This window comes from Fundulus heteroclitus, unplaced genomic scaffold (assembly GCF_011125445.2).
Source record: "Fundulus heteroclitus isolate FHET01 unplaced genomic scaffold, MU-UCD_Fhet_4.1 scaffold_155, whole genome shotgun sequence".
Lineage (NCBI taxonomy): Eukaryota > Metazoa > Chordata > Actinopteri > Cyprinodontiformes > Fundulidae > Fundulus > Fundulus heteroclitus.
The window spans coordinates 184,572-445,414 of record NW_023396567.1 but is presented as its reverse complement, the minus strand read 5'-3'; the positions used below and the strand labels follow the sequence as shown (position 1 = coordinate 445,414).

The 260,843-nt window shown below is 38.7% G+C and overlaps 4 protein-coding genes and 1 long non-coding RNA gene across 7 annotated transcripts; 2 read left to right on the top strand and 3 right to left on the bottom strand.

The window, feature by feature from the left end:
* Window positions 1-544: 544 nt before the first annotated feature.
* Window positions 545-2,875, top strand: LOC118558784 (cadherin-19-like). Its single transcript, XM_036129315.1, has 2 exons — window positions 545-822; window positions 1,426-2,875. Exon 2 carries the CDS (start codon window positions 1,440-1,442, stop codon window positions 1,938-1,940), a length of 501 nt encoding a protein of 166 aa, XP_035985208.1. The 5' UTR covers window positions 545-822; window positions 1,426-1,439; the 3' UTR covers window positions 1,941-2,875.
* A 24,222-nt stretch (window positions 2,876-27,097) lies between these two features.
* LOC118558787 lies at window positions 27,098-28,253 on the bottom strand. The gene is made up of 2 exons (XR_004928461.1): window positions 28,203-28,253; window positions 27,098-28,119 (listed from the first exon to the last, which is right to left on the bottom strand). It is a non-coding gene; the product is annotated as an uncharacterized LOC118558787 (long non-coding RNA).
* LOC118558785 lies at window positions 28,037-30,820 on the top strand. 2 transcript variants are annotated; one of them, XM_036129321.1, is made up of 6 exons: window positions 28,037-28,391; window positions 29,408-29,594; window positions 29,815-30,060; window positions 30,139-30,310; window positions 30,405-30,553; window positions 30,634-30,820. In XM_036129321.1, the coding sequence occupies exons 1-6, from the start codon at window positions 28,065-28,067 to the stop codon at window positions 30,816-30,818; spliced, it is 1,266 nt and encodes a 421-aa protein (XP_035985214.1). In that variant the 5' UTR covers window positions 28,037-28,064; the 3' UTR covers window positions 30,819-30,820. The 2 variants fall into 2 exon arrangements, with proteins under 2 accessions (XP_035985214.1, XP_035985213.1); XM_036129320.1 differs by having other exon boundaries at window positions 29,815-30,310.
* LOC118558786 (P2X purinoceptor 7-like) lies at window positions 29,889-32,145 on the bottom strand. Of its 2 annotated transcripts, XR_004928460.1 has the most exons (4): window positions 31,793-32,145; window positions 31,308-31,529; window positions 30,773-30,955; window positions 29,889-30,013 (listed from the first exon to the last, which is right to left on the bottom strand). XR_004928460.1 is itself a non-coding variant. In XM_036129322.1 (3 exons), exons 1-3 carry the CDS (start codon window positions 32,047-32,049, stop codon window positions 30,799-30,801), a joined length of 636 nt encoding a protein of 211 aa, XP_035985215.1. In that variant the 5' UTR covers window positions 32,050-32,143. The 2 variants fall into 2 exon arrangements, 1 of the variants encoding a protein (XP_035985215.1); XM_036129322.1 differs by lacking the exon at window positions 29,889-30,013 and having other exon boundaries at window positions 30,799-30,955; window positions 31,793-32,143.
* Window positions 32,146-66,581: 34,436 nt separating this feature from the next.
* On the bottom strand, window positions 66,582-216,071 carry LOC105915574 (cadherin-7). The gene is made up of 11 exons (XM_036129314.1): window positions 216,048-216,071; window positions 195,263-195,557; window positions 171,406-171,525; window positions 139,573-139,740; window positions 132,145-132,332; window positions 121,908-122,161; window positions 120,710-120,846; window positions 117,208-117,329; window positions 91,602-91,719; window positions 87,335-87,583; window positions 66,582-73,571 (listed from the first exon to the last, which is right to left on the bottom strand). The coding sequence occupies exons 2-11, from the start codon at window positions 195,273-195,275 to the stop codon at window positions 73,057-73,059; spliced, it is 1,884 nt and encodes a 627-aa protein (XP_035985207.1). The 5' UTR covers window positions 195,276-195,557; window positions 216,048-216,071; the 3' UTR covers window positions 66,582-73,056.
* Between the last annotated feature and the right edge of the window lie 44,772 nt (window positions 216,072-260,843).

Genomic DNA, 260,843 nt, shown 5'->3' with positions numbered 1-260,843 from the left:
GTATATATGTGGACACACTGTTTATACCGTATGCACCTTTCCTTCCCTCCTGGGGCACCTTCTTTGATTATTGAGCCGATGTGTGACAAGTGAATTCTCCACTGTGAGATCAATAAAGCCCTATCTTATCTTATCTTATCTTATCTTATCTTATCTTATCTTATCTTATCTTATCTTATCATTTAAATCATGCTTCACCTAAATTTAAAGTTTAGGGTGTGCATACTTGAATATTTTTTTATTTTGTTATAATGCAGAGAGCATATGTCCCACTAAAGTTGTAAGAAGTTATAATTTGACTAACCATTTGATCACATTTGTTTATATAAAAAGAAACTGCCATCTTAACCGGCTGAGTAGATTCCATAAATCCTCTTAACTTTTAAAACAATTTTGCAGCACAAAAAAAAAAAAACCACACACATTATCAATTTTGTCAGGAGCTCTGCCAGATTCCAGGAGTTCATGTTCTGTTTAGTCGCTATTAACAGAACATCTGCTTTGCTTTAAGGCTAAGACATTTTACTAAGCAGAAACACTTCTTGCAAAGACATAACAGCTTGTTCTTTGTCAGAGGGTGTATGAAACAAGCTGCTGGGCCAGCAGTGAGGTAATGTGTCACATGCTGACATAGATAAGTAGTAGAGAAGTCAGAGCAACAAATTATCAGGACATTTCATTGGTAAACTATCGATAAAGACGTTTAACATGAAACTTTTAGGAAAAAACAAGTCGAGCCATGTTTTTCTGTATTGTTGTTTTCACAACGTCCCTGTTTCCCAGCAGATGTGAGAAAAAGCACTTCCACCTGACAACCATTCGGCAAGTATATGAAACAGCGGGGTTTTTCATTAACAAATTTCCACTTTCATTGTTGAAGCTGCCTGTTGTTAACTCACCAGCGTGCCTTTAACACACGATTACAATATTGGGGCTTGCAGAGCAATGATGTCAGGTAATGAGAGTATTGGTTGCAATACATCAGTAACAATGCCATCCTGGGACACTGATGGGTGTGCATAGTGAAGAGCTTTATTATGACCTTAGCTGCTTTGTGTCCTCCCTCTGCCCATCACATGAAAGATTAATGACAAAACCCGCAATGCTAACACTTCCCAGAGAACAAGAGCCTGTTAAAACAGCAGGAAAAAAAAGATAAACTCTATTTTAGTATTCTGTGCCTCGTGGAGCATATAAAAGAGTTTACTCTTTATATTTGAGCTAAAATAAAAAAAAAGGAAAATATTGCCAATGTTTTGTTTTTTTTTTCCATATTTGCAGGAAACATGTTGCAGGAAAACAAATCTGGCTGCTATTATTTTCATGCATGCTCCATCAGGCACCGTATGCTGTGTTTCTTTCTCCTCGCTAAGCTCGTGCCCTGGTGTTTAACTGTAATGATCTCGTACTGTGTTATGTCTGCAGCGCTGTCGGTTCTAATGCTGATGGTGAGGAGGCACCGGCGTAAGCACCAGGAGGGGACGGAGGTGGAGGCGAAGGAGTTGGAGCTGCCTTTCTCCCAGAAGATGCTTCATTACGGGGAAAGTGAGGAGTGGGGAGCCGGCCTGGACTTTTGCCAGCCCGTCGTCCCACTGCGCCCTCATCCGAGGAGGAGGGAGAGGAGGCTGCGCAGAGAGGAAGTCAGGGCCAGCATACGGATGTCACTCCGAGAGTCACACCTCATTGGGCCAGAGGACGAGGTCTTCAGGCAGTTTATCCTGGACAGGCTGGCAGAAGCTGATCAGGATCCTTATGTCCCACCGTTTGATTGCCTTCGGACTTATGCTTATGAAGGGTCAGGGTCCCCCTCAGGGTCTTTAAGCTCACTGGACTCCTCCTCTTTGGAATTTGAACCTGAAAAGCCTGTGTTTAACTCCAAGCCTTATGTAGTGAGGCTCACCCCTTGGTATGGCGGAGCAGAGGAGGACACAATCTTCTAAATAACTATTTTAATGTTTCATATTTTTATATTATTAATAATACTTGTTAAGGGCTGAAGAGAGCGTTTACAAAACTTTGTGTAGAATCCATACTAAAACTGTACGTACACCCAAAAAAGGGCATACTCCCATCCCCAAAAAAAGGAATTCTGATTTATAAAACCATGCACACGCACACCAGCACGCAATTTCCCTTTATAGATCACAGCTGTACCTGAATGTTTGCATACCTGGTTCCTCCTCAGGTTCTGCCCTCTGCAGGCCCAGATTCAACCACAAATGATTGACGCAAAGCACCTCATGAATGAATCTGTATTTAAATGAGTCAGCTGATTTCTTTTTCATGGTGTAACGGCCACCATGGAGAAAGGGCAGAGAATCAGTCAAAAAAATTTCACTGAGAGGAGTTTATTAAATGTGAAAATCAGAGGTAAAAGCAAAAGATGTTGTCCACATTAGAAGAACTTGTTAAAAAGTGAAATCGATTGCAGTTTTAGGTCGGAGATGAGCCTCGCGGAGCTTATGGGATGATCCACAGCTGAGCGCCGCATGGCTGTGAGCAGTATTAAAGCACACCTTCTCTGCGCTCTGGGGTTTGGAGAGCAGTTTAGGACCCAACACGTGGGGGGTGTATACACTGTCCCCTGTAAGTTATAGCAGAGTGCAATGCTTGGAATCTCAAGCAAAATATTAGCCAGTCGTCATCACTGGCCAGGAAACCTTCCATCCCTGAGACTCCACTCCCTCCTAATTCTCCCATTTTCAAGGTCTTCCAGCAGCGCCACTGAATCCGCTGTGCAGTATTGCACAGAAGTGTATTTGACTGTTTACAGCAACTAAAGTAAATGCCTCGCACCTTGTCAGAATTTATCTGTTAATGAGCGGTACACGTCACCCTGAGAGGAATGTGATGGTGGAAAACCTTGATAAAATGTTGCGTGAACTTTTGTTTAAGATTCAAGTTGGCTTAAGGGCATTTTTTTAGTTATTTGAAAGGTTGTTTTGTGTCACCAGCTCAAGAGTGAATAACAGTGGGGGTTTTGAATGCGTATAATAAAGCTGATCTATGAAATCTGTTATGGAGTGAAATTGAACATCTGAGAGGAATCATCGTTCAGTTGGCTGTCTCTGTGAGGACAGCATATTTTCCTGCCAAGTTTTTTTTTTTTTTTACAGATCCCAACTTTTATGGGTAAAGTGATGTACACACGTTTCATGCCTTTTTTTGTGGATATGCAAGCTTTATAAACGAGACCCCAGGACAGTTCATGTTCTGTAAGCTTTAATCAAACACATGATGGTGATTTCTTACAAGGTATTCACACCTCATGGACATGTTTTACACTATGTCACGTAACAACCACAAACATTAACATATTTTATTAGGGTGTTATGTGGTGGATCAATAAAAGGGACAAAAGATTTAAAAGAGGAAGAAAAATTATACTTTCAAATATTTTACCCAAAAAACAACAACAAATGTGCTTACTACTCAATAAAATCCAGTGCGAACAACAATTTTCAAGTCTTGCCACACTTTCTTCATCATATTTTGGTCTGTAGTTTGACACATACATATGATTTAATTTGAACCATTCCACTGTAGCTTTGGTTGTATGTTAAGGGTGATTTGTAGGCTCTATCAGATTTATATTTAGTATGGTCTTATACTTAGGTCCATGCACCTGTCCACCACTTCTGACCAGATTTATTGTCCTTGCTGAATGAAAGGACCCCCACACCAAGATCGGATCACTTTATTTGCACCCAAAGACTATAATAGTTGTGTATTCACATATACAAAACACAAAAATAATTTGTTGTAAGGTGCTTCACTGTTGGAGCCGCAACAGCAAAGCTGTCTACAAGAAAGGAGAGAGGAACCTTTCATCCTTGTGAGGTTTCATCCTGCAGTGTAGGGCTGGGTGATATGGACCAAAAATTATATCTCATTATTTTTGCTAATATATGATATTTATCTCAATATGTTTTCCTTTCATAAAGTAATTATAAAAAATGATCAAAGCTTTATCCCAAATGTCTCACATCCTCGTTTTATTTAACAAACAGTTATAGATGAATATGAGACACAGCTGTAAAATAACATAATGGAACACATAAAATATAATTATAATGCAACATAGATCGTCTCGATATAAACTTTATAGTCTTATCCAATATATCTTTAAAAGAAATCTCAATATTTTTAAAATCTCGATAAATTGTCCAATCCTGCTTCAGTGTTTGTAGCAAGACGCTGATTATATATCAGTTGGGGTAAAACCAGTGCTAGTGACTTACAATGCCAAACAAGCTTATAAACAAGTTTATAAAGAAGGTTGACACTGTTCTGGGGACTTCTCTGGGAATGCTGGAGGCGATTGTGCAAAGCAGGAGTCTTCAAAAATTGAAGAAGATTATGGATAACCATGAGCTTGCCCTTTATGAGATTATCATTCAACAACAGAGTATGTTTAGTTAGCAGGAGTAGATCAGCGGATGCCCCTCTCCAGGATGGTGTAACAGCTAATGAGAATGCCAGGCTAGATGTAGCTTCTTTGAATAGATCAAACAGAGAACATAAACTTAAAAGTTTAAGTAATAAATAATAAGAAATTGGAGAATATTAAAAAATGAGTTTTAAGTATAGTCTTTAAATTACACAGAGTCTCTGCCTAAAGGACTGAAACTGGGAGTTGGTTCCACAGGAGAGGAGCCTGATAGCTGAAGGATCTGCCTCCCATTCTACTTTTAGAGACTCTAGGAACCACCAGCAGACCTGCAGTCTGGGAGCGAAGTGCTCTGTTAGGAACATACGGGGTAATCAGAGCTCTGATATATGATGGAGCTTGATTATTACGGGCTTTATACGTTAGAAGAAGAATTTTAAATTCTATCCTTGATTTATCAGGGGGCCAATGAATGGAAGCTAAAATACAGAAACATGATCTCCCTTTTTAATTTTTATCAGAAGTCTTTATGCAGCATTTCGGATCAGCTGAAGGCTTTGAACGGCATTTTGTGGACTTCCTGAAAAAGTCAAGTAAATTCAAGTCAAGTTTATTTGTATAGCATGTTTCAGCAACAAGGAAGTTACCTAAAAGGTGTTTAAAGTCTATTCTCTGAGCCACAGGGAGCCAGTGTAAGGACTTTAGAACTGGAGTGATGTGCTCTATCTTCCTGGATTTAGTAAGCATTTTGGACCAGCTGCAGCTGTCTGATTGACTTCTTTGGGTAGAGCTTTCAAGACACTGTTGCAGTAATCAATGCGACTATAAACGCATGAATGAGTTTCTCTAGATCTTATTGGGACATCAGTCAATTAACCCTTGTAAATAATTACAATAGTCCAAGCTTGAAGTAACAAATGTATGAACAAGTTTTGCTGCGTCACTCCTGGACAATATATTTCTAATTTTGGCAATATTCTGTAGGTGAAAAGGAAACCCTAGAAACCTGTCTAATATGGAATTTAAATGATTTAAATGTCCTGGTCAAAAATAACACCAAGGTTTTTGTTACTTTATTATGTTGCTACTCTGGCTCACCAGTAGCAACAAAAAGAGGGGAGACAACACAACATCAAGCATTACCTATATTTATTTAAATAATTTACGTGTACCTATAAATCAGTATGAATACACAAGTGGAAGTGTAGAGCAACTAAATAAACCAATCAAATAATAGTCCATGCTGTGGTGACTGCAGCAGGGTCTCACACTTCTCCCAAAGCATTGAGGAGCATAGTCTAGAGCAGGAGCATCCACATATCCCCACGCTACTCCTCTTTATGTGTGCGTTGATTAGACTGGCTGGGCCAATGCTCAATCTCAAAGGGAACACCTGACACAGAGAAGTTAGAGGCAGGGGAGGCCACAAGGAAACAAGTCCTCCCCCCAAACCCCTGTAAACTCACTACATGGGCCGAGACCATAATAATTGCCATAGGAAAATGTATTGCCATCCAGGTTAAGTGATTGACAAAGATGTCAACTTTTGTCTTGTCTGAATATAAAAGCAGAAAATTTAAAGTCATCCAGCTTTTTGCCTTCAAGACGTGCCTGTAATCAACCTAATTGGATTCATCAGGATGTATGGGTACAGTGGGGAAAAAAAGTATTTGAACACCCTGTGACTTTGCAAGTTCTCCCGTTTAGAAATCATGGAGGGGTCTGAAATGTTCATATTAGGTGCATGTCCACTGTGAGAGACAGACATTTTTTTTAATGATTTATTTTTCTGTTACTGCTGCAAATAAGTATTTAAACAGGTGCCAGCAAAAGTTCTGGTCCTCAAAGACCTGTTAGCCTGCGTCTAAAAAGTCCACTTCCACTCCATTTATTATTCTAAGTTAGAAGCACCTGTTTGAGGTCGTTAGCTGCATAATGACACCTGTCCACCCCACACAATCAGTAAGACTCTAACTACTAACATAGCTAAGACCAAAGAGCTGTCCAAAGACACCAGAGACAAAATTGTAGACGAAACTTGGATGTCAATCTCGGACTGGGGCTCCATGCAAGATCTCACCTCGTGGCGTATCAATGATCCTAAGAAAGGTGAGGAATCAGCCAAGAACTACATGGGAGGAGCTGGTCAATGACCTGAAGAGAGCTGGCACCACTGTTTCCAAGGTTACTGTGGGTAATACACTAAGACATCATAGTTTAAACTCATGCATGACATGGAAGGCTCCCTTACTTAAATCAGCACACATCCAGGCCTGTCTTAAGTTTTCCCATGACCATTTGGATCAATGGTCATGGGAGGAAGTTTTGGTCTTAATTCCACTTGCCATGTTTAGAGGAAGAGGAATTATGAATACCATCCCAAAAACATCATCCCTACTGTGAAGCACAGGGGTGGAAGCATCATGCTTTGGGGGTGTTTTTCTGCACATGGGACAGGACGACTGCACTGTATTAAGGAGAGGTTGACCGGCGACATGTATTGCGAGATTATGGGGAACATAATCCAGTTAAAGCATTGAAGACGGGTCGTGGCTGGGTCTTCCAACATGACAATGACCCAAAGCACACAGCCAGGATAACCAAGGAGTGGCTCCGTAAGAAGCATATCAAGGTTCTGAGGTGGCCTAGCCAGCATCCACACCTAAACCCTACAGAAAATCTTTGGAGGGATCTCAAACTCCGTGTTACTCAGCAACAACGCAGAAACCTGGCTGATCTGGAAAAGATCTGTGTGGAGGAATGGGCCAAAAATCCCTGCTGATGTTTACGCAAACCTGGTGAAAAACTACAAGAAACGTTTGACCTCTGTAATTGCAAACAAAGGCTACTGTACCAAACATTAACATTGATTTTCACATTTTATTTGCAGCAGTAACACACAAATAAATAATTTTAAAAAATCATACATTGTGAATTCTGGATTTGTTTTTTGTTTTCTTTTTAGATTATGTCTCTCACATAATGTGGAAAATGTATTTTAAATACTTTCTTAATTTTTATCTGTTTGATGTATTTTGTCATGCAGGACAGTGTTTTTAAGTTTATGCATAATGCACTTTGAGGTTAAAACTTTGAGGTTATTCATAATATATTTTGTAAAAGTGAAATTCGTGTAACACAAAAATCAACTACAAGTCCACTTTTATTAGTTCTATTTAATCTTGCAATGAGTTTACTTGTGTGGCCCCCTTGAGATCAGATTAAGCTGAATGCAGCCCCTGAACCAAAATGAGTTTGGCACCCCAGTTCTACATCATATTGCTTTGTTCTTTGCTTGGTTTCTGGCAAACCACAGACAGAAAGTCTTATGGCTTTCGTTTACCAATCACTTTCTACCTACAGCTCTTTTATCAAGGCCATATGGACATGTGTGACTACCACTTGACTGGTCAATCAGTTCTCACATATCAGTTTGTGAATCCCTGCAACTCCTCCAGATTAAGCACGGGCCTCTTGGATGTGTTTCCAAATAATACTTGGCCTGTTAGTTTAGCTTGATGGCCATGCCTTGGTAGGTTTACAGTTGTGTCACTCTATTTTTCAAGTTTCAGATGCTGGATTGAACAGTGCTTTGTAACTTGGAATAATCTTTCAGAACATAAACCTGGTTGAAATTTCCCCATAACTTTCTCTCCAACCTCTCTGCTGTTTTCTCCTTAACAAACCTCTGAGGCCTTCACAGGAGAGCTGGATTCGTAATGGGATCAAATTCCTCATAGCTGGACACTAATTAAGAGACTTCTCAAAGCAACTGATTGTACTGGATTTTATTTAGGGACATCATAGTAACATGGGTTGAGTCCAAATGTTTGCCACACCTTTCAGGTTTTCATTTCTTTCCATGTAACAGTAACAACAATTATGCTACCTTGTGTTGGTCTGTCACATAAAATTGGATTAAGATACATTGCTTGTGGTTGTAATGTGATACAAATTCAATGGGTGTCAATATTTTTACCAAATTTTTTTTCTTGTGTTTTGACATGTGAGGCTAACGTCAGGTCCCTGTCGTAAGGCTTTTAAGGCTGCAGGCTTGTTGCAATGTTTTTTCTTCATCTTGACAGTTCGCACAATGACAAAGTGTACTTTTCAAAATGTCAAACTATTGCTGTGAAGATATCAAGCCTTAAATAAAAAACAGCTACTGCTGGCAAGCTTCACATATCCAATCCATTTTGGCAGGTCTGATTTTCTTCTTTTCTTTTGCAGAAGTGGCATTAGCCACTTCTACAAATTTTTAAAATTTGTCAAAACTAATATATATATATATATATATATATATATAATATATATATATATATATATATATATATATATATATATATATATATATATATTATTATCATGTAACTATATTATTATATCATTAAAAATTATTTGATGAAATTATGTCTGTTTCAAGTAAAAGGAAATTAGAAAAATGGCCAAGCGTCCTTTAATGTCCTAAATTTACCTATCTGATCTTGTCCATCTTTTCCACTCCTTACCGAGAAGACCCCTTAAAATTCTAAATATTGTTTTACAAATTAATGGCTTAGTCCACAATGGTCTTCTGTTATTCCCTTTTCCAATTAAATTTGCCATTTTTTACCCTTTTGTTGGGTCTATTTTCATCTTTGTCCCTCACTGCTGTTATTTCACACACATAGAAAACTATTTGCCTCTCATAATGTGTATCGGTTCAGTCCTCTTTGAGGGGAGATAAATAATTAGATAAATGCTCATTTCAAATGCCCACGGGATTACACAGTGGATCACAAAACTGAGCTTACCCCAGAAAAATGGCATGTTGTATGATTTAAAAAAAACAACCAATGAGAAATCCTATACAAACTTTATTCAAATATAATGTGATATTTATCCCATGTACTCAAGCTGAGAAACAAGCTGTTGAAGGTCCGTCCGTCCGTCCGTCTTCTTCCGCTTATCCGGGGTCGGGTCGCGGGGGGTAGCAGCTTCAGTAGGGAGGCCCAGACGTCCCTTTCCCCAGCCACTTGGGCCAGCTCCTCAGGAGGAATCCCAAGGCGTTCCCAGGCCAGCCGGGAGACATAGTCCCTCCAGCGTGTCCTGGGTCTTCCCCTGGGCCTCCTCCTGGTGGGACGTGCCCGGAACACCTCACCAGGGAGGCGTCCAGGAGGCATCCTGACCAGATGCCCGAGCCACCTCAACTGGCTCCTCTCGACGTGGAGGAGCAGTGGCTCTACTCTGAGTCCTCCCCGGATGACTGAGCTCCTCACCCTATCTCTAAGGGAGAGCCCAGACACACTACGGAGAAAACTCATTTCAGCCGCTTGTATCCGGGATCTCGTTCTTTCGGTCACGACCCAAAGCTCGTGACCATAGATGAGGGTAGGAACGTAGATCGACCGGTAAATCAAGAGCTTCGCCTTTTGGCTAAGCTCTCTCTTCACCACAACGGATCGGTACAGCGCCCGCTTCACAGCAGACGCTGCACCAATCCGCCTGTCGATCTCCCGCTCCATCTTCCCCTCATTCGTGAACAAGACCCCGAGATACTTGAACTCCTCCACTAGGGGCAGCACATCCTCCCCAACCCGGAGGAGGCACTCTACCCTTTTCCGGTTCAAGACCATGATCTCGGATTTGGAGGCACTGATTTTCATCCCGGCCGCTTCGCACTCGGCTGCGAACCGCTCCAGTGAGAGCTGTAGATCACGCCCTGATGAAGCCAATAGAACCACGTCATCCGCGAATAGCAGAGACGCAATCCTAAGGCCACCAAAGCGGATCCCCTCAACACCTTGGCTGCGCCTAGAAATTCTGTCCATAAAAGTTATGAAACACCATCGGTGACAAAAGGGCAACCTTGGTGGAGTCCAACTCTCACCGGAAACGAGTCCGACTTACAGCCGGCAATGCGGACCAAACTCTGACACCGGTCGTACAGAGACCTGACAGCCCTTATTAAAGGGTCCGGTACTCCATACTCCCGGAGTACCCCCCACAGGATCCCTCGGGGGACACGGTCGAATGCCTTCTCCAGATCCACAAAGCACATGTAGACTGGTTGGGCAAACTCCCATGCCCCCTCCAGAATCCTGCTGAGGGTGTAGAGCTGGTCCAGTGTTCCACGGCCAGGACGAAAACCACACTGCTCTTCCTGAATCCGAGATTCGACTATCCGACGGACCCTCCTTTCCAGAACCCCTGAATAGACCTTACCAGGGAGGCTTAAGAGTGTGATCCCTCTGTAGTTGGAACACACCCTCCGGTCCCCCTTTTTGAATAGGGGAACCAACACCCCAGTCTGCCAATCCAGAGGAACTGCCCCCGATGTCCACGCAATGTTGCAGAGCCGCATTAACCAACACAGCCCCACAACATCCAGAGCCTTAAGGTACTCAAGGCGAATCTCATCCACCCTGGGGCCTTGCCAATGAGGAAAGCTGTTGAAGGAAGACATAAAATTGTGGTTACAATAACTTTGTTAGGAAACTGTGCACACCCATAAACATATACTTTATTAAAGTAGCTTTTGTATTATTTTTTAGCATTTAAGCTTTTAGAGATAGCTATTAGCACTAGTCAACTATAATAAATCTGATAAACCTGAAATCAAGGGGCATTTAAGGAGCTGCAGCTGTTTCTGTCAAGCACTGATTGTTTTCTACATGTGACATAAAAACTCCCATTTTCAGCAAATGCCTGGACTAAGAAGAAATGCTTTTTATTTAAAAAAGGCTGAAATTTCCCAAAAGCTTTGAACAAATGTATCATGGCGTGATGGCCATACGATTATGCATCTAAGATGCCAGTGCTACATCTCCATATGAAACACCTTGTTTTTAAATAAAAGCAAAACTAAATAAAATAAAATAAGAAATATGAGAATAGTGGAGTTTTGCTGGCAGATATGATGCATTATTTTATTTATTTTATCTACAGTGACTTCAGATATAATGACTCCTCTTGAATATCAGGAGTTGTGGAGCTTAGTTTGTGTTTGTGAAATAAAAGGGCAGAACTGCAGTTTGGATTATCATTTCCAGGATCATTCACTTATACAGTGATCACAGCCATGATAATCGTGTAGCTAAGTAGTTTTCTGTCTTGAGAATAGATCATTGCACACATAGATGTTGTATCCAGACTCCTTCTCCAGTAAATTATTTAAGACATTCCTGATATTGATACGTATTAGACATGTAAATCTAGATTGAATCATACCAAGGTTTTGCTATTAGACCAAATGTAGCTTTATTTTATTTTTGATATCTAGGGGACCGTGACTCATGGGGTAGAGTAATCATCTTGATATTGGAAAGTTGTGGGTTCCATTTCAACTTTCTATTGTCAAATGTTGATGTGCTCCTGGGCCAAGCCACCTAACCCGAGTTAAGCTGTTTTAATATAAGATGAAAATAAGTATTTTCATTCAGAGAAAAAAGGTAAGCTTAGATATAATTTTGTACAGGCAGTTGTAAACAATACATATCAAAACAGCACGTAAATATTGAACTTTACTGTGTATGCGCTGATCACAGGCCTCCTGGATATGGACATATGGCTCCAAAAGGAAATTATTAGCAGCTCAGCCTGAATTCTTCTTTCCAACCAGAACTACCAAGCATGATGGGTGATGAAATCACAGAAATAGTTGCCATTGCTGGATACTTGCATTGATGATGGGCTCAGTTCCTGACTCCATCATTACATCATTTGTGACAATATCTATAAATATACCGTTTTTAGACATCTAAAACTAAAAAAGTAATTTCTAATATACTTTGATCATATTCGCTTTAGACCGTATTCACCTCACTTGTGGCGTGGCTGTTTATCTACAGAGGCTTTGTGCTTCCTGTATCCATACAGCTGCTGATTGCGATTGTATCCGAGCAACAGAGGCCTTTCAGAAGAACCTGGTAAGCCAGCATGCGCGTGTCGACTTTGTCATGTTTTAAACCATGACATTTTTTTTTAAGTTATAAGTGAAGCAGAATAATTACTTAGATTCAGTTAGCTCCCTCTTTTCGAGCAAATTTTTGTTTTCCAATAACTCTTGGGATGAGTTTTAAGACAACCTATCCTATATTTAAAACTTGGAGTTTTTTTCTTGTTTCACTGAACAGAGAGTACATATTGGCTTTACTGTACAAGAGTTTCTGCTGGCAAATGCACTCCCAGCTGGAACTGAAAAATAGGCTGTTGAAAACAGTCTGAAGTGCTTTTTATAAGATGAATAGAAACTTGATGTCACTAACACATTTTCTGTTAATCTCCTTATGACATTGCACTTTGATTATTGTTAAAGGGTATTGCTGTAAGCAGCTTACAACAACACATTTTCATTTCATACCTCTAAATTAATTAAGATATCCTAGAAAGGGTGAGTTATTTCAAAGAGTGACATCATATATTGTGCAGATTAACAAAGAGCAATTTATTCAAAGCATTTATTTCTGTTGATTTAGATTGTTATAGCTTACAGCTGATGGAAATGCAACATTCAGTTTCTCAGAAAGATCACAATACCATACAAGGTCAATACAAATATATTTGTATTAGAGAAATGAAAGCATACTGGAAAGTATTTCCAAGCACCATAAAATATATGCATCCAAAACTTGGTTGGGTCTTCTTTAGCAATAATTGTTGCATTATTATTGCCTCTTATCTTCCTCTTGACTATAGCCCATATTTTCTGTATGGAGTGGTCACTTTCCTAACCACTTTCCTGATCAAGCAATGACAGTGATCAGTGGTCATTAAAACGGGTATTGTGGACAGGTCCTGTCCAAGTCCTAATGGAAAATTCAACTAGCATCTCTATAAAGCTTGTCAGCTGAGAAAAGCATGGACCGGTATAAAGTTTTCTGGTGGATGACTGTACTGACTTTAGACTTAATAAAACACAGTGGACACAGTCCAGCAAATGAAATCCTCACAGACTTTGGAAACTTTTCACTGTACCTCATACAACTTGGCTTTTGTCCTCCTTCTCCTTTTCTCTTCCTCCAGACTCTGGGATCTTGACCCCTGAGCAACCATCATGTCTTGTTTCTCCTTAGTACGGATAAGATGCTTCTGACAATATCTCTACTTTAGGATTAGTATAATCCAAGTAATGTGACATTTGTACTGATGTCCTGGATATGTGTGTGGTGGCTGTCAATGGACTGATTTCAGCTGTGTCCCACAACCTTGTGAATATCTCTTAAACTTTCACAATAAATAGAGTTTACCTCACAATCATCTCTAAAAAATGTTTATCCCTGTTGCTTGAACACCTTCTTTAACTCCGCTTATTCCTTCCACTGAACTTCCCACATACTTGGACACAGCACAGTCAGTTTCTTTAGCAATGCCCTTTTCTGGTTCTCGATGATAGTCTGCTGGAGAACTGCCAAGTTCAGCTTTCCCAACGATTGTGTAGACCTTTAATAATCACTTATTTTAGTAGTCTAGTTTTTCTAAACATAACTGAATCTGGGGATTTCAAAATGTTAGGACATATTAGGTTTCAATGTTGTGCAATAACAATGACTGCAGTTAATAACATATTTTTATATTTATATTATTTCAATATTGATTATTTTTTCAATTGTCTTTTCCATTTAGTATATACTGTATATTGACAAATTAAGTCTTGTCTCTGTAGTTTACGTCGTAAAAGAACTGGATATTTTCACAATTTTAACTATGAGTTATGTGTCAAAGACGTTGCATTTATACAGTACATAGAGGAAGTATCAAATCTATAAGATGCATTATTCTGTGTGATATGTAACATCTGAGAGCCCATAACACCTCACATTTTAAACAGCCAGCAATCAAAAGGGCAGAAAGGCAACTTGCGTCTTAACGTCCTGCAAATTACGGTTGAGAGAGAAGTGAAAGTATACCACGAGTTGACTTGAGATGTATAAAGGAAGTGGAATTGCTGAGAACCAAGTATGGTAAGAAGGCTATACAGAACAACACAGGGTCTTTTTCTCTATTTTCTTCATGGTCATTAGACAAACACGCAGTTGTGTAGGCGGTTGCTCGTGGGATGACTCGAGGTAATTGCGCGGTGATCAGGGCCAGCCCTCTTCACCTGCCCATACACTAATTGGGCTGTTTGCTAGCTGTGAAGGTCAGGGACAGAACCAGAGAGAATATAGTTCTCACTGAAGGAATATATATATAAAAAAACACAATCATGCACAAGCCTGTTTTGAAGAAAGTACATGTAATAAGACAGAGAAAAAAAGGCGATGGAAACAACTAATTGCAAGGATTTATTCAGTGCCTCCCGCTGTGGTTTCTTGTACGAGTAGGTGCAGCACTCAGCAGGACAATTTGCAGACATCCCTGAGACTCAAAGTGGGCTTCAAATAGCTTCCACTGTTGGAAACAATCTAACCGGCCAGTGCTTTTTAGACCAAATCATCGCCTCACAATGGTGTCTAAAGACATAGGTTTTCACAAAAAAGGCCTTTTAAAAGTCTTTTCAAACCAATCTTCGCCATCTGAAATGTATTGGACTTGCCTGTAAAAGCTCTGTTATAATTCCTTTCTCAATGGTACCTTGATGTCAAAAGGGGTTCGGCTACTGGTGTCATTTAACCTTCTGAATTTCCGCCATTATCCACGGTGAATATTACGGGTAATTTAACCTAACAGCCCTTTTCTTTGTGTAATTATACCCATTACAGCAATGTGAAGGATTTCACTCTGTCAACTGTCTCTGTCTTTGCACAGGTTTGAGATTCAGCTCCCTTTTTCCAAACCCAGAGCCGAACTCATCACACAGCACCACAGTGCACACTGGAGGGCCTTTAAGAGGGACTCTCATTAGGCAGACAGTGAGATGATTGAAAAGATGCCTAAAAGGATTTCGAGAGCCATTTCTTCTTTCATTAGTAACGTGTATGCCTTAAGCTTTTGAAGTGGGAGCAAATGATTTACATTCAGTTTTGTAATGTGAACATAATTATAAAATATAAAGATTACAATCTGAGGGGGATTTTACGTTTTACAACACTGGTTGTGTTACCATTACTGTAAGGACCTAAATAGATGTTGAAATTGTAGTTCATCTATACCTTTTCTCCAAAATAGAATGTACCGTATATGACATAAAAATGCTTAAAGCTATAATTGGCAGTCCTGTCCAGAACAGTTTTTGTTATTCTGGGTAAAATGGTCCTTCCTTCGTGACAGTAGTCAATATATTATGTATTATGACAAAGGAGATAAAAAAAAAAATAAAAAAATCGATGTCTGTGGGAAATGCAAGCCTGTAAAAACTCCAATCCCTAACGTTCGCACCAAAGAGAAGGGATTTGTCAGTTTTGGTCCTGCTCACACTTCCCTCTGTCCCTCGAGTCCCAGGGGTATCATCTTATTGATTGGTTGTTTCACATGCCAATCATTCTCATTTTGATTATTACCTAGCAGTAATGTGTGTGCTCGTTCCTTGTTAGTTTCCGCTTGCTGGCTGCGCACGCGCTCTTTTAGTGTTTATGTATCCAATTAGCTTAGCGGTAAGCTTAGATATGCTCCAAAATAAGCTCAATAGAGCAAATAATGATTGTGTACTAAAACAGTTTGCATCTGTGCATTCCATTCATCAGGATTATGAGTCATTTTTAATTCTGCTCGGACTTGTCAGGAGTGGCAGAGGCCCGCTTAAAGGTGGGCCTGGCCTGGTAAACTGCAGTGCTACGGCCAATGCTGCTGCGTTATTACTCAGCTAGACCGTCTGTGATTTCCCACAGACTGTATCATGTTTGTTGAGGCTGAAAAGTCACTATGAAGCATTACTAAGTTAGGGGGGATATCTGAGCATAACAAATGTTCAAATGTGAAATCTTGGATGGATGTTTTCGGTATTTTTGAGTTAATTATGACTGTTTCGCCACAGCGTGTGCTGTGTGGTGTGTGTGTGTGTGTGTGTTGCGTGCGCGGCGCGGAGCAGGCAAAGGAGGAGGAGAGGAACCTGCTCAGTGCATGTAGGCCTTTAACCTAAATAAAATAATTTTGCTGTGATCAACGTCTGCGATACTAAAAACTACTCAAAAACATCCTCAATTGTTCCAGCCATTGCTGTGGAAAATTAGACTCATTTAAAGCTCTAAATATGAGTTCTCGTTCCTACTTCCACTTTTGTTACCCAACCACACAAGCTGTGGTCTCCCACGGCTGCACAGGCAGGAAGGAAGCTGTGCTTTAGTATACAGTGAATACAGTGGAGCCCGGCGGTGAGAAATGGGGTTGGGGGGGAGGGTAAAGGGGCTAAGATGTAATGCCATAAGGTGCGCTTTGTCCTCCTGTTTCTCCGGGGTCCCGGATGAGTAGTAGGATACAATACGACTTATCCACCTTTGTCTGTATGACAGCTGTTCTTCTTGCCACCACCCTTTGGACCGGAGTGGTACAGCAGTTTTTCATCACAACATTCCTATATGTCATTGGTTGTTTTACATAAATGGCCCCTAGCTAATGGAAACACGAAAACCCCAAAGCCCCAGGCGTTCATTTACCATTGTAATACAAAACCTGGGGCTTTCAATAGAAGAGGGGCCAGTGAAATCAATTTAGGCAAAATCTTAGAATTTCCCGACTCTTCCAAGATTTTTCTTAGAGTTTTACCTCGGTAAAGATGAAAGTTATTCACAAAGCATCTTAGGCCGTAAGATAGCTCCTAAAGTGAAAAAATATTAGCAGTATTGAGGACTTTCGGTGAGCCTAAGAGTGTCTTAAGCAGGAAGATGCTGGAAACAGAGAAAGTTGATTGGCTGATCCACCACCTAAACAGTGGAGGAAATGAGCACATAAACTTCTTGAACAATTATACAATTATTAATATGTAGATAAAATACATTTTATCATCCCCATAGAGGGAATTTAATTAGTTTCATTTGCCAGATGGGTTAAAGGTGCGTCTGTAGTAACATAATTTTATTGAGAATAAATAATTGAAAAAATGTTGGATAATCATGAATAAAAAATGGTGAAGTTAACAAAGAATATATAGAAAAGAGGTGCAAAAGTATTTTCTGTATTGGATGAGAAATGTCAGTAGCCTAAATGGTCATCTAAGTTTGCTTGTGTATGGCCATCTCCTCGCTTTTGATTACTGCATGCTGTGCTTCTCACTGTCCTGGCTGGTGCCAACAAGCACCAAGACGCTCAGAGAAAAAGTTATTTTGATCTCTGGTAATACGCTTTAAAGTCCGCTTATTTGCACCGTGATCCAGGAACCAATTTAAGATCCAACATTCCTCTATTCTTCTCCCGAAACTGTGCAGACAGATGTGTTGCTGTTTTGTTTTGTTTTTTTTTGGGGGGGGTTATGTTTTTTTCTCCATTTCCTGTTGGCCGTTTTGCCAAATCCACTCGCTTTATACAAGCAGGCAAGCCCGGTAAAATGCTAACAGGCAAGTGTGCATTAATATCAAACAGATATAGTAGTACAATTACTGGCAAGTAAACATAATAATAACCAAATCAAAATAATAATGATGATGTAAGTAAGGTGCGTTCAAAGATTTTGATGCTGTGTGACAATCAATATTTTTTTTTTTATGTTTCCTCATCCTGTTGGACATTTCCTAACCCAGTCTAATTTGCTATTTTTTTTCTCCTTTGATCACCAAGAGTGGATTTGTGTTTTGTGTTTCACAGCTCCTAAAAGACAGCATCACACCGAGTAAGGGGCTCAACAACATCTCCTAAATAAGGTAAAAATATACATTGTCTCCTTTCTCAGAGTCGCTCTCAGCAGCCGTCTGATACCCTGTTTAGATAAGATCGGAGCTCTCTGAGAGGTTTTTGAGAATCTTTGTGAATGCGGGAGCAGCACTATTAAGAACAAACTTTCTAGTTTAATTGGTACCTGTAATTAAATTAGATGTCCCAAAATTAACTTATATCATCATATCAAACACCATGGGATTCATCCAGTGGAAGCCACCAGTGTTTGTATATAGTTTCATCTCATACAGAGTTGCAATGCTATTTTAATTTAACAAAACCTAATTCTAGCCAACAGATGTAATTTTTCAACAGGGCCTCTTGTCTGATGATTTAAGAGAAAGCCGCTTATAGCACTTAACAGGACAGAGTGCAGAAAACAAATGGGTGGATGAACCTAGATGACTTAGTGCATGTATAATATGTATTTGGGTATGCGTTCCTTTTATTAAATTAACATAGTGATGTCAAGCAGGACCAGAACAAGGTAAGATGACTGGCATGAATAAACATAACTGTCATCAGCAGTGAACCACATTCAGCTCCACTGTAGTATGAGACAAATGACACCAGCAGGAATCTTCCATGTTTCTTCCATTTAATCAGTCTGTTTACTCTCAGCATGTGTGCTGGAGTCTGATCTCACAGTAAACAATCCTTAAATGTCCTTTTATTATTCAAGAGTGTATATTTTTGATATAGGAACAGGACGTATTATTTTTTCTCAGAAATTGTGCTGCCCTCATTCAAAGATATGCTCCTTCTTTACCATTTAATCATGTTTGGTCAAATAACCTCCCTTCCTGTCTAAAATGTTCGCCTTGCACTCAAACTTCCTCTGCACATTAGTGAAATTAGGTAGCCTCTCTTTGCTTAAGGAGTTTTTTTTTCTTGCTGCTTGGATTAACAGTTAAAAACCTGTAAATTGACATTGCTTGACAGTAAGCACGGATGGTTTTAAGCAAAAATCATACAAATGTGTTCTTAAAATAGTAAAAAATACAATAGAAATTGAAAAACAAAGGAGATTGACAGCATACCATTTCTGCCTTTATATATGCAATGTATTTGAAAGGTACCTTACCCCATATTTTTGCGTTTCCTGGACACCTTTTCTCATGCTCTCTGCTCCTAAACATGCAAACAAGCTGCACTAGATGTACAAGTCCAATGTGGACTACAACAGACAAGTTGCACCAAAAAAAAAAAAAGACTCACTGTAGTCATGGTTTGTAGTAATACAGTTTAGATTACAATATTAAGAACTCAGCTGTTGTAAACCTTCGGGTTGAAGTGGATGGAGATCTTAAATTTCAAAGTCAGATTAGGGAAGTTGTGCAGTAATTCTTTATCAATTAAAGCAGTTCGATTAAGCCAATTATCTGTGGGAAGCATTTTAAAACAGTACTCAGTCAAAAAGTAAATAGTAAAATTGATCACTATGATCGACTTTATGTGCTTTACAGTTTGTTAGTGGACCCTACATTATGCAACTACGTACGGCTTTTGTCTGGCACACAGAAATATGAGCACATTTTAGTTTTAGATGCATTTTAGGATTCATTTTAAAGTTATTTTGTTAGGTTTTCCATGACCTTGTGCCTTCTTACCTCCCTCAACAGCTGATTATACACCCTCCTGCTAGTGATAGAACTGGCAGTTCATTTAAGTGTACTGTATCACTAGAATCAGTTCATTAAAATGATTTGTTCAAAACATTTGTTCAATGAAGCATTCAGTTTATGTAATACAATTTTTGGTTCCTTACTGTTAAAAAAGGCGATAAGCATGGCTTAGGTCAAATTTAGTGTGGTATTTATGGAGTTTTAACTGCATTTTCTGTTTCTCTACATCTAAAACCGGCAATACGGGTGGCTTTAGTGACACAAAGTGTGTTATTTATGGAACTTTAACCACCTATTTTGTTCCTTTACAGTTAAAACAGGTTATAGATATCATATGGACTTTTCAGGCTCTCCTTACCTTATTTTGAAGTTCTATAAACTGGATGGCAATTAGCTCAGATGTAAACAATGAAAAAATGACTCTAAATACAACTTTTGAATAAAAAAATCTTTCACTTCTGAAAAAGATATAATTCCAGATTATGTCAGAAAAGAATGTATTACATAAATCAATTATGATCTATCTTAAATCATGTCCGTCCATTCTATCTCTGTCCATTGATGTAGAATGGGTGACGTAACAACATTGTGTATATTTCTACACTGCATTGTGGGATTTGTGGGCATCTAGAATCTAGTTACTATTTCTTCACATGACCGTCATCCAAAACACTGTCTTTATTTTCAGGTTTTTTGTTTTTAAAAAGTTAAAAACATGGTGCAAATGTGCCGTGTCATTAACTCTCACACTTGTTCATGCGATAAATTCAGAAAAGAAAGATTTTCAGTTTGGATTTGAAGCATGAAATTGAAGCCAAGGAGCTTGGATCTCTGAACTAACAAAGAGACATTGTATGGACCCTGGTCTTGCTTGTCCCGGTACAGTCCATCGCTTATCTCTTCAGTACAGTGAATGTTTCAAGCACTTTGCATCTCTATCTCTCACTGCAAAGCATCCAAATCAGCAATGTAAACAAAGGCTGTTGCTCCAGAAAATGGAAAATGCCTCCCATTTGGGTCTTGGGGCTCTGGGGGGTGCCCGGAGTGGAGTGTTTGGTGGGTCTGGTACCAGGGTCTGTGGCCCCCGCTGAGGTGGGGTTTGGGGGGTCTGCGGGCTGGATACCCCTTTGGAATGTCGGTGCCTGGACCTGGGAATATAGGATGTGTTTGGTGTGAGCACGTGTCTGTACTGCGTCCTCCCCCTTTTTTGTAGGAGTGTTTGCATGTTTGCAGGGGCACTAGGTTGGGAACGTGTGAATGTGACTGTGTACATGGTTTTCTGTTTGTCTATTTGTCAGGTTAGGTTTGAACTGCCCCCTCTCCTGGGACATCTCAGGTCTCCACTTAGTGTGGAGCCCATCCCCCCTGTCCTTCAGTCCTCTGTTGACTGGCACCTTGGCCCGCTGGTGCACTGGTGGTCCTCTCTGTCTGGGGCTGGGTGGTCAGGCGGGTGCTGGCTTGCTCCTGTCAGTTGCTTCATGGGGCCTGCGCCGCCGAGTCTCTGGGCCCATGGCTGGATCTGCTCTGCTGTAGATGGCTGCTGACGGAACCCACGGGCTCATCCCTGCAGCTCCTGGGGGCTTTGGCGTTGTGGCTGCTGGGGGGTTTCTTGGGGCTCATCTCAGCTTTTCCCTGGGATGGGGGAGGCAGCTTTCCCTGCGTTGGCCCCTCTTGTGTATGTAATGTTTACCCATAAGAAAAATGCTCCATAGCAGTTGTGAGGAGCTAATCACCTACAGGTGCTTGGATTAAGGTACGTAAAGATTCACTTCTATAAAACCCCTATTATCTTTAGCTGTCACTTATATATTTCATAAATGATACTGTATATTCTTCAGTGGTATCAAGACATTGGTTGTTTGTACCTGTAATACCTTATTGTTTGGTTCTGCTATTCTTTTTATATCTCTATCTATAACATCCTCTTAGTATGCTTATTTGCCTGTAAATAAGCATACTAAGAGGATGTTGTATTGCTCTCTCCCTTCCCTCTCATCTTTCACCCTTTCTCCCTTTTAGCATTTTGTCTCCTCTGTTTCTCTCCTTTCTTTCCACTTTTACCTTCCAGTTTCAGTGTCAAATGAATATGAAATAGTCCCAGCATAAGATCTAATAAAGCTTCTTGCATACATAAATCAAGCAGATCACATTGGCAAAAGCAGTAAGGCTCCACTGGTGAAAGAAACCTTTTTGGCATTCAGACAACAACTCTTATTGCCACATTGCCAGACAGGACACAAAAAAGAAGTAGGAAAGAAGAGAGGCAGGTATCTTTCAAAATATAACAATGTATAGAGATACATGCATAGACAGAAAAACTAAAAAGAGAGACAGAGTAAAAAATAAGAAAAAATTAATACAGAAGGAAGCTGGCTGCTCATTTTAGTTGTACTCTAGGATATTAATGGAAAGCTAATTGGCAAGAAAATCATTCCAAAGAAGCAGTCACTCAGTCTACAGAGCGTGTGCACCCCACAAGACAAAATTCCTAGGAGAAACATTGGATTCGATCCAGCTCATTCACACAAACGATTTGTTTGTTTGAAAGAAACATTCACGACCAACACAACAGCACCTCTGGCTCCCTCGAGTCAGCTGATCAGTTGTTCCTCAGTGCACCTACACAAAACACAAGCTTAAAGGGGACTGTGCTACCTGTGGAATGACTTATCATTGCACATCAGACAGGCTATGTTGTTTTTACACCACCTGTTAAAACGCTTCTGTTTGCCTTGGCTTTTGAGACCATGTGAGATGTCAATTTTAATTTGTGCTTTTCTTATTTTATGTTTCATTGCATGACTGGTTAAATGGGTTTTCAAAATATCATTCTATGTTTTGTGTTTGTGTAATGCCATTTTAAATTTTAATTATTTTATGTTTTCTGTAAAGAACTTTGCTCCTGTGTGGCAATATAAAGTGCTCTGTAAATAACACTAGATTAAATCTGATATTGTTGGATGTTTTTTGGACTTTCGAAGGTTTTTAACTTTTGGTATGAAAGACATGAAGCATCGTACCCTTCTGACTTTCACTTTTGAATATATTCTTAAACTTTGTATGTAAGTGGAATGTTATTTTGTGAAATCTCAAACTTTACATATTAAACTCAGTTAATGTTGCATGGTTTCTTGGGATTTTGAAAAAGCTTCATTCTGCTTCTTGCCGTGCAATATCAGAAGTTAAAACATTTTAATTATGGAAGAAGAAAGCCATGGTCCTGCTGCATGTGTGTGCAATTATCTTTTAGGAAACACAAAAACATTCTTTATTAAACCTTTATTAACTTTGCATGTTTTCTTGAAGCTTGGCAAAATTGTATATGTCTTTGAGCTTGTCGACTGAGAATTGATTTTAAAACATGAAGGAAAATAAGTAAGTTTAATTATTTGTATAGCACATTTACAACAACCTCAGCTGAACAAATTGCTTCACAACAATCACATCTCAGGTGGATAAAGGATAACACAATAAATAAAACAAAGTTTGATCAAAAATAATAACGACGATGATAAAATTCCAATACCTAACAATATGAATAAAAATGGAGACATACTTAATTTCAGATAACAGCAATTTCCCAAAAACTCAAATCAATTAAGTACTAATTTTCTGTACTGGTACTGGGGTTGAAGACCAGGCAAAATAAATGTGTTTTCAGCCTGGACTTAAACTGACCTACTGACTGAGAGAGCTTAACAGACATATGGAGAATGTTCCACAGTGTGGGTGCTACCAGAGAAAAGGCTCTGTCACCTTTGGTCTTTAACCTGGCTTTACAGACAGCCAACAAAAACTGTCCGGCTGACCTTAGGGCTCTGAGTGGAGTGTAGGGCTGCAGGAGTTCAGCTAAGTAAGATTGGCCCAAAGAGTTTAGACACTTAAACACTCAATAAAACCTTAAATTTGACCCGAAAGACAACAGGGAGGCAGTGAAGGGAGTAATAGATTCATGTCTCCTTGTTTTTGTCAGAAGACGGGCTGCAGCATTTTGTACACTCTCCAATCGCTGCAAAGAGCTGTGGTCCAACCCTATATACAATGAGTTACAATAATCTAAATGCGATGTAATAAATGCGTGGATAGCCCTTTCAAAATCAGACAGAGGAAGATAAGATTTTAACTTATCAAGGGTACTCAGCTTGAAAAAAAAATGGTTTTGATAACAGTGCTAATATGCTTTTCATATTTAAACAGAGGATCAACTATCACACCCAGATTTTTCACAGACAACAGATGGAGGACAGGGGACCAATCAGACCGTCATGTCCAAGCAGGGGATAGCATTGACTGAACACCAGAATCTCAGTTTTTTCCTTGTTTAGGTTCAAATAATTTGCTCTCAGTCATGCCATTACATCCCTAAGACAGTCCTGTAACATATGTACCAGTAAACGGGCAGTCATTTGTAGTTACAGGTAAATAGATTTGAATATCTTCTGCAAAACAGTGAAAAGAGACTTCGTGCTATTTAAACATAAAACCCAGAGACAGTAAATCTAAGGCAAAAAAAAAAAAAACAGGTGCCAATATCAACCCCTTGGGGACCCCATACTTTAGAGGAGACACAGAGCAGGAATACTGTCCTAGATTCACAGAAAAACTCTTATTGGAGAGACAGGGTCCTAACCAATTTAGTGCTGTACCTTGAATACCAACAAGTGACTCCAGTCAGGTCAGGAGGATGCTGTGACCCACAGTATGAAAGGCAGTGGACAAATCTAACAGTAAAAGGACTGCAGATTGTCCTGCATCAACACTTAGATTTTGAAACTTGAACACATCTTCAGTGAAGGACCCATAGTCATAGGGTGTTTCGGGTCTTTGATCTTCAGACACCCTCGCCTGGGCGACCCAACCGGGGTTGATCAGGCCCCAGTTTGTGTCCAAGCAGCGTGCTACTCCATGCGTCTCCCACTTGATCCACAGCCACCTTGAGGCTTTTTCAGCGACCTCACTGATGTTTTTAGTAGTTTTTCTCTCAGGCAACCCTCTGATGCCAAGGAGCCTGAATACCCATGCACAGTTTGACTTAGGAAGCCCCTGCAGCCCACTTCTATTGGCTAACAGTGGGCTCTCCATCCATGGCCTCTGCATGCCTCAATCATCTCAGGATATGTAGTCTTCTTCCTTTCGTGAGCCTCCTCTATGCTGTCCTCCCAAGGGACTGCAAGCTCAAATAGCACAACATCCTAACAATGTGCTCTGGGAACTTTAACTGCCTCTCGAGGTCCACATGCAACTGTCAATCACGGACCATGGGTAGCAGTTCAGTTTTTGCCTTACGTTCTCCTCGAGGTTTCTCCCCTGGCCTGACAAAGGAGATATTGTGACTCAATGGGGACTGATGTTTTGACTCCTGGATTCCGGTGCAAATGGTGTCTGCTACTGCCTTCAACACATGGTTATGGCGCCGCATGTACCTCCGATCTCCTAGTGTGTTAGGGCAGCAGCTCAGGATGTGCTCCGAAGGTCATTTATAACTTTTAAAGGGGAAGTTTCAGTGCTGTGCCACCTTTTAAAACCAGGCTGAAATATTTCACCAATTTCATTTAGGTCAAGATAAGTCCGCATTTGGACATAAGCAACTTCCTCTAAAACCTTTGACATAAATGGTACTTTAGAAATAGGTCTGAAATTAGACAGCACATTTGACTCAAGATTGCTCTTTTTAATGAGCGGATGGGCCATAGCAGGTTTCAGAGCCGTAGGAAAACATCAGTGAAGCATTTACCATTTTAGCAATACAAGGACCAAATACAGTCAAAGGCATCAATAAACAGACAACTAGGAATCCTGTCCAGAGGGCATTAAGAAGGCTTTAACCTTTTAACAATTGTGATCAATTCACTAAGGGACAAAAGTTTAAAACATTCAGGGACAGCATGGCAAACTGATGGTGCCCCTGGATCCACACTAGATAATGGAGGCAATTTAAAATCAGATATTTTGTTTCTGAAAAATGTCAGGAAGTCTTCACACAGATTGGATGAAGGCATAACAGCATTTCTGATACAGTGACATATAAGAGATTTCAGCGTGTTAAAAGGCATATGTGGCTTGTAACAGTTTGAGGAAACAGGGTTTGACAAGAAACATTTTGCAGCTATAACAGCTGTCCGATGATCAGCAAGTCCGTCTCTAAGTATTTAAATATGATCCTTCCTCCATCGGTACTTGGTGTGGCTGCATTCATGTCTGAGTTTAAAGGTCAAATACAAAGGAGTGCGCCTAGAGCAGTTTTATTGTGTATGATGATAGACTATCGATTTTTTATCTATGTGGCTGGTCGAAATCGCGTTAAAAATGCTACATGTAATAAAAATCGAGAGAGTTTCACAGTATACTGCGCGCCTCCAGGATCCGAGAATCCGGCGAGAGCAGTCACGTGACGAAAACAGCTGTGATGTCACGGTAGTCAAACGTCCTCAAGCGGCTATCAAAAACCACTACTTCACGCATTGTTAAGTAGTCTAAAAGGATCGTTAAAAAGTCATTACAATGGTGTATTGTACTGCTGCCAATTGTAGAAATGGCTTTGGATCGGGAAAAGCAATGTTTAATTATCCGAAGGACCCGGTTTTGCTTCAAATTTGGATCCGAAAAGTAAATAGATTAGACAGACATCAACCGGACAATCTGTGGCGTCCAAGCCGATACAGCAAGCTGTGTGCTGATCACTTCACGGCAGATTCTTTTGTCGTCAATCCTGATCTCGCAGCATCAATCGGATTCAATATATCAAAATTACAGCTTAAACCAGATGCCATTCCTACCCTGAAAATGGGGCACCCCGAGCCCACGGACACGGTGAAAAAACGTCGAACGTCGGCCTATGAAAAACGTCAACGAGCTGAGGTAAACATTAAAATATATAAATTTTAAAATTAATAATATATATAAAAAAAATCTAAATTAAATATATTAACATTAATATAGCTAGCAAGTATGTATTTGTTGAAGCTTTACCTTTCCATCAAGTCTCTACACCTGCTTTTCTATGCTAGAGAGAAAGAGGGGGTTGCTAGCAGGTTGCTAGTTCATCCCAGTGACAAATGCACACAAACACAATTAAGAGTAACCCGTTTATTTGGACTATGGGAAGAATCAGGAGTAGCTGATTTATTTTTATTATTTTGTCCTCCAGTTCTCTTGAACGTAACATTGCTGGTCAAGGACTGTAGGGCCGCCTTCTGGGGCTCGAGGTTCTACAGAAACAGAGAGATTAGATGTCAATTCATGTAGGCACTGCCAAATAAAGACAAACTTTTAAAACCAAATCCTTTGTGTGTGTATATATATATATATATATATATATATATATATATATATATATATATATATATATATATATATATTATCCACTGTAATCTCTTCCATTACATATATTTCAGACAGTTAGCTGTGCTCTACAAGCTTATGAGGCAAGTGTATGTCAAATGGAGTCGTCGGATGATGCAGAGGCTTGCTATGAAACCGACATCTCAACGAATGCCAAGCCTAATGTGTCTTTTGAACTACCTCTGACCACCCATGCATGTGTACAGACAATGTCAACTGGAATGGTATGTAGGACTGGGTCCAATATAAATTTAAAAATTCCTTCCATAAAACTTAATTTTCTCTACAAAAGACTTGGGAATTAGAATTTTATAAATCCCGACCCAAAGATCTTTTGAAAACTTATTTTCAGAATTGTAAACATTTCATTTTTTATTAATTTTCAGAATAAAATGTCACAGACTGAAACAGATGTGAAATGCACTAGATCATGTCAAACTCCAAAATCCTGGCATGTCACTCCAGTTGCCAAATGTCATCGAGGGACCCAAAGCCTGCTTTCAAGAGCAAAGGATTTTTCCTGCCAGGTTAAGCTCGGCAACTCGGTTGAAAAGAACTGTTCTTCAATGGAAGTGGATTTTTCAGACGACAGTAGTGCTGCTGCTGCTGATGATGATGATGATGGTGATTTAGACTACATTCCTGAGGAAGATGAAGACTCTGACCGAGATTTTGAAATGGAAATGAGCGATGAGTAAGTAAAAACATCAAATAACACAATGGATTAATTTAAAATTGTGATAATTAAATTTAGTATTTATCTTTTTTTGTTTAGAGAATATACTCACACCCCTATGAGAGAGAGGAAGTTCATAGTCTTCGAATCGTGTCTTCAGTCCCTCCTAGCCTTGTGTTTTTTATGTGGGAATGCCTGCAAAATAATATCTACAAAGGTATCGGGCACCATGGTGACCTTGACATCCCAGTGTAGTGTTGACCCCTCTCATGTGAAGACCTGGAAAAGTCAGCCATCACATGGCACCATGCCACTTGGCAACTTACAGCTAGCCGCTTCCATAATGTTTAGTGGATGTAGTACTGTGAAGGCAGTCAATTGTTTTAAATTTATGAGGATTTCAACATTCTGCGTCAGTACTTATTATAACATACAGAAGGCATACCTTATTCCAGCTGTGAATAGTCTCTGGTCAAAAAAGCAAGAGCAGCTCATCTGTGATGTCAAAAAAAAGAGCAAAGTCAGATTAGGTGGAGATGCCAGATGCTGCTCACCAGGGCACACTGCCAAGTACGGTAGCTACTCCCTTATGGACATGGACACCTCCAAAGTGTTGGACATGCAGCTTGTACAGGTAAGGTTGTGCTGTTAAAATACCCAGATTCTTATTTGATACCATGGTTTTTGTGAGTAAACCAACATCTGAGTCCACAAAAGTTAAAGGTATACTATGCAACCGGGGTTGATTTTCCAGCGAGGCTCCCCCCAGAGGGCGAAAGTAAAAGTGCACTGTCATAAAGATGCTCAGCTGTTCTGGTTCCTCCATCAAGCCAGGCGCGGTTGTTTTGAGCTTATCAGACAGGCGAACGCAACGAAAAGTGGCAGTACAAACAATGACTAACACAGTTAAGGTATGAACATCAAGCTTCCCATAGCGCTATCTTGGCGAGACGCTACCGCCACCGCCAGTTTTATTATTATTATTATTATTATTATTATTATTATTATTATATATTTTTTTATGTTGGCGAGACGCTACCGCCACCGCCTCGCCAAGCCGCAGCCTCGGCCGCCGCGGTAGCGACTCGCCAACATAAAAAAATATATAATAATAATAATAAAACTTGATATGCTTGCATGTTTATTTGACGTTAACACGCGGTTCTTTGTTGTTGCTTTCGCGCGTGCATATAGTGAATGTCCGTCCGTCTTCTTCCGCTTATCCGGGGTCGGGTCGCGGGGGTAGCAGCTTCAGTAGGGAGGCCCAGACGTCCCTCTCCCCGGCCACTTGGGCCAGCTCCTCAAGGGGAATCCCAAGGCGTTCCCATATAGTGAATGGCAGGGCAAAAACACATGGAGTTCTCACCGTAAAGCGAGACTTCTGTGTGTGCGGGCCGAGGGCTCTTGCGGTATTTCCCCCACAGACCACCAGGGCGGCCGAGAAAACCTTTGTTCAACTTGAAATGACTCATTTAATCATCCAAAACGGTATGGAACACATTAATTAACTGAAAAATGTTGCATAGTATGCCTTTAACAAACAATATATATTGGATTTAGTGAACGTCATGTTAGCGTGGTTTTTAATTGAGTACTCTTTCAATTACAGGATTATAGATTAACTAATATTATACTTAACCATTTTTTCAGTGTACAGAAGTGAAAAACTCATATGCAATGGAGTTGGAAGGCCTAAAGAGGTCACTTCAATTCCTAGAAGATGCTGGAGTCACTGTTACTGACTTGACAACAGACCGTCATTCCAGTGTTAAAAAGTTTATGCGCGAGATTTATCCATCAATTAATCACTGGTTTGATGCCTGGCATATAGCAAAAGGTAGGCAGAATGGCTTGAATTATATCAATCATGGCAAAAAAAGTAGGTAAATGTTTACAATGATAATATATCCATATTTCTAACTATATATATATATATATATATATATATATATATATATATATATATATATATATATATATATATATATAGTTATGTAAGGTTAGAAATATGGATATTATATATGGATAATTATATAATACACATTTACATCTTACAGGTATTACAAAAAAGCTTGACGCATCATCAAAGAAAAAGTTATGTCACACCATCTCACCGTGGATCCACAGCATCTCCAACCATGTATATTGGTGTGGGGCAAGCAGTGATGGAAATGCTGAGCTGGTTGTGGCCAAGTGGAAGTCGGTGATGAACCACATTGTAGACATCCATGAACACCCATTTGAGAACTTTCCAACCTGTGCACATGATGAGTTGGTAGAGGACAGAGAGTGGATTGCAGAAGGTGAAAAATTATTTTCAGCTTTCTCAAAAGTCAATCTCCTAAGGGCTTTTCATAATACTTCCTTCACAATCACTGCAGGTTCAAGGGCCCATGTTGAGGTGAAATCAATTGTCACTAACCGTACTCTGCTTGCCGACATTGGGAAATTGTCACCTCATGTGCAGACGTCAAGTGTTGAAAGCTACCACAAGGTGGTGTGCTTCTTTGCACCAAAGTTCTTGCACTTCTTCTACCACAGTATGAATGCCAGGTAGGTTGCTTAAATCCTGAATGAATAATAACTTAACTGACATATTGTCATCCTAATTCCAAGTATTATTTCATCATGAAAATTTCTGTTACAGATTGATGCTTGCCATTCTCCATTTCAATGAGAATTCCAACAGACAGCAGGCTAAGAACAAAGCTGGAAAAGAAATGTGGCAGCTCTCATTTCCAAAGGCAAAAAAAGGAGAACCAGTAGCCAAACAAGTTAAAGTCCCTTGTACTTATGGTGTGTACTTGGTATAATGTTCAGTTTCACACTTGGCTTTTCAACTTTCATGCATGAAATGCTTATTGTTTCTATTTCAGCATACATTGATGAGTTGTTGGATGAAGTAATGGCTCGTCGGGAGGCCATACCTTCTTATGAAGTTGCAAGGCAAGATTTAGAAGCCCAAATTGCTCCTGAATACGTGAAAGACCAATATGACAAGGTCGATAAACTCACAGTTGTGGCAACTAGGAAGTCGAGGTTCACACAGTTGGATATTTAAAACCAGTGTAGTCTGCTGACTCCCAGGTCTCTCTTATTTTATTTACTGCACAGGATGGAAGAACTTTCCTATTTCCTTTTCCAATGCGTCCCCAAATCCATCTGATCATTCTTCTATATGCAATGTACCTGTAAATCCTAAAATAGAAAGAAAATATGATGCAAAAAGTGTTTAGACCTGTAATAAAATTTCAAAATTATTGTAATGCTGTTTTAAACTAGGCCCTACTTAAGTGATATGTTCTGAATGTAATTGATGTTATATTTGTTTGCTAAGTACATGTCAATGATTGTTTTTGTGTTTTACTAAAGCAATGTAGTTATATTTCAATGTTTTTTGCTGTTTCTAAATAAAATATATAGGCCTAAGGTGCAGAAACAACTGCATTTAATTTACAGTAAAATAACTACATCACAGGTGCATTCAGTGTAGGACTAGAATTTAGCACTAATACATGTATTTTCAATAAACAATTTTTCAACTACTTACTCGTTTACTGGTTCATCATTTCCAAGAGGACCATGTCCCTCCAAAAATTCAACAAAAGATGCCTTGAGGACATACTGGTTGAGGCAGTTTCCCTGAAAGCCTTCATGTAAGGTTATACATTGCAACCCAGCTGACTCGACTTCCTGATCAACAAGGTGCGTTTCTGTGCAGCACTTGCATTCATCCACTGTGGGCATAATCACACAGTTGCCACATTTGCACCTGTAAAATATAAACAATCCCGATTCATAATCACCCACCTAAAAATATGAATTAGTAATGGTCAAATGGCTAATGTGTAGTTTTTGTCTACTATGCCTACAGTACGAGGTTGCTTAAAAATTCAAATCAAAAACACGAAAGAAGTAGCTTAGCATTAGCATCAATTTGAATTTAATTAGACATAAAAGTAATTAAATCGACATCACTCTCAGAGGGGTCACTACTCGAAAGTAAAAAAAAAATCGTAGAATCAAAAAACATACCAGTCAGTATTTGTCAGTCGATGGGAACGGTCGCCAATATCCTCTTCACTGGCAGATTCTGAGTCGGACGACGACGTTGTCGGCCTACTAGCGTGGTCATCATCGCTACTCCTACTTTCTCCACTTTCCTCGGTGTTGTCCCGTAATTCACGCCTAACTAACGGCTCAAACGCATATGGCTGGACACAGCACTCCTCGTTTTTAACATTAAGTTGGCTCGCTTCGTATTCGTCCTCGTTTAAACATACAAACTCCATCGCAAAGGTGAAAAAATACTGACACGCTATGTAAAATGACCGCTTCCCGACTACCTCCTAACTAGTGTGACGTCACGGAATTCTACAGCGGCTCCTCGTGGGTCACGTGACTGAATGAGGAATTTTGCGCTGTCTGCTATTTCAGTGAATTATTTTGTGCTATAAACAAAAAAAAAAGTTAGAATTTTTTTTTTTTCACTTGTGATGTTTTTAATTTTGTACATACTATAAAATGAGAAACTATAAGTATGTGGTTTTCTATTTGAACTTTAATCAGGGTTGTGGCATTGACTTAGACCCCTTCAGCCGAAATAGGGCTACCGAGTTCAAAACCTCCATAAAAGTTTCATTAAAATTAAGAATAACTTTATCTGGTGTAAGTTTTTGCAAATCAGAGTTGTGGATCTTGCTAAAAATGCTAGAGAATAAGGAGGCTGTCTGGAAATTTATAATGCGAACTTGGCGAGTGGGGGCACAGGGCCTGATCACTCTCTGGGACAGCGTAATAGAGAACAGTATAGCAAAATGGTCAGAAAAATGTGTTTTACAGATCTCTGTCATATTTACATTAAGGCTAAAGGACAGCACCTAGTCCAGGGTGTGTCCTTTTTCATCTGTTGCGCCTGACAACTGAGTCAGGTTAAATGAGTCAGTCAATAGAGCTGCCACAAAGTCTGTAAAATCCTGAATAAAATCTTTTTTTAAAGCTGGGCAGCAAATAGACCAGATTAGACTGTCAAAGTTTATCAAAAAAGTCTGTAGCTCAAAACTGGAGAAAGAATCCATCGGTCACCTGTCGGCAGGTGTATCTGGATTTATAAACTGTTGCTAATCCCCCGTCTCTGCTTGTCATCCAAGGCGAGTTGAGATAGAAACATTCGGGAGGTAAAAGTTCTGAGAAAGGGGTAGATTCACCGACTTGGAGACAGGTCTCTGTAAGCAGCATAAAATCCAGTTTGCGAGACGTGAAGAAGTAATTTAAAAGAAACATTTTATTGGCTACCGATCTAGAATTTAGTAGGCCCAGGTGTAAAGTGGTATCCTCACAGACAGGTGAGGAGCTGTGGCACCACGGCCGTAGGTATCCAAAGTCCACAGCGCGGCGTCCTTATGCAGTGGGCCCGAAGACGCAGATGTTTCAGACTGGCATCTAGGCGCAGATGTGTCACAGATTGGATCCACTGCGATCCTTAGCGGGCAATCCCAAAAGTTAACCTCTAGTAGGCCTTGGCATTCACCAGAGTGCCTCTGGGTTTTTTTCTATTAGAGGATGAGGGAGTCTCAATGTTTGATCCTCAAAGTTTTTTGTCTAAGGTTGACTCAAAACATCGATTAAGGCCGACAAGTTCCTGTCGGTCATACACTAACAGTGTGCACATATCCTGGCACAATATATAAAACAATACAGCGATAAGCAACACATTTGACAAGGTGGGCAGACGACTGCTAACACAAACTGGCATCATCTTGCCACACCTTAACAACTAAAGTAGATGTTGGATCTGTGTGTGCAACAATCATTTGTAGCACGTCTAGCTTTATTTATAAAAATGTTAAGCACATTCTGAAACAGAGTTAAAACGTCATTAAATTTTGAGAAAACATGTCAAATTACTTTGAATACTGTCAGAAGTTGGCTGATATTAACTAAAAACAGAATGAGGCAAACTGCTCCTCCATCTCTGAGGATAAAATGCTCTTATGGGACATGCACCACTTTCTTAATTAGGACTAAGGTGTCAATTAGGGTTTAGGGTAGGGTTAGGGTTTGACTGGCGCTAGTTAGGTTTAGGGTTATAGTCAGGATAAGGCCATGGAAAGGGTTGAAAATGAACAGAAATCAAGGCAAGGTACTCACTTTGTATTTAAAACACGGATGTGTGTGTGTGTGCGCTTGTGTGTGTACTTGCAGCTGAGTGAGACATTTTTTGTGCATTTTAATAGTAAAGTGAGGACTTGTTTTCGGTCTTCATGTTTTTCTGGGCTAGGTGTAGGGTTGGGACTAAGGTGTGAATAAGGTTCAGGGTTAGGGATGTACTGGTAAACGTTAGTTTGAGTTTAGGTTTAGGGTCAGGGTAAGACCATAGAAAGGGTTGAAAATTAATGGAAGTCAATGGGTATCAAGACACAGTCCCCACTTTACACTTTAAACAAGGATGTGTGTGTTTGTGTGTTTTTGTAACATCTATTATTAAACAATATTTAATATTAAATGTTATTCTTGATTTTAGGGAAATTTAAACTCAGTTTCAGAGTGGAGCTGCTGTGAAAAATATCAGATAGCAGATTTTAACAGTAAAAGGCACAGACATGCTATTTCTGTGCATGCACACTGCTCTTTGGAATGGCTTCATTTATTTAAAATCTGTAAATTCTGCATGTTTTCGTGGAGGTTGGAGGTATTTAATTCTATATCAGAAAGCATGCTGCTGGAAAAAAAACTGAAATTAGCATATTTTAACCACTAAACAAATTTGGCATGTTGCTCCTGCTTGTGTCCTGTGTTCATTTTGGACACAACAGTTTTATTTGTTAAACATCTGTTAATGCTGCATGTTTTCTTGATGTCGGAAGGGATTTTTACACTGAGTATTTGCTGCCTGACCAAAAAAATAAGACTTACAATCTGAAATTAACAATAGGTAAAAGTCTCCTATTGCATAAATACTGCATTGATAATTGTGTTTGAACTGACAACTAGGTATTTTTACTATGTAACTGAAGCATTGACTAGCTCATCAATTCTTATACAACCATGTTGGAAGACACCCTGTGGTTGTGGAAAATATGTTAATTTGTTTTAGAAGAGTCCATTTATTGACATGCGTTAAAGCTAAAGTTAATGAAAATGGGTTAGTAACTATCCAACACATTATTAAAACCTGGAAGGATAGTAGAAAACCAGAATCTATGAGGAATAAATGTAGACAGAAATCAATCATGATTGGCAGTCAAAATAAATTTTTCTAAATACATAATGTATTGTCAAGGTTGATGACCGTTTCACCCAGTATAACAAAAAGTGTTTCTTAACAGGATTAACAACTATAGCTTTAAGCGTGTTTGCAGTTGCAATGACCCGGATAACTGAGACTATGCACATGCATCCTGTGTGGGTAGTTTTATGATCTGGGGTTTTGATGAGGTCCAGGTTCAGCAATATTGTGTGCCCAGAGAAAAAGATCAGATAACTACCTGCATCTACTGAATGACAAGGTTATTCTATCAGTGAATCTCTTCTTCCCTAATGAAATGGACATAGTCCAAGATTCCAATGCCAGGATTCATCAGGCTCAAATTGTAAGAGTGGTTCAAGGACCATAAGACATTACTTTTATGCATGTATTAGTCACCACAGAGTCCTAATCTTAGAGAACTTAACTTCATTGAGCATCCCTGGTGTGTACTGTAGAAGATTTTTTTTATGAACTCTTTAACAAATTATTTTCAAATTTGAATGGAAATACATGTATTCAAACCTAAAGAAGGCAGACCACATACATTTCAGTCTTTTATCATGTTTGATGGCCAGTGTGGTTCATCTATATCTATCTATCTATCTATCTATCTATCTATCTATCTATCTATCTATCTATCTATCTATCTATCTATATGTGTGTTGATGAAACGGTAGGAAGTGTTTACTTTCACAGTAATACCACAATATCTGAGTGGTCTGGAGGGTTGATACAGCAACAACAGGTCTTTAGAATACTTCTGTTAGTTTATAAATCACTGAACGACTTGGCACAAAAATACATTAAAGTCTGTTCTCTGAGATACAGGGAGCCAATGTAAGGACTTTAGAACTGGGTTGAGGTACTCTATCTTTCTGCTTTTCGTGAGAACGCAAGCAGCAGCGTTCTGGATCAGCTGTAGTTGTCTGATTGATTTTTTGGGCAGACCTGTGAATACACCGTTGCAGTAATCAATGCTACTAAAGATAAATCCATGGATGAGTTTCTCTAGATCTTGTTGGGACATCAGTCCTTTAATCCTGGAAATATTCTTCAGGTGATAGAACGCTGACTTTATAAGTGTCTTTATGGGTCCTTGAAGGTTCAGGTCTGAGTCAATCACTACACCCAGATTTCAGGCCTGATCACTAGTTTGTTGTTGTAATAACTGAAGCTACTTGCTGCCTCTAGTTTCAGTTATGTCCAAAAATAATAACTTCAGTTTTTGATTCTGTTCAATCAATTTAAGTCTTTGCATAGTACTGCTAATGTCCCTGGTGCCAATTTTGCTTTTGTTCATCTTGGAAGTAGAATTGTAGCAAAAGTGAAACTTAAAAATCCAACAGTCCTTACATCTGAAGTAATCCAGTTATGAGGCTAGACAATGTAAGAGTAATTATAAAAACTGAATATATTAAATTGTGTTAACCGGTAAAACTAACAAATGAGGACGAGAGAGAGCCGGATAAGCTGTTCTTCCTTCCAAGACTATTGAAAAAACATTAAGGCATTAAAGAGGATTCTGAGAAATACTGAGTACATCCCAAAAACTTCAAATAAATACAAAATGCATAAAAACATCAAATTTGCATCAAATTTAGAGACTTTACTTCTCTTTTGCAATTTTTTTTAATGTTTATCTTAGAAAGGAAGTCATTTTCCAGCTCTGTGTATAGTTAAAAAAATTGTTGCAGTCTAATGTTTGGACAAAATGAAAAAAAAACATAGCTATTGGATAAAAAGGAGAATCTTTGATTACCGATAACTATTATTTTTATTTAATAAATCTTAAGTGTCAACAACCATTTTAAAGGGGGGTGGGGGGGTGGTCAGTTTAAAAAATGTCAAATATTTTGTGGAAGCAATTTTTGCATATATCTCGTCCACCGCCTCCACCTTTTAAAAGTGTGTTGCTGAATTTACACAGAAATAACTTCCAATTCCCACTTACAATTCATACCACATCTACTTGATCTGATTTCATATTGTTCTTTCCTTAGGTCTGTGGTATGAAAGTACCATTATGGAATACCAAAGGCCCCGGGTCCAAAGTGAAAAGTCCCATTAATAAAGAAGAGATTACTTTCACTTGCTGTCAAGGCCCTGCACAGCAAAAGGATTGATGCTCTTACATTAAATCAGCCCCTTGAAAGGTCCTTCTAAAACTGTATGAGTGCCAAACCGTACAGGTGATTTTTTACCCTCCCTCTATTATGTTTCACTCTTAGGGCATGTTCTGTGGTATTATCAGGGTATTGATATTGGAATTTTTGCCTTGTTTGTTGGTTTGGTCATTTAAAAAAAAAACATGCATTTGTCATATTTTTCTTCTAAGTACTTTCTTTCCTTCTTGTTCTCCTTCCCTTTTCCTCCTTACAGCCACAGGGTTTGTTGTTCACTTTTTGTTGTCTGTGCCATCATTCAAAAATGCAGGGCTTTCTTCTGACAGCCACTGAAGCAAGGAAATGAGAAATGACTTACACAGTTTAGCTCCTCTTCATTTTCACTCCACCTTATTATTATGAAACACACGCTCACACACAGACTCTTTGCTCACACGCCCTCATGCACATTCTCACACGCACCCTGCACATTCCTTCGCAGATGATTAGTGAAGACTTCAGCAAAAAAAGACACCTAAATCTGTGAAGTAGTGAGAGGTTTTTCGTCAATGTCCAACATCTGTGACAGACTGTACATTTAGAAGACGCTGACACTTCAGAGCGATGGTCTCTAAAGATCTCTAATTAACAGCCATTTGTAATTGATTAAACCCCCAATGTGAATCATCAATGAAAACTGGGTATTTTTCTGGGGCGTCTTGTCAACTGTAGTTCCCTAATGCGTGTCTGAGGCTAGATGTAAACATGATTTTTGAATTACTTAACTACTCATCAGCTTATAAATAAACATATAGGTATAAAATTAATGGGATATGTAGTCAAGTTATAAGAAAAGTATAGGATCAGGATTTTTTTCTAAAGGAAAGTTAATAAACGCAGAAAAAAGACAAATCCCCTAAAATATCTTTGCAAAGTTCTTGTGCTAATAGATTAGGTTTGGCTATGAAAAGTTAGTATGTCCATAAATATTTGGAAATTTCAATCCGAATTAACAAGTCAGGCAGCACCTGATTATTTGAAAATAATAACCGAAACTTTGCAGTCTCTCTCTCAGTTATTGTTATATGAATATCTGCCTGGTGATGTGTGGTATTATAGAACAATAGATGGAGGGAAATTATGCACTGACATTCTCAAACAAGTAGGCCTATTGCACACGAATATCTTTTTTCCAGAATACTAGAATTTATTAATACATTATTATCATAATTATTATCATCATAGCCCAGCATTCGGGTATAAACACATCTTAGTCAGACACACGCCCCCATGGTGAGTCATTAGTCGGAATTGTAAGCATGCCAGCATTCATCATAGTCATGAAAGAGAATTGTTTTATTCATTGTACCCTTCAATCATATGATTTGTTTTAGATAACTTAAATCTGTTAAGGTAAACTTTGAGAAAGTTTGTTACTGCTTTGAACACTAGCACATGTTAGCTATTATGCTGCTAATATCACTTTACCACTCAAACCTGCTTTATTATATGTCCCGTTCATTGTTGCAATACACACTGTGGCTACATTTGCTTGCACTTTTGATATTGTCTCACACCAAACTTTTCTGTATATATAAAAGGTATTTTTTTGTTTGCTGCTACATTCCTGACAAATGTCACCACCCCTCAGAGCTCATCTGAGGATTCCTGGGTTCCAGCCTGCAGCGCTCCAGCATGCAGACCTCCTTTGCCAGCCTGCTGAGGTTCCGACAGTAAGAATCAGCTTTGGGTTCCAGCCTTTCAGCTTCTGAGATTGTGCTGGGGTTTTTTGCTGGGGTTTCTGTCAGAGGCCTTCAGTGATCCAGCCTTGCCCGAGAATGTCTGTGGTCCTGCCTCACAGGAGAATGTCAGCAGCACGGCCGCCGCCATCCTCCAAAGCTACGCCGTGGGTTCCAGTGGACTGGCCACCACCAGTCTGAGCTCCGCCATAGGTTTCAAGAATCTAATCTCCACACACTAGGGTCCTGTCCTCAGAGGTCAGCCCCTGGTTCCAGCCTGCAGCATTGAGGTCCGGTTTCTAGCCTGCAGCTTTGAGCTCATGGCTCGACTGTCAGTATCAGTTTTGATGGTGATAGAAAAGGATCTATTGATGGAACTGAAAAAAAAAAAAACAGTAAACAGAGTAAGTGAGCTCTCCTAGGGGAATGAAAGGAGGATGGGTTTTGTTCAAAAATAATATTTTTGGTGACTAAAATGCTGCCATTTTGCTAAATAATATTGCAGTTCTCTGATGCTTTTTTATCTGTGAAGCTATAGAAGGAGACTTATGTGCCCCTGAGTTTTTCTTTAGTAAAAACATTCATTACGGCTACACGAGTTGTCTCTTGGTAATGGGAAGGCTCTATATAGTGTATTTCTGCATAATAAGATGTCTTTATTGCCATAAAATGCTCATTGAGTAGATAATTGATTCAGATGGTGCACTACTGAAGGCCTAGGTGTGAAATGCATAGACGCTACTGTGACCCAGTATCAATTATTCTAAAAGGTAATTTCTGTAGTTGATTCTAGTCGATGTGTCTTTTGAAAGATCAGTTAGAGACTTCTGGGCTTGCACAGTTGACAAACACTTTTTAGACAAATCCCAATCTCTGGTACAGCCATTATAATATACAACCCATTTTGGAGTCTAAATGTGTCATTTTTGTCATATATTATAATTTTTTTTTCTCAACAACCATCTGGTGACTCCCAAAATTTTTTTTGCGGCTCTCCTGGGGGTCCTTTGAATGCCAAGAGTTAATTTACCATGTTGTCTGCATACACACATGACTTATGCTATCAAAACATAAAAAAGATATAAATCAGTGAATTGAATGACTAAGAGATATGAATCCACGTCTTAGACATATTTGAAAACAACATTTGTTGCACCCCTGCTGTTAGTACTCTGCGTACCACCCTTTTCAAAGAGGACAGCATTTTGTTGCCTCCAATAAGATTTCACACATTTGGAGAAAACAAAGAGTGGAATCTTTGACTGTTCTTTGTTTGCAATCATTTGATCTTATCCATAGTCCTGGCTCCTTTCTAATACTGTCCTTATGTTTAATTGAACATGTTATTGATTATTATCCTTCTGTAAGAACTAATAACAACCCATTTTTAGTTTGCTGACAGAGTCCAGTAGATTTTCTTTTAATATGCCCTGGTATTTCAAAGAGCTGACCATACCATACACTCTAAACTTTATTTTAGGCCGAATCCAGCAACAGAGTATTTGTTGCTAAAAACATCAATCTTAGTCTCATTTTACCAAACCACATGCTATCAACAAAAATTAAAGTATGGTATTCATAGTCTACATGTTGAACAGTAAAAAAGAGAATTTTAAAGGCATTTTCCCTGTCAGTGGGCATGTTGGTAGCTTTTACCGGATGTTCTGAAGATTTGGTTATCTCAAAATGTTTTTCTTTACTGCCATACTACCTGCTAATGTGAAATAATTTTATTTCTACAAATCAGTAGAAGTGGCATTTGTTTGTAGCATGCATTATCTTCACAGGGGGTGAAAAATGAAACTGTTTCCAAAGATTGTCATTTTTGCATCTCTTGAATGACTATAAAACAAAAAACAGGGTTTGACACTATGAATATGTGTCATGTTCCTGGTCTTTGAGTGTGCGTTGTGAACAGATGTCATATATAAACATTCAAACACAAATAATTGAAGAAACATAAAAGATATTATAAAGCAATTCGAACAAATGAAAGGGTCTCTCATGCTGGGTCAAAAGCTAATTACAAAAGATGAGTTTTCAGAGCAGATTCAAAAATAAACAGTGAAAAGGTCTGTCAATGTGCACTGGCATTGAATTCCAAAGCCTTGGAGCTGCCACAGAAAAAGTTTTCTAAGCTTCTGCCATGTCTTTGGCACATCCAGAAAAAGCTGTTCCGCTGACCTGAGTGAACAGGTGGTCAAATGTAATTGTAGAAGCTCAGAGAGGTAGTATACAGCAAGACCATTTAAAGACTTAGACAAAAAAAAAATATCAAAGGACCTTAAAAGTAACAGACAGAAAGTGCAGGCTAAAACATGGTATGTGTTATCTCTTTTGTGAAATAGATAAAAACATCTGCAGCTGCATTTTGCATCAGCTGGAGACAAGGCAGAGATGTCCGAGACACCATAGTTTAGGGAGTTACAGTGATCAAGGTATGCTTTGATAAATGCACGAATAACAGTTTCAGAGCCCTGTTTTAGAAGAACATGTTTCACTTAAGCCAGTTGTCTCAGTTAAGAAAAAAAATGGTATTTCACCACTAAACAGAACTGCCTGTCATGATTAAAATGACTGTCCATTTTCAACCGAAGTGGCAGGAGGTTTTATGTACTGAGTCAGAGAGCCAAGCTCGACAGAGAACAATCCACTGGAGACCTTGGGACTAAAAAGCAAAATCTCTGCCTTTCTGTCATTAAAATGCAGGAAGTTACGAGTCATCCAGGAGGATGACTGCATTCTGCATTAAAGCATTCTAACAATGACTGCACGGAGTGAGAAACCTCTCGTTTAACGAGAAAATAAACCTCCCTGTCATCGGCATAAAAAGGGGAAGCACATTTTGTGCTCCCTAAAAATGGAACCAAAAGGCATCAGAAAAAGTAGAGGGTCTTGAACTGAGCCCAGTGGGACCCTATAGGAAAGGGGTGTCATGGAAGATTTAAAATTTCCCAGGCTAACACTGAATATCCTTTCTGCTAAGTGGGACATGAACCAGTCAAGGGAAGTGCCTGAAATGCCTACAAAATCGTAAAAAAAAATCATCACAATGAGATAATACCTTCTGTGATCCAGAGTATCAAGTGTAGTTAAGTCCCATGAAACTATTCCAAGAATCTGTAGCTAAAATAATATAACTAAAACCCCTGAGCAGATGCTGTGATGTGAAGTGACTCCAGACTGAACGACTTCATGAATAGTATGTGCTATTGAAAAGCCCATCCACTATTTTTAGACAATTTTCTCCACCGTTTTTGAAAGAAAATGAGAAATTGGATATTAGTCTACTATTGGCTTCTTACTGAAAGGCTGCACTGTTGCATGTTTTAAATCATTTGGAACAACACTCAAGGAGAGACAAGTGTAAATAACAGCAAGAATGGTAGGCCCTCGAGTAGAAACTACCTCTTTAAATAACCTAGGTGGGAATGCATCTATAGGAGAACCTCAGAACTTAACGTGATCAAGAATCTCATTTGAGATTCACCTTTTCGAACTGGTGAAAAGGAGCAGAGGAAACCAAGACTGGTGCCCTCTCTTCTGACTTGCTGGTTTCCACTCTGCTCTGCTCATTAGTAGAAGCAGCAACGCCTGTCTCTGTCCTAATTACCTTAAGAATCGAGAATCTTTTATTGTCGCTGCGTGTTACCGTGCTGAAAACTTTTCCAGGACAAACACCGGCTTAGGGTACACACAATAAACAACAATCAATGAACAGTGGCTACAGGACCGCATGCAAAAAAAAACAAAACAAACACAGAACAGTCTTTAGGGTCTGCTAAGACTTGCACCAAGTTCCAAAAGTCAGTCCTATGTAAATATGAAACTGTGCAAGGAAACATTCCTCATTGTTAATGTGTTATATTCTTAAACCTTAACATACAGAACCATGCAATGAAACATTCCTGATGGTTAAGAATGTGCAAAAAATATGCATTCACAGTGGTGATATTGTACAGACTCAGTCTTCTCAGCAGGAGGCGATAGCCCTTACAACTTTTGCAAATAAGCTGTTTGTCAGTCTGTTCGTTTTGGATTTGATGTTCCTGAAACGTTTGCCTGATGGAAGAGGGGCAAACAGTGCAATTCCCAGGTTGGTGGGATATGTGGCAATGCAGCTGGCTATTTCCGGACTCTTGCCGGAGTCCAGATCTTGCAGACAGCAACCCACACTTCCCTGTGCTGTCCTCACCTCCCGTGTTAAGTCTTAATTCCTCCCACTTATGACCCTGCCTTTATATACCGATCTTCCACAGTAATTCCCTGCCTGATTGTTAAAAGCCTTGTTGTAGTCAGGAAGATCCAAAGAAGAGAAAACTTGGTCAGGAAACAGGCTATGCAGGCAAAGAACACCAGGTTTCTGTCTCACCTTGCCCTTCATTGGACATTTCTTGGCTTTCTGATTTCTGGATGCAACCTGGACTGTTTTTTGACCAGGGACTGAATGGGCTGGTGGCAGAGATCAGGTCCTGAAGCAAAAAAAAAACACCACAAAAACTGGTCAGGCTGAGAGAGCTGAGACTGGAGACTAGAACCGTGTGTCGAGCTATCCCTAGCTGTGAGCATTCTGCTGTCTGCATCGCCTGTCTCCTGCTTTTTTCTGAACTGTTGCCTGCCTGCACCAAGCTTTGCTTCCTGTTGTATCTTTTTAATACACCTTGTAAGCGTAACACCGTGTCTGACTCGAATATTGGATTCTTTGTGTGGCTCAGCATCAGAAACCGGTGGTGCAAAGGCAGAGAGAGATATCTGAGTCTGAAGATATGCAACCATATTCACAAAAAAAGTTCAGAAACTCTTGAAATTTCTTGAATAAGGATTCAATGCTGACAGTTTGTGGAACATCATCAATAGTTTTGAACAATGTGCAAGATTTGTGGCAGTTTAAGAGGGTAATATTGGACAAGTGTTTTCTCTTAGTGTCTTTCGCAGTCCATTACATTTTGACATTCCAGGTTGAACACCATAGCTCCAGAAGAGTATGAGGTTCATACACCAACCAGTTGCTGTTGTAAATGACTGTTAACAGCAGCATCACAAACACAAATTCAAGTACTCCATGACAGACTGCAGGCTGCACACTTCAGTACCATCATTCTACAGGAAATAGATTATTACAAGTTAATCAGTGGTGAAAATAAAAGTTAATAGCAGCCTGGAATACTTTATCCTCGTGCATTTTTGCAGCATTATTCATGTTATGGCTTGGTGTGCATTGGACTCATCTGGACCATCCTTTTACTGGTGATTTTAACCTTGCCTGCATGTTTTTCACTGCTGCTCTCTGAGATGTTTCAGTAATTACCACCAGTCAGCCATCAGCCTTTTTCTTGCATTTCCTATGTCTGCATGTCTCCATTGTGTATGCACATATTGTGAAGCGCTTGCTCCTTGAGTTAGAAAAAAAGCCATCGATGCAGTCCTCAGAAGTAGCACATCATTAATAACGGAGGGACCTTTGAAGATCCTGCATAAATGTCTAATTAGGTTTGGTAACCTTTAGGAAACTCAAGTGGGTGAATACTAAACAGGCCCCGAGATCTTGTACTGCATGGCAAACTAGGTGTTCAACATGTGGGAGAGAGCGCTGACATTGAGGGGGTTTGTTCCACTGACGGAAAGGGCATGCAATTTAAGCCACATTACAACCGCATCTGAACTTATTGGGCAATTTCGGACCAATTTATTTTTGTTAACCATCTTGTGCGCGCACGTCATCTTGGAGGTGAAACAAAAATATGCCATGTTTCTTTCTCTTTTTTTTTCTTTCTTTTTCTACTTGCCCTTCAAGCTGTTTGGATCGGTGCTCAATGACGTGACAAGCCTGCGTGGCATTTAACAGACCCTTAAGTTGAAGTATTTGAGCCACCAGCCATGTTCATATACCGAACCAGTGTTGGAATGATGTGACCTAGAAAATATTACTTTGGGATTAAAAAAAAAAAAGCACCGTGGCTGGTTTTTACAACAGTGTCCTTGTCACAGACTAATAACACATGTATTAAGCGATGACAGCCCCATGGAAATACTGCCATGTTTCATTTTAATGCACCCAGACTTTGGCTGATGCAGTGCTGTGGGCAGCTGAGCTTTGTTCTGTAACTGCAGGTTGAAATGCTACAGTTTTGTTGGGACTTTTTTTTGGCTTTTACTGTCTTCTTCTGCTTGAAAAAAAAGCACAATATCTTGCTGCCGAATGATCGCATTCTCTTGAAGCAGATTTCAGCTCAATATAAAGACAAAACAGTCATAATTACGTGGCAAAGACGTTTAGCCACAAGGGATAAGCATTGACAGTTCTGTTTCAATGTTAAATGTGACAATGACAGCAGAGGAGAAAAAAATTGATATCAGCTGAACACGACGGAAACACAGCCTCTTCAGTGCCAGGGGGAGTGATAAAAATAGAGGTTGTAAAAATCCACTCTCTCAATTTGAGACTAAACCAGTTATGCCCTTTCCTTACTCACTTAAAAATACTGTATGAATGAATTTACAGTTAGTTTGGCATCTACATGTATTAGATGTATGGGGTGACTTGGTTTATTGTGGGGAGTAGATTGGGTAATTCTAATCAATAAAAAAAAAAAAACTGTAGACAAGCCAATCTTTTTGAGACCATCTACAATTTGTAAAAAGCAGTTGTAAAATTCAATAACTTGAACATTATTTGTGGTTGCACTAAAATAATTTCAACAATTATTATTATTGTTATTATTATATTAGTTATTTGCTTTAAATTGGAAGAAGCTATTGATCCTAGTCAGTCATTCAGACATTCATTGTTTTTTTTTTTGTTTGGAGATAGGCTGAAAGACAGAAAAAAACAGACATCACTCTGGCCAGCTATTCTCCAACTCATTCTGGGGGATCCTGTCATAGAAGGTTTACACAGTCCCTCCAAGTGCTGGATCCCCCACAACTGGGGATCCAGGAATTAATTGGATATGCATCGAATCAATCCAGATTATATGATCAAACCACCCCAGTTGATTCGTGAGGAGCGGTAGCAGCTCTGCCTCAAGCTTCCATTGGAGGACAGAGTTCCTCACCTTATCTCTAAGGATGAGTTCACCCACCCTGACGGGCAACCTATTGTCACTGTATAAGTGGAACGTAGCTTTTTGGCTCAGCTCTATCAACCTTAGAGAAAGGAGCATTACTTCAGATGGAATTGATTTTAAACATAAACATTTAAAAAAGGAAATCGTTTTTTTCTGAAATATTTACATAGACATTGCTTTTACAAAGAGAAAGACATGGTTGCAATAATGCTTGGTATTGTTATGGGCACTCTATTCGTCAGAGTGACAGCTAACATCTCTGGTCTGCAGAGATGTTAACTAGCCTTTCCCTGAACCTAAACCTGTGTAAATCCTGGATGGAGGGAAGGTCAACCCAGATGATCTTTGCAGATGTCATAGATGTGCACATTAAATACTGAATAATGGTGTTATGGCAGATGACCAGCTGCTCTTGTTGAAGGTTATACTTCTGGAGTTGCAGCAGGAAGTACAGTATCTGCTGGGCCTTCAAAATGTCTGTATAAGGACCTTCTCGGGTTCCAAGAAAGGCTGGTTCCACGTAACCAAAGTGATCCTCAGCAAACACGGTGTTATTGAGGATGGTGAGAGGAGGCAGTGCGGAGGGAGTTCTTTGGAAGTCCACCAGCAATTTCATCGTCTTGAGCCGATTTAGTTCCATGTTGTTGTGTTCGCACGGGTGGACCAGCCGATCTGTGTGCAGACCCATCATCATCCTGGATCAGACCAATGACAGTTGTGTCATGTGAAAACAGATGGGTCCGTCATCTGCGTTAAGAAAGAAATGGATCAGGGAGAGGGCACACCTCAGTGGGTGCTGGTTCTGGTGACGGTCGTTTAATCCTGTAAAGGTGTCGTGGGGAACAGGATGATGGTGGAGCGTTGGAAGCAGAAGGTCATATTTCACATGACTTGTCCTTCCTGTGCTCAGATAACTTCAACAACTTTCTTTACATATTGTCCTCACAAAATTAACACCAAACTGTGTGGGAATAAGTTAAGCAGAATTATGAAGTCACATCAAATATGCTTCATCTAACCGCTGTGCATGAAAACAATGAAGAACCACGGTTCTGTGGTTTTGCCACAGAACCGTCCTTCGAGGTGGACCGCAGAAACGCAGGTCTATGGTGATGAAAGCATGTACTGTTTTAACCTATAGGAAAATTAAACTGCAATAGCCACCGTTCAACCCTAAGAGGGCAGCATTGAGACGGTTAGACAGATATCGCAGAACTAAACAAGTTCACATAAAATGGAAAAAAAAAAAAAAAAGGAAAACACAGATTAAATTTAAAGTAACATCCTTAGGCCAGTTTATACAGTTAATCTGCAAATACAATGATTTTGGGGAGAGTTATACTTTAAGAAAATATAGCTTTATGCTTATTATCTGCGGCCAATTGCCAGAACATTATAGCAGATGTCTAAACCAAGGCCACTGAAGCATTGTGTGTTATTGTTGAGACATCCTTAAAAAGAACAGTTCGACAAAGGTCAAAACAATTTTTTTTAAATCCTGTCCTGACATAATCCTAGACATCAAAGTGTGGTGAAACTCAGAAAAAATGTAACCGCTAGCCCTATAAATATTATGTTTGGAAGGTTGTTGCCAGATTTCCAAATCTGCTCCAGCCATAATCTTTAAACACACTATGCATTTATTAGAACTGCTTCGGACAGAAATTGGGTCTGATATACATATTTTTTCCTCTAACCTTGATGATCTCAGCCTGTCCACACGCTCTAAAAATAAACAGAGACTGTTCTGGTCGTCATACCTCAGGCTCCGTGCAATATCTGCCTTCCCAAGACTCACACAACAAGCATATGCACTAAAACTCATTTACAATATGCACCCGCAGACACACATGGAGGCAAACGCGCAAGCACACCGGGTTGTCAGAGCACAGTGCAAAATCAGAGGAGCTGTTAATGGAGGGGGACAGCTTGGCTGCTGTTTCATCAAAGTGCAGAGGAAATGCAGATCTGTGTCCTGCAGGAAGCAGGGAATTGGATCAGCTTCCTTCTGTCTCCTGGATTTGAAACACACATACGCACACACCAGCAAGGATTAGTCAGCCTTAACCAATGTACAGGGTCTTTTTTAATGTCTGTCCATTTGAAAATATTTATCGTTTGCTTTTGCAGATATGCCCATCAGGATCCCAAACTTGTCCCCATGGGACAGATAGCTTTATTTAGCTGGTAGCCATGTGTGAACCTTGATGTTTTTCTCTTGCTTGGCTCCAATTTGAAGCCATATACAGACTAAACATGTCTTCCTGGAAGAGAAAGTACCATTAAAAGGTATATAGTTGCATAATATTCTTATAAAAAAAAGACCAAAAAGCATTTGATCATAACAAAACAAGGTTATATTCACCAAGCTTCCATCTAGATAGTGTTTTAATCGTCATTTTTGAGCCAAACAAATTAACAAATATAAACAGACATGGTGTCATCCAGTATCAGTATCACAGAACTATCATAATGTCTGTTTTTACTTTATTTATAAATCAATTGTAAATAATAATAATAATAATAATAATAATAATAATAATAATAATAATAATGCCGGACCGAGCTTGACCCTCTGCAATGTCTCACAGTAAAGCAGCAGCTCAGTGCAATCGAAGACCAACCATTGTTAATTAAATAAAACAATCTAACAGCAACTTTAAGAGCCTCATATCAGAACATTTACTCACATCAATCAACTCTGCGGTCACATCTGAACCTCGGCAGATTTAGCGTCCACTTCAGTGATACGCCAGCAGGACGTGACAAGCTTTCATTAAAACTTTGTATGCCACCAAGGTGAGCTACTGCCATATAAATGTAAAACCATATAAACAACAAACAGAATATGTTTTAGAATCACTGCAACGCCTTGATCACCAAGCCTTATGGTTTTTTTGTATTTTTTTTTTTTTAGAACTGGTCAAATGTAATAGCTAGATATTTATTTTAAGCTGCACTCACATTGTTTCCTATTTTGCTATGTATATTTGTATTTTGAAAAATATGTGCTACTATGCTCTACATGTCAGGAAATAAACCAGATTTTGCGAACATCAAGTCCTGTCACACCTTTTTTTTTTCTTTCAAGATTCAAATGACTTGTGACAGCTTGTCAATAGGAAATGCTCTGGGTCCACTCCCATCAAAGTTGCAGAATTTATTGATTTTTCAGCACTCCCATTCTATTTTGTATGTTTTTGGGGTTATTTTTTGTGTAAGCCTCCTATTTTTAATGCTTTAATGTTATGGGGTGCTGGACAAATAAGTGCATCTGCATCTATGTAACCTTTTGGCTTTCAAGTGACTTCATACTGGCGTCTAATTGGTTACTTAATGATTCTCCTTGGGTCGAAGCTCTGCACCCGTGGCCAATTGCCTCTTTTTGTGCCATTCTTTATCCAATCAGATTCATTTGTGATAAATAATTTTCACACTCCTGGCAGCCTAGATGTTCAGGCGCTAGTGTCACTCACACATGATGCAAACAGAAGAGTCAGACTACTACAAAACAACAACAAGACATGAGAAAATAGTGCAGCAAAAGAAAATTTGGTCATTTATTCTTTTTTTTAAAAAAAACATTGATTTCATGAGGATTTTATTGGGGGTCGGGAAAGCAGATAAAGCAACTCGGACTGGGCTGACCAGGCTTAAGAATCGAGCAGCAGACAAGCATCCATGGATGAATTTATGTTTAAGTAGAGTTTATTCACATATGGTAATCCCTCACCTCTGGTGCACCCAATCAAAAAAATATGTAATTACCACTGCAAATTAAATTTTTAAAATGAAATGCCACTTCTCTAAGAGTGCTACCAATTGGTTATTTAGGTATTATTCTGAATTAATCAGAAAGTTGCATTTCCATTAGCACAGAGTATTTGGATATTGTTGAATGAGATTAAATAAAGTTATTATTGGCTCATTGTTGCATTATTCGGGTAGAAGTTGTGGATGTGCCGTAGCAGTGGTGTTATGCATGAGGTGAGAGCTGTTGTGCTCACACTGTAGAACTTTTTGACATGTCCAAAAGTTTTGAGGCAGACCGGCTTGCCTGGCTATCAGAGTTGTATGCTACTGCGGTGAAATGCATGGGGAGAAGATGCATCCAATCATTGAAACAGACTAAAACCTAGCTTCCTTCGTTTATCTCCCAGGAAACATGCTGAGTTTGGGAATGTTGGCAGGCTTTGCTGCACTAATTTTGCTAATCACTAATTTAATATGATTAAGGTATTTCAAAATTGGTACACCACATTCATTTTATCTTTCAGTGTTAGTGAAACCCTAATCTACATCAAAGGCTGTATTACGTATCTGCTGTATCAAATAATCTGAGATGACTTAATTGTGCATTGGCTGGACAAAGCAAACCAAGCTGTGTAGTGCATTTCTATTAATGATTGGCCAAATGATTCCCTACATTGAAAAAAAATTTGAAAGAAAGTTTTAAACTGCTACATTTATAACATCTTGTAGCAGATAACTGTTGTGCAGTACTAACACTAGTTTATATTTAGACAGGAACAGTACAGGTCTACAACCAGCAGGTATAGACAATACATGGATGGACATTTTGTTATCAATAGCTATGATAATGTTGCATATAAACCACATAATGACTTAGATTTAAAAGCAGAGTGCTGTAATTAGAAATATAATTTAAAGTTTTTATTTTTAAATTGGTTGGGGCTGCACAGTGGTGCAGTGGGTAGCACTGGTGCCTTGCAGCAAGAAGGTTCTGGGTTCAAATCCAACCCTGGGTCTTTCTGCATGGAGTTTGCATGTTCTCCATGTGCTTGCGTAGGTTCTCTCCGGTACTCCGGCTTCCTCCCACAGTCCAAAAACATGACTGTTAGGTTAATTGGCTTCTCTAAATTGTCCTTAGGTGTGAGCGTGTGTGTGAATGGTTGTTTGTCCTGTCTGTCTCTGTGTTGCCCTGCGGCAGACTGGCGACCTGTCCAGGGTGTACCCTTCCTCTCGCCCGGTGAACGCTAGAGATAGGCACCAGCAACCCCAGCCACCCCATGAGGGATTAAGCGGGTCAGAAAATGGATGGATGGATGGATGTTAAGATTGGTAAATAAAAATCTAACAGTCTTTGAAAAAGAAATCTTTTTTTGTCATTGCAATTGTGTATTCCAACAAAAGTTGTCTTCTGCATTTAACCCATACCATAGGTATCTTGCTGAAGGACCAATAGTGGCAGTCTGCGGGTTTTGAACCGGGTACTAGCAGCCTTCTCAGAACACAAGCACATTGCTCTAACCACTAGGGTACCCCTCCCTGCATTTAAATTCTGACAAGACAGAAATTGTAATCGTTTGACCATAGTCCTCAAAAAAATAAACTTCTTAATCAATCACTTAATCTGGATGGCATTAACTTGGCCTCTGGTAATAAAGTAAAACAATCTCGGTGTTATTTTTGACCAAGACATGTCATTTAAATCCCATATTAAACAGGTTTTTCCAGAGTTTCCCTTTTGCACCTTCGGAATATTGCCAAAATTAGAAACATTCTGTCCAGGAGTGATGCTGAAAAACTAGTCCATGCCTTTGTTACTTCAAGGCTGGACTATTGTATTTCTTTACTATCAGGAAGACCAGAAAATGCAGTTCAAAGTCTGATTCAAAATGCTGCAGCAAGAGTTCTGATGAAAATCAACAAGAGGGATCATATTTCTCCAATTTTAGCTTCCCTTCATTGGCTTCCTGTTAAATCAAGAATATAATTTAAAATTCTTCTTCTAACATATAAAGCCCTTAATAATCAAGCTCCATCATATCATTATCATAGAGATGACATGTTTCATGAATTGGCACTATATAAATAAAATTGAATTTAATTGAATTTAACTGCACTATATTCAGATTTAATTAGCTGTATTTTAATTATATCTATAAAACAAACACAGGTGATATTCAGGCACAGTCAATGGTATTGCTGCCCTTTACTGTATTTCATAAGTCTTATTATCAGGCTTAAAAACATATTAAAAAACAAGAATATTAACGTATATTACTTGTTAATGTTGCTTTGATTTTGATACTCTTGCTAAACACTTAAACTCTTAATTGCAGTAAACTCACATAACTTAAAAGTGCAGTGTTGCTCTTTAAATTGATTGTTAAATCACCACATCTTTTTTGGAAATTAAAGCAGGATTATTAGTTTGACTGCTGTTTTTATATTTTTAGTACCCGTTTAATGATCATTGTTTTTTTTTATCTTTTTTGCAATCAAATTGTTAAAATAAAGATTAAATTTTATTTTAGCTATGTGTGTACTGCTATTTTTATAACCTTGTTATCACCCATTTTGTTATGCAAAAGACAGACTTGGATAAAGAACAGAGAATTGCAATATTTTAAATATTGAAAATATATACATTTTGGTATCTGGTGTTGCCAAAGAAAATCACAATGAAAGTAAAGCTTTAATAATATATGAGTGTACAATATACTATAAGCACAGAAACATTTCTATGCAAATAGGATTAAAAGTATTCTGACGCATGCCTTCAAAGTAGGCTAATTACAGAAAGAAACATTTGCAATAAATATGTGAACTCAAGAAGCCCTTTGTAGCTACAACATTTACAATAATTACCCTTCAAACACATATCACATACACAAGTTAGATAAGAGGAAAATAGCTGGAAAGCTGTTTATGTTGATGCACATTTGTATTTCTATTGAGATTCAGTTTAATTCTAATTACCCTGCAGAGGAGGAGCTTCGACCTGTCTAGGTGTTGTTTTGTCTTGGACAACAAAAACCAGCAAGACTCAATACCATTCTAGGTGTCAAAACAAGGTATTACAAAGACTAAAAGCTTCAGCTAAGGCAGTTCAATCGCGGCGTCGGAACTATCTGCCAGATGTTTTGTCATTAGATTCTGAAGCAGAGCTGTTCATCCTGACTATTCTGCAAGGGCAGGTTTTAACCGTAGCATTTAGCCAATCACTTTGCCGCTGATGTGGCAGTAGGAGAATCCATCTCTGCCCTCGGGAACCATATATGGGATTTTATCACATTGCACAATCTGTCGCCACCATCTCTTTACTTCAAGGTGAAGGTCAGAAAAAGAAAGAAAAAAAAAGTCGCTTATGTATTCCTTTAAAATTATACCCCATCGAATCCAGTCATAAATGCACAAAAAGTTTTTGAAATTAAGAGTTACCTGAGACCCACTCTCACTCCCACGCATGTCTTTATTCCGCTTTCTTTCCCCCCTGAGAGCACCAAAGTGAAGGTGTCAACTTGTTTTGCCTTGGTGATGGAGCCGCGGGCCTTTAGAGACCTCTAATTTTCCGACTGAATGGTCCCAGAAAGAGCTAATGATATGTTAATGCTGAACGGTACACATTAGGGAGGCCAAATGACGGCAATCCCAGTTACCTTCAGGGGACGTGCCTTGCGTGGCTTTGTCACACAAACAAAACTCAGTAAACACAAACAGCGCGTGGAACAACGGGCTGAGGGGACTGACAAAATGTCACAGATTTGAGGGAAGAATTCGAAGAACTGAAAACCGTGCAGTGGGAACTCGAACGATGATTACGCCTCCGTACTTTGTTTAGTGCAAGAGAAAGATTGAAAAAAATTAATTGCACTTTGCCGGGAGAGATTCCTGTCTTTTGTTTCCTCTGGAAACTGAGTGCAGTTGTTACCTTTCCCAACGACGTTTGATCGTTCCCCTTTGTGTGTCCTTTTCTCAAGTTTTCAAAGGAGTTTGGGAAGACAGCAGGGCTACCTTCAGCTGAAGCTGTGCGGGGTGAAATAGGTGGGAGGAGGTTGGTCTTGAATGGTGAAGGAGAAGAAATACGCCAAAGAAGATTTCAACATTCCAAAGCTTTCCGAGGTGTACTAATCCTTACGAGTGGAGTGGGTTCACAGAATGTACCGTGCCTTGCAAAACCATTCGTACCCATTAAACCTTTTTATTTATGTATATCATGTTAGGATTTTATGTGACAGACTGACATAATTCTATTGAAAATTACAAATGGAAATCTAAAAAGGGTGCACATGTACTCTGCAACCTCCAAGACAAGACCGCCTGTTCCTCTCCGCCACAGACTCTCAAATGGAATTAGACCTGAGCTTTGACTGGGCCATTCTAACACATCGTTACACTTTGACCTAAAATATTCCATCAAAGCTAAGGCTCTATGTTCAGGGTTGTTGTTCTGCTGGAAGGTAAACTTTCAAGAAGGTATTTTGCTGCCTCTAATAGGTTTTGTCCAAGCACTGCCATCCACCCATCGACTCTGACCAGCTTCCCCTTTCTTACCTACTGAACAAGCCCCACAGAATGATGCTACCACCACCATGAGATAACACAAGAATGGTAACCACCTATATGACTTGAGACAAAATGAATAAAAGACTCCTTGCCACGCTTTCAAAAAAAGCCAGATAAAGCACTGACTAGCAGCTGTCCTGTTGGTGGATTCTCCCAACTTAGCTGTGGAGCTCTGCAGCTCCTCAAGATGAGCTACTTTGATTAATGCTGTACTTGCCCAGCTTGTTAGTTTAGGCAAGTCTAGGTAGGTCACTTATACCATACTCTATTATTGGATGATGGATTGAATAGTCCCCAATGAGATGTTCAAAGCTTGGGATAAGGTTTTACAACCTAATCCATTTCAAACCTTTACACATGCTGTATGTCTCATATGCTCCTTGCTCTTCATGGAAATCCACAAGGGAGTTGTCTCGGGCCTCTGCTATATAGTATTTATGTAAATGACATGTCATTTGTTTTAAGTAATGCATCCACAATTGTTTATGCTGATGATACAACAATTTATTTGTCTTCTTATAGTTTGGATCAAGTAAAAATGTCGTATTACAACAGGAGTTAAGGTCCATTTCTGAGTGGGTAACGGACAACAAGTTAAAGCGGAATGCCTCAAAAACGACGTGTATGGTGTTGGGTTCTAGATATTTTGTGAGGCAGACTCAAAGTAACCCAATTAAGAGAACATATTAAAGAAGGCAAGCTACTGGGAGGCTACTGGGAGTCATAAAAGATGGAACTCTACACAAATTAACAAAATTGTGACTACAGTGAGCAGAAATCTTGCTATAATTTTGTGAAATGCACATTTTATGACTCAGAAATAAGAAAAGTAGTAGTGCAGTCTAAAAATTCTTTGGCAACTTGAATATCGTCTTGCTGTTTGGTCAAGTGCTTAAAAAAACATCTAGGTCAATTGCAGGGTGTTTAGAATAAAGCTGCAAGACTAACACTACAATGTCATTTCAGAACCAATATTAATCTTATGTGTAAAAGACTATCATGGATAAAAGTCTGTTGTTTCACACAATCTGGACCTCACATAAACCTTTCAGCCTTTCCTCACAGCTGTTGCTCACTTACAATAGACATACTTTACTTTTATATTACCACTGCCTCGAACTAACACTCTCTAAAACAGCTGTGTACAGAGTACACTGGAATAAGTTGCCTGCTGCAATTACATTAATTGCTGATGATGTAAAATAAAAATAAAAATAATGAATTATAAGTGAATGTGTAACATTTGTATACTCTTTTTAATTAATTTTGTTTGTTTTGAATCTATCTGTGAATGTATTGAAATTTACTCTCTGTGTATCTCAAAGTATTTTGTGATAACTGTAATATTTTGTAATATTGTATAACTGGTGAAGTGGTTGATTTGAATTTTATGTTCTACTCAACTTTGTTAGTGTCTTAAGGATTTTTTTCGTTAATGATGTAAAACAGCCAGAACTAGATCAAAACATGTCCATCTGTAAGAATGGCCTAGTTAAAATCAAGACCAGATGATTTAAATTCTCTGAGAAGGCTTGAAATTGAGCAGTTTTGCAGAGAAATATGGGAAAACATTTTCGTTCTAAATGTCTAAATTTGTTAGATACTCCAAAGGACTTGCAGCTCTAAATGGAGCAAAAGTGGGTTCCACATTTGAAGAAAAAGATGTTCCACAAATTACACAGATTTGTATTTATAATAAATGTTGACTTTTGATGACAATTTATTCCACAAGAATTTATTTAAGGGTTTTAGATTAAAATTATATAAATGGATGCCACATTTTATTTTAACTCAATGAATATTTCCAAATAATTGTCTGTCACATGAAATCCCCAAATAAAACACGTTGAAGTTTTTGATTGCAATGTCACTAAATACGAAAAAGTTTGAGTGGTGTTAATGTATTTGAGAGGCACTGTATGTGTTCCTGTACGGCCACTCGAACCCACAGATTGCTTTCCTCTCCTCTGCGTGTGCGCACCATATGGCCATTGTGACGGAGGGTAAAAAGAAATGACAAGCCATTTGAAGATGCTCTAGTCCCGGACTCATGAATAATGCATAGGGTGCAGCGAGCGGGTTCTTAGCGTAAGCTTCAAAGTTTATCGGCCTCCCTCCGTCTTCCCCGGGAGTGAGACTACAGGGCTGTGAGGAGATTAGACGGACAGCGAGCAGGGACCTGGTCAAACTCAATTAAATACAACCAGGATAATTCCATCATCTCATTGTTCCGTTTGGTTTTATTGGGAAAATAAACCTCGCATGCCTGCACCTCGACAACAGCGAGGGAAGTTGGCCTGTGAATTATTGAGCAGAGGGCTGAGTGTTTGCTTAGTTTATCTGTGTTAAACAATGCAATTTGGAGGAGAGAAGAAGACATGACGGGTGATTATTTTTCTCGATTATGTTAGACAAACAATCTTAGATTCAGCATGGAGGAGCATGCCAAAACGGAAACACCTAGAATAGATTTAGTTTGATAAATGTAAACGCCGATGTGGCAGCAATTCTCAGTTGGGCTGTAATATTCTTATTGATAGATGATTTGTTAATCTGAATGTTTAATAGAGCTAAAAATAATCAAGTAACCCCACCCAAACAGAGCTCCTTTAAATATGTATGTTATCTTCCACACTTACCGTCCTGATTCTTTTGAGATCTAATTAGCCTTGAGGCCCCTGCTGATGGGAGCTGTAGGCCTAGAGGAGCACATATCCACTGAGGCACTTGTAGCATGTAACTATTTTCCATGTCTACATGATAAACAAACATTTATTCTCCCTCACATTTCCTTTTCTCACGTCAAGCCAGGCTTGGCTAATGATGATAAACCTGCCTAAAAGTACAAAGCGCCGCTAATTAGGCCTGTGCCGATTATGGCTCATTAATGCTGTTGTTGCCCTGACATGTTTTTGCCAATCATCGCTGGAGAGGACTTCTGTGCATCATTTTGTAATTACAATAATTCATCAGTGTGCAGATTGGCCACACCTCACATGTGTACATGGTACCAAATGTGAATAGAATTATTCTAGTTTGCTTTCACTAAGACTCAATGGTTTTTTTAGACTAAGATCCCTAAATCTACTGGGTACATCAGAGTACAAAAACCACCCCTTTCCTGGATGACTTATATATATATATATATATATATATATATATATATATATATATATATATATATATATATATATATAATGCTGAATTTCAGGGCAAACGTGGGTCCCTTTTGGTTGTTTTGTTTGCCGCCATTTCCCTTTAAAATAGTTATTTTAAAAAACTCAATACCTTGCAGTTTGATTCTCTTTTTCAGTCCCTGATCCTGAAATCTAATCAAAATGTCATGTCTTACTGCTTTTCACAGAGTGAGGTTTTTTTAATGTACTGCAAATCCAACCACTTAAGGCTTATTTTTACCTACACTGTATAAAAAGACAACTCACCTGTCTAACATCAAATTAAAATAAACCTTTTGTGTTCTTGGCCAGTTACACTTATTTAATAATATTTAGATTTGCTAAAAATGGTGATATACCCATTGACAGCTGGAGATAGGCACCAGCACCTCTCGCGACCCCACAAGGGATAGACGTGTTAGAAAATGGATGGATGGATGGATGGATGGATGGATGGATGGATGGATGGATGGTGGTTTTTAAATTAAAATCTAATTGCCTTTACCTGAAAAAAGTAAATGGGTTTGCAATGGGTCTTTCACCTCTTCAAGTCAAATTCACTTCAAACCTCCACATACTCAACGTGGAACACGTAAACCACTAATCGCTGCTGATTCAACAATTATACCAAGGATCATATTGCAGGCAGGCTGGCATTGCATTGCATGTATGCCAAATTTGCGTTCATTTAGCTAATGTGCAAACTAAATACCTTAGTTGTTACTCTGTTGCACATGTAACATTCAAATGTATTGATGATACAATACAAAAGTGGCTCACCACACAAAATCAAACCTGCAAGTTTCCACGCCCAAATTATGATTGACATTTCCAGCCTTAAATTTGTTGATTCCAACTAATGGAACACAGCCAAGCAGGATCATAATGACATTACATTTTCTGTTTAAATTTAAGATAAAAATATGTTGTGAGAAATCTTTTTCAAGGTTTTTAATTTTGAGGAATACCCACAAGAATCCCTGAGGTGGAGAACAGCATTGGCAGTAGGACTCCTGAAGTCCTTCTGTACTTTAATTGCAGGTTTAAAATCTTCTTTTTCTACATTACTGTAGCATCGAGTCTTGTCTGTTCTACAAAAAGACATCAAAGAAACCCGGTGGAATGGATCACCCGTGGTGTAAAAATCACAGAAAGAAACTGCTGGAATTATAAAGACAAACAATCCCATTGTTGTCACTGACATCCTTTTTGTGTTTGACCTTTGAAAAACAAACCCATTGATTGTTCACATTTCATCTTTCTTCGCTCACCTTTCTGCACAACCCGGCTAGTTCTTGCTCACTTACATTGACGTGTTCTTCATAGAGCAACTTTGAATCACTATCAAGCAATGTTCCTGCATTTCTCTTCTTTTACATTTTATTACCATAATCTTGCCAGTGTGACCCACTTCCCCCCACCCCGACTGCCACCCTTCTCCCCAGGCGCTCTTGGAGCAAGTCGTTGCATTCCCACTCACACCAACCTCTCAAGAGAATTATTTATATTGCCCAGGTCTGGGACCGGTCTAATTTTAGTGGAACTTTAGATGTACACAAACCTGAGGTCTGACATTTCTCTTGCTGAAGGCGTGCAAGCAAGCTGTGAGTGCTGCTGAGAGAGACAGAGAATAAAACATGGTGTTGCAATGGCCTTTGATCTTCTTTTCCCCCCTTTGCTCGTTTTCAAAGGACCACTGAGTAGTCATCCAGCTGATGGCAAAGCATTAGCCACAAACAGGTACCCCTCGATGGAGCAGATTATAGCTTTAGCTCTACTACACCGAAGAGCAAACAAATGTGGGCCACCATTTTTTTTTTTTAGTTCTGTTTAGTAGTGCTTAATCACAGAAATGAATATTCACCCATATACATAAATATGCAAGGACCCAGTTCCCCTTTGGCTTACATATAAGCCCATATATCACAGTCCATGTGCTACGGGGGGGGGGGGGGGGGGGGGGGGGGGGGGCATATGTAAAAAAAAAAAATCTTAGAGAAAGCATGACTTTCTACTCTTATTTTTTGTTATATATGATCTTAAGTACTTTCTTACAGCTTATGGGTACATGTTTCCTTATTTAATAAACAATCTTCCTTCAGTTTTTCAGGACGGTAGTTCATGATAATTGTGTTCATGTCCATATATGATGTGTAGGAATATGTAAATTAATCGTAAAATAAGCCGAAGTTGCAGGAAGGTAATGCTGTTAAATATAGAGGATCACACTTGAGCTTAAACTGATAGTACACTGAACAAGGAGAGAGAGTCATAGCCAGGTCTCCAGCTTAAAAGTGAAGCTATATATCCGGTTCAATTTATCTATGTAACAAGTTCAAATTCGGTTTGTTATTCCAATTTTTAAAAGGTGTTTTATCTACGGAATGGCGACATGTGCATGGTGTACCCCGCCTCTCTGCCAAGGACCGATGGAGATAGGTTGCTTGCAAGCGGAATTCTCGCAAACACACGAGAATTCATCTTGTCACGCCAAAAATGGCCAATCACGTTGCAGTATTGTGGTTTAGGACGGAAGAAGCAAGAGCTGCAGAGCCCACAGCCGAACAAAAATAAACATGGCGGCACAGGAGGACGCGCGTAGCTGCTGCCATCGCATCTGCTTTGTCAGAATCCACAATTTCTTCTTTGAAGGAAGAACAGCAAGAAGTGCCTTGACCAGCGTCACTTGTTGTGGTTTCTCATGGCGCCTGCTGTTTACAACATTTTCATTTGATACAGTGATTGGCTTAAACCAACCTTTGGTAGGCATGCTTTGAGGGGTTCATTTTGGATTCCGTGGGTGCAGGCCCAGATTGATAATGATATGAATAAAACGCATTTTCTGTGTACAGAACCTTTGCATAAAGTATAAGTGCTTACTCCACCTTTTTCTTATTGGTCAATACAAGGTCACGGATCCTTTCAACACATTACTATGAAAAAAGAGGTTCCAGATAACACACTATCTTTCATGTAAGTTAATGCTCTTCTAGTTCAGAGAGGTGTGGCTCCAAAAGTTTGGTCAGCATCTTAAAATACTAAATTGCTATAAAAAAGGAATAATAAAGCTTCTTTGGATTTTTGCTTTTGTAATTTTTTTGCTTTTCATGCTCTCACGCCTTACAAAATCAGTCTTTTAAAAGTAGAAATGAAAATCATAATTTAAATGCACTTAGCATTGTGAAACACTGGTGTTGCAGAACATAGAAACTGTATGAGAAATGATCTCAAAAGTCTGTGCACGGGCAACCACAGCGACTGATTTCTTTATTGTGTCAGGAGGTCAAACTCTATTAGTGATGTTCCAGCAGACAATCTGAGGGAAAGCGTGTTCCTCATCTCGCTGAGACTCTCTGAAAATGGGCACCTCTTTGTCAGGGCAATTTGTTGATGATCCACGGTTATGATAAGAGTGGAGCGAAGTGCTTGCAGGCGGCTGGGCCTCCGCAGCCAAGGCGCCAGGGCCAACATAAGCAATCAGCTGAGGTCCCGATCGAACGCCTGATAACTGAATGTCCTGATTGCTTATAAGTACACCAGGCAGCGGGCAGTTAAAGACACTTTCCTGCTGATTTTGATCGACAGTGGCAGGTCAATAAAAATCAACAACTGTTAACAGCTGTTATCAGCATCGGACTTTATATTAAAAGTTTGGGATCAAAATGTCTATTCGCCTTGATAGAGTAAATCATCATCCAGCTGTATACCACTCCAGGTACATTAAAATCATTACCGGGATTTCCTTCCTCCCATCCAGTCACAGAACTAAGAAAATAATAATGCCCAGTACTCTGTAGCCACAATAATTACAATAGAATATAACCTTATTGTCATTGTTTGATAACAGCAAACATTGCAGTTTTCAGCTATTTGTTTTATATGTGTGTCTGGCTTTGTATTGAACACTATCTTTGTTTTTTTTTATTATATTGTTGTTGGAGTTTGTGGAACATTATTGTCTCGACCCACACCTGCTGAAAAATCACAGAATGATGTGTAGTGCAAATGTAATACTATGTAGTGTATATATTTAAAAACTTTAAGGAACAATAACTTTCTTTTTTTTTTTTTTTTTTTTACAGTGTCCTGTCTAGCAATGTGGCAATACGAATTGTTGTCTTCATGCCAAAAAGAGCCCAACAGATTTTAGTTTCACAAGTGGAGCGGTACGGCTTCTGCCATAGTGCTCCGCTTGATTTATGCATGTAAATAGTTTTATTATAATTCATGCAGGGAGTATTTCAAATGATATGGATCATACTTCAATGAGAAAGTAGAAGAGGAAAGAAAAAACAAGAAAAAAAAGGAGAAAAGAGACAAAAGGGAGAGAATGATAAAACGTCTTTAGTCTGCTTCATCACCTGCAAAGAGAGATGTAAAAAGAACAACAAGGAACAATAACTTTCAATAAATGCACATATTATGCGTAATCTCTGTCTGGTAAAACTATACAGTGTTGATTTAGCCATACTGTTTGGGTCAGTATCCTGCAAAAAACCCAAAGCACACTGATTTCCAGTTTTATGGGAGAAGCTTCCAATTTTTTCCTTTTACTTTTAAAAAGGTCCGCATTCTCAAAGAATCCACAATTATAAGCGCTCTAGGTTCCCTAGGCTAATAAAAGAGAAAAGAGCCCAAAGCATCACAGATATTTCACCATACATAACGGTAAATTAGGTGATTCTCCACTCTAGCAGTATGCTTTGGAGGAGTTCTGTTTTACCTCCATGCTTCTTTGTTTGTCAAAGATTAAGTTATTTTTACCTTCGGTTTTTGCTCAGTGTGTATATGGTAAGGTGTTAAAGAGCAGCTATTTTCTGCAGCCATTCCCTCAACACTCTAATATAATAAAGTAAGAAATAAATAAAATAATAACAAAAAAAATAAAGTATAAACTTCAAAGATTGCTGGAGTCACATTTGTTTTCCATGGATGGTTGGGGTCTCAGTCATTGTCAAACACATAATTTTGCTCACAGATTTGGTTATTTAGGTTTTTTCCCCCTAACTGAATAATAGTCACTCATATTAAGGTTTGGAGTGTTATAACTTTCCAGTAATGTACTGTTTTTAGCAAATGTCAATTGTTTTAACTCAAGGCTTTTTACGCATCTTCACCATGGCTGCCAATAAATCTAGAAGGTGCTGTATAACCAGTCACTTACCGAAATATTTTGGTACATGCCATTTTACAATAGTTTTGAAGGACAAAAATTGCACGCGATCATGGATTTTATTGCTTGTTTGATAACAATTCTGGGCTTAGCTAAAAATATGGTTAGTTAAAATAAAAAATAAAAATAAAAACTTATTTGCTAGAATAAAGTTTTCATTAAAATTACCAGAACTTTATAAGATTTGTTTAGATAACAGTTTTATTTATCCTGGCATTTGGTCGAATCAGCTTTCAAATAAACAAACACATTAATACAAAAACAAGCTTTTTGTCTTCTATTATATATAACAATGAATCTGTTATCACAAGATCTTTTGTCGAAGTATGAGATAATTAACCTATAATGTCTATAAAAGAGTTGATTTAATTAGTATCATGCTGACAATACTTATGAAAGAATGTCTCATAAATGATCATTGTTTCAAACACACTTAAAAGGAAGTTGCGATTACAGTTATTTAATAGAGAACAATGAATAAAGAGCAAGATTTGATTGAATAATAACACTCACACAGTAACCTTGGTTACTCTGAAGTCACAGTGACACAATAATGTCTTTTCCAGGTTCAAAGCTCTGCAAACTGTGTCAATACCTGTAAGAAGACGACATATTTACCAAGGAAAAACGCCTAACAAATCCATTGCAATCTCTTGCATCACCATGAATTATACCTTCAGTTGTATTCATGAAGCTCTGACTACTTGAAACAGCGCGCGACACAAGCTGTTTTCTCTTTGATTCAAATCTGGATTGAGCAAGCAGAAGAAAAAAAAAAAACAGGACAAAATGGAATTACAAACATTGGGATTATTCATTTTGTGCACCTGTACCGCAGTTCAGAACTGTTCAGAGGTTGGGCTTTAATGGGAAAAGAAGATTCTTTCAAAATGTGTCAGACACTGGTTATTGATAATTTGTTGCTTCATTTGAAGTATTTTTTTTACAGCACAAATGTTCCAAGCATCTTTAGAAACAGCTAATCCTCTGTGCCTTTAGGCTGTCTCTGTTGTTTGTCTCTTCATGTGATCCCACACTGGGTTTGTGATGTTGAGATCAAGGCCATGCCATATGTTGCAGGACCTCTTGTTCTTACTGAGCCTAAATAAAGCCATGAATTTACTGTAAACATCTAAAGATCTTTTACAAAAAAAAAAAAAACATAAACTATGACTAATGCATTGCTAAACAACTGTGAGCGAAATTTGGAAAATAATTATTTAAAATAAATAAAATAAATAATTATTTATTATTTTTTTTCTCCTATTATTTGTCCATTTGGGTTTATAATGTAGACTGTATACATTCTCATGTTTTAGTAACTTGTTGTAGGTACCAAAGCACCAGAAAGTTAGAAACCAAATCAGACTTAGAAAAACAGACAAAAATATTAAAATGTTCTGCCAGGGTGTTTCATTTAAGTCACTTTTGTTGGTCCTAAGGTTGAATCTAGGAGGAAAAGATACGGGATTAAAAATAATCAACACTCAGCAGAACATTCCCTGTTGCTAAAGTATTGGAGTAGCCCTCTAGTTGGTTGAATTCCAGTCACTTCAGTTTCCACAGGTGTGCAGAATTCAGCACCCAAGCATTACTGCTTTGTTAAACATGTGTGAAGGAATGGGTCGCTCCTAAGATCTTCAGAGAATTTGAGTACGGCACAGCGAATGAAAGCAACGTCTGCAATATGTCTAGTAGTGACATTTTCCTGCTGCTAAATATTCCGCGGTCAACTGTTCTAACAATGGGGACGTGATTCAGTACAACACTTGACATGGGAGTGGCAGGCTGTATAAAATCACAAAGCAGGGTCACCAGATCCTTAGATACAGAGTTTGTTGCCAACTTTCTTCAGAGTCAATGACTCCAGAGCTTCACTATTACATCACTTGTGTATCAGATGCACAAGTCTACAGCATGTCCACTTTGAAGACTGAATTGAAAGCATGTATTGTATACGGCAGTGGAGAAATGTTTTCTGAGACCTTACATTATGCCTCTCTGTCCAGCAGTCTTAGAAATGAGTCTGAGGCAGGAGAATGGCAACTATATGACTGCCTTGTGTCAAGTGTAAATGGCGAAGACGGTATTTTTACGGAGTTCCAGTGAGATTAACCGTTAATACTTCAACATACCAGGACCATTGTGAGAACTGTTAGGGGTCGACCATTTCATGCTCCAACATGATTGCTCTCCAATGTACAAAGTAAGGTCCAGTGAGCTTTGTGTGAAAGAACTTGACTGAACAGAGTCCTGATTTCAAGCCAGTAGAAAACCATCGGAATGAATACGAGGAGAGACTGCAACCCAAGCCTTGTTGTCCAACATCATTGTTTGACTTTCTGGAAGAAAGGTCAGAAATTCCCATAAACTCTCCTAAACTAAGTGTAAACCATTGAAATGTGAATGTAAGCTTTAGTAGCAGCAAAGGGAGGTCCTCTTTTCATTATATACCCTTTAGTTTAACAATGGGAGGTCATTCAACTTCAAACAAAAACCCTGCGCCATTTTGTTGTATTTAGATTTGTCCATCAGCTTCTCCATCCCACAATGTTAATTATCTCTCCTAGATTATCTGTATAACATTAAAACTCAAATAAGGCATTATAGAAATGCGAGGTCAAACTCATTTAGCAACTTTTAGGAATGCCAATTCTTTCCATACTGACGAGTTAGTAGCAAAGAATGAGTGACAGACTAGTTTTTCCGGGCTGCATGGAGCACTTCCCCCACACACACCCGTTGTTGCACATTGTGTCATATCCTCAAAATTATGTGCATGTTGGTGTGGGAGAGCTTAAAGAGGAGTGGGTTATCTGAGGCAGATGCCAGATTGTTTAGCTCATTGGTAATCAGCCTTTCTACTTCTTGTGTCTTTACGCTCCTCGAGTCTCTGACTCTTACTATTGCAGTATCTCTTCCATAGAAGGTTCCACTTCCTTGTGGATGTTCTGCTTCTGGACTCCAGTGGTCTGCTTGCTCATTTTCAAGATGTGTTTGGAGAACTCTCCTGAGGACTCCCTCTGTGAATCTTCTCACTGCTCCTCTGTCTGTTTTCCTGTAACTACTTATCTGGATTTTCCATCGTTCACTAAATTGGCTTTCAACCATTCAACGTTCACTGCTCAAATCTAGAACCAGGACAAACACAATCACCAACAAATCCATTTACTAATCTCCTGCCAATCTCAGCTATGGTGCAGATACTCACCTCCTCCTCAAATGCCTCCGTCTCCTCTGCCATTAAAAAACCTTTTGTCTGCTTTATTAGAAAATCAGCCTTAATCAACTTGGATCCCAGGAATTGACCTCCTACCTCTCCTCCTAGTGCATCCCTGGACCACAGCCACAAACCCGGAAGAATCATTTCACTGTACACATTTACCGGTAAACCTATCGAGTTGCCTCTTGCTGTCCGTGACTTTTGCCTCCACTATAGTCACTATACACTACCTAAGAAACATGACACATAGCTGATCAGCTGGCCGAAAAAAAAAGCCTCCCTTCTGTGACTGAGAAGATAAATTTGGCTGTTAAATACTTTTGCCTCTTTCTGGTGTAGAAATTAAAGTCAGCCTTTAATTAAATGCAGTGTATTCTTTATGTTTCATTTTATGTGTTTATTGACTATATATTTCTAAATGAGTCAGTTGCCTCATTTTCGATCGCTTGAGAGGCAGCATTTAACAACAAACAAGCTTTGGGACTTTATTTGACTGCATCATATTGGCACGGATAATTTGTAAAACACTCCTCAAATGAGCGCTAGTGAACCTCACAGTCATCACACAAGCCTCTGTCGAGCCGTACTGCTTTATCAGCTACAAAAGCCACACAGAGAGAGCTGCTTCCACTTGTGAGCCCTTTTTTCTGGCTTTATGAGGTCCCTAGTCGTGGCAACAGGTTCAGAGTGATTGGTTATTACTGTTACTGTATATGCTGTTAGTAGTTCCTAGCCAGAGATGACCTTTATAGTCAGATAGTCTGAAATAAATCCCTTAAGCCTTTTAAGGAACCGAGTGTCGACTTTATTTTCAGCAAAAAGATAAAAACATCATTTGCACAGTTCTGCCTCTTTGAAATAAATAATAATACATAGCGGTTGCACATGTGCACACCCAGTTGTAACATGTCTTGTTTAAGCTGGGGAAAAAAAAAAACAATAATAAAATTGCCACAATATGATTATCATACAGTGTGTCCTTTCACCATCAATATTAAAACCATACATTTTTTAAAAAAAAATTGAATTTTCAAATGACAATATATGCTTGACTTTGCAAACTACAGAAGCAAAAGTAATTTACTTACAAACCGGACCTCTGTGAGGTCTGCCACTTTAAAAACAAATACTTTTTTTTTCTCCCTAGAGTCTAGGTGGCATGAATCTCTAGCACGACACGAACAAATCCATCACCAATGCTCTTCGATCAGATCCACCTGCCTATTAGAAAAGCCAAACCAACTAAACCCCAACTGTTCATAGCTGAGAAATTATACTGTTGGTAATAGAAAGGTAGAAGTAGAAACGGACTGAGACACACACTACGCTGCGACATCTGCAAAATGTACTTTCAGGAGAAGAGAATGTTTGTGTTTCTCTGCTACCCTGCTGATATATAAAACTGATGGATGTCATTCTTTTTATGATTCACACAACTTCCTTAACACATCGACTACTGTACTTGGTTATACTGTTATATGTAAGAATCTGTGTGTCATATAGTGTTAAAGATACTAGCCAGAGGTGTATTTCTTTTCAGAAATAACTGTACATATATAAAAATGCAGCTTATTAATGAAGTATGGATTACTTCAAATTAGGAAAAATACAAGGCAATGGCATAAAAAGAGCGAGATTTAAGGTGTGACCTTTTAAACTTTAGCTGTTTGAGCCGGATTTGGACTCTGATGATGCCCAAGCCATGATAGGTGCTGCTGTGGATGGTAAAGCTGAAGCGAACGTTGATGAGGACGTTGATTGAATTATGAACATAAACTTGTTCAAATGTATGCACAGTGTCTTGTATGCATCATGTCACTTGAACGTTTTAACATCTTGAATGAACTTTATCGGGATTTTATGTGATAGAATAACACACATTAGAGCATGTATGTTAAAAAGTAGACTTGGTTTTCAAAAATGAATTTAAATAACAACCTGAATGGTGTGGTGTAAATTTGCATTCAGCCTCCCTGGGTTAGTAGATTGTAGAACCACCTTTAGGTACAATTACAGCCCAGAAGTTATTTGGGAAATGTCTCTACTTGATCTTTACTACATCTTGAGACTCAGAGTTTTGCACATTTCTCTTCGCAAAATAACTCAAGTCCAGTGAGATGAAATAGAGAGTATATGTAAATAGTAAATTTCAAGTCTCTGGGCTGGTTCTAGATCTGGACTTTGACTGGACCATTCTAATCCATTATTCCATTATCCATTATTATCCATTATCACTCTGGTTAAAGGTTAAATCTGTTAAAGGAGCAATGAGTAATGATGGCACCTAGTGTTTAAAATCCGAACAACACAGCCTCTGCCGTTTCCTCGTTGCTCTGTTGCTGCTATGAAGCCCCACTGAATTTTTACATACACAGGATAAGTAAAATAAGGTTGCATTATGTTCTATTTCTGGTCCACTTCTCTTACTGGCTTCCATGTTTGCAGGCTGCTGCTCTTTTGCAAACATAAAATACAAAATGCTGCGCTCTGTTTTGGGAATCCTGGGAACTCCCATATGATTGGCTCAGGAACCAGGACGTAGACATAGACTACACACTTCACCGTACCTCTAATTTTGAAAGGAGAGCTAGCACCCCTGAGACCACTGGCAGTGGCAAAATAAAACACAATCCCTCCGTGTTTCGTAATCGGATAGCAGACCACTTTGAGAAGTCTTAGGGTTATTTGTAAAGACAAAGCCACATTCACCCCTCAAGATTATCCAGTCTCCCATCGAAACAGGGAGAGGGAGAGGGAGGGGGAGCTCCAGGAGATGTGAGAGAGGAAGTCGGAGCAGAGTACAGATTAAATCATCTGATTATGAAAGGCTGAAGAAACGTAAACAGAGAAGAAGAGCTGACAGGTTTGTGAACTGTGGTTACTGTATTTTATAATATTATCCATGGCCATGATGAACTTTGACTGGAGGATGAGAAAAGTAGAAGCATGTAAGATTAGCTCTCGTTTTTAGGTGTTGTTCAGAGTGTCGTAGAGTGCTGCTCTAGGTCACATGACCCATTCAGAGCTGGAGCCGCACCTCTCAAGTTACATTGGCGTGATTTTGAGAAGGGAAGCCCGCATGGAGCATTGATATGTGCCAAGTGCTGTGTATTGACCTGAAAATCGTTGGATATATCTCAAATTAAGGTAATACTTGTTTCAAAACTTAAACAGAGCTGCTTTAAGGGTTGCTCTCCTGGTGGAAGGTAAACCTTCCGCCCGGTCTCAAGTCTGTTACAGATTTTAACAGATGTTCTTCAAGGATTGTCCTGTGCTTAGAGCTCATCCAACTTCCCATCAGCTCTAATCGACTTTATTGTCTATTAAGCAAAAAGCAGTATTCAAAAACACTATCTGTAATTGTGACTTGAAAATATATAGATATTCAGAGGGTGTGAGTACTTTTGTCAAGGCTCTACATGTTTCTGAATTGTTCCATCTGACTGGTCACTGTCCATTTTTGGGACTTGAAATACCTTTTCATACTTGTTGGGCTTCAACATCAAATGACAGCGCAGTAACAGTGCTTTTTTTGGGATACATATTAATCCAATATATTATACAGAACATACAAAGTCCCTTCCCTTATACACCTTCACTCTTTATGGCTGCACAGCAATTAGAAACATGGTGATGGCATTGACTGGCAGGAACAAGCATGATAGAGCTAACAGGTAGGCTTTGGTTCATCATAAGTCAGTATACCTGACAATCATTGTGGGTGGTAGTGACAGGTAATGCAGCAGCTATACAGCTACCAGCAGGATACATTGTTTCAATTCCATTTTATAGTAACATACTGACCAGATTGTTCTTTTAACAATTTTGCATGAATGAATCACTGCACCTCCTCGTGGATGAAAATGTGTCCGTCTTTACAAATGAATTCCATGTTTTTTATACTTGCAATATTATTCAGAAATCCATGCAGTACTTTTGTGTACTGCAGATATAGGGTCCTGCTGCCGTACAGAATACAAGTAAGCCCGACTGAGGAATGAATTTGATTAGAAGGCATGCAAAGAAAAATGTGACCAGAGGAGACCAGGAGTACAATCTTGTCCCGATCTGTGAACACCCAATCCCTGAGTGCTACCAGGTCACTCTTCAGTGGTCATGTCGTTACTGAGTGAAAAAAACAGTGAGGTGTTTGAATATAATGTATTTATCCATGTTGTCCTTTCTCTCATTTCATTTTAAACTGTGGGGAAGCTTATTTATTTATTTCCAAATGGTGCCATTTTATTAAGAAAGATACCTTTTTTTATTTAAGAAGCTGAGTGTGTGGGTTTCACCCACTAACAACTTTATCCCTCAGTGAAAACCAAGGCTTAGCATTATTGCAGGAAATCTCAAAGCAGAGAGATGTAAAGATGATATTTTACAACGAGAATCTAACGTCGCCAATCTTAGGGGCCAGCTCTTTTGAAGTGGGAGTGGGGATCTTGATTAGAGAGCCGGGCGTTTGCATCTTCGAGAGGGCCCAAAGGTTGGCGGTTAGAAACTCAGTCTTTCACTCTGGGTTCCTGAGCAAGACCCTTGACTAGAGATTGCTCCCTGTACACCACTCACTAAGAAACGGGTTAAACACAGAGACAAATTTATCCTCTGTGGGACTGTAAAACGAAACATATTTATTTATTTATCCTCTAAGATCACCCTTACAAAAAGGGATTTATCAGAAACAACGTCCATAACTCAGGAGGGGAGAAGATGAAATAGCCTGGCCGCCATCTTGACCCATAACCCCATGGAGCACTTGTGGTATCAGCTTGGATGTGATGTTCATGCCAAAGCGACAAACAGCAGAAATATGACTTGGATTAAAAAATAGGACACCATCCTACAACCGCTGATGATCAGCGAGACGAGGTGGTGTTAGGCTGTTGTGGTTTTGTAGAGATCTCTGATGAACATCTAACCCCCGTGTTTTTTAAAGAAGGAAAAAATTTAAATTGTTTTCAAATCCTGTTTTTCCAAACTTCAATAAATAAACCCAACATACCACACAACACAGGAGTCAAAAGAATAAGCTGTTTGGGATTGGCAGACGGGATTTGGCAAGTTTTGGATACTGCCCACACACTCATCTCTGCTGGCAAATCCACAAACACATCTTCCTTACAAAGGTGGCATCATTTTAGGAGAAACATACAAGCTTTTGAACGGTATAAATGTATGTCAAAAAAGCAGTGTTACTACAAAGAAATAAACAACCAAACCAAAAGACCCTTACTTTTGGCACTAACTATATTTTTTCAGAGGTGTGACATGTTGGCTATTCAGGCTACTTCAAAGGAAATTAAGACTTCAGTGGGTAGGGGTCATTCTGCTCCTTTCACAATACCTTTGTAGTTCCATCATTTTGTACCCCATTTATCAGGTAGAAAAGGACCCATCTATCACTAAACATCAATTTATACCCAACCTTGGTGTAGTTTTTTTAAACTTGCAGATATCTTTTTGTCAAGGTGTTAAAATGGTCAACCAATGTGTTAAAATGACTAGGTGATGTGTTTGCTAGGGATTGGTACCTTCACATCTGAATCGGTACTAAACGGTACCTACTTTTTTTTTGTGTTTATGTAGTAATAAACACTGGTTTAATAATAAAATCTAAACATTTTCCAATTTAACACAATTATTTCTCAATATATGAACTTGTTTGGATCGAGAAATTAGCCTTATTAAATGATACATGAATTCTAAAACATCTAAAACAATTCCTCTGCACTCTTTCCTGACTAAAGGCAGGTTTAAAGACAAGGCAGCAGCTGTGTGTCAGTCTGGGAGCTTGGAGAAGCTTGTAGAAGTGTCTGGTTCTCCAAAGACAATAACTGCACAACCACTGATACTTTCACGGGTACCGATAACAGAAGAAAGTAGCTAGATTTTTCGCTAGTTGCTTTTTTGAAAAAAGGTCTTGGATGGGTCTGAAAAGTCACTAAATATAGTGAGAAATTTGTTAAATTGGCAGCAGTGACCAGGTGCTTCCTCAGATTAGAAGTATTACCGCCGCTGGTCTTGTTCTTTGCCTCACAAATATTTCAGCAAGCGTAATCTGCAGCGCATTTTGAAAAGTGGAGCCATACCTTTCAGCGCTTTCTATCAGCCATGCTTGCCTTGTTGACTGAACCAGCGCCTCCTGACATCATTGCGCTCTTGTGCGTGCAATGCTGTGTTCTTGTTCGGCATGAAACTCCCTCAGTTTCACAGTGTTTAGGTTCCGAAACATAGTACCGTTTGAGTTTGTGTGAATTGGTACCCGGTAGTACAGACGGGATTCGGTTGGTGCCTATAAAAGTACAGAATTCGGTACCCATCCCTAGTGTTTGCTCCCAATATAAATAATTTATGACAACTCATAGTAGGAAGTCTGTAAAAAAAAAACAACTTTAGCTAAGATCTATGATTGGTGCATCCCTATGCATACAGTATGTGCGCTTTTAGTGATGTGGTTTACAGCAGTAATTTACAACAAAATACCAAAGCAAAGAGGATAACTGAAAAACTTTGAATTATAGCTCACACACAATATCTAAAGTGAATTTGACTGAAATTTACAGAAAAAGTCTGGCTAGTAACTTTAAAAGGCATGACTGAGTCTGTGAGTAAAGTGACCGTGGGTGTAAAGGTTTATAAAATACAGCCCATTTTCAACCGTCTTCTGCAAATAAAAAAAGGAAAAGAACTGAACTGAACTAACAAACATAAATTGTTCTTATATTTCATCTGAGCAGTCCAGGGACTACTGATTAGCTGCCAGGGGGACAGCCTTTCATGAGAAACTTTTTGTTTTTTTAGCACAGAGATAGCAAAGGAATGCATCAAAGCAGGAGTGTTGTGCCTGTGCCCATCAGTGGAATGAAAGGACAGGTTTCTCCCTGTAAAAAAAAAAAAAAAAGAAGAAAAAAAAGAAAAGAGCTTCCACATGTAATGCATTCTGCAGTCAGCGGTTGGACTCAGGCCCAAAATATGAAACCTTTAATGTCTTTTGCACACAAGGCTTCCTCCTCAGTCAAGCCACTTTTGAAGTCAGTGTCAAAACTCACCATGGCACGCTTTTTAAAGCCCATACAGGGAGGTAAACAAACCAAAAAAAAAAACCTTTGAAGTCAAAGTGTTTTTCCTTCAATCACGTGTGTTGTCTTTGAATCTTTTCCTCGGCGGCACCAAGGCAGACAAAACCACTTGCTCTTACAATATATTACTCACAGGTTTTAAAGTTCCAGAACTGTTAAGGGAGACATTTGGGGGCTATGAGAACACACTGCTGCTGTCACTGTTGCCATACAGATCGGCCAGCTTTTTAAAGCGGGGCCCCCAGTTGCTGAGGTAGTCGTAGTTCTGGTCCGAGTCTGTACTTAGCGACTCCAGTGAGCTCAGCGACTCGGCTACAGAACCACTGCCCTCGAAGGCATACGTCTGCAGGGAGTCGTACGGGGGAGCCGTGGGGTCCACATCGGCGTCCTTCAGCCGCTCCCAGATGAACTCTCGAAACACCATGTTGCCAGACAGCGACCTGTAGGACGGTGGCGAAGCCGAGGTGTAGTGGTAGAAGGTGGGCGTGTCCGGCGTGACGTCTCGCCTCACTGAGGGGTCTCTGATGATGTTGAGGTTGCGCAGGGTGACCATGTCGAACGCCTCAGTGTCCTCCTCTCCCCCGCCCTCGTCGTCGTAGCGGACAATGTTCTCCCTGATGTCCCTCTCCTCCTCTAGAATCAAGGGCTGCTTTCTTCTCCGGCGCATTGTCACAATCAGCAGGACCATCACTGAAAAGGCGAGGTAAAGAGACATTTCTGTGTTAGTACTAGTAGATGGTGTGGATTATCTGTGTGCTGCTTAACTCAAATTATTATTATTATTATTATTTTTAAAAAGACTGAAAAGGTATTCAAATCAAATCCCTAAAGTTTTTACTCCATGACACTGCCCCGATCATCCTAACAAAACTTTAAACTTTAAAAAATGTTAGTTTGATTGTTCTTTCTCTTGGTTACCCAGAATCCCTTTACATTTTATGACAATAACAGACTCCCCCACCACCAGTTTAAGGTTGACTACAATATAAGAACAAAAGCAGTGTTTTATTTATCTGCTAAGATGTTATCCTTATTTTAATCATTAGATTTGGTATACTTCAAAGGTTCCCTTGATCCAAAAATACCAAATTTGTTCCAATGTGCCATATAGTGGCCTCCAAATGTATTAGCAATATGGTAACAATGTGTTAAAAAGTTGCTATAAAATGTAACCTTTTATTCCAATGGAAAAGTTCAATGGTCTTTTTCAATTACATTTTTAACTTAAATATATTTGTTCAGTAGGGAAACATAAATAATGTAATGCATGTCTATTTCTCTCAGCCTCTCTTGAAAATGGAAAAATGGCACATGCCCATCAAGCAAGGTTGCTTAAGGGAAGTAGCTATACAGGAGAACAACTACTTGTCAAAAACTACAGAGAAGTCACAAATTAAAAGTTCTGTATAACAACCATTATATTTGCATGCCAACTGGTTTCTCCGGGAGGCATGTTAGGAAAAATCCTTTTTTTGCTCTTACTTATACCTAAACATTTACAGTTTGGTAACCTTTTTTGTGCCTTCAACTGAAAAGGTGTAGTTTTGGCTAGATAAATCGAACATTATGTTTTTCATAAGCAATTAATAGAGGTGGTGTCTGAAACCGAGAATGAGTAAAGTAATAATCGTATGTCCTGTTAATCTTGTTAGAGTACATGAATTTGAAATACCTGGATATTTGAAAATAAAAATGTTCTATCCCAGTAAACTAAAAATGAGTTCACTGACTCCTTCAACAGGACAATGATTAAAAAATGTCCTATAGACCCGAAAACCAACCTTTATCCATATTCATGAGAACTAGTATAACAGAAGGCTAAGTGCTGTGCAACTGACAAAAAGGTTTTTGGACAAATGATGAATCATTTTCATATTTATCAGACAGCATATGTGCTGTCAAATGTAAAATCTAAACCTGCAAGTACTAAACTGAAAATTAAATTATCAATATGATTGGACCAGATGAAAAAAGATTAACAGTCCAAAAAGATGCTAGGAGTCATAGACAGTCCAAATATTAAGCTGAGAACAAAAAGCTAACCCTTTGATGTAATTTACTTTTGTGTTTTCCACCGCCCACACCCCGCTTCCAGACTTGTTCACAGCTCCACCATACCGAATGCACGGGCCTGCGAGACCCTATAGCCTCCTCCAACCTCAGCTCCCTCTTCCCATACATTATTGCTGAAAATAACTCCACGCCCAAGCAAACTGGCAAACGTCTAATGATCCTCTATCCATCAATGTCAAGGCGGTGCCAGTGAAATATCGTTCCACGGGTCCATATTTCTTTTCCTGCCCGGCATCGAGTTACTGCTGGCGGCAGAGAAAGAGGCCCAGGAACCAAATTCAAAGACCACTTCACACCCTCTAATAAAGGAGCAAACATAGGGGATGGGAGGGATGGAGGTGTCGCAGCGAAGGACTGGGGAGATGAATGGGCTGCCCTCTGTTAGCTGTTTGGCGACGACGAGCATCGGGGTACCCCTGCAGTTTGGAAAAGTCAATTAATCGATCCTGTTCAATCAAATAGGAATAATTATGAAAAAATATATATTTTTTTGTACTTACAGACTTTATTCTCCAAATTTTCTATCTTTCCTCTATTATGTCCTTTCTCCCGTCCTTCCTGCCTTGTGACCTACCATCCTTTGTTGTTGTGTCCTTCCTCCTATGTGTCCTTCCTTCAAATTTTCCTTTGTGATTTGGAAAACTAACTTCCCCCTGTTCTGGTTGCTTTTCTCTCCCTTCCTCCCTCCTGTCCTTCCCCCGCTCCTCTTTATTCCTGCCTTGTGCCTTAGCTTGCTCCATCCATTCTATGGATTACATTTTTTAAGCCTGTCTGTTCTACAAATGTATCCAAAAAAAATAGCAGAGCTATAGTGAACTACAGTATTTTATATTTTAAAATAAACATAAAGGACAGGGAACTCAAGACAGTAAAGTAAGGAAAAGTCAGGAATTTGTACATAAGAAATGTGTAGGAACCCTATGCAAATAAAAAAAGGGGACCACTGTTGTCCAAAAGCACTACTTAGATCCTGGACATCTGTTTGTGCAAACATTTCCAAAGGAGATTGTCTCCTTTCTTTTTTAGGGACCCAAGTCATTCTAAATGCTTTTCAATTCAGCAAGCCTCTACTAAAACGAATTACAAAGTGGCACATCCAGATAGCATATTCCAAGTGCTTTCCAGCAAAGCTTTTTAGGGTTTAATGTCTAGAAGGCAGCCACAATGCTTCACAAACTGGAAACAGGCCAACACCCAGTCACAGCTTTCTAGGTGGAGCGTGTTGATGGCTGAGGGTGCATATAGTTTGTGCTCTTGTGAGACATGGTTTGCATCCCGGACTGCTTAGCAAACGCGGCCACTATGCGACTGGTAGCCACTCCTCGCTTTGGAGAACATGTACCGAAGATGTAAACTAAGTGAACAACAGAAAAAAAAAAAAGGAGATCAATTCAGCGCTACACAGGCTTTTGCTGTAATTGAATTGTTTAAATGATCTACCCCACCGGATCAATAGTGAACAAGGTGAATTTTCTCTCCTGCCCTTTTCGTGCCAGCAGGCATCGCTTTCTCATTAGAGTATTTCTATATGTGTGATTCAGGTGAACATGTGACAGATTATTTACTCACTCCATCACCCACACGGTCTAAGTTTCTGCGTTGCAGTGCAAGTTTAATAAAGACGTATTAATCAACGACTTTGACACAGTCTGATATGTAAGAAGACCTCAGACAAGCTTCAGACACGCAGCTTGGTGTTTGCTATGCATTAATCAACTGCTGTCTCACGCCTTTCCTGCTGCAAAGATGCCACATGTCATCTTTCCAGATTTTTTTTTTTTTATGCATTTAATACCTTCGCAATTATCTGTACATAGTACCTCTGGATGCAACCTGACAACTAAACACAAGAAAAAGGAACATTTGTAACAAGCAGTGGCTAATGTTGGTTAGGGTATGTGTTACAAACTCAAAGCATTGCAAATTATGTATGTTTTTTGGGGAAAAAACCCCAGAAGTAAAGTAAACCCATGTCCAAACATGTGCAAATAATACACATGGTCCACATATTAATTTCAGGTAGTATGAGGGAAGTTGGAAGTGACAGCGGGCAAGCATTAGCATGGGGAGTGGGGATTAACCACTGTGAGAGCTGAAGGCTATCTCAACTCAACTGAGCAGACACTAACCTTTTGAATATAGCACCATTAAGGAATTATTATATTCAACGAAGAACATTTATTTAAAATTAACACATACGTTTTGAAAGGTTGAAGTAATCATGATAAAAAAGAAAGTTATACGAGTTTAGATTTATAGTTCTAACCAAAGTTCTTCGAAACCTTTATTACCACCCACCCCCCCAACAACAGATCCCATTGGCAGATGGAAAACTTGATTTCCAAAAGGATTAATTACACAGCTGGTGAAAAGAATACTGGTGAAAAATATTCTTAGATAAAACAAATATGTAGTACTATTTAAATAAACGAGAGAATTTTTTTTCATTAAACAAATAAATTACTCATTTCCACAACTACACCATGAAAATAGCGATGGATTACTTCTACTTTATATTATAAAAAATAAAACGTCTACACGGTTAACATCACCTTACCCTTGTAATTATGTATGTTTTGCTAGGGATAGAATCAAATCAAAACATTAATTTCTATAGTTCAGATGCCATGACATTAGTTTTTATGAAAAACATTCACAAGATTTAAAAAGTTAACCCCAAAAAATGGAAGGTGAAGCCCCTTTTAATTGCTGAAACTTTTATTTTTTGGGAAATGCTTCTGTTATTTAGTATGTTGGCATTTGTTTTCTACGTGCACCATTTTACTGAAATATGTTGTTTCATTCTGTATGGTGACAATTCTTTATAAGTTTTACTTTTCTGAGGGCTTTCTTTTTTGCCCTGTAATCTTACAGAGTCTGTTTCTCTATGGAAATTATTTCTTTTATCCTTATAATTACTTTACCATGTTTCCCAATATCCATTTACTACATGTAACCGTTTAAATTTTCTGCCAGGTTCTTTGTTAAGCCTTGTTCACATCAGTCAGACGGTGTTTTATTCACTGCCTTGTTTGTACTTAGTTTGGTTTACTTTAATTGGCACCTTTGGTTTACCTCTTCAATCTACTGCTTTGCCAATTGATTTTGACAAAAAAAAAGACATTGGTTCTATTATATACTTGCATCTGACCTGCTTTGAGATGTTTCCCTGTCTTCCTTCATTATGGAATAGAACGATTGTCATAATTTTTTTGCCCGTGGTATGACCAGTCCAAAGATACTTAGATGTAAATATACAAATGAAGCCTCTGACTCACCCGGTTCTAGCATACTGATAAGCTACAAGAGAAAAAAAAACAAAAAAAAAAACGCCTAAACATTTAGACTACAGAAACTAGAGGGAAAGTCTGATTGATCTAATCAAATGTGAAGGTTTCGATCCTCCAACCGCCTTACACCCACACACCGGGCTTTGTTTACTGTGAATTTAACCTGGGTAAAACAATCTTTCCGAAAGAGTGAATGCATGTGCAACAAGAGCGGCAGACTGAAAAGAGAGGATGGATAAAAAAAAAACAAAAAAACACGTGTCTGGTCACATAAAGAGGTGTCCTGGCAGATATCATTCTCCTTCAGGGATGTGACCGTCTGCTGCAGCCAATGTACAATATGATGAATCACAACAGACAGCGACCATCAGAACACAGCTATACAGGATTCCTTCTGTTCTTCAGCAATGCTTCTAGAAGCTTTCTGCATTACTGTGTGAATGCAAGATAACATTCACACTCTTGTGATCCTTTTGCAGTCCCTTGGTCACAAAAGGCGCAGTTCCACCAACCCTACTCGTTTTGGGCCGCTCAACTCGGCCCTTCCCTACTCAGTTTGTCTTCGCCCGTTCTGTGATTCGTCTGTCCTAGAAATGCCATTTGCGACTCTGAAACTTTAAAGAAATCTGCGAAAAACGGTAAATGATAAAAAATACATGTAACTGTATGTGCAAGATTGTCTTGGATATTTTTAAGGAGTAATCCACCAGGATAAATACCTGGATCACACGTCTAATAGTAAAATGAGGCACAGCCTCTCTACTGTCTGCTGGGGAGTTTCCAGGGGATCCCTGTAGCAGCCACTGATGCCAGACCAGACAGCTCCTTTAACACGTTAATAGTTTAAAAGATTTTTAATCGCAGTGAAAATATTTTTATAGGTTTGATTTCGCGCGGGGTTCCTAGCTGCCCATGGGGGCACGTTCCAGACCTTCGCCCAGTTCGAGCTTCCCTTCTTCGGCCACCACTGCCAAATAAAACCACTGCCTCGTACGGGGGTTTTCAGTCACGGAGTTAAAATTTAAAGCTTTGTATTACATCTTTTGCCTTAGCCATGGCGGAAGCAAGGAGAACGCATTACTGAAATGCTTTACAGAAAACTTAACAGCTTTCAGCGTGTATAACGGGAGAAAAAGCCTCAATAAATCCACGGATCTGATACAGCGTGTGTGGTACAAAAAGCTGAAGTGTCTTTTTCTTGATGTCCCTTCAGGCGTGGTTCATGGTTTGTAAATAATACACCAAAATTGGGTTACACCAAAATTATATTTTGGTGTAACCCACTCCGTTCATAGTGGTCCTTCATATGAGTGTTGTCCCCTCTTCAGAATAAACAATTAGCAAAATAACAGTTGCGGTCCAAGTGATATTGTCTACTGTTTTAACTGACAAGGATAGGTAAGACAGACAGACAGACAGATAGATATAGACCTCAATTATAAAATGTTGTCAGCTTTAAATTGAGTTTTTTCGCAGCTGCTTACCTTGAGAGCCTGCGGGAGAGTCCCGATTCCCATCAGAGATCTATTTTAAATAAACTCTTGTAACACTCTCTGTGTACGACTAAATACCCGGGCCCTTTTCTTAGTGGCATTACATTATAAAAAAAGCCAAGCAGTTTTTTCCAAGATGTACAAAGTGGATCATCATAGATTCACATCCAAGTAATTTTCTCAAGTAAGATGAAGCCTATAGTTGTGGTCTTCAGAACATGTGGCTCTTTACACCTTCAACTTTGGCTCTTAAAAACTTAGACCAAAAGTGGGAAAATTTGGTCAATGTTTCTAAATGTAAAGGTAATTTAAAATGGCTAGCTTTAGGATGCATTTAGTTATGGAATATATGCATAACATTTCCATCAAGAAAGAAACTATAATTTACTATAGGTACCCATTTATGAGGTATCTTCTTGTCAATAGGTTGCAAAGACTTGCTTTTTCATCATTTTGATGCCGTTTGTGCTAAAAATCAAATGTCCAGTTGAAGAAAATGTATTAAACCTAAACATAAAAATACTGTTGGTTAAACTGTTGATCTTCAATTTAAAAAATGTAAACAAATTTCCTATAGTGTACTATAAAAACAAGCTCTTGTTTCAAAGAGAGGTGTAAATTTTGTGGCTCTAAACAAAATTTGTTTAGCTGGACCGAGAGCAAAAATGGCTCTGCGGGTTGTAAAAGTTGCTGACCCCTGGTCTAGAATTATGTGAAAATATCATGCCGTCGTTCAACTGCTGTTTTCCGACGTGATGTCCTGAAAACAATGGGCTACAACTGGAGGCAACGTTTTGAGGAAAACTTGGTCTGGTCCGGAGAGACGGCATGCATCCAGTATTGGATTATGTCGATGAATCTGCTCAAGTTTATTAGTGTTTTTAGTTTTCCAAAATGCTGACAACCTAGGGTCCAGAAGAGGAAGCAAACGCCTTTCTGCAGCATCTGTACCGTAAGCCACCCATTACACCATGGAGTGTCCGGCCCATGGCTAAAAGGAAGAAAATAAATCTAAAAAGTAGCAAATTGTGAAAAGCTAATTAAAATAACACCCACTGAAAAGGAAAAAAAAAAAAACAATCAAATGTGGTTTGCTGAAAATCATAGCTGTCCCTTCATATATTATTTGAGTTAAATTACATGGTACGGAATTATATTTACAAGTGGATATTGAGCTTAGAAGGTTGTACTTTAGTATAGCAACTCTAGAGGAAATATATAGAATTTGAAACATTTTAACCAAGAAACTGATCAGTTTGTCTCTCTCACCCTTTAAGACTGCATATTAAACAGTTGTTAATGATTTATAAAGTGTTTACAGATCAAATTATAATATGTATACAAACCATTTAGAAGCCTCTATAAAGGGAGCCTTATTGTAAACTGGCATTTATCCCCCAACCTAAAAACATACTTGCAATAAAGTCTTAATTTTCTTAATGTTCAGTGCAAGCTCATGCCACTGAAAAGCAGTGATTTGTTTAAAGTCATTACCATTGGTCCTCATCTGTGGGTTTATCATCCTGTGTACTACAGGCTTCAGCGTCTATTTATTTACTCCCCCATAAACTTTTGTGTTTATATTTTCCTCTATGGATCTTTTTAGGACGCGCTGAGCCATTCCCTCCCGTTTCTCCCCAGTGAGGTCTTTTCAGCTTTGTCCATGTGTAACAAGAGTTAAATCTGCTGGTAATGGGCTTGTTCAAGCAAAGAAAAGGCCGACTTCCAACAAAACAGCTTAAACATAAAATATCTCTGACTACTTTAGGGATGTCTAAACACAGACAAACACACTAGCTTTCCACAGGGGAAAGCTAGAGCAGCGACGGCCGTATAAACAGATATGAAGATTTATGAAATGAGCCTGATAAGAAAGTCAGATGTCCAGATAGAAATAACTGCCTGGAGATTTGGAGTACTACGTAATATCCTAATTGGCTCCCAGGAGGGCCGAGGCATACCTGACCTGCACTGGGAGGAAAATGGCCCTGGATCTTAACGAGATAATGATCATCTCAGTAGTTTGGACGTAACTTCCAAAGTGGCTGGTTCATAAGAAATGGGTTTGAAATGACATTTTTCAAAAGTGCAGTTATGTTGAGGCATTTTCAGCGCTATTAATGCAAGAAGCACAAGCCTGGTAATTAAATCTAAAAATATCAAGCCATGATTGATGACCACTCAGCTCATGAGCATGTGGAGTTAATGTAAATGCAAACACAGCTCTGAGTGGTTTTTAGCCTGGCAGGTGAGAACAGCCTATTTTCTATCGTCTGTCCTGGCTGAAGTTCTCAAAACAACTCGTTCATACTAGGAAAAGCAGCCTTCTAAATGCAACATATGTTCTAGTTATTATCAATCAGGAAGCCAGATAACTAGAACCACTGTTACTAGTGGTCTCCTAATTGGAAAGTGAGAGACTGAAGAAGGGGGGAAAAAAAAAAAAAAGTTAAAAAACGTAATAGTGACAGCACCTGAGAGTGACAGCGGTGAGACACAGTCTAGCTCGATTGTTATCCACAACAACACAATCACACGCAATCACAGCCTCAATTGCAACCTACAGATTGAAAAGGCTCCTGATGGAAGACTATCAACGGAGATAAGAATGAAGGATCCGACAGAGCGGTCACGCATGGGCTGGTTAATACAAGACAAGGACAAAGTCCTACGAGAGAGAGAGAGAGAGAGAGAGAGAGAGAGAGAGAGAGAGAGAATATGCACAAAGAGATAGAAACGAGGAGAGAAGATGCTGATCCAATTGAGCATAATAGACAGATGGGGACAGAGTATTTTGCACAATTAAATTGACACGCAAAAGCATGGCAACTTAGAAATATATCAGCGTAAAGCCTTGAGCTTTAAAACTTGGCCAAGGAGTGTAGGGTAAAGTATGCCACGGTTTTAAAAAGGCTCTGCTACATCATCGTGAAAAAGGCTTCCACAAATATAGTGTCATATTCAAAATCAGCATCGTTTAACGTCCTATAACTAGGGCAAAATTTAAATTAATGGGCAGTAGAGTTCAAAATCACGTTTAGCATATGTGGAAGCAGATCATCCATGCGATACTGCGCAAAAGTACCATTAAAGGTACATAGCTAGGTTATTAGACTTATTTTTAATTTATACGTCAGTAGCTCACTCTGGTTGTATACAAAGTTTTTAAGAGAGATTATCACATCCTGCTCGTAGTAAAATAGTTGTTATTTTACTGTTTTATGCTTTGCTTTTGCTCAGTTTGTTAGTAAATAAAGCCTTTCCTGTTTATTTTTAATAGGAAGTACAACACTGCACTTGCGCAACAGGGGATAAAACAAGGAAGCGGCTGACGGTCATTAGTATCTCCCAGCAAAACAATGCAGACTGGTCTACAGATGTATTTAGCTTCCTGAGTCCATACTTTGTAGAACCACATTTTGCTCCAATAACAGATGCAATTATTTTGGAGTCTGTTGCTATGAACTTTACACATCTAGAGACGGGAAACTTGTTCCATTCGTCTTTGCAAAGTAGTTCAATTTCACGGAAGGTAAAGCAAAATTCAAGTTTTGCCAAAGATTTTCCTTTGGATTTAGGTCTGGAGTTTGATTGGGCCATTCTAACACATGGCTATACTTTAATTGACATCATGCCATTATAGTGACTGATTTGCAGCATCTGACAGGATTTCTTCCAGGACTGTCCTGTGCTTTTCTCCATTCATCTTCCCATTAACTCAGACCCACTTTCCAGACATATTAAGAAAAATTATTCTGTATAATAATTGTTTACCTTGGAACTGTACCTGAAAGCAACAGGTGTTTATTCAACATTTTTGTTTAAATAGTGGCTTCATCATAGTAAAAAAAAGGTGTCCCTGTTATTTTCAGTAAAGCAACACCACACACGCTTGATCGACAGCAGATGTTCTGAGGCACCTTGCCCAAAAAAAAAAAGAAAAAAGAAAAGACTTTTCAAACCTGTTCTATTGAGGAACATAAAAACACTTTAAAAAAAATAATCTAGCCCTGGCTGGAGTCAAGTATTATTTCTGTCTCGGCTCACTTCGCATAAAGCCAGTGTGTTAAAGGCACTGATTGATGCGAGTTAATTAACGAGATGTACCACGGTGCTGCTGTTGTGTGTTCCTCTAAACCCCTCTAGTGCGCACATCTGGCGCTTCGGCCAGCTTTGGTTTTAACTCTATTACAATGATTAAAATTTAATTAATAGTTACATTTCTAACTTCATAAAAAGTGTTTTCTTTTACTCTGCTTATGTACATTTATGCTTCTGACACAATAAAAAGCTAAACTCTAATAAATATCACGTTTGAATTGCAGTTAAAATACAATTCACTGCAGGCTAGCTACTAAGGCGGATAATGATAATCATCTGGCTAAAAACAACATTTTAGTCTATTATTGTTTTTTTTCTAAAAGGCAAAGCAGAAATAAAAGGCACATATTGCACAGTAAGCAAAAATGAATGGTAAAACTTTTTCACAGATTTTCTAGATTATCTTGCAAATATTGTATTTGACTTGAAATTTGTTTTGAATTTATTCTCAATACTTCTTTAAATTAAGACCACATTTTTAGATTAAAGTGTTAAAGTGTCTTTTAGTCTCTTTATGTGCATCTGTGCCCATAGATGTTCAGATTTATACTAAAGACAATTAGATCTGTCAATTCCAAATTTTTTTTTGCTTTTATTTAAAATTTTAAAACAGTAAAACTTTTATGCACAAGGTTATCACGGTCAGTATATCAAAGCAGCCCCCCACTTCCCAAATTCTCAGTTTCTCCCAAAATTGGGCTTTGAAGTCAATGTGACCACTTGCTACAAAAAAAAAATAAAAAATCCCTCCTAAAAAGAAAAGAGCCTCCAAAAACAATAACCGTACAGAACTGATCTTTGATCCTGGGTTTTCTTGGTGTTGTAAACAGCAGTGTCAATTCAGAGCTGCATGACCAAGGTCACGTGTTTTTACAGGATAAGGGAATGTAAGGGAAGATTTTTCCTTCCTGGTTTTGACCACCAGTGCAAGAACATCAGATATCACGGCTCTTCGACTGCATGAAGACAGGTCAGGACTAGCCGCACACAGTAAGGTGCACTTTGCTCCCACGTACGGGACTGTATCCCTGCTTTACCTCCACATACATCTGAACTACTCCCTGAACTGCTTGGGTTTGTATTTTTAAATAATTCCCACAGCAGCTGAACAGACAAACAGAGCTGAGTTTGTAAAGGTGGAAGTTCAGGCAGACTATGAGGGAGCACGGCAGCGCTAATGTAGAGTGTATAAACTGTCAATGCACTGCCCACATCCTAGATTAGCTAAGGGACTGAATTTTAATGGAGGCGAAGGGGTGAGAGAAGAGGAATAGTTTGTGTTTTCTTTTTGCTAAAAGGAAATCAGTTTTGCAGTTTTTTTTTTTTTCAAATATTCTAATATATAATTTTTTTCTCAAAACTTCTCATCTTTCTCTGTTAGTGGGAAGACTTCAAAAGATATTATTGAAAAAAAACAAACGATCAAAATATTATGCATCAAGCGCTGCTTTCACTCGGAGAACTGGATTTAACAGTTGTGTTGGTAAACAGATTTGAAGAGAAAAAAAAAAGAAAAGTAAATATAAAAAAATGTAGTTTCAGTCTTCCTTGCTGACTTAATCAGATGTGATAGCGAGACCTAGAAGCAAATGCAACATCTGGAATTGAACATTGTGTGCAGACTGGAGGTAGGAACAATGGCAAGAGTAAGAGTATGGCTTTGTGCAAATTGTACAGCAAGGATTTTTCTATTCCCCACAACACTTCCAGCCACCAATATCACCACAGTGCACAACATGTTGATTCACAGACACTAGAGCTAACATTGGCTACAACTGATCACAATACACCAGATAAAGAGGTTCACTGATGTTCAATTATTTTTTAATTGCCTTACACCACAATACAAACCAGACGAAGGTAATTTCGCCTTGTACCTTTGATGTTTTGGTTGTATTGTGAATAACTTTTTCCAGCTAAAAACGTTGGTCGTTCTTTTCCAGGTACATTTGCACCAATTAGTATCTGCCGTTGGAATATTTTTAAAACGGCCTTGACGACCATAAAACTTATTGCACATTGGTGTCCAAAGAAGAATTTCAGACGTTGTGATCTTTGTCTAAATCCTCTCTGACAATAGTTCAACTTCTCTTTGTGTTTCTTTTGATGCCAAAGGTTTCCATGAACATTACACTCTTCGACATCAACAGGAGCACATTGTCCAAGATTTTGTGGTGGAGAGTGTTTAGAGGATTCATCAGTTACAGCCAGACATCCAGTTTCTGAAACCGCAAAGCAGCTAGAGAGCATGCAGCTATTATCACCATGTTAGGCTCTCTTCCCCCGTCGTCTTGTTGTTGTCAGACAAGTCGTACTGAAGTGATTTCTTGCCTCTATAGGTCTGGCAATAATCGCACCAAATCAAACTGAACTCGGCTTTCATAAAGTGGGGTTGATCGTAATTAAAGATCTTCTTTAGACTTGGAGTTCCAGCGGGATCGTCTTATCTATTGGTCGGTTCCTCTTGCTGCACATGCTCACTTCTAGTGTTTATGTATCCAGTGAGCTTCATTTTCAGCCATTCATTGTAGCTCCACTGCTCTCGCTGCATACTTTGAAAATGGCTGAGATTCGCAAGAAGTAAACTGTCTTACAAGTTTATGAGAAGAAGAGGAAGGCCTCAGAAGAAAGACATAGACAAGATCAGAGCGGATTTGGGGAGATGCTTTCACACGATGCCCCTGAGGAGCGGAAGCACAGGTAAGGGTGGTCTTGTGCATCTGCAGGTGTTTAAAAAGTGACTTGGGCGTTTCTTACCTACATTTCCAGAAAAAAAAGTCCACTATATCTTTAATTATTCCAAAACTAGGAATACTATAATAACATTACTTCTTTGCACATAGGGCTAGCTTTTTACTTTACTAAACTTATAAGTTGAAAACCTTTTCTTGGCATTTGCTTGATTTTTCTGATTCAAAGGCCCATCAGGGGACATGTAAATTAACAAAGACTATAAATGTTAAAGTGTTCAGTCTTTGTTGATACGTAACACTTTTCCCTGTGCAAATAAACAATAAAAGAAAGACAGAAACAAAAAGAAGATGTGGTAGAAAAAAAGAGAAAAAAAACTGTTAGAGAGGCAACTACTTTTTTTCGCAGCACTGTAGCATAATATGGGTTGCACCGCAAAAACACGTTAATAAAACACTCAAAAATAATTTCTTACGGATCTAGAAATGACAAACCTTTTAGCTCTTTGTCACCACCAGTAAATAAACTTATTGCACATCACTGCACCTCATTTTATGTTGTCGTTTTTTTCTAAATAAATGCTTTAACATTCCAGGAACCATTTTTATTGCACTTTGGTGCTTGAACTCAATGGCTACATTACAGAAAAAAAAGGAACTACAAGCATAAAACCCGTATCCGCAACCTTTTTCCAATATTAAAGCAGCCCACCCTGACCTTTACACTGACTAGTACAGCGAAGGGAAAAAACAAACAGCCGCAACACAGCTTTATATTTCTCGCGCCGAGGTCATCCAGCTCTTACCCAGCAGTGTGATGATGCAGCCCAGAATAGCCAGGAGGGCGCCGGTGCTAAGGCCAGTCGCCGTGTAGGCCACCGCGCCACAAGATAGGGCCACACCGTCAGAGTCGCAGTCGCACACGCGCACCGAGAGCGTGTTTGTGCTGCTGAGGGCGGGCCTTCCATTGTCTGTAATCAACACTGGCAGTCGATACACGGGCTGCTCGCGTCTCCTAAAGCCACCTCGCTTTGTCAGTATGGATGCTGTGTTGTCTGTAAGAAGAGAGAAAAAGGCAAGTGTCATGATGCGTCCATGCAACTTAGATATATAAAGAGTAGGAGGCGTAATATATGCTTTGGTCATGCATTTTGAAATGACTTTAGCAGAAAGGCTAACAGATGGTATCATTAACACAGTTTATTACATGACACACGGTGGTGCCTCTCCCTGGTCTTGACCACCTGTTGGGCTACTAACAGCTTTGGTTTGATGGTAAAAAAATTTATGTCAAATCTCAGTATGAAAGAGAGCATCAGGAAAACAAAGGCCCATTATAGTCGCTAAAAGGAAAGAAAAGCGTTTCACGAAGACTGTATCAGTTGAATGAAATTCACTCTCAAACTGAGCCGTCGTGATTGAAATGTAGATTTTACTTTGAAAGGCGGTTCCTTTGTCGGTGGGATACTCAGATTGCTTTCAGAAGTCTGAGGAAAAAAAAGGTGAAATGTATTACAAGTAGGGGTTCTACTGTAAAGACAACCTGATCATGGAGAATTAAAAAAGAACAGCTGGTTGACTTGAGATGTAAAAAAAACAATCACTTAGAATATGAGGCAGCTATGTCCTAGCTGAGGCTAGTTTAAAAATTATTAGTCAAAAATTTAGATGAGATGCAGGGCATTAACTCACATATCCTTACAAAGATGTTAATGTTGCTCTCAACCATTGGTCATCTCCTTCCTGCTGCTTATGTGATGGTTTTGGAAAGACAACATACTCGTCCTAGTTTTCAGGCATATAAACATTTGTAATGTCTGAATTCAGGAATTAAATTAGAGCTTAGAGATGAAGATACAGTCTGTCCCAACACAGTTAGTCGAGGTTGGTAAAATAGCTCTATGGAAATAGTATAAATTCTGAAACATTTGATTTAAAGAATTGTGGTTTTAAAGCTCTGACGTCATTAAAATAGCATTTTTACAGTAAGAATGACAAGATATGGCCAAATGTACTTGCCCATTTTCCCTACTGCAAATATGAACATTAATACCATTCCTCTTACTAAAAGGGCTTTAAAATTGCAGCAAGGAATGCATCAACTATTGTAGGAAAGCTTTTCGCAAGCATCTTTATGGTACCCATGAATATGCGGTTCTTTGCCTACTTGGGCAAGTGAATAACTCAAGATGCTTATTTCCTAAAAGATTCAAATTCAAATGTATAAAACCAACATTTCATGTCAAAAAGGCCAATTTATACATTATGTGAATCTACATAGTAAGTATAAAAAAATTCACACAAAGTCAGCAAAGTGTCTTTTGTATAAATGATTTGTTCCTCAAAAATGGTTTGCCACAGTACTTTTTTTTTTTAAACAGGCTCCCCAAAACTGTCACCAGTCCAACTTTCTACTAATCTGCTTGCAGTTCCCTTGAACATACACTTCAGTGTTTAACATGTGTTAGCACTCATGTGGATTACTCTGGCACAGCATGGTGGCTGCTGCACCTTGAGAAAAGTATGAAGACAGCCTCAGCTTATCTCCCACTCAGGTGAGTGAACCACTCAACACAGGCATTGACTCAGAGAGTCCACCAGCTCTGAACATGTTTCCTTTTCTTTGCAAAGCAGCAGGGTTTTTGAAAGCACATAATCATAGAGTCAAGTGGAACGCTCTTAAGTCCATACATCTATATAGAAATTAAAACAAAGTTTACCACACACTTTTATGTGTGGGTGGGTAGCAGAGTATGACAGTATACAAGCGGTTTCATCTTTTGTGTAAAGGCTAAAGGTATATTGTGATGTACAGAAAGGATGCTGTTGCAAACTACATGGTGTCAAATAGAGGTATGTCACATATGTTTTTTTTTTATTTAGCTGTAAGTCTTGATAAACAGAAATGAAGCGTAGGCGGTGTATGTTATACAGAGTTGCAGTGAGACACGGGCAGAGTCAATTGCATTGACAGGTTAAATTCAAAGGGAACAAGCAACAAACTCGTACCCATCTTGACATACCTTCATGTGCATAAAAATCAGGGAGTTATATGGCAGCCTGGGATATTCCTAATGTAGTCAGACTTGTGGATAGCTGATACATTTTAACAATGCAGAAGAAATTTTAGTAATAAAATAAAACAAAAACAAGAAAAAAAATGTACAATGTAATCTACAAAATGCTATTTATTTATTTTGCGTGGGGGTTAGATCAACACATTCTCACATTTATTCCCAGATAAAATGATCCTATCCCACAAGAGTATCAGATCACGTCTGCATGATTAGAACACTGTTACTCTAAAACACACTTATTTCCTTGCTTTTAATACCATGTGATCTTGTTGTGTATGGCATTTTAAGCTGGATTTTAGCTTTTGATGTTGTGTGTGTATGTTTTGTATGTTTTTAACCTTTTCGTGTTTTAATGTACAGCACTTTCGTCAGCCATGTGGTTTTTAAACTGTGCTTTAGAAATAAAGCTGATTGATTGATTGATTGATTGATTGATTGATTGATTGATTCTTCCCTTTTGAAGGAGCCTACCATGTCCGAACCACAGACATTTAGTTTGGTGTGCTCATGACTGTTGAAGTGACAGTGAACACTATGATGAGATTGAAAGAGCTATTCACTAGATAACAGCTTTCATGTCTGGTAAGGGATTTAAAGAACTCCCAGAGAATGGTATACAGGTAGCTGCCCAAACCAAGTTTACACAGAGAGCAGCTCGCAAGACATTCAAAAAAGTTTCCTTGAAACCCTGAAACCTCCTTACGGGGGCTGTAGGCTTGTGCTACTGTTGATGCCAGAGTGCACGCCTGTACAATTGTAAAGCACAACTTTCATGGGATGTGTGCAGGATAGAAACCGCCACTATCAAGACAAACACGAAGGCAGGCTGAACTTTGCCAGAGAAGATTTAGACAAAGATCATGAGATCACGTTTTTTTGGACAGATTAGTCTAATTTGGCATTATTTGGACCTTGGAACAGAATGAAATGTTTGGTGTAAACCAAATACAGCATTCCAGGAAAAGAACATCATAGCGACTGTGATAATCAGGGTTGTAAGTGCCTTGGTCTGGGATGCTTTGCTGTAGAAGGATTTGTTCAGCTTACCATTGCATAATGCATCATGAATTCTCCAAATTTTCCAAGGGTGGTTTAAGAAAATCCCACACTATATGTGAAAAAAAAAATCTTATTTAAGTGGAGCTGGACTTTGCAGCATGACAATGACCCAAACTGTAGCAGTAAATTTGCCAAGGACTGAATGAATTAAGAAAAAGAAAGTCCTGAAAAATCCTGGCATAAGTCAAAGGTCAGATCTTGATCTCATTGAGATGCTGTAGGCTAACTTGAAATGGGCGGCAAGGAACCTTGACTAACAGTAAACAGTGTCGGTTTATGTTAATGTTTGTTTTATCTTTCAGAGATAAAGGAAAAAATCTGATCAAAAATCAAACATTTATTTAATGTTTTTGTTTCATTGTTTCCTGTTTGTATCTTGTATGAGGTATTCCATACTTTAACTTTTAAAGGACAGGTTTTTGTTATTGTATATTTTATATCTGGCATAGGACTTTGTCAGACTACATTCTAAATGTTAATTTTGAGCTGATTGTTTTATTTAATTAATAAGGAGTTGCAATTAATTGTGATACTTTTCATATACAATCTATAAAAAAAACTAATTCATGTAGTTAGTTGAAAGAAGTATAACTAATATTCTTCATTTGACAAAAAAGGGATAGATAAAACAATAGAAGTGAAACAAATATCAAAAGAATAAGCAATTCACAAACTGAAAATAAACAAAAGCAACAACTGCTGAACTAAACAACACATGCCAAAATAGAGCCCTTAATCATGGCCTCCACTTCCTAATTAAGTCAAGGCACCAAACTTTCTCTCGGACTTTCCATTAACTCCAACAACTTGTTGGGGCTTTTAGCAGCAAACACTCAGAAAGTTCTGAGGATCGTGTCTGACACCCTTCTATCAAAATTTTCAATGATTAGTATAACACTATGTTTGAAGAGCATCAATGAGTGACAAACAAAAGCACCTTTGTTATCTCGCAGGGTGAAGTTCATGTTGCCAGCGACGGTTGCATCCAGGGCGAAATAAAAGCGATGCCCGCTTTGAGGCTCGTCCTTATCCACCGCACTGATGGTCTGAATCACCTGAAGAGGAGAAAAACAACACCACAGACATTTAGGATCAGTTAGCCGGCTGATCTTTATCTGATCTCACAGTCCGATTAGCTGTGAACTGAAGCTGTAAACAGTTTAATGTGTGCATGAAGTTAGAAGATGCGCCCAAGCTCTTCCTCACCGAATCACCAAGATGAGTGCACTGTCATTAGGCCTTTATATAGTGTCATGTAAAAGTATTTGCCCAAAGGATTTCCTCCGTTTTGACTTTTTTGAGCACATTTGAATGTTTCAGCTTAAAAAAAAAATCATTCAGCCAGATATAACCTGAATAAATATAAAAAGCAGTTTCTAAATGAGGATTTTATGTATAAAAGTAAAGAAAGCTATCTAAACTAACATATATAGGACAATAATGATAATCGCTGTTATAAATATAATTTTTAAACAACAAAGTAACTTCCATCAATCAGTTTGGTTTAATTTACCACACTGCAGCTTAAATATTGCCAGACCTTTAAAATAAAATCCCTTAATTTGCACCTTTCTGACAAAATGAAGTAGGATTGAAGATCTTAAAAAGAATCACTTCATGTTCTGATTTAAAGAAAGAACAAATGAAAACAAGAACGATTGACATCTTTCATTCTGTAAAGATTTACAAAGCTATTTTAAGGGTTTTGGACTCAAGTCAAAAACAGAGAGGGCAAATCACCAGAAAACATGGCACAGTGGTTAACCTTCCCAGAAGGAGCCAGCCTACCCAAATCACTCCAAGAACACATGGACAACTCATCAAGGAGGTCAAATCAAAAATACCTTATCAAAATACCTCATCAAAATACTTCAAAACATCTGGAACACCGCAGACTCTTTTTCATCAGTTAAGCTTGGTGTTCCTGTTCTAACGTATGTATTTATTTATTTGAAAGAGACAGATCATGTTAATAGACATACATGATGATAGCAACATGAATTTAAAACACACCGGATTCTAGCCAAAGGCTAATTTCCATCCGTTGCCCTAGGGGTAAGAGGAAAAGAAAATAATATTACACAATACATGTCTAAAAACCCTTCATATTAGTTGATGCTACAGACACTGCTTCCTCTTGACCAATCGTAATCACGGAGCCACGCGTGCCGTCACAAAGCGCCGCCCTCTCAAACCCTTAAAAAACATTCTTTCTATCTAAAACACATCTTTCTAGTAGACATATTCACAATGCACAATATAATTATGACAATAACCTATTATACAAAGTACACCGACACAGCTTAACATGCTTACATTCATACATATCCATAAACACATTCTACTTGGAGGAGACCAATCATCCATGGAACCATTCGAATACAGTACATTATAGTTAATTTTACCGGTGAGTGCATTTCTGATTTGACCAGAGCCAGCTTTTTAATTGGCCTTTAAAAATGTTGTATGTGGGACATTTTCTTAGGGATTATGGCAGACTGTTCCATAGCTTCCCACGCTGAACTGACAATACAGTCTGCCCAAATGTGGTACTTTAATAATTTAATTTAATAATAAGACCCTTTAGCTCCCCCACCCCCCACAAAAAAAACCAAAAAAAAAACATCTTGATCTCAGCTACATACCTTGATAATCCTCAAAACTTTTGGAAAAAATATATTTTGGCTTTGACAAAAGTAAAACATTTTGGAAGATGTGAGCCATGTTACAGCATTTCGGGGAAAAAACAACATCTTTTAAACATGATGGTGTCATGGTTTGGGGCTGCATTGCTGTATAACGACCTGACCAACATATTGAACTGTCAATTCTGTTCTCTACAAGAAGATCCTGAAGGGGAATATTAACTCTGTTGTGATCTTAGAAGAAACATACCAGCACATTCTTTTCAAATTGTAAGAACGATGTGCTGTGGTATTACCCTTAAATAAGCTGCTAAGAAACAAAATCCTACAATGTGGCATACCTAAAACAATTCTGCAAAGAGTTGGACTAAATTCCTCCGTAGTGATGTAAACGACTTGTTGCCAATTGTAACAACTCTACAATGGTAGCTTTTGACATCAAGGGTGAAAAGACCAGTTATTAGGCTTTTTGAACAGTTACTTTTCCACATAGGGCCAAATTGGTTTAGATATATTATTTTTCCTTAATATATCACAATGTCATTTGAAAGCTGCATTTTGCATTTCTTCATTGTTTGATATAACAAAATTGATGTAAAACATCTACAAGTGACAAAAAAGTAAAAATGGAAGGGACGTGTAAGGTGGTAAATATTTTTTCTCCAAAGCACTGTATGTCTGGTGCTTTTCATTATGACATGTTTAAACATATCAAAGTAAAAATCCCTTCTGAGGGGCCAAGCCACAGAGTGAGTGGATTAGAGAAAACCAACTTGATTCCTATTGATGGAAAAGGTTTGTTTTATAACTATTGGCAGTGGCTCTGTTTCATTTGTTTCCTGTAGTACAGTAAGTGCTTATTTGGCAAGAGTTTAGCAACCTTTTAGGGGTAAAATGTTTTCTTTTAGGAAGTGATTTGTCCAAAGCAAATCATTGTAAAAAGATTATTTTTTTCTGTCCCAGCTGTTTGTCTAAAGCACATTTCACCTGTTTACGATTAACATAAAATTATTTCAATGTAATAACACTTCAGGTCATTTAAAAACATGACCTTACAGCATCCCTATCCTATGTAGATGTGATAGGAAAAAATAGCTGCGGATAGTAAAAGGTTGTCATCAATACGTAAGGCATGACAATTTCATTTGTGTTGGATATTATCAGGAAGTCCACAAAACTTCAGGCAGTTCAAAACTTTCAGCTGATCCAAAACACTGCAGCAAGAGTTCTGATGAAGACTTAAAAGTGGGATCATATTTCCCCTTTTTAGCTTCCCTTCATTGGCTTTCTGTTAAATCAAGAACATAATTTAAAATTATAATTTTAATATATAATGCCCTTAATAATCAACCTCCATCATATATCAGAGCTCTGATTACCCCATATGTTCCTAACAGAGCACTTCGCTCTCAGACTGCAGGTCTGTTGGTGGTTCCTAGAGTCTATAAAAGTAGAATGGGAGGCATGTCTCTCCTGTGAAAGCAGCTCCCAGTTTTAGTCCATGAGGCAGACACCCTGTCTACTTTTAAGATGAGGCTTAAAACTTTACTTTTAAACAAAGTTCATAGTTAGACTGATGTAGGTTATCCTGAGGCATCTCTGAAGTTAAGCTGCTATAGGCTTAGGCTGGTGGTGGATATCAAGCATGTCCTCCAGCAGCCTCCAAGCATATTTCAACGACATAAAAAAAAGCTTTAAAATCATCGGTACAAAATGCAAGACATCCCTCTGTAGATGCTGCTATTTATAAGACTGTATGAAACAAAAACTACAAAAAGGTGAAATTGCTAAATGTGCCATGTGAGAATAAAACATTTAGAACAATGTTGATTAATCTTAATTTTGGCTTCAGCATTTAAATGGAAGGGTCAGCATATGGTCACAACTTGAAATCATGCAACAAGTTGAATTTCGGTATTTGTCTTGTGGCCCAGTATGAGTTGACCAATCACGCTGGAGTATTATGGTTTAAGTCGGGACACACAGCTGTGATGAAACCAAGAGGTGCTGAATCAACTTGAACAGGGCAGCGCAGGAGGACGTTCGTGTAGCTGCTGCTATCACATCTGTTTTGGTTACAATCTATGATTAAATTTATGAAAGAAAAACAACAAGAAGTGTGTTGTCCATTTTTAGATGCCAAAGATGTTTGTGCCTGCTTACAACATTTTCATTTGATACAGTGAATGGATAAAACCAAACTTTGGTAGGTGGACACTAGGTGTAGCTTCACCCAATCAGCTCAGAAGGCTCTACTGAATGTCACTCTTTCCCCAAACTTATTAGTTGACGCCCAGATTGATAATGAGGTGAACTAAAGCGAGAGTGCTACATTCTGGCTTGTCAAGTTAGAAATGATGGAACCACACTGGGTAACAATTTAACATCATGGAGCATATTTTAAATGCTATAGCCTTGGTGAGTACCTGAACATTTTCATCCCTTTTGGAGCACTATGCACTTTCTGATGGCTACTTCCAGCAGAGTAATGTAGCACGTCACAAAGCTAAGGTGATCTGAAACTGTTTCTTAAACTTTACAATTATTTGTACTCAAATAGCCTCCATATTCACCTGACAGATGACGAATCAGCAGTAAACCTGGTGACACCGCAAAGGAATTATGGCAGTTCTGACCGCAAACATGGCTGCAATCCTGTAGTAGCACTGTATGTACCTCAAAGCAGTGAGTGAGCGAACTTCTCAGAAAGAGAAATAGGAATTTTCCGGAGTCGACATCAGCAGGTCAGAATTCTGCAAAAATCGGAACTTGGAATTGGGTTGAAAAACAACCACCGAGTCCTTACTCATTTTGATTTCTTATCTTCCGCAAGAGGTGACTCACTTTATAAATGTCTTTCATAAATAAATTATGAAATAATTATCAAAACAATCTTTTGGCAGAATTAATTAAGGCAATGATAAAACAAAGCTATTTACTGTTTACTGTGAGAGAAAGAAAATCCTGCTCTCCCAGGGAAAGTTGACAGCACTCACAATCCTCTTACTCTAATATCCCAAATAGCATCGGATCTATTGGCCTTGAGCGCCATATGAAAAATAAATACAATGCCAGGTCAGTCCGCCTCGTGTCGTGACACTAATGCTGTCCAAAATAAATGTGTACGCTGTGCAGCCAGGCATGTTTACTTCATTATTTGGAATGAAAATGACTCACGATAAGAACTGCTCTCGCTCGAGGCGTTGTACAAGACAAGAATTCATATCTGTGAGTGAAACAAGTGGAAGCTGTTTGTTTCGGTCCTTTCTGTTCCGCCTCTGAACCTCGGACAGAGACGAGCCTTACCCCCTTCATCATGCAACAGCGTTGACAAGTATAAAGATCGGAGGAAGCATTACTAAATAATCCAGTTTATCCACACCCAGCTGCATGTGCCATAATGATTGTTTTATTCATACAAATCCACTCTCTAGAAATCGAGTTATCTCTTAAAAAAAAAAAACGCTAATTTGAGCAGCCAGAAAAAAAGAGGGAGGAAAAAAGAAAATCTGAATCTGTACATCTTGCGCATGAGAGGAACATCACACACACAGACGCCATATGGACGAATAATGATAACCGCTGAATCGACCATCAAAGTTGGAGTTACTGTGGCGTTGTCCACATAAATTTAGATCAAGCCTCCTGAGTCTTTTGTTAGAGATCTAGGAACTCAACCCTGTGACAGCTAACACCCATGGATGTGGATGTGATCCAAGAGATTCTTAGAAGCAATTCACACATGATTATCACATCTTCCAGCCCCAAATAGCTTTGTGTCTAACATGAAAACAAAAATAAGGAGGGAGGGGCTAGGAGGGTGATGAAGAGAAAAAATTAAAGTCAATGATCCATCAGGGCAGAGACATGGATTATCAGTTGTCAGCTGTGATTAAATGCTGCTGGTTACAAGCTGTCAGGTATTAAGTATTTGTGTAGGTGGCAAACATCATCATGCCAATTATCAGAACTGGCAGCAAGGGTGAAAATTAACATAAAAATACAATGCCTTGCAAAAGTATTTGTACCCCTGAAACTTTTCCTGATCCCCGATGTTTTTATTAGGATTTCATGTGACAGACCAACACAAAGTAGTGCATAGTTTTGAGGTGTTTATACAAATATAAATCTGAAAAGTGTGGCATACATGTGTTGCAATTGACCTTTTGCTGCATGCACAGCAGCAAATACGGTGCGTCTGTAAACATCAATTTCCAAGTCTTTACTGTATTGGTGTGGACTTTAAACGGGTCAAAGTAACACATGAATATGCTTTGATCTAAATCTATGTTCGGGGTCATTCTGCTGATGGAAGGTGAAAACTCAACCAATTCTGATGTCTGTTGCAACCTCTCATAGGTTTGCCGTGTATAACCTCCATCTTATTTACCATTCGCTCTAACCAGATTCCCTGCACTAGGTTAAAGAAAAGCAGTCCCTTACTATGATGCTGCCATCAGTCATCACAACATTTCATTGTATTTACTGTGATGTCAACTAGTTGGTAGGAAAAATGAATTTCGTTCATGATGGTGGCGCACAAGCTTCAAACCCTGTGCCTACCAGAAAACCAAGGAAAAACTAAATTGATATATATAAATAGATATATATAAATAAATATATATATATAAATAAATAAATATATATATATATAAATAATATATATATATATATATATATATATATATATATAAATAAATATATATACTATATATATATATATATCTATATAATATATATATATTATATATATATATATTATATATATATATATATATATATATATATATATATATATATATATATAAACAATAAAATCTATTCCTGTTACCAAAAAGAAAAAGAAAAAAAGCATTTAAAGATGTTACAGGTGGAGGACGTTGCTTTCAGTGGATTTTAATCAGGGGTAATATAGAGGGCTGACCATAAACTGCATTCCCCACCAATTTTTTGAAAACCATGGATTCCTTACTATTTTTTTCCACCACACTGTGTGGGTTTAATACATAAAAACATTATAAAACGCGTTTAAGTTTCTGAACAGAAAATAAGTAAAAGCTACAGGGGTGTGAAAACTTTTGCGAGACGCTGACACTGGTCGTTGTGCCCGTCTTTTTTTTTTACAGCTTACTTCTGCAGAGCTGGGGGAATTTATACAGAGCAGAGATGAGAAACACGTTATCAGCTGCAGCTCAGGAACATTTGGAATATTTGTGTAAACAGACAGAAGTGATGTTTGTGTCAGCATCAGATCAGCGACAGGCAGAGGTAGCGATGCAGCCCTCAAAACATGCAACGTATGCGTGCTTGGATGCATATCACTAAAGCTGCGATTGATCCTTGAAACATAATATCTCACATGCCTCTCAGTCTGTTATGGAAATTCCAGATCTGATGGAAAGCTGTTCTTGTGGCTCTTAACACTGACAATGAATTCTATACACCATTTGAACCCTTTGATGTCCTTTGAATTTCACAGGTGGATTCTGAGCTTATCTCAGGGAAGGTTTCCATTTCTCAACGCAGAGGGAAAAAGGACTGTAAATCATCCCTAAATCAAACACTTTGTAATGTATAATGCCTTTCATTAGTGTGGCTCTTGATGGAAGGCGTTCCTGCGAAACCTTTGGTGGGGAATCCTCTAATGGGTTGAGTGGGAGATAGGAAGAGAGAAGCATGGCTTTAGACATAAATTCTCGCTGAGAGACATTAACGGCGGCAGCCGACTGGTGCCTGTCGCAAGGCTCGATCGAGGAGGCCTATGAATCACAGAATTAAAGGTTTCTTGAGTTTATGCTTGGCTGCATGTCAGATAAAAAAAGATACAGAAGGGAAATTATGCAGCTATTTGGATTTGGAGAATTTGTTTAGAACAGACATCCTCTCACTGGTCACTTTATTAGGTACACCGTGTTAGGACTGGGTTGGACCCCGTTTTGGCTTCAGAACTGTCTCATTTCTTTAAAAGCATACATTCAGCAAAATGTCAAACCTTCCTCAGAGGTGTGTTTTTAGATTGACTAGCATGTCACTACTGCCAGTTGTAAGGTTGGAAATCTTCCGACACACTGCATTCTAATAATCAATGCTCAATTGTTAGTAAAGGGCCCAAATAATGTCAAGAACACACACCATTATACCACTACTACCAGCCTGAACCGTTGATACAAGCCAAGATGGATCTGTGCATTCATGTTGTTTACACCCAATTCTGAACCAACCGTCTTAATGTCACAGCTGAAATAGAGATTCATTGGACCAGGTGATGTTTTTCCAATCTTTTATTGTTCCAACTTTGGTGTGCCTGTGTGAATTGTAGCCTCGGTTTCCTCATCTTAGCTGATGGAAGTGGCACCTTGTGTTATCTACTGCTGCTGTGGTTACTCACCGGATATTTTCAGACCATTTTCTGCAAACCCCTTGAGAACGCTATGCCTGAAAATCCCTGTTGAGATTTTTCTTTTTTTTATTGTCAGACCAGCTTGGCAGCTTTTTGAGTTACATACCAATTTGGATTTCCATTACTGATTGCAGGTTCTGGCCTCAAACAAAGCATACATATAAGGAATATATATGCTGTGTGCCCCTTTCTCATGATACCCAGTGATTCTTGTTATAGTGCATGTCATTGTGAACCAGAGAATTTGAAAAAATAATATGTTTACATCAGAAAACCGAATGCAGGTTTTTTATGATTTATCCTTAAACAGGATGTTGTTCTAAAACAACACAGAACTGGATCAGCAGACAAAAATCAACCTTTTACCATGGACACTTAGTCCCACTGAAGTGGCAAGAAAGAAACAATTTCTGGCTGTTAATGTTCAAAATGAAGTGAAAAGTACCATACAAGTATAATGGTGTACACGTTTCTGTTTAACTTGGTAATTTATGGACACATTATATAGTAAACTAAAATTTCTGAACTCATTTGGGTTACTGATGATATAAATATAAAAAAGAAACATAAATATAAAAAAGATGTACAACCATGGGACCCTAATGTATATTATGGTATGTTTAATAGCTTTAGAATGAAAATGGTTAAAGGACATTGTAAAATTTTAAATTGTGGGGTTACAAGGTGCTGTAATAACCCCACAATGAAAACTATTCAGGCATATTTTGCAATATTATAATCTACTCTGGATTTCTAGCAACACAAGGAACTTGAGGTCAGAGTGCAGATTTGGTTTTGATTATTTCTCGCCAAAACAATGTTTGGCAAACTTCCCGTTCTACAGTGCTGGAAACACCCATTGTGGAGAGAAAATTGTTTAAAAGCAAAATCCTCAAACATCTGACACTAACAGTAATTTGATTTGCACGATAAAATAGTGCCCCTCCAAAGGAAGATACAAATACAATACTACAAAAAAAATTAGAAATACATAAAAAAACACAGAAAACCAAAGTGATTGGTGTTTTTGTTTGTGCTTATGCTTCTCATCATAAAGTCTAAAGCTTCTGGTCTAAACAAGTTCCTTAAAATGCTTAACCTCTTACAACATAATGAAAAATCTATATGCCCTTATACAGATTCATTCAGTCTCCTTTTTTCCACACGATTTGTCACTTTCAGATAAGGCAAATTGAAATGTCAGACGAAGCTGCCTATATTTGAAAAGAAAATAAGAATAAAATGTCCCCTAAACAAATACCTGGTAACCAAATAACTGGTTGGTTAGCCACCAACTAATGCTACAAGGTGTTTGTAATAATTGACAAGTATTTTTACAAGAAACTTTTAGAAGTTTCTAGACACCACTGGCCCGTTTAAAGTCCCTCCCCACGTCAGTCAGAATCACAATCAGCTTTATTTGGGCCATGATGGTGTGCATAATCAAGGATTTTCACTTGGATTAAAGGCATCAGTTATAAATATGTAAACACTGTGTTCTTTGTAAAAAAAAAAAATAAATAAATAAATAAATAAATAAATAAATAAATATATATATATATATATGGAAAGAACAAAAACTGATTGTGGTAGTGCAAATATACTTTTTTAGTTTCAGGGCAGAGTAGCTGACTACTCAGGAAGTTAGGTGTTTGTGTTGCTCATAACGACAGCCTGGGGAAAGAAACCATCTCTATGGCTAATAGTTTTTGTGAATAGTACTTTTAGCTGACCTTTTCCTGACCCTAGACCTGTACAGGTCCTGAATGGAGGGACAGTCAGCCACGGTTAACCTCTTTGCAGAGCTAGTTGTTTGTTGCAGTTTGCAGAAGATGGTTTTCAGCTCCCGCGGAAGGTTGTACTCCTTGAGTTGCTACAGGAAGTACAGTCTCTGCTGGCCTTTCTTCCAAACAAGGTATGAATGTGAGGACAAGCACAGGTCCTGAGAAAAGTTTATTTCCTAGGAACCACAGGTCATCCATAGTGGAAACACTGTTGTTGAAGATGGTGAAGGGAGGCAGTGTGAGGAAATCTCTCTGGAGGTCCAGCATCATCTCCACAGTCTTAAATGTGGGTTAAGCACCAGGCGGTTCTGACCGCACCAGTGGGTCAGCCAATTCACTTCTAGTACATATGCTGACTCACCACTGTCCTGGATCAGACTGATGACAGCAGTTTTATTTGCTGACAGGTCAGCTGAGGGACAGTAATCGGGGTGGGTCGAGAACACACCCCGGGGGGCTGCCGCTACTGACGGTTCTTCAGCAGAAGCAGATTCTCCCCAGCATCACCTGCTCAGTCAGGTAGCTGGTGATCCATGAATAGGTGGACGGCAGCATTGTAAGCGGTCAGATTAAAGTCCAGAATTTGATTAGCTCGTTCCAAAACAGGGCAATTACAATTTATAAACCCTTTTTGTATTTTGTTATCATAGTCTGCTTTTTTAAAATGTGTTTGATGATCTGGAACATTCAAGTAAGAGAAAAAGACAAAAAAAAAAAAAAAAAATTTGAAGAAATAAATCTGTATGGAGGAGCAGGTACTTTTTTTCCTCAAAATAACATTTTTCCCCTCCGTAATTCTCATTCCGCAAAAACATTTTAAAAACCTCCATCTTTATTCCAAAGTAAAAATTTCAGTCTGGACTTTTTAAGAATCCCCTCTCTGGAGCACAGTTCTTTGGATTCCACATGCATCCTGCTACCTGAGTGATGAAGGCGAGCCTTCACAGGTGAAATCCTCACTGTTCTCTCAGCGTTCACTCGCAGTAATTCCACAAAGAGCATCCCGCCAAGTAAAACGTCTCTCTTTTTTTTTCTCACCAGCATGCGGTTCAAACGATCGAGCTTTAACCCCCACTCGCCCGCCCGCCCTGTTCACTTACGCTCGCCCCAAAGTGCGTAAGTGAACTGCAACGACTACCGCTCCCCCTGTAACTCTGACACAAAGCATCTGTGTTCCTTTGAGTCTGACGGTTTGAAAATGTGGCCTGTTTAATGATGGAAGTAATGTCGGCTAATGTAGCATGGCTGGAGAGACAAATTGCAATCGGAGTGATAACAAGCTCTTATCGCACGTTTTGTTTCTGCCTTTTCACACTCTCAAAATAAACACTAGATTTTGATTTCCCTTCCCTCTCCTCTCCTCTAAAGTCTGCGGTCCTGTTGTGAGCGTCAGACAGTCTGTTAGAGAGTAATTATCCGATTCTGAGCGGGACGTGACGGGCTCTGCCGGCTGAGAGCCCTTTTTCCTTCAAGCCACCTTAAAACCCCTTGCGCAGATGAGTCACACAATAAGATCAAGTCAGCCACTTCAAAGTTGAACTAAGAGTATAAATAAGCATCACATGAAATAGGTGGCACTCGTCGCCATGGCAACGTGACAGCTGTCACCAGGGGTTGTGTTGACGAAGGAGGAGGTGGGCATGCTGTTTTCGCACCACCTCACTCGCTCCCTCACCGCGTCGCCTTCCCACGACACCGGCGCCCCAAACATCACCCATAACTCCTCTCACCCACCAGTCAGCAGCACCCACTCACACTTCGCACCCACGACCAAGGACACACACACAGACACACACACAGACACACACACAAAATCATATTACTTGGAATCAATATCATCTGTTCGGTAAGTGACATTTGTCCACATCTTCAATTAATTTTCCCCTCAGTGTGCGTCACTCATTTGGTCCGACTGAGCTTGTTACAAGTGCACGTCTGTTGACACGATCCCGACAAGCCAAAGCCGTCGAGGATAAGTTATCGTCTGGTGAGATCTGGTATTCAATTTTGCTCTCTCTTTTTATAGAACAGACGCCACACTGCTGTTTGCTAATGTTTACTTTGCCCCTTGCGAAGTGGTGTATCTGTTTTCACCCTCCGCCGTCATGTGCCACCTCTAATAAACTGATAATCTGGAAGTTGACCAGAGGTGCCACGACGTCTTTCTGTTCTGACAGCAAAGGCTTTGCTGTAAATTAGGGAAGAGGAATAAAAGTAGCTTTGATCAGAGGGAGAAGGTGGGAAAAAGGTCTTTGACAAGAATGTTTACAGTCTAAGGTTGATGTGGGGAATTGTCTACAACCACCCAACTACACCGTATAAAAAAAAAGTCATTCCAACAGCTTTTCTTTTCAGGGTGCAATGATAATATAGGTACATGTCAAAAAATACAATATTGTGGAACAGTTCAACATGTTGGTCACTCATTTCAGAAAGTGAAACATATTAAATATATCCATTACACAGAGTGAAATACAAACTTTTTCTTCTTGCAATTTTGACAGTTATAGCCTAAAGATAATGAAGACCTGAGATCTGTGGTATCAAAAAAATCAGAACATCATACAAGATTAGTAAAAGAAAAAGGGGATATTTCGGACAGAAATGTAAGGCCTTTGAAATTATGTTGATTTCAATTCACTCAATAATTGGCTGGGCCTCATTTTTGCATTAATCACACCGAACCATGGAGGCAATCGCCTTGTTGTTCTGCAAAGCTGTTGAACAGGCCCAGTTTGCTTTGATCACAGCCTTCAGGTCATATACATTGTTGACTCGGGTTTCTCAGATGAGAAACCCGAGTCAACTGTCTGTAGATTATCTATGGTGTTCAGCTAAGGTAAATTTTCTGAACAATCACGCACACCAATACCAAGGTCATTTAAACAACTTTTGGTACCACTGAAATTGTGGCAAGTCCTGCTGGAAAGCGAAATCCAAATTTCTGTAAAGCTCATAAGCCGAAGGAAGCATAAGTGGTCGTATAGTTTCTAGTAGATGGTTGGGTTGATTGTGGACCAACACCAGCACATGACAGGAAGCCAAATCATTACTGATTGTGGACACTTCTCACTGGACTTCAAGCAACGTGGATTCTCTGCCTCTCCACTCTAAATGTAAGGCTACATTGACATTGATCTGAAAAGAGGTGTTTGATCCACTGAGTAACAGTCTAGTCTCTGGTTCAGGAGTTGCTTGACATGAGAAATGCAACATTTGTAGCTCATCCATCTTTCGTCTTCCACTTATACAAGATCGAGTCGCGGGGGCAACAGGTCCAGAAGAGAAACCCAGACATCCCTATGGACATCCTCCAACTCATTCTGGGGGATCCCAAGGCGTTTGCAGGCCAGATGGGATACACAAGGTCTTGTTTTACTGTTCATTTACGAGTGTTTCAGGGCCAGCCCGGGTTCCTATGGCCCAACTGAACAGCAGGGCCAAACCCCACTGCCTCAACAGGAGTTTTTAGTGAACACCCCACTTTTCAGTGATTGGCTGCAGGGTGAGGAGAAATTAAAAGGTTTTCTCTGAGGAATTCCAGAAGAACTGAAGACCAACAACATTGATATTATGGACCACTATAAACAGTGTGGGTCAAACCGAAATATCATTGTATTATTTCCAAACCATAAAACATCTTTACTTCAGCTTTCTATACACAGACGAGCTGTAATCAGATCTGTGGCTTTATCAAGGCTCTTTACAGTGAAAGCTGTAAAATTTAACTCTGAGGTCGCCATATGGAGTTCGGACAGCAGGGAAACCCTGGAAGGTCCCTCGGCTGAGAGGTCCACCGTCTTCAAGCTAAACGGCTCCGCCTTTCCGCTTCTTTCTCTTTAACGCACAGTTTCAGAAAGCAGAGAGCGTCTGTCTTATTTTATTATTAGATGTATGATCCACATATTTATCCAGGTAGATTACTTAACAATATCCAAGACAATCTTGCATACACTGTTATAGAAACATTATTTGAAAAATTTTTTTCTTTCATTCATATTTCATTTACAATTATGTTTTTTTTATTGTTTACTATTTCTCTCAATTTTTTTAAAATGTCAGTGTTCCAAACATGTCGTGGGGGACAAGGACTAAAACAACGGACCAGGTGCGTTTCCCTCTTCCAGGCCTTACTATGCCGGTCGAATCACTAAACCGGGCGAAGATAATCCGAGTGGGGAGGAACGAGTCGACCAGTGGAACCCAGGGGGCATCCTGATCAGATGGACGAACCATCTCAATTGGCTCCTTTTGATGCAGAGAAGCAGCTGCTCTACTTTGAGCTCTCCCTGGATAACAGAGCTCTTCACCCAGGATGTTGTTCTTTCAATCAATTTTGTTTGACAATCCTCACAAGGCTGTGGCTGCTGGTAACCCTCTGTCTACCACACCTTTTCCTTCCATTCAACTTTCTACTAATAAACTTGGATAGACCACTCTGAAAAAAACATTTTTCTTTAGCAATAACCTTTTAAAGGCTTACCCTCCTAGTGGTGGGTGTCAATAACTGTTTTCTTGACATTTGTAAAATCAGCAGTCTTCCCCATAATTGTGCAACTTTCTGACCAAGAGACCCTGTGCAGTCTTGGGAAACCTTTGAGATAATTAGCTGATCAGGGTCACCCCTCATTCACAGAGTCTCCATCATACCATGTACTGCCACAATTAAAAGCCATTCTAGTCAATGCAATATGTCCCACAGGCTACGTGACATCACTGAGAACTCTCATCCGTTGCTTTACACTTCCAGACACTTCCAGACACAAGTGTAAAGCGGATAATTTTCTCAGACAGTAAATTATTTTTTTTTTTATTATCTGTCAGCCATGTCATCAAAACACAAGAAATAAAGACTTGAAATATTTCACTATATATAATGCATCTATATGACATTCACTTTCTGAAATGTGTGAAAAAATATGTAAGTTGGCCACAATGTTGTCATTGTTTTAGATGTGCCTGGTATGTAATGTTTTTTTTTTTCCTATTTTGTTATTTACCTGGAGACTGCTTTGGTTGGCTTTTTTGTAAAGCACTTTAAAACTGAATTAATTATGATGATGTAAGTATTGCTCGGTAAATGCATACATCCATAAACACAAACTTATATTTGTTGGTTATTTAGCGAGGCTATCTGCTTGGGCTGCCTAACAGACATGCTGCCTCCAGCTTTAAAAACAGCCTTATTTTAATAAAACTAATGACTTCTCTACGCTAAGCTTTCACACTATAATGCTTACTGTTTTGTGACTGAAAATATTTCCAAATAGCAAGATTTGTTATTACTGTAAATAAAATAAGGATGCAATAGTCTTCTTTAAGCAAGCTGAGCAGCAGTGCACAGCAGCAGGAGGTGGAACCGTTGTGTTCTTCAATGTTCTGTACAATTGAAGAATATTGATCCGTTAGCCCAACCCTCCAGTAAGAAACATGTTTTGTCAAACATCTGCTGTTTTAACCCGCATTCTACTGCAGGTGATAGAATGTAACAAATGCAAAAATTGTCACTTTAAATTTTGAATAGCTTTTAAGAAAATTTTGACAAATCATTTACATAAACAAATGATATATTGTATGTAATTTCTGTAGATTAAAAGAAATCTTGTTAATCAAACAGTGACTTCTGCTTTATTCTAGTCTGTAAATAAACTTCTAAAGGGATTAAGATTTTATCATTGGTATTTTTATCCTGTGTATTTCAGCTTAATTTGCTTAAATATGCGGAATCACCTTTTGGCAGTAGCCTGATCTACCACTTTGGTATTTTCCATGATATTTATGAACTACTGAAAGTTTCTGAATTTATAAGTCGTATAGACAAATGTAGCACCTAAATTATCACAGAATGGTGTGGTTTCTTTATTGTCCATTTGCATGAAAGCAAAAAAAAAAATCATATTGTAGTGGATTTAGGCCACACATACAGACACATAGGTCATGGAAAACAATAATTTTGTTTTAAAATAAGCACAAGGTAAACTGTAAGAAAAGCTATAAACTCAAGAGAGTTAGAAAACAGGTCCTGCAAAAGAGGAAGCTTAAGTACACAGGGATCTGATTGCTAACTGAGGACAGGTGTACTGATTGCAAATGTGAAACAGACGTTGCAAGCTGGAAACCTATGAGAATTAAGGGATGACAAAAAAAAAGACAACACACAAAATAATGTATAAACTTGATCAGAAACAGCTAAGAAAAAAATGACAAACCATTGCTGCAGTATGTAAAAGAAATCAGCAATGTTTGCTTTGTTGTACCACATTTAATCTAATTAGGCTACAAATCCTTAGATAAACTCCACAAATAGTCCACAAATTGCAATTTTAAGGAAAACTGAACCTTAATCCTATGCACAAAGGAGGTTAAAATATAGACTAGTATTTCTTTTCGCAATCTGGTTTAGAGACAACACTAAACACATGCCTATGTAAATAATGCATGGCTCGTCTTCTAATTTCTTTTGTACTAAAATCTCATTTGGAAGCTGTAGAGCGGTCTGGGGGCAGCAGATTCCCAGGTCCACTCATGTGTGTAATGATTACAATGAAGTATTTGTACAATGTGAATCTACCCCTCCTCCCCTTTGTCCCTCTCGCAGTCCACAGTGCCCCGGCCCCTTCCACCCCCATCATGATATCAATTTATATTATGGCAGAAGACAGACGCACCAATGAACTGTAACAAGTGGCATCTCTGGAGAGAGCCAGTGCCACGAGACTGCCTTAATTAGGCCTGAAAAATGGCAGGTTATTTCATCGCAGCACTGCCTGTTAATCTGAGCTACAGAGCCGCAGAGTCAACTCTGGCCCCAACTAGCAAATGTTATTTCATTTTTGCCGCAGCTCTAAATAACCCAATGGGCGTGACAGTCCGTGGGCAACATGCAACATTTATTTATTTGTTTATTCTTCTACAGATCTTTAGAGGTTGGCGAGTACATTTAGCACAGCCAACGTGTTTATGGCTACGTCTACACACGCAGTACACAACAGGAGCATTTCCATTAGTCAGGAATCACGCAGGTGGCGGGGACGCATATCAGACAGGTAATGAGTCCACCCAGCCTTGTTTGGTAACAGGCAGCAGACACCAATAGTTGTAATTCATACTGTGTTTTCACATTCAAATGTCAACCCCCTCTCTTTCCCTTTGCTCTGTATGTGTTTTTTTGGGGGTGTAAATTTCATCATGAAATTTCCATCTTCCCTGCCTTCATTATGCAGTCTGAAGGTGGGATCCCACAGGTGCACTGTGGTGTTGCCCACCAGAAAACTGTGTTTGCATGGGATTGAGTAGAAATTGAAATAAGTGAGGAATAAAAAACAAAAACAAGATCTTCTAGTCAGTGACTGTGACTCACCTGACAACAAAAGGAGGGAACAGGTAAAAAAATAAATAAAAAGCATGCTTTACAGCTTTCACTAAAACACACGGCACCGCTAGCCACGCTTGATGACATCCCAGTAAAGATCTGTGCAAAGCGGTTAAAAATTCAACACATAACTTCACACTGAAAAATATTGGAAAAATAACCTTTTATCTCACAAACCTGTACTCAGTGGAACCTTTGGAAGAGAAACAAGCCCATAGCATCACAGATTCTCGACTGTACCTGACAATGGGCATAAAGTGATTTTTCACATATCCAAAATTTTAGTCTAATCTTACCAAAGCAAACACGTACAGTTAACGCGGTTGTTGGTCGTCCTGGTCAGCCGTTTAAGAGAAGAAGAGGAAGGCCTCAGTAAAGCGAAATAAGACCAGAGTGGATTTGGGAGATTCTTTTCACGCAAGGAAATACGGTTTTGCACATTTGTAGTTATTCAAAAAGGGACTTGGGGAAACTTCTGGAAAAATCGACAACTCTACCTTTGAAGTCCCTATACTGTTAAGCAAACTCCACACATTTGTGATGGTCAGACAGAAAATAATTCCCCCCCCCTAAACAAACAGCTGGCATATAGGTAGTGTCTGGCAGGTTTTATGGGAACATGGTGATGCATAATTTTTTATACTTCCCTTTCCACCCTTCTCTTTATGCATTGTGGCAGAATAAAGTCCTCACACAGGCTAGGGGTCATTGCTAATGGAATTGAGTCTCTCTGTCACATCGTATGTATTCCTGAGAAAAACTAAATCATGCATGACTAATTTAAAGTTTCTAGAAACTTTATAGAGGTATAAATTGATATAAATTGATAAAAAGCTTCAGCTACTTATTACCCACCTGAATCCCCTTTTCCCTGCAAAATAGCCTTAATTTTTTGAAATGTAGAATCAACAAAGTATTGGTACATTTCCCAGAGATGTATGTCCATTTTGACATGCCGTACAGTCACTGCAGATTTCTTTGTCTCTGTATCTATTATGCAAATGTTTTGTTTCACCACATCTCAAAGATTGAAGTCTGGTGATTGTGGAGGCCGCTGGAGTACAGTGAACTCATTGTCTTGTCTCTGTAGCCATTTGCAGGCTCCAATTTGACATGATTTAAGCTTTTCTACACAACGCATTATTCTGACAGAAGCAGCCATCAGAAAATGGGTACAGACAACAGAGTTGTCATTACAGGGATAAGCATGGTCAGCAACAATCCTCAGGAAGGAAGTGGAGTTTAAACAATACTCTACTGGTTCCAAGGGGGGCAAAATGTGCCAAGAAAACCTGCTACACCATCATACCACCACAAGCAGCCTGAACCATTGACACAGGGTAACATGGATCAATGCTTTCATGTTTGGTATGCCAAGTTCTGATCCTACCATTTGAATGTTGCAGCTAAAAATCGAGACACATCAGACTTGGCAGCATTTTTCCAATCTGTTATTGCCAACTCTTAGTAAGCCTGTGTAAATTATAACAAGAGTGTTATCTTGTGCTCCTGTAGCCCATCTACTTCAAGATTTGACAAGTTGTGCATTCAGACATGGTACTCTTCTTGCCTTGGTTGCAACTGGTTATTTGGGGTACTGTTAAATCTTTATCATCTGACGCCAGTCCTATTCTTCTGACCCCTAGTAACAAGTTATATTCCCCCACACAACTGCCCCTCCTTGTTTTTGCTCTTTTTTATTTATCTGTGAGGACCATTCATTATTTTTTTTTTCAGATTGAAAGTACATTTTGAAAATGACTTCCTTTAAGCAGGTTATTAAACATAATTTTCATTAAGCCAACATTTCTGTATTTAAAATGTATTTTTTTTACTAGTCTGAATATTCCAGTTTTAAATGTCATGTTTTCATGTGCTGTACGCTGAAATGCATCACGACAGAAATAAAGGCTTGAAAACATCAGTTTGTGCATAATTAATGTATTTTATTGTGTTAAACTTAATGGATTGAGGTATTGAAATAAATCAGATTTTTAAACTTTTTTTTATTTTTTATTCAATATATAGCTACAGCAATTATTGTGACTGCCAACTGTAGAACCTGAATTTCTTAAAAACATATTATATTGCTCTCTCCCTTTCCTCTCCTCTTTTTTTCACCTTTTCTCCCTTTTAGCATTTTGTCTCATCTGCCTCTCTTCTTTTTTTCGCCTTCTACCTGTCCATTGAACATGAACTAGTCCAGGCATAAAATCTAATAAAGCTTTTTGCATATATAAATCAAGCAAGAGTAATGTGGCATAAAGAAGTAAGGCCCCTTTTATGAAAGTTAAATCTGTTGGGCTCTTTTTGGCATTAAGACACCAATTCTTAATGCTACACTGCCAGACAGGACACACACACACACACACAAAAAGAATTTTGTAGAAAAAAATAAATAAAGTTATTTCTTTAAAGTTATATGCTGCAAGTCCTGGAGTTAAATCTTTATTTTCTTTCCCCATACATGTCTTTACAATAGCCCAATGTGTAAAATGAGTTTTTCTCTATTTACCGCAGTTGCCTCTATAGGCCCCATTAGTCAGTTCATGAGAAAGTGATTCAGGACAAATTCTCTGGGTGTGTGCATGGGTGTGACGTGCTGCACGCTCTGGTTCGCTGCATGTTCACCTGTCTACTCTGCTGAGTCTCCTCCGTAATCAGTCCATTAGCCAGAGAACATGGGCTAACTTCAATATTTATAGCTTTCTTACCTCAGAAGACATTACACCTTTAAACAAAAACCTTTACAGTCGCAGTGGTAGGTGTTTTTACTTTCCTACCATACACGTGGACAACACTGGTGTCATTTCAACTTGTCACCAGAGGGGGCAGATGACTGCAAAAATCCTGGAACTTGTGCTATGCTCCTTTAAAGCAGCACAGTATAACGTTTAGCCACTAGGGACACTAAAGCTTTAACTTCCAGGTTTAGCGCCCATGAAGGCCACTAGCAACACTTCACTGTCTCAAAGTTAAAACAGTCTCCCTCCGTGTTTTGGGATCTGATAGCAGACCACTTTGGATCAGCAGACTGAGAAGTCATGGATTTACTTGTGAAGACAAGGCCACATTCACCCCTCTACATTAAATCCTACTTCAGAGAACCAAATCTGATCAGGTAAGTGTCATATGTGTTTTGTTTTGTTATAACCTAGAATGGGCTCTAGGGCAGTCTAGGTCCCATGACCCATTCAGCAACAGATCCAATCCTCTCAAGTTACACAACACAAGTTTTTGAGAATGGCAGTCTGGATGGAGCATCAATATATGGCAAGTGCTGTATATTGACTTGAAAAGTCATTTAATATATCTCAGATTAAGCTATTTCTTCAGTCACAACTTACATGGTGTTGCTTTAACATTTGATTATTTCCCCCATTATATAATTGTTCTAAATTTAAATGTCAGATTTTTCTAAATTGTTCCCTTTGAAATAATGCAACTAAGAAATGACTATTTGATTTAATTTATTTAATTGTATTTTATGACACCACACATTTACAGTATTATGATGGTGACAATTTAATTCAGAAAGGTCAATTTTTTTGCTTAGATCTACTTAGAGAGAAAAACATAATTTTATTTCAGAAAAAAAGAAAAAGAATCATCTATCTTAAATGTGTAAAGGTGTATATATATGTATATGTAATGTCTTCTGACTATGATCTCTAGAAGCAACCCCAGATCACTCCAGATCATAAAACTGCCCCAGAGGCTTCCATATTTTAGTAGCCACTGTTCACGTATATACAGTCATATTCAGTGAATTGAGACTTTTTTCAATGTATGTTTTTAAATGTATGTTTAATACTTAATGGTTGTTATTTTGTAATAGGTACTTTTAAGCAAATGAGCTTCAATGGAACGCATATTCTAATTTACTGAATATGACCGGATCAGTTCATCCCCTGCCCCTCTTAACCTAAGCAGCCATCACTCTGGAACAGAACAAATCTGCACTCATCAGACCACATGACCTTTTTCCACTGCTCCAAAGTTCAATATTTACGCTCCAAAGCCACTTCCAAGCCCTCCTTTCTTCTACTACCCCACTGATAAATGGTTTTGTTCAGGCTGTACGGCTGTTTAGTCCCATTACAATGAGCTCCCTATGAAATGATTTTGTTACTAGAGACTACTATTTGCACAGTTAACCATTATTGTTCTACTGTTGTTTTTATTTTAAGAACGATTCCCTATATTTAAGTAATATTAATATAGTAATATAGTTCACATATAATTTTTCAGTCTCATTTCCATGTCAAAGTTATTTCAGGGTGTGCATCAGACCTGATTTCAGCAGTTGGAAGATTGTCCTGAGTTGTTTATATGCTTTTTACAAATCAATATTCTGATCATATTGAAATGGATTAATAAATAATGTGCCACTTATATAGTTCTTAAAATAGTTATTGACAACTAACGCATGTCTTTGAGCTTGGTCATAATTGTTTAGGGAAATAAAATGTTCCTGAGTTTAAACACATTCAGGATTGCAGTATATTTATGGTAGCAGTTTATTTATGAATACTCTACTTGTTTTCTAATTTAAATTGTGGTCATGCATTTAATTATTTTTCTTGGGCCAATTAGGTATATGTTTTGTGTACATGGGCACAAATAACAAAAAAGTCACAAAGTTTACTCTACTTGTTTTCTAATTTAAATTGTGGTCATGCATTTAATTATTTTTCTTGGGCAAATTAGGTATATGTTTTGTGTACATGGGCACAAATAACAAAAAAGTCACAAAGTTTGGACTTGAAAGTGTGTTGTATATTGTAGAGAATGAGATATTATTACAGATGAAACAGGTATTGCATCGGTAGTTGAATCTTTGGAACGTCTCTCAAGTCTAAATTCAAAGTTGGGATACCTGAGGGTTTCACCAGCCCAAACATCAAGTCATATATATATATATATATATATATATATATATATATATATATATATATATATATATATATATATATATATATTGCTACAGTTCCTACAAATCTTACAACTGCAACTCAATTAAGGTCACAGTGATATTTTTTCAGATTCAATTTCCAAGTTCCCCGTTGCGTAAAATGCACCATATATAGGTAATGGCAAACCTACATTACTGGTTTGCTGCATATATTGTTTTTTCTCTCGCAGTTTGATGCAGCTACAGTAGAACAGCAGAAGCAAACCAATGCAAATTTAAAAAAATGGTCCTTCCCTCCTGAAAAGTAGTCAATACATTACGTATTCAGAAAAAGGAGGATAAATAATAATTTTGCCTGTTAGCTTAGCTGTTAGCTTTGGTGTTAGCCATTCAGTGTAGCTCCGCTGCTCTGACTGTATACTTTGATGTGGCTGAGAGTCTCAAGAAGCACATGCGTTTATGAGTTATACCAAAACAAAAAAGGATGACTCCCAGCTATTTAGGGAGTTTGTTTTTTATACCGCTACAGTGGAGAAAGAAAGGTGGGCTGAACCAAAGTTTTATTAGGGGAACACAATTTTCAACAGCAATAAAGCAAATACTGTAGCTCCCTCTACACTTAACTGAATCACTCAATGGAGACAAGTTCAAGCAGAATGTAAACATTGCAGATACCAAATAAAAATCAGCTGATGTCCATTTACCCAACTGCAGCATTCATTCTGCCCAAACTCCATACATGTAATAAAAGTTGGAGAAATTTCTGTTGGTGTGAAGCGTTTTTCTAACAGCTGCACATGCGTCTTTTCAGGTACAAACAAAACAAAACAAAAGTTAAAACAACTTCCCAGTGATTTAAACATGTTTTATTCTCAAATATGGGTACAGTCTCATTCAGGAATTAATAAACATTAACACTGACTGTTTTCAAGTATTGTATAATCTTCATATCCAGGCACTGCCTATACCTGCTCACACTACTTTATTCATTAGAAAGAATACAACCAAATTTCCAGTCATTTCTATACTTTTCACTTTTTTAACTTTTGGAAACTAATAAAAGCTAATTAATGTTAGAAATTGAAAAAATAAATAAAAACTACTGCTGGCCAAAGCCCCTCCATTAAATTAAAACATTAGCATAGTGGAGGGTTGCAGACAGGAACGTCAGGATCAGATGGAACACTCCAAGCCACCCGTGTGGCCACGCCCATTCCCTAATCTTGAATATATTTGCCCTGGATTCCTTGACTACTACAATGTGTGAAACATTTCTTGCAAAAAAAAAAAAAAGACATATCTGTAAACCTATATAAGTTCCAAGCCTTTAAATTATATGTTATGTTTTGATTGTGCAAAATAAATATTCAAATATTCAGTTAGACACTATTTTATATGTTGGACGTGTTTTTCTTAAAGCATATTTTATCTCCAGGCTATAGCAGCTCGTTTTATTGCATACTTTTAAGCCTATACTGACAGAATTTGAATGCATCAAGTCAATTCACTGGATGGACAAACATCGAAGCTGAAGCTTCTCACTTTACAACAGAGGAGCCGCTGGCTACACCAGGGGGGGTGGACTTCGCAGCTCAGCTATCATAGAGGTTAGGTAAGCAATCTGTCGGCTTGAGCTGAGTAATTACAGATCTGCTATACCTTTTTCCTCTTGATGATGCTGTCATCTACAATGGCTGTTCCTATGACCTGGAGGCTGATATGATTGTTGAGGTACTTTAAGTTTATCTGCTGCAATTCATCAGATTACTGTGAAATAAGCTCACCCAACATCCACTATATTTAAATAGTTAGATATTGATGGGTTGTAGGCACACACTGAGGCCAGTCACTTCAATTTGAAGTAAACCTTAATTCAGTTATACCATAAAATACAAAGATCTTAAAGTTTATTTTTTTTACATTTTGCTCGTCTCCAGCAGTAATTTGACAAGATGCGGAGTACACCCTTGACAAGTCACAGAGACACAGGACAAACAACAGTCCACACATACAGTCGTACCTTCATTTTTGTTCTGTTTTGACTGTGGTGGGACGCCGGATTATCCAGAAAGAAGACATGCATGAACACGGAGAACATGTACACTCCATGTACAAGAATCCCACGCCGTGATTTGAATCCAGGACCTTTTTGCATCCAGGCAGCAGCACTAACAACTATGCTATTGTTCCGGAAAAATAGTTGTAATGGATTTATTTAAGGGTATCCGAGTAAAGGCGGCTAAATATATTTGCACACCAAGCTTTCTAGAATTATATTTTTAACAAACATTTTTCTTTCACTTCATAATTGTATGCACGTATCACATAAAAGCCCAATAATATGAAAATGCATTAAAGTCTGTGGCTGTAATGTGACAAAATGTGATATAGCTCTAGGTAGGTAAATATTTTAGCAAGGCAATGTACCTCCAATGTATGCTTAATTCTTCATGTTAAGTCTCTTTTGTGCTGAGATTTTCATTAAAGCACGTAATATAAGCACAAAATGCCTGAGCACTCAGAGCCTGCAAGGTTTCCTGACCTCTTTATAGCAAAGCAACATATACGGTCAAACATTGTGCACACGGAACAAAAAAATAAAACACATCCAGCGTGAAATATTGTCTTTCTCCTTCCGAATAAACAAATGTACTTCTTTTTTTTTGCACAGCCACCATGAGCTCAGTGATAAAGAACTGTAAAATATGAATGCAAATAACACATTTAAAATGGCCTAATGGCCATTTCTAATGAAAATGCATCATTCTGATCAATTGTACGTATTCAGGCATACGCCTTCTTTAGCCTTTGCCTCTGATTGTATTTTCCAAATGCCAAGAGCTGAAAAATGACCACCACAAACACACAAGTCATTCAGCAACAATGGGGCCAAATGTTCTGGGGAAAATTCAAATGCATGGACACAGTTTATTTCCCCCCCTTTTTTTATTTTTCAGTAGCCAAAATTGCACTGGATACCATTGCACTATAATTAGATAAACTTTCTGCTCCTGTTCCCGACAGGCTTATTATCAAGCTATTACAGAACACCACTTCAACCCTCCATAAAATATGACATTCAACTGTGCAAAAAGACCACAGGCAGAGTCTAGAACAGTGACGAGAAAGTGAATAAGAGAAAGTTATCTAATGAACACCAACTCTACAATTCCTGCTATTAAATCTTGAGGTTGTGTCTCCTACTAATGATGCTGTCCACCTGGCGTAACCTTGAGCTGCAAAGCAGATACAGTTTGTGCACAACGTAGTTGTTTAGAGGGAGGGGAAAGTTTTAATGGCTATGAGGCTCAGCGGGCTGTCTTTGCGTGTCAAACTTCAAGGGAATTTAGATAGAGAGAGAAAGAGAGAGAGAGAGAAGAAGAAGAAAGGATGCCAGTCCGACAACAGAGATGTCTCTGGGTCTTACCTGCCCAGGCATGGAGTTTTCACAAAGAAGCGTTTCGTAGTCTATTGCAAAGACCGGGGCGTTATCATTTACGTCCAGCACTGTGATGAGAGCGATGCCTTTCCCAATCTGGTTTGGGTCCACTGAGGGGAAAAAAGATAGAAAAAGGAAAGAGTCCAGTTTGACATAATTCAGCAAAACTCTTCTGCTTTTCTAATTCTGCTTTAACTGGGCCTTCACCTTTCTGGATGTTTTATTGAGCATTTGTAGAGGAATTATACAATATTTCATATTTAGTCATAGAATATATATTAGCTCATTGTAATTGTAGTTTTCAAATGTTTGTTGCACAGAAAACTATACCTTTTTGCAATTTACTTTAACCACAGTAGCAGGCTAATATTACTGTCACATTCATGTTAGCATTTACCTCCCAAAAGTATTTTCATATGAGAAAAATGTTGGCTAAAAATAGCTTATTAGATCACAGCGAGGTGAGAAAGGCTATCAAAATTTGGAGGTTCTTTCAAAAGCAAAATCCTGGGAACTCCCATATGATTGGCTCAGGAACCAGGAAGTAAAAACTGGCTACACTCTGAACTGAAGTAGTTCCAGACCTCTAGGTTTGAAAGGAGAAAACTTGACTGAGAAAATGTTGCTGGAAAGGACCGATTGTGTGTAGGGAATGTTACGTCCATCCCAGGAGACGAATGAGAATGATTTAAGCTGATTTTACAGTAAATATCTTACTTATAGCCCCTTTAATACAAGTTAATCTTGTTAATTATAAAAAAAATGAAAGAAATCTGTAACCGTATTTGTGCTGGACTAATGTTCAGACTATTTCAAACGGCTGGCATTGTTGACCAGTCTGCTGTCGAACGGCTTGAGCGATTAGCCTCAATAAGGACTTGTTGTCGGAGAGAGCCACGTGCGTGAACCAATCTTCCACAGTGGGCTTCACGCTTCTGTCTGCCTGACACACAGTGATGGCTAAATGGTCTCTGAGTCCGAGACGATAATTTAGTCTGGCGTCGCCATGATGCCGGCCAGAGATGACGGTCTGACATTCGGGGGGCGAAGGATTTGATGGTGATAAAAAGGGCGCGCAGTGCCCCAGGCCGCAGAGTTGTTGTCATTGGCATGGACTGGACGGAATGGAGAGCAGATGAAATGTGACTGACTGCGGTGTAAATGCTCAACAAGCCTCAGCCGAAGCGGACTTGCTCATTTTTCTTTGGCTACGAAGAACACATTTACTATTAATAATGTCAGAAGACAGTGCAGGGCAGGGAATATCAGCAGGAGTCCTTCAAATCAAGATGTTTTTTTTTTTCTTTTCTGCTGAAAACAGTGCATGAGTATCACTGTATGTCAGAAGTCAGTGCCTCACGCATGAGGGACTGTTGTGACATTTCATATGGCTATTATTATATCCTGCCTTTTCTCTTGCGCTATATCAGGCAACACTCCTGAAATCAACCAAGAAGTACCTCTGTGCGCCATGAGACGTAAATAAAAACACAGCTTTGAAGCAGAGAAGCATTAAAGGTTTCGAAAAGAAAAGAAGAAAAAAAAAAAACGAGCAGCCTTTAAACAGCGTTCACTTTTAAGAAATGAAAGCAGAAGAAGTACAAGGCTGACAGGCGTCTAGTCTTCTTTTACTTCTACTGGTGTGACGCAGCTGTCTAAAGTGCTCGGTGGCTTGCGCGCTGATGATAGTTGGCCATTGTGTTAGCGTAATGTCAGTAAAATGATGGGACTGCAAAGCAAAGAAGAAGAAGAAAAAAAAAAGGTGTTCATGTCCTTGTAGCATTGACAGATGAACAAAAAAAAAAAAAAGGCATGCGGCACTTCTTCACATCACATTAACATTGTTCACCCGTGGGTGAGACGGTCCGCCCTTAGTCAGCATCTCGTCCCCATGGCTCAGGGAGACATGGAGGTCAGAGTGACCGTCCTGCATGTAAATTAACATTCCCTGACAGCCGTGCGTCAACCCCGAGACTACGTGCTGTAATTTCCCCTGTACCGCAGACTAATGGGCATTAGAAAGTCTGAGAGAAGCGACGATTTTTTTACTGACAGGCTAAATGACACTGTTCTAAACCCTTGGGGGCATTTTTGTGGAAAGAGACAAAAGGACAGAATCTTAAGTAAGTACATGGTGTAATAAATCGACAGCCATATTTGAAGAGAGGTGAAAAATCTGAAGGAAAAAAAAAAAAGACATAGCAGTATACTGGGCCATTTTTCTGTCAGCATTAAAGACACCCTAAAGTTGAAATTGATATGTTTTATAAAATAAAGAAAGACGGTCCATTGAAACAAAAGGGGATTCTATAACAACCTGTGTGCTTTCCTGACCTGTTTAGACACATGCATAGCAATTAGAACTTTTTTCAACACTAAAATAACTTCAAGAAATTTAAATAAACAATAAAAATGGAATATATTATAAGACATTTTAGAATGTACTATAAAATGTAATAAACTGGCTGTTATTGGTAGGAATCTGGACACCCTTACATTTATTCCCGCTTAAAACGGCTAAAATCGCACACAGGCAAATCTCACCCAGCGCAAATAATAGGAGCATGGCTGCTCAGCATTTTGTTTGTCCCGTTTAAACCTTAAACATTTAGCTGACTGTGATACTAATTGTTAAATGTTGCCGTCTTGTGATCTCCATGAAGCGGAACAACAGTGCTTTGGTTTGAATTGCTCTTTAATTTACCCCCAAATTCCCCCGTTTCACCTCTGTTCTGAGGCGCGTCTGAGAGCAACTCGTTTTGGCGCGTTTCAGCCAGGAGCAGGTGTCAGCACCTTGAGGCGGCTCTGGCACTTGAAGGCTGCTTGGAGCAGGCGCGGGCACAGACAGCCAGAGAGCAGTGGGCTCTAGGACCTCCAGAAGCAAATCTGGTTCGGCCTGTGAACGGGCCAGATGAGCTCAATCCCTCTCTGAATGCCCTCTCAAGTGCCAGGGACCAGGCTGGGGGCTGACCGTCGCGGAAGGAGTGTGAGGCCTCAGACTCCGACGTAAAGCTTCCCCTCATATGGCGCCCGGGACAGCCTTCTGCTCTGCGGGGGTGGAGAAGCGTTGTAACACCGGAGACCAGCTCTGGGGACAGGGATGGCCAGCCTCAAGCCCCAGATTGTGACAGTATTAACCCAGACAATCCGTCGCACCCTTCTCCAGAAAACTCAGAATACTCCAACATGGCTGAATGGAGTGGAGTGGAACGCTCTGTGACCTGGAAGGGGCCGAGGCGTGAAGTCGCCTCGTTTGCATTTCATGAGACCGCACAAAAAAAATGACTTGATCTGAGACGCACTTCAGAACCGGGGGGCAAAAGAGAGGCTGTGGAGCTACAACAATGAGAAATTCAGACCAAAGCATCACAGTTCCACTTTATGTAGACCTCAACTGAACGATTTAAACGAGAAAAGAAAGAAGCACGATATGTCACCTTTAATGATTTGACAATGATTTTAGCAGGCTCATTGATCTTGATAGACTTACAGTTCTCAATGGCTAAAATAGTGAGATTATGGATGGAGTTGGCTTCGCGGTCCAGAGGCTTGGCTGTACTGATGATCCCACTCGAAGCATCCACATTAAAAAAACGTTCCAAGTCCGTGTTCCTGTCAATGGAGTACCTGGACACAGAAACTCAGCTATATTACACGTGACATATTTAAAAATTGGATTACCTTGTATTGATTTGACATTATGGTATAGTAGGTTCTCTTCCCTGAAGGAAAACATTGTGATTATGTCCCTTTTCATCAGTTTGTCTGACATTAAAATAATAAGCCCCATACAAAACATCAGTGTATTGATTTTAAATGTCATGAAATATTTTTTTCCCCCAATTGTTCTCCAAATGTCTTAAATAATATCACAATCTTTACTTGGAGCTTAGGATGACACAAAAGTCTATTAAATTTTCTATAAGACTGATGACTGTCCTTCAACACACAACACTTATCAAGCTCTTTCAATACTCATAAGCTCATTTTTCAAGAGAAAATTGCAGCTTCAATTACCATATATCCTAAGGGTATTATTGCAATGTAATTTGACTCTTGTGGCTGCATTAGTTCCACGGTAATTTTAATTCCAACAGATGTAGAGAAATATATTGCTGATTCTGATAACAGTCATGGGGGCAAAAAAAGGCAATTTACAGCTACAATGGAGCAGTAATTAGATTTTCTGATTAAGATTACTAACAATCCTAACAGACCGAGCATGAATACCATACAATATTCATTCAATTAGAGCAGAATGGGTGGGAGAGCATCTCAAGAGTGGCGCTGCACAGATTGACAATGTGAATGCTTGTTTTGAGTCGTAAATGCCACTGCGCAAGTGTTGGGCCTTGACCCTCCTGCAGGAATGCCCTTCTCTTGTTCAAGATGGCATTTTATATTTGCAAATGCAGCACTCGTTGGCACGCCCACCATCTGCCGCTGTCTTTGTGACAGCCACATTGGAGACTTTCAAGGGTCTGTGGAGTCTGTGTTCGTAGATAACGTGAAGAAGCAATTTGTTTGCATATTTGGGATATTGTTTTTTTTTCTTTTTCATCTAGGCAAGACTCTGTAAACTAATTGCATAACTTAAAGTTGAAAGGAAGAAAAGTGTCTGAAGGTTTTGTTTCCAATCAGTTTTTTGGTTTATTATGTGGTGCAGCAGACAAGCATGGATTTTGTACCTGATAGTGCTTCCGGAGGTATCTGGGTCATGGGCAGAGACTCTACCAATCGGGGTGCCCACTCTGGCGTCCTCCGAAACATTCATTATGGAAAATGGCGAGGAAAAGATGGGTGGCTCGTTCACGTCTTCTACAGCCACCTTGACGGACGTTGTGTCACTAAATGGGCCCAGGCTCAAGAAATTGGAGTCAATGTTCCTGTTGGTGGCCTCAATTCTCAAAGCGAAGCCACTTCTGGTCTCAAAATCTAGAGGCTAAAAGAAAAAAAACAGGACAAGAAATAACAGAGGGCTGTCTAATGAAGGTTCCTATACAGCTTTTATTCCCTCAACTTCTCGTGATTCAGATTTTCAGAGTTCTCAGCATGTTGGATACAGTCAGTTTAACTATATGACAACTACTAAATATTGTTAAGGTTTTACATCTGCAAAAAAATCACTGACTTGATGAGGGATGGAATGTATGAATAGGAAAGTTTGGGAAACACATAGACCGGTAAGTGGATGGATGAAAAATAGATGAATTGCTGATTGGATCTGAACAACTTTTACATAATGGGATAGGCTTTAAGTCTGGATATTTAAATATTTTCCTATAGACCCAGTTTTCTTTGCCCATGCTTATCCAGACCTGAAAATTCAGACATTCCCAGATTCGGAAATGACCTAGTTACTTGTCAAACATGAAAGGTTCCTCATCAGGGGTGTTTTTGTTTTAGTACTGTCCTTTGTACAACCCGTGGAATATCAGCATTTTCTGTCAAGGATAAAATGAGCAGCTTTAGTGAACTGTATATAGCATTATATTCTTTTAGCCAATGTGGTAATATTGATCACAATCAAGGTTGTGGTCTCTAGGACTGTCAGACAAAGTGATTCGATGATGAATTGCAATGACTTTGTCCCAGGAATGAACTAACAGTGATTATAAAGAAAGGCTCACAGCTTGGATGAAAGCATACAAAGATGAACGCTTTCGAAACATTTTGTCTGGCTTATTAAACTCTCTGCCACATACAATGTACTGAGCACGCTGAATTGACAGTTTCATTGTCAGAGACTCACATCTGCCTTGTATTTGTCTGAATTTTGGTGGGAAACAAACAAAGGATCAAATTGGCCAGTCTGACAAGCGCTGCCTGTGGCCAACAATGGTTCTACCACTCTGACAAAGGAGAGGCAGCGATGAGCTGTCACATCCATGAGGCCCGAAGAGACCGTTTCAAGACTAAAACCCTGATCTCTGACCCATCACCCGGCTCTCAAGCACACAAAACAGAGGTATTTCCTGCACGATTCCTCTATGACTGAACAGATACGAATAAATGTTACTAGACTTCAAAGTCTCATTATTATTCTTATGTTTATTATTACTGATAAAGGGACATTTGAACCAACTGTTTGCCTGGAATTTTTTTAGGGGCATCAGAGTTGGTGGGGGGGGGATCATTCCGAATGCAGGGTACAACAACAAAACTAAAAATCATTTTGAAACACGTTTTTTATTTAATTCTACTTCATAATGCGCTACAAGGACGTGTTTGCAACGTTGAGAAATGTGGGTAAGTTCAAAGGGTGAGGCGCTGTTTGTGCAAGTAGCCCCCCCCCCCCATTAAATAATTAAAGGCATAATTCAATTGTTTTTTGAGTCGGGGTCTCTGGAGACGGTGTGAATGTGCAGTGTTTTCCCTGCTGTCTCTTTGAGCATGTTTAGTTTGTATAAACATCAATTGCACATCACTGTAAAAAAAAAAAAATTAAAACAGAGTTACAAATGTTGTTGTAAGGTGCTTTAAAAAAGATTATCTGAGTGTGCGGTTGCCTCTCTGTGAATGGTGAACCCAGAAAACAGATGAATACATATCGGTCACCTAAGTGGAGAGGTCAAAAGATGCTTGTCTTTTACCCTCTGCTCATCCCAACCAGCCACATCCTTTGTCTGTGGAGCCTTTTTAGTTTTGTTTGCAGGCAAGGGGACTAGCTTTTACTTAAATCCTGTTTTTTTTCTCCAGTTTATCTGAGTTTGTGGAGATAAGTTATTGTCATTTGGTTTAGCTATATTGGATAGGTCTGTTTGGGTAATATTCAAGATAGTGTTCTTTTGTTTGCTGTTACGGCATAAAGCTAAAATTCGGTCCAGCTTGTTCTCACCATTGTAATCAAAAGTGAATTAACATATTTTAAATGAAATCCCGGTAAAGTTGTAAAACTGCATGTTGATGGATCATCTTCACGTTGTGGTTTGACCACCACAGACCGGCCATAACAAAAGCTAATGCTAATCACACAGTATCACAGTTTACTCAGAAACAGGTTTAAAACAAACATTTTCAATTTACAAAGTAACAATTTTACTGCTAAAAACTGGTACATGTGTTTCCCTTAATCTACAGCCTCTTACTTCTTTTTAAGTTATATTGTACCTGCGTGACTGTGCACGCTTCTGTTTCAATGTTACTTTGCTGCTGTTACAACTGTAATTCCCCAACGAGGGACAATACAGGATAGTTTTATATTACTTGTTTATTTGTGTTACAATAATATAATGTATATTGTGTTTATTGTTATTCTAGACTCTAGCCAAAGCATATAAGTACATGTCTTTAACTTAAGATTTGATGGAATAGTCTTAAGCTCTGTCCATTAGGTTAACAATCTTAACAGTAATAGGCTAAGAAAGCTTGTTGCCTCTCTTTGTTTATTATAATAAGGCTGAACCAAGTGATTGTAAATAAATTTACTAGATAACATAGCCATTAGCCTAGGCAGTTAAGAACAGAGCACCAATTCCTTCAGCTAATTTCCTGTTTCAACCACATCCCTTTATTCATTCATGCCTGCCCCCCCCCCCCCCCCCCCCCGTATTTTTTGTGGATGCAAATCCAAACAATTTCAAAGCACCTATACATTTTTACTGAACTGGCAAAGTAGGTTTTATCATCTTACAACATCCTTTTTCTGGTAGAGACTCATCTTGAAACCAATTTATATTCTCTGGCTTCCAAAACCAGTAAGACTAAGTTTTGACTTGTTTTAAATTGGTTTTATTGTGTTTGATCGTATATATTTAATATATTTGTGTATGTATATTGCAGTTTTTTGCAGCACTTTCCTTCTAGCTGTGGCTGTTTTAAAGAGCTTTTGTCACGATTTGGGTTTTGTCTTGGTTTATGTTATCAGATTTATTAGTTAAGTTTCTGATTTTGGGGTCTTGTTTGGTTTTGATTTAGACATGTTGTTCTGTTTAGGTTACCTGTTTTCCACCTGTCACTTTATCAGCTCTGTTCGGTCTCCCCTCAGCAATCTGTCAGCTTTCTTGCCTTGATTAGATCCACCTGCTCACTTATAATTAGCCTTCACTCCTGTTCACCTGCTCACTCCCCTATATAGTCCTGCCACAAACCTCTGCTATCTGCCAGATCATTTACGAGCCACGGTGAGTTTAGTTCCAGCATTCTTTATTCTGATTGACCTGTTGATGATAACCCGAGAGCCTTTTTTGATTCTGAGCCAGCCTGTTCCCTGATCTGTTTTTCCTGCCCTGTCTGACTGATTTACCGGTTTACCGACTAGTTTCTGTCCCATGGTTATCCGAGCTTGCTTTGCCCTGTCTGTACCTCTGCCTATTTTGGACTGCTTTTTGTGTACCGGATTTTGGAATGCCCTTTTGACTATTGAGCCCGCCTGTCCCTGTTTTCATTATTAAAATCCTGTTTTTTGCCTTAACCTCACTTGTTGGGTTTGAATACTGGGTTTACCTGATTCACGATCATAACAGAATGATCTGGCCCACTAAAACCTATCGCCCAACAAGTTTTTAGAGGTTTTTTTTTTTTCCCTTCCACACGCTATGGCTTGGGAGGGTTCCAGATTGGCGTTCTGTCCCCCTGGTATCGGTCCCAGACGCCATCTCTCCAGCAGCCGCAGCAGCAGTAACTCGCTGCCTGCTCCGAGCTTACGATTGGGAGGGCTCTTTGTCACAAATTCAGATTCGGCTCAGAATAGAAGGGATCACTCACCCAGCGACACCGCTGTCGGCTCTGCCCATGGGTTTTATCCAGACCCAACTTTGTTTATGGAGGTCGAAGCGGAGGTGGTGCGGGATCTTCGCCCGGATCTTTTTCTCTCTCTCCCTCCAGAGGAGGAGATGCAGGGAACGCTGTGGGCTCCGCCGATCCCGGCTCTACCGAAGGAGTTAAACCTCCAGCAAGTCCTGCCGTCCCGCCGTCGGAGGAGGGGACGGAAACCTGTGGGTCGCTCCTTCACCCGTTCTGTTCGGCCGACAGGCGAGTCAGTACCGCGCCCGTCCGTTGCCACTTCCTGCCCAGTGGATCGGAGTCCGGTGCTCCCCAGAGCTGAGCAGCCCACAGCGCCTCCTGGTGGCGCCCGTGATGCTGAGGATCTGGCTCTGGAGGACCAGTTAAGAGCTTTTGCCCCTATTATTAAAGACCTTAGGGAGGCTCTTTTCTGCCGGTATTCAGAGGAGCTGGAGGCAAAATTAAAGGAGGTCGAGGGGCACTATAGAGCAGCTCTCCAGGGTTTCTATAGTGGACTCAATCCTGTCCCCAAGGGTCCAGCCGACGCCCCGGTACCTGCACCTGTCCCAGAGGACCCGCCTCCTACCTCAGCTCCAGTGCCGGCCTCCGGCAGCTATAAGGCAGCACTGTCTGCGCAGCCGGCCCAAGACGCTGCAACCCCGGAGGGTCCGCAGCCGGCCCAAGACGCTGCAACCCCGGAGGGTCCGCAGCCGGCCCAAGACGTTGCAACCCCGGAGGCTCCGCAGCCGGCCCAAGACGTTGCAACCCCGGAGGCTCCGCAGCCGGCCCGAGACGCTGCAACCCCGGAGGGTCCGCAGCCGGCCCAAGACGTTGCAACCCCGGAGGCTCCGCAGCCGGCCCGAGACGTTGCAACCCCGGAGGCTCCGCAGCCGGCCCAAGACGTTGCAACCCCGGAGGCTCCGCAGCCGGCCCAAGACGCTGCAACCCCGGAGGCTCCGCAGCCGGCCCGAGACGCTGCAACCCCGGAGGGTCCGCAGCCGGCCCGAGACGCTGCAACCCCGGAGGGTCCGCAGCCGGCCCGAGACGCTGCAACCCCGGAGGGTCCGCAGCCGGCCCGAGACGCTGCAACCCCGGAGGCTCCGCAGCCGGCCCGAGACGCTGCAACCCCGGAGGGTCCGCAGCCGGCCCGAGACGCTGCAACCCCGGAGGGTCCGCAGCCGGCCCGAGACGCTGCAACCCCGGAGGGTCCGCAGCCGGCCCGAGACGCTGCAACCCAGGAGGGTCCGCAGCCGGCCCGAGACGCTGCAACCCAGGAGGGTCCGCAGCCAGTCTGCGACGTGGGAACCCAGGAGGGTCCGCCGCCAGTCTGCGACGTGGGAACCCAGGAGGGTCCGCCGCCAGTCTGCGACGTGGGAACCCAGGAGGGTCCGCCGCCAGTCTGCGACGTGGGAACCCAGGAGGGTCCGCCGCCAGTCTGCGACGTGGGAACCCAGGAGGGTCTACCACAGGCCCACGATGAGGGGGTTCAGACGAGCCCTCTTTCAGGCCGCAACTCGGGGGCTCATTGGGACAAGTGGCGCCGTGGCCCTCGCCCAGACGACAAGCGGCGCCGTGGCCCTCGCCCAGACGACAAGCGGCGCCGTGGCCCTCGCCCAGACGACAAGCGGCGTCGTGGCCCTCGCCCGAGCGACAAGCGGCGTCGGGGGCCTCGCCCGAACGACAAGCTCCGTCGGGGGCCTCGCCGAGAAGACAAGCACCCAGAGCCCCATGGAGACTTAGAGGCCCCTGGACCTCTTCTGAAGCTCTTACCCCCTCATCTTTGGCTTGACAGCCAATTTCCCAAGTTGCTGGCCAAGCTCTCTTTGTCAGAGGTTCTGGAGGGGTTACTGCTGAGGCTCTGGGTGTTAAAGGGTCTGGGAGCATCTGAAGTCTGTAGCCCGGGGCCTCCTGAACCTGAAGTCTGTAGTCCGGGGCCTCCTGAACCTGAAGCCTGTAGCCCGGGGTCTCCTGAACCGGAAGCCTGTAGCAAGGCCCCGTCTGAACCTGAAGCCTGTAGCAAGGCCCCGTCTGAACCTGAAGCCTGTAGCCAGGCCCCGTCTGAACCTGAAGCCTGTAGCCAGGCCCCGTCTGAACCTGAAGCCTGTAGCCAGGCCCCGTCTGAACCTGAAGCCTGTAGCCAGGGGCCGTCTGAACCTGAAGCCTGTAGCCAGGGGCCGTCTGAACCTGAAGCCTGTAGCCAGGGGCCGTCTGAACCTGAAGCCTGTAGCCAGGGGCCGTCTGAACCTGAAGCCTGTAGCCAGGGGCCGTCTGAACCTGAAGCCAGTAGCCAGGGGCCGTCTGAACCTGAAGCCAGTAGCCAGGGGCCGACTGAATCTGAAGCCAGTAGCCAGGGGCCGACTGAACCTGAAGCCAGTAGCCAGGGGCCGACTGAACCTGAAGCCAGTAGCCAGGGGCCGACTGAACCTGAAGCCAGTAGCCAGGGGCCGACTGAACCTGAAGCCAGTAGCCAGGGGCCGACTGAACCTGAAGCCTGTAGCCAGGCTCCTCCTGAACTCTGTAGCCAGGCTCCTCCTGAACTCTGTAGCCAGGCTCCTCCTGAACTCTGTAGCCAGGCTCCTCCTGAACTCTGTAGCCAGGCTCCTCCTGAACTCTGTAGCCAGGCGCCTCCTGAACTCTGTAGCCAGGCGCCTCCTGAACTCTGTAGCCAGACGCCTCCTGAACTCTTTAGCCAGGCGTCTCTTCTAGCTCTTAGTCCGGCGCTGTCTCCAGCCTTTAGTCCGGCGGCAGGTTCTGTTCTCTCTCTCTCCAGACGTCGGTTCCTGAGGGTCCTGTTCTACCGACGGTCCCCGAGATTGCTGCTCTGCCGGCGGTCTCCGAGAGACCTGCTCCGCCGCCGGCCTATGAGAGACCTGCTCTGCCGCCGGCCTATGAGAGACCTGCTCTGCCGCCGGCCTATGAGAGACCTGCTCCGCCGCCGGCCTATGAGAGACCTGCTCCGCCGCCGGCCTATGAGAGACCTGCTCCGCCGCCGGCCTATGAGAGACCTGCTCCGCCGCCGGCCTATGAGAGACCTGCTCCGCCACCGGCCGCCGGACATCTTTGCTAACCGGGGCCGTCCTACAGGACACCCGCCGGATTACCTGTCTCACAGGGGTCGTCCGCCGGGACGTCCGCCGGAGAACCTGACACGCCTAGGACGTCCGCCGGAGAGCCTGACACGCCTAGGACGTCCGCCGGAGAGCCTGACACGCCTAGGACGTCCGCCGGAGAGCCTGACACGCCGAGGACGTCCGCCGGAGAGCCTGACACGCCGAGGACGTCCGCCGGACAACCTGACACGCCGAGGCCGTCCTTCGGGACGTCCGCCGGACAACCTGACACGCCGAGGCCGTCCTTCGGGACGTCCGCCGGACAACCTGACACGCCGGGGTCGTCCTCCTGGACGTCCGCCGGAGAACCTGACACGGCTGGGTCGTCCTCCTGGACGCCCGCCGGAGAACCTGACACGGCTGGGTCGTCCTCCTGGACGCCCGCCTGAGAACCTGACACGGCTGGGTCGTCCTCCTGGACGCCCGCCTGAGAACCTGACACGCCGGGGTCGTCCTCCTGGACGCCCGCCTGAGAACCTGACTCGTCGGGGCCGTCCTCCTGGACGCCCGCCTGAGAACTTGACTCGTCTTGTTTTGTTTGAGTTTATATTTGGACATTTATTTGATTCTAGCCCTCCGTCCTGTACCTCCCTCCACCCACCCGAGCTAGTCTGTTTTGTTTCTGAGGCCGTCTGGAATCCGGCCTTGAGGAGGGGGTTCTGTCACGATTTGGGTTTTGTCTTGGTTTATGTTATCAGATTTATTAGTTAAGTTTCTGATTTTGGGGTCTTGTTTGGTTTTGATTTAGACATGTTGTTCTGTTTAGGTTACCTGTTTTCCACCTGTCACTTTATCAGCTCTGTTCGGTCTCCCCTCAGCAATCTGTCAGCTTTCTTGCCTTGATTAGATCCACCTGCTCACTTATAATTAGCCTTCACTCCTGTTCACCTGCTCACTCCCCTATATAGTCCTGCCACAAACCTCTGCTATCTGCCAGATCATTTACGAGCCACGGTGAGTTTAGTTCCAGCATTCTTTATTCTGATTGACCTGTTGATGATAACCCGAGAGCCTTTTTTGATTCTGAGCCAGCCTGTTCCCTGATCTGTTTTTCCTGCCCTGTCTGACTGATTTACCGGTTTACCGACTAGTTTCTGTCCCATGGTTATCTGAGCTTGCTTTGCCCTGTCTGTACCTCTGCCTATTTTGGACTGCTTTTTGTGTACCGGATTTTGGAATGCCCTTTTGACTATTGAGCCCGCCTGTCCCTGTTTTCATTATTAAAATCCTGTTTTTTGCCTTAACCTCACTTGTTGGGTTTGAATACTGGGTTTACCTGATTCACGATCATAACAGCTTTATAAATAAAGTTAGTATGATTTGGAATGAGCATTTTCAGCATGAAAAAAAAAAAACGTGATTAAAAGAAAAAAAGCTTATTTACCATACTTATCTGTGTCCAAACATCAAACGTGTTAATTTTTTTTGTTCTTGCTCAGTTAAATGTGTGTTGTGGTTTAAAAAAACAGCTGAAGAGGCCCATTAATGTGGCAAATATTTCCTTTTTCACTTCCATAGAAGTATATTAAAGTTTATATTAAATGTTTAATTATATAGGTTGGTCAGAAGTTGGCGGAGTTGACAGACATGCTACACATAGGAGCCTTCTTTCAGCCAGCTGACCAGTAGTCTGCAGCAACAGGTGCATTGTTATGTTATCCATAAAGCCGTAGAAAGCTGCTCCTGTCTGTGTCTTGCATTTCAACAACCACAACATCTCTATTGACAGCATCAGTTCTTTTCATTACTGATAAAACATTATCTGATGAAACCAGCTAACATAACAAGGTAGGCTCAGTAGTTTTAGTCAATAAAAAAATCCTATTTTGAAATCGATAATTGTTAGATTTTAGCATCACAACACGTTTAGTCATTGTATCTATCACAATGGATTAAGATAAAATGGAGTAACTCACTTTCTATTAATTATCCATAAGCTACTTAAACATACTTGTTTCCTTTTATATCACTATAGAGGTCATACATGTCTTACAATTGCTTCATGTCAGAGTTGCTGAACGACCCTGGACAACTGCATTGTCTTCCAAAAGTATTCACCCCATCACTAGCTTTTTACCTTTTGTGTTACATTCAGACCTGTAATTAAAATGTATTTTTTTTTATTTGATGTGATGGATGTGTACAAAATAGGCTAAGTTGGTGAAGTGTGATAAAAAACAATTTAATAAAAAATTATCTGAAATTTGGTATGTGCATATGTGTCCACATCCTTTTCTATGAAGCTGCTAAAAAGTTCTGGTGCAACAAAAAATAAAGTCCACTGATCTAAGTGTCACATGATCTATTGCTATAAACACATCTTTTCTGAAATACCCCAGAACCTGCAACACGACTAAGCAAAACATATCACACCATGAAGACCAAGGAGAACTCCAAACAAGTCAGGGGCAAAGTTGTTGAGAAGTACAAGTCAGGATGAGGTTCTAAGAAAATATCCAGATCGCTGATGTTCCCCCACTTTATTTTGTCAGATTGGTTCTATTCATGTGATTTCTTGATCTTGCAAATGTAGTGATTAGGTCAATCAACTTTAATTAATGATTTAAGAAAGATGGGTTGCTTTTTGACTGGGGTAGATTGAGTTGGATAGCTTTTTTATCCATTCACAAATTAAATTATTATTTGAAATCATTGTTTGTTTTTATTGAGATTGTCTTTGTCAAACATTTGTTTAATGATCTGAACAGTGAAGTGAGACAAAGGTGAGAGAATGGAGTCAGGGGACAAACACTCTGATTATAATTACTTAGTTAAAATAACAGATAACACCCAGTATGCTTGATTTAAAAGTTGTCACTTTTCTATTTCAAATTGAATAAATTCATGTTTTGTAATTCTTTTTCAACAGTGACTATCACATAAAACTGTGATGTTTTACTCAGTTTAATTGTGAGAGTGACATATGTCCAGTCCATATAGGATTTTTTTTTACCACAACGCATGTAAAGACTTGACTGCAAAGAGTGAGGTTTCAGTGCTATATCCTATTGATATGATGCCTAACTTCCACACTTACTAAAACTGACAGTGTTTTTCTGTTGTGACAATATGTCTGTTTTCCAAGCTGTACCTTTTGCAGTATAATAACCCCCTCTTGTGTGTCCTCGTCTGTTGTTATGTTGAACATGCCGGGCCCATCGCCGTCCATGATCCTGTAGTCCATCTCTGCGTTGGAGCCGATATCAGCATCTGCCGCTTTGATCCTGGCCACCACAGACTGTACCGGCAGTGACTCCAGCACGGTGTACTGATAGCTCTCTGGAAAGGGAAGGACAGGAGTGGATTTTTGTAATGGATGTGCTTATTTTTTTGCAACCAGCACACACGCATTAGACTAACAGGCAGGAGCAGTGACACATAAATCTGTTTGTTTCCGCTCCAATTTGTGGTAAAGACGGCAAAGAAGGCAAAAAGAAATTATGCTATTACAACAGCAAGACCAATTTTAGTTGATAGGGTTCTGGAGGTTTCTCCTTTAAGAGGATAAATGAGGCTGAATTAAAATTTTCTTCTCTTAGAGGCTCTCCCGGCAGGAAGAAAAGGCATCTCATTTAGATCCCTTTGTTAAATTTCAGAGTATTGTTTACAATTGTTTTATTGTTTAGAGGAAGGCATACATTAGCAAGGAAGATCAAACTGAATCAGCTCTGAGTCAGTTCACCCCTTTGCCAATTTGTATCCCCAGTTCATACCTATGCAATGCTATTTCATTAACCTGGCGAGCCAGATTGATAATGTGTAGCACTCTCTGTTCTGCACATTATCAATCTGGGACTGCTCCTATAAAATCCATTTGGGAAAGAGGAGCAGACGTCTCCAAGCTGGTTTGGTGACACGACACCGAGTACCTGCCTATCAAAAGTTGGTTTTAGCCAATCACGGTGTCGAATTAAAATGTAAGCAGCACCGTCATGCGAAACCACAACAAAGTTAGCTAGGCAGGGCACGTCTTGCTGTTCTACTATCAAAGTAGAGGTTGTGGATTTTTACAGCTACGCCTTCGTCCTGTAACCTTACAGGCAAGGTTACTATTTCATCCCTTGCAACTTCAAATTCATACTTGTAAACAAGCATCTTTATACCCATGTGCTGTATCAGTTAGGTTTTGTAAGGGGTAATTGACTGCAATTGTCATATAAATGCTCAAATGTCACCTTTTTAAATTAAATTCTATATTATTGTCCTAAAAACATTAAATACTTTTTATTTCCATTTATTTGGCTACTAAATCTCACTTGGGCCTGTTGATTCTGGTCTGAAAAACACAAAAAAATGTTAACATAGGAAGAGAGTAAGCCAAAATAAATGTAACAAACATAAAGCTTAAAATCATTTTCTGTACTCCATTCAAAGTGTAATGTAAGAAAATGTGGATAGATAACTTTATGGAATTATATCTCCCAGCAGAAGGCCTCTTACAGGCTGTATCATTTGATCCCGGGTATTAATTATCTTAGTTCATTTAATGAGAGCTAACTTGTCCAAATGGGTATCAGAACCAAAATACATGGGAACAGATTGTTATGTATAGCTTAACTTAAAAACAATTCTACAAGAGATCAGTGCTCTTTCCATACATTACTGAAGGAAACACTTAACTACAACCAGCATTTAATTCATATACCATATTTTAAGTTTCTGCATTCAAAATGGTTTGTTGGTAGGTACAAAACAGAAGTAGACCAGAAGGGTCAAAATAGCAATTTGTTGCATGTTGGCAAAAGAGTGAATTGTTCTGATAATCTGTATAAAATTGCTAAAACTGAATCTCCACATCTTCTTTAAATACAAGCTAGAGTTATCATTGGTATAAGGCAAGGCAAGCTTATTTATATAGAACTTTTCAGTAACAAGACGTTTCAAAGTGCTGTACATGAACAGAAAAACAGTAGACATAGGCAAAACAAAGTAAATCCTTGACTAGACTTCTTTCCTACATTTCAAACATAAATAAAGACTTAATTGTTTCTATTAATAGTAAGAAAAAACTAAGTATATTCTTGGGGATATTCGATCAAAAGTAATTTCATCCAAAGCTACAACTAGAATAACTTCTTTTGTTTCATTGTTTCACTGGAACAATCTTGATTAAAAATTCAAAGCATGATTTTTTCTATTCATACATTCCTCAAAGCTACAACTTAAGGTCTCTGATCTGACCTTTCTAAACCACAGCTAAAACGGGAGAATTATTTCTATTCATAATAAAGTTTCACTGGGACGTGCTTCATTACTAAACATTCTAAGGTTAATTGTTTATATTCATACTGCTAAAGCTTGGGGTCTTTGATCTGACCTTTAAGACACTACAGCTAAACCAGAAAGCAGCAGAGTAAGGGACAAAGCACAGTAGAGGCAGTGTGTGTGTGTGTGTGTGTGTGTTTGTGTGCCTGTGTATTTTAGTGTAATCATGTGTGTGTGTGTGTGCACGCGTCTGTGTGTGTAAGTCTGTAAACGTTATCAGGCAGTACAGTGGCTCTCTGTTCAGGTCACAGATGTCACAGAGCGTCTTCTTTACATGACCTCTGGGAGAAATTAAGATTATTTGCCTTTCAAGGCCGACGGGGAGGCCAAATTCTGATAATAGAATTAGTTTTGGGCAGGCAGACTCTTGTTTGTCACAACTTAGGTTTGTGTTTGCTTTGTTCTGGACTTTTCTGGACTAATCAGTTTCCACTCCCTTCAGCCAACAGCCATCTGTCACCACCCAATCAGCTCAGTCCTCTCCTCAGTCTGCAGTCACCACTCAATTAGCCCAGATCAGCTCCACCTGCTGCCAGTAATTACTGCCAACTCTTCTCACCTGGTCTCTGTCTATATAAACCTGCCTCAGCCGACTCAACACTACCAGAGCGTCTTGCCATGTGTGATGTGATCTGCCTCTACCAGTTCCTGTGTGCTTAGCCAGCTGGCCTCTTCTGCTTCATATGCATTTTCAGCCCTCGCTGATGAAAGTTTCATGTGTCTGCTTATTGCACAAGTCTGCCCATTTCCCTGTGAGTACCAGCCGCTCGCTCTGCCTGTTCTGGTCAGCCCCTGTCTTCATCTCTGGTTTAAGTCTGTCACAGCCTGCAACACCTGGTCAGTCTGGTTCTGCTTGCCTGCCTCACCTGCTACTACTCATCCTCTTCAATAAACCTTTTAAAATGTAACTCTGTGTCCAGTTTGAGCATTGGGTCCGTACTTGTAATCATTACATTGTTTTTCTGTCTGCCTTAAAAGTCTTGCTGGTTCTTCTGAATGGCGATTCCAAAACAGCCAAAATTGTGGTCATTCTGCCAGGGTCCAGCTTGCAACTTTCTCCAAGATCATTCCCATCCTGACAGCAAGTTCAGAAATTGCAGCTGGCCTGCAGTTCTGCTTACACAGCATTTCAGTCTGAGTGCTGGTAGCAGACATATCCCTCATATGGTTCAGGCAGACCTGATATGGGCCGAAACAACTGACGACATCCTGTTTTCATAAATCCAAATTTAAACATTTTTAAGATCCTCGACTGACAAAATGGACAGAAGCATGATCCTCCTCCCACTATGTGTTTAGCTGCACATGTCCTGTCTGGCACATGGGCTCTCTTTCACCCAGTCCTCTTCCATTCAGTCCAGCTGACCAGATCCATAATTTATAGTTTTAAATATATGTAAAAAGATTGATAGAAGCAGGCTGGGAAATAATTGAGACAGTGACTCACTGGATTGGTTATGACCTGTAGACTTTTTTTCAGGCAAGGGACAGGGAAAAAAATAAAACAAAAGATGAAACTAAATCTCCACATGTTTCTAAAAGGGCTAGTGTTAGCACAGCTAGGGACCACAGGAAATAAGCAAGCAACAACACTTTAATAAGCATTTAATGAGCTTAAGATCTGTAATTAAGGAAAAAAACTTGAAATGTCCATGTGTTGTTTAAAAAAGGCTAAAACGGTTTGCAAAGCTGTTACAGAATGCTAGAATTTTGTAGAAAAGACAGCAGAAAAGGCAAAAAGGAAATCATCCTATTAGAACAGCAAGGCCAATTTCACTTTATAGTGTTCCAGAAGTTTTACTTTTAGGAAAATGGATGAAGCCAAATGAAAAACCTCTTCTCTTAGAAGCTGTCCAGGCAAGAAGAAAGGAACAACAGGAGTCGCCTTTAAATCCCTTTGTTACGTTTCATTGGATGAAATGTCCACTCAAGGAATCTATTACTCCAGAAACTCTCTATTGTGTTCTCCACGCTTTTGTTTGACCCCCTGAATTTAAAGTACTCCTACAGGAATAAAGAAGGGAATCATATTCATAATCATAATCTCTCCAATCACCATGGCAGAGCTCATTACCAGACCTTTCTGTGTTTCTCTGTGTCTCCCTCAGCCACAGTCTAAATGCTAATCTGCCTGACATTGTTTGCCACCATGTAATCTTTATAATGGCTTTTTAATTTGCCATGGAAAAGCAGCTCTTTAAAAGACCCCAAAAAATACTTTCCTCCTATCCCATTACCCTTGCTCCCACCTCCCATGCTAGCCTATCCTGAGACAGTCTTCTCAAAAAACTAACCCCACTTCACCAACTAAGCATTGCTCCTGGATTCAATCTGCTCTGAAGCTCTATAATGGCATATCGATTCTGACCCATGACCCTGTGAGCACAGCAGCAGGAGCAAAACCCCCCAGAATTCTTCTAAAGTCTCTTTCTTCTCAGTGTGACAGCACTGGGTTAAAACGACACTGATGGCTTGTCGTGCAAACTTGAATCTCTCTTTCCCCACAGGGACCGGCAAATTGACTCGGCTTCACGGCAGTCCAGTGGTGACTGCGCGCCAGCCGGACCAGCAGTCGGGCTATCAGCGGTAAACCGATTGCCGGTGCTTCGGGATTATCATGAGAGGCACTGCATGCCTTTGAATCCTAAAGCTTTTTCTGGAAGCCATTAGCAGCTTGTGCAAAGGGCTGGCAAAATGAAAGAAAAAATAAACTGATTGATCTTTGTATCCAATGGAAAAGGAACGAGCGTCTTTGATGAAGAAGGAAGTTGGGCGGTACATACTTTTCAGGAAGGCAGCTTTTCCATTTTTTTCTGTACAAGTCCAAATGCTTGCTGAAAACACAAATGCAAGGTAGTTGCACAAAGTTAATCTAATGGGTGATAAATCAAGCATTAATATTACTTTAATCTATTTCACCTTCTTATGCCATTTTTTGGAATTACAATTACCACTAATTACAATCCAGATTAACCTATTGCCTTCAGAGTTCACTTAACTAGAAAGGTGAGTCCAGCTATGAATGATTTTCTCTCAGTATGAATACAGCTGTTTTGCGAAGGCCTTTTGAGGTTTGTTAGAGAATATCAGTGAAGAGACTGCATTCTGAAAACCAAGGGAAACAGCTGACAGGTCATGGATAAAGTTGTGGAGAGATTTATAGCACGCTTAAAGGGGACGTGTCATGTAAAATCCACGTCTTTAGCCCTTAAATGAGCAATAAGCAAAATGTCTATATTTTTTATAGAACTAAAAAAAGTGATTTGAAGAACTAAAAGGTAATATTTCAGATGGACTATGGTCTGATGTCCCACTGCAGGTCTCTGCGTTGTTCTCCTGTCTCTTATTTACATAGCTGGGCCGGGCCGTGTACGTACAAGTGCACTCGTGCATGCACGTGCATGTGAACAGCTGCCACTCGTGGCTTAATCTCTCCCTGTCCTAAAATACCACCGTCAGAGCAGCGGAGCGTTGGAGCAACATGGCGGAGATCACCCCAGCAGATCGGAATGTCATCTTGCTATCAGCATTATAAAGTTATGAGTTACTTAATTCTTCACTTGATATGTTCCCCAGAAAAGTGATGCTGTTTTACCATGTTTTTGTTCTTCACAAATATGCCCATAGAAAGCGACTCGTGGGGGGAAGGAGGAGCTGGGAGGCAGCCAGAGCAGAGTTAAAGAGAAGCGTGATTTGTCACACATCTTGTTTTGGTCCGCAGACAGTCCTCAAGCACCACCTCGTGGTTAAATATTGCATATTGCACCTTTAAATACATTTTGTTGTACAGTTGGAGTTTCTAGGAATGCAGAGAATTTGAATGTAATATTTCCAGGTGGCGTGTAGATGTTTTTATATTATGTTTGGGTCATATGTTTCAATGAGTTCAGTGTTTTTCTGCTTTCTATTATGTTTTTTTTAAGTATTATGTAACAGCATGTGCTGTGGAGCTGGTAAAAAAGTCATAGACTTCCATCTTAAGTCTCACAAATCCATTTTTATTTCTTGGAGGGATTTTGTAGTTCATGGTCATGGATGCCGAAGCTACAAGTGGATAAGTCATCATTGTTTATTACAATTTGCCCTAGTATACTACAGAAATGGCCAAACGCAATGGAGTGGAAAATTCTGCAATCTGGAGGGGGGCAGGTGTTAGATTTGTTAGATTTAAAGAGACCACACCAAAAGGAGTTGCTCTCAGACGTGCCTCAGAACATGGGTAAAAGGGGAAATGGGGAATTCAAAGCAAAGCATTGCGATTCCACTTTAAATAGATGAATTAACTGAATGATTTTAATGTGAAAAGCAAGAACTTAAAAGCTATAAATTCTAAAAAAGAAAAATCCCGATCTTTGGAGAACTCACAGAGCACAATGCAGTACCATGATCTGAAAATGGAAAGCCTGTGGTGCAGATCCAAACATGCCAGGAGATGGACCTCCACCCAAATCAACACAATTACTCGTGTTAGCATGGCCCAGTCAAAGTCCAGACAGAGATCCAATTCAAAATAAGTTGGCTTGAAAATTGATAATCCTGCCTGTATCTATATAAAATCTAACTGAGCCTGAACTTTTTAGCAAATAATTGGCAAACATTTATCTTGCTAGATGAGCAAAGCTGGTAATGAAATACTCCAAAATAATTGCAGCTATAGTTTATGCCTAGTCAGGTTCTGCAAACTACTGACTTGGGTGGGATTGAACACAAATGCTCGCCACACTCTTGCTAAAAAAATTAATTAAAAATCATGTATACATTTTCTTATACTTTGCAATCAGGTGCTACTTTGTATTGGTATATATAGCTTAAATTCAATAAAATACATTCAAGTATGTGGTTGTAACTTGGCGAAATGTGAAAAGTTTTCAAGAGTATTATTAATTTTGGAAAGTGCCCTTTATTTATTTTCTGTGCAACTTTATTCAACCAAAAATGACAGAAGAAATACTTGTTGCTTCTCTTTACTGAAAAGTAATATAGAGAAAAGTAATATTTTTCAAGTGGTTTCTTTCATCTGAGCAAAAAAAACGTCCCAGCTTTTTTGTACCATTATGTTCATCGAGTGCCCTCATTCCATTCTCTTAGTTCAAGTAGTCTTCCAGTGATAATAGATCTTAAGAGCTGTATTCAACCAGGAGAAAAAAAAATGAAGAAAGAATGTGGGGGTTTTATTCTGATTGCTGAGTAGCTGCAGAACGTGGCATGTACAAACTCAATCAGTACTGTGGAGGCAGTCAGAAAAAGGTCTTACTGTGAGCAAACCGCGGTGGGTTGTCGTTGACATCAGTAAGCATGACCGTGACAGAGGTGGTCCCGGACAGGCCGCCCATTTGTCCTACCATGTCTTTTGCCTGAATGACCAGCACGTACTGGTCCCTCGTCTCCCGGTCCATGTTGGGCAAAGCTGTCCTTATGACACCTGGAGAGAGAGAAGAAGATGATTATAGTGATGGCTCAGAGTTGAAAAGCTGTCTTTCGCCACAAATCCTATCCCACTATACCTCTATGGCTTGTAATGGATCCATGTCTGTGGATTTCTTTCTGGAGTTTTTAACTATAATATTTTATCAATTTGAACATCATCAAAAAAGTTAATTTATTTCTGCAATTCAATTCAAAAAGCGAACCTCTTATGTTACATAGCTCACATAGATTGATATATATCAAGCATTGATTTTTGTTTTGTTTGAATAGTCTGTAAAACCAGGATAAAAGTGATTTTTAATGCATGAATTTTAGCCAGCACATTCTTTCATGGGAAAGACTGCAGAGAGTTGTCCAACCGACAGTCATTGATACCATCAACAGTGAGGCTAAGCCACAACAGCTGTCTCAGTCGTTGTGTCCTTGGGCAACCCTTCACCCGCTTTGCCTGCCGTCGGTGGTTAGAGGACCCAGTGGCACCGATGTATGGCAGCCCCGCTTCTGCCGGTCTGCTCCAGGACAGCTGTGGCTACGATGTAGCTCACCACCGTCAGCGTGTGAATGAATGGGTGAATGACTGATTGTAGTGTGAAGCGCTTTGAAATCCTTGGATTGGGTAAAGAGTTATGCAAGTGCAGGCCATTTACGAAATGTTATCACAGGTTGTTCTGTGTTAAGTGGAAAGAAAAAGTGTGATGCAAAAAGGTGCACAAGCAAAAGGATCAACGATAGCTTCAAAAGGATTATGAAGCAGTTTATTAAGATCGTTGGGAGGGTTGACAAGGCACAATTGACTTTCAGAATACCAACGTCCCTTTTGTTCATTAAAGCTAATAACTGTTAATTTTTGTGCAGTATGTTATTTGCACTTTTTCATCTGCCATAGGCTTTTTCAGGGACTTATTTCAAACCTTCAAATTACTCATTACAAATAATTTGTATATAAGAAAATATATATTTTATTAGCCAACATATTAGCTTTTTTTAAGTGAGGCATTAACATTTTAGAAAAACACTAAACACATTAGCACAGAAAATGTTTTGACTTCATCTTTGTGTAGATTATTTTCGTAATTCTTTTCTTTTGGATTTGTTAAAAGTTTAGACAGAGCAGGGTGTTAACTGAAGAAAACAATATCTTAAAAGCAGTCTGATATTAGCACTGCAGCAAAGCTGCTTGAGATTTTTACGTCTCATTTTTGTCACAAATGCTTCAGGTGATGTTTTTTTCAGACAAAGCTAAACACTAAAGCATTTTTCAAAGGGTGGATTCATTGACTAAGATTAAAAAAAAAAGTCTTCAACACAACCTGGCCCTAATAGGCACCTTGTTAAATCATTAGTTAACAATGAATAAAAATTTTTGGAAGACTGAGTACAATTTGAACAGCCTGATTAGTGTCTGACCTTTACAATCAAGTCATCTCTCAAACTTGTCTGAAAACATGAGACAGGCTAAAAGAAATCTAAAAAAAAAGAAGCAACTCATTATGCACCATTGTAAAGAAATTCAGCAACAAAGGAATTGACTCACGTCAGTCTGGGAATGGTTGCAAAGCCATTTCCAAGGCTTTTTGGGATTCCTGCAAACCACAGTATGAGCCAGTATCCACAAATAGAGAAATAGGGAAACTGGTGAAGTGTCCCATGAATATTTACTCATAAAGCACATTTATGATTCACCCAGGAAGTCACAAAAGTACTCAGAACAACATCTAAAGCACCACAGGCCTCAGTGGCCACAGTTAAGGTCAGAGTTGATGACTCAAGACCAAGAAAGAAACTGAGCAAAGAAGACAAAGGCATCCAGAGGAGAGTTCAAGGCCCAAAACCACTACTAAGGTGAAGTTTGTCAAAAAAAAAGAAAAAAGAAAAAAAAAGTCCTAAAAAATGTCCTGATCACTTTTGAGAAAATATTCTGTGGGCTGACAAAACAAGGGTGGAACTTTTTGGGAAGTGAGCCTCACTATACATCTGGTGTAAAACTCATTTCATAAAAAGAACATCACTCCTCAAACATAGGTAGAGAGATGGTCTGAGGCTGCAATTCTTCAGGATCGGTAAAACTGGCCTATAGGTTTAAAGGCAATTACTTTCACTTCTTAGTCTGACTGGTTTGGAAGGCTTGTCTGATATCCAAAAAAAATGGTCTGATGATCTGAAACAGCTTGGCAGGACAACCTAAAACACGAGAACTGTGGGGGGGTCAGATGCTTTGTAAAAGCACTCTGCATGTTTTACGTTTTTTATTAAAGGATTAACTGCTCTCAGAGCTAAAGACATTAGAAAAAAAACAGCAGGACCCGAGTAAAGCTGTACTTCAGATCCTGAAGTTTTTCCGCCTGTAGCGGTTGTTGGCAAGTGCACTACTACTCAAGTCCTTGAATTTTCCAGTCTGAAAGCTAACTAATCTGAAAATATCACTTCAGACTGGAAAAGAAGGTTTACATCAGTCCTCCAGCTGGCAATTCTTAGAATTATCCCAGTCAAAGTGAACGTCTGTGTTGGCTGTTGCCTCTTTTACTGTCATCGGTGTGTGTTCTCTGCTTGAAAAGTGCTGTCAATCCAAACAGTTTAGTAGTCGGATGTATGATGAGGAAAATGCTCAGACGCTGTAACAAAAGTTGGAACATGCAAGGGGACAATTTGGCCGCCAGGGGAGGAATCAGCTGTCTGTTACAGCTGTCACGATTGATCTCTATCGGAAAAAGATAAGAGATGTGACAACGCTGGCATCTAATAACCGCCATTTGTCTGATTTTTACCTGAGCCCCCTCGACATCACCGCCACAAAAGCACCGAGCCAAGCTGTGGTAAACACACCAAATGACTAAAGGGGAAAATATTTTTGTTGATGGCGCTTTTCTAATCTAAACTTTATCCCTTAAATACAAAGATAATTCCAGAAAAATTAACGCAGCCTATTTAAATCAAAGAAAAGTGTTGTAATCCTTCAAAAGCAATCAGGGGTGCTTTCAGAGTTAATGATTTGCCACACAACGTGTTTCATTCATTAAATGGCACTTATTAAAGATTCCCACAGAGTATGGAAGATTACTCATTAAGAACCACATAAAGCCGCAGCGCACAGTTCTTGAATAAATGAATCATATTTTTGTACTTTATCATGTTCACAGTCTGATGAAGGAGATGAAAATAGGGCCCCGTTTTAGAGCTGAAACCTGATGAATTTCTAATTCTAATCCTTGAAATTACATAAAACATTGCATGGGATCCAATTTAATAAAAGAGTATGTGAATAAAAGCAGACGTCTTTGCGTGCCCATATATTACAAATAACATGTATTTTTCTGCTAAACCTGGACTGATCCTTCTGTTTAAATTGTGCATGCTAATATAATCCCATTTAAACCTATTCATTCCTAATAAAGCCTATTACAAGACAATTCTAAATCGATCCTGCCTCAGGAGCATCAAGTCACTGCATCATAACATATATAATGGCACTCTATAAGTACAGTGCAATCAGTGTTGTGTTCAGTTTTATTTGTGAGCAGACGTGGACGTGAAGAGCTGGAGTTTAACCTGCAAATTATCCAACGGGAAAATGACCAGCCTGCTTCTAATACTGTGTTTTTAAGTACAACGTGTAATCCAGCAGGCAGTCCTCATACCACAGAAATCCACCAGCTTTTGAGGGATTTAACCTTAGTTAAACCAACTGCTGCCCACAGTTTCATACCTTGCCACATGCATATGATAGCATATCTAAAAATATGCTTTGCATGGGTCTGAACATAAAAAAATAAAGCTGCACATTTTGTGAAATCTCAAATTCTGTAACTTAGGAAAAGGCAGTTTATTTATGATGCATGCGGTTTTGAGTTTATTTATGATGCATGCGGTTTTGTATTTTGCAATTGTACACATCGTTTTTTAAATATCTCGGTATCAAATGATATTAATTTAATAAGTCTAAACTTTCAGTGCTTTGAGCAGTTCATGAGTGCCCACAGGTGGGTAAACATTTGTCAGCTGAATTATTCAGATGACATGGGTCAATTCCCTTGTCCCCAAGTTAGCCTCTCCAGATATTAATTTTGCTCAGGTAAATATATCTTCATTTGTGCATAGGGAGAGTATGTGTGACGATAATGACATTAAGTAATGTTATGTTATCATTGGATCCTTGCAGTGAAATTTGCATGGCATTTACAGTGCAGTGAAAAAGTATTTGCTTTTTTTATTATCGTCGCTTAAAGTTTCAGATTATCAAACAGTTTCTTACCTGAACAAATAAAACCTGAACAAATTTAAAATGCAATTTATCAAATGTTTCTTTAATCTATTAAGGGAAAAAAATTGCCCCCTAAACCTAATATCTGGTTGTGCTACCCTTGGCTTCAACATCATTAGCAGTAACCGGTTAGGAGTCTTTTAAATCATTGTAAGAAAGTTTTGGACTATTTTTATTTGTTGAATTGTTTTCATTTAGTCACAATGGAAGGATTTTGGAAATAAATTGCCTTTTTAAGGTCATGTCAAAGCTCCTTAAATGGATTTAAGTTTTGGTTTTGACTACACAAAACCAAAACTTCCATTTTTTTCTTCAGCCATTGAAAGGTGCACTCACTTGTGGGTTTTTTTGGGTCATGTTTGTTATTTTTCCACCAGATGTAACAGAATGCACACCTTGCTTGTTGTTTCGACCTTGGAACTCTCCCACGGATGACATTCCTTCCCAGTCTCCTTCTTACTTTTCAATCATGAACACGGAAATTAAATGGAGCAAGTGAGGCATGCGGTGCCGTGGACGTTGTGTTGGACTCTTTTGAGACCTCCTGGATGTGTATTCTTAGAGTAGACTGATCAATCCTTAGAAGGCGTGTCGCTGTTCTGTGTGGATGGCAGCTCTCCCTATGGTTTGCTGGATTCTCAGAGGCTAGAAAGTTGGAAAGTTATCAATTTAATGTTTGGCATCTTTAGCTGCTCCCGTATGTATGCTAAGTTTGTTCTGTTGTCTGGTTCTCTAAAATAGCTTCATACAGTCAATGTTCAGATTGAGTCACAACTGTAACTAATTCATTTATGAGGGCAAAACAATCCTTTGTTCCCCTCATCACCATTTAGAAATGTTAGATTTCTAAAAGGCTCCTAGCATGATACTTATTCCATCTGAAGACAGTCGGCCCATGCATCGACCTTATATTCATGTAGTCTTTCTCTGGTGATGGTCGACATCAGATTAAAACAGGCCCGGATGGACAGCTTTCACTCAGGGAGACAACGCTGTGATCCGATGAGCACAGACACATCAGATCCATCGGCAGCAGAACGACTCCGATCACAAGTCTCCTGAAGCAGATACGGCGCAGCACGCCTCCGTCTTCTTCCAGCGCCTGGTGCAATTTCAACAGTGAAGTTGGATTTCCCTTGATACCAATATTCAGTTTCCGCCTACCGAGCTACTTTGCTTATCGTTGGACTAACACAAACTTTTCCCTTTTGAAAGTTATGTTTTCACAAAAGCTGACCTGATTTTAAGGCCTCAGCCTCGGTAATATTCATTTCTTTCTCCTCTCCCCCGTCTTTCCCTCCCACTTGCCCTTTCACGCTTGTGTGGCCACCTGTCCGCGCTCTAATCTTCACTCACCTGTTTCGCCTCAGGCACTCAGCCCTGCAGTATATATGTAAATATACTGCCTGTCCACATTGAGCTTTTTCTGAGTTACACCTCATTGGCTTCTCGCTCTCTTAAATCTGTCTAACTATGACATGGAAATTCGTTGAAGGGTGTCTATATCCTTGAAACCTACCCAGATATGGCAAAGAGCAAGGAGCCATACGATGTTCTGTGCTAAGCGAGGGCGCACAAGTGCGCCTTTTAGACATCCAAAGCATACAGTGATGTGAAAAAAGGAATTACAGATTCATGTTTTTTCCTTTTTTTTCAAATCATCAAACAAATGTATATACAAAGATATGCTTGATTAGTGGTGTAGCCACTTATCAAGAAGAAAGACCCTTCTGCCCTGTCAAACTCCTGACCTCAGATGGAGATCTGGACATATGATAAGGGTCTGTCGGCCTCAGTTAGTCAGCTACAAGCATGTTATTTTTGTCATCTAACTATGACATGGAAATTTGTTGAAGGGTGTCTATATCCTTGAAACCTACCCAGATATGGCAAAGAGCAAGGAGCCATATGATGTTCTGTGTTAATCTGCTCCTTCATAAAAAAACAACTATTTGAAGCCATTATTGGACTGAGATAAAATACTGGATGACCTCAAACTTCAGTCACCTCAACGATAATAAAACAGATGTTATAGTATTCTGTGGATTGATTAGACAAAAGTGTGACCGATGTTCAGTCCAGTTACGTTTGTTGCGCAGTTAGCACACACATTACAGAAAGAGAACATTAAACTGACATTCAAAACTGGCTTTTCTTTTAAAAATTCTGGGAGAAACGGTTCTTTCCCAGCTTCAAACCTTTTTAGAAGACACTTGTAATTATGGAAGGTTTCAGTCTTGTTTTGAAAAAGTATCACAGCACTAAAGCTGCTCTCTTAAGGCTTTCTGGTTTCCCTGTCATAACTGCTGATTTGGGAACCCCTGCTGTTCTGTTGCTTTCATACCTAAGTGCCGTGTTCAGGACTGTAAATCAATCATAGTATCCTTTTGTGAGGGCTTGAGCATTGTGTGGACATTAAAGGAACTGCTGTACAGAGGTTTAAGCCTTACTTAACAAATATGTGCTTCTCAGTTTAGATGAATACTTATTCCTCACCTGCAGCACCTCTTATTTATGTTCCTCAAGGATCCATCTTAGGGTCTTATTTTTGTTGCATATGTCACTCCTATGGTCTCTCTTTAGGATGTTTAATATATATTTACACCAATTTACTTATGGCATTCAAATCCATCTGCTCCTTCATAAAAAACAACTATTTGAAGCCATTATTGGACTGAAATAAAATATCGTTCAGTCACCTCAACGATATTAAAACAGATGTTATAGTATTCTGTGGATCGATTAGATAAAAGTGTGACTGATGTTCAGTCCAGTTACGTTTGTTGCACAGTTAGCACACACATTACAGAAAGAGAACATTAAACTGACAGTCAAACATGGTGGTTGAAGCGTAAAAGTGTGCGACTGCTGTACTAATTTAGAACCCTGACATGTTGCCCTAATTGATGAAATCTTAAATAAGAATGTCTGGACACCAGTTTGTGATCTTCAGCTCAAGCACACTTGGGTTTTACAACACCCAAAATGAAAGATTAAAAAAAGAGAAGTTCTGGAGTGGCCCAGTGAAGAATTAAATGCAGCTGATATTAAAGGCAGTTTATCCTGGAAAACGTCTCCAATGTGGCCGAATTAAAACAATTCTGCATAAACGTGTGGGCCAAAATTCCTCCACAGCAATTTATAGGATGCAGTGATAGTTGTTAAAAACAGTTAATGGCAGATGTGGCCAGCTTAAAATACTTTTCTAAAGCACATATATGTATATATAATGAAAAGGTCCTTTGCATTATACCTCCTTGTCTTCTCTCTTGTCCATTTTTCTACCTGTGATATGAACATTTGTTTAAGGCATTTAAGAGCCCTGTGATGCTTCCAGCTGACAATGGAGCAAGAAGCAGGAAGATTTCTGGAATAAAGGAGGATGCGCAGGTGTTTCTTTTTTTGGAAGTGTTTTTGACACCCAAGGAATGAAAGGGAAAAATGACACATTAACAAGACAATACTTGCCCTACCCTCTGGGTCATTTGATAGCATTCATAAGGTATGATAGCGGCCTGTATGAACAAAATGAACAGAAGATGCAGCTGCGCTGCATGCTGTCTTGAATTGATGACGCATTAAAATTTCAGCTGTGAAAAATCTATTTTTCACTTTCTTAAACTTTCTTGACTTTCTTGACTTTTTTTATCTCTGTATCTTTCCTTCTTCACTAAGAGGGCACCGAGGAGCAGGTATTTCTTTGAACTTAACTGTCTTCTTTGCTACAGGGTTTATCTGTATTCACAAAGCTTTGGACCTTTTTTGCAGAGTTGATTTCCCTAATTTATCCATTGTTTTTTTTATGCATGGACAACAGAAACTGAAAGCTCTGAAAATAAAATAATTTGTCCATTTTCCTTGAAAGTTTCTAGCTTCACTGTGCTTGTGTCATATTTTACAGACAGAATATGAACAGATCTTGAAAGTATGGAAAGTAAACAAATCTCAAGCAGACTTTCCTCTGGTTTTCAAAACCAATAAGTACTTATAAAATAAACTTTTTTGATACAGTGACCAAAACAATACCTTTATCATGGAAGTGTTTCAAATGGATATGTGGTAACTTGTTGGCAACAAGGAGAATATTAACATTTTTGCTACAAATAACATCTATACAAGAAATACATTGCCTTGTTCTAATACGCACAAAAAAATCCTCTCTGTTGGAAACACATTTTGCCTCGGGATCATTTAACAGCTGGAATCTTGGACTTAAGGGCCACAACAACCCAAAGCTGAGGGATGAGAGCACAACACAGTTCATTGATTTCAGCTGATAGCTCCAGGAGAGAGTCAACAGCCAGACCACCAAGGTGATAGTGGGTGTTGTGAGCATATAGTTTATCTGGTATATGCTTTGTTTGTTCATTGATTTTAATTTTTCTGTCTCAGCGCAAAACATCTATTGAGGTCTGCAGATAACATTAAATCATTGCCGGCTCTCTCCAGACGACCCTCCTAAATATTTTCCTATGATAATTAGCTTTATCTGGGAATTATTTTTTCAACAGCTTGAAATGGGGGACAACCATGTATTCCCTGGTGAGGAAATCAGAGCATGGGGTGGGAATGGTGTTCACATTTCTGAGGGGAAAATAATTGGGGTACAAGGTGTTGATATTCCCCAGCTGTGAGCAGAGGACACCCACCTAGATTATAACAAACAGAGGTAAACATAACCAAATAGTTTTGGCACAGAAATAAAACATTGCTTGAAATACTGGAATAAAAAACAGTAAATAAAATAATATGATATATTTAGAGTGTGTGTGATCCCTATTACTTTACATTTTTAATGTTTTTTTAGTTTGAAATAGAGCAGAATTTTGTACACCTATCTGAACAACGGTAGAATCTAAGTGTCTTGAATGACAGTTTTTGACAAAAAAATTTTTTTGTTTTTTCCCAGTGGTGGATTACAGAGAGACTGGGCTTACCACAACATGCTTTTAATTACCTGGGTCGGCTGCCAGTCTGTTAAGTCTCAAAGCTATTATTTCCTTAGTTAACTCCTGATCGCCATCTATTTCCTCTCCCTGAAAAGAAATACTATCATTACTTTATGAAGTTATACAGGACACTCTCCTACCCCTACATATTTCTTACAAGACCGCTTTGTTATGCATTCAGTCTTTCAAACGCAAAATCATCAACATCTTCTGGAAAACCTATTAAAAGGATAATGCATACTTGGCTTAATGTTATATAATCTAACGGTGTATCTCCCCGGATCTTTGCCATTGTGCGATCTCTTTACACCCTGTTATTTCCTTTTGGTTCATAAAGTAGATTTAATGCAGTCTTGGAAGACAAATGTTTTCAACACTTCATCACACGCTTGCTTTTCCAACTGTGTGTGAGCCATGTTAAAAAGAAAATACAAATTAAGATTTTGTCAAAAACACAAAAAGTATTGGTAACAACTAATTAACGAATTTCTCTTTTTCAAGTTAAGATTTTTCGAACGCTGAAGAGTAAACACATCTGTTTAAATAAGAGAAAAAAAACTTATTTTTCTTCCTCAATTAGCTTAAATTCCTCTTGGAAGACTATTACAAAATGAAAACTATTTCACAGTTATGAAAAGAAATACAACAAATTCAATTGTTTTGAAGTAATTAGATTTTCATTTATATGGCAGTTACGCTTGATGGTTAATTATCTAGTTTCCAACTTTAACAGTATAATTTCGTTCCTTGGATTTCATTGTTAATAAATCGTGCTTTGGATGAATCATATCCTCATCAAATTCTGACGGTTAGTTGGCTGATTGATGCAGTGAAAGTTAGGCTTGTTAGAACAAAAGCAACTCTTCTAAAACGACTTTACAGTTCACATTTTTAGTACAACTGTACATTTTCTGAATAATATTCAGGATTCATGTTTTAATCCATGTTTTGACTTAGATAAAAGCTGTTTTTTGTGCACACAGTTATTTTCGTGACAGGGTTTACTATAAAACTGAATGCATGTGAACTTTTCTTCCCTAACCCCTAACTGAACCGCACCTCTTTTTTAATCCTTGTTTTCACCCTCATCTGAACTAATATACAGCTTCCAGTGGTATGATAGTGTAGAGATATTGTAAAAAAAAAAGAAAAAGAAAAAGAAAGAAACTAGGTTATGGTGGGAGTAAAACTCAAAAAGAAATCTTCCAAAACTGATATTATGAATGTACAATAGAATACTCTTCTGATTTGAAAATCTCTTTAATTTCCGACCATATTTCTTTTCCTGATTAAAGCTATACCTTTATTAGGCTACCAAGACAATATTCTCCATACACTGTTGTGTTAGGAAGCTGCAACAAAAAGTGCACACTTCCAGGATGAATGATTTTAAATTTGACTGAAAAACATTGGACATCATTAGGTGTAAACTTAGGACTCGTATTTTTCCCCAAAAATGTAATCTACATAATCTGGTCACACTGCAGTTTCTCTTGGTGCAGTGCCAAGAAAAAAAAAAGTTTGCATTTGCTTGTAGATTTATTCTTTATTTATTCTTTTAAGTCTTTTATTTTTTGTCGCACTCACTTTTTTTGATCAACAAACACATTTTAACATCAGTAATATTAAATATCAACAAAAAGACAAAATCATAGAAAATATGTGCCTGCGGCACTGCTGGAGGCAATAGCTGCAGTCAATGATTTGGAGTAATGAACATTCAGTTTTTTACATTGCAGGAATTTTGGAACATTCTTCTATTTACAGGTTAACCCGCAGTTTCCATGGTTTCATGGAAGGCTGCACTGCGTTTCTGGGCCGGGAATTGCAATAAATGTTGCTTAATTACCCCCATAAGCCTGGAAGCCCCCTTTCAAGGGGGCTTGAGCGCTTTAGCAAAAATAACATGCTTGTAGCTAACTAACTGAGGCCGACAGACCCTTATCATATGTCCAGATCTCCATCTATGAGTCTTCTACAGAGGCATCTACCAAATATATAATAGCATCCCACATTTTTAATTTCAAGAATACATTTTAAAAAGTTGTGCCAAATCTGCACCAACATGGCACAAAAACATTACGGGTCCGCCTGGATTTTTTTCCAATCTAAACATGTATAACTTTTCAATTGCTTGTTGTGTGGACGCCAAACTTTGCGGAGATGTAACAAAGATTACAATTTAACATCAGATTGTGTTTAGGCGAAAATTATTTTTTGGGCATTTAAATCTCATTTACTCAGGCCCGCAGTAACTTACTCTCAAATTTTCACACCCACATCATCCTCCAGGACTTCTATGTTAGTCAATAACAAGATTAGCATTAGCAAGTTTAGGCATTGTGCAAATTGAGAAATGCCTTATAAAGTATGAGTATGCATTTTTTTTTTTTTTTGGAAAATAGACCCTCGGGCTTAAAAGGCCTATAAGAGGCAACTTTTTCACAGCACAGAATTTCTAAGAATTTTACAAGGATTTCACCCCTTTTTTACCTACATAGACATGATTGGCCCGAATGAAAAACAATTCAGGCCAATCACGCTCCTGTGTTCTGGTGCAAGGTGGGACATACCAGCTGTGATGAAAGCAGGAGCTGCTGAGCCCACAGGAGAAGCAAAATAAACATGGCCGTGCCAGACAACAGACGTGTTGCTGCTGCTTTCACATATGTTTTGTCAGATTTCATGATTTCTTCTTTGAAAGAAGAACAGCAAGCAGTGCCTTGACCAGCGTAACTTGTCGTAGTTTATCATGGCGCCCGCTGCTTTCATTTTCATTTGATACCGTGATTGGCTAAAACCAACCTTTGGTAGGAGGGCACAAGGTGTTGCTTTGCCAAATCAGCTCGGAAAGTTCTCCTTTGCTCGAACGGATTCAATGGGAGCAGTCCCAGATTGATAATGTGCAGAACTGAGAGTGTTACTCATTATCAATCTAGCTGTCCAGGTTAATATTTGTAAAAATAAAAAAAAAATATGAATTGTATTATTTAATGTCCTATCTCTGAAATTCTTTAATAAAGTTCCATCAGTCGGCAATGATATATATATATATATATATATATATATATATATATATATATATATATATATATATATATATATATTTTTTTTTTTTTTTTTTAAGTAAATGCCATAGTGTGTTAAATCATAGAAAGCTGTCCACTTCTTTTTCTTCTGAAGCCAGCGCTGCTGGGCTCCCACAAGGATTATGCGGGTCAGTAAAACAATCCTTACTTTGATTTATGAAATATGCCCTTTACTGAGCAGTGCTACATATGGCGCAAAGACACATAAGTGTCTGTCTCTTCTAAACAACATGTTTTCTTTTATTCTAAACTAATGGCTTAACATTCAACCATTTGCAGGACTTATCCATTACATTGTCGCATGCAAACTTAAAATCTGTAGGCAAAGTAATCCAATTAAACAGCACAACTCACATCATCGACTGCTCCCCTGGTGACTAACTTAAATCAGATAGCTGGCTTCAGTCTACCAAGGCTGCATGAATATCAGCAAGATGCAAACAAAAGTTGTTGTTTATTCCTTTTCTGGTTCTGTGCTCCATAAACATCAGAAACGCATGTTTCGACTTGAAAAGAACATCTGAGGAGGAAGTTGGTTAATGGTGAGATTATCATAAAAGCTAAGGAAATAAAAACATGTGCAGCTTGCAGAGCTGGCGATGAGATAAATATATTTTCACTCCAAAGTACAAAAACAGTGCTTTGCAAAAGTATCATTATCCCTTTAGCTTTTAATGTATTTTATAACGTTACAACCAGTGTGTGTTTCATTTGGATCTTATGTGATAGACCAACACAAGGTGGTGAAGAATTGTGAAGTGCGAGGTATGATAAGTGGTTATCAAGATATTTACAAAAAAGGTGGCACGCAATTCTATTCGGCTGATTTTCCTTTGGTACCCCTAAATACAATTCAAAGAGCTGGAGAGATCCAGACCTTAGGGTGGTGATTTCAAATTTTAGTAATGCACAAAACAAACCTGGCATCTATATGGAAAAAAAGAAAAACATAAAAAAAACTGCTGTTTAAAAAAAGCTGTGAGGTGCTGTTTGCCATAACCAAATGGGTCTGAGCAGGGTAAGTGTGCCCTCGTCACATTAAAGAAATGAGCCAAAATGTAAAATCGTATGCCTTGAAAGAAAAACACTGACAACCCCCCCCTCCCCGTGAAACATGGTAGTGGCAGCATACTGCTGTGGGATGGAATCAGCTTAGACTTTATTAGGTGATGAATGGAGATAAATACAGAGTCATCTGGGAAGAAAACCTGTTAGAGGCTGCTAAAGAATTTCTTCTTGAGCAGATTTTCAACTTCCAGCTGGAAAACAATCCTAAACCTTCATCCAGAAATACAATGAATTGATTTGGATCAGGGATCTGCAACTTTAGGTTTCAGAGCCACAAGTGGCTCTTTGAACCTTTCACCATGGCTTTAAATGGCTAAAATGATAAAGAACCAACCAAAGTTTTTTTTGATAAATATAATAACAAATCTGTGATAGACTGGCGACCTGTCCAGGGTGTACCCCGCCTCTCGCCCATTGACAGCTGGAGATAGGCGCCAGCACCCCTGGCGACCCCAACACGGATAGGTGTGTCAGAAAATGGATGGATGGATGGATGGATGGATGGATGGATAATAACAAATGCATGTTTCAGCAGATGTTCAGATTCTTGATGGAACAACTGCAGTGAAATTCCACAACAGAATGGCAGTAAAAATGCAGGTGATTTCCAAAAAGTTGTGTTTAAAAAAAATAAAAAACTATAGCAGCTAATGTTGACAGAGATTCTTCTTTCAATTTGTCAGAGCTTGAGCTTTTCTGCAAAGTAAAGTGTGCAAAATAATTTAGTCTCTAGATCTGCCATCCACTTCAGAGTTACGCACTAATCTCTGTTGTTCTATCGCATTAAATACCAAATAAAAAGCAATGGCGTTTCGGTCTGTAACGTCACAAAATGTGCAAAAGTTCAAGGGATCTAAATACATTTGTGAGGCACTGTACATTTAATAAATCATTAAATATATCTAATAGTTCTAAGTCTCTAATCCCGAAAAAACCTAAAGCAAAGCACATTAAAAGAGTAACATGTTTCTCCTGCTGGCTCTCCAGAAGCACACACGCTTCACACCGAGCAACAGCGCTAATCCACACGGGGATGTTGCAAGCTGCTTGTTTGTCTGCTGGGTGCCAGCCTTACTCCCCTCGCTGCCCTCCTCCACACCGCCCTACCTCGCTCTCTGTCTCTGTTACCCCGTGCGGCGCTGGTGTCAGTCCTGGGGAGCGGTGATGATTAAAACCCTTCTGTCGTTATCACAGCACGGCCTCCTCATTGCACCGTGACTCTTTGCCTCTGGTGCGAGCCAGACGCATTGTAGCTGCGCATTCATCTAGCTGTCTCCAAACCACTGGCGGCAGACGGGTGGGCCGCGCTCCCTCCTAAAGCCCAGATACTTGACATTTGTCTTGTGAGGGGAGGAAAATAAAAGCACCGGCTTTAGAGGAGCCCTCTGGCTCGGCGTGCAGCTATGAGATCTCCTGATGAAGGTGATGTACACTTAAACATGAAGGGTGCAGTATGTGATTTGCAGAGCCCTCGGGCGGTCCACTTACAAGGAATAGATTCTTTCAGCAGACAAACAAAAAAAAAAAAACTGTCATACAAACAGGGAATAAAACCTGCAGCTCAGGTAGTTTATTACTGAATGACATTCGAACCCCACGCTTTAATCACGAGTTACTATAGCCACCCAGGGATCCACAAAACTGAAAGAGCCACATGATACTATGGCTGAAAAGGCAGGGGCTTTGGACTCACATCAGGGCACGTGTGACCCAACACAAGATCAACTCATCGTAACATCAGAATAAGGGACACATTTGTTTGTGTGCATTGCCTGTGATTAGAATTAAAAAGAGCGAACTTTAGAATTAGCTTTTAGATAATGTATGAAGCCACAAATATCAAACCAACTATGGATTAAAAGGATGGATGGATGGACAAGATCATAATTAAATGATGGCCGTGCCGTGGATAGATAAATAGATGAACGGGGCTCAAAAAATAAATACACACACACACACACATATATATATATATATATATATATATATATATATATATATATATATATATATATATATATATATATATATAGATAGATAGATAGATAGATAGATAGATATCTTTTTCTTTGAGTAATATATACTATTCAAAATAGAGCTGTTTGGGAAAAAAGTTAGTCCTAATATTTAGGTTACATAATATTTAAGTTACACTTGTATACATTTCTCTCCTCCTGGAAGAGAGAAAAAGTGTAGCTGTCAAAAACAGTTCCATCCCAAACACAAGAACTGGTTTTCCGATGACACATGAAGCCCCATTTTAAAACGTAAAGGTCGGTCTGCTTAAATCAGATGTGCAGCAGTGAACAAGCGCCGCGCAGGAACATCAGCCTACAACAAGATAACAGCTCAGTCATTAACATAATAACAGCCTCCTAATTTTACCTAACAGTGCTACTAAAATAATCCTTAGTTAAAAGACTCAACACATCTCGGACAGAAACCGCTGAGTTTGTTAGCTTCATCAGAGCAAAGGATAGAGAATGAGAGAGTAATTTTTGTATTTTGCGTGTTTTCTTTTCTCTGTCTCTGTCTTGATGTGAGCAGTCCATGAATAAATTTAAGATACTGCTGTACGTAGAGACTCAACTTGCCAAGAAACAAAGCTTCAAAGACGGTTACTGTATGGAAGAGAAAAAGTGCCACAATTCAATAAATCAAAAATAGATAAATAAATATTTAAACATGTGAAAATTGTAATAAAGTAGGAGAAACAATGAAATGATGTAAAAAAAAAAAAAAAAGCAGACCTAAAACAATACCTCAAGATATATAATTTTTTGTCAGTTCACTTTGCTATTTATTTATTATATTGTGACAACCGTGGAAAACTGAGTATTTCTGAGGATCTTTTCAGATGCATCTACTGGTTTTTCAGTGACCCAGAGCTTTGTTCTGATCCTATCATTGGGAACAGCTGCTCTGTAATAATTTCATCTACGATAATAATACCTCTTTTATAAGACCTACCAAAACAGCAGGAGAAAGTCAGAATTATTATCGGCCTTAAACTGTGATGTTTCTAATTTAGTTTATCACCCACATCAATGGGCATGTGAAAAGCTACAGCCATGAAAAACTTTTGTTTCTATTAATTTGGCCTTAATGCCAATCCATTGTCCATAAGTGCTTATCGTTGATGGGTGGCGGGGGTGGCGGGGCCCTCTCCAACAATACGTAACCATGCACACGCATGCACACATCTATGGGTAATTTAGAGAGATCCTAACAGTCATGTTTTTGGACTGTGGGAGGAAGCTGGAGTACCCGGAGAGGACACAGAAATGCACAGGGAGAAGATGCAGGAAGATCCCAGGCCGAGATTCAAACCCAGGACCTTCTTGCTGCAAGGCAACAGTGCTACCAACAGTGCCACAGTGCAGCAAAATAGAAATGATATTCAGTCAGTTGCTTGCCTGGCGATGCATCCAATCTTTTTTTTTTTAACTCTAAAACATGTTGCTTAGCTAAAAACTAGTAGGTGAAGATGCTAGCTGTCGAATTTAGAATAAACACAGAAACATCTGGCTTTAAGCACACCGTTCTTTAATTATGTGGTTTTCCATTTGCTAAACACTCGCTCACCTTTGTTTAATAAAATCAAGCAGATGGATCGTGAGTGTTCTGCATCATTATCATTACTAGCTATTCTTGCATTAGTTTGGTGTGGAGTGCTTTTTACTACTTTGCATCTACGGTTTGTTCCACTGTTCCAGTGTTTTTTTTCCCACTATTGCTATCAACCATTGAATCTGCTACAGTAAGTTGCCCCTCTTGAAATATTAATATATTAAAAAGCGGCGTACATAGCAAACCAGACTGCAACAACAAAACAAGTAGCCACAAGAAATACCAAACAATGTTTATTCATCATCAGCGATTGTTTTAATTTTTTTTTTTTTCTAAATATTGTGGCAGAATTTGGCTTGAGGAACATCTAAAATCCCCCTCCTTATTTTCATGTACCAGAACAGGGTCCAGACCCCATTGTTGGGAAACAAGACTATATATTACCTGCCTCAACGGAAGGAGACAGCCAGATTTATATCTAGCCTTCAGCTGTAATGTTATTGACTTAGTTCAGTGGAAACATCAACAACGCTGTGTAAAGCCACAACATGTCCTATCAAAATCGATGCATAAATATTCATACACGGTTCACACATCTATTAAAATCACCGTACTCAGCTGTATGCTTCTTCATTAATTTTTTTTAAATGCTATTTTTATTCACTAATGATTGCAAAGTATTTTTTTTCTTGTGTTGCAGGTTTGCCCTTATGGTTCAGTCTCATATTCTTATTTTTTGTTTATTATATTTTTACTTGATTTTGCTGCTGGGAAACATTCATTTCTCCACTGAGGGGCAGTGATGGTTATTTCTATCCCATTCTTTTATTAGGTTTTATTGTGAGGTACGTGGTTAGGGGAAAGCAACAAAAGAGCACGTTAATATCCGAAACCAAAGCCTTTGCATCCTCTTCTGACCTCAGTGTCAAAACTTCACAGCTGTAATACACATAAGGATTGGACATGGCCTTTTTACTTCGTGTGACCTGTTTCAGTTTTAATTAGATTCTTGGTCTGAGGGCAGACACAGCTCTGTCCGCCACAGCTCCTCTTCCACCTGAGCGCCTGTCATATTCAGATGTCGTACTCACATCGCCTTGTCACATCTTTAAATACTCCCCTCAGGATGTAATTAATCCTCTCATTCAGGCACCTGGCGTTTCCTACAACCTGAACTTCTCTCTTGTTATTGCAGCTTACTGGGGGTTTATGCGTGTGGGCATGCTTAGCAGCGCTAATGTGCACGGATAATTGTCTCCAAAGGACTTTTCCATATTGCCGAGCTGCTTGGCGTTGGAGGCAGCTGTTCGAAAAACCTCCTAGAGCTTCGTCATCAATTAGAGCGCAAGTCCTTGACAGTGTTAACATTTCAGCTTCACCTTCAGACTCAGATACAGGTAATCAGTCAATATATATGACCAAATACAGTCTTAAGTAAGCACCTTAAAACTATATTTTTCGTTACGCACCTCCCGGAAGTTATTGGAGCTATCTGGGATTAGGCTCTTTTTCCCAAGGGCACCTTGTGGATTCAATTTGGGATTAAGAACCAGAGTAACTTGTTAGAGGCAGGATGCTACCCGGCGAACACAGGGTCACACAAATTCCTCCCAAAGCCGTCAGCCCTCAGCCAGTTAATCGCCGGCACAGAATTGCAGCGCGGAGCTTAGAATGTATTTCAGCTCCAGTACTTTGTCAAAGTCAGCAGGGGCAGCGGTCCGGGCTTGTACTGCAAATGAGACTAATTAGAAACTTACAAAGATGGAAGCACAACGCTGATTGCAAAAACACTCAATCCTGGGTTGCTGACTAAAAGCTAGTGTCTCATCCCTGGGGTGTATTCTGAAAGATATATGAATCAACAGGATGTTACAGACTCAACAGCGAGCACACACACACACAACACACATACACAAAAAAACAGCCTGTTTAATAGTCCATAAGAGCCATGCTTTGAATTCCTCTGGAAAACGGCAGTTAACAGTCATTTTAAACAAACCTACTGACTGACTCACTCAGGAGATTTTGGAGCTATTTGTTTTTTTTTTTATATAAATAATGGCTGAACTTATTTTATGCTTATGAATTAAAAAGTAGAATACCTGTTTTATTATTTTTTTTATGTCTAATTTCATTAAGTGACGTGAGAAGCTGTTCATTTGTTGTTTTCAGTGCCACAGTTTGCAGTTCTGTTGTAGTGAACTGTAATCAGCTCATGGTATTTTGCCCCTAACACTAAGAATAATTACACTATCAATTTCTTGGCTGAATGCCTTTAATACCCACAGCTGATGTGAGCCTCATACTCTGCTGCAACAAGTAGTAATAGGCTAAAAAAAAAATACTCCGAGCTTAAATGAATGTGTATCTGTAGCACAAGTACAAAAAAAACCCTGATAAAATAAGCATATGTAAAGCCTATTTCATGTTTATTATACATTATTCAGATGCTAATGGCACAAGTAAGAATGCTTTCAGGAGACACTGAAATGGATCTATATTGCTTTAACATAGGGTTCTTAAACAGCCTGTAAGAGTAAATAAAAAAGGAACAATTTGGGGAAACATTCGCATATGAAGACGTGATTCCTTGTCATATTATCTAAAAGTTATCCGCCCATCGATTAAATAATTCCATCGATCCATTTTTGTTTTTTCTCCATCTATCTATTCATACATATGCTTTTCTTTACATCCATGCAAAGGTGTGCTTCTCTGTCATCCATCCATTTATCCATCTGCTTGTTCGCCCATCCGTCCATCCATCCATCCATCCATCCATCCATCCATCCATCCATCCATCCATCCATCCATCCATCCATCCATCCATCCAATTTGTTTTAAAGGTTGCTCCTCGTCAGTTAAAATGTTTTGAATCAAGCTGCCTGTATTTCTGGGTTTCCTAGTGAGACGCAACAAAGCGAAGCTAAAGGTGCAGGAATGGAAGCGAAACATCAGAGGGAAGATATGGAAGGGTTTAGGAGGAGGTTTGTGAGCCACTTGCTATAAACCTCGTTGGTGCGTTAAACATACAACATGAATCAGTTTCCAGTTTTGCATTTCTTTACTCTCCTCTATTAAACAACGACTGAAAAAAAGTTTTAAAGCCTCCATTTATAGGTCATTTGTAAGAGGAGATACACAGACACTAGAGTTTAGTAGTGTCACTTTGTAGTGTCATTTTGCAAAGTTTGTTTCTTTTACCTGCATGCTTCTCACACTGCATGTGATACATGACAAACCCTATTTGTTTGGCAGAAAACTGGCATCAGTATGATTCAGGCAGATAAACCAAGATTAATGTCAGCATATAAGTACAGCAACACTGCACAATGCATTTAGTTTCATTTTTGTTGAAATATGACTTTAAAGTTATAATCTGAATATGAGGGAAATACACAGACATGTAAGAGGGCAATACAACTTGAATGTTAAGAATCATTTAAATACCAGGCGTAAACAGTCTAGCAAAGCAAAATTAGATAACAGTTGGCAACATAATCATAGGTCGAATAAGCCCACTGTGGTAAACTTTTATTCTGCATGAGTTTATCTTTTTGGTCTGGCATAAACGTTCTTATACTGGCTGAAATGCTCTGTAAACCTGACATAACTACAGCATTGAACATTAAAGATCATAAGGGTACATATTAATCTTAATTCCCATCGGATGTTGTGCATAGATGTCAGCACCCACATAAGCCTGAACAATACTTAGTGGGTACAGATGAGGGGTGGAAGGTTAGGTACTCTTTACATATGTACCGTTTCTACATAAATATCACATTTATTTTATTATATCTTTTCCTGAGACAACAGCAAAGATATGGCACTTTGAAACAATGCAAAGTAGTCAGTTTACAGTTTGTACAGCAGTTTGCTGCCATTACTGTCTAAGTCATTGGCAACAAAAGTGAGTACACCCCTAAGTGAAAATGTCCAAACTGCGCTCAATTAGCCATTTTACCCTCCCTGGTGTCACGTGACTCATTAGTGTTACAAGATCTCAGATGTCAATTGGGAGCAGGTGTGTTAAATGGTTAGGTATTCCATGCACATGTCATTCATTATACATGAGAAAGTGTAAAGTACAGTGAATGCAGAAAACCAGCTTTCTTGATTCCACTAGCATATTCAAAATGTGTATGGCACAGGTTTAAATGTGAGGAAATTAAGTGGATTTTAAAATCATGTCACATTGTCTTTCAGTTTGTGTCACCTTTGATGTGCTCCTATTCTGATTAGTTAATGTGCAACAGTATCAAGGGTGTCAAATTAACAGTGATGTAATGCGTCGTAGCAGAGTAACGTATTTACAACTGGATGTAGTCATAACTAGTTGAATATATTACCCTAAGTAAGGATTAATTAGGAATGAAATTAAAAATGGTATGTGAGTATCCTCAAGTGGTTAGATAATTATAAACCTAATTAATCAGAAAGTTGGTCATAGAGTCAGTTTAACTTTCAGTTTCGAGCACCTGGCATTCAGAGGTCAGCAAACCTTTATTAGCACAGATAGATCGTTTGCGTAGTATTGCAAGAGATCAAGTCATTTTAATACTGGGTAATTGCTGAGATACTTGAGTCAAAGTTGTGTTGGAACAGTGACAAACATGGCATGTGAGAGCTCTAAAAATCCAAGGCATTCTGGCTTATCTGGAGATCATATTATTTTAATCCAAGGAGAGCAGATTTTTCTACGTCATTGAAGGGTAAAGAACATATAAAATTCATGTTGATTAAAAAAATAAAATGTTGCCTGGTTGCAAAACAAACCAGAAATACTAAATGATGGAACATAATTCATTCACTTAAAGCTGTAAGTAATTGATGATTTTTCTTTTGCTTTACATTTGATCACTTTTTCCATTGTATTACTTTGGCATCAAAGGCTTTCTGACTGATTTGTGTGCATTGATCTTTAATTGTAAATGTCAAAAATGCTTTGCTAAATAAAACATTTTAAGCATAACCAATCACAAACTTTCATTCCTAAAGAAATAATAATTAAAGATCTAATAATAATTGAAGAAATAAAATTCCATCCAGGGAAAAAACATGACAAAACATCTAACATAAAAGTGAATTCAGTTTAAAGGTTCAGAAAGAAGCATTAAGGCTCCCACATACTCAGGCGTACTGTGCGCATACTGTGAGCCAGGCGGGCTCCGAGCTGACTCTACGCTGACCTTTTACCCATCATAGTCGAGCGTACCTATTGCCTACATTTCTTGTGACAAATTCTTACATTTTCCACACTTTCTACCAGTGGGAAAAAGCGGGGAAGGGATTGAAAAATGTTTGACTAGCTAGTTGAGCAGCTAGACCAGACGTGTCAAACTCAAGGCCCGTGGGCCGGATTCGACGTGTCAAGGCAATTTATCCGGCCCTCAAGAACCAACAAAGGCATATCCTGTCATAAAGTACAGGTATATATCCTTTTAAAGTGTATAACTTGACTAAAACTGTGCCTCCTGTAGCGAATGTTGATTTTTTTTGAGTATATAGTAACAGCATCCTGCCACTAGATGTCAGTTTTCCCAAAACACATTAAAACAACCGAGAAATGTCCAAAAAAGAGAAAAAGGGATGCAGAATGATGAGTTTAAAGTGTAACTAACCCCAATATCAACTATTGTTTGCAGATAAACGGTATAAACTGGGCCTAAGGGTGTTAGTTTTATGTTACTGTGAATTTATTTTTTAGTTTTATGTGAACTGGAATGAAATCAAAAGTACCATACAGGTGCAACCGGCCCTTTTAATGACTTCATGATGCCAAAGTGGCCCAATATAGAAATGAGTTTGACAGCCCTGACCTAGAACCTTTTCATTTCCAGCAGGCTCCCACCAGACACTTGTCAGTGTGAGCAGAGAGGGACTGTGATGCCGCGCGTCCTTGCGACTCCCGGCTCGGAGCAGCGTAGTGATGAACAGAAGTCGATATGACAACTTCTTTCTGCCGAGCAGTTTATAGTCTTAAAAATTGAGCAGAGTCCGCGTCCAGTCGCCCTTAAGTATGCGGAAACCCCGCGCTTTTAGCCAGAATTGTTTTCTAGTTTACAACTAGTTGGTGATAATGCCAAAAAACCCAGTTCAATAAGATTCATATTTTCATTTTAAATGGGTGATTTGCTTTCAATGAAAGCCAAAGACATTACAGGAATTCTCATATAAAGTCTAAAACGTATTTAGCAGTGAAATCTACCAGAAAACCCTAAAGGATAGTTTCCAGCCCTTAGCTCATGACATGAAGTTCAAGTTATGCAGCAGAACAATGTTCCAAAGCATAAAGGCAAGTAGATGTCATGATCTATGGGTGTCTGGGTCTTGGTTTTATTTGTGCTTTGATAGTTTCTGAGTTGTTTATTATAGTGGTTAGTGTGTTTCCATATAGTTCATTCTTTTGTGGTAAGGGTATTAGCTTATGTTTTTAGTCTTTTTATTCCTCTGAGTTTTGGTTCAGCTCCAACTGTGTTCACTGTGTTTATTAGTCTATTTTCTTCCATTGCCCTGCTCACCACTCTCCTCCACAGCTGTTCCACATTTCCCTGATTAGGATCACCTGGATCCTTCTCCACTCTTGCCTCAGAACATACGCCTTCATCTGTGACGTCATCATGGACTCCAGTCCTGCTCTTCTTGTGTCCTCCCTATAAATCCGCTCAGTTTTGTAATTAAATTCTCAATTTAAATGTGGCTCTAGCACCATGTCTGCTATTTGTTCCTGCTTCAAACGCACACTCCATGACAGTACACCTCTGAATGGCCCCAGAGAAAGCAACATTAAGATTTTACGGTGGCCTAGTCAATGTTGTGTTTTTAATTTGTTTGAAATACTGTGGCATGAGCTAAAACAGGAAATTCCTGATTTAAAACATGGCAACGTCTCTGAAAAGAAGAGTGGAAATGAATTCCTCCATACTGACTCACTGCCAGTCATTGCAGAGTCCTCGCGACAAAATCTTAGGTTTAGGTGGAATTTACCTCTTCACATATGCTCAAGTTGGTGGTGGTGGTTTTGTTTGCATTTATAAAAGAAGTTATCATTTGTAAACTGCTTTTGTCCATTTACTTGATGATATTTTGTCTGATATTAAATATTGTTTAATCTAAAACATCTAGGTGTTGAAAAAAGCAAAAACTGATCAAGTAGGTAACAGGATATATGATGTTTACATCAGTATGTGCATGCTAAACTTAAGATTTGTATTTGGAAACATTTAATAGTTCCACTTATGTGCTACTTTGAGAGGTGTATCACAAAAAGTCCCATTAAAATACAATGAGATTGTCATTGTTACAAGATAAAAGTAAAAAAAAAATATAAAAAAATAGTGGTATCAGATGTTTTGTAACACACTTTACAACTGCTCAAAATAGGGACCCAGAAGTAAAAAAAAATAGTCACTTAGAAGTCCAAATATGGTACAAATAGGTAAGAATAATTTTTTTTATTTAGTGTCCCTTTAAAATGTAGGATTGGTAATTAACAACTTGGCACACCGTCATCTCAGCTCATCCATACAGGAAGGTGAACACGTTCCCGTCTCAGCTTACGTCTTTACATTTCAGCACATACCGTCTACAGTGTACTCAGTTGAAAAGGTACTTAATACACACTGAACCCTGGTGAGCATTGCACTTGACTGTGAAAGAACACAGACCACTCAAAGCAAGTAATTATATCCCATTAAAGCTTTCCAAATATCAACCTTGGGGATTCAAAGAATCCACTTAGCTTAATGAAACTCCTCAGCTGAGGCTGTGAAAGTACGAGCTCTGGTCATTGAGCCGAGAGTCTAGAAAACATGATATGAGAATAATGGGAGGTTTATGGGGCAGACACGCCGTTTGAACATCATTTATGTAAATGTCTGCTCTCACTCTAATTGATATTGATCTAATGAAATCTCATTCAAGAGTCATCAATGTGTGCAAGTGTTCTCCCACAACTTTGTTAGAGAGCGTCGAACAGCTAAAGGCAAGCGATCGGATTTTTATCAGACCTCTGCTGATTTAGGACATTTTTGCTGGATCACCATTAAGAAGAGTCTCCCACATTTCTTTCATTGGTTTAATCAATTAAGGCAGTGATCCTCAGATTTTTCATTCAACGCCCCACAACAACACGGGGAGAGAGTTGTGGTCCTGAGTAATGTGGGCTAAAAGACAAACAATACTAATTAGCTGTCAAACAAGGCTATAATAGCAGACAACAGAAGCAGCTTTAATGAACAGATTGTTTTATCTGTTCATGACAAATATTTTTTTTGGGGGGTAATTGTAGTAAAAAGAAATAGCAATAAGTCCTGTGACAAAGTGGGTGAGAACACCATTTGCCTCAGTTTATATATTTTCAGGTAACATTCTTGTTTGCTTGATTTAGCCATATCCTTTTTATTGTGTAGTCTGCCCGCATTTTTACAGATTATTTACTATAACATCTTGGTTTAAATCAATTCACAAATCCAGGTCATATTTATTGTTCATTTAACTTGTGCATTTTATTTTGGTGAACTTACCTGTGTTTCAGGAGGAAGTCTTGCCTCATTTCCTGTGATTATAGCTTCCTGTTTAAAGCTGATGTCACAGGAAGGGACCAGGTGAAGAGGGGGAAAGGACAACTATTTAAATTTGATGCGGTCAAATTTAGGCCTTGTGTAGAATTGTTCTGTGTGGATTTAATTGTATAATGTTATGGACATACTCTAAGTTGTTGTGAATGCGGATTGAAAGCAACATTTGTGAGTTCAAGCGTAAACTGTTTAGGGTTACCTGTTTATGGAAGAGTCCACTGGCGGCCATTTTCTCTGCCTGAAAATCAGGTTATTTAAACAGGGAAAGTTGAGGCGTTAAGGTTGGAGGCGAGAACCAGGTCAGTGTAGCGGAGTGCGCTTAACCTTAGTTTTTGTTGTCTTGCAGTTGGAAGGATGGGGGTTTGATTCCACCTTCCTCCTGTCACATGTTGATGCGGTAAAGCACCGTATCACAAGTTGCCTTTTGGGGTGTGTGAGTGTGGCTATAGTGTAAAGTGTTTTGAATGGTTGGTATGACTAGAAGAGGGTTATATGAGTTCAGTCCATTTATCAGCAGCTTATGAATGACTCAGATTAACATTTCTAGCACCAACAAACATGCCATGTTCAAGATCACTAGTTTCCGTTCTTGACTTGTCATTCTGTTTGAAGTCTAGATGTCTAAAATACATCACAGGTCATCTGATGAAGTTGGCTAGTGAACGTACATCATAACAGTATCCTGGTCCTTTTATGTTCAGATAAAAACACTTGAAGTGGACTTGATGACAGAACTTATATAAAGTTATTCCGTCACATTAATCACAAAAGCATATTTGTGATGCCACTGCTTCTATTTTCTTTGCAAACAATAAACGAGAGGGCAATTGTCATATAATGAAAAGAGGAAGCCGGACAAGCTAAAACCTTAAAAAAGTCACTACTTGTCAGTGTATGTATGTATGTATGTATGTATATATATATATATATATATATATATATATATATATATATATATAGCATTGGGGATCACAAGAGGGAAGCAGAAGCAAAACCAAAAGTGACTGGCTATTAGGCAGAAGCTTCAAACCATGGAGGTAAAATTTAGCCATGCCTGTCTGAGTGCCCTCTAAATACAATTTATGAGCAAAGGAGGAAAAAGGATAGTTGGCAAAGGAAACTTCACAAGCTGAGTTACTGAAATAAATTGTATTTGGCTATCTTCTAATTAAATAAATAAAAATTAGTGGAAGCAACTAGCACAATGGAAGAAAAAAAAACTTTATTTTGAAGGTACTGTAACTGCTGCATATAATATGACAGCAGCTCAGATCTGGTTAGCCTAACTTGTATTTAAGTACGGCAGTGTCTAAAAAAAACAACTTTTGGAGATGATGTGCTGGTTCTGTGAATCTTCTTTAACAGAAACGTATCTAGTATTTGTTGCTTAGATTATTTGTTCCATGTTATTGCATTGAACCAACAACGGTTGTGTTCTGAAACTTTATTCATATAACAAGTAAGATTAAAACTATATTTATAAGCTAAAGTTGAAGTAATTATACAAAAAGAGAGCCATATCTATGTATGTGGATTTCATGCAAACCTAAAAACATTTAGAGTGGGGAAAAAAAAGCAAAAAGTGTAACCTTTTGACATTAAACACTAGAGAGTCAATGGTTCCCTGTTAACACATTCAGTCTTACATTTAGGGAATCCATTGGCTTCAGGTTGTTTTTAATGTTACCCATGTAAAAAGAAAGCGTTAAGCCAGCTTCCCTTAAGGGAAAGACATCCCTGCATTTGAACACCTTAATTAGCCCAAAGAGGTTTGAGTTTTTCCGTTTCTTGAGGATCTTTATTTATTCTCTGATATTCATGAAACATTTCGAGAGGAGCTGCAGGAACTTAAAGACTACCAACAAAAGTAATGTCTATTTAGGGTATGAAAACTTTGATTATTTCAACCCAAACTAAGTTAATACAGATAAGCTGCCTAATGATGCTTCAGCAAGAAGCTTCATTAGCTGAAGGTCTCTAGAAAGGGGGGAAAAACATTTCCTGTGATTGTATGCAAGCTTTTCACAGCTCAACATGTTGAACTTTGATGTTTGTCCCATCTTTTCCTTCTGAGCCCAAAATTCATAATGCCAACACACCATGAAGCTATTTCCTTTATTGTGATGCACATTATCTTTACTTCAGAAATGTTCCATTTCTTTCCAGTGTTATGGTTTAATGAATGTTTACTGTGAAAATAATTGGTTATAGAGGAGTTGGTTTTGTCAAGCATCCCTCTGATTTCTGAGTCTGTGCGTGAAAAATAGAGATAAAAGTGTCCCTGCATTGCAGTGCTTTTTCCAAGTCCATGATTTGGAACTGCATTAATAAAGATGCAAGAACATGTGTGGACGTGTTGCTTCAAGGCAGAGGACGAAGGCTAATATTACGGGATGGCCTCTATTTTTCTGTTTCCTTGCAAGACTGCTTTGCATGAGTTTTGCAAAGCCTCGGCAGGGCACTGGGTAATGAGCCGGATATGAAGATGTAGCAAGGACTGCAACTGCACTTTCTCAGAATAATACGCACCACAAGTCAACAAACTACCTCACAAATTATGTTGCACTGTTTTTAAAACCCTTTTTTTTTTACAGACTTTACTCATTTTAAAACAGATAGCCTTTCTATCCCATGTTACAGTGCTTGTTAGATTCAGATTACAGTTTGAATGAAAGCTTTTGTTTTTGACAGTGTGCAGTCGCTCCACACTCTTTTTCTGATCATGAAATTTGATGTTTTATGTGGGGGGTTCTAAGCTTGGGATATTGTTTTATAACTTAAAATTGCTTTAAAAGTCGACAGCTTTCTTTCTGCTTGGTTCTTAGGTAACAGAGCTTTATTTTATTATGTACTTAAACAAATTAAATAGCAGTTCGGACTTAAACAAGTTAAACAAAAATGCACACCTTATATTTCATATTTCTCTTAGGGAAAACTGTGTAAACTTGTCCTTTTGCCTCACATTAGCAGTGAAGCACATTAGTAGTGAAGCACATTGATTCACTACTTTGTGTAAAACCTTGAATGCATACACTGACCTTTATGATTGTGATATAACAAAATGGGAAAACACCTTAAAGAGTATGCATACTTTATCTAAAAATGCCTTTTAAGTGGGTCGTAGCATGGAGAAATATGGCACTTTTGGTGAAACATTAAGACCTGGTGTGGAAAGCAAGTATACATATTGTCTTTGAAATTCTGCCACATTACATAGATTGTCTGTGTATTGGGATAAACAGTTGCAAATTAAGAGTGCTGCTGCTTCAGGAAAGAGAAATCTGGTTTTTGATGTGATAGTTGAGGGTGTTTTCTCCCATGCAAAGTAATTGGCAGCTAATCTTTGTCTGAAAGTTCAGTTCTAAAAGAGCCCAAAAGTGATAAAAAATTAGGAGCTAACTTGGTTAAAGACAGATCCAGTAATGCAGCCCATGCATAGTCAGAAATGGCAAGAAATGGTATGTTGAGGTGATTGAATCTACACTGGTGCAGATAGAGCGTCTGCATAGCATAGCATGAGATTTATTATTTTAGGTCATTACCTTGACATTTGCATTTAAGTTGCTGATATTTTGAAGGTGTTTATCTGTACTGTGTGCTGTGAATGCAGTGTCCGTTCATCACAAATCCGAAATAACCTTTTAAACACTATATTGCAGCCCAGCTTAGCTACTTGTAGCTTAGCTATTTCTAGCTACTTGTCAAATTAGAAAAGCTACAGTACAGAATGCATACATAGGTAACACAAATATCAGTCGGATAGTCGAATCTTGGATTCAGGAAGAGCAGTGTGGTTCTCGTCCTGGCCGTGGAACGCTGGATGAGCTCTACACCCTCAGCAGGATTCTGGAGGGGCCATGGGAGTTTGCCCAACCAGTCTACATGTGCTTTGTGGATCTGGAGAAGGCATTTGACCGTGTCCCTCGGGGGGTCCTATGGGGGGTACTCCGGGAGTATGGAGTACCAGGCCCTTTAATAAGGGCTGTTAGGTCTCTCTATGACCGGTGTCAGAGTCTGGTCCGCATTGCCGGCAATAAGTTGGACTCGTTTCTGGTGAGAGTTGGACTCCGCCAAGGTTGCCCTTTGTCACTGATTCTGTTCATATCTTTCATGGACAGAATTTCTAGGCGCAGCAAAGGTGTTGAGGGGATCCGCTTTGGTGGCCTTAGGATTGCGTCGCTGCTATTCGCGGATGACGTGGTCCTATTGGCTTCATCAGGGCGTGATCTACAGATCACACTAGAGTGGTTCGCAGCCGAGTGCGAAGCGGCCGGGATGAGTATGAGTGCCTCCAAATCTGAGACCATGGGCTTGAGCCGGAAAAGGGTAGAGTGCCTCCTCCGGGTTGGGGAGGATGTGCTGCCCCTAATGGAGGAGTTCAAGTATCTTGGTGTCTTGTTCACGAATGAGGGGAAGATGGAGCGGGAGATCAACAGGCGGATTGGTACGGCGTCTGCTGTGAAGCTGGCGCTGTACCGATCCATTGTGGTGAAGAGAGAGCTGAGCCAAAAGGCGAAGCTCTCGATTTACCGGTCGATCTACGTTCCTACCCTCATCTATGGTCACGAGCCTTGAGTCGTGACCGAAAGAAGAGAGATCCCGGATACAAGCGGCCGAAATGAGTTTTCTCCGTAGTGTGTCTGAGCTCTTCCTTAGAGATAGGGTGAGGAGCTCAGTCATCTGGAGAGGACTCAGAGTAGAGCCGCTGCTCCTCCACGTCAAGAGGAGCCAGTTGAGGTGGCTCTGGCATCTGGTTAGGATGCCTCCTGGACGCCTCCCTGGTGAGGTGTTCCGGGCACGTCCCACCGGGAGGAGGCCCAGGGGAAGACCCAGGACACGCTGGAGGGACTATTCCACTGGCATGGAGCTGGCCCATATGGCTGGGGAGAGGGACGTCTGGGCCTCCCTACTAAAGCTGCTTTCTCAGAAAATTTATTGAACATGTCTTCGAGATAAATCTGAGGATTGTTTATCTTTACTTATACCTTTTCTTTAGGATGAATAATTTGCTTTTAGTAGTGATGAAAACGCATGTTTTTGATTAATATTATCACTAAAACATCAGTTTTTAAAATTCAAGACATCCCCATAAAAATAATATTGAGAAGATCTGGGCGGTATGTAAATTATTTATTGTACATCTAAGTTTTTAAAAGTCAAAATAATAACATTAGACAGGGTCTGATTTGCCTTTAAAGCAGGGCAAAGTGTTTTAATTTTACTCGTCTCGCAGCAATTGTCTCAAGTGTGACAATGTGTTATTCAAACTGGCTACATCTAGAGCAGTTTGACATCTTGCTGCAGGGAAAAGTGTGAGCTACAACAGTTGGCATTTTAGTTATTATCTCTAACACATTATATGGTCTAGAAATGAAAGAAACATGGGAGGTGGGGTTACTTTATGAAAACTAAGAGTTTTCTAAGAGAAAAGAAGAAAAGCAAATAAATTAACCATTGATACTTAAACTTTCTTATTAAGGTAGGCTGCATTTTGCTGACTAATATCAGTGATACAAAGACAATAATCCCTCCTTTAGAGAAGATACAGAATAACCATCAAGTTGCAGCACTAAATCAAAAATTGTGCATTTTGTGGTCATATTGTCTATCCCAGTGCATACTGTATATGAGAAGCAGAAATGGAATTATTTTTTTCCAACATGAAGAGGGCATGTTTATAAAGGTTGTGGGGAAGAATATTAACATGATCGATCTTAAACTACTCGTATGACAAAACATTATCAACAGCAGATTTCTGTGTAGCTTGAAATGTGGAAACGAACAATAATGTAAACAAAATAAATCAGTTGTAAAAGAAAAGTTACTGTGGAACTGATTGATGAACTAAAGTTTGCCAACCGATTCAAGTTTTTTTTTTATGTATGTATGTATGTATGTATGTATGTATGTATGTATGTATGTATGTATGTATGTATGTATGTATACAGGCATTAAAATATTTCAACTGTGGATGCTGGGTCTTTATTAATACACAACGTAATATGGCACTTTCTTTTCTGAGTCTAGTTCAACTTCATGTGAGAGGCCCATCAAAAACCACAAACACAGAGACATCCACACTGTCTGATATTTACAGTAATTTTGTGTGCTGACTGTAAGCGGGTGGGATGAAATTACACCTACCTGTCTTGGGCTCCACGGAGAAATACGGCTGCCCATGAATGATGCTGTAGACCACCCGGGCACTGTTCCCGTATGTCGGGTCATCTGCATCTGTGGCTGCCACTTGCACAACCATGGTTCCTGTGGGCAGACGGGCACTCATTAGTTTCCAAGACAACATTCAAGGGCCAAGTCATGCAGAGCTAAATGTGGAAATAGTCATATCAGCTCAGTGTGTGACAAATTCAACTTGAAAAGGAAGAGAGGAGAGGGATGAAAATGTAACTTCTGAGGCACTAAATAATCTCATTAGTCATTGTCTTCACACTGTCTTCTTTCATTGAGACTGGTGATTACTTTGGATTTATATATTGCTTCATGCAAGTTGCTTGACTGAGTTTAAAATACTTTTTCCCAACAAGATTGAATAAATAAAACCCAGTTATTAATACAAATTCACAGAGAAACCGAAACCAAAGAAAAGCAAAACTCCAAGCCTTTACAGTCCACTTGAGACTTTTAGCCATTTCCTTTTCCACAGATCGCTAAGCGGCCCTCTTTCTTGTCATTTTATTAAGTCTGAGTCAACGACAACAAAGTAAATTCAAATAACTGCAACTCTCTGGGGCTTTAGACAAGTCAAGCATGTCCTCTGGCAATGGTAGAGGGCTGTATTTTTCATCTTGTTCCAATCAGGCTAAATAAAAATCTCTTAAACACTTCTGTATTTGCAATACTAGACCACACTTGCGCAGACAGTGTCACATCCAGTAACACAGTTAGGATGGAAAAAATGTTCTTGGAGAGTATATTGTTCTATAGAGGAAAATTGTAGCTGTGAAGTTCAAATTAAATCATAAAGATAAAGAGAATATTGCAGCCAAAAGGCACAAACTTCCGAAGTGTTTTTGGTTTGCTAGTTTAGGGTGTTCTTTTAAAATTTTATTACAGTTTTATGGAGCACAGAAAGTATTTTTTTTTTTTTTTTTGCTTTTGGTATTTAAATGGGTAAGTTGTGCTGTTGTTTGTCAAAAGAAATGTGTTTTGGAACACCATGATTTAGTCCAACAATTTTGTGTTTAATTCTGGTTTAAAAAACAAACACAATATTATACTGAAAATAATGTAATTTAGTCCATGGTCAGCAAAACAAGGTTGCATTCATATTTCTTTATTGCAATTTACTGGAAGAGAAAAAAACAAATATCAAAAACAAACGATTAAAAAAAAAAGACAGTTTGAAAGGTATAATGAAATAATGCTGTAATATAAAGTCATATAAGGAGTCATTGTATTCATTGTTACCACATACTATATATGCTTATAATGAGGGATTGCTGCAAAGTCAATGACTTGATGCAACATACTCAGCTTTTTTAGAATTATACTTTTTTCCCCTGTTTGCATAATAAACTAAATTTGACCACATTATACAACTGGGATCAAATCAGAATGTATCTAATTAAATGAAAATATGGCCACTTGATTTGATTGATGTTATATATTACTGTCTATAAGTTTAATCTGTATCTTGTAACATACCTTGTGATGTCAATTACTGTGACTTTGTACCATACAAATAATCTCAAATAAAAGGCATATGCAAAAGAAATAAGATGATCTTCTAAATAATTTAAAGTGAAGCAAATGTACTTATTTGTTAGAAGAGCAACAATCATAGAAGAAATCTGTTAAAAATCTGGCACTAGGTGTCTTCTATATTGAATCTTTTCACAATTTTCTGAGATATGGAATTTGGGGTTTTCATTAGTTGTCAGTTATAATCATCAAAATTAAAATAAATAATCACTTGAAATATATACCAGTCTGTGTGTCATGAATGAATATAATATACAGGTTTCACTTTTTAAATGGAATTACAAAAAAAAAACTACTTTTTCATGATATTCTGATTATATGAACAGCACCTGTATATTACAATTGTCGCAATACAAAAATTTCAAACTCGATGCCAATACTATGAAAAATACTTTTTACCATTTTCAGAACTGTGGCAGCATTTTTTGAAGACAAAGGGCTTTTTTCTTGCTAAGAGCAAAAAGTGTGATTGGTTACAATTTGGGAATTTTTTTCACTTTCTTTATTAGGAGAAAACGAAGAAGTACTCATTTAGAGAAAGAAATAACTTCAGTGTCACTCCCCTTTATCACTAAATAAAACTTAGTATAAATGTTAATATCCTTTATGGGAGTATGTACCTTTGACTCAGTTCTGAAATTATTAAATTGTACTATAACTTCTTATGATTTCTTGTGCCACTGTGTGCTTTACTTTGCCTGTCTATTTGCAGTGTAAATAAAATATTACCGAGGCACAAATAAACAATTATTCAATAAAAAAATAAATTGTGTTTCAAAACATTCATGAATCTGGCGCATCCAAAACATATTTTTAATAACAATAATATAATTTATTTTGAGGTGCCTTTGTTGACACTCAAGGACACCATTCAATAATACACAAAAATGAAACGACAACGAAATACATAAAATCGACTAAATAAATAGAGCAAAATACATCAGATGGAATAGGCAGCTGTAAATAGATGTATTTTGAGTTGTGATTTGGATCAGTGGGGGGGAACACAGTTAGGGTTAGCTATTGTGGTGTAGGAGGTTAGGTGATGTAGTGTTTATATATATATATATATATATATATATATATATATATATATATATATATATATATATATATATATATAGTATTATTTATTATAATAAATTATAATTTATTTATCTACAGTATATCACCCTTTACAACAGCTAGAAAGTGATCTCTCAAAGTCACTCTCCCATGCGATCATTGGACTTCTGCTAGAAATTATAATGATTTGGGTGTCACGGCTCGCTTTATTGATGCTAACTTTTGTCTGCACTCCTTTGTGTAGTATCACTATGGAGCGGCATGTGAGTAGCACATCCAGCCTGTCGCACAACAATTGGGAAAAAGTTAAGGCTTGGGTCAGATAAGACCCCTTGCAAATGAACATCTGCCTTGCGCTGCACACGCTTTAAACTGAGCAATCACTGTGTTACTCAGTGACACAGTGGCAACACTTAGGGGTGACAGTGGCACAAGAGCTAAGGAATTTGTCTTGGAAATGGCAGGTTGCTGGTTTGAATCCCCACTGTCACTCATTCAGTTGTTGTACCCTTGGTCAACACACTTCCCCTGCTTTGCTTGGGGTATGGCAACCTCACTTTTAACAGTTTGCCCCATGGCAGCTGTAGCTACAATATAGGTTACCACTGAGAATGTGTGAGAAAACATGTTGGTCACATCAAGCACAGCCCATCTAATATTGTTTTTATTATTATTTTTTTTTTTAAAAAGCCACTTTTGTTGAATTGCTGACTTAATTGAACACTTTAATTGTCTTTTTTGTTAGCTGACTTGAAATGTGATTAATCGGAAACATTTTTTTTAAAGTATGGCAGTTTTGTTTCTAGAAGATGTTTTGCCTCTCATCCAAAAGGCTTCTTCAGTTCTGAAGTGGTTAGTGGTTAGAGCAGCTGAAAGTTTCCTGGTTTGAATCCCAGAGAAGACGTTCAGCTGCCTTCCACTTAGGGACAAAATGGATGGTGTTTCTAATCAAACATACACTTACCTTTCCCAGTTGTTACACACGGTCAACAATCAATACCTCATTGAAAATATGAAATTAGGAGTTCATTAAATATGCAAAGAGCAAATTATTTTATATGAACAAAAGTAGAAATACTTACTGCACCCAAGGTGTGCTATGGGGACATTTTTATAATTAGAGTAACCTAAAGCTGACACGTTGGAAAACCAGTTTTATAATGATATACTTTAAAATTAATGCATTATGATTTATTCATTTATCCTTAGAGTATTGATGGATTAACATTTTTTCATCAGCCAATTACCCTAACATACAAGTGCATCTAACCAAATTAGAATATAATTAAAAGTTAGGTTATTTCAATCACCCAGTTCAACAAGTGAAACTCAAATATTATATAGGATCATTTGACCCCCAAAATATTGTATTTCAAATTATGTCTGTTAATTTAAATGATTGTTTTTTAGTTAATGAAGAAAATCAATATACGGTTTCTCAGAAAATTTAAATATGGTTTAAGACCAAAAAAATAAAAAATCTACCTTTAGCAAAGAAATGTTAAACTATTGAAAAATATGTACATATATTTTGCGATTTAAAATGCCCAGTACTTGTTTACTGTTGCTCATGTTCTTTTTTGTACAACTTTACTTTTTTGTTTACCCTATAGGGTACAGAAATACAATGTTATAACATTGTATTTATATGCAGCACTGAATGTTGTGTAGGTCAAAATATACCCAGATTGTAGAATTAATTTTTTCCTGGTCTTATCAGTAGTAGGCAATGGCATAATACTCCTTCCTTAGTGAGCTTATATTTCTTTTATTAAGACGTGTTTAAAAAAAAAAAAAAAAAAAAAGTTTAGAAAAGCCAACAGTAGTCCGGCCAAGAAATATAGAAGAAAACTGAGATTCATAACCCGCAAGCAAAACTGGAAAAGGTGAAAGTAATGTTGATCGAAATTACTACCTTCAGGTCAAAGCTGACACCGTGCACTGCTGTAATAGTCAATATACACAGCCTGCCCCTGTAATGGTATCCTGCTGTTTCTTGCAAATCTCCAAACTTCTGTCAAGCATCCAAGAAGGAGATCTGTTCTTAAAACTAACTGCTCACAAACCCACTGACAGCCCAGAAATGTTTTGTCCGCATACAGCACAGCATTGTCCTCTCCCACACTTCCTCTAAAACAGAAGAGAGAACATAAGACCTCTTTTTTTTATTTACTCCTCTTTACATCTGACTCATGTGAATTTAGCTGACAGCTACTGGCTTAGAAAGCGAAGGAGAGAAACATTTTCCAGCAAAAGCATAATCAGCAAAAATCAGTGCCATTCAATTTCAGTGAGACATTCATTATAGTATAAATGAGCCTTTCTGTTCCAACTGGGCTCGTTTAATGTGCATAAAGAAAGCAATTTTAGGTCAAAGAATTGATATCCATCCGACAATGAGGAGGAAAAGCTATTTAATAAACTCTTACATTATCACAAACAGCCGTGAATGGTTCAGGGTATTTTTTGCTGTGTTAGACTATACGTCAGTGCTGGTCCTAAAGCTGACGCCTACAGGCAGACTCTATCTTGGCAGCAGGGAAGTCATCAACACCAGACATTGCTGAAATAATCTTGAAAAAAAAAAACAGACATTCTAACAGAGCAAGGCTTTTTCAGCTTCTCGTGGGAATACGGTGCTGTGAAAAAGCATTTGCCCCTCAAAGATTTCCTCTGTTATTGTTGTTTTTGCCATACCTTACTGCCTCAGATCCTCAAACAAATTTCAATATCAGGAAAAGATAGTTATCACCCTTTTTTTTCAGAGCATGAACCAACTGTGAATTCCAAGATGTTTTTTATGTAATTTTTTACAAAAGGACCCAGAACAATAGCCTGGCTCTGCAGGAGGTTTCTTCCTGTTAAAGGGGAATTTTCCTCCCCACTGTCACTACATGCAAACTTTTTTTTTATTACAAAAATACTGGAAAAAACAGTCTCTTCTCGACTTCACTCTCACTTAACTTACAACAACCTTTATGAACAGTTCCAGTCTTGATTACATCCCCGTCATAGTATTGAAACCACCCTCTTAAAAATAACCAATGATCTTTTAATAGCAGCTGACTCTGCTCTAATTTCCATCCTCATTCTTCTTGATCTGAGCGCAGACTTTGACACAGTTTCCCACCCTACCCTACTCCATCGATTATACACAATTGGCATTACTCATACTCCCCTAGCTTGGTTTCATTCCTACGTTTCTGGCCGCACTCAGTTTGTTCAGTTTAAGTCCTATCGTGCCAACTCCTCTCTAGATACAACCGGTGTTCCCCAAGGCTCTGTGCTTGGAGCCCTAATCTGTATCATTTACAGTCTCCCCCTTGGAAATACCATCAGGAAATTCAACAGTAATTTTCCCTGCTATGCGGATGACACCCAGCTCTATCTTTCCTGTAAGACAAACTCTTCCCTCCTACCTCATTCATTAACCTCCTGCTTAACCGACATAAAACTCTGGTTCACCTCCAACTTTCTTAAATTGAATAACGACAAGATAGAAATCCTCCAAGTGGGAACCAAATCTATATTATCCAAAGCAGACAGTTTCTCCCTTTCACTTGACAACTCTGTAATCTCACCCTCACCCCAGGTCAAGAGTCTGGGTGTCATCCTTGATGGTACCTTGTCCTTCTTCTCTCACATTAACAACCTTACTCACTCTGCTTACTTTCACTTATGCAATATCAATCGCCTTCGCCCTTCACCAGCTTCAGGCAGTACAAAACTCAGCAGCTCGCATCATTTCTAGAACCCCCTCTTTCCATCACATCACCCCAGTCCTACATCAACTCCACTGGCAACCTGTCAAGTTCAGAATTCAGTTCAAAATCCTCCTACTTACTTTTAAAGTTGTTAACAATCTCTCCCCTCCATATCTCCATCTCTCTCTTCTACCACTCACCTCGTTGTTCCTTCCGCCCGTCTTAGTACCATGGGGAGCAGAGCTTTTTCTCGGTCTGCGCCCACACTCTGGAATTCACTCCCCCCTGACATCTGCAATACCGAGTCTTTATCCTGCCTTTTCACTATGATTTTCTGTTACTTTCCTGTGTGTAGATTGTGTTGTTTCTTTTAATTATGACAATGTTCTTTTTACCACTTATTGTTTTTACCTGTACAGTGTCCTTGAGTGTTTTGAAAGGTGCTAGAAATAAAATGTATTATTATTATTATTATTATTATTATTATTATTATTATTATTATTATTATTACTATTATTATGCATGCTTGGTATGAGGTATTGCTGCAAACTCAACAACACAATGCAAGAGACTGTCCACTGTTGCTGCATACTCATCCAGGAGAAGTGAATGCTGCAAGTCAATGTCTTGACACAAGTTGATCCTATAGCAAATCTGTCTGTATGGTTTGATACTACTGACTTTGTGAAGTACCTTACGATTGCATGCAGTAAATTAGCATTATATAAGTAAAAGTAAAATGAAATGAATCAATATCTGAAGCACTGTGGGTCTCACTGCTCTCAGTTCAAATTTGCGTTCATGAATCAACAACAAGAAAGAGACTTGGCAAAAAAAAAGGAAGGCATATGGCAGTTCCAAATCACTGCTGACCTAAACAAACACATCAACCCATCTGTAATTTTCCAAATAATGATGATGATCCCCTAGACCTTAATATCCTGTGAACTGATGAGACAAAAGGAATTTTTCTTTTTTCTTTTTTTGGGAGGGGGGTGGGGGGAGTTGAGCATCCAATTACATCTACCATAAAACTACAAGAGGATTTCAGAAAACGGAATCAGTTCAGCATGGTAGTGATAGTGTGATGGACTGGGGTGATTTTGTTTGTCAGAAATAATATGAAGTAAAATGTTCAGCCCTCGGTAAAGTGCACTCCAGCCTAATCAAACTTCTGACATAAATTTATTTGACATTACTTGGGATGACCTTGAAAAGGCCCTTCAAACAATTCCGTAAAGAAGGTAAAATCCCTCTCTGGCAATGTGAAAAACTCCTTGTCAGATATCATGAACACTGAAGGTGTCTGAACCATTTATGAGGCTTGGGGTCAATTTCTTATTCACATGGTTTGGATAGCTTCTTTTCCTTATAAACTGAAATCATCATTTGGTGACAGTTATGTTATCAACTAATAAAATTTGTTTAATGATCTGAAACATTTTAGTGTGACAAAAATGAAGGACAGACACATTCCGCAAGGAGCATTTTTTTTTCCTCTGCACTGTAACTACCTGGTACTAATATCCAACTTTATCTCGCACTATGGAAATACATGACAGAAAGCGGTCTTTACAAGTTGTGTTTTTTCCTCGGGAGAAAACTAATAAAAATCTCCCTTCTTACATGAGATGTATTTTACAGGCTTTTACAGAATGAAGTGATCATGAAAATTGAAAATTAGAGTCCTCCATTTTGGCCATAAAGCAGAATTAACAGGCTCTGGCCCTGGATGTGAACAATATAAAGGCACAAAAAAATCTTGGAGAAGTTATTACCAGGCCAGCTGGGGAAGGACATCTAGATTATATCATCACCTCTTAGTTTTGACAGGTTATATTACTGGTAGTTTAACACACCAAGGTCAAACTGTATGACTGTATGGAAGAGACCTCAGGCAACGTCTGGAATTTTATTATGCGTTGTTCACTTCATTTAAGGAGTGCTGAGGACTTAAATTAGCATTCCATAAAGAACTGCATGCAGCACAGCTCTTAAATGTTATTCTCTATCTGTTTTCCACTATTTGTATCCTCTGTTAGTAAAATAAACATTGCTGTAGTATTAGCCGGCTGAAATGGATGGTAAGAAAAGTGAAACAAAAACCAAAAAAAAAAAAAAAACCTTTATGAGCATCCGGATATGTGAACCAATTCTTTCTGCTCCACCAGGCTGTCAGCCTGTCAGTGCCCCCTTAATGTTTGTCCATCTTCATTGATGAGCTTCACATTTTTCATTCATTCTCCACAGATGTGTTGAAAACACGCTTTCTAATCATTTCCATGTCTTCGGCAAAGAACTGTCATGTGTCAGTAACGAAAATAAATGCAACGTGCCTATCATGAAGCGGAGGCGGGTATTCTTCGGGCCCTTACATAAACAGAAAGTATTACACTTGCAATTTGAGATTGCACTTTACAAGATGTACTGACATTTTGAGGGAACTAACCAAAGATTTAAATAACAGAAAATATTGTACTTATATAAAGATTTTTTATACTGCGTCAATCATTCCCAGAGATGCAGTGCAGTTCGGTAATTGAACCTTGCCAAAGGAGCATTAGGTGTTTTTCCAGCCCATTTGGTAAAAAAAAAAAAAAAAAGACAAAATAAAAAAGGATTTTAGCTCAAAATCGAAAGACATCTAAATAAAAGCATGTTACTGTAATGATCTAGTAAGTGGAGAACCCGATATTCAAGCCAACACAGAGGTTATAATATGATGCTCATACCGCATTGTTCGCGGCCCGGGCTAACAACAACTGCCACTGGTTGGTGACCGAGAGAATATCAGGGGAAAAAATTGGGCTACTGTTGGTAAGCAAAGAAGAAGAGAAGGACGTCGAGTTCGGTAGATAGAGAAGAGGAGAGACAAGAGTTTCAGGCTGGGAGTAAGGACTTTAGGCCTGTTTACACTACACTTTTTTAACCGAGTCGAGACCAGTCCGAGCTCGGTAACCGAGATAACTCTTGTGTGTAAATGGTCAGCAGACTGAACTGGACCACACTAGACAGAACCGGACCGCGCTAACTGCAGACCAGTTCCCTTGATCACGCAACTGATTTGCGTCACATGACACAAAACAAGCCAATCCATTTTTAGACACCAGAATGTATTGCTTTCTCATAGGCTGTGGTCCTTGAGCATGATAAATGTGTCTGCCATGTTAGAATTAAAATCGGCACCAAATTTTTATTTAACTTTTTTTATGACGTTCCAGCAAACATGCCCCGGATTTATTTCCACTTACAATCATTATATTACAGCTAACAATATTTACAGAATAAAAATACATTAAAAAGAAAAGTCAAACTCACCCCTGCTATAAATATTCCCGAAAAAGTGTCTCCGTCTGTCATTATGCTGGTTGAAGTCCCTGGCTATCCTCAAAGCATCCACTGTGGTCAAAAGATCCCTGTGTGTGTGGGCGCACATCAAGCTATTTAGTCTTTTCTGGGTCATTGTTGATCTCAGATAGGTCTTGATACGACGGAGGGACGAGAAACACCTCTCAGCACTTGCAGTGGACACAGCCTTAAAGCTAGCTAAGCTAACGAAGCAAACGAAGTAGCAGTCATAAGCAGCGCAGAGGTGGCTTGCAATTGTGTGGGAAAACATTTGTTTACATCACGACACAATCAGCCAATACATTTTTAGATGGGATGATTTATCGCTTTCTCATTGGAGAATGATGCTGCTGCCATAGACTACTGTGCATTTGAAAAAATAGCTATTGAATAATTTAATTTCATGTGACCCACAACATTTCTCCTGGTAGCCAGGCTAACGATGAGCCTAACGACTCTCCATTGTTCGGGCCACCAGTTCCAGGTGAATCTACATGTGAATCTAAGCGCTGACGAGACACAGTGTGGCATTGTCTAAATTTACACCAGTCAAACAGAATACGATAAAAAACTTGGGTAATGTGTAAACTCTGTAACTTCCAGTCCAGTAGGACATAACCACTTCATTAACTCAGCATGCATTGCGCAGGTGAAAAAAATGGCGACCTCCATGTGCGAAAAATATAGCAAAAGATTTTTTTTGATGTAATTACAAGTTTTTAAGGTATTAAAACAGCAATTTTTAAGTTAATAGAAATATCACAACATATTTAGGCCAAGATGTTAAACTAATCCTGGATCCCTTTAACACATGGTGGCAGCTGGTATGGCCTAGGTTGGTACACCCATTCCAAAAAAGTTAAAAAAACAGAACAACTGGACCTTTTTCCATGACTGGAAATCTTCACCAGCATGTTGGTATACCCAGTTAAGTGAAAGGACAACAACTTTTTCACATGGGACCAGGTTGGTTTGAATAGCCATTTTCTCTTAATATGTGAATAAGTAGAACTGATATAAAACAATGAAGTTAGACAAGTGCATAATGAAGGAGTAAGAGTTGGTGGATGCTTGAGTGACTGAGTGAACATTACAAACACATCAATAAAACTCACAAATCTCAGTCCATTAAAGCTAAAGACAATCATTCCAGACATGACCTAAAAAGGCTAAAGACCAATGATGACGATGTACATCATCTGCTATATTAAAAATACTTTAGCACCAATAATGGGAATGAGAGAATGCTATTTACCAGCTTCTTTAGAGGCAGTTATCAGTCTATAGAGTCACAGTATTTAAAATGTATGGGTTTACATACCCTAGCCCTTTTGGCTTTACTAAATGTATAACAACTGGAAAATACTGATGCAATATTTCTTGCATGATTCAATTTGCAGACTAAAAGCTTTGCAGAAATAAATATTGCAAGACCGATTTACTGGGTTGCATCAGGTTTGACATGCTCACCTAAGGTGCTCATTTATACTCTTTAATGAATAGTTACAAAACCCCTTATGTTCAACAAAAGATCTCAATCAACATTCTCCTCCAATTCCAGGTTTGAATAATAGAAAAAAAATACCCCATCCTTGATAGATGCTCCCTTGAATAAGACAGGAAGCATGACAGCAGGATAATGTTGAAGTAGTAAATTCAGCAGCCATGGCTTAGAGGACTCATTACAAGCATGGGGAATGTAATGTCAACTCAAACTGCTCTTTTGGCCCTTTGCGAGTACCCGGCCTCATGACTGTCACACCTCCAACTGTCCTCGAGCTCTCTTGTCTTTTATTTGACACCTCTCCTGTGATTAAGACAAAGGCCTTCAGAGATCCTTGGGCCGAAAGGTCTCTGTGTATCTGGATGGGTTCTGCCTCTAATTACTTTAATTAATTAAATTCATGATTTTCTCTAAATTGAACCCATTCATCAGCGGGGCAAAGCCGTGACCATTAATGATTTAAAGACATCTATAAAGGAATTATTGAGGACAAGAGGTGCACGGCCCTTCCCTCTTCTTTATCACATTGGTGATTGCTCTGGGCAGATATTTACAAAGAGGAGTGATGAATTATTCTCCTATTGCCCGCACACCTTGCAATGAAGACTTTCACAGGAGGCAGCTGAGTAAATAAAGGGACTCATGTGACCCCGTGTTTCAGCACTCGAGGGTGTAAATGTGCCCTCCTCTGTAGTTTTTTCACCGACTTCCTGTCTTATCTCGAGTTGGACACGAGACTCTGAGCCCTTGTACTCTAATCCTCTGGTTCTTTAAGCTTGAGCTCTGTACCTCCCGTTGACAGTCAGCTGTGTAATCCTTTAGAGATCTCGGTGCCTCTGCTGTAAGCAAAGCACTGCTTCCTTTGGAAGGGTTCCTGATGTCACTGTATGCCTGGTTAAATACTCATTTTGACTTTGAAGGTTCTAAAAATGCCTCAGCGCCTTTGTTATCACTGACTTATACCTGGATGGCGCTGTCTGTGTGAGGTACTCAGGCACAGATAGGATTTATGCACTTCATGTGACAGAAGTTATAGTAAAGGGATTTAATCATAGCTATCAACACATTGAGCAACTCCATTTAATTTAGGCAATATAAAAAGAGGAGTTTTTCTAATTTCCAGCATGATGTGCACTGTTAACTACAAACGGACATAATTTCACCGATAATACATAGAATGCATGAAAATATTATTTATAATTCATCAGAAATCATGACTCATAGTACGTTTTTGTTGTGTAAAACTCACAAGAATCAACCAACAAGAATTAAGAATCTTTATTGTCATTATGTAAACATAGTGAAATTTTGGTGAGACGACTCAGAATTCACACAGATTCACCGGTAACACACAGACCCAAACAAGACATATTGTTCAAATAGTTGAATGCAGTGACCACACTTTCTGAGAAGCTAAAAGGGAGAAAACAGACCTGACAATCCAAAGTGCGCAACTGTTGCAGCCACATATGCTCCTGGAATGTTACAGTAGACCTTTTCTAATACACTGTTGTCTCTGGTCAGGAACATTTATGAATTTTTGGACTTTTTGGAGAGCACAGCTTGTATTTCTACATAATTAAAGTCTCCACCTACAATCACAGCGGCATGTGGATGATAAAACAATGGAGTTCCTCCAGGGCTGATTTGATGTTAGCACTTGGTTGGATGTCGGCTGCAGTGATAACAGAACTGCGCCCTCTAACCAGTTTGAATGGTCTGGACTTAACTGCCCGATACTCCAGATGGAGGAGCAAAAGGCACCATAGACTCCAGGGTTTTTCCCCAGTTTTAGCAGCTCAGCCCTTCCAGACTGGATTAAAACTTTGGGTGGTAATAATACACAGGGACAGTCTTAGCCTGTTTGGAGCTCTGGGCGAACAACCCAACCCACCCCCACCCCCACCCCCCACCACCACCACAGACATCACAAAAAAAAAAATTAAAAACACCGAAATATCGCTTTAAACAAATGCATCAAGACACAAACAAACATTAATACTGTGCAAGTTAAAAGTATAAAATACAAATATAAAAAAATAAACATTTATAAAATAACATTAAATAAAATAAAAAATAAGGCATTTCTAAATTGTACCAATACAAATACATATGTGGAATTATCTGCACAATGGCACTTTGATAAAGACATAAATCTCACTGCACAACTGGAGCAAGGTCTGAACTGTTTTTCTAGAACAATTGACAATATTTCACATTTTGGAAAAAGATGAATTGCACAACTCTGATGTAAAGTCCTCTCTGTCATTAAATAAGTGACTACAAAATACACTATTGCTTTTCAGATAAGAAATATAGATTTAACTGTACCACAGCTTAAATATTGGTGGAAATGTAGAGGCCTCAAAATGAGCAAAAGAAGCCCAACAACCAAACCACCACACTCTAATACATGAGTTGCTTCTAATCGTCACAAATGCATGTACTGAGATGATATTTATACACACTAGGACCTTTCCTGGTGTGGAAAGGTAGTAAAATAGGTGCTCGTAAAATAGTTGTTGGGGGGGAGGGATATTAGCCCGTCTAATAGATCTTGTTGTGTGGAGCCAAATTGGCTCCTCACTGTCATGTTCAAGAAAGCACTCTGAGGTAATTCGTACTCTATGACATGGTGCCTTATCCTGCAGGAAGTAGCCATCAGAAGATGGGTACACTGTGGTCATAAAGGGATGGACATGGTCAGCAATAATACTCAGGTAGGCTGTGGCGTTGACACGATACTCAATTGGTACTAAGGGGCCAAAAGTGTGCCAAGAAAATATCCTCCACACCATTACACCACCACTACCAGCCTGAATCGTTAATGCAAGGCAGGATGGATCCATGCTTTATTGTTGTTGATGCCAAATTCTGACCTTAACATCCAAATGTCACTGCAGGAATCAAGACTCATCAGACCAGGCAACGTTCTTCCAATCTTCTATTGTCCATTTTTGGTGAGCCTGTGCAAATTGTAGCCTCAGTTTCCTGTTCTTAGTTGACAGGAGTGGCACCCAGTGTGGGCTTCTGTTCCTGTGGCCCATCTGCCTCAAGGTTTGACGTGTTGTGTGTTAAGAGATGCTCTTCTGCATACCTTGGTTTAGTAAAAGTGGTTATTTGGGTTAACGTTGCCTTTCTATCATCTTGAACCACTCTTGCTGTTCTCCTTTTATCTCTGGCATCAACAAGGCATTTGAACTGCCGCTGACTGGATATTCTCCTCCTCACCTTTCTTCACCATTCTGATGCTCGGTTCGAACTGCAGCAGATCGCCTTGACCATGTCTACATGCCTAAATAATTGAGTATCTATCATGCGATTGGCCGATTAGAAATTTGCATAAACAAGCAGTTGGACAGGTGTACCTAATACAGTGGCATATATCTTAAATATACTGAACAGTGCTTTGTGACTTTGTGTCTGTGAAAGATGCTTTATAAATAAAACTTAGAGTGGTTACATGTGTATTTATACTTTTCTGAATGTTATGCTAAACGTTGATGATGCTATAATCCTAAAGTGTAAATAATAGTTCACCATATACCAACTAGGATCACGTCCTTTTTGCTAGATTTCTAACAGCAGAGTTACAAAAATAATAAGAAGTATTGTCCAAGGACCTCTCGCAGAGATCTTTAGAAAGACATGGAATTAGCAGGTACAGTTCTTGCATGAAGACAATAAGTAATGCACTTAACCATAGTGACCCTTTTTCCACGCTAACTACACAAGATTCTAGTGCTCAAGGAATTGGACGACACCACATGTTTAAAGTCTGGTGTTGAACATTGGATTGGATAATTGAATAGCAGGATAATATAGACTGGCCAGATAAGGCAAAAAAAATGACATCATTGAATGTCACTGCAAACACCATGTTTGACGGAGGAATGGGGCTTCACATCCCCCCAAATGCACAACAAAAACAGTGAAGTGTGGAGGCAAGAACATTATGGTGGGGGGGCTCACAACGTTGAGAAATGTAGGGGGACATTCTTGATAAAAATCTGAAGATGGAATGAGGGGGAATTTTACGCAATACTATAATCCCAATGACACAGACAGGGAAAATCTCAATTTCACCTGACGTGTGTCCAATTGAAAATAAATGGAAATAACTTAAAATTAAAGTACATAAATAAAGGAACCCCGGACCATGAACATTTGAAACAGCTTGTGTTGAAGAACGTGTTAACATCCCATCTGAGCATTACATGTGACTAGTCTCTCCATTTAGAAATGAAAAGGGTTTACTATTAAGCATTACATATGTTTCAGTAAACATGTTCATTACTTATTCTGTCACCCAGTCCACTTAACTTCCATGCTTAATTTATGGAATTTGTCAGATAACACATTTAATTGGAATGGTGGTTATTTTGTTGTATTTAGTTACTATGAAAAATGACACAAAACAATTAAATCACTATAACATCCTTCTACACCTGAATAAAATGTTAAGCATTTCCTTCACATTAAATTTAATATTCTCAGTCAATTCCCATGATCACCAAACACATTCACAGGGTTTACTGATCATGTTAAGTGGATCCATCCATCCATCCATCCATCCATCCATCCATCCATCCATCCATCCATCCAAATTTATTTCCATTTCAATCTGTGTTTTCCTTCTTAAAATGTTTTCTTTTTCTGAAAACATCTTCCTTTTAATTTCTTGTCCTAATGCGTCGACAAGTATTTGCTTGTTTATTCGTATGTTTACTTTGCACAGTTTGGGATTTTGTTGACTCCTGATTGAAATTTTACACTCAGCCAAATGGACAGGACCCACATTTTTTGACAGCTGAAAAGGCTTTTTTTTTTTTTTTTTTTTTAGTTCTATTGCCCAGAATTTTGAAAGAGAGTTTGTAAGCAAACTGAAAAAGGTGGCCTCTCACCTTTTACGTCTTAACACGATCTTAAGCTGTCATTTCTTCCTCTTGAGGCTTTGCTCAGTGGGCAGAGCTCACTCACCCACATCCCACCCAGTTACCACTTAACCACAAGCACTTATACCTCTGATGGAGTTTCGCCAGTGTCACCCAACTAAAATGTGCCTCCCACTATTTTCTGGAATAAACTCTTGCTAGATGTGTATATTACAAAAGAAATGTTTGCAGTTAACCAGCCTGGGATGATTACATTATGTTTTAGTGAATTTGGAATAAAAATCTCATAAATAGCGATGTAATGCAACACTAACATTGTACTCTACGGTGCATTATCTTTTTACACTCATACTGTACACCCTCCTGCAAGGGATAATATTTGTTTTTATTACTTCTGGGAAAACTGGATGATTTCCAACTGTAATACTAATACGAAAATTCATGCTTAAAAACACACACTCTTCCAAAGACTTCTTGTCAACAAATGCTTTGTGTGAAAAGTGGGTCATCCGAGATGAAAAGGTCCAGGCGGCTCCCCGTGACCCAGTCTGCCCATTGTGTCAATTCACTGCCTCTACTCACTGCTGTCTGCTGCTGTGCATATAGACTAGAGAACTGCTTACTAGAACTTTTGGTGTTCGTTTCAGTTTTAGTTAAGATATTTTTCTGTCTAAAATCTGTTTATTCTCTGTTTCCCAACTAAATGTAGCAACCAAGCTGTTATTGTTGCCATTTTTTTTTGTATGTAATGGTTCCTAATACACTTTTGCAACTAAGACCCTGACTACAAAATCTGGATTATTTTTAAATATAAATAACTTTTTTCTATTTGTTGTATCTTTGGGTAAAATATGTATTGTTTTTCATGAAATGGAATAAGTGCAAAAAGGGTGTTTGGAAATTGTAAAGGGGTCAATTGACCCTAAAGGGCTTCAGCAAAAATACCCATGTCATATCACTATATAAGGCTAACTCTGACATTTATGTCAAATACAATTCAGTTTTAGATCACATTTAAAGTTCAATATTAAGACTTAAAAATGTATACTTAGCTGATATCAATTTGATCTAAGTGTTTGCTCTTTTTGCCTCTAGAAATCAAAACAACAATAAATACCACAATAATCTTATTTTGGCTTATGTTTATAAGATGGTGTACTACAAAAACTTTCGTGAGGTTTATTTCGAAAAACGGGGTGAGGGGTGTGATCGGTCTCTCGTAACAACAGGATATATATTGTTTTTGCTGTCTCAAGACGACAAATTAACTGTTTGTTATAATGATATTTCTTTGGGAGCACAAATACTTGGCATTGTCTGAACTAACAAGATTATTATGGTGCAAAAATCAATAGTTCCACCCAGTTTAATCATAGATTCTTTCTGTGCTTCGGACTAATTACTTACTGTTTTGCTTGAATTAATTTGTCAGTGGCAACACAGTTCACTTAGACCCACTGTATTTTGCATTCAAACACCATCTCTAAAATGAAAGGAAATATAGTAAATTACCTTTCAAAGCTTCATATCTCACTGTTATTTTACTTCGTCACTTCTTAATCAACACCTAATATTAAATACCAACTTTCATTTGTCTAAAGATAATGAAAATTAAACCAAATTATTTCAAAATGAGGAATTTGTTTTTGTTGGATGATTTCTATTTTATTTGACCCATTTTTAACAGATAATTGCAAGCACATAGCTTTTTTTTCCCACACCTCTACTCCCCACATGCCCGGTCATGGCTCTCTTGTGATTAGACCACAGCTCCCAGCGTGCCTCAGAGCACCTTGGGAACCCCCCAGGAGAAGCTGGAGGAAGCTAGGGATCTCTGAGTGCTTTTACCTAAGTTGTTGTCATGGTGAAGAGGCGCGTGAATGGATGGATAGGAATGTGTTCATTAGAATTTGACATTTTCAGCAGGCAGGTACTCGAAAGCTTCAGCTAATATGAACACCAATTTGTGGGGGGGAAAAAAATACCCATGGGCGTTGGGATGGATTTAGACCTTAAGTTAGTTTTCAAACATGCGTCACTCATCAACATTTCTAAGCCCAGAGGTGTGTGCTGGCATATGTGAAATGATAAATATGTAAATTACTGCTCATCAGACTTCACATGACTAAACAGTTTGGCAGGCCTATTTAAAAAAAAACACAAAAAGAACCAAACATTAGTCTGGTTCTGTTTCTTGATGTCTAACCGTTGCTGTTCTATATTGCAGTCATGACTTTGCATGAATCTTTACTACATTGATTTTTCTGGCTTAAATTTTCCTTGAACTTTCAGGTTAGAAGAAAAAAAATCAGTTTAACAAGTGATTTTTTTATCATTTTTGACAGACCTTCACTTTAAAAAAAACCTTAAATGACCTAATTGCATTATTATACTTTCAGTATGATCTGATGAAAAAGAAATTAAACTCAGTGCTACTATCTTGTGCTCTTCATTCACCTGCTCAGCTGAAAGGCCTTGGGATGTTTTTGTCACTCATTTACATGCTCTTGTAATTCGAGCAAGCGAGAGGGGACCATTTTAACCCCTTGCAAGAAATCTTGACCGTGAAGTGATTCTATATAATGTCCTTCAGGATTGAGGTTAGCCTTGTTGCAAGAGTAGACGTCACAACAGAACAATAAAATATGAACCATCATACTGAACAACTACAACTTTAAAGGTATACAGCCACATAATATGCTTATTAAAAAAAAGACCAAAAACCGCTTGATCATGATAATATAAGGTTATATACACCAAGCCGCCATCTTAACAGTGTCTTGATGGTCCTTTTTGAGACGAAAAGTAATTTGCTCTCAGGCGCGATTAACAGATATAAACAGACATGGCGACGTCTAGCGTCAGAACTATCATAATGTTTGAATCATAATTTATTGCTTAATTAATAAAACAGTATTAAATAATGCTGGACCGACCCTCTGCAACGCCTCGCAATAGAGCGCCAGCTCGGCATGATCAAAGACGAACCATCCACAGCAACTTTAAAAGCATCATATCAGAACATTTACTCACATCTATCAACTCTGCGGTCACATCGGCAGGTTTAGCATTCGCATCAGTGAACACCAACATTAATTCTGTATTCCCAGTGACATTTGAATATTTTCCCTCTTGGAATCATAATTATTTTCGCCTTTATTCACTAGATCTTGGACCTTTCTTCATTGTTTCGCTGGGAGATGCTAATAGCCATTAGCCGCTTCTTTATTTTTATAACACCTGCTTTGTTTGCGAAGTACGTACTTCCGTTAAAATCATAAATAAACATGAAAAGTTATTTACTAACAAATTGTGCAAAAAACAAAGCATAAAACACCAAAATAGCAACTAATACGTCAGCAGGACACAATGACCAGAGTGAGCTACTGACGTATAAACAAATAAAAAAGTCAAATAACGTGGCTATGCACCTTTAAGTAAATTTATGTTTGGTTGATTATTTATTGTTTCACCAATACATCTTCACAATAAATGTTTTTTTTCTTTGGGAATCCTGTGTATTCCCCTTAAAACGAGGCAATATTTGTAGGGAAAATGCTTTTATGGGGTTGAGCAGAAGCGAGTATGTGGGTAGTGCCCATGAAAATCTTTTCAAAGCCAAGACAAACAAAATGTGTTGCTCTTGGGGGCTAGACATTAGACCCCTTTCTAATCCATCCTCTTGGTAATGAAATGAAATATTCACAACAGCAAATACGCTTGCAGCACTTGAAGTAAGAGATTGCCGTGTTTTTGTTTTACATCATAGCAAATGTCTCTGAGGCCAGCTGAGCATTCGAGGCTTGCTGGAGGTTAAAATTTTTTGATTTAAGTGACAAAGTGGTGGTTCTGCTGCATAAGGTGCTGGACGGTGAGCTAAGACCCAGATCAGCAATGGATGTTGTGGGCACTGCACCATTGAACAGACAGTAGAGAAGTTTGTCACTACCCCAAAACAAGTTGGTGGTAAGGTATGACAGACCATGGAGTCTTATGGATTTCCAAGTCAAGTTCTGCAGCTGCTTGGACGTTAAGAGAAAAGAGTTAAGAGTTACTGTATTGCGCTTCCTAAATCCAAAGAAAATGTAATTAAATTAGACGAATGTGTGTATATATATATATATATATATATATATATGAATGAAATGACAAATAATCTGTCACATGATTAGCAGGCTGCAACAAGACTTACTCTATTAATTATATTGTTTTTCCACAAGAAAATCCCTGTGTTGGCCCCTCATGTCGTATTAATTAATACTGTATATACTTCAGGGATGGTATCAAGGTGTTACTTGATTGTATCTGTAGTACTTTATCGGCTGGTTGTGCTGTTCTTTCTACAGCTCTCTTTGCAGGTGAAGAAGCAGACTGAGGATGTTGTATCATTCTCTCCCTTTTCTCTCCTCTTTTTTCACCTTTTCTCCTTTTTTTCTCTTCTACCTTCTTGTTTTAGTGTCCATATAACATGAAATATGCCCTGCATAAATTATAATAAAGATACTTGCATGTATAAATCAAGTGGAGCACTATGGCGAATGTGGTATGGCTCCGCTTGTGAAAGTAAAATCTGTTGGGCTTTTTTTGGCATTAAGACAACAATTCTTATTGACACTATTAAAGAAAATAAAGAAAATCTAAATATCTCTTTCATGATCTTCCATACTATTTCACCCACCATCCAAATGTAATGGCACCATTTGGGTAATACATTCTGAACTTTTATTTAATAACACATTGTCTGGAATTTTACTGTAGATATTATGCTGAGAAAAATATTTCTGGGGTTCCCCCCTCTAAAGTATAATGGGAGGCAACAATTTTATATCATGGAAAATTATGCCATTGATAGTATCCATTTTACATTAATCTCTAATAAACTGTTTATATTCTACCAGTTTTAGGTTGTGGCTTGTGTAAACCAAAATTTAGACATCTCACTTTGTCCAGGTTTGCTACAAATTATGTTTTATCCATTTATTCTTGTCAATTAAATTAACCTCTGGGTAAACAAAACATATTTTCATATGAATGTGGGTATTGTCATAAATATCAGGAATTTGTATATACAGATTAAACAGAAAAGAACCTTTGTAGCTCGAAGATTTTAATGAACCTTTGCAGTATTGTTCCAGCATGGTTTAACAACAGCATGCCAAATGAAAAAGGGGACAAATGTCGCTTTAATAAAAAAAAAAAAAAACACTTGTGACATCATAATTACACAAAGTAAAAGAAATGATTAAACAAACAGCTTACATGTTCACATTGTTTTGTGCATTTCGTATAGTCAGATATTCAATGTTTTGGAGGCTTTTTGCCAACCATCCCCCAAACACCACTTTCTCATACACTATGTTTTAATATAACACACTGCTTCGGGAAAGATGTTACCTCTCTCCTTCTCCTTCTACAATAATGCAACCATACAACATCTCCACCCAGCACAAGCACCTACTGTACCAGCCTTCCTTAAAAAACGAACAGCATACTGGGTGATGCTTCCAGTGGGAAGAAAAGACTTTTAGAAAAGTTTTAGTCAAATTCTAACGGTGATTCTTTGCTGACAGATCAACATCATATTGGGACATTAGTGTTCAGAAACACTTTAGTGAGAGTTTTAATTTCCAACCATTTATCACCATTTTGCATTTCTTATTTGCAAAACAGCTTCCAAGCTATAGTTTTATTTATATTAAACATATTATCCTTTAGCGGACTGCACGAATCCTTGCCCTTGCAACGAGAAGGTCCTGAGTTTGAGTCCCGGCCTGAGGTCTTTCTGCATGGAGTTTCAATGTTTTCCACATGCATGCATGGGTTCTCCCCTGTCCAGGGTATACCCTGCCTCTTGCCCAATGACCCCCGGAAATAGACACCAGCCCTCTAGCAACACTGCAAGGACAAGCAGATATGTAAAATGGATGGATCGATGGATTGTCCTTAGACTAAGAGATGTGCAGTTAGCTGCTAAAGTCTGGTGGAAAAAAAAAGAATGCTCAAGGGAAAAGTTAGAATAACGATAAAAATAAATATTTTGAATTATCGGTACATCGGTAAAACTTGTGCAAGGGTTTACTACAAGTACCAAGAAGTCATTTTACTAATATCCCAAAAGTAATTTGTTTGCAAAACTAGGAAGCAATGTCAGATCTGCATAGCTATTAGGACTGAAAATGTGATATGTGATTATGTTTGTTGATAGCAATATGACTAGTAGTAAATAGCAAAATAATTGAACAGTATCATTGACTTTCTCCTTTGGGTTCATAGCAAATATAGAGAGTTCTATCCAGCTGGAATAATAACAATGAAAGTATCTTATTCCATATCTGTGACATGGCAGCTTTGGTTTGCCCACCTCTGCTGCATGCACTTCCCCAGCCAGTCTAATTGAACACACCTGCTCTCAATCATCTACTCCTGTGTGTATTTAAGTAGTCTGTTCTCTCCCTTTCATGCCAGTTTGTCTTTGTTTCTTCCAGCAAATGTTCCAGCCCTTGTTTCCCAAGCTTTCTATCCTTCAGTGATCCTCTGTGTACTGACCTTTTGACTGTCGTCAAACCACAGAATTTTAGAAACTGTCAAAGTTGTCATTTGAGTCCTGCCTGCCCAGTTTCCTGTCACAATATCAATAAAATTCAATGTACCTTTTGGAAGAACCTGTCATAATTCAAGAAAACTACATAACATTGAGCACTAATAAAAATATAGAGACTGAGAAAAAAGCAAAAAAAAAAAAAAATCTTTAAATGTGTTTCATAAATTGCTATTGTAAGTTTCTTATAGCTAACTATGGTAGGTAGCTATCTGACTGTTTATAATAGCTTAATTTAAAAAGCTGCTGCTGTTACAAAAAATAAAGTAGGCTAACATTTTGAAAAAAATGTTTTCAGTATGCAATCTACAAGATAATAAAGTTATTGGAAAATCTCAACATTAACATTTGTTTCATTAAAATTCTACCTACCAAATTTTGCTAAGGAACTCAACAGAAAGTAACTCAAGGAAAATAAATGTCCATCAATGAGCGTTAATGTTCTACGTCAGGTTTTATTTGTTTTTATCCAGCTATATTTTTTTCCATCCCTTCATATATTGTCTTGTTTCAGTTAAGTTGTATTATGCCCTACTATGATTATCAGAATAGTGCCAAAACAGAACTTTCTGTGCAAATCTAAAATAAAATATCTTATTACACCTTTAAATAATTACAGCGGGGTATCCTTTCAGAGACATTGTTTAAATCAACAATGAACTTTTTTGGAGTTCATGAATTGTCCATTAAGTGCCCTTGTCATCATGAAGTTGCCTTAAAGTACTTCAGATATCTGGAGCTGGTGATATTTGCCATTTTTTACATAGGTTTGTGATAAAGTGCTAAGAAACTTTGAATGGAGGATTGTTCCTGTTGTTACATGCGAGCATATTTGCCCACTTAAAATCTGGCAAAGAGAAGCCAAAATTAGCAATAGTTTAACCTTGACTTTGATTTACATGGAGGTCATGAACAAGCAATATTTCATGTGAGTCAAATTTGATGAGCACAATTTCTAGTCTTTCAACGTGTTGGGCTTATATTAACACAGGACACGTCCCAACCCACCTGATGACCTAGAGGCAAAAATAGGAAGACGAATTCAGCGAGGTGGAAAATTATCAAATGGAGACAGAGCGAGGGCAAGTCAAAGAGAAAGTGATCCAAGAGTCGAAAGAGAAATTCATCCGATCATATTTACAGCGACAAAAAAAAGGAGGCTTACCTAAAGGGGACATCTCAGGTACCCCTGCCAGGTACGGCCCATCAAGAAACTTAGGTTCGTTGTCATTGATGTCCTGCACCTTGACCACAAACTCAGACCTGGGCTCTACAGGTAAGTTGGTTTTCCGGTCTATGGCTTGAGCTTGTAGTGTGTAGTAGGCCTGGGCCTCCCGATCGAGGCGCTTCGTGGCGTGGATGTCTCCAGTGTTCTCATCGATGGTAAAGATGGAGGTGGCACCCTCGCCGGATAACACATACTTCACTTTGCCATCACCTTTATCCACATCAGAGTGCAGCTGTTGAAAGAAGAGAGCAAGGGCCTGTCACATAAGGTGCTTAATGATCTATCGGACCAAACTTTCTTCAATATTTAAGTCGAAATGGTTGGCTTAATAAAGGATGACTTCAGGGCTTCTGTCCCACAGGATTCTCACTCCACCAATGATTAAATTATGATTACACCAGTGGGGTTGATACATCACATAACCCATTCAGAGATAACAAGCCAGGCTCATTGATTTAACTGGATTAGAATTTAAACTATGTTGTGTTACAGCATATTTCATATTTTTTCACATAATTTAGCACATTTATGTAACATCAAATGCGATGGAGTCAAGCCTTATAAAGTATTTAATATTCAGTGTGTAATTTGTTCCCCTTTCATGTCACTTGCAAATGTGTTCAGAGAACAAAAGCAAATGCGTAGTGTTTATTGAACACATTAAAACCAGATCAAAAGATCAACAATTAATTATTTTATTCAAAAATAAAATAATTAATTCTCTCAAACAATGCAATGAAATGCTGGCATTTAATGTAATAGAAATATTACTTATGCAACAGTCATTACTAAGGGAAACAAATGTCCATGAAACCAAATAAAACCACATTAGAAATGCACAGCCAATCCTATGATAATCAATTAAACAGCAGTGATACATTAAATGGATTTCCTTTTTTTCACTACTTTCTGAAACGATGTCAAATATTAATATAGAGATAAAGTTTTCCTATGTAAGCATCTGTATACATAATTTATTAGAAGCCCTCTATGTCTGTCGGCCTTAGAAAACCATAACCAAGGTAAAGAGCTTTAAAGAAAAGTCTGTGTTTAAAGTTAATGAAGGCTGGTAATTCACAAGTCTCTCTTTACAGAAAATCTAGGAAACTTTTGAAGATAGTATCTGCATGAATCCAAATAAGCAAAGGTGAAGGTAAAAAAAAATCGGGGCGATTTACAATGATGCACTTTGCAGAAATATTCATACTACTATGTTCAACACATTTTATTGAGATTTTATAAGAGAAGTAACTTTTAGCCATGCCCTTCTCAAATCTGGCAATTAAAAAAAGAGTGACAAGAAAAAAACATAATAAAGAGAAAGCCACAAGAATTCCCAATCAAAGTATGTAGAAGGTGTAACAAACGTGGGAAAGAAGTTGATTTGGTCGATTGTTCCTACATGCAAAAGATGCATGTGTCGGAAAATTAACATACTTGAACACACTCACTTAATTGCAAAACATTGGGATGGTGGCATCATTAAGGGGTCTTTAGAATAATCATAGCAAAACGGATCAGATAAAGGAGAGTTTTAAAAGACAGCCCATTGAGTCTGCAAAAGACATGACACTTTAGTAGAGGTTCACCTTCAAGCACAATAGTGAAACTAAACACTCAGCCAAAGCCAATGGGATGTTTTAATCAAATCAATTCAATATGTTAGAATGACAAAATCGTAATTCCAAACGATATTGTGTTTCAAGACATGAAAATCAACCAGACACAAGATTTTAAAACCCATGTATCGAGTTCCATCTATACTTCATTATTACAATGTTTACATGGACAAAAGTAATTGGAAGTAAAGGGCCAATCGGAATAAAACTGTGTCATGTAAACACAGCAATTGGAATATTGTGATCGGATTAAGATTAATCGGAATGAAATTGTATTTCGAATAAGAGGGGTGGTTTATGACGATTGATAATCTGATCGACATGCATGTAAACGCTTCTCAGGATCAAGTTATTCTGAATGTGGCAAACTAATCAGAGCACGTAAGTGCGCCCGACGTAAATGTGACATATTCTTGCGTTGGTGAGTGGCACAAATATGTCGGGAAGCAAAACTAGTTGTGCTCCCGATACAACTGTTCTATTTGAAACAAAATTCAAATTCAAAATTGTTATTTATTCAGTAACGTTTCAACCGTAATTAAAAGCTGGTGCAAGTCCAGCCTGGCTGCTCAGAAGACAAACAAACTTGTATAATAAAGCTTTGTTTTCTATTTTTTTGTTGTTCATCAGAGACAGAAGGAAAAACGTTGGTGCAATCAAAACTAAATAAATAAATAAAGTCAAAACTTTAACTATTGTGTGTTATGTGTGAATTATGTGGATTCTGAGGAGGTGTCTCACAAAAATGTAATCATGGTAACACATAATGACAATAAAGATTTTTGATTCTTGATATTGATGATGACAGTTTACAGATAGTGAAAAACCTAAATTTTAGTGTCTCACAAAATTAGAATATTGTGAGAAAGTTAAATATTGGAAACTCAAGGCAATTAACTCAAAACTCTTACAAAGGTTTCCTGAGATTCTGGTCTTTTAGGGTGCATTCATACCAGCCTAGTTTAGTCGCTTTTTTTTGGGGGGGGGGGGGGGGGAATTTTTTGTGGCTCTAGTGGCTCACTTTTTCTGAAAGTAGGCTGACAAGAAGGGGGATGAAGAGGGGGAGAGATATGCGGCGGATTCGAACCTGGGTCGACTGTGGACTAAGGCCTCCATATATGGGTCGCGCTACCTGCTGCGCCACAAGCGCGCCCAGTTTAGTCCGCTTTTAATTGGGCTCGAGCTCATTTGCTCAGAAAGTTTGGTTTGTTTGGGGAGATATGAATGTGCAATTGAACTCTGATGCGGACCAAAAAAACAAACTGGGGTCCGCCTCAAAACCAAGGTCTCGGCTTGGTTTAAGTGGACTTTGGAGCAGTTTAAATGCATATGGTGATGCCAAGCCGACCAAAGGCCGCTCCAAAAGCAGGAAGTGAACTGCAGCGCAGTTCAATTGTGGAATATACAGTTGTAATTGAGCAATAAGCATAATAAGCAATAATGAAGTAACTCAGGTATTGTAAATACCTTGCTTGACATGTGTGTAAGCCTGACATCAGTTTAATAAGTGGTATGCACCCCATTCATTCCAATGCCCCATACAAAGCTGTCTCACCCACCTTATGTAAAATATATCAATCTCCATGGTCTTTGCCTCGTCCTCCGCTCATGTTGAGCCCATTGTTGAATTGTGCTTGTCTGGGACACTTGCCAAAGACAGCATTGAAATAACACTGTAAAATCAGTTGCCATTCCATTTTGTTTGCATTTTCCCAGTAAAGGAAGTCATGTTGTGTTGTTGACCAACCAACTTTTCTTCTGTGTTTCTTGGTACAGCGCCAACACAGGTGGGCGGTTGAACAGGTTGGTCAAAAGGTTTAGTTTGTTTGACAAAGTGCAGCATGAGAGCAAATCACACCAGATGAAATTCTGCAATTTGGTCCCCTAATCTAATGAAAAGTACATTAGTCTGGTTAAAAAGGTTACAGAACTATGGGGAAGACTGTTGCCTTGACACGTCCAGAAGACAGTCATTCACACTGTCCACAAGAAGGGTAAGCTACAAAAGGTAATTGCTAGAAGCTGGTTGTTTTTGGAAAAGGTTTGTTCAAGAATTTAGGGGAGCTTCACCAGGAGTGGACTGAAGCTGGAGTCAGCGTTTCTAGAGCCACTAGACTTTAGACTTTATTTTATTACGTGCCTGACAGGCAATTTGGTTGGAATGAGTAGTAGTAGCAACCATCACATAATCACACAAGCAATTACACAGACAATAATGAAGACAGGAAGATAAGAGGCAGCTTCATAAAATTAAAAAGTGATAAATCTAAAACATACCTTAAAATAATTAATTATAAATTAGTGGTAAAACTGAATTTAAAAGGCAGCATTTTGATCTCAACCTTACATAAGGACAATTACAGCTACAATTTGTTTGAAAAGCAAATAACTGAAGGAATAAGAAAACTCTTTACTTGATTCTACATCTTGATAGGGTGGCCACCCAGTCTTTTTGCAGGGTTACAGTGGTGAAATCGCCCATTAGCAAGTTTGGTGAAGCTAGGGTAAATCTCCTGAAGCCTCCACTCCATTATGTTTGTGAGCGTCCAGGCTGCTATATCAGTGTCCAGGCTGCTACATCAGCACTGGCTTCCGGGTGAATGTAAACAAGTATTACAAACAGCTAAGGGTATTCCCTAGGTAAGTGATGTGGACACAATGATAACAATAAAAGCTCAATGTCTGGTGTACACAATTTATTTCAGTCTCACACCAATCTTTATTGACATACTGGCTCCTTCCTCCGCAGAGTGACTTGCCAGTCATTGCGGAGTTTCTGTCAAGTCGAAGCAGCTCTCCAAACAGGGAAATGTCCAGCACTGAGTAGGTGCCCTGCCCTTTGAGCAACGTTTTCATAAGGGCAATGAGGCTTGAGATCTTACTCACTTGGACCACAGCTCATTAAATTCACCTTGCAAGGATTGGATGTTGGCCAGCGTTGTTGTATATAGGGGAATTCAAGAGAGGTCTTCTATTTTAAACCACTGGCATACAACGTCTGGTCTTCCTCCTTTCAACTAGAATGACTGATGTCATTTATTACTGCATCATTCTCGGGTTCAGAGGATTTGGACCCAACCATCTGCACAGGAAGAACTTCCACTGGATCAATAGTCTCCATGGTTGTATTTTGAAGCGAAAGGAGAAACTCCCGACTGTACTGAAATATTCCATCTCTATGCACTTTATATGCACAGGTAAAGCACACAGGTAAAAAAGAATGATAAATTATCACAATAAAGTCAACTACAAGTACCAGTGCCCAGTCTCCATTAACCTATGCACAGATGAACCATACAAACATTACATTCCTTGTGTCAAGCCCCCTTACTGTATGCTGCACTACAGCCCTCCGTCCACAACTCTAAGCCACATTATCTAAGCCTGCCATGCTGCTCCAATGTTTACCCTCGTTTTATTTTGTGCTTGGTCCAATTCGTTCTTTTTAGCCTACTTCTTGTCATTAGATTTCTTCTGACTGTCTTTGAGAAGGTTGCCACCTGAGAAATTGGCAATTTTCCTGTAATGTTTGTTTTTTTTCTCTGCCATTTCTCTTCACAGATGCAGCACTCTGGTAATCTTGAGTTTGAATGACGGTATGCGCTGTGCGTGGGACGGGTGTGAGCAGCACATGCACGAGTGTGATTGACACTGTTAAAACATTCCCTCTGGCTCAGATTGGTTGTTTTGTACTGGGAGCAGTGTATTTCTTCAAATGGCAGTAGGACCACTGGGATGAGTCAGAGCTTGATTTTCTTTTACACAGATTATCTGTCTCATACACTGTAAGACATAATGACAGTTTTACCAAATATGTACAATTTTTATACAAATTTTTTTTTTCAAAACTTACCTACTGCAGCTTTCATTTTAATCTATCAGGATATTTTAGAGCACTTTATACTTCCTTCAGCTGACAAGGTTTATGGAGATGCTAACTTAATTTTCCAGCAGGACTTGACATCTACCCAACCCTGCCAAAGTTACCAAAAACTGGTTCATTTACCATTGTGTTACGGTCCTAGACTGAACAGCAAACTGGTCTGCCCTGAATCCCATCGGAAATATTGTCAAGAGAAAGATGACAGACATCAGATCCAACGATGAAAATGACCTGAAGGCCACTATGAAAGCAGCCTGGGCTTCCATTACACCTCAGCTGTGCCACAGGCTGATCACCTCTATGCCACACTGCAATGATGCAATAATTCAACCAAATATTCAGTGCTTATAGTGAAAATCCTTTTCAGAAGCCTGAGATTTCTGTTTAAAACATCCTTTTTTACTATTTATCCTCTCTGAGATGACTGAATTATCATTATATATATTTTTGAAGTGGATCCACAGATGTTCTCGCTGTCAAAGGACCTCTTGGGACACCCCAGAACCATCTGGAGAAATATTGCACGGCATAGGGATGTATGGGTTTTTCAACCAGACCTTTTACCCTTATGACTTTATCTCTGATAAGCAGAATACTCTGGATGGATGGACGGACACATGGACAGATGGATGGATGGAATATATCAACATTAATGGGGTATAGCACTATTTAAAAATAGTTCAGAGGTTTTCTGTAGCCACTTGAACCTTTGAAAGTCAGCTATGTCTGGAGACAGTAGTAGTATATTTACAAACTCAAAGATTTGACTAAAGACAGCTAGTGTAGCTTTCTTGTTTATTTAATCATTACGTTAAGATTGCGACATACGTATCTTGGAGTCCTTCAAAAGATCTTTCCTAACCTTCTCTCCTCTTCCGTCGAGATTGTTCTTTTGTCATCCCTTTGGATATCTTCCTGTTTCAGGTTGTGTTGTATAACAAACGCTGAACCGCTACTCAAGGTTGAACCAGATCACCCTGAAGCTTTCCACATTCACAGAAACAGCCCCAACCTTCACTGTTTTTCTTCTGTTGAGTTTCCTTTTTGAACTGTGTCCTGGAAATGTTTTCAAAGTTTAATGTTTGTTGGAACGTCTTAATAATTTTTCAAACTTTTCAGAGCCCACATTTCGAGGTCTTTGGCAGTGCAGCCTTGGGTATTATATTTTGTGATAATAATGTATTTTTTCCACCACTGTGGAAAACTGGCAACTGCCAACAAAAATAATTCCTTGAAAATAGGCACAGCTCTGCTTTGCTTGTCTTCAAGTTTGCTTTATGTTACTAATTCATTTTTATCAAACGGATGGCAAATGGTCTGTATACATGTTTTTAACTTGCGTTCATCTGAATTAAATTCTGGAGGTATTTGTTATTTTATACCAGCGGAGTTGCTTTAAATAGGAAAAGGAGTGTAAAACAAATTAGTGGAAGTTATCCTTGTCACAAAGATTAGATTTTTGTTAAAACAAGAGAAATCAGATCCTATCGTGGTTATGGACTATCAGGCAGTACATTTATTTTGTATTTTTGTACTCTAACATGTTTGCACTGTTAAACAGCATTGCAAATGGGATTTTCACATAAAAAGGGCCATGTCATGCAAGCTCCACTTTCTTACTCCTTAAATACAATTTGTTGTGCACCTGGAGTCTCTACTTTTGCAGAAAATGTTATAGTTTGTCAAGGAGCTGTGCAGATATCCTTATATTATTTTTTTGGGTCAGTTTTTCAAGACTCAATAATCTAGAAGCTTTATGGTCATTATGTGTTACCATAATGGTATCAATTTCACGAATGTAGTATTTTTATTTCTCGGAGCAATATAGTCCAAGCTGAAGAGCATTTCAAAGTATTGTTTCAGACTTTTTTTTAAAATAAATATCATTGGTAATTATTGAGGATTTTTTTTTACTTATTTAGTTCTTTAACCTTGCACCACAGCAGATACTATCTTTGAAAGTACACCTTAAATGTCAAACAATGTTGTGTCAACTGTTTATTAGATTAGGCAATTGTTTGCAATTAGGCAAACAAGCTCTCCATCAACAATATCTTAGTTAAGCTTTTCTCCTTTCAAAATTAGAGGGACAGTGCAGAACTACTTCGGTGCAGTGTGTAGCCCATGTATACTTCCTGGTTCCTGAGCCAATTATATGAGTTTCCAGGATTCCCAAAACAGAGCCTAGCAGCCTACAAACATGGAAGCCAGTAAGAAAAGTGGACCAGAAATAGAACAGAATACCACAATATATCTATCCAGTGGAAGTAAAAATTCAGTGGAGTTTCACAGCAGCAGCACACTCGAGGAAACAGCTGATGACGGCAGACTGTTGTTCTGATTTGAAACACTAGGTGTCATTATTATTTATCGTTCCTTTAAGGTCCAATTAGTTAGGTTGGACTTTTTTTCTATTAATCATGGAATGGTTATCTGAAAACTGCTTTTTTCTAATTACCTTGGTTATATTTATGTGATATCAAAATTTGTTTGACTATTTGAAACTTAACTGGGACACAATTAAAAAGCAAACAGACAAAATTTGTAAGGGGTGAAATAATTATTTTACATTCCTGTATCAAACTTAAACAATATATTGTCTGTATTTACTTTTTTACATATTGTCATTTCAGATTTTGCTGAGATATTGTGATATTAATTTTCACTTTGCAACATTTTTATTCTGAATCTTGTAACATTACAAAATGAAGAGATTTTTAAAGGATTTTAAAATTGACAGAAACAAGTCTAAAGACGATCATGGCAAAAATAATCCTTAAAAAACTCTGAAGAAATAAATATAAGTCATCATGACATGTAACCAAACTTGAATAATCTTTTTTGGAGTCAGAATGTTTTGTCTTTTTTTTTTTTTTTCATATGACGTAATCACAGCATATCTGAGGGAAAGACAGCGTTTGGTATTGGAAGATAGGCAGACTGTTGATTTTTCTTTAGCACTCAGAACACTGCAGTGAACAAATTTCTCTTTCCATCACCACAAACAGAAAAATCACTATCGGAGCATTCTGAGCACAGGTTTGGGGGCATGTTTTTTCTAAGTCTTGATATTTTGTTTTAAATGTTTCAGAGTAAAGTTTCCACTGAGGCTATAACGCCTTGAGTTGTGTGTGAAAGTGTTAAATCCTGACTTCCTGAACATTTTGTCTCAGTTTAAGTCCCTCGGCGAGCTTATCTATTAAACTGCAACACAAACGGGCTGCAAAGGAAAGTCTAAAGAAATCAGTACAAGGCAACCATGACATCATCTATCTATAGTTAATGCAGTGCAAAGTCACTGAAACATAGCAGTAACTAGTATATTTTCCAAAACACCTGATTCATGTTAATATTACAAGCATCACAAAAATAATAATAAATAAATAAACAACCCGTGTTTCACAAGTCTCACGTTTATATTCTTTTTTCATCCAAGTAAAACTGACTGTTCAAAAAGCTACAGATTTTCAGTTCAGTCCACACTGAAAATATCAATGTCCCAGATGAGGCTCTATTGTTAAGATTAACAAATACTTCTACTCTTTCAGCTGTACCTTGAGATTTAGTGACTGAAAACAACAGAATAGGTAATAATTCCCTGCCCTTGCAAAGAAATTGCCTTATTTTACCCAAAGTTCTTACCTTGGTTCAGATCCACTGATGCTGTACTAAAATCCCCCCCAAAAAATGTCCATCCCATAACCAATCTAATGAAAATAAAAACCCTTACCAAAAGACGGTATTCAGTAAATGAAATAGATTTATTGATAAAAAGGTTATCTAATACAAGGTTTAAATGTAACAGTACAAACAGTATTGATTCTATATAAAGGGTGAACAGTGATCCATCAGTCATGTGTATGTTGGTATTCCTGGATCTTAGAGCTGATTTTAAACAGCTAACTATAACTCAATATTCAGTCTTGCTGTCTCGTGCTCTGTAACAGCCTAAATGACAGGGTGTCCTGCTATAGAACATATGCTTTCTTTTCAAATAGCTACTCCAGCTCTGAGGTTCTTCTGACATCATTTCTGAACACCTCACTGATGGTTACAGCCAACAGCATTTGAAATAATAAAAAAAAGTAACAGCGTTTAACCATATGGTGCTGTGAGGGTGTCACTGATGAGAAAAAAATATTAGATTTTTGCATTTCTCCTCGTGGTGGCTAAAGGAAAATGAGAATTTAAAAGAAAACAAAATATAGCACTGCTGAGTTAAATAGTAATTAGTTTTCCTGCATTCATAAAAGCCAGTACTGGAACTGCAGCACAGCCATCTACTTCAAGAAGTTAGAAAAGTAGCACTTGTCAGCACTAAATGCTAATCCTGACACTGCGATGCCAACACTTTTATTATGCCTTCATTTTGGATGCAGCGATATGAACTCTTTGCCACACATTAGCACGAGAAGTGAACACATACCAGTGCTTTAGCCTCTCTTTGGGGTGGCAGAGGACAGCAAATTTACTAGTATAAGTATCTTGAACTTCATACACAGAAAATTCTCCCCTTTCTGCCTGTTCCAATCTACAGAAAGTTAGAAAAGTGTCATATTAAAGCTCCCATAATCCATTGCCTAATATAATTTTTTATTTTTACTTGTGGGTAAATGGATCACAGTATTTGTTTATTTATTCGACTTGTTGTGTTTGTTCCCCTGACTCTAGTATATTGTTTCTTGTTAATAAAATACATGTGATCTTATTTTGTGTTGATAATTATTAAAAATGGCTGTATAAAAAAGTAGGGGAACTTTTTTTGGGCCACATATTGCTTATTGATATTAACAGCAGTGACTGCCTTCATCAGTTTCTGGCTGTGGGTTTGCTGGAGACGTTTTAACATTAGCGATCAACATTGGTTCTTCAAGCAATAACTTTTGTGCCACTTACTCTGTGTTATTTGTATGACACCAAGGCTAAATCAGCAGAGAACAGAAAGTTATTCATGATGGTAGAGAATGTTTAGAAGTCCTTCCCATCTTTCTGCACCCTGGTCTTTATGGTTATTTAATACAGGACACAGAAGCAGGCCAAAGATGACGGTCTCTGAAATCTTTAGAAAACTTTCTCTCCCCACTTCAACACGGAGCTCTAGTGCTTCCAATAAATACTGGTAAACTCTGCTCTGAATTGGCCTGCCAGCACATCGACCTCTTAAACAAAGTTACACCTCAGTTCAGGAACTCTTCACTTTTTCAATCTCCAACTTGGTCTGTCGTTTAATGAAAGAAGACAGGACAATGCCTGTCCGCCTTCCTCAAGACATGTCCTTTTTCCTCACCATAATTGAACGGGATCTTAACTTGACTTGACTGGATCTTAGGAGGACAAAAGGAAATTCATTGTTTTATTCCACTCAGCAAAACTTTGCCTTGAAAAAAAAAAAATCTACAGGAGGAGTTCAATGCCGTTTAATTTCTATCGGCCCGTAGCGCGCGGAGACATTCTGCCGCAGTTTTCAATTACCTACTGGCTTCGGTCGTTTACGGTGTACAGCAATGCTGGAAAACATCTATCGAACAACATTTTATTTATACTACCACGTACTCGTGCAATATCATCGCTGAAAGTCATTCAATTTATCTGTAAATGTCAACATCTCATTATGGGATAAATAACAGTGTTATTTCAGGTTGCAAGCCAGTGCTGCAGGGGAGGAGAATGATTAGGTCAATATTATTTTGGTGGCACTGACAGACTACATGCTGTACGGAGGATACAACAGCAAAGGTCTTTTATTAATGGAATCCATCAGCTCCCTGATAGATCCCGCACCGAGGGGCACAATGATTGCATTGGCTGTGTCCTCAAGCCTAAGCGCGTACACATGTATACGTGGCCTCCTTTATACAGAGTCCACCATGTTTATTCACCGTCGCCTGCTGTCAGAAGCGAAGCTGAGGTAAATTGTCAGTCTTGGAGAGAGTCAACATTTAATCTGGAGGAAGCCATCCGTGGCAGTTTGTTTCCACTGAATGCCATGGACAAAGAGGACAAAGGGGTCCAGGTCAGCAGGTCAAGCACACCATGTGGTCTTTTCAGTGAACTGTTTGGCTTGCCGTGTCTCCAACTTTAGCCCCAATGGTAAAAGGCACACAAAAGAAGGGCTACTGGCTTCACCTCATATCTCATCGCTGCTGAGCGCCTCATGAAAGACGCACAGGCGGGGGATTCTTATTAAGAATAAGTCTTGAATAAATGATTTTATCTCATTAATCAACCTCATTTTAAAATGCCTGCTTCTCACTTTAAGGTTATATTTGAAGACACCATTCTCATTATTATCACATTGCGAAAAAAAAAAAAAAATCAAAATAGTGGCTCAGTAATTCTTCCCCTTTGTTTCCCTCAAGGCGAGCCGCAACGTAGCACGGAGCACGGCGCTGCTAGGCAGTGTAGCTCAAAGGCACTCCGGGGAATTGCGAGGAGGGGTGGGATCTAAACACGGAGTCTTCTGAAATCAGTCCTGACACTTATCATCACTTTGTGTGCCTACAGTTCTCCGGGGACCAGCCTGTTAACTTCCACGTTTGCTCATGTACCGTTCAGCGACGGAGAAGGCAGGTCAAAAAGCATGAAAGAGCCAATAACAACCCAATGATTCATGCTTGTTCTCTAACAAGCAATTCTGCTGGATGAGTTCAAGCATTTGAATTCTTTAGTTTCACCATCTGATATGAGAAGAATACACGTTTAAAGATGCACTTTTTTTTTCTCCAAGAAGTATCTTTCTTCTTGAACAGAATAAAATGCCCTGTGCTCAAGGAACTCTCCAAAATTTAAAAAGGACTCTAAAGTATTAGCATTACTAAATATGCGACAGAAAAATATCCCTAACTCTCTGACAGAAAGGAAGGGCCACCAACAAGAAACTACCTCTAGGAATTTTCACAAAGGACTTCAAACAGATACACACATCAAGAATTTGACATAGTGTAGAGCAATTACATGAGGGGCCCTCCGCATAAATTGGCATCCCTGTGTAGCGCTCGCAAACACATCAGACCTGACCTTTCAACACATTTAGCATATGCAAGTCTTGTCCCCTTGCAGGTTCAATTTTGAGTCACACAATAATGTTTTAGATTACTAAACTAATTTAATACTAAATAAAAACACACGTCTTCAAAAGACAATTGTGTTGATTAACATAAAAGACCTGGTCATGAAAAAAAAAAAAAAAAAAAAAAAAAAAAAAAAAAATATATATATATATATATATATATATATATATATATATATAAGCAATAAAAACATTTAAATAGCACCTGTCTGAACACATGAAACAGCGTAAAAAATGGAACATGTTATGTCTCAATGTAATAAAACTTATGAACAGGTGAGAAACAAAATCTATTTTTTTTAGTCTGGAAAGGGTCCCAAAAGCTTTTTCTAAGGCTATTTCTAAGGGACATCAGCAAACCAAAGTGAGAGTCACGATGCACAAATGGAGAAAACATGAAACAACTTTCATGAACAACTATGAAAGGTATGAAGAAATGTGTTTTTCCCATATTAATAGTATGCTAAAGGGATTAGTGCTAGTGCATTTGTGTTATATTGTTCATTTAGACATTAACATAATTTCTTATAAAATACTACTACTACTACCAGTACTACTAAAACTTTCTTAAAGTGTACTGTCTAGCAATGTAGCACTCCAAATTGCTTTCTTAGTGCCAAAGAGAGTTCAGCAGATTTACTTTCACAAGTGGAGCATTACTGCTTTAGCTATAGAGTTTCGCTTGATACTCAGGCAGACACCCTGTCTACTTTTAAGACTAGGCTTAAAACTTTCCATTTTGACAAAGCTTATAGTACGAGTAGCTCATGTTACCCTGAGCTATCTCTATAGTTATGCTGCTATAGGCTTAGGCTGCTGGAGGACCATCCATCCATCCATCCATCCATTTTCTAAACCTGCTTTATCCCTCATGGGGTCGCGGGGGTTGCTGGTGCCTATGGAGGACATCGACATCTATTTTTCTCACACTGCTGAGTTCGCCTACTGTTCTCCAATTGACATTGTTTGTTGTTATTTCAACTTTTAACTTTTTTAACCCTCTGTCTTTTTTCTCTTTACACCTGATTTAGATCTTCTGCCATTACCATATAACATAGAAAGGATTCCTGGATCAATGTGTGCTTTCTGTGTCTCTGCTCTGTCTTCTCTAACCCCCAGTCGGTCGAAGGAGATGACCGTTCACACTGAGCCTGGTTCTGGTTCTGCTGGAGGTTTTTCCCTTCCTGTTAAAGGGGAGTTTTCCTCTCCACTGTTGCTTCATGGATGCTCAGTATGAGCGATTGCTGCAAAGCCATGGATAATGCAGATGAATGTCCACTGTGGCTCTACGCTCTTTCATAAGGAATGAATGCTATATGTCAAAACTTGATGCTATCTGCTGGATTTCCTTAGATTGAAAACTTTTTGATCAATCTGTGTGATTTGAGTGAATCGACTTTGTAAAGTGCCTTGAGATGACATGTTGTGAATTGGTGCTATATAAATAAAATTGGATTGAATTGAATTAAAGACATTAAAACACCCAAGTAAAAGTAGTGACTGCAATAATAGTAAAGGAAAAATAAAAACAGGACAAATAATTTTAAAGAGATTATTAAAAACAGTGGTTAAAAAAAGTTTTTCAAGCCTGCTTTAACACGTATAAATTATAAGGCTAATAAAAATATTCATTGATTACAGATAATTAATTTAAATGTTGATGGATAAAACACATTTTGATATAGAAAATCTCATTGCTTCTTTTACATATGTTATAAGATAACTCCCTGGTTAGAAAATAACCTTTGATTTACTGAGGCTGATTGATTTCAGATTCCAGAGAAGTGCTTAACACAGTTCCTCATTTCCACATCTGGTATAGACATGTGGAAAGCCTAACATGAACTTGTCTCATATTGCTGTGGCATAATTTCACACTGAATAACTGAAAACCTAAATGTATTTGGGGTTCTTTTATCAGTGGGGAAAACATTCTTAACTTCCATAAAATAAATTTAACTGAAGCATTTTGAGTAGTTTGTGCTTGATGTTTTGAACATAATGTTGAACTAATGAGAATGTTTCACTGGTAATCCATGAAGAACAGTTACCATTGAACTTTCTGAGGTATAAAAAATATTAGCTTCATCTAAACCTTCAATTTGTATGTTAGACCCAATCCTAACCAAATTATTTAAGGAAGTGCTCCCTCTGCTTACCACCCCCATTTTTTTAAAATCTATTCTTAGTACACAAGTATGTACTACAGGCTTTTATGGTAGCTGTCATTAAACCTTTAAGTAGAAACCTCCTCTGGATCAAGATGAGTCAATACATGATAGACCTATATCTAATCTTCTTATCTAAAATTAGTTGCTAGTACTATGTGAACATTTACACAGTAATGACTTGTTTGAAGAGTTTCAGCCAGGCTGTAGAGCTCATCATAGCACTGAAACATCTCTGGTGAAAGTAACTAAGGATATTTTGTATGGCCTCAGATAATGGACTTATGTCTGTACTTGTCCTGCTAGATCGCAGTTGTGCACATTGTTCTCATAGAAAGGCTCAAATACACAGCACGGTGCTGGTTTAAATGTTTTTTGTACAACAGATTCCAGGTTGTTCATGTAAATAATAAATCTACTTCAAACTACAGGGTTAGTATTGAGCTAGTTCTATCTATCTATCTATCTATCTATCTATCTATCTATCTATCTATCTATCTATCTATCTATCTATCTATCTATCTATCTATCTATCTATCTATCTATCTATCTATCTATCTATCTATCTATCTATCTATCTATCTATCTATCTATCCAAATTATTGGAATCAGGTGTTCCAATCACTTCAATGCACCACAGGTGTATAAGAAAAGGGACCTAGGCATGCAGACTGCCCTTAATAATCAAGCTCCATCATGCATCAGATACCTGTTTGGTCCATATATTCCTAGCAGAGCACTGGTGGTTCCTAGAGTCTCTAAAATAGAATGGGAGGCAAATCTTTTAGCCATCAGGCTCCTCTCCTTTGGAAACAACTCCCAGTTTTAGTCTGTGAGGCAGACACCCTGTCTACTTTTAAGACTAGGCTTAAAACTTTATTTTTTGACAAACCTTATAGTTAGAGTGGCTAATGTTACCTTGAGCTATCTCTGTAGTTATGCTGCTGGAGGACATCATAATCATACTTTTTCTCATGTTGCTGAATTGTCCTACTGTTCTCTAATTTTTACATTAACATACTGCTCATCAATTTTGCATTATTTGCTCTATTATTACAAATTTTAACTTTATGTTCTCTCTGCTTTTTTCTTTTCATAGTAGCTACACCTGGCCTGGTGTTCTGTTTAGCTTCTACACCATCCTGTGTAAAAAAAAAAAAAAAAAAAAATCTCTCTTCAGGTCATCCAGTCATCATGTCAATCCTTAGATTTTATCTACATGCCAACCCGTTGTTTCTAAAGGATGCCAGGAAAAGACAAGTTTGTCCTACCATCAAAAATGTAAATGTGGAATTTGCTGAACTCTATTGGGGCTTTAATTGAAAATGTGTTTTTTCACAGATGATACCAAGGTTGAAGTTTTTAGTAACACTTTAGTTGGCTTTGGTTTTATGAAAAAATACTTGGAACGACATCTCTTGCTGAATGTTAAGTACAGTGGAGGATCTGTCATAATTGGGGCATGTTTATTTTCCAAAGGTATGCCATAGTTAGCTGCAAACCCAGGGTAGTTTAAATGAAGATCTGGAGTTTATCATGCAGGGACATGATGAAAACATAGGACCACTTGGTTTACCAGAGACAAAATCAAACTACTTCCATTGCCCCTGATTCCCTAGACCCCCATCACATGAGCTGATTTCACTGAACACTAGTAAAGAGAGATTGTGCCATTTACGACCAGCTGGGCCACCAATAATTTGGCTATTGTAAATTCTGTATTAAAAAAAACTACTATTTCTTAACAGGGTGCTTTTTAAACCCCTCTGAATAAATGTACTCAAATTTAAAGATTTTATATTTTGATTTCACTGTGAAATCGTGCTACGACAATACAAACGGATGTATTTTAAAGCTTTGGCAATAAGCATGTAGGGAGGTAAATCTTAAAAACAAAAAGAAATCTATAACAGGACTTCCTCTTGAGGTAAATGTAAATCACACACTAAAAAAAAAAAGCTCAATAAAGCTATTTGTTTTGACCGCTTCATGTTATTGTGAGTATCTTGCCGTGACGCAAACGCAACTGAAACACACAAAAATAATTTGAAACTCAGCAATGAACGGGATAAAAAAGGGTCACGCCACAAAAAAAAAAAAAAAAAAAAGAAAGGACCACATTTGCAGAAGGAGCAGCTGTCAGTGACATCGGCTCCAGACATGCTTGGTTTTTCATCTATTCACTCGGCCATGTTCTGGTGAGTAGCCATGGAGCTGTGCTTTGAGAGCCAGGCTCAGAGGCTCTTTCATTTCAAACCGGGAGGTGGGGAATTAGTAATCATTATAGGGAGACCGTGGGTACTCACTAAGCAGAGCGCGGTTGCATGGGATTTGTACACACAGGCTTGGCACATATTTTGCCCAAAGAGAATAAATGATGTGCTTCACTCGGATGCTTATTTTTGTATTGTTGTATATTTGTTTTTAATGCAGCACTGGGGTGTCTCATTCTACAAGCTTTTAAAGTGGGAAGTTTTGACACTAAATATTTTAACTGTCAGGTCGAATCAGTCACATTTGTGTATGCACCGGTTTTTGAGACAGCAGACTTATATGTGTGCTGTAATTTTGACAGGTGTGCCAGAAGAAATTGTGCTTTCTCTTGTTTGTTTGTCTCTTGTCATTACCAGAGACAACTGAAGCGCATTTCACAGTTATTCTTTATACAGGGGGTAAAGGGTGAAGTTGAATACAGCGAGATGAAGGGAAGATGTCTGTTTTTACCTACAGTTACATTAAATCGGCAAATTCTAAGACTGTAGCTCTGGAAAACTCTTGAAATATTTGGTGCTTTACAGCTCAGAGTTGTGGATATACAACTAATGGGACTGGACCCTTTTACAGTAATACATGAATGTGCTCACAGCATTGTAGCTCTGAGTGTATGTTGTGGGTGATTGTTTTGCTGGACCTTCTGTGGCAGTCTGGTTTTCTACAAGTTTTCTTTCCCTATTATAGTGTATTTGGCTCCATTAAACTCGTCATAAACATGGACCAGCTTTACTGTTCCTGCTGAAGAAAAGTATCCCTACACAACCAAGCTGCCAGTGACACCTTCTACTATAGGGATGGTGCATTCAGGTAGTTTTTTTTTTTTTTTTTGCAAATTATTTGTTAAGGCATCAGAGTTAAAGGGTAAATATATGTATGAACATTACAGAGTCAAAAATCACTTTTCTTCCACTTCAGAGTTTTGCATTAATGTAGTTTTGCATTAATATATGTTGGCGTATATTGGAAGAAAAAAAAAACACAATAACATACATTCATGTTTGTGGTTGGAACGTCACATAATATAAAAGCTCAAGAGAAATGAATACTTTTGAAAGGCACTTTGGTATAAAATACAACCATCATCTGTTCTTGTAACCAATCGTATATCAGAAGACAATTTGTCAGTTTGTTCTTTTGGAGCATTGCAATATTGCCTTAAATTATACAAACAAAAAACATGTCACTAATCTAATTGAAAAGTAATTATTTGCATTTTAAAGCCTGGTTCATCGTAGAGTTTTTTTAAAGTTAAAAACACTATAGACAGATGAAAATCTTACAGGTGGTGGACATCCAACAAGGCCGCCCTTATTATCCTCCTTGACTTCAGGTCCTCCACAGGTATTCGGTGGAAAAAACAGAACCACTGTAATTGTTAAGTTGCTTTTGAGTAAGATGTCTTAAGCACTGCTCTCTTCTTTCAGACGTACTCATGTCTGGGTTTTACAGAGGTTGAAAGCTCTGCGTTGCAGCGGAATGAATGCCATGCAAGGTCAAATGCTGCCATGCAGGTGAAGTTGAAATGTTTTAAATTTGGGCTTAGCGCTTTGTAATTAGTCCTCATGGTTTGGGTGCATGAATGGAGTTTGAAAGGTGCGAACCTGAGGGAGCTCCAGTAACTTTATCTCACCATTATGAAAGATATTTTGAATTGGACAGGACTGTTTTCTTGTGTCCGGGTTGAACTTACATATTTCCCGTCACGTCCTTCCTACAAATTCTCGTTCTTTTAAGGAGATGCCAAAGAAAGAAGCCAGAGTTTCTGGAGTTTTCTTTAGTTGAATGGACAATTGTGCTGCACTCCCTCTCCCCATCAATCTTTTTAACATGCTGACCTGAAGCCTAAAAGAGATGAAATTACCTGGTTTTATAGGTTTGCACACCTTTTGCAAATGTTTTTTTTCCGCAACTTTTGTTTGAATAACAGCATTCAGGCTTTCAGGGTCCCAGAAAGTGACTTTACAATATTCTCCCAATTTCTTCAGCAAAAATTCTCCCAGTCTGTCAGAGTGTGAGGAAGTCTTTTGTCCACAGCCCTCTTCAGGTGATCTCACAGATTATCTGGAAGATCTAATATCTTGATGTTGGTCAGGTCCTTCCAAAACTTTAGTTTCCTTTTTAGGGAAGCTATTGCATTTGTAATTTGGGTGCGTGCTAAAACATAAAATCTTTCTTCATTGTCTCCGTTTGTGGGCCAAAAACATATTGGATTTAGAGCTGTTCAAAAATGTATTTTTTGACCCAACATAGTCTAAACATACACAGAATAAGGGGATTGCTGAATTCCTGAAGCCCATCCACTGCAGCTGTTGACCTATTGGGAGCGTCCCTAACCATTTTGTGTTTTTCAACAGTGCGACTTTCTTCCATCAATGGCTTTCTTCCTGTCAGTCTAACAGAAAACCAGATTTGTTATCATGTCAAAAAAATTCTTCCACCTGAGCTGTGGATCTCTGTAGCTCCTCAAGAGTTTCCCTCAGCCCTTGGCTGCTTCTTGTGCTAATCAGGTATGTCCATATTCCATACAACTTTGAACAATCCCTGTCCCTGATTATAAAAAAGCACTATATATATATATATATATATATATATATATATATATATATATATATATATATATATATATGTGTGTGTGTGTGTGTGTGTGTGCATGTGACGTGGATTTCAGATTCACAAATGATAAAAAAAAAAACGCATCATGATAAAACAGCTAAAAAAAAGCACGCAAACTCAGTGGAAACTCAATGAGAAGTACAGTGCTTCAGAGTTACTGTGTAAGAATCAGAGTAATCAAAAAAAGAGAAAAGTAATACAGTTAAAGAAAGTTATAAAACACACACGGAGCAACGTAACTTGCAGCATGCATCCTTACACTCATGCGCACTAAAAAGTTCAAAAATTTATTTTTTAATGTATTTTTCAAGGCAATGTAATCATAGCGGCTTTCCAAAATGTCCGGAATGTAAGCTGTAAATTGTTCATTTGATGGGAACGCGAAGGAGGCTCCACAAAGAAGAGCAAATATTTGCTTTGCTGTGTGTCGGAACTCACTCTGTGGCATAAAAGAAGTTCCCACCAGCATTTCTGAAACGTTTCTTTAATGATTACGACAGCTGTTCCGCCAGATGTGTAAGAGGAAAAAAGAGGCACCTGAAATGTCAGTTGACATAGATCAGTAGACATGTCTGTACACTGGCAGGAACGGCACCTGAAATATAAACTAAAGCAATTGAAGTGTCACTTTATGTTCCTCAAAGGAGCCACACACTTTTTTTTTTTTTTTTTTTTACGATGAACCGAATTTCTGTCTTCTGCTGGTAATCACCGATTAAAAAAGGCTCCAATAAGGTGTGGGTAGCAGACTGGTATCAGTGTGAACAGATACAGACATGTGTCACGACTTGACAGCAGACACAAAGCAAAGTGCAGACGGTTATTTTTAGCGGGGGAATATGAAAATGCTGAAGGAGCCGTTTTCAGCAGGGAAGAGACCGCCGCGTCTCCGAGGCGGCAGCTGTTCACACGGGAGAATCAGCTTTCGGTGAAAGTCGGGGGGGGAAATGATTTTCTGTATTGTGACTGCCATTCATTCGTTTTGTTTCCATCAGACAGCGACAGCTCATATCTGCACCTGCTGACTGAGTCATAACACCGGGGACATAATGGCTCTGTTGCCGCATGTGGAAATTGAATCGGGATTTTCACCCACCTTATAGGCATGAGTCAAGATCCCCCATGCGAAGAAAATCCAATGCCTCATTTAGGCATTTGTGGTTCTTTCTGTGAATAAGTAAAAAAAAATACTAAAGTAGGTGCTAAATGCATTTATTTCTGCGTTAGCCAGACTTTAGTTAAAATTTTAACCATAACACAGCCATTGTCTAAGGTCCAGATAGACCACCTTGCAGGAAATAAAAGTCTCCTGCTTTAAGACAAAGAAAGAAACAAGCAGTTAAAGTCTAAAATCAATTAACACTTTATTTGGAACTTTTATTAGCAACATTCTGCAGTCCACCTGTTTTCTGACAGACTGCAGTTTCAACATGAAGTTTTGATTTCTAATGCTTCTAATTCTAATATCTTTCATGTAACTACGAACAGCACCAGGTCACAGAGCTCTGTCACTAGAAAGTTAATAATAGTATCTTAAAAAGGTATTTCCACAAAAAAACAAACACCAAACTGCAAAACATTTACAATGTACTTTTTTTTAATAAACTAGATTCTCCGTGCTAGTTAAATAAAATAAGTAGGCTGTGGCAATATCTAGTGTCTAGGATAAAAAAGAAAAACCTTGCATGAATAATTATAGTTTGAAAACCTATTCATTAAACTACTGCTTTACATTTGTGTTCCACATTTAAAGGTCTAAAACAAAAATAAGCCAGACTGGAATACCTGACCTGTTTCAATACTTTTGAAAAGCTGGTCTGAGAAAAAGCAAGAACCATTAAAGCTCAAGCACCACATACTTAATTCTTCATGAAACGAACGCTGATAATCTGTGTTGGGACCCCTTGTGGTTAGGTTGGGCATTTACCTTGCCTGCAGCACTAATTGCTGAAAAGGGACTCCTGAGGACCTGGTAAGGCCCTGAGCTGTTTTAAACCCTGAGTGCCAACTAATCTGTCTCTGCTCTCCTCCACAGGTATGCTGCTGCCTTCTGCCTTGTCGGCACATTGCAACTCTTCCACATAAATTCTCCACTCATGCACACGCCACTGATTTTCACTGACTTCCTCAATTTATACAGTTTTGGTTTTAACCTTATTAATGATTTAAATAAATCTCTGTTGTAGCATTCCTGTACATGGCGCTTCTCCCTTTATGTTACGGCCTTTGAACTATCCATCCATCCATCCATTTTCCTACACGCTTTATCCCTGTTGGGGTCTGGAGGGGTTATTTGAACTATAGTTTTTTTTATTATTATTATTTATTTTACAATTTTGTTGTAATGGAGGAGTTAAATAGATGACGACCTACATCAGCGTTCTATGTACGTGACTCGGAGCCCTCATAGTTGGCGCTATTTTCCAGAATGAAGTATTGCTAAGTGCACAGTAGGTAAGTTTAGTCAGTGCCTCATGAGGAAGCTTATAAATATTCAGTTTATGTTTTGTGATCAGTATTTATAATAGAATAGATCATGACAATTAAAGGAGCCTGTGTGTGGTTATGATAAATAATTTTTGAACTGGGGTGAACTTCATTAGGATATAACACTACAGAGATGTTGTGATGTATCTCATAAGTCTGATCAGAAGCAGTTTTCAATGATGTCCAACAACTATATCAAGTAAAGTTAAAATTTTGTGCCATTCATATGTGGTTTGACTGCTGTTTTTGAACTTATCCTTAACTCTAAGTTCATGCAATTCAGCTGTGAGGATGGAGAGAAAGAAATGAAGAGAGAGAGAAACAGACAGGAGTAGACAACAGGTTGGTCTAATATTGGAAGTGTAGGAACAGCTACTTAATACCAAATGGTTTATTTTTAATCATTATTTATATTGAAAAAGTGCGCTAGGAAGATGTCTAATTTATTTAAAGCTGCTAAATAATGTTTGTTTGACCACATGACTTAGCAGAGAAGAACACAAGCAAGGGGTGAAGGAGACAGACATGAGATTGATGATGGCTTCTGGTATATAGGAGACCAGTGATGACATCAGGTAGGAATAATTGAACCAGTGAGGCCAGAAAAACAACAACAACACATTGGTGCCTGGTATGGTTTGAATTTCTGCTGAAGACATTTTCACTGTATTCTTTGGGGACAATTAGTGTCATCAGACCAAGCAAGTCAGTCATCATAGATGCTAATTTGGAACAGACAGATCCAGACGATGACGGTGAGGAGGAGATGAACAGAGAGGTCCAGATGCTGAGGAACAGAGAGGTGAAGAGCAGACCGGAGCAGGTTTTTCTCAGAAGATCGATCTGAATGGCCCTCACCACATGAAATGGGGGGGACTCATTGAGGCAGTACATTGTTGAGAATGGCCTCAGAAATGTTTTAATGGACCAGAAACATACCATTTTTTTTTACCATGAAACCAGTGGTTATCATATAAGCACTTATCTGATGTGGAAAGAGTTGGCATCCTGCTCCAAGTAGACACATATGTTTAAACAATTAAATGATTTGGGCTGGGGGGGGGACTGTAATTTGTCTGCATACCCCTCTGGAAACAGGTTGTTGGACCCCTGGGTTGCCTTTAAAGTTGGGATATCTAAAATCATAAGTGTTGTTTTCCAACCAGTTTGGTTGTTTTTTCAGCGTTACTCCTGCTGTTTGTTTCTGGAGCGCTGTTGCTGCGCTGGTGTTATCAGCTGCAGATGGAGTCCTTTGCGGCTTCTCCTGGTTTCTGACCAGCCTTCTTGTTCTACCTCTGCTTTTGAAAAGCAACTCTGTTTTTATGAGCACATACCTGAGGACTACAACAATACATGTATATAAATGGCTTGTACTTGTATAGCGCTTAATCAAGTAGGACAACCCCAAAGCGCTTTACACTGGTCAGTCATTCACCCATTCACACACACATTCACACCCTGATGGTGGTGAGCTACATTGTAGCCACAGCTGCCCAGGGGCAGACTGACAAAAGAGAGGCTACACAGAACCACATGTTCGTGCTAAATCTCATTGCACAAAGCGTAAATTATTTAATAGCAATAAAGTTTGAACTCTGAAAGACGTACATGTCTCTCAGTTCTTCCTTAGCAGGACCCCCACTCTGACATAAACCATACTATACAGCTCATTAAAAAAAATCCAAGATTTTTGTTTTTTTCATGGAATTGGATTAAATCACTTATATGTAAAATAAGCAATCTGAAGGAAACTATTGCTGTAATTTGATTCTTTTAGTAAACCACATACCTTGTTATAATGTCAGGTTCTGGACAGGTGTAATATAACCTTAGTGTACACGTGCAATGTTGTTCTCAGAGTTTCAGTGAATGCTCAGACATGAAAAATTAGGGGGAACATTGCACCTGAACTGTATGTAGAAAACAGACGGATTGACATCGATAATGAATAGAAACAGATTTGAACTAGTTGAGGTTAGAAAAGGTTATTCCTGTCACTGCTACTGGCTCTTCATACAAGTTAGTATGAAGCATGGCTTCAGTAGAGCATTGCAAATTCACGTTTACACTGTTTTTAAAACAAGAAATGCACAAGTTTTTGAAAATGAACAAATCTGGCCATTTACGGAGCGGAATCTTTCAGTCTATATTCTACCAAGGTAAATTTTTTATTAAAATCCAATCCTGAAAGGAAATTCAGGTTCAGTGTAGCCTCTGATCAGAGACAGACTGGTTAGTAGGATCAATATATATCTGTTTTTTGTTGTTTTTTTAGGAGGTTTCTTTTGATACTTTCTGTTCATTCCTATGGTTTTAAGATATTTCAATGGGATGTCAGACAAGGTGATATAGTTTCTTCTCCCGCATGGAGCAAAAAGTGATGCATCACAACCCCTACACCAACTACTGCACACTGCTGGTCAGCTGGCTGAAAGAGGGCTTTGACATTTTCCCTCAAAATAAAAAAAAAAAAGGGAATTCAGCTCTTTTGGAAATACTCTGTTATTTTAACAGCTGTAATGATCCATGAGTAATTGCTTTTCTCTTTAAAGAAAATGTTATACGTATGAGCCCCTTTTCCACTGAACGCCCCAGGCTTTGTATTGCCCCGTTAAATGAAAGCCTGGGGCTTTTGGGTTTTCCTTTTTCCATTAGCTAGAGGCCATTTAGGTAAATCAACCCAATGACGTATGGGCCGTGGTGATGAAAAACTACAGTACCACTTCAGTGAATAGGGTGGTAGAATGGAGACAGCTGTCAAACATACAAAGTCAGAGGAGTTGTATCATATTCTGCCACTCAAGCTGCCACACCGGAGTAACGGAGTAACTCCGGACTCCAGAGTAACGGGAGGATGATGCGCAACTGATGTTGTTACATCTCCTTAGTCCCTTCTACACCACCCTAACCCTACTTCTCACCGCCAGGCTTCAATTTATTCTATTCCTGTTGGTATGAAAACAAGTTTTATATTAAGGTTATAAAATGAATAGGTTTGTAAACTCCTCATCTCCTCACTCCCCACTAGTGGCGGAAAGTTTTTCTTCCTGCAGGAAACCCGCCCCCTCACAAAGCCATGAGTAACACTTGCTGGGGCCAAAGCCCCGGATAAGTAAAGCGTGGTTGATTACATTAGTCGGGTAAATGTGTATGGAAGTGCTACATGTGATTTGCAAAGCCCCAGGCTTTTGAGAGATAATGGAAAAAGGGGCTGATTGTATGATTTAGGGTATTTTTACTCAAACTTACCTCTGATCTCATATTGAAACACACAAACAGATAATAGAAATCTATAACTTTAAGTCATCACTCCTGAAAAATGTCAACATTAATGCCTTCATCCACTGTCAAAATATTCAGATTTCAAAATGGTTGCTAAGCTGTTTCATCCTTAACAATGGATAAAAAATTTATTTAAAAATATTCATCTGAGTTTCTAGTCAAACTGAATATCCAATGAACAATAAACCTCTCCCTAAGCTATATCTTTTTATGAGCACTAATTCAATTACATCTTCAATTCAGGTTATTCATATACCCCCAATTCACAACACACACCACAAAGTCAATTCATTCAAATTGGTTAAAATGTTTTCTATCTAAGGTCATTGAGTTGAATTTAAATTATTCCTTCAAAAGTTTGAGTTGCAGAGGACTTATGGTGAAAAATATACAGTATGTGTACAGTTTCATTTGTACAAGCATATTTTTTTTCTGAATAACTATTTGATTTATCCTAAATCACATTAATTTCACTACACCTTTCATCTTGTTTTGTACAATAATGATTCAGCCAAACTTAAATAAAAAATATGATGATCATTGTTATTATTATTTTACATGAATAAGTTTTCAACTTTTAATTAAAGTATGACTGTAGAAATGCCATTTTAGGTATGTGAAAAATGTACGCCTACATGAAATTATATGGTTAACAAACTAAGAATCTTTTTAATATGAATTTCCTTTTTGTGATAAATTATAGAGCTGCAAATGATTCCTGTGATCACAGATATTTTCTTTGAAGGGTACTTTTCTAAAATCAAATGTGCAATTAGCAAATTTCAGAACTTTACCAGAAAAAATAAAAAACAAAATTGTTGCACAAGTTTAAAATATCCTGACTGTGAAGTCAATTTCTGTTTAAAATTACACATGCTGGCTCCACACACGCCCTTTGATAATTTATTTAGTGGTGTTGACAGTTCTAAAATACTTTTCAAGTCGCCAACTCTGTTTAAGTTTCTGTAAGTGGTTACGACTGACTGCAGCTGGTTGCTTCTATGTGGGAAAATGAAAATAACATAATTATCTTGGCAAGCGCACTGAAAAGTAAAAAAATTATTCATAAACTCACAGCAAAATCTGGCAAAGTTTAGTAGCCTGAAAGATCACACACAAACAGACAATTTTCATAGAAAAAAAAGCAAAAAAGAAAGATAACCAGTTAAAAAGGAAGCCAAAGCCACATTAAACTTGGCCATAAAGGATCCAAACTATTGCTGTCAATGGAGCCGACTGCTTCAGGTATTCGAGAAACCAACAAGGTGCCAATCTGCCAAGAACTGGAAGCTTGTTGAAAATTAATCATGCTAGGAAGTTTCAAAACACTGAAAAAATTTGTAATTGAGTAAAAGCAAGACTGTTCCAAACTGAAAAATAAATTGTTTAGACAAATTAAAACATTTAAAGGTGTAGTTCTGATAAGACACCGACTGCTCATGACTTGGCAGCTAAACAACTCTTAGAATAAATGTAACCTTCATTGTCCCTCAGTGGGGAAATTCAGATGTACCAGCAGCAAAGAGATAGGGAAATGAAAGCATGCAAAATTACACAAAGGTAAAAATATAAAAACTGAAAATAAGAACAGCAGCAGTAAGGGCAAATTTACAGCATTAGTACATTTACATTCTGTCTCTCTTGGTGTGTCTCTGCTCTGTCTACTCTAACCCAGAGTCGGTCGAACCAGGCTCGGTTCTGCTGGAACCGAGCCTGGTTCTGCTGGAGGTTTTGCCTTCCCATTAATGGGGAGTTTTTCTTTCCACTGTCGCTTCATGCATGCTCAGTATGAGGGATTGATGCAAAGCCATGGACAATGCAGACGACTCTCCATGTGGCTCTACGCTTCTCCAGGAGGAGTGAATGCTGTTTGCTGGGACTTTGATGCAATCAACTGGGTTCCCTTATATAGGACATTTTTTGACCAATCTGTATAATCTCACCCAATCTGTATAATCTGATTGAATTTGACTTTGGAAAGTGCCTTGAGATGACATAATTCATGAATTGGTGCTATATAAATGAAATTGAATTGAATTGAAGTATAGGGTAGTTCACTGCTATTGTTTTCATCCGGGTTTTTCGCACATGTGCACCGGACTGGTAGGCAAAAGGCGAACACAATGGCGGACGCAAACAGAGAAACTGACGAACTCTCAGCGTATTTTTCTTCTTTAGCTAACGTATCACAAGATCGTTTTAAGAGTAAGTTGATGGTTGATGGTATCAGAGTGCCAGATCCACACAGCAAAAGCCTGAAGGGACGGAGCGAGTCTGTGAAATGCTGGCCAAGTGTTCCGTACCGCGACATACAGCTGCCTTATAAACACGGCAGGCCAGTACAGACGAGAGAGCATGAAAGCCATGAAACCACTGGACGGCTACAATTATTTTATATCAGGAAAAAGGCTCCAGCAACGCCCGCGACGCCATGAGGGATTAAGAGGGTCAGAAAATGAATGAATGGATGGATGGATGTTCACAAATGTTTGTGTAACAGCACAAAGCGGCGTCGGACACAGACCGCGCCTCAGCAGAGAGGAAGACCCGCCCGGTAGGTTAAAAAAAAACATTGTTCACTACGGATTATTTTGGTGTTTTTGTCTTATTAAAATGGGTGGGGGTGTCGGCGACGTTGCAGCGTAAACACAGACGTACTAGCGCGCGTGAACAGGAGCGTAATGCAGCCGCTATATGGAGCAGCAGCGCATCGACTCAGCTTCTACCGGCCCCGTCTAGCGATCGCCACCTCCCCTCCACCGCTATTTAAGTAGAACAATGACTAGAGCAGAATTAAGTTGTATTTACCGGAGATGAAGTGTAGACTGCAAATTCTGTTGGGGTATGATGGCTCCCACAGTCCATTTGGAGTGTCTGCCTGAGCTCTTTTCATTGAAATTATCTATTTCTTTATTCTTTCTTCGTCCTTCGGTAAACGACAGAAACGTACATCCAACGATTTGGAATGCCTCTCTGTGCAACCAGGAGCACAACAAGTTGTAGGCACTGTTTACATTCCAAAAATAAACTAACTAAAAGTATGCTCTAAATAACCCGTTTTGTCATGTAGTAGACGAGAACAGTACTGTTTTTTGCCTACCCGCGGGACCCGGATGTAGAGCTGACGTCACGGGTGAATTGGTTTATTATTGAAATAGCATCCTCAGATTCAAAGAATTGTGAAACTGATTGGGCCAATTTAATTTTGCAAAATGTGTGTGTATATTTGTGCGTGTAAAAAAAACCCTGAATATTTACAAGATTAGAAAAGCTTTGCAAACAGCAGCAGCACTTGACAAACTTAGAGGAGCTATAAGTAATACTGACACCTTGTGGCTCAAATCAGTACAACAGCTTACCAATCACAACAATCTAATGTGCCGTTTTTAAACTGTGTTGATGATGTGAATATTTACTTCCACAGGATAGGTATATGGTGTTGTATTCGGTGTATTTTTCTGGTCCTTTTCTTACTGGCTTCCATGTTAGCAGGCTGCTGCTCTTTTGCCAAGATAAAATACCAAACGCTCCACTCTGTGTTGGGAACTCTCATTAGTTTGGCTAAGGAATCAGGAAGTAAACAGGGGCTACACACTGCACTGAAGTAGTTCCGGACCGAAAGGAGAAAAACGTGACGAGAAAAACGTAAGATGTTGCTGATGGAAAGAATTGATTGTTTATAGGGAATGTTACTTTTATCCCGGGTCACAAGGTTGATTTTACAGTAACTATCTTACTTATAGCTCCTTTAAAATGCTACTCTTAAATCCTTAAGTTGTGCTGGTTTTCTCACAAGAATTTGAAGAAACAAAAACAAAATCTAAAACTGCAGAAAACCTCTGCTAGTAATAGACATGTGCTACGACACATGTTTAATGTGAACATTTCATTTTTTGCCTGACTCAAATTGAGTATATGATAGATGTATTTCATTTTGAACATGTAAAACTACTAGATGGATGGATGGATGGATGGATGGATGGATGGATAGATTGGAACCTTCATACAGAGAGATAGTGGAAAAAGGTCTGAAAATCCAATTTGTTTTGGAAACTCATATTAAATTTTAAATTGTGCACCAAATTTTTGCCAGCTTTTTTTAAAAGAGATGATAAATAACCTGGTGACTGAAATCAGATGTTTTTTATCATCCTTATCGCTGTGTAGCTCCTTCAGCCTCTATTAGTCTGCAGCACCTCCCAGCAATGATCCTTCCACATTGCCAGCTGTGCTCCAGATTCTCTTTGACCAGGTTAAAGCACCCCCACATCCACCCAAATCCATGCTCCGCAAATGACCAAAATAAGCTACCAACACAACCTCACTGTGAAGTTTTTGTGCATGCTAAAAATCTTTGGGACACTCTAACGCTGTATCAAGCAGAATTGGGAAGTCTACTGTGCTCTAAACGCACCTCACAAGACCTCGCCAAGGCCCTGCAAAGCCAACCTGTGTTCTGGTAGATGTTTTATGCAGTAGCAAGTTTTTCTTGGCCGTAATAAACATACTTAACTCTGCTGCTGAATCTACAAATGTATGTTCCTTACAAACATGGCAAGGTGTAAAGGGCTTTCACAGAAGATTAACTCTTCCTATGACGTTTATTGTCATGAAGCACTGTTACAGCTAATAAATAGCCAACTAAACACAAATTAATAAATCCTTATTACTCTACAGTGAACTATGAGTAGATCAACAAAAGTTAAGAAGAGCAAACCACTCTCCTTCCATCCTCACTACTTTCTACAGAGGGACAACAAAGAGCTTACTGACAAGCTGCATTGCTGTCTGGTTTGGGGCCTGCAATGCCTCAGACTGGAAATGTGTAGAGAGAGTGGTGAGGACAACTGAGAGAATCCTTGAGACAGTGTTTCTCTCCCTCCGTGACACTGTTTGCAGTCGCTGCATGACCTTAGCTCAGACAACAATAAAAGACCCCTCCCACCCCCACCATGGACTGTTCTCCGTGGTGCCCTCTGGCAAGAGGTTCAGCAGCTTCAAATGCAGAACAACCAGTTTCCACAACAGCTTCACAAAAGCGGGAATTATTTTCCAACCCCCACCAATACATACAAAACTAGTCACTTTACATGGACGCTGTGACTCTATTGCACTAACTGTACTAGTTGCATTATCATATGGTGTGTTCGTTGTTGCAATACATCCGGCTTCTACATATACTTGCAATAAAATGTATTTATTTTGTTTGCAGCTACACTCCTGACAACTCACAAATAATTACATTTACAATGTTTCTCTTTTGTCCTCTGTTTTTACTTGGAATGAAATTTTGCTCCAATTTACATTGTGAATGTACAGTTGATCAACAATAAAGTCTGTCTAAGTCTTAAATCATCACTCAAATGGCATGAATTAAAGCATTGCTGCTAAGAAATTTTCTTTGGAAAAACTGTGAGAACAGCCAAAATCAAAAAGCTACATGACAAAAGGGCTCCCTTCCAGCCTTTCAAGTTAGCAACCATTGTTTGGTTGCTAACTTGTGTTAGCAACCAAACAATGGTTTGGTTGTGTTTTGTGTTTTTTTTATGTGTTCATTAATACGCTTTAATCAAAGAGGTGGACAAAAATTAGTTACAGGAATAGGCATTTTTTTAAACTGTTAAAGAGGAGGAAAACAAAGGTTTCTCATAACAAATTAAAAATATTCACTGTTGTTACTGTCTTGTTTTCGTGTGAAAGTGGAGGAAAACCACATCTGACTATCAAAAAGAATTATATTGCCTTACAGGATGTTGGTGAGAGGAAGGGAATCATCATTACGTGATGGACCACGATTAGAAGTTAAATGAATTACGCAAATAAGCATAAAGGCAGATTAAAATAATCTGTATCTAAATGTCATGGGTATTATACAGATGGGGGCAAAGCTCATTTTATTATAAATGCAGCATCACTGTGACATGTTGAAATTTCAATCATCATATGAGCCAATTTTCCCCAGATCAACATCTGTTTTTACTGAGGTCTCCATTCAACTTGAATTACATAATCTAGTATAGGATGATTAAAAAAAAAAATTCTGAAAAACGTACCATGCATTCATAAAGGAAGCCGTTAAATGTGATAGCTCATCCAATCTGTTAAATCAATGCGAATTTTATTGGAACTGACTGATGGAATATGTGCACAGTCCTTAATTGAATCCCAGACTTTTAAAAAGCTGTCGGAGTAAAGTGTGTCCACTAAAATCTAGACAAATTAGTTTAGGTAATGGTGCTACAGGCTTCTGACTCAAACAATGACATAACCACATATATCAAACTGACATAAAGACCTAAATTCTACAGGTAAGGTCATCTGCAGGATGTGCGGTACAGTAGGGGAGGCTAAAGTGGGCTATAAATACAGCCTGCCATACTGTTCTGAACCTCTCACAGCTTTCCGAGTCTAGTGCAGCTCATCCTCTTCACTGACATGTTCTAATAAAAAAACTCTGCCTGGAGATCATGCCAAAGAAGTATTAAAGCCACAGATAAAAACTATTTAACATAAGCATGAATTTGAAGTGAATACGATATAAGGCTAATCTCAATGCAATTACAATAGTTCTACATTAACAATCTGGTATTTTATTTCAAACACAAAGAAAATATTATAGAAGAAAAGTATTTTTCGGACTATAATTCACATGTTTCTTCATAGTTTGGCCGATCCTGCGACTTATAGTCAGGTGCGACTTATATATCAAATTTAAATAGTAATTCATATTGACCAACATGAACCAACCAACGAGACCAACAAGTACACATTAGTGTCTATAACCGCAAGAGGGCTCGCTAGGCTTGAGAAAAACTATATGCAGCTCCTGTACCACTTAAAAATTAACTGAAACATGAACTTATAGACAACAAACACAGAACACACGTTTGTATGTTGTTTCACTGTTTCAGTATGGATTCACGAAGCGGACCGTTGCGTGGTGCAGCTCGAAGGGAGAGCTTGGACCACGACAGAACCCTGTTATCGGACTGTCCGTGAAGCTAATAACAGCTAGCGCTAGCTAAAAGGTCTGTTCTGTTATCCAGGCGGTTAAGTAATGCGCTGGGAAGAACCTTGCTGGTTGGAGTTGCTAATTTATGCCATTCAACCTCCCAGGTATGTTCCATGTTATTCAGGTGGTTGTGGATGCTGCTGTGTAGTTTAATAAATATGTTTACCAGATTAAATGCCAGTTTTTATTCTTGGATTGTGTGAAATAAATTTCTAAATAATTGTGTATAGTCGGCTATGACTCATATATGTTTTTTTTCCCTCCTTATGACACATTTCTGACTGATGCCACTTATATTCCGGAGCGACTTATAGTCTGAAAAATGCAGTACTTATGTGCTGGAGATTTGGACTTTGACGTGGTGGGCCTGATCAGAGACGACAACAACCAGGACTACAGAGAGGAGGTGGAGCAGCTGGTGGGTTGGTGCAGAGACAACAGCCTGATCCTGAACGTGGAGAAGACGAAGGAGCTCATCGTCGACTTCAGGAAAAACCGGCCTCACCATGCTCCACTGCTCATCAACAACTCAGCTGTGGAGGTGGTCAGCAGCACCAAGTTCCTGGGGGTGCACATCACGGACAACCTCACCTGGACTGTGAACACCACGTCACTGGTGAAGAGGGCACAGAAGCGACTGTACTTTCTGCGGAGGATGAGAAGAGCCCGCCTGCCCCCGCCCATCCTCACGACCTTCTACAGAAGCACCATAGAGAGTATTCTGACCAGCTGTCTCTCTGTGTGGTGTGGAGGCTGCAGTGCCTCCGACTGGAAGAACGTGAGGAGAGTGGTGAGGACAGCAGAAGGGATCATCGGGGCTCCTCTTCCCTCCATTAAAGACATTTCATCGCAGCGCTGTGTGTCTCGAGCCCGTAACATCATCAGGGACCCCTCACACCCCCACCATAGACTATTCTCCCTGCTGCCCTCTGGAAAGAGGTTCCGCAGCATCCGCTGCAGGTCCACTAGGTTCTGCAAAAGCTTTTTCCCTGCTGCCATCAGACTGTTGAACTGCTGAAGTACAAAAGCGTACCACACTAGATTCGCTGATTTGCACATTTGCACATTGTATTGTATCCTGCAAAATTGATGCTGCACCTTAACCGGAAACGCACTGCAAAACTGTGTACAATGAAACTGTCTACTTAAATCACTGCTGCACCCCAGTGGAAAATTTGTCTACATTTGGTTTACATTGTTTACATTTCAACTGCCTACTGTTCACTGCTGCACTTTATCCGGAAGTAAATTGAAATTTATCCTGTAAGGGACTGCGATTGATCACTGCACTTTATCCTGTACTGTAATTCACTGTAATTCAATGCAAGGTATCCTGTAGAGTTACTGCAATATTTCTGAGCTGTGTGAAAATGAAATTTCGTTCTGTATGCACTCTGTGTATACAAAATCACAATAAAGAAAGTCTAAGTCTAAGTCTAAGTCTAAGGGTAGTAGAAAAAGGTTCAATTCTGCAACCTGTATGGGAAATTTGAAGCAAATAAAATCGGGTTCAAGGAGAAAGATACATTTTGCAAAAATAAGTTGGGAATTAAAAAAAATAAACTTCTGGATATTGGAGTCAAACTTAAAGGATCAAGCAACTTGTTTGCAGAGCTTAAAGAATAGTAATATACATCACAAATTTTGTGATATTGTTGGAATAAACACAATAAGCATATCAGAAAGAACGGCCGGGACTGCAATGAGTGTCTTTTATTTAGGTGCCATGCATTGAGGCTCTCTGTTTCTGCAATATTCGTTGTGACTTTGTGGTTTAATGCACCATAAAATCTTTTAAGAAGGTAAAGACTTGGTCAAGTTCTTAATTAAGAAACTACAACATGGTTTTTAAGTCATGGCATTGTCATAATATTTACCAATATTATTGCGTATGCGTAAGTTTTCCAAAAACATCATACATCTCTAATACTAACAGACAATGCAAACCAGAGCCTGTTACACCTGATAGGTCATGGAGATGCCTACAGTCTGAGAAAATACTAAATCCAAACCGCAATCATTCACGACTCTTTCTCGTTCCAGCTTTACATTTTTCCGAGTTCCATTAAATGAACAACATCCGGTATTTAATTATAAATACCCTGCTTTGCATTAAGATAATCATGAATGAATCAAAATCAGGTGTGCGTGAAATTAGGTCTAAAAAAAAAATCTGGCTTCTTTAAGAGAGAGCCTTTAAAAATACCTTGAATTTTGGAAACTCACATTCTAAAAACACCCAACATCATCTTTCTGTTTTTGTGAAGCTTATTTTTGAGCCTATGATCTTCAAAACATCCAAGACCATCATTTTTACTTTTCCCCTAACAAGGTTAAATGAACCGAGTTGTAGAACCTATATCAAAGATCACCTTCACTCCCTCTAAGTTAAAAAGAGTCAACACAAAACGGTTTTGTGCAACTTTTCTCATGTCAGGGACTTCAGTCGACTGACCTTCCCTGGACTTACCCTTTTACCCACAAATATGTTTTATCATTTGTTCCTGTCGAAGCTTCTGCAGACAGCGGCATAAAAAATTATTTCTACATTGCTTTACCATTCAGTAAAATGTCAGATGGCTAAGGTAAAAAGCCTCCAGCATGTGTTGTTGTGATTTGTTACGAGGGAGGGGGAAAATAAACAAGTCTGTTTTATAAAGTTTTCTCATGAAGATGAAATGCTAAGCCACTTTAAAAAGATCTGCGTTCTGCCAGCAAAGATGATATTTCGGTGGGGTGCTTTCCATCTGACTCGCAGTCGATTGCTATTGGGATTGCATTAAAACGATTCAAGAAGTTTTGAAAAAAAGCAGACCTGCATAAACAGAAGTTTTTTTTTTTCTGGATGTATAACATGACTGGGGGCAGACAGAGGTTTCTAATGTTGTGAAGGTTAGCAGAAATTAAATCCATAGCAGGTGTTTTGAGGTATAGCTTAGATTACTCATACAGTCACACAACACTAAAGGGAGTTGTTAGTCTTTGTTAATTCCTGGGGAAGGACGTTTACATTTACTCCTCTGGATCTCTAAAGAACAAATATTATTATTTTTTTTTATTTATCAAAGATATTTGATGCAGAACATTGCTCCCGGCATCCTCACTAAGACTAAGAAAGTAGACAACATCACCCCAGTTCTAAAGTCCTTACACTGGCTCCCTGTATCTCAGAGTATAGACTTTAAAATCCTTCTGTTAGTCTATAAATCCCTGAATGGCTTAGCACCTAAATACATCACAGACTTGTTATCAGTGGATCAACCATCCAGACCACTCAGGTCTTCTACTCTGCATACCTAGAACCAGAACCAGACACAGAGAAGCAGCATTTAATTCCTATACTCCACTTATCTGGAACAAATAAGTTCCAGATAAGTGGAAAAGTGCTCAAACCCTGAGTTCCTTTTAAATCAACGGTAATAACCTATTTGTTTAGAATTGCTTTTGAATGTTGATGTTTTAGTTTATAGTTCAACTTGTCTGATATCTTAACCTGCTGCTACTATTCCACTGCAGTCTGCTTTCCCCTGAAATGTTTTCGCTTTGTCTCTGTAATGTTTTTTGCCCCCATGTACAGCGCTTTGAATCGTCTTGTTACTGAAAAGCACTTTATAATTATACTTGCCTTGCCTATCTAAAACATTTTTAAATCAGATGCAGCATTTGTTCTACGATTAATGATCACCTACTTTTCTGTTGACATATATTTAGTAATGTGCCTTGTCAGAGTTAGATGAAAGTTGTTCCATTGTAAATATAATCCAGAGAATGATAGAACATGAAAATGTGGTCATGCACATGGATTTTGGCCCTGGACTTTAAAGGCGGCACGCACAAAAGTAAATATTCAAATGAGTGAAACTGGCCATTGTGCAAATTTTACCCTTTCAGACGGTGCAGCTGATGTCTTATTAATATGGAATTGTCCTGAGAATTAAAAGCAGGAGGATACTTATGCTCATGAACTTCTGCCTCTTTTGAACTCCACTACTTGCAATTTTATTAAAGATTTTTTTTTCAATAAAATTTGAACTTTACCACATACTAAAGTCCAAATTCAAGCTCATTTTGGATCTGTATTGTTGAATCAAGGATATCGAAATTCAGATTGGACAAAGGTAATTGTCCCAGGCCAATCAGCAGCATCCTTTTTTTTATGTAAACTGTTTGTGCATTTTACATTTTACTCCTATGTCTTGTCTCCTGTATGGTGCATGTTAAATGCATTTGGTATTTTTATTATTTTTTTTTTACCAAAATGGTTCCTGTGCTTAAACATGGCCAGACTCTTTTGGTCCACCCCCATAGCCCCCTACATGTCGTTACATGTAAAAAACATGTTTCACAGTAGATAGCTGATCCTTCCTCAGTTGTATTCTAAAGTCTGTGTGGGCAATCAGTGTGCGAGGAAACAGCTTAGCGCACAAATCAGGTTATTTTTTTTATCTCAGTATTCCAGCAAATAGATTCCCTGATACTAACGGCCTAATTTAGTGTTTGAGGATACTGTAGATAACACCTGCAGTCATTGGCGCACTGGCACATTCAGCTCACAAGACAAGACGATACCCGATACTGGCGTTCAGTGACACATTTTAATATTGTCGGGATCATATGTTTTTCTTTTCTTTTTTTTTTTTCCCCATATGTCATATGTTTTTCAACCGAGGCCGGGATTCAAACCCAGAACCTTCTTCCTGCAAGGCAAAAGTCCTACCAACTGCACCCTTTTTTACCTTGTTTATTTGATTTGACGAATTAATGTTTCCTAAATGATAATCTGTAAAAAAAAATACAATCCAGATATGGTCAGTCTCTATATTGACATTCTTATGTTTGCCTAATATTAATGTCCTCACACCCCCAACCCGCCCCAGAAAAACAGATGATGAAAAAACAAGTTTGTTTAGCTAGCCTGACAGGCTATGTTTAGGTTTCTTTTTTGTTTTTTGATCTCCAGAAGTCTTTAGAAGTTTTGATTAGTCGGCTGCATCAATACAACCTGGCAAGATCTCAAGAACTACTTTCTTGCCTTCTTCAAAAAAAAAGAAGTCAGCGGCTGGCAGCAACACGATAGAGCCTCACTGGGCAGACTTTACTTTCACAAGACGTAACACGGTGTTTGGTTTTAGCAAGATGTGCTTGTCTTCAATGCTGTTTTTGTTTTGTTTTCCAGATCCAAATACGGGAACAATACAGGAATTATTTTATTCCTTGTCACTTCATACAAAACACACAAGGCACAGATATGATCATTAAAAGTTCTGTTTTCCACAATGTGATGAAAAATCCAAATTTCCGCCTACCGTTACACACCTAGTTGTTCTTCTTTTCATACCTAAATCATATTTTGAGTGAAGGTTGTAACATCAGCATGATAAAAGGATAAACAGTAGTTTGCAGCACAGCAGGAGAGCTTCACAACAGGGCCTTGTGGTATTTTATTAGATACTAAAGGTCTCAAACAGCAGCTTTCCTACTTATTATTTTTTTTCTTAGATTTACTCTACTCCCCTTTCCCTATAATGAAGCCTGCCTGACTATACTGAGGTAGTTATTATATTTCTTCTCCGTAAAGCCTAAGCCTTCCATCTGGGTGCTTTTCTACTCAGTATCTTCTAAATGTGCATATTTAATGGAACAGATTCAAAGCAAACCCAGTAGGTTTTACGTAAATAGCTGTGAAAGCACCAGAAATGTGTGTTATATACCTCAACAAATATCCTGTCTCCAAGTGAAATGTTGGACAAAAGTCTATTCAGAAGGGGAAGGAACACAAAAGCTGGCTTTAAATTGATTACATGTGGTAGCATCAAAAATCATTTAATCTCCTCTTCTGGTTCTTTTTGTTAAACCACCCTCCAGGTATGGATTAGGGGCCTAAAAACTCCACTCCACATCAGAGCTGTATATTTAGTTTTTTGAGGATAGTAATCCCCCGATGTAATAAAGGAAAAAAAACTATCTTTGGTTTCCAACTTTTACGAAAAACAACCCATTTCATAGGGTTTTTGTAGATATCAATTCCCCTTTTTACTGATGCAATGCACATCTACAATCAAACCTATTAAATCTGGGTTTAAACCTGGGAGAAAAAAAAACATTAGCCACTGAGTGAATTCTCTTGCTGCCTTCATTTCTATTTGCATAGCCTTTTTAAATTTTTTGTTAACATAGGCTTGACAACTGCTATGCCAGTGGGCCTCAATCTTGTATTTCTAACATAATCTTTCTTTCAAGTCCTTTATTCTTTTCTTTTCATATGAAATGTTGCCTCTCTAAATCAAATTTTGAATGTTGTATCCTTTTGAATTAAGAGCCAAAAAAAAGAGCACATGATAATTCAGTGGTAATGATTTTTTGCAAATTGACAAAAGAAGATAGCACAAAAGATGTCGGTTTTAATGCTCAACACACGCCGCTGAAAACAAGCTTTGCAGTTTTTTTTTTTCCATACCTATGATTTCAATTAAAAGCCAGTGAACCTTTAAAGAGCACTGATGACTCCCAGCACTCTGAGGTGACCGCTGATGACAATGACATCAATAATCTGCTCTCAGCTGCCGTTTGTTCCCAATCCTTGGGAGAAGATGACCGACAAGGACAATGAACAATCCAAATATCAGAGATCCGGATCAGCACAATGATAACCGCCACTTTATTCACCATAAATCACATAGCTTTAAGAAGCCGATACTGAAATTCTCTTTGTTTTGTAGGACATCGCAGCTTTCTCTATAACTGTTGGGTTAAAAAAGACAAAACAAATCTCACATTAATACAACCAAAGGCCCTTATCAAAGAAAAGACAAAGCAAAAATTACATGATGGAAACTTTTTTCATATTAAAAAGTGCTTAGGAGAAATGTGGCCCCTGGATTAATGAGAAATCTGGGGATGTAGAATGTGCCAAAAAAAAAAAAAAACTTGATCAATGCAATTAAATAAAACAATTTCATCAGATTGCCTTCCAGAGCTACTCTTTGTAAGTGTGGTGAAATAACCCTTTAGAAGTAATGGGTTGGGTGAGGGAGGGCTTTAACATTTGGAAAAGCATAGACACGAAGTGAAAGGGCAGTCCTCCTCAGTGGTGGGAATAAATACTGCCATCACCAGAGGGAAATGCTCCATTTGTTTAATGTGCCATTTCGGAAGTGGAACCTCTGTAATCCTACAGACATGGTAACCTCATGGTGTATAACTCCCCTCTGGAATTTGATCAGAGCTAAAACTGTTTACCGTTATTTGGAGCCTGACATTTATTGAAAATGGCCTTTAGTAAAAGTCATAGCGGGACCGTGAAGAGGTTTTTCAGATGAGCTTGTGAAGTTTCTGCTTCGTCTGAGTCAATAAGATGTATCAATCACATCCGGCAAGACACAGGCACCCTCCAAGGACGCAGCCTCCAAACACTCGGACATGCATATAAGAAACGTGCAGCAAATTCAGTTTTTAACTGATACATAGTAGACGGTGTCAACAGTTTCCAAGGGCGTACATATAATGTATATATATGAAAGCAGAATGCTCTATCGTAGCATTCATTCTGCTATTTGTTATTAGTTAACACTAACTTCTAAGTCAGTAAGAAGGATAATTTCATTCTGCATGTGAAAAATATGTTGCTTCCATTAACCGGCAGGAGTTATGGATGGTAGCAAGGGGACAGGTGGGTAAACCCAGAAAAGGGAGCCCATCGCCAACCTGAAAGAAACGTCAATAATAAGTGGGACAAGGTTTTGAAATCACAGAGAGCATGAGTTAAACTTTTTTTATTTTTTAAAGAATTGTTGGAACAGAAACCACGTAAAGTTTTCAGCAGCACTATAATTATACGTATTATGGGTTATTTACTACCAAAGAACTTCAGTGATTCATCAAACACTGGCATTACCTGTAAGTCTGATGCTACGGGGATTGCTTTCATTGGTAAATATTTCTGTACCAGATAAAGATGTGGTTTGTGCTTGCTCTGTGGATTGGGGTTAGATAAGATAGTGAAGGGGACTCATTTGGTTTTATTTTTGTGTTCGCTTTGGTTTCTGAAAAGCTATGTGCTACATTTTTTTCTTTTTTTATAAAAGCTGATGCAGAAATATGGGTTGGTTTACTGATTGGTTGATTGACGTTCAGTTAGTTGATTGATTGGACAGCCCTTTTCGAAACAAATGTCATTATGACAACAAATATTTTGGAATTTTAATATAGAGAATTGTGCCACAAGAGCTGTTTACACCATTACTGTTAACACAGTAGTGATTAACATGGTAAATATTAATCAAATAATTATCAGACATAATCCATGAGCAAACTTTGAAATATAGATATATAGATGAATATCAACATAATTCATAAAAAATGACAAATGAACACTAATGAACAAATAAACTATAACAGAAAATTGAGAAAGGCTCAAATGCAATAAAACACTAAAGGGCAAGCAGGCTAATAATGATCTTTATAAAATGGAGACCAGCTCTTTCCAGTTAGGGCTCAATAGATCTGTAGATTTGTTAACCAATAACCAATACCCCCCCCCCCCCCCCCCCCCAATCTCAAGCCAAGAACATTATGACAGGCCGTTAGATTCAGACATTAAAATCCCTAATTTCCTTTTGTCAGATTCCATGTACCAAGCGATATGAAACCTGAAATTTAGAAATTATATTTTATATCGAGCAATGTGGAACAGTAAAGATGACTGAAGACACCCATGAAAGAGTCAGGTCTTTTTTTTTGTCTAAATGTAATATTATGGAAAATAGTGTTTCTATCTACTGCTCACATGACACTGGGGAACTTTGCTGTCAAGAACAAGTTAGCTTTGATTCCATCTGCCACTTGTGGGAAACCAGTGTGCTGCTCCTGTTACATGCTGTTGCCTTAAGTACCCCAGACAGTACAGAAGTGAGCGTGACATCTCTACTGCATGAGCCACCATCTGCTGAAAAGACCCCGAGGCCAGCACATGAAGAGTCAGCAGAAGTTTGGGCAAAGCCAGGAAGTCAGACCTCTTCACGGTCCGAAATGCTGTCTCTGACCCGAACTACATGGCACGGGGAGATTTTTTTTTCTTTTTTTTTTTTACTACTCTTATTTATCTAAAAGTGCTGATAAAATGCTTCTCCTAGCCTAGTAAGATTGCAAAAATCAGTCCACATGAACATTAAGTTGTTGGGAATAATGTTGCAGTTTGGGAGCGTCATCTTTTATTAAAAACAAAAAAAACAAGGAGGTGCTGTGTGAAAAAACACAATAGGTTGGAGAATAAACGCTTTTAATACATGTACTGTCAAAGCCCAACAATTCACGTCAGGTGTGTATGTTAATAAAATAGTACATTGAATATGTTTATTTTCTGCCGTTGTGTAGTTTTGGAGCTAAAGCAGATGACTGGTCGGGGAGTTATGGTACTTTGAGCCTAAAAATTGAACGGTTGCTGCAGGTGGGGTGTGCGGAAAAATTCATGACTTCACATTTGGATATTAAGTTTTAGCTTAAACAATATGCTTAAACCTGTAATATTGCATATCATTTAATTCTACTGATTAACGTAAGAACATTTATCTCTTTTAAAGGGTAACAAGAAAGCTGATAGAAAAACAAATTCATGCCTTTGCAAATTAATATTTTAACTAATTAACACTTAAAGATAATCTACAATGAAACAAAAAAAATATATTTGTTTTGTGCTTCTGTTGTCAAGCAGGTGGTAAATTAGGTAGGTATTGTTAGTTTGCGTATAGCACGTAAAACAGATAAAAGTGTAGGTTTAAAATAAATTATAATTCCTTTTTGTATTTTGTAAGCAAACTTTCTAAATCAGGTACAATTAATCTTAGCTGACCACCAGACAGTGGTAAAGTACTTTCAATAGGATCCGTGGTATGCGTCGAACATGCTTTAATCTTCTGTAGCAATGGGTTTTGAAATACTATATGTTTGATGTTTACTTATACAAACCGTCACATAAAGTCACATAAAGAAAACAAATCTCAAAAGCATGGTGCATATTCTTGATTTAACTGTCCCGCAGAGTGAGAAATGGATCAGTTTCATTGAAATAGGTACAATGTGAGCGTAGGATTCATCTATCTCTCCATCTATCTATCCATTATCCATCCATCCATCTACTCTTCTATCCCTTTTTTCAATATCAATCCTTCCACCCATCTGGCCAACTATAAATCCAACAACCTCTCCATCCTTTTGTCTATTTGCTCAACTATACATTCAACTGTCTGTTTATTTTTCTATCTACCCATCTCTTCCTATATTTATCTTACTATCCATCCAACTGTCCATTATCAGTCTGACTATACATTTATCCATCCACCCATTTCCACAATCATCCAACTATTCATCCGTCTTGTCATTGAACTATTCATCCATCCATCCAACAATTTGTCTACTTGTCCAACCGTCCATGTAGCAATGCATCCATCATCCATTCATCTATTTTTTAAACATTCCCTCCATCCTTTCTTCTATCTATCTTTCTGCAATCCTTCCGGATTCTCTCTGTTTCCTCTTCTTCACATTTTTGTGGTGTGTGCAGGTTCAATGCGTGACGAATGTATAAGAGTATTAAAATACATAAAACTGAACCAATTTTCCTCTCAAAATTGGCTGGCATCTCTGGAAATACGACTTCAGAAAAGTATGAACCTTTGACGTGGAAAATGTTTAGGAACCAATTATTTCACCTGCGGAAGTCACATATTGATAGCAACTGGGCGGTGCGTTGCGACGCAGACCTTATTTTGACGAGAAATACTCTGAATTTTGATAAACCGGTTATCAAAAAAGACTTACTCTTAAGCATGATGACCTTTCGTCCTTCTTGGGTGTAAACAAAGAAAACACAATCCCGGAGTTGTCGAACATCTTGAAAACAGATAATGAAAATCAAACTGAAACAAGCACATTTGTATCCATCATCGATCTTGTAATGTTCACATCTTGTCACACCCTTATGTTACAGTGTGAAACATGGTATCTCTGATTCTGATTCTGATTTGTGTTCAGTGACATTATAATGTCAAAATCTCATACTGGTCTATCCCTCGTATAGCATATTTTAAAATGAGACATGAGTGGGGAAAAACAAAATAAAGGGATGTTGTTAAGTATTTAAAGCCACATGGACATATTTGCGGTCTTTGTCTTTCAGAAATGTGTTAAATGTGTCTTTGACCACTGCTTCATCCTGCTCTAGTCATCCTCAAAGTGCTGCACACGTGCCGCTCACGTTTGCCCACAGTAAACATGCACGTCGTGGACTCAGCTGAGATTTGTTTACCTATTCCTGTCATTTCTTCTGTACTGATGTGTTCCTCCATTCATACATAATTAATGCTCAGAGCTCTCAGTGCAACATTTAATTTCGGCTGACCCTGACTTCTTGTCTCATTCGGCGAGTGATTTCTCAGAGTGTACAGAGAACACACCTCGAGTCGTCGCGGAACCGCTGGGTAGAGCTCTGCTGAAGGTAATAATGAGTTTGGAGACTGACCTCTGCGACGTGTGGCCTTTTAGGTAGCTTGATTTAATTATCTGTAAATTAAATACACCATTAAAGGTGGCGATTTGCATGAAAATCCTGCAAGAATTAATATCCGTTGAAATTATATGAAGGGATTTTCAGCTTGATCCAGTTTCTGATTAAATTTGCAAACTTTTAACCAGCCATGCTTAAACTGAGCCACAAAGATAAAGAAATAAATTTACATTTAATAAAATTTAAGTAAGAATCTGAAGACTTTGGCCTATGAATTGCATAAAGAACGTATTTTAATCATCAATAATATAAATGTGAAGGCGGCATCTGTTTAACGTTAAGAAAACGATGTTTTATACATGACAGAACGGCAAGAAAAAGTAGATCTGATCATCTCAGATGAATAAACGCAAACCATTCCTACTTACAGATGATTACGATGAAACCCAGCAGCTTGTATTCAGCAGCATAGTCTCTACGGCGACACAAAATAATAACTGCTTGCATTGATGCCCGTCTCCTAAATAACTGTTTGGCTCTTGCACTGCTTCCCACAGAGCTTTCTTCTCTGCACAGGTAACATCATTAGGACTGTGAAAATCAGGTAAGCCTCTCCACAGTTTCTAGCAGCGGAGCAGAATTTAGTGTTGCAGACAGCTTACAGTGTTTCAGCCAGCAGTCAATATAGTTAATGTCACTTTTGTTTTCCAATATAAGGACTCCTGGTTTCGTTGCTGAAGGCTTTTGTGTTCATGATTGGATTTCAGAGTATTTTCCCGACACACAGTGTCAGTGTAAGAAAAAAGAAGATACTTTTTTTTCTGCAAGTTTATATAACTGTTTTTTGCTCTCCAAAAAAAAACAAAAAAAAAAACACGTCTGTCCCTCAGTAGGCATGGGTTGGTTCCTGGTAACAGGGTTAAAAAAAAAAGCGGGTAACAAAACAGCTATAATTTTCTGCTATTTAAAGTCCGTGAATAAGACACCAAAGAAAGTAACAGGGTGACGCAAGTTTTCTGCGGCTTCATCCCTTTACCCCTCCCCCATATGTTGTGGTGCACAAGTAGTGTTTCCCATTTTAAATCGTTTTCATAAGAAAAACAAATGGCTGTTTGGAAATATTTTATCTTAATGAAAAGGGCACTCTTGGCATGCAAACTAAGGTAGTACCTCACAACACCTTTATTCAGGTTACACTGGTTTACAAATACAGTTACAGTAACAATCCACATGTTTTTTAAGCAGGTACCTGCAGGCTGACTACCTGAGTAGATAGCCTGACTAATTAACTAGCAAACATCAGCTTTTCACGCTTGTGTTACTCTAAACTCTTCAATGTCATAAAAGAGTACTATATTCTGTGTTAATTCTCTATACTGATTGTATCTGTGTATAAAATACAAAATAGCAACAAGTATACCTCTTGCCACACTAACTACTTTCTGAATCAGTGCTTATCAGGTGTTACTACATCAAACTTTGTGCTTCTCCCTGCCCATCGCTGGTCTCTTTTTTTTTTTATTTGGATCTAGTCAGAACCGAACGACACCCAGACACATCAAACTCAGCTCTGTGCACCTCGCCTCTCCCCTCACATTACTGTACAACACATGGACCTTCTTTTCAGCCGGCCAGTCCCTTTTTATTTGTCCTATGTAGCACTGAAAATATCCTAGAAACAGAGATTTGAATGAGCCATAATCATCAGTCTTACAGCAGAAAATATCACTCTTTGTAATGAATCTACGGAACATGTGACTCTTGCTTTTTCAACCAATTATTGAGATGAATTAGCAATTTACTCAGATGCACCTCTACTATTTTAGCAGCAGTGGGCAGAAGTGTAACTTTTCTGTTTTAAATAACACCAATTACATTGTATCATGCATCGTAATGACACATGTTTACTGTGTTATTTTTACTTTAATTTTGTCAGCATCTCAAGGTAGCCCATGCATATCCACGAGGAGGATAAATGAACAGCTCACAATGTTGCAGAAACTTTGCTTTTCTGAAATAACTTGGAAATATTTCTCCAAAAACTAACATGAAAATGGTTGGTTTATAATAATTTTAATAATCCCATGAATGACTTAAATTGTACAGATTCAAAAGCTGTTGACCAGTGACTCATCTTTTATGCTTTAACACTTAAAAAAATGAGATGTTCAAGGTTTGTAGCCATGGTACGTGAGCTTTTTCCCCTCATCCCTGCTGTTCTTGTGCGGCAGCTCCCCTCTATAAAAAAAAACAAGCGTGCCCACCACTAGCATTGAAGTATGCACTGTGAACTCTGTGACTCAAACCTTTCTTTATTTCTTTGAGGAGAGAATAAAAAAAAACACACACAATGTAACTGAAGCCCAGTGTTCAGAAGGAAAGGAAAACATAAGAATAGCGCCACTTCTTTCACACAACTGACTGCTCTGCTGCTCCAATCCAAAGGGACTATAAACAACTCAAACAAGCACTACTACTTCAAACAATAAAATACCTTATTAAACCCCAACATGAGAGAACCTTTGGGAAGGAAGACTTTTGATGTGTACACAATCCCTCCAGTAGTGAATATATTTAGTCTCGCACCAGTAAAAAAAAAAAGGAAAAAAAAAAAGAGCAAATCATTCTCCTGACTCCATTCTTCATTCTGAGGGATATCGGGAGCCAAATTCAATAACAACTTTAGATCACAGCCCAATCCATCTCTGAATCACCCCGTAGTCTTTGCATAGCTTCATCCCCTTGGCATAATTCTGAACTGTCGGGGTACGAACTCATCTCCGCCACAGCAAATGAATGGGCTGGGCTCCAGGAACAGAGTATCATCACAGCAAATACCCCTAACTTCTGTTCAGCCATACGATTCAGCAAAGTCTGTGATGTACATCTGAAATGTGTATATCCATGTGTAAAACATATACTGAAATGCTATGCAATATAGTAGCAAAAACACTGTAACGTATATAAATAAAGACAGTGTGTCAGGAACAGAAGAACTCAGCTTCCCAGTTTTGTGAACAAAGAACACATTATTGTGCTGTGGTTGTGTAAAATAAAGCAGCAGTGAATGGAAGCAGCTGAAAGTTTCATTGTTCTAAACGTAAGGCTTTGGAAACTACACTAAAGCAATCTAGCTGTGAAAACTGTCACAAGGACACCTTCTATCACATCATATAACTGCATAAATCCATCTACTCACAACAACATGCCATTGAGGCCACTTCAAGCCTCTTTTCCTTCTACTAAACTTTTCATTGAGATTCTTGGACACAGTGAACGTCCAACGTCTTTTGCAAAAACAGTTTGAAAACCAAAACCCGCTTTGTGGAGAATGCCGGTTTTCTCGAGAACTCTCCAACCAGCAGTCCCCATGATTATGTTCGCCACAGTGTGACCAAAACATAATATTTCAATAATATTCCAACGTTTTGTTTCAATTCAACTTTAGTGATATGTGTTCATGTCAATATTACGTATTGGGGTGGAAAAAAAACCAACTCTCTAATCTTCATTAAAGTTTAGTCATGCAACAGGGAAAATTACCTCTAGCTAAGCTACACCACATTCACGTGTCTGCTTGACTGAAAGTGGGAATCAGTTTTTGAAATAAATTGATGAATAATACATAGGATTAAAGGAGAAAACAAGAAAGTAGATAACAAGCAAGATTAACTATTTAAAAGGAAATCAAAATGCTATACTTAAAACTCAGAAAAAAGGAATTTCCCTTTTCCTTCATACCATCAAAAAAGACAGAAATGTATGCCCCATTTCTTCTAAACATTACCCACACAAGACAACATCCACTTATCTCTGCTGTCCCTGAAATTGAATAAATGCTCCGGGGTAAGAAAATGAAAATTCAACTGGATTGATTCAGCCACCGGCATTTTCAGTATAGTAACTGTATTTATGGTTTGATGAGCCAAGAGCTCCTGAAGTCTGATCCTAAATGTATTACATTTCTGAAATAAATTGCATGCAGTCAGTGAAGAAGAAAGGGTTAGTTTGGTTCACTGAAGCATCTGAGATCTAAATCACACAATTAGGCTTTAAGAGCAATACCTGTGATTCAGACAAGGCTGAAACAAGAAAAGACCTCTTTAAGGATTATTTACCAGCATTCGGTCATTAAACAGGGCCTGTGCATACGTTATGTATTAAAGTGAGTAGTTATTTTCATTTAGCACTTTAAAGGGGACATATCATGCAGAATTTCTTTTTTTTTTTTGCCCTTGGATACATTTTATTGTGTACTTGGAGTATTTGGAGTGCAGAAAAGTTGAATGTAGCCTGTTCAGGAGCTGCGTCGATATCTTTTTTGGGTCATATTTTTCAAGCCGTTCTGTTTTTTGTTCCTTTTTTTTTTTTATTCTTAACAATTACGTCACAGTATTTGCTGCGGAACTTGCTAAACCACATCTTGGAGGTCTGGTTTACCAATTCGGCAAATCCACCTTTTTTATTTCTCGCTGCGATTTTATTGTCCAAGCTGAAGGAAGTCGAAATGTTTGGTTGTCCGTTGCACCGTCGCCCAGCATCCTACTAAACTGGCCGAACAGCGTGGAGTGGCACCTTCTGCAACCTGGACGGGGGCAGGAAGTGTGAAGTGTCTGCTGTAGATTGAAAGTGACAACATCAAGACAAGTTGCTCTCAGATCCACCTTGGGACAGGGGAAAAAAGGGGGTATTATGTGGGTAAATTGATGAGGAATTTAGACCAAATCAATGCAATTTCACTTTAAACCACAACTGAACGATTTAAATGTGAAAAGGAGGAATTGAAAAGGAGGAATTTGGCATGAATAACCATGGTCAGGGATAACAGAATATAAATGAAAATGAGAATGGTGATCCTAAGTGTTTATTCCACAAAGTTCAGCTTGTTAGTGAAATGTTTTCCAGGACAATGTGTTATATTGTAGCTAGAAAATCTCAGTCCTTCAGAAGCAGTTAACTCATTTTAAGATGCACATTTCTGCTACAAAAGCAACCTTTGTAGATGGGCCAGTCATAAAAGAATGGATCTACCATAAAGTGATGATAGCATTTTATCAGAAATGGCAGAATGCAACACATAAATGACTGTTGGGCAGTGGTTGTGTGAAACACAGCAGTGGTGAAAGGAAGCAGCAAAAAGTCCCCCTTTTTAACACATAGTGATTTACCCCAGTAATTGTTCACTTGCACAAATGAAATGTAGTTATTGAAACAATATTTGAAGGCATCGTCTGTCAATGCCCAAAACTCTTGCAACAAAAGTCCCGCTTCAGCCAGTTTTTTCCCCCATCATGTGAATTTTCCAAAGCTGGTCTTACTTACGCTAGCTTGTACTTAACCTGGATCAAAAAGAGAAGATTATGTTTCAGCTCTTATTTATGTTCACATTTTACTTGCAACAAACAAACAAAAATGGATTATTAATCCATCAAATCATGGCACGAATTTGCAGTAATAGTTCAGTGATATTTTAAATGGTAACCTTTCCAGCAGCTTGTTGTACTGGAGTGTAATAATAGCTCAGTGACAGGTAAAGTTTTTCTTTATGTATCATCTATTTTTATTTTTTGCAAACACAACTAATGTATAATCTTCCAGAGTTTCAAATATGACTTCTTTTTTTTAAATTACACCATAAGCAAAGCAGCATCGCCATGTTGACAAAACAGCATGCAACCAGATAAGTCTGTCCTGTCCTTAAAAAAATATTTTAATACATGTATTTCACCAACTACAAACTCCACAGAAATGTCAAATTGTTTGAAAAATCTAATTAATAATATAACGATTAGTTAAGTAGTTTGCAATTGCTGAAAAGTTGCATTTCTCCCCCCATTACTGGTTGCTGGGGCCAAGCTGGGGACCAAGAGGTTTTAACAGTCCACCGACATGTAATGAGCCAGCTGAGAAATTATTTTCCCCTAAATAGTTTGAGAGGAAAACAAATCGACTTAGATGAGTAGACATCACTTAAATCAGGAGGACCTGTTTGACTAATAATGACGTATCCACCAGTGGCCCCTTTGTTGTTATGTTTCAAGCCATACAAATATAAACCCAACTGAAAGGAAAAAGCTGCAAGGGATGAGGAAAGTAGTAGTGACAGGAAGCCAGATCTGGCTGTTGGAGTTACAGTGAATGGTGAGAAATATTCACTTGTTTGTTGTTTCTGACAGCTGAAAGCATCAAGCTGAAAAAGTGTTTATATACGTTGACATACGAGGCTACACCTCATGTAAACCACGCAGTTCTTTAAAGCAGAAGACCTAATGGCTTTCAGAAATAGGAAGAAAAACAGTCTTAGTGAAGAATGAAGAGGTGAGTCACTCAACTGACAAAGACATCAGCAGCTCGCCAATGAAGGAAAATATATTTCTGAATGGAACCTGCTTAAAAACTGTATTTATTTGTAAGGTAAGATTTGTTCCTGTGTGGTCTGTTTTAAGTTTGTATGAATGTGTTGGGTTTCTTTGAGTAAATGACCTTTATGTTTCTTATTGAAACACCATTTCCTATTTTAAAAAAAGCAAACTGCTATTTAAAAACATTACATAAAAATGTGTGTTAATATTTTCTAAAAATCAAGAGAGAAAATGAAAGTATTATAAAACATTACTGTATATCGGTAATGTTACTGTTAGGAAATGTTATTAAATTGTTATAAGTTAACTATAATCTAGGTTTTTTCATTCTTGTTGAGGAAGACAGCTTGAAATATATTCTTCCTCTGACTAAAACGTCTGAAAACCTCAGTGCTTGCACGTAACCTGAACAAGATGTGGAGATCTGGTTTTAGAAGTACTGTTCTAGCATCGCCACTTTAGAGAAAATCAAATTTTTGACACAACTTCTGTGTTTGTTTGTCTATTTATTTCAAGCACATTAACTTTCACTTTCATACACCATGAAACATTTTCTCTCTCAAACATTGGTTTTAAAATGGGATAGGAAGAAGTAAATATATGACCCTACCCTACCCCCTTCCTTTGATAGATACTGTCTCTTACTTTACACATTATTCTTTAGATAACAAAAAAAAACAACAACAAAAAAGCTAAGGAAAGAATCAGAACACATTGTTTATTTTACAAGAATAGACATAAGACATTCAAACACAATTTTTATTAAACAAAGAATCCGTAAATTATGTTTACCAAAATAATACAACTTATTTAAATCAGAAAAGCAAAACGAAAGAAAACTAAGGGCTCAGTTATACACACATGCATGCATACATGCATACATACATACATACATACATACATACATGCATATATATACATACATACACACATACAGTACATATAAACAGACATACATACATACATGCATACATACATACATACATACATACATACATACATACATACATGCATGCATGCATGCATGCATGCATACATACATACATACATACATACATACATGCATACATACATACATACATACATACATACATACATACATACATACATACATGCGTATATATACATACATACACACATACAGTACATATAAACAGATATACATACATACATGCATACATACATACATACATACATACACACAAACACATACATACATACATACATACATACATACATACATACATACATACATACATACATACATACATACATATATATACATACATACACACATACAGTACATATAAACAGACATACATACATACATGCATACATGCATACATACATACATACATACATACATACACAAAAACACATACGTACATACATACATACATACATACATACATACATACATACATACATACACACAAACACATACATACATACATACATACATACATACATACATACATACATACATACATACATACATACATGCATGCATGCATGCATACATACATACATACATACATACATACATACATACATACATACATGTATTTACATGTATTATTTGTACATATTGATGTCTATTAGTTATGTAACTCTATAGCCAGTCCAACACAACACCATTGAAACTAGGGGTGGGCATTTATCGTATCGTTTTATCGTTATCGTGAAACATTTCTTTTTATAAAAATGTGGTTTTATCATAATAACGATAAATTCCAATTAGTGGTGTCTGAAAACCCCATTAAACTGTCACTATTCACATTTTTTACATTTTTTGCACTTTTGATTCCTTAAGGGAAGCAATAAATATCAAATTCAAAAATCAAATTAATTGTAGTATCCTGATGAAGCCTATTTTGAATTTTGTTTCAATATGTTATATTATAGAATATATTTTTAAGCAGAAAAATTTGTGTTGAAGGGGCTATAATTATGTGACATACAGTCACAGCCATACACTGATTTAAAAAAAGACTGCAAGAAGCTTTAAATGGTACTTTATCATCAATTTTATCGTCATCACAATAATGCCACAAAATACTGTGATCCGATTTTAAGTCTGTATCACCCACCCCTAATTTAAACCATACTTTCCAGCTTTTTTAACATTATATCCTGGTCTACAGTGTCAAAAGCTTTTTTTTTAGATCTGGAAAGAGTCCATACTTCTTATCATCAATAGATTCAGTTATTGTTTCTACAGAGTCCATCATTGTCAGAGCTGTACAGCTATTATTCCTAAACCCATATTGACTGTCAGCAACTTGTGTTCCTCAACAAAGCTGTCAAATTGTTTAATAAATAGTTTTTCTAATATTTTTGAGAAGTGGGAAAGTACCGATATCAGTCTGTAATTATTAAAGTTGTGCTTTGTCTCCAGATTTGCAAATGGGAACAACTTTAGCTATTGTCATTTTATCTGGAAAAAGACTATTTTGAAAGGACAAGTTGAAAATATACATGAATGGTTTTACAATACCAACAATAACACTCTTTACTGTCTTCATGTCAATATCATTCCACTCTGTACTGGATTTATTCTTGAAACCATTTACAATACCATAAATCTCTCTCTCTTCCACTGCTCTTAAAAACATAGAGCTCTCATTCCTTTGAACATAATCTAACATATTCATTTCTGTTCCACTGTCCGTTATTGCTTCAGCCAGTTTTGGCCCTTCATTTCTAAAGAATAGGTTAAATCCATTTGCTACTTCAGTCATATCTTGTAATACGGTTATCATTTGGTGTAAATTTTGTTGCTTTTGTTGCCATATTCTTCAGCCACCTCGGGGTGAGCAACCAGGGCCTAATGAATTGATTCAGACTTCCAATATGAAAATTGTGTTAGAGTTCATTTACTCTGGAAACCGACATCGGCCTCAGCCAGAGTGTGTCCTGTATTGTGATTATGTCTTTACAAAATGCAATCAGAACACTGTGACCACAATTCAAACCCAGTGAAGTTTAAAAGTCAATAAAATCTTCATTTCAGCCTACAGTGCTGTGAAAAGGATTTCATCTCTTTTTGCTTTAAGCCACTCATAAGTGCTTTAGGTCATCAAACTAATAAGACAAAGATAATACGAGTAAATACAGAAAATCAGTAGAAACTAAGAGGGAAGAAGCTATCCAAACCAATATTCTCCATTGTGAAAATATAATTGGTCCCCTTGTTTATTCCTCACTTAGTTTTGTTTAATTACATTTTTGATTCAGTTTCATTAGCCACACCCTTGGCTGATTACTGCTTGACTAGTAGGATTAATAAATAAATTAATTCAATAGACCCTGTCTGACAACATTAAATAGGCTAACACACCTCATGTGCCGAGCTAAAGAAATTCCAGAAGAGATGAAAAACAAAGCCAAGGTTATTTTTTTTTCAATTTGGAAAGGCCTACAAAACCATGTCTAAGGCTTTCGGGCTCAAGTGAACAATAGGGAAAAATGTTGTGTTTTTTTTCCACAAATGAAGAAACCATGGACAAGTGGTGAGCCTTCCAAGGAGTGGACCACCTGCCAGATCACTCCAAGAGTGCATCGAAAACTCTTTTAGGAGTTCACAAAAGAATATGTAGCAGCATCTAAAGTAATCTCACTTTCTCTCATTTACACCGCAAAAAGGGAACTAAAGTATGTAACATTTTCTTGAAATGAGTATATTTTCCCTTGATTTGAGCAGCTAATTAAGACTATTTGTACCATTACCCCTAAAATAAGATAATTAGATATCCTGCACTTGAAATAGGATGATGGAGGTCAATTGTTCTTATTTTAAATGCAAAAACCTTATTCCTCTAGAAAATCGTCTTATTTACCTGCTCAAATCAAGGAAAAATACACTAATTTCGAGAAAATTTTACTTACCTTTAGTTCCCTTTTTGCAGTTGCGATTCAACAACAAACGGGGCAAAAAATGCATCCGAGGGTTACAAGGAGAAAACACCTTTGGCAAAAACCAGTTCAGAAAAAAAAAATAACATAACATTCAGTCAAACATGGTTGAGGTAGGACGATGGTCTGGGGCTGCTCTGCTTCTTAAGGACATGGATATGTATTTCATAATAACTGGACAGAAAATCTTTAAGAAAAATGTTTTTTGTGACCTTACACTCAAGTGAACTTGTGTTATACTGCAGGAGAATGAGAACACTAGCAAGTACAACTTTGAACGCCTAAGTTACAAATAAAACACGATTGAGGTGTTTGTATGGCTTAGTTAAAGTTGAAACATTAAGCATTATTGAGATGCTGCAGCATAACCTTAAATAATGTGTGAATAAATGCTTAAAACAACCCAGAAAGGCTGAATTAGCATAATTATGTAAGGAAAGGGCTAAAATTCTGTCAAAGTGATGCAATAAAAACTCATTGCCTGTTATCTCAAAAGCCGGAGGGTAGTGGCCGTTAATGCCAAAGGTCCAGCCAGTTATAAGTGCAAGGGGGCATTTACTTTGTCACATCTGTCCAGAATGGTTTGCATAGCTTTTTCACATTAACACATATTTTTTTTATGCATTTGTTATTAACTGAGGTTATATTTGTCTGTTTTTGCAACTTGTTCGATGATCTGAAAGATTTAAGACTTACAAAAATGCAAAAACAAAAAAAAATCTAAGGAGACAATTCGTTTTTCACAGTCACTCAGTGTACAGGCAAATGCCGAGAGTTGCAAGTCTTTCCTCATCTAAAATGACCAAACATTAATGATGACACTCACGCCAACGCTGTTCAACGCTCCTAATTTACCAAGAGCGCTAATCAAAATGAAAACAGAATTAGGAGATAATGAGGTTTATTCCTGCCAGGTGTTTGTGGATTAGGTGTTATTATTCAGATAATGTATCCACCACATGTTACCATGAGGTTTTGGAAGCTTTCAGCTCTGCTATTTAATAGAATAACATACAAAAGAAAGCATAATACGTGCCAAAATGAACTGCCGTTTGACAACATTACAGCAGTCTTCTAGTGCTTCATGTTTTATAGTGCATCATTATTATTTGGCAAGAACAAAAGCCCGAATTCATTCATTCAATTAATGGTTCGGGGCAATTAAATAAGTAAGACTAATGAACCAAACACAAGGATTCAAACACAAAACAGATTGAAATCATAATTAATAGGCTTTCTTTCACTGAAGCCGGGTTGATCTATTCCTTCTCTATCTGAGGACGTATAAAAGAGGAAAACAAGGTTCACATTATATTTGTGTTCTCTGGTGCTGCCAGCAGGGTTTTTTTTTTTTTTTTTGGTTTTGTTTTTTTTAAACAATGCGTCGCTGACAGTATCTTGGGCTGCAACCAACGCGGTCTGCAAATGATAAAATACAGCACAAAGAGCAAAGGTACGGCAGCACCATTGTGAATCAAAAGCATTAGCCCGCCGACTTGCTCTTACAATACCCTAATTACCTTGTGCTATATGCACACATTCTTCTCCGCCAAGCAATGAGCCGTTGCGCATTGCATTGCTATTCAAGTCACAAAACATTAGCTGAGCGAGAAAACTCTGAAGAAAGGGATGTTTGACCATGTTATTAAAAAAAAAAAAAAAAAAACCCACACACTGAGCTGTGTTATGAGGCGCTCAAAGCTGCAGGCAGGTTTTGTAAACTACGCCCTGTGTGATCTATGCGCTGCATAATGAACAACACTGATATGGAAATAAGCGTGCAGCACTCATTTACTTTTTATATAGCTTTAAAAGGTCTGTGCGCATTTGTCTTGCTTCTGAGACGGAAAGCTGTAGCAAGAAAGACTACACTAAGAGCTTTTCCAGTACATGTAGGTCATTTCCCCTCCCAATGGAAATAGAATCTGTTTTAGGATTATAGGGGTGGGGTGGTGGTGGTGGTGGGGTGGGGGGGCTATGATTCATTACAACTGAATTTAATTACAGCGAGAGGTGGCCAATGCATCCCCGGTTTTAGTAAATTAGGGTCCCTTCATCCGCTGGATGGTAAATGTCTAGGAAAGGGAGGGTGGGGAGTGAGGATGAGTAAAACATGTTTGAATGTGTGTAGACGGAGAAGAGTAGAAGTCCAGGGCTTCAGCTTTGACATGCATACCTGCGCACAAACATAAATAAAAGCTAGGCTACTCAGTGTAATCAGGTTAATGTGACGTAATGTATTTATGTCCTCCCCCGGTTTTATTTTAACCAAAGAAAAAAAAATTATATCTTGCAGGAGGAAAGCTTCTCCAGTTGTTAAAGGCAAATACATATTTTACTAAATCCTGGTCTTGTTTTTTTTTTACACTCACTGTCCTGTTTTTCGTTTCTTTTTTCTTTGTACCCCTTGCTAACATTAGGTTAAGTACACTTTTTCCTTTGGGACTCCCTTAATTCTTTATAGGATGAATTCAACAATGTCAGAAACATGACTTGGAGATTTTGGTGAGTATTGACTTGAAAGCATCACCCAAGTGCTGTACATTCCTGTACATAATGCATATTATGTATCTAGTGAGAAATAGTAGGTCAGAAGTTTTGAAGAATATCCTGTTAGGTGACGATGGGTTTCCAACTTTAATGTAACATTTCACCTTTTAATCTTTCATAGACAATTGATTATTCAATTGAAACTTTCCTGTTGACATTCCTTTTTAAAAGCTTGCAAAAGTGCACAGATTTATATTCAATGTTTGCATGTTTTCATGCTAAACCCAACGGCAATAGACAAAAATGCTCGTTGAGCAATGTGGCAGCTATTAATTTTAGCAATTTCTTTTTTTTTCTAAATAGTAATTGCAAACAGAGTTATCCATGTTCCACCTGGGATGCAAGTATTCCTGGATGGTTCTCTAATGCAACATCTGTCATTGATTCAAAAAATATTGCGCAGAACAAGGCAACCCAATTGACTTTACATTTGTTTTAACCCTTCATTTCTTCCTCTCTTAACCTGAAACAGGGAAGCTAGTTCTTTCCAATCACATGTTTCTCAGATTAAAACACATCTTGAAGTGGAAAGGCAATCAAATTAGGTGGGGAGCCAGACAATGTTTGTCAAAATCTAATCTATGGGAGTTTTGATAGACTTTAAACCTTGGGTCCCATCAGCAACAGCAGGTTATACAAAACAAATCAATTTCAAAGCACACTTGACATAATGAGCGTCTACCTAAGGGATGCTGGAGTGACACAGGCATTATAAAGATGGGAAATTCAATATCTCCATAGCTTTTAGATTCAAGGAGTCATCTGTAACTGCCTTTGTTTACAGTCCACTGCTGCATCAGGCACATTGACAATCTACAGATTCACTGAGATGGAAATGGCATCACTTTGAACTGATATTAATGTAAAATGTCGACCCGTGAGAAATATGCATCTTAAAATCTCATTGGATCTGGAGCAGAAGTGGCTTCAGTGCTCAGAATATTGTTTCTCTCCCTTGCAGATTATATCATGTCCATTTAAGGCCTTCCACCTGCACGAAAATATTCATGCGTTTCATAAAAAGCAAACAGGCTCCCAATCCATCTTTTCAAACTTATCAAACCCATCTATGAGGATCGAAGGAGGCAGAAGTTTAGCAAACCCTGCATGAACTGTCTATCGAAGCTTGCTAACGTTATTCAAAGCAGAGAGAAAATGCTTGATAACACCATCGCACCAAATGCAATAGTCTCCAGGCCACTTGTTATCCACTTTGTTGGGGAAAGTATGGAGGAGATTTGAAAACGTAACTTTTGTGTGTATTCATAATACATCTATACTCGCAGCACAGGCGGAGGACCACTCCTGAATTATTCAAGCTCTGACCTGTTGGGGATGCTGAAAAGTCGATACATCAGCACTTCCCGAAAAACTTCCGTAAAGGCATATTCAGATAAAAGCATGCTCTTAGAAGAACATATACGCAGACTATATAAGATCAAATACAGCAGCTTCTAACCATATCGAAACTACTTCTATTGCCCACCTAGTACTAGATAGAGTTCCAGGCCTATAAACCATGAAAGAGTATTGATTGTGTACGGCACACCAAGACAATCAATGATACATGTCTACTTCAAATAGGTAGACATGTATCTAGTAGATGAGATGGTAGGAGAGAAGACAAATACATGTGTTGCTTTAGAAGTAAATAAAATTTTATAAGAAAAACATGCTATCTCTGAAAAGACATGCTATCTCTGGTTAAAATAATTCATATTAAGGAAATAATCAGGATGGGTTTGTGAAATGTTGTTTGAACAAAGCGGTTCCAGTGCTAAAGCACCTTTAGTTTTCATCTGTTCCATTAGCAAAAAAAAAAAAAAAAAAAGGAGAAGCTCTTTCTCTTCTGGGCCAGGAAAATAAAGAAAACACAAACATCTGCATAACTTAAGACAAAAAAAAAATATAAAGCAAATGAGTTTCACTATCGTTAACAACGTTAATTAGCACTGAAATGACGCATCAATAACCCTGTCGCTTGTCACCCCAAACTCTTGTCTGCTCACCATTAGGTTTGCAGTCACAAATGTTTGCGAATGAACTTTATGCATGCTTTTCATGACTTCATTTATAAACACGGTTGAATCTTTTAAAAGCATCTCCTAGAGTTTCTAAATTCGGCTTAGAAAGAGGTCCTGTTGGCAGCGCTGCTTTTACAACCAACGATAGATCATAAATGTTGGTCGGCACTGTAAAGTGTAAATGGACTAACAGCAGTCGTTGGATGAAAAAGTGCATATGGATAACGCTGTTGGATGGATGGTAGCAGCACCTGCTTAAAGTAGCATTAGCACAGACACTACCGCTCAAAAGTTTGGGTCCACTTAGAAATGTTCTTATATTTTTAATAAAAGACCCCATTTTCTTCAAACAATATAACATTACATTAATCATAAATACAGTCTAGACCAGCGGTCACCAACATGGTACCAATTTGGCACCAGGTAGCCCCCAGGACCATATGTGGTGCCCTCAAGCCTGTTCAAAAAATAGCAAAATAATCCAATGAGCAGCAAATAAAATGTTATTTTATTCAGTTGCTCTTCCTTTTTAACCATACTTGTATTCACATAGATTTAAAAACATGTTTATATTACATGATGTTAAGGTGAGGTCTGACTCTTTAGTTCAAAGCCTTTCGTATGAAGTAGCTCTCAGTTTCAAAAAGGTTGGTGATCCCTGGTGTAGACATTGTCAACGTGGTATTCTGTCTTTAATGAAGTGTCCAGCACAGTCATCAGATCTCAACCCTGTTGAGCTGTTGTGGGAGCAGCTTGACCGTATGGTGGCCCATCAAGCCAATCTAACTTGAGGAAGATGCAGCAGGAAACGTGGGGGAACATTCCCTCAGACAAAGTGGCAGCGAGAACGCCACAGGTCTGCAAGGCTATTAACTGCTGCAAATGGAGGATAAGTACAAATCATAACTATTAACCTGGTCAATGTCTTGACCGTATTTTCTATTATTGTTGCAGCTCATTTGGTTCCTAAACTCAAAGTTTTCTTAGAAAAACATGACATGTTTGGAACAATAGTGAAGATCTGTGTTGTTTTTCTCTGGGGGGAAAAAAAAAAAAAACGTATGCGGATATGAAATATTTCTTGGAAGCTTTTTTATTTCACACATCTAAAAAGCGATGAGAGGCCATGATAAATAAAGTGATGAAAATTACTAATTACTATTCACGCTGTTAGTAGCGGTGTTATTTTTTACAGTAATGGAGTAATCTAATTAACTACTTTCCATATTTCAGGAAGTTACAGTATAATGCAGCGCGTTACTACAACTTTATCAATTAAAGCAACTTTTCTCAAGAGCAAACTCTCCGCTGCGGGAGTTTTTGTTGTAGTGCAGACCCTGCAGAGGGGGAGGAGGGGTTGAGACAGATGCATACGTGACACCAATTGGCCAAGGAGGATTAAGGTGGGTGGATCTTCACGATGCATTGCGTACACAGAGTAGACCATTAGCAAGATAAACACACTGCGATGCAGGGGAGCCTTGCAAATTTAACTGCAGCATGCGGAAGCTGAAAGTTTAGGCACTATTTAAGTCAACGACAAACATGTAAATGTGCAAGATTGATAGAAAAAAAAGCGAATTGAGAGTTAGTATTTAGTATGGAGTGTTTTTTGGATTTTTTTTTTTTATGAAGGGTCAGAAGTAGGCCACAGCTTATAATTAAGTTTTCAACTGGTTGTCTTTGGTTTACATTTTACTTCTTTCAATTCAATTAAATTCAATAAAATTTTATTTAGATAGCGCCAATTGATGAAACGTGTCACCTCAAGGCACTTTCCAGACTCTGATGGTATGCTACTATTGTTTACTGTCATAATCATGAAAATACTTGAAGTTGCTTCATTCTACCTGACTGTTGTCTGGAATGGTGTGAACACAATTTAATTTTACTACACAGTGTATTTTATTTTGCTATATTGCTTGAAAAGCAGACTTTATTGTTGCTGTACCCATTTTATAGCCACTTGCTATTTGTTAAAGTGCAATATTCATCAAGCTCTAAATCATCTAATGTATTTTATTGGTCTTTTATTATAAACATTGACCATAGTGTCTTGACTCACTTATCCCACCACACACTAAAATGGCAACTATGAACATATAATATTTTCAGATAGGTTGATTTAATTATTATGTATTTTAGATCTTATATTTGAACTCATTAGTATTTAAAGTTCCAGTAACAGCAAAGTTATCCGAATTATTTGACATTTTAGATCGGAAAAAGTAACTGTGTAGTCACTTTGCCGAGTAACTAGTTGCTTTGATAGTGCAGTACCTGAGTTAGTAACCTTTTTTGGGAGATGTAACTATAAAATACAGTTTATACTTATTTTAACATTATGGACTGGCAGTAAAAGAAATACAATACAATGTTATCCAACAAATTAGCCGGGGTAATGACATTAAGAACATGTTTCAGAGCAAGACAAATTTCACCCCTTAATAATCAAGACTTTATGGGAACCATTAAAGCCATTCCAAAGATTGTATTTATCAAAACTTTTCGTAAGTTTGAAAATAAATGAAACCAAGCTGTACTGTATGAGTTGACAGGATGTTGCTGTGAGGAACTTTGACATAAATAAGAAACAAGAAACAAACTAGATTAAAACTTAATACAAATGTTGTTTGTATTAAAACACAAATATCCTCCATGAAAAAAATGGCTAGTGCTTCATGCAAGAATGCATACCTCTTATAGAGGAAAGAAAAAAAACCTTTTTTTTCCAGTGGCATAATTGCTGTATTTCAACGGTAACAGCTGAGAAAACCATGCAGGAATTTTTCCGGAACTAATTCAATGTCAGACTTCTTGTGCGCAGTGAAAAATAATATTTCCATAGTGGTTAATCCCTCCTTGGTTTGTCAGGCCTAAGCGGTAACTTCCAGGAGAATCCTTTCGTTGCCCAGAAACAGCCGAGAACGCAGCCAACAAGAGTTTACAACAGAAGAAAAGAAAATACTCATTGGACATTTAAAGGTACTGGTTGGAAGATTTTGTTACTTTATCCTTAATTTTGCAGTCTCGATCCTGGATTTAGTTTTAGAATCAACTAATATGAGAACCCGATCAATTCTCTCATCAAAAAGAAAACCAACGAGGCAGAACAACCTTTAATTCTTTCAAAAAGCATTTAAAGTTTCGTAGGGTATCAGTTATTATCTGGATTTTGTCATCTGCATATTGTGTGGTGGATTTAAAGGAGAGCAGCTTTCATTTGCCGTGCCAGTCCCATCCATCTGAGTGATATCACTGCCTTAGCTGGATGCCGGTTTAAGGAACCAAAACTAGGAGCCATTGTTGTGTCTGCAGCTTGCTTCGGTCTCAAAAGGACCGCCGCCTTTATTGCGGTGCCTCGATTTGTGCCCTGACCTCCCTCTGGACTTTCACTCAAATTTCACATCTAATAGCCACCCCCCCCCCCCCCACACACAACACACACACACACACACCACATAGCATATATGAGGAAGACTCAGAGTGTAAACAATGTTCCTCCTCTCCTGCCCTACTGATAACTAACCCTCTTGTCGGCTTTTTCGCAGCACTTTTTATCCTCTTTGAATCGCAGGCTCTCAGATAAAGGCTTCTCCCACCACCCCACAGGCCTCGAGGATGCCTTACAAGCTCCCCACAATGTGAGCTCCTGTCCCTGGGTAACGGTGTATGATGTCCCCCTCCCTCTGTCAGTTCGAATCAGGCTCTTTCCTCTCTGGAAAGCTGCTCTCGCTCCTCAGCTGCTGCTCCGGTGTGTTTCCAGCACCAGTGAGTGCGACGCGACGCCATTGAGCCTGACCTTTGCAGCAGCACCCTGTGCTCTATGATTCTAACCCATTTGACAGTAAACGCCAAACAGAATGCTAATGATTGCAGCCTGCATCATATTGTGCCCGGTTCAATGCAATTATCTGTGGGATTACCCTGTTCCCCCTGAATATTGAATAAATTATTATATGTCAGGCTTCTAAATTCTCACTATGAGGTCAAAAACTGCTCAATTTGAGCAACGGTGGCATTTAATGTGCTAACACTACACGACAAAAAGGGAGCGTGATAAAAGAAATAGATCCAAACAGATTTTAGTGCGAGTTATTTCTGATCTTGATGAGCCCTTCTCACTGGAATGAGACTGCTGCCCCAGAGTCACCAGGATCTCCAAGCCTGTGCAAACTTCACTGGATAGCGACGGATAAGGAAAAGCTTATTTTAGTGGTAAGGCAAACAAGGCACCACTGCTCTAATGCAGGTTTTCCCTTTGCTTTCTTTGGTCATCCTTTCACACCGTTGCCACCGTATGTCCCCATCTGCTCTGGAATGTTTCCTTCCGATATATGAAATGTCCCTATGAATAAACGTATCTGAATCTCAACCTTAGGCTTCAGTCTGCCTGTGAAAGAGGGAACAGCCCATACATTTCATCAGCTTGTCAGCAGCATGTATCACTTTGCATGCTATTTAGTGCAATAATTTCCACCTAAAGTAACCTTCTGTGCACAACTTTCTTTTTATGTGTGTTGTCTTTCATGTAAACGAGAGAAACAATTTCAATTGATCTTCCCTGGTTAAGGGAAATTGAAGAAAATATCTACAGTTATATTTAATAAATTAAAATATGTGTTCTGATTAGGCTCGTTTGTCAGTACAAGTACGTTTAGAAATTAACAACCTAGAAGAAGGCAAGCCAACATTTCTGTATTTAAAAAATTGCAATTGGTCTAATGTAATATTCAAATCTTAAATATTGTGTTTTCATTAGGTGTAAAGTGAAAAATCATAACAATTAAAACAAATAATGGCTTAAAAGCTTCAGTCTGTGTGTAATTTATCTGTCTGTTTTATTTATGAACTGGTTACTGAAATAAATGATCTCTTCAGTTATGTTTAATTTACTGAATATTACTGTATATAAGCAGCAACTCACATTTTTTCCTACTCCTCCCTCCTCATTGACTTATATGATCCAATGGTTTCTCTTTAATAGTTTGACTACATAAGTTTTGCATTTGAAGAACTCACAACATCTCTTGTCTCCCTGCAACCACCTATGTGGCGCAATTTGGAGGTGTGTGTACTTCTCATAAGCTCATAGCCCTTTTCCAGAGGGAGCATAAAGCACAATATTCTATATATGCTTGGCTGTCTGGCTGCTTGGTGAGTCCTTTTTAATCATAACCAAAACAATGTCAAATTGCCACAAGGGGTCAAAAATGTGACAATACATAACTTGAAGTACCGCCATCCCACTGTGCATGTCATGAGGTTTTAGCTGTGGAATGCAGCTAGCTTCACTATTCCTCCTTTTAATTCAAAGGAAGAATCCAAAAAGGTGCATGCAGGCAACACATCGTGGATACCATGGCTGCACCGCCACCAGGCTCCTCCAGATATGCTGCCACCACGATAATGAAACACCAGTGGGGAACTGTTGAGCTCCATAACGCGTAATGGGGTGAGCACTGCTTTCTTGATTCACCATCAAGGACCTCTCACATTTATTTCCTGCCAGTTTTTTATTGCCATGGTATAGACTGAAAGGAACCTTATTATTTATGATGAACAATACCTTTTGTGACGGCTCCTGCTGTGTCTTACTTTAATGTCACTTGAGTAAAAAGTCCATCTTTTTAGTGAACGGTTAAACTTCCCCAACATCTCAATAACTGGGCCTCGGTCACAACAAGTGTTGTCTTTAAACTTGCAATTGAAGTAATTTGAAGGCTTGTAAGATGCTTGCGAAGATGAAAACAATAAATAATTAAGTTTAAACAAAAATGCATCAACAATAAGAAAGACATACACTACCAATTGCAAATGAAACAACTGGGTTTTTTCCCCTACATTGCATAATCATTGCCTCTGAACCTCCCTTACTCAGCAGATGCTTTGCAAATATTTAGCAGCATGAACACCCTGCAAAACTGTTAATAGCATCATGTTTACCAAAAAGTGCAAGTGTTTGTTAATTGGCTGACTCGCTGCGGCATTGTCGCTTGTATAAATACAAGCGTCACCAATTTCTGTTTAGCTTTTCGGAGGCTCTTTAATGTATGTTTCTGCCGGCTTGATGTGACTGGAGCATTTCAGGCCAGCATGCTTACCAGAGGCCGGGTGCCAAGCCGTAATGAGAGATTTGGTCGTGGAATTCAGAATCTGACAGAATGCATTAAAGCCAAGCAGACTGCAGATGCAAAGAGAGCAGCCAGGGCCAAAAGCAATGACTTCCCGTTTTCAGACCAACTGTATCATATTTTCCTCTCGCTTCCAGCCACACAAGTCATGCTGCAGACTGTGCCTTTGTTTGGACACAGATTCCCATTGTTTGTCATGTTAGAGACGAGGAAGCCTCTGATGAAAGCAATTACTGCTCATGCCACTCTGGTGGTGCGGTTTTTTGCCAGTAAATGTGCTGGAATTTAGAGCTGCGGCTGCATAAATTTTATTTTCCTCCCCACATCTTTTATTGCAAAGCCTGCATGAAGAATTCATTTCTATTAAGGTCATTTTCCTGACATGGCAAGACCTCCCATGTCGCTCGAGGTCAGGGTGTCCCGCCCAGATATTTTTACAGCAGCACTGTGACCTTGCGATGCCAAACAAACCCACACTGTGTGACAACTATGATCTGAGGGAACAAATAATGTGACAGCCTCTCAAGTTCCCAGTCAGCCTGGTCCTCCCAGCGGGAGAAAAGGAATCAGATTTCCAGTATTTTTGAAAGGGTTGGACCGAGTCTGGGCAGGAGGTTAGATGTAAA

What these genes read in the sequence shown, in the direction of transcription:
- LOC118558784 (XM_036129315.1), top strand. Translation starts at nt 1,440, where the DNA reads ATGCTGATGGTGAGGAGGCACCGGCGTAAGCACCAGGAGGGGACGGAG.
- LOC118558785 (XM_036129320.1), top strand. Translation starts at nt 28,065, where the DNA reads ATGCCACTTGGCAACTTACAGCTAGCCGCTTCCATAATGTTTAGTGGA. An exon ending in TGGACATGCAGCTTGTACAG is followed by an intron (nt 28,392 to 29,407) that starts GTAAGGTTGTGC and finishes CCATTTTTTCAG; the next exon opens with TGTACAGAAGTGAAAAACTC. An exon ending in TAAAGTCCCTTGTACTTATG is followed by an intron (nt 30,554 to 30,633) that starts GTGTGTACTTGG and finishes TTTCTATTTCAG; the next exon opens with CATACATTGATGAGTTGTTG.
- LOC118558786 (XM_036129322.1), bottom strand. Translation starts at nt 32,049, where the DNA reads ATGGAGTTTGTATGTTTAAACGAGGACGAATACGAAGCGAGCCAACTT. An exon ending in CGACTGACAAATACTGACTG is followed by an intron (nt 31,530 to 31,792) that starts GTATGTTTTTTG and finishes TATATTTTACAG; the next exon opens with GTGCAAATGTGGCAACTGTG. An exon ending in AATGATGAACCAGTAAACGA is followed by an intron (nt 30,956 to 31,307) that starts GTAAGTAGTTGA and finishes TTTCTATTTTAG; the next exon opens with GATTTACAGGTACATTGCAT.
- LOC105915574 (XM_036129314.1), bottom strand. An exon ending in ACCTCCGGAAGCACTATCAG is followed by an intron (nt 120,847 to 121,907) that starts GTACAAAATCCA and finishes TTCTGTGTCCAG; the next exon opens with GTACTCCATTGACAGGAACA. An exon ending in CACCCTGCGAGATAACAAAG is followed by an intron (nt 87,584 to 91,601) that starts GTGCTTTTGTTT and finishes CTCTTCTTACAG; the next exon opens with ACAACACAGCATCCATACTG.